At 45.7% G+C, this 288,358-nt stretch overlaps 3 protein-coding genes and 1 long non-coding RNA gene across 4 annotated transcripts; 3 read left to right on the top strand and 1 right to left on the bottom strand.

Annotated features, from left to right (window-relative positions):
* Window positions 1–34,535: 34,535 nt before the first annotated feature.
* UPK3A (uroplakin 3A) lies at window positions 34,536–49,785 on the top strand. Its single transcript, XM_040415635.1, has 6 exons — window positions 34,536–34,672; window positions 44,487–44,627; window positions 45,284–45,500; window positions 45,762–45,841; window positions 46,813–46,945; window positions 48,981–49,785. Exons 1-6 carry the CDS (start codon window positions 34,615–34,617, stop codon window positions 49,087–49,089), a joined length of 738 nt encoding a protein of 245 aa, XP_040271569.1. The 5' UTR covers window positions 34,536–34,614; the 3' UTR covers window positions 49,090–49,785.
* Window positions 49,786–69,622: 19,837 nt separating this feature from the next.
* Window positions 69,623–81,172, top strand: LOC121006343. Its single transcript, XR_005780204.1, has 3 exons — window positions 69,623–69,758; window positions 78,388–78,389; window positions 81,162–81,172. It is a non-coding gene; the product is annotated as an uncharacterized LOC121006343 (long non-coding RNA).
* Window positions 70,723–242,633, bottom strand: SMC1B (structural maintenance of chromosomes 1B). The gene is made up of 25 exons (XM_040439136.1): window positions 242,525–242,633; window positions 231,235–231,423; window positions 221,756–221,868; window positions 220,173–220,376; window positions 212,802–213,040; window positions 201,893–202,151; window positions 199,627–199,767; window positions 199,455–199,541; window positions 150,068–150,271; window positions 143,821–144,006; window positions 143,564–143,743; window positions 136,653–136,799; window positions 136,434–136,571; window positions 134,854–134,970; window positions 125,713–125,819; window positions 112,942–113,083; window positions 112,020–112,165; window positions 111,738–111,891; window positions 103,520–103,618; window positions 99,433–99,589; window positions 97,844–97,998; window positions 96,636–96,787; window positions 95,867–95,936; window positions 95,104–95,214; window positions 70,723–71,018 (listed from the first exon to the last, which is right to left on the bottom strand). The coding sequence occupies exons 1-25, from the start codon at window positions 242,631–242,633 to the stop codon at window positions 70,932–70,934; spliced, it is 3,693 nt and encodes a 1,230-aa protein (XP_040295070.1). The 3' UTR covers window positions 70,723–70,931.
* A 181-nt stretch (window positions 242,634–242,814) lies between these two features.
* RIBC2 (RIB43A domain with coiled-coils 2) lies at window positions 242,815–274,336 on the top strand. Its single transcript, XM_040415634.1, has 7 exons — window positions 242,815–242,946; window positions 256,714–256,795; window positions 257,555–257,899; window positions 259,541–259,659; window positions 266,166–266,393; window positions 266,473–266,639; window positions 274,013–274,336. Exons 1-7 carry the CDS (start codon window positions 242,830–242,832, stop codon window positions 274,092–274,094), a joined length of 1,140 nt encoding a protein of 379 aa, XP_040271568.1. The 5' UTR covers window positions 242,815–242,829; the 3' UTR covers window positions 274,095–274,336.
* Window positions 274,337–288,358: the final 14,022 nt, after the last annotated feature.

The raw sequence follows: 288,358 nt of genomic DNA, 5'->3' as shown, positions 1-288,358 counted from the left end.
AGTGAAGAGTTCACACTTCCCACCATACAGATGGCGTGTTGAGCCCAGCCACGGAGTTCGTCTGGGTCAATAGGGGTGCCCTCCGCTCTGGCTGTCTCCGCCAAATCAAAGATTTTGGTCAAGGGACCTAAGCTATCTAAGAACTTATCCTGGCAGGCGCGGAGCGCTGAATCCAGGCCCCTGCGGGGATTAAAGCCAGTCTTGGCTAAAAATTGGACCATCTTGGGGTCCACATACCTTGTTCGGAATTAGAGGGCGCGGGCACTCCGCCCTCAACTTGTTCCGTGTCTCTTTTGAGAGGGGTTTCCAAACTCTGTCCTCCAAATACCGAGCCACATGTGGAGCGGGTAACCATTCCGCTTACCTCGGGTGATGTAAACTGTCGGGGTCAAATAAGGGGTCGCCCAAACGGTCCGTTAGGGAGGTAGGACCCGGAACATTGGCCTCAGGGGCCGCACTAGCTGAAGGGCGTGACAGAGGGACCTCAGACTCAAAATCATCCTCCACTAAGACCCCTTCAATGTCGACATCAGAGGCACTCTGGCCATCACTCAAAGCCTCCTCCTCGGACTCTATCTCTGAGTCAGAACTAGCAACGGGCTGAGCCCGAGCGGATTTCCAGGGGCTCATTTTTTCCGCCTGGCGTGGGCAGGCTCTTTTGCGTGTACCAAGCACGCTATCCTTTGATAGAACTAAACTATCAGTTCTCATATTTCTGGAGGCATCAGTGACAGGGGGTGGAATAGGGGCAGGGGTCTGAGCCCTCAGAGCTTGGGAAATAGACTGGGAGATTATGGAGGACATGGAACCCATAGCATTAGCAATGGCATTAGATATGGACTGCTGTAAGGCAGCCGTTTGGACTCAGCAGGTGAGGTGGTAGCAATGGCCCCCGCTGGGGTAGGGGTAGTCATAAGAGCAGAGGGAACCTGCAAGGCAGAAGGCCCAGAAGGGGAGACCTCCACAGGGAGAGACATGGTGTAAGTAGTAGGAGTTAGTCACTCCAAGGAGAGCAGACACCACTAGCCTGAAACACTGGCGAACGATTTTCATGCAAGGAACAACAAGATGGAGCCGAATGGATAACCCCTCCCCCAGCGCTCGCGGGAATATGAAGAAAAAACGCCCCCCTCCGGCTTATAAAGCGCCCTCGGCGCCGTATGATGGAAAAGCAAGATGGCGCCCGAGAATCCCGGTCTCGGGTGCAATAAAAGCGCGAGAAGCGGCCGAAATCTCGCGAATCGCGAGATTACGGGCGGAGGAGCGCAAGTAAGCCGAGCTGGGAGAGGAAGCCCAAAATGGTGCAGGATGCCCCGAGGTAAGCTAAGGAGGGAGAAACAAAACCGGACGCAAGGAAAAAACTTGCCCAGGGCGGGTGGGGGATAGGACGGCAATGAACAGCAGTATTAACCCCCCAGGATGAATAAAAAGGGAGCAAGGGAAAAAGGAAAAAAATATATATATATATATAAATATAATATACAATACAATTTACCACACGAATAAATAAACACAAAAACCCAAGAATAATAAAATCATAGAAAAAACAGTAAAACAAGGGTTATAAAACGATAGGCTTAGGAAGCCATAAACGTTATACTTATCTGCTATGGACAGCAGCAAAGAAAGAGGAAGAGTTCAGGTGGAAGGGCCTATTTATGGACTGGACTGTGGGAGGGGTTACCCCTTTGGGGGGTGGTCTGTAAGTTTTCTTGTGGATTTTTCTTTGCTGCTGTGGATTTCAGTAAAGAAGGAGTAATGCAATATGAGCCTCCGTGTCTTGATATAAATTAGAATTATCAGAAAAACTCTTGAGAACTGAGTGCCCCAAGACTCTGCACATCACTTGACCCTTGGGTAACGTATATTTTTTTTTTATATAGTGTTGATATAAATTAATTGGCTTGATATAAATTAATGGCTTATTGCGGACGGATAGTGTTAGTATTACATCAGTATCAACGGCATTCAGTGAAAATGCATATCACTAAATACAAGATCTGATATTGATAACAAGAGAGCTTCTCTGTTGGGAATCTTTATATTTCCTAGTTTGATATCAAGCCAATAATTTATAAGTTTTGTTGTGATACTACCCATATCTGAGATTGGTCATCATTTTGGGCAGAGCAAGGGCTTGTATCTGTCATTTTCTTGATTGAGTTTTTGCGCATAATCCATTGATTTTATATCTCTCACAATTTTAAAGCCATATTGCATATAATTCTTGTGTTGGTTGAATAGTGTTTTGTTGGCACCATATAGTGGCGAATTCTGGGTACTGCATATCATTGTATATTTTTGAAATTTACGTTGATTAACTTTTGATTGTATTGTAAACTATTGTATAATAAACCATTTATATTTTTGCATAGACGCTTGTACCCTGTTTTACTGATTGCACAAAATAATCAGGTTCTCAATTGAACTCTTTTTGAGATGTTTATGTCCATCTCGCGGGTCAATATAATTTGCATAATTTTTCTTTTGATCCGTTATTTTTTTTTAAATTTATATATAAAGCATTTGCTTTATATACCCGACAACCTAGGTTTTTTAGCATTTATATATTTAAAAAACTTTTAGGGATTTGTTTTGCTTTCTTTTGCTACCTGCTGTTAGTTTTGTATCTTTGCTAATTTTATCTCTTTTTGCAGATTTTATTAAGCCCTTTGTAATCTTCAAATGCTACAGCTGACCCCTTTTTAAATGCCCTCTTTTTGTCTTCTATTGCTCTTTTTACAGTAGCTGTAAGCCATGGGGGGTTTAATTTTAGCCGTTTATACTTGTTACCTAAAGGGATACATTTCTTAGTGCAATTACTCAATGTGGATTTGAAGCTCTCCCATTTATCCTCATTATTATTATATGACAGTAGCTGCTCCCCAGGGACGTGCACAGACATTTTGAAGGGCAGGGGCTTAAAAAAAAAAAAAAAGGCCACTTGACAAAAATCGAAAAAGTGTTTGTACCACAAAGCTTAGTTGCTTTCTAAAAGTCTTTCCTTGTTCTCCATAAATGTATAGATACAGTAATAATGCATATTCCTTTATTTTTTGTCAATTCTTTTTATTATTTTTTTTGTATATGCAAAAAGAAAAAGGTACATACAGATATGAAATCACAATGTGCAGTCCAATACAATTGAGGCGACTCAGAGTATGCAAATATCACGGTCCAAGCAAAGTAACAATATTATCAGGATCTGCTGATCTAACTTATCACGCCAAGAGAATCTTGTGTCCCAAATCTTGGCCAGGTTCTCTGGGTGTCGGATAACCGACACCAAGGTCCACCGAACTGCTCGTCGGGGTTGGTGCCATACTGGAGAGAGCACAGTATGGGTAATGGTCTGTAATTTAGTTCTATGTGTTTTAGCACTTTATATGCGATTCATATATGGAATGATCTGCTGTTGCCCACTGTGTTTTCCGTCCATGTTGAGTTCGCCTTTTCCCTGTACTACTTATTTTTCAATTTATTTTATGTATTGTTCTTGGTAAATAAAGGATTTATTTATGTGAGTGGTCTGGTACTTATTTATTTATTTTTTTTGTGTAAGGTGTGTCAGATAACAAACTGATGACCATTAATAGTGGTCATAAGACTTCCGGTTCCGGCGCCGCCATGTGAGGACGCAGCGCTCAGAGCTCCTGCATACCGCCGAACAGCATTGTCATTTTGGAGCGCAGGGAACTGCTTTTCAGCCCTAAAGGACGTCCGACTGACACCACTTACCTGCATCTAGGAGCCGATGGAAAGATATCTCCTCCGGAGCGGGCAGAAGATCACAGGTGCGCAGCTAGCAGCCTCACAGAGCGCGGCAAAAATGGCGGACACTCAGCCACTAGTATTCAGGGAGGAGGGCTCTCAGAGTACCCAGGGAGAGGGGTCCCCTTTAGGTGGCACGGCCACAATAGATTATAAACAACTAGCCATTGAAGTGGCAATGCGTATAATGCCGGACATCCAGAAAACACTGGAAACGACAATACTGGCCTCTTTTAACTCCCTGAGGGAAGAGGTAAATCAGACCAACATACAAGTTGGGGCCCTGGAGAAAGAGCTGCGATCCTTGCAGCAGCAAGCGGGGGACACTGAGTCTATTTTGAAATCCCAGCAGCACGACTTGGAATACCTGCGGTTTAAGGTGGATGACCTGGAAAACAGGTCACGCCGCAACAACCTGAGGGTGGTTGGGCTGCCTGAGTCCATTAAACAACTGGACCTTTTAGATATATGTGAGAAAGAACTGCCAGAGGCCCTGGGCCTAAAGTTTTTCTGTCGAGTAGAGAGGGCCCACAGGATTGGTCCGGAAAGAGGCGCCACTAGGGACTCTAATTCGGAGTCTCCCCGCAGTGGAGATGGGAGACCTCGCCAAGTTATTTTTAAACTGTTGGATTTCAATGATAAGGTGGCTTTACTCCGCAGTTTTCGTAGAAGGCGACACCAGATAACCATAAGGGGCCACAAAATTTTATTGTTTGAGGACTTCTCGGCTGAGGTGGCGAAGAAACGCAAGGCCTTTAGCCCGGTCTGCACTGCACTCTACCAAAGGGACATCAGATTTCAGCTTCTTTTCCCGGCGGTTCTAAAGATTCACAGAGCACAAGGAGGGACTATCACTTTTAGATCTCCCACTGAGGCAGAGGAGGCCTTGGATGAGATTATTGATTCAGAGCAGCATGATATACCACTCTCTCCCCAACGGTCTACCTTGAAGGACTCATTGGTTCCAGCTGTGCGACGAGGGAATGACCGTTCGCGCAATGGCCAGGAAAGGCCCTCCAGAAGAGGACGTTGACATTCCTCAATTCTAAATGTGGTTGAAACTCAACCCTTAGGGGTAGAATCTTGTTAATGCTGCTAAGCTGTTCCAGATTAAGAATGTTTTATTATTCTGCTTTATGCTCCATACTAGGGCCGTTATTGTTCAGTTGTACAGATTGCAATTGTTTAGGCTAGGTATGTGAGAGTTCTGCCATGGTGGAAAAAAGGAAAGTCTATAACTAGATTTAGTGACGGCTGACACCATCTAGCCGTACCCGGTCCAGTGGACTGGTACCTGCTGCCACACACCTAGGCAGTTCTATTTGGTTGTACTTATATTGATTTTTGCTTGTGTTTTCTGTTCTCTTTCCCTCCCCCCCTTTTTCCTTCCCTCCTCCCTTCTTCCTTGGCTTTCTCTGTCTGGGGATCCGTACATACCGGAACTGAAATGAAAATTATCTCCTGGAATGTCAAGGGCTTACGCTCCCCGCAGAAGCGGTCAAAGATTTTACGTCACCTAAAGCGTCTTCAACCTGATGTAGTTCTTCTGCAAGAGACGCATCTGGAGGATAAAGATTTCTTCCGTATGAAAAAATTTTGGGTGGGTTCTGTGGTTGGATCCTCAGCCAGGGAGCGCAAAGCTGGAGTACTCACTTTAGTACATAGAAATTTCTCAGGGAAAATACTTTCAGAGTCTCATGACAGTGAGGGCAGATGGCATAGGTTAGTGGTAGAGATAGGAGGGATTTCTTATAGCATTCATAATGTGTATGCCCCAAATGAAAATAATGCTCCCTTTTACGCTCTTCTGGAGAACAGACTGCATATGGATGGAACTCACAACAGAATTGTGGGTGGTGATTTTAACTCAGTCGCTTCTGTTCTGGAAGACCGGAAGAGAGAGGAGGGGATGGTCAGATCACAAAGACTCTCTGATAAGGTTATACCTCCCTTTCTAACTTCTACAGGTTTATATGATACCTGGCGCTCTCTACATCCTGACGACAGGGAGTATATGCATTTTTCACACGCACATAATGTATGGTCTCGTATTGACTATCTTTTCCTTCCCCTGCATATGTCATCTAGGGTGGTTTCCGCTGAAATTCATGACTTACTTATTTCTGACCACTCACCTGTCTCCATTTCCTTGCAGGATACCTACCCTAGAGGAACTGATTTTATATGGCGCTTTCCTTCCTTTCTTGCCAAGGATGACAATTTCAAAGATACACTACAAGGTTGGTGGTGGGAGTTTCAGGGTGACAATCCCCGAGATGCATCAGATGTTTCGACCCATTGGGAGACTGCAAAAGCGGTTCTGAGGGGTCGAATTCTCGGTTATGTTAGTAATTTACGCAAGGTGGTCGCTAAACAATATCAGGAGGCTAGTTCGGCCCTTAGACAGGCATACACTCAATTTCTCCGGGTGGCTACCACTCAGCATAAGGAGGCCTGGATTGCAGCTAGAAATACCTTTGAAGTTTGGGTAGATAAACGGGAGGCAATGTATAGGTCAGAATTCCAGACGGATCTGTTCAGATTTGGGAATAAGTCAGGCAAAATGTTGGCCAACTTAGCACGGGGCAGGAGGGCTCCTACAGTCATCACAGCCCTGAAAGGGGAGGGGGGAGTGGTCCAAACAAATCCTAAATTGATAAATGATTTGCTAGGAAAATATTATGAGCGTCTCTATAGCGACACCCCAGAAGACCCTGAAAAGGGTAGGAGATTTTTGACAAACGTCAAATTACCTTCCCTGACGGAGGAACAGCAGGGATCTATAAATGCGGAAATAACGGCTGAGGAAGTGCTACATATAATACGCTCCCTACATAATGGAAAGGCACCAGGCCCTGACGGATTCTCAGGAGAATTTTACAAAGTGCTACAAGAAAATCTTGCCCCTACACTGACGGAATATTTTAACCATCTTTTACACACAGGTAGTTTCCCTGCCCATGTTAATGTTGCCCACATTAAATTGATACTTAAACCAAATAAGGACCCACAAGATCCAGGTTCGTACCGCCCGATCTCGCTCATCAATCAGGATCTCAAGATATTGACTAAAATACTGGCTGACAGACTGAGCCTATTAATGCCTACTCTGATAGGGCCCTCCCAGGTGGGTTTCATTAAAGGGAGGTCGGGGGTAGCAAATATTAGGAAGGTGTTGGCAACCTTGGATTGGGTCCGGCGCCGCCCTCAGCCAGCCGGAACCCCTATTTTGTTGGCGTTAGATGCGGAAAAAGCTTTTGACTCACTGCGTTGGGACTGGCTGGGGGCGGTACTTGATAAATTCAAGATTTTGGGGGACATCCGTACCTTTTTGAAGGGTCTCTATTCCAGCACAGCGGCGCGCATACATACGGGAGGTTTCCTGTCTCGGGTGTTCCCCCTCCAGAGAGGGACTAGACAGGGTTGTCCGCTTTCCCCCCTCCTCTTTGACCTAGCCTTCGAGCCCTTAGCTAGATTTTTAGAGGATTCTGACTTATATACGGGTATTACCATAGGCAAGAAAGAGGTCAAACTAACTTTATATGCGGATGATCTTTTGATTTTCATGGACACTCCACAGCGACACTTAGGCCCCCTAATGGAGTTTTTGAGTTTTTTTGGGTCCTTCTCAGGATATAAAATAAATTCGTCTAAAAGTGAGATTCTAGAGCTTCACGCCACTAACCCACCGCAGTTTTGGCAGGATATAGGTCTCTCTTTATCTGCTGTTAAGAAATATGTCACGTACCTAGGGGTTAAAATTGGTAAGCTTCCGGGGTCATTGTACTCACTAAACTATCCTCCCCTCATAGCGAAAATAATATCTGAACTACAGAAATGGCATTCACTTCCCTTATCTCTGCTAGGAAGGTGCCAGCTCATTAAGATGATGAGTTTTTCTAAGTTACTCTACCCCCTTCAAACGCTTCCGATTCTACTGAAACATACAGATGTCACTGCTCTAAACAAGGCTTTTACCACTTTTTTGTGGTCAGGTAGACGCCCTCGTATCTCTCTTTCGAAGCTTATGTTATGGAAGCCTGAAGGAGGAGTGAAATTCCCGAATGTACGGGGTTACAATCTGGCATGTCTTATGCGTCATGTTTCGGATTGGGTGCATGATACTGATCTTTTCTCTAATAGGGAAATAGAACAGAACTTGGTAGCTCCATGGAACCTGGTAGCGTGCCTCCACTCTAATTTGGCCGCATTACCCGGGGAAATTAAATCCTCGCTTTTATTGAGAGATACCATAGCAACCTGGAAGGCGGTTAGGAAAACAGTAAATCTGCCTCATGCAATCTCTAAATGGATGCCGCTATGGGGTCATCCAGAATTTCCGTCAGGAACTAGTCTGAGACCTTCTGAGTTGTGGATATCTAGGGGTTTGACTAGGGCGGAACATCTGATGCATCAAGGGGAGAAACGTTGGCTAACTCCAAAAGAACTGAAGGAAAAATATGCCTTACCGGATTCCCATTTCTTGCAAATAATGCAGATTGTGGGTTTCTGCTCACATAGATTGCGTGATCTATCGAGGGAGGTGACCAAAAACTCCTTTGATGAGATCCTTAGTTTCTCTCCCCAAACAGTTTCCCTCTCTAGGTTGTATAGAGCCTTTTCAGGAAATTTCACGAAAGCCAAGGTTTCCACTCTTTTTAAGAAGTGGGAGCACATCACTATGGATGATGAGATTGGGGTAAAGATCCTGGAAGGTTGGAGTAAGGTATGTCAGTGCGTGATTGGTGAGATTTGGCGTGAAACGTTTTTTAGAATGATGCATCGGGCAATCTATGGATTTAACTTTCCAGCCTCTCCCCAGTTTCCAGACCGTATCACACATTGTCCTAATTGTAAATTGGCTGCTACGGATTTCTGGCATGGCATCTGGACATGTCCTGAGGTAGTCAAATTTTGGGTCGCTGTGATTGAGTATATCAAGACTAACTGGTTGGTGGAATTACCTATGGAACCCCAGACCTTGGTTTTCCATTATATCCGTTTGGAGAACCCAACTAAGATACCGATTTTATTACACTCGGTTTTGTTAGTAGCTAAAAGGGTCTTACTCCAGAGATGGCTCACAGATGCCATGCCGGACATTCCTGCTGTGATTTCTGAATTGAAAGTACTTTTAGGATATGAAAGGATTGAAGCATCTAGGCACAAAGAAAGTTCAGCTTCCAAATTCTTTAATAAGTGGCGCACTTTTGTTATGACACACTTTAATATGGTAGAAATTAGAGAATTGGTTAAACCCTTTCAGTACACTTCATGGTACCTTAAAGCATCTTTAAGTAATACTCTGGGACCCCTGGCAGTATAGTCCTGCCTCCCTTCCCCCCTATACCTCTCTCCCTTACCCCTCTTCCCTTTCTTTTCTTTATTATTTCTGTCTCCTACTACTTTTGAATTAAAATAAAAAATGCAGTCAGATTCATGTATATTAAACTCATGTTCCTAAAGTTACTGTATGTGACTCCCTGACTTCCTTTAGAAGCCAGGGGGAGAAAGCGTGTTTAATGTCTGTTATACGGGTTCATGACCCTTGCCTTGTATTCTGTGAATCTGCTCCAAATAAACAGAATTAAAAAAAAAAAAAATAGTGGTCATAAGAAGTCCCAATGGTAAAAGCCACCTCATAGATAGTCTTCTTGCACTGAGTTCCCTCAGCGCACCGGTGTTCTTGTAAGATCTGCTGCCCATACAGATGACGTGCTCTCGTCAATTCCAGTCTGTCCGTCACACCTGTAATGGAGGTGTGTCTCCATGCTAGCTTACTCATCCGCTGTGAGGAGAGGGTTTGGCAGTGGGTGTGGTCACAGACAAGTTGGCACATTTTCACATGCAGTGAGCGGCTGGCACACGCAGGTGCCGGATTCAAATGGTCTCAAAACGTGCTTCAGCCACAGACATCGCTCAGGTGTATGAGCAGCTGTATGTAAGCCACAGACATAGCTTAGGTGTATGCGCAGCTATATAGGAAAGACTGTATGGGGCTACAAAGGGGATCGCATACAACTGTATTGTCAGGGATTGCACTGCCTGTATGGGACTAAAGGGGATGCGCAGGGCCAGCTCATGATAACGGGGATAGCACTGGCTGTTAAAATGGGCTGCCCCTGCACGTCCCCTTCAGCCCCATACAGCCAGTGCTATCTCCGTTATGATGAGATGCCTGCATGGTTAAAACCAGGTACCAAACAACAAGATACAACACATTACCCAGATGTTGAAAGTTTTACACCTGAGAGCACGGTAGAGATCCTTCAAGCAACAAATGAATTACAGAAGAGGTCGTACAGCAGGAGAATTATAGGTAAGCAATTAGAAAAAGGCACGTGAGAAAATAAAAGAACATGCAGAGTCAGAGCATGGTGTGATGGAACACATACAAAAAGAGTGCTTTACAATCAGCTTTTGACGTATCTGATGCTTTAGGCAAGGCAAAAAGGGAGAGAGAGAAGCAACAAAACAGAGAACTCTTGACCCGATTAATTGATATAACCCTATATCTTGCACGGCAGGGGAAGGCTTTTAGGGGTGATGACGAGTCTGACACAAGTAGAAACCAGGGCAACTTCCTTGAACTTGTAAAAATGTTTAGCCAGTACGATAGCGTACTTAAGCTCCATTTGGAAAATTTAAAATGCCAGAAAATAGGTAAAAATAGGTGTCAGGTTTCACTCCTCTCAAATAGGACACAAAATGATCTTATCAAAGCACTGGCCACATTCACAAAACGAGAGATTAGGAAAGAAATCGAGGAGGCCACTATATATTCAGTTCTTATAGATGAAACTACTGACGTATCTCACTGTGAGCAGGTGTCTATTGTGGTGCGTTATGTGTACCAAATGGAAATCAAAGAGCGCTTCCTCCAGGTCTGTAATGTGGCAAAAACTACAGGTGAGGAGATGGAGAAAACTGTTCTTGACTTGCTAAAGAACAACAATCTACAGATAGAAAACATGCGTGGTCAAGGCTATGACGGTGCTGCCAATATGAGTGGTCAATACAAAGGTCTGCAGTCTAGAATATTGCAACACAACAACAAGGCTCTATATGTTCACTGCCAAGCCCACTTCCTAAATTTGGTCCTAGTTGAAGCTGCCAAATCAAGCATCCACTTCATTACCTTTTTCAACCTGGTACAGAAGCTTTATGTGTTTCTCACCAGCTCTACAAAACGGCACACTGCATTTGTGAAATGTCAAGAAGCCTTGCACCCTGGAGAGCGTGTAATTCAACTGCAAAAGCTCTCAGACACGCGTTGGGCATGTAGAGAAAAAGCCCTAAAGGCCCTCCTTAAAGTTATAAGTTCAGTGGTCAAAGTCCTGACTGATATTACACAGCAGGAGCCTCCTGATACTGCTGCTGGAGATGCCAGAATGTACCTTAAAGCCATAGACTTTGAGTTTTTGCTTTGCCTTGAAATAGCCAGTCCAGTCTTTGAAGTCACTGCACTTGCCTCTGATGCTCTACAGAATTCTGATATAGATCTGTCCACACAGCATATGCTGTTGTCAATGGAGTCAAGGACACCTTGTCCAACCTCAGGACAGAACAGCAGTTTGGAAAATTGTTTAAGAGTGCCTGTGAAAAGGCAGAAGCCGCTGGGATCAGTATTCCCATTGCCCCCCCAGGACAGCAAAGACAGAGGAGGGTGCCTGCAAAATATTCCCATAGTACCCACACAGCCATAGAGAGCCACTCCTTCCAGTCCCTAGAAGACTACTATAGAGTGAAGGTATACTATACATTCATTGATGTTCTTTCTCAGGAGCTAGAGAGAAGATTTAGGGGAGATGGCGAGACACAGTCTAATAAAATACTAAGTGCACTTCACAGTTTGACAAAGCCCAACAAATGGATAGGCAAAGGGATAATAGGGCCTGACTCTCTTGAGGCCATTCACACACTATGTGAATTCTATGGAGGTGAAGAGCAAAAGTTAAAAACAGAGCTCAGGGTCTTTTATGCCTCTTTCCAGGACACATCCACTGTGAAGGATATCTTAAAAACTCTTAGAGACAACAATGGTCAGGATATCTTTCCAACTCTAGTGAAAATGATAACAACCTATGCAACAATTCCTGTGTCAACAGCAACAGTGGAGAGGTCCTTCTCCAAGCTCAAGCTGGTAAAAGATACACTGAGAAACCTTTGTTCAGAGGAGAGGCTTTCTGACCTCCTACTCCTGGCTATTGAGAAAGACATTCCCTTAAACCACAGTGAAGTTGTCAACATATACAGGGATATGGCCCCCCGAAGGTTGCTGCTGTAAGGGAGAAATTACTAGAGAATGCAAGTGATGGTGAGTAGGAAATGGGATATGGGTCTACACAGGGGAATCGGGGATAGCATACTGGTGTATTGTTGGGGATATGGGTCTACACAGGGGAATCGGGGATAGCATACTGGTGTATTGTTGGGGATATGGGTCTACACAGGGGAATCGGGGATAGCATACTGGTGTATTGTTGGGGAATGGGGATATGGGTCTACACAGGGGATCGCATACAGGTGTATTGTCGGGGATATGTGGCTACACAGGCAATCACACTGGCTGTATGGGGTTGAAGGGGACGCGCAGTGGCAGCTTATGATAATGGGGATAGCACTGGCTTCCAAAATGAGCTGCCCCTGCAAGCCCCCTTAAGCCCCATACAGCCAGTGCGATCCCCGACAATACAGTTGTATGCGATCCCCTTTGTAGCCCCATACAGTCTTTCCTATATAGCTGCGCATACACCTAAGCTATGTCTGTGGCTTACATACAGCTGCTCATACACCTGAGCGATGTCTGTGGCCGAAGCGCTTTTTGAGACCGTTTGAATCTGGCGCCTGCGTGTGCCAGCCGCTCACTGCATGTGAAAACGTGCCAACTTGTCTGTGACCACACCCACTGCCAAACCCTCTCCTCACAGCGGATGAGTAAGCTAGCATGGAGACACACCTCCATTACAGGTGTGACGGACAGACTGGAATTGACGAGAGCACGTCATCTGTATGGGCAGCAGATCTTACAAGAACTACAGCACTGCCGGCTACAGACAACTCCCCCTGACGTCACTGGCCTGTCCCCGCATTCCCAGCCTTACAAAGCGCGCGCTCACACAAGGGGTGAGCCACGCTACAGCCAGCTGTACCAGTCAGCAGTTTTATCGGTATCCTGTCCCTCCAGTCAAGTCCCTCCCACAAATTTTTAGTTTATTATGATATCATTAAAAGTTTTACACCCTGGTATTTCTCAAATAGCCCCGCTAGGAAATCCTTTTTTTTTTATATTCACAATAAATATTTTTAACATTAGTCCTGAAATATTGTTGTTTAAACACAGAAATCTTTTATATATGTACTATATGTTCTTTTTCGTTTGTTTTAACCAGCCATCTGGCCACTCTTGTCGTTGTTGGCGTCCATAAGTTAAACTTTTCTAAGCAAATTAACCTATGTATGCAATGAACTATATATGCATAAATAAATATATAAAATAAGCACAGAGCTCACACGTCCTCCAACATGCTCTGCTCCCATGTATATTCCTTTCAATACAAGTTTGGAACTAACAAAATTTCCTATGAAAAAAAAAAAAAAAAAAAAAAAAATAAATTGTGGTATTGTTCAAGAAAACACTTCTCATTCGCACACACACAACTGTTTCCTACTCACCATCACTTGCATTCTCTGGTCATTTCCCCTGTAAAGCAGCAACCGTCGGAGAACCATGTCCCTGTGATCTGATTCATTGAGCAGTGAGCTTTGTTGCAATACGTGTGAGCTCTGAGCGCCTCAACATGATATGCTCCAATATATATTCCTTGAAATCAAACTTTGGAACTGTCAAAATATTAAACTTTCCTGTGGAAAAACTGACAATAAAAAAGAATTAGTTGTATTGTTCAAGAAAACACTTCTCATTCGCACACACACAACTGTTTCCTACTCACCATCGCTTGCATTCTCTGGTCATTTCTCCCTTACAGCAGCAACCTTCGGGGGGCCATATCCCTGTATATGTTGACAACTTCACTGTGGTTTATGGGAATGTCTTTCTCAATAGCCAGGAGTAGGAGGTCAGAAAGCCTCTCCTCTGAACAAAGGTTTCTCAGTGTATCTTTTACCAGCTTGAGCTTGGAGAAGGACCTCTCCACTGTTGCTGTTGACACAGGAATTGTTGCATAGGTTGTTATCATTTTCACCAGTGTTGGAAAGATATCCTGACCATTGTTGTCTCTAAGAGTTTTTAAGATATCCTTCACAGTGGATGTGTCCTGGAAAGAGGCATAAAAGACCCTGAGCTCTGTTTTTAACTTTTGCTCTTTACCTCCATAGAATTCACATAGTGTGTGAATGGCCTCAAGAGAGTCAGGCCCTATTATCCCTTTGCCTATCCATTTGTTGGGCTTAGTCAAACTGTGAAGTGCACTTAATATTTTATTAGACTGTGTCTCGCCATCTCCCCTAAATCTTCTCTCTAGCTCCTGAGAAAGAACATCAATGAATGTATAGTATACCTTCACTCTATAGTAGTCTTCTAGGGACTGGAAGGAGTGGCTCTCTATGGCTGTGTGGGTACTATGGGAATATTTTGCAGGCACCCTCCTCTGTCTTTGCTGTCCTGGGGGGGCAATGGGAATACTGATCCCAGCGGCTTCTGCCTTTTCACAGGCACTCTTAAACAATTTTCCAAACTGCTGTTCTGTCCTGAGGTTGGACAAGGTGTCCTTGACTCCATTGACAACAGCATATGCTGTGGACAGATCTATATCAGAATTCTGTAGAGCATCAGAGGCAAGTGCAGTGACTTCAAAGACTGGACTGGCTATTTCAAGGCAAAGCAAAAACTCAAAGTCTATGGCTTTAAGGTACATTCTGGCATCTCCAGCAGCAGTATCAGGAGGCTCCTGCTGTGTAATATCAGTCAGGACTTTGACCACAGAACTTATAACTTTAAGGAGGGCCTTTAGGGCTTTTTCTCTACATGCCCAACGCGTGTCTGAGAGCTTTTGTAGTTGAAATACACGCTCTCCAGGGTGCAAGGCTTCTTGACATTTCACAAATGCAGTGTGCCGTTTTGTAGAGCTGGTGAGAAACACATAAAGCTTCTGTACCAGGTTGAAAAAGGTAATGAAGTGGATGCTTGATTTGGCAGCTTCAACTAGGACCAAATTTAGGCAGTGGGCTTGGCAGTGAACATATAGAGCCTTGTTGTTGTGTTGCAATATTCTAGACTGCAGACCTTTGTATTGACCACTCATATTGGCAGCACCGTCATAGCCTTGACCACGCATGTTTTCTATCTGTAGATTGTTGTTCTTTAGCAAGTCAAGAACAGTTTTCTCCATCTCCTCACCTGTAGTTTTTGCCACATTACAGACCTGGAGGAAGCGCTCTTTGATTTCCATTTGGTACACATAACGCACCACAATAGACACCTGCTCACAGTGAGATACGTCAGTAGTTTCATCTATAAGAACTGAATATATAGTGGCCTCCTCTATTTCTTTCCTAATCTCTCGTTTTGTGAATGTGGCCAGTGCTTTGATAAGATCATTTTGTGTCCTATTTGAGAGGAGTGAAACCTGACACCTATTTTTACCTATTTTCTGGCATTTTAAATTTTCCAAATGGAGCTTAAGTACGCTATCGTACTGGCTAAACATTTTTACAAGTTCAAGGAAGTTGCCCTGGTTTCTACTTGTGTCAGACTCGTCATCACCCCTAAAAGCCTTCCCCTGCCGTGCAAGATATAGGGTTATATCAATTAATCGGGTCAAGAGTTCTCTGTTTTGTTGCTTCTCTCTCTTTGCCTTGCCTAAAGCATCAGATACGTCAAAAGCTGATTGTAAAGCACTCTTTTTGTATGTGTTCCATCGCACCATGCTTGTTAAGTGGGCCTCTGACTCTGCATGTTCTTTTATTTTCTCACGTGCCTTTTTCCAATTGCTTACCCCAGCCACTCTCCATGAACTCTTGCTATACTTCTGCTCATTTAGAAAAAGCCGACAGCTGAAGCAGTACATACTGTCTTTGTTAAGTGAATACTCTAACCACAGGTTATTTTCATACCACACTTTCTGAAATGACCTTCCTTCATCATTTTTGGGAAATCTGAGTACAGGTTGACATGGTCCTCTACCAACACACATTTTTACATAACTGGCATTACATGTCAGATGAAAATCTTGATTATGGGCTAGATCGGTTGGATATTTTAAGGATGAAATTTTTGACAAGGCATCTTCTACACTACTCACATCTTCCTCTGCTACATCCTCTTCCATTAATTCATCTGGCCCACCATTAGCCACTGTTTGCCCTATTGTAGCCTTTTCAACACTAACATCGACTTCATTATCATCTTTGTCAGGTGTAGCCTCCAAAGACCTCTCCTGTAATTCATTTGTAGCTTGAAGGATCTCTAACGTGCTCTCTGTTGGGACACTCTCAACATCTTGTAGATGTGTTGTATCTTGTGGTTTGGTACCTGGTTTTTTAAACCATGCATTCAATGATCTACTAATATGGGCTGCTTTCTGGCGTTCTCTCTCCTTCATTTTCCGTATTCTCTCTGTTTTCGGCATTGTGCTGCAGGCATGATTAAAATTAATGGTTGTATCACAACCTACCTGAGAACCTTCTGCATTACACAGTCACAAACATATTTCAGATGAAAACTTACAATTCCTTGGCTGGGCTGTTGGGGAGATCTCAGGCGGTCGGCAGACACTTTTCCGGCGGGGTGACGTGCTCAATGGACTGGAGAAGCAAGCTGATGTGTTTTGTCCTAATAAGAGAGAGATTTCATAATGATCATTTGCAGGAGGGGCAGAGGGATAGCAGAGCAGGGAGAGACTGGTGCTGCTTCTAAAGGGATCAGACCATGATGGAGCAGGCATGAAGCCCAGGAGCCCACCCTAATCCGCCCACCTCACCCCCGTAGTAAAAATTCACATTATATTATTGGACAATAAAAACAATACCCCTTTGTAATGCCCCCAGTTGAGCTAATGTCCTTATAGTGCCCCCATAATGTACCAGTATAAAATACCCCTATACGGCAATCCCAGTAAATGCCCCACAGTGCTCCTCTTCCCCCTTCCTCCTAGTGCCCCCATAATGTACCGGTATAAAAATGCCCCTACATAGTGCCCCAGAAGATGCCCTCAATGTCCCCTATAAGTTTCAAACTAGGGGTAGACCGATTATCGGCCGATATTCCTGATTTTGTAAAGTATGGGTATCGGCATATAAACTGCCGATACCACCGATATTGCGTCCACCACACCCGCGCACCTGTCCGAAATGTCAGAGTCACCGCTGTGCCTTTGCGCTGCCAGTGCCAAGTATTGCGGGAGTACAGTAGAGAGGGTATGTGTGTGGGCCTGCCTGAAACACCCCTAAACGGGACTACGTACATAGGCTACGCTGTTACTGCTCCGGCTGGTGGAGGGAAAGTGCGTCATAAACTCATATTCCACAAGTGCACATCCTATTGTATAATCATACATATACAGCTGTGCCATCTGCCATGTACCTACCTACTACATCAGACATACACACATTAATATGTAATTTAAATGTGTGTATGATGTAGTTGTGTTGTAGTATGAGGGTATATAACACACTATATATGTATAAGAGTAAGTATGAGCCCCTTAGCGGTATAATGCAAGTAATGTGTATTGGTATATAAACTAGATTTGTGTTGAAATTTTTTTTTTAAATAAATTAAAATGCACAGAATATCGGCAGAAAAGAACAGCCTGAAAGTTCACAGAATATCGGTATCGGCAATAAAAAAAATCAATAGCGGTCGATCCCTATTGCAAACATCAAATACACATTCTTAGTGCCCCCGGTAGATGACCCCCATTACTGCTCTCCCCCTTTCCCATAGTACCAAGCAATGCAAGCATAGCGTGTCCCAGTATAAAATGCCATTGTACAGAACCCCCCATATAACATATACCCCTATTTTGTGGCCTCAGTAGATGCCCCTATATAGTGCCCACTGGCCACTGCCCACCAATAATGTGCCACTGTACCAGCAAGAAGTGGCCCCACAGACTGCAGGGGTGATTCATGGGCCTGGGACCTGGGTTTGCACTGCAGGCAGCCTGGCAGCACATATCATACCCCCCCCCCCCCCCCGGTACATTTTTCCCGCCACTACCAGCCTCCATGACAGTGGCAGGCAGCACAAGTAGCCAAAAAGCAGGGGTGCTGGCCTGCTGGGCCATAAAGGCATGATTGTAAACTGAAGCATGGGTGTGCTGGGCAGTGGGTGGGTTTTGCAGGCAGGTAGAGCATCTCCTCTCCTATACACCCTCCCCCCTCCCTGTTTTTTCCCGCCAGCTGCCACTAATGGCCTACCTCCATGACAGTGAGTGTGGCAGGCTCAGTCAGCAGGCCAGGCAGCAGCACAGTAGCCAGAGCACAGAGCGGGGGGCGATCACAGACAGACACATCACACTCACACACTCACACAGACAGTGACTCAGACCGACAGACAAGACAAACACAAGACAACAACCCAGTCACTCAGCACAAGCAAGCACACACAGGAGGAATTAAACTGAGTGAGCAGGGCAGGGCCGCAGGGCAGTGGTATGTCATCAATCATTTTCTTTTTCTTCACTCACCCACACTTGAATCCGGATTCCTGACGGGAGGGGCGGGCGGTGAGGCTCTGAGGCGGCTTGTCAGCAGGGGCAGGACGGGCGGGAGCACACACAGCCAGGCAGCTCTTCTTCTCTGCTCAGAAGACTGCCTGTGCGCGCCGCCCGTACCACGTGACTTGCCGGCGGGTCTGGTCTTGATAATTAACAAAGATTAATGCGCAGCGCACGTGACAGTGAGTGCCAGCATCTGCGCATTATGAAAAAAAAAAAAAGTTCCAATAAAATAAAATTTCTGTAAGAGCGGAGGGCATTTAAGGGGCCGGTGATGAAAAGGGCAGGGGCTCAAGCCCCCTTTCATCCCTATGTGTGCACGTCCCTGCTGCTCCCAGTATATGCCCTGAAATTCTGCCCTCAACCCAGGGAAATTAGCCTTTTTGAAATTCAGTGTCAGACGACAGAGTTTGCTTTTTATAGTTTAGGGGGAATATATTTATATTGTGGTCACTATTACCTAGTGTTTCTCGAACAGTAACATTACCAACAAGCTCTGCATCATTCGAAATTACCAGATCCAACAGAGCATCGTCCCTAGTGGGAGCGTCTACAAACTGACCAATAAAGTGATCCTGCAGCAAGTTGAGGAATTTTCTCCCCTTTGCGGTTGAGGCAGGACCATGACCACAATCAATGTCTGGGAAGTTAAAATCTCCCATTATGACCACTGTACCAGCTTGTGCAGCCCGCTCTATTTGGTTATACAGTTGCGTTTCTATATCCTCTGTGATGTTAGGGGGTCTATAGATTACACCAAGTATTATTTTTTTAGTGTTTATATCCCTTTGAACTTCCACCCATAAGGTTTCCACATCCTCACCATCCTCACGCACAATTGCCTCTTTCACACTTGTCTTTAGATCACTCCTCACATACAGGCACACACCACCTCCTTTTCTATTGACCTGGTCATTCCTAGATAGTGTAAAACCCTCAATATTTATATATATATATATATATATTTATATATATATATATATATATATATACAGTACAGACCAAAAGTTTGGACACACCTTCTCATTCAAAGAGTTTTCTTTATTTTCATGACTATGAAGGCATCAAAACTATGAATTAACACATGTGGAATTATATACATAACAAACAAGTGTGAAACAACTGAAAATATGTCATATTCTAGGTTCTTCAAAGTAGCCACCTTTTGCTTTGATTACTGCTTTGCACACTCTTGGCATTCTCTTGATGAGCTTCAAGAGGTAGTCCCCTGAAATGGTCTTCCAACAGTCTTGAAGGAGTTCCCAGAGATGCTTAGCACTTGTTGGCCCTTTTGCCTTCACTCTGCGGTCCAGCTCACCCCAAACCATCTCGATTGGGTTCAGGTCCGGTGACTGTGGAGGCCAGGTCATCTGGCGCAGCACCCCATCACTCTCCTTCATGGTCAAATAGCCCTTACTTTCAAAGTTTTCCCAATTTTTCGGCTGACTGACTGACCTTCATTTCTTAAAGTAATGATGGCCACTGGTTTTTCTTTACTTAGTTGCATTTTTCTTGCCATAATACAAATTCTAACAGTCTATTCAGTAGGACTATCAGCTGTGTATCCACCTGACTTCTCCTCAACGCCACTGATGGTCCCAACCCCATTTATAAGGCAAGAAATCCCACTTATTAAACCTGACAGGGCACACCTGTGAAGTGAAAACCATTTCAGGGGACTACCTCTTGAAGCTCATCAAGAGAATGCCAAGAGTGTGCAAAGCATTAATCAAAGCAAAAGGTGGCTACTTTGAAGAACCTAGAATATGACATATTTTCAGTTGTTTCACACTTGTTTGTTATGTATATAATTCCACATGTGTTAATTCATAGTTTTGATGCCTTCAGTGTAAATCTACAATTTTCATAGTCATGAAAATAAAGAAAACTCTTTGAATGAGAAGGTGTGTCCAAACTTTTGGTCTGTACTGTATATTCCAACCATGTCTCAGCCACACCAACTACATCTATGTGTTCTTCTAGTACCATAGCCTCCAGCTCCTCCATTTTGCTAGCTAGACTTCTGGCATTTGTGAAAATACATTTTAAATTACTATTACCTGTAAAGTGATTATCCAGGATTTTTTGGTTACCTTGGTTAATTTTTGTATGTAACAAGTTCTTGTTACCAGCAGTTCTATTTTTCATAAATGTATAGTTATGCCTAGTCTTCTCCCTATTTTCCTCGCTAACCCCAGCCCCCACTAAATCCCCACTGTAAATATTGGCAGTATTATAGCAGATGCAGCCTTGTACATATGAAGCAGTATTATAGTAGTTATATTCTTGTACATATGGGCAGAATTGTAGTAGTTATATTGTTATACCTAGGAGCAGTATTATAGTAGTTGTATTCTTCTACATAGGGGGAAGTATTGTTGTAGTTAGTCTTATAGACAGGAGGCAGTATTATAGTAGTTAAATTCTTGTACATAGAGGCAGTATTATAGTAGTTATATTCTTGTACATAGGAGGCAGTATTATAGTAGTTATACTCCTGTACATTGGGGGGTATTATAGTAGTTATATTCTTGTACATAGGGGCAGCATTATAGTAGTTTATTTCTTGTACATAGGGGGAAGTATTATAATAGCTTACTATGACTAAGGGTGTGTTTTCACCCGAAACATGTCAGATGGTGCATTATTTGTGTACTATGTGATGTCATACCTGGATTTTACAAGTATGCTACAATAAAGAATCCTAAGTATACTCCGATTGGACCACCTAGCACATGGGGTGGATTTAAGTCATACTAATTTGCAGATGGTAGACTCATTTAAGTTTTTGGGTATAGAAGTGTCTTGGTGAATCTAGATATAAATAGATATAAAATCATGTCTGTGTCTACTGCAGTTTTCTGTGCTTCTTTGGAGCCCTTAATATTCTCCTTGATATCAGCCAGTAGACCCTTCAAATCATTAATCTCTTTCTGGGTCACTACTTTGACTCCTCTGACACCTTCTCCAGTTGCTCTGTAAGGACAGCTAGTCACTTCTCTAGCGTATCTAGGGACTGTGTGGAGAGAGAGAAAGCATTCTCATGTTTGCTGCTGTACTGATATGCCAGGCCCAGCTGGTAGTGAGTCTCTGCCAGCAGTCGGTCATGCTCTTCTACATGCTCCTTCTGGATGGTCAGGCATGCCAGGTAATCTTCCACTGCCTGGGTATAGTTCTCGGACACTATGCTGACTTCTCCCCACTTAATCAGGTTCACGTTGTATGTCACAACACCTTCATTAACCTTGCACCCGAAATCACTAACCATAGAACACTGTGGAGACTGCTTATCCACACCTGGTACATGTGGTACACCCTTTAGCACGGCTACACTTTCCTGCTCATTTCCCACAGTGTGTTCCCTTAGCTGTGTGCTCTCAACATCAAGCAGCATTTCTAACTCACATACATCTTTACCAGCAGGGGGAGCTTCTTCCCCGATCACAGCCTGCAAAGGAAAGGGGGTGTCATTGTAACGGTCAGAGGAGGGAGAGACCGCAAAGCAGGATTCAAGTACAGTACAGCGGACAAGGAGACTGAAGCAAAAACCGCCTTTATTAAAGAACCAGATGTAACTGCCGGAAAATCGGATTAACAGTATAAACAGGTTTACACAGATTACATGAACACGAGTTAGAATAAATGTGTTCCACAGTATACACATCAGAGTCCAGGCTACACTCAGCTAATATATTCCTATCTAGCCCTGCTACCCAGGGGACGCTTCTACAGCACACTAAGTCCCTGACTCTATAACCTATCACAGATAAGCACCGGTGCCACTCACAGTTCTGCAGATTCTCCTTGATCCCATAAGATGCAGTCTGGCTCCAGGTCCGGTCGCTTGCTTGTCTGTATTTCTCTCTCTGGTTACAGCAGATGCAGATCTTCTTCAGCTCTGGCAGGAAGGATCCGGCTTTTACTGGTCTCTGACACATGGTCCCACTTCACTGTAACACACTGTGCAGTCTCTTTCTCTGGGTCACAACTGCAGCACTTCAGTTCAGAGTCTATGTTGGCCTGTCTCCAGCATAGCCAGCTTCTTAGGACTCCATCAGTCAGGCTCCATGTCCTCCTAACATGGCAGCCATCCTCTCACAGCTGTCAGGGCACTCCCACCTCTAGCCAGGACTCCAACCCCGGGAACTTCTGGCTCCTCCTACCTCTTGTGTAGCTCAAAAAAAGTTCAGCTTCCTCTTTCTCAGAGCAACAGTGGCCTTATAGTGGTTGAAATAAGTTATTACAGTCTATATAGCACCATATTGTAAATCTCTGTGCAAAGAACAGTTATTCTAGGGGCTGACCCTTACATGCCCCCCCACTTTAAAGGTGGCTGTCCTCGGCCTCTCTATATAGTCCATAGAAAACAAAGGGGTTAATGGAACATTTAAACGGCAGTACAACATTGTCCACCATACCTACAGGCAGACCAAATGAACTCATCAGCAGCGTACCTGTTTGGTGGAACCCCTGCAGTAGACCTACTGGATCTCCGGAGGTCTTGACTATCTGCTAGGACCTGACTTTCTCCACTGGTAGCTGTTAACCTGGGTTCTTCCTGGACAGCAGGAGATCTGGATGTGGTCGCGGTTTCTTCGGACCGGCATGGCCATGGCATATTCCTATGTAGAGTCCGTGAGGCAAACTCCTCCTTTTCAACCTGCACTTTGTAAGCCGGACCATCGGGATACACTCCCTTGCTCACTTTGTATGGCCGTACCTCCCAACACTCGCTCAACTCGCCTCTAGGACGTTATCTCGCGGAGTTACCACAGGTTGGTGTGCTGGGACTCTCTTCCGAGTCCCACAAAATCAGATCCGCCGTTGAAATGCTATCTGAGTAGGTTTGTGTGGAGTGGCTTGCTCCCAATAATCCAGCGGTTCTGGGTGTCCAGGCGGCTCACTCCAACACTCTCTGGCCAGGGGCGTACATAGAAATCATGGGGCCCCATAGCAAAACTCAGAATTGGGCCCCCCCCCCCCCCAATAAAAAGTTTAATTATTAAAGCTGATTATTGAAGGTGCGGGGTACATTAGTAGCGAAATAAAAGGTTAGGCTGTGTTCACATCACGTTTTTGCCATCCGTTTTTACTTATATGTTGGGGGGGGGGGGGGGGGGATAAAAAAGTGCTGCACCCTATGCTTTTCTATCCTGCAGAGTCCAATAGAAAAACCGTATAGGTTAACATATACATTTTTCTTTCAAACTCTATGATGAAGGATGCCACTGTATGTATACATGAAACGGATGGAAAAAACGGGACATGAACTCGTCCTTACCCTTTAAGTTTTATTTATTTTATGATAGGTGTAAATCAGAGGAGAGCCTATAGGGTTAATTACTGCAGCAGAACTGTCCGCAAGCAAAATCCATTTTCCTTTACCGAAGTGGAGCTGAATTTTCTTGAACCATATTGCAACTGTCCACATTGGTCAATGTGACCCCTGGGACAGATCTTCTGCAGGTCCACAGCATTAGATATCTGTCTCACAGCTCAACTTTTCCCTTTGTTATTAACAGGGAGCAGAGCTGAGCAATTTTAGTCATGTCCCATCCTTCACTCAGAGGTAGTCTATCTGGAGCATCCAGCACATGCCACAGGTCCCATATGAAAGAATACATATGCACTACAGTGAGCAGTGCTGTGGCTCCTGTCTGACCCTAACAGCTCTAAGTACAGTCACACTGCTGCAGCAAACAGCCTGTCTTCCTGTCAGCTCCTCTCACCTCAGCTCTATCATGCAGAGCGCTTCTGCTTCCTTCTGCCCTCTCACACAGCCTAGGAATAGTGAAGGCAGTGCTGGGGGTTAACAAGCAAAGAGAAGGGCAGGAAGACCCAGAGGAGGGTCAGCATGTGGGACATCACTGCTGATAAAAGTAAATGCAGGGCTGGTACTTTACCACGCTGCTAGCTGTGGGAGCAAACTTCCACCAAAGACGGTGACCTCACAGAGAGGCGGGCACATCGGGCACTGAGCTGCTACCTGATTGGAGGAAGCGGCTGCTCACTCTCCCTCCTTCCCTCCTTCCAGCCTGCTGTTGTCAGCGCAGCACTAGCGCTGTGCATAATGCCAAATGAAAATGTAAATATGTAATGGCACTGGGGCGTTTGGGGTGGTAATGGGCCCCTCATTGACACTGGGCTCAGGGCTGCCGACCCAAACGCCCCATTGCCGGTATTTATCTCTCTACTGTTAACTAATGCAGCGTGTATTCAGGTCGGGAAGGGGGCGGAGCCATGCAGCCTGGCTGGGCCCCCTAACCTCACGGGCCCCATAGCCAGTGCGTGGTCTGCCTATATTGACGGTACGCCACTGTCTCTGGCGAAATGTCCTATATTTCCACACCGCCAACACTGTTGACCCTTTGACGGCCCCCTCTCTGCCTGCGTGCGGGAGGTGCCCCTAGAACTTGGTGGGGAGGCAACTTAAGGTGAGGACGTTCTGGTGTAGGAGCCTGCAGGGTCGCCGGATAGGCTTGTTGTTGGACCGGACAGGCCGCCTCAGGGAGATAGCACGACTCTATCCGTTTTTCCAGGTGCGTCAAGTTTTCGTGCATAGCACTCAGAGCACTCTGTAAGTCTTGTACCACTCTGACTAGGACCTCTTCGCTCTTTGTAACACGAGGGGTGTGACGGTCTGGGTCCGTATCACTCCGGACGCATAACTTTCCTCTTTACTCCGCGCCACAGCCTCTGCCAATATTTGTCGGAAGGTTAGGGCAGGGTCCACCCTGACTCGTTCCCACAGGGCCTGTCTCAGGGGAGTGCTGTAGAGTCCCAGAATGAATTGTTCCCGCAGTATACGGTCTACGGGCCCCAGGCCGGTTACTCCGTCTGCCTCTTTTTTCTATATCTCGGCCAATATTCCCTGTAACGCCATTGCATATTGTGAGACCCCTTCCTCTTCTTGCTGAATCCGGTAAAAGAACGTTGCCCGGAGGTGCCCCGCACTAGTCGTCTCACCGTATATTTCTTCTAGAAATTGCACAATCTCTTCCAACGTTCTACGGGTGGCTTCTGGTTGTAGGAAAACAGTCTTCCGGGCCTCACCCTCTAAGGCGGCCAACGCGATTTCCACCTGGAGTTCTGGGCCGACATTGTAAATCCTAGCAGCGCTCTATAACCTTATCACCCAGTCCGACAGTGACATATTCTGGCCATCAAATTTGGGTAGCAAGTTAAACAACGTGCCCATAGGGAGGGCCCTTGCAGGGGTTCCACCATTGCCTGAGGTGCTCACATTAGCATTATGCACATTGCCTTCAGCCGCCTCCATCTCTGTGACTGTACCCTGCTCGCAGCGCCACTTGTAGTGGTCAGAGGAGGGAGAGACCGCAAAGCAGGATTCAAGTACAGTACAGCGGACAAGGAGACTGAAGCAAAAACCGGCTTTGTTAAAGAACCAGATGTAACTGCCGGAAAATTGGATTAACAGTATAAACAGGTTTACACAGATTACATGAACACGAGTTAGAATAAATGCGTTCCACAGTATACACATCAGAGTCCAGGCTACACTCAGCTAGTATACTCCTATCTAGCCCTGCTACCCAGGGAACGCTTCTGCAGCGCACTGACTAAGTCCCTGACTCTATAACCTATCACAGATAAGCACCGGTGCCACTCACAGTTCTGCAGATTCTCCTTGATCCCATAAGATGCAGTCTGGCTCCAGGTCCGGTCGCTTGCTTGTCTGTATTTCTCTCTCTGGTTACAGCAGATGCAGATCTTCTTCAGCTCTGGCAGGAAGGATCCGGCTTGTACTGGTCTCTGACACACGGTCCCACTCCTCTGTAACACACTGTGCAGTCTATTTCTCTGGATCACAGCAGCAGCACTTCAGTTCAGATTCTATCTTGGCATGTCTCCAGCACAGCCAGCTTCTTAGGACTCCATCAGTCAGGCTCCATGTCCCATCACTAGCCTTTACTTGGCTCCTAACATGGCAGCCATCCTCTCACAGCTGTCAGGGCACTCCCACCTCTAGCCAGGACTCCAACCCCGGGAACTTCTGGCTCCTCCTACCTCTTGTGTATCTCAGAAAAAGTTCAGCTTCCTCTTTCTCAGAGCCACAGTGCCCTCTAGTGGCTGAAATAAGTCATTACAGTCTATATAGCACCATATTGTAGATCTCTTTGCAAAGAACAGTTATTCTAGTGGCTGACCCTTACATCATTGTTATCATCACCATACAGTACAGACCAAAAGTTTGGACACGCCTTCTCATTCAAAGAGTTTTCTTTATTTTCATGACTATGAAAATTGTAGATTCACACTGAAGGCATCAAAACTATGAATTAACACATGTGGAATTATATACATAACAAACAAGTGTGAAACAACTGAAAATATGTCATATTCTAGTTTCTTCAAAGTAGCCACCTTTTGCTTTGATTAGTGCTTTGCACACTCTTGGCATTCTCTTGATGAGCTTCAAGAGGTAGTCCCCTGAAATGGTTTTCACTTCACAGGTGTGCCCTGTCAGGTTTAATAAGTGGGATTTCTTGCCTTATAAATGGGCCCCTTTAGAACCCCCACTTTCCCATAGTGCCCCCAAATAATGCCCCTATAGTGCCACCAGATGCCCCATAGTGCCGTTCTCCCCTATAGTACCCCCATAATGTGTCAATTAAAAAAAAAACCCTTTAGAGCCCCCAGATGCCCCCATAGTGCTCCTCTCCCCCATGGTGCCCCCCATAATGTGCCAGTAAGAAATGCCCCCAGAGTGCCACCCCCCATAAAAATGGGGCTGTAAAAATTGTCAGATGCCCCTATAAGTGCCAGCTCCCCCCCTCCAAAAAACAAAACAAAAAAAAGAAAACACATACTTACCTCCATCAGCAGCAATGTGAAGCAGGCCTCTTCCAGCCTGTGTCCCTGCTGTGTGCTGCCCGGCTCAGGCGGCGCGATGGTAATGACGTCATCGCGCCTCCTGAGTCGGCCTCTGATAGGCTGACGGCCTAGTGCCTGCGGCCTATCAGAAGAACAGGGAAGGGAGACGCCTCTCCCTCCCCTGCCCTGCTGCAGCACAGCCATCTGTATCGCTGTCCTGAGGACGGCGATACAGATGAATATGGAGATGAGTGCTTCCACAATGGAAGCGCTCATCTCCTACTGCCCCGCCCCTCCCCCCCCCCCCCCCCGCTGCCGCAATTACATCCAGGGCCGCGCCGCCTGTGGTGATCGGCGGTGCGGCCCTGAGGGATAAAAAAAAAAATATTGGCTGGTTGTTCTAGGGGGGGTCCGGACCCGCTGGACCCCCCCTGTAGGTGTGCCACTGATCAGAAGAACAGGGAAGGGAGACGCCTCTCCCTCCTCTGCCCTGCTGCAGCACAGCCATCTGTATCGCTGTCCTGAGGACGGCGATACAGATGAATATGGAGATGAGCGCTTCCACAATGGAAGCGCTCCTCTCCTACTGCCCCCCCACCGCTGCTGCAATTACATCCAGGGCCGCGCCTGAGGGCTAAAAAAAAAAATATTGGCTGGTTGTCCTAGGGGGGGTCCAGACCCGCTGGACCCCCCCTGTAGGTTCACCACTGTCTGTGGGGTGCACTGCAGTCAGCATGGCTCCAGAAACCTGTGACACCCTACCAGGACCTTATTGGTTCACTCCAAGTTCATCTAGCTGCTGTTCGTGCTGCGCATAGGAGTTACACTCTGGATATTAGCTGGTGGTCAAAATAATGTGACTTGACTGTGTACATTTTGACAACTGCAGATTGTCTTGGCAGAATTGGTGGTGTACAAAGGTATGCACAGAGTTTTCAGTGACGTTTCAATGGGTCACATTCTTGGAATATTTGAAGGAACCTGCTTTACTGCATTCATTGAATAGAAACAATTGTACAAATGTTATAACTTACGAGATGGAATTTGATAAACAAACCCTGGTATCATGGTATTTTCTTAACCCACTTGGGGTCATGTAACACTGAAGTCATATTAAAGAGAACACCTGAATTTCTGGAGACCCATACATTCAAACCCATTGTTTTGCCCAAGATATGCAGCGCCAGAACTGTCCTGCGTATGCTTGTCCCTCTATGATTCTACTGGTCATCCAGTTGGGTCAGAGTTTTCTTAAATGTGACCAAAAGGTGCATCTATTGGTTCAGAGCCCAGTCAGGGCTCTGGGTATATGTGTCAATCATGCCCAGTAGGGACTGTGTATATGTGTCAATCATGTTAAACAAATGGAACTCTTTTGACACTACACTTATCAGTAGTGAAATGTCCAGTACTATGTGACCCTTTAATGAAATGTCCAGTGTTTTGTGACCCAGTAGTTCAGCGCTTAGATCGTGATGTCCCATGGTGTAATGTCCAGTAATTTCCACGGCATCAAAACACTGATGAACAAGTGAACCACTTAGCGTCCCTTCCTTCTTAACTCTGTATTTGCTTTCAGAAATTTTATTGAGTTTTATCAAACAGACAAAATTAAAGCTCAAACAATAGCAGCACCCCAAGTATAAAGGTGGCCATATGCATTTGTCTAAAGCAAATTTTTAAAAAGGGATGATGATTCGTTAAACTAAAACAAATGTTTGTCTGTTTGGCCGGCAAATAAAACATCTTTCATTCAATGAAAGAACGTTCATGAACAAAAGATCTTTGGCCATGTCACTAAGTGAATGTTCAACCAATGTTTGTTTGTTCAAATGGTGTTCAACTATCAACCAACTTCTATCTAATGTGTATGGCCACCTTAATTAGACAATCTCGTTATCTCATAAAGGTATCAGGTACGTATCTAAATGTATTGATAGAATAGGTAGTACAAACTAGAATCAATAATAATAATGTAAGAAAGTAAAAGACATAGAGAAAATGAAAAGAAAGCAGTAGAGGTAAAAAGGAGGCAGGACAGGGGGGAGGTAGATGTGCTACTGCCTTATTTAGTTAACCCAGCGAAAGTTGACAACACGGATGACCATAGGATATCCATGGGCGCCAATGGGATCTTGAAAAACTTTGGCTGTGTATCAGAGAGGATAGTGATCTAATTGAGTAAGCAGTTCTGAGAATGGAATAGATGGTTTCTTCTAGGCATGATGAATTGTTTCTTTGGCTGTTGGAAAATTAAAAGTGAGCAGATTGTATTAAGTTCAAGGAATGTTAGAGGATTTATGATGCAGCAAGGCTTTATTGGTAGTGGTATTGAATATGGTACAGGCCCGGCTATATATGCAGGACAAAAAGAGTAAACCACGTGGACAGGTCCACCACACATGTAACATGTCACTGTTAGAGACAGATTCCCTAAAACAGTTGGCTGGATAGTTAGGAACAATATGTGCTATACACCATGTACCAGTGTCTGAGAAGGAGGATTCCATTGTATTGGTATTCATGGAACAAGAGGAGATTATGTTCCATGCATCATCCATTGTTGCCTGCATTCTGATCGGGTGAGGATTGAACAAGAGAGATGAAGACTTCAGAGTGTGGAAAACGTTCAACAGATGAATTCAAAAGATGTAAAGAGGTATTTATTTTAAGTATATATTGAAAAAGTTATGATGGCAATGGAGTATTTATCTACAGTATTAGCATCACGAAGGAGAGAAGGCCCGAAGAGGAGAAAAGTTGGTGAGTCTTCTCATGGCCATGATAAGGTGGAATAATTGTCCAGGCCCGGAGGGAAGGAGAGACTGGAGAGGAAAATGGAAAGAAATTAGTTTACCAGATAATTTGATTGCATGACATACTTGGTGGGCTCAGGAGTGGTGGTCAAAATGCTGGAGGTAGCCAGAGAATGGAAGTAGATAGAGAAGGGGATATGTTGGGAGTTTCTAGGTAAACCCAGAGTGGTATGTCAGTTGTAAAATGTAATACAGTGAGTTGCACTATAGTGGCAGCCTAGTAATAACATAAAAGATTCATAACTCTTCCATCTGGCCTGTGAGCTGTCCAGGTGCAATGTGGAAATCAAGGCCAACTTTTTTTTCCAGATAAAAGATATAAGGCGTTTCTGTAGGAAGTGTAGAAAACATGAGAAAGAAAGCATTTTCTAACAACAAAATTCAAAATGTAGAAAAACTGGATGTTAACAATAACTGGAGAAAGAGACCATCATTTCTGGTCTAACCACATTCCTTTAGTCCACCTGAAACTAGCAAAGAACAGCGGTGTGGTTCTCTTCTGAGATAAAGGATCTCATTGAATCAAAACAATTCACTTTACATTTCACCCACAACCCAGGCTCTAAAAGAAGTTGAAGACAGGAATAAGAAAACTTTGGGGAAGATCAACCCCCATACATCAGGAAACTGGTGTAAGGCCCCCTTCACAGACCCAACTGATATATGTATGCTGCATATCAATGGACAGATCCAGTGTCTATACACTGATAGCGCCGGACAGCATACAGCGTTTTTCTGTCTGGCGCTATTTGACATCCGGAGTCATCAGTGATTCGTTGGATGAATATGAACAATCTCATAGAAAACTATGGTATCAGTTCTAGCTTTATCATAAAATAAAAGAGAAAACACACGGCCGGCACTGTCCCTAAACACACTAGTGATCGGTGCCACAATGATATGGCGGTGCTCAATGCAGCAGTATTAATCCATCATAAGTCCAGAACAAAAGAGATCCAAAGCATGGCACTCACCCAAAAAAATCTTCCTTTATTTATTCCAGCGTGACATACAGCAAGGATGGGAGGGTAATGCTGGAAGCGCCTGTGACGTGAAATGGCCGTAGGCCGACTGTTCTCCTGCATTACTCTCCCATGATCCGTCCACGCAAGATTAAATAAAGGGAGATTTTTATGGTGAGTGAGGTGGATCACCGCAGATATGTGAAGCTGGCCTAAAAAGTTCTCAAAACGGGGGTTTGTGACTTTTTTAAACACCATTTCAGCAAAAATGTTTGTGTAAATGGAGTTTTCAGTCCACTTTCTGATCAAGGTGTGGGTGGTGGGGCATGGTGTGGGCAAAAGATTTAGCATCATTTACATCAGTTCTCTGGTGTGAAATAATAACTGATCTCTACACCAGCTACAAGCTAGAGCAGATTTCATCCTAGGCCCAGGGACTGCCAGAGGATGCACTTCATTTATGATGGGGCGTGTGCCTCAGCATAAATCAAGCACATCCTCCGGTGGTGCATTGGATATCAAGACCAGCATACAAAACGTGGGTGTTGAGAAATCTCCACTGATTTAAGGCCAGTTTCACATCTGCGGTAGAGGCTCCGACAGGTTGTTCCATTAGGGAATAGCCTGCCGGAGTTCTCCGGATCCGGCATTGCCGGATACTGCCGCCTGTCTGCCGGACCCCATTGATTATAATACAGTCCGGCAGAGATTCGGTTGCTACCCAGCAAATATGTAGTGAATCGGTTGCACGCTGCAGTTTTGTCTGGCCAATTCCCAGCATTCTCTGCTGGAACTGGCGGCCGGATCACCTTGCCGCACATGTGAAACTAGCCTAAGTAATTCGAAGCAAAATATAAAAACTGTCAGTGCATTGCATGTTTACTACATATGATTAAGGCCTCATGCACACGACCGTTGTTCTGGTCCTCATCCGAGCCGCAGTTTTTGCGGCTCGTGTGCGGACCCATTCACTTCAATGGGGCTGCAAAAGATGCGGACAGCACTCCGTGTGCTGTCCGCATCCGTTGCTCCGTTACGTAGCCCTGCCCAAAAAATATAACATGTCCTATTCTTGTCCGTTTTGCAGACAAGGATAGGCATTTCTACAATGGACCGCCTGTTCCGTTCCGCAAATTGCGGAAGTCACATGGGCGTCTTTCGTGTTTTGCAGATGCGCAATTTGCGGACCGTGTGCATGAGGCCTAAAGATGCTATCCAGGAAAAGATATTGATGACCTCGCGACTCCCGAGACCCCCGCTGATCAGCTGTTAGAAGAGATGGGGCGCTCCGTGAGTCATCCTAGTCGCAGCTCAACCCTATTGAGGTGAATAGGGTGGTATTTGTGCTGCACTAAGGTAATGCTGGCCCCCGCCTAAGTTTGTTGTTTTTGTTGCTCTGCCTTCTGTCAATCTGGATCCGCCTACGACATGGGGCCACTTTAAGTTCCCAGTCCGCCCCTGCTCCTTGATGGCATATGTGTGCACCATATGTTACTCTTTTGGGTTCCACATGTAGAATATAGACCAGGGTAGAATACCTATGTACGTGCAGCAATTCTGGTTTCAGATTTGCGGGAAAACCGTGACAAAAGCTGTGCATAAAAACGTGCAGCAGGGTGCATCTGGAGCACTATTACTGCTGTATGTAAATAGGATGCACTCCTGTGCATGACAGTACAGCGCGGCGCTCAACATTCAAGCTATACATTTCTATGGGGTTGAATGCCATTGTTTGTGCCATGGGAATGCAATATTGCAACTAGGAATCCAACGCTGAGATTTCATATCCTACTGAAACACAATTTTCATTTCAGTTTAAGAGATTTTGATACTTTTTAACCCCCAAACAGAAAGCTCATCCTCTAAATTACATTTCAAATTGGTGTAAAATTGGGCAGTTGAACTGTACACCCGTGATGATGTGAGCACAGTACAATAGACCCATGGTCAGATAAGGACTCACGGCATCTTAAATTACCGGCCGTGTGCACTCCGTTTTGCAGATGCGAACCCATTGACTTGAAGGGGTCCGTGATCCGCAAGTCATGACCAAAGACAGAACATGTTCTAAATTTTCGCTGTGCAGAGGCACAGTTCTTCCGTGGGCTTCCGATCCATGCCTCAGCACTGCAAAAGATAGGAAAAGTCCTATCTGTGGTCGTATTTTGCGGATTGTGGACCCATTCAAGTCAATGGCTGGTGCCGTATATTGCGGACCGGCCGCTTACAGTACGCAGTATGGCCACTGAGCCATTATGCTCGTGTGCAAAACGCGGATCTGCAAAAAATACGGATGACATCCGTGTTGCATCCATTTTTTTTGAGGATCCGTTGCCTATCATTATCTGCAAAAGGGACAAGAATAGGCAATTTTTTTTTTCTCTGGGCTATGGAACAGTCATTTTTGCAGACCCATTGAAATGAATAGGTCCGTATCCGATCCACAAAAAATGCGGATCGGATGCGGACCAAAAATATGGTCGTGTGAATGCACCCTTAGGCTTATTTCACATGAGCGATACGGAATGAGTCAGGGTCTGTTCAGAGAAAACTGATGGTTTTGAACACAAGTTCAATCGGTTTTGTCTGTGATTGTGTTCAGTGTCTTCAGTTTTTTCCGCACTAATGCAATCAGTTTTTGATTCATTTTTCAAGCGCATGAAAAAAACTGAAGAATTAGGCACCATGAACATGACTGTGTCCGTTTTACAGTCCGCAAAGCACAGATCCGCAAAATATGGATGTAGTCCATGTGCCGTCCGTTTTTTTTTTTTTGTGGACCCATTGACTTTAATGGGTCTGTGGTGCAAACACACTATCTTTTTGTGGAACGTATATATATGAATGCAGAAAGAACATAGATGATTTGTGTGCTTTCTGCATCCGTATGTCTGCTCAGCAAAAGGATAGAACATGTCCTATACTTGTGGACCACGGACCCACTGAAGCTAATGGGTCCGTAAAAAATGGATGCAATACGGACGGTATCTGTATTTTGCGGATCCGAAATTTGTGGACTGCTAAATGCATACCAAGAGGCACGGGGCACACATCTCCTTCTAGCAACCATCACTCTAAAACACATTGCATCCGGATGCCTTCCGTTTTTCACACAAATCCCATTCACTTCTATGGGGTCAGGGCTGCGTGAAAAAGGCGCAATATAGAACATGTTGTGATTCTTCCTGAAAGCAGAGATGATCAGTAATAAACAATGCTCATCATGTGCAAATACACATTGAAATGAATGGGTCAGGATTCAGTCTGGATGCTGTCCGCTCACAACACGCATCGCATCCGGGCAGAAAACTCGCTCATGTGAAAGAGGTCTCGCTATGACATTATCTCTGGATACCTAGACCTTGTTGTGTCACACCTACATCCCGCAGAGAAAACCAGTGTTTTTAAGTGAGCTGTGACTGGCTGGAGAGGTTGGGAGGAGTCGGCAGCAGTGGGTAGGTCAGTAGACACCTGTAGGTCATTTCTCAAGCTGTGGAGATAGGGCTTTAGTTGTTGTGCTGGATACAGGATCTCTGCGACTTCAGAACTATGGGAGCCTGGATGTGCTTGCTTGTCCTTGCGGTTGCCCTATTGCAGAATGATTTGGGTAAGTGACTTGTGTGCATCTCTTTGGTACCCTCATCTTCTCCCCTGCTTAGACTGTAATATATATGAGTTTGTCATTTGACACAGCACAGCACAAAGTGAGAGCAGACTGCACTAAACAATTAGGCTAGGACTCAAAGGTGACAGTAGGATTATCACAACCTGTTTCCCTACTAGGCAAAAAGTGACAATTGCACGTCTTCCATCCATGCCGGGACTCCTGCGATTGCCGTGCAACATTTGCCTCATTAAACAAACATTATTGCATTTTGTTGTGCAGTCGTAGCCTTTAATGACCAATTCAGCTCTGCTACATCTGAACATGCACAGATTTTTCAATTGTAATAACCTGAGTTCATAGTATGGACAGATGGTCAACCATTTGAGAATGCTATTAGACTGAGTTTCCACTAAATAAAATTATTTTGGTTTTTGAAGCCAGAAATGGAATTAAGTAGAGGAGAACATTTAGTGGGTCATTTACAATGAGTGTAATTTTTGAAATCCCTTTTTCCTTAACCTACACTGGAATAAATTGAGCCAAATTAAACAAATGATGCACCTTGTTTGATAAACTTGGCATAACACTTTTGTATGGAGCGATTACTCCCCTTTTTTTATTTTATTTATTGTGGCTTTAAAAAGTCTCAGTTGATAAATCGGAAACAGAACTAACAACATCCACTTTTCGAAACTGGAGTTAGTGGTGTAAAAATCCAAAATGATACAATTTTTTGGCGCAAATAAGCTTAAAAGTTGCAAAGCTCTACAATATTTTGTGACTTTTTTGAAGCCAGAATTCTGGAGTGCAGGACTTGATGTGTCCCCCCCTCCCTCCAGCTTTTTTCCGTTATATGTGCCCTCCATTTATGATCCATTCAAAAAACCTTAACATGGAGCCCCAACTGCGGTTAGTGGCCGCAGGCAGCATTCATAATTTACCTGGCAATTAGCGGTACATCATGAGCTCTACATATGGGCGCTAACAGTAAGGGTTAATCATAAGTCCTGCCTTTTCCTGATAAAACTTTGTGCGGTGATTGATCACCATTTTCTGCTTGCAGGATCTCTGCTTGCTGTCAGTGAGTGAAAACATTAGGTTTCAATTTAGAGGTTGAAAACTTGTCCTGTTCATATGCAGTTGACACAAGTACAGCATTGGTAAAAAGAGAGGGCGCTGACACACTGTAACGAGCTCTGCATCTGGGATATTTGGACATGATCTAGTAGGAAAAACATAGGCAACATCATAGAAGGCCACAACAGCTGTATGGGCGTTGGAAGACAGGTAGACAATACTGTAGGACTTGCATCTGGGTCTATGAATCCACATCGAGAAAACACAGATACCTGGGCGTAGAGTTGCACGTCCGAAAGACGAATAGTATCCTGGGGCCAGCGCTTTCCAATGCAGGTTGAACTTTACTACGGATATCAGTAATCGCAATAAACGTTCATATAACGTGTTTGAGGGACCAGCACCTTCAGTTTATACAGGTTCTCCAGGACCGTAACCGATATCAAGTAAACACAAACCTCCGGATAGAAATAGTAAGATGTCTTATTCAATATGACAGAAATGCATTAAACAAGCAAACAATAAAAAATAGCAGAAAATGGACCCCCCCCCCCCTCCAAAGAGAGGACAAAAAAGGGGAGCCGCAGAGTCAGCGGGCCACACCAGCAGCAGCAAAAAACAAAAGAAAGAAATAACAGAGCATACGCCTACCGCTACAAGCACATTAAGTATCTCAAGGTAAAAAAAAACTTGGAATATAAACGCTGGATAAGCAGGAGCAAAGCCTAAACAGAAAATTTGCTGTAATACCGTGTGTGGCACGTCGACCCTGCAGCCTCCTCCACCCTCCAGTACAACAAAAAGATGGCTGATTTCTTCCAAAAACAGCCCCACACCTGTCCACAGGTTGTGAGTGGTATTACAGCTCAGCCCCATTCACTTTAATGGTGGTGCTGTTTTTGGTAAAAAACTGTCGTCTTTTTGTAGTCCTAGAGAACCCCTTTGAGGAGAGCAGCAGTAAACATGATTTACCAGTTTATGTATATACACACATTCCCCCAATTTAACTGTCCCTTAACCTTAAATGGGTTGTCATGTCCTCTCTGTTGTGCGCGTGACACTTTGCCGCTCATGCTGGTTGCCAGTGGTAACGTGTTGTGTGCATGTGTTTAGCCTTTATTGCTGTTTTCATTCCCTCCTGGTGTGCACAGGGTTAAGTTGTGTGCTTGGTGGAGCTGGGTGTGGTCGGGTGTGGTCGTGTGTGTGTGTGTGTGTGTGTGTGTGTGTATATGTATATGTGTATATATATATATATATATATATATATATATATATATATATATATATATATATATATATATAAAATATACTGTATATATACTCGCCTAAAGAATTATTAGGAACACCATACTAATACGGTGTTGGACCCCCTTTTGCCTTCAGAACTGCCTTAATTCTACGTGGCATTGATTCAACAAGGTGCTGATAGCATTCTTTAGAAATGTTGGCCCATATTGATAGGATAGCATCTTGCAGTTGATGGAGATTTGAGGGATGCACATGCAGCGCACGAAGCTTCCGTTCCACCACATCCCAAAGATGCTCTATTGGGTTGAGATCTGGTGACTGTGGGGGCCATTTTAGTACAGTGAACTCATTGTCATGTTCAAGAAACCAATTTGAAATGATTCGAGCTTTGTGACATGGTGCATTATCCTGCTGGAAGTAGCCATCAGAGGATGGGTACATGGTGGTCATGAAGGGATGGACATGGTCAGAAACAATGCTCAGGTAGCCCGTGGCATTTAAACGATGCCCAATTGGCACTAAGGGGCCTAAATTGTGCCCAGAAAACATCCCCCACACCATTACACCACCACCACCAGCCTGCACAGTGGTAACAAGGCATGATGGATACATGTTCTCATTCTGTTTACGCCAAATTTGGACTCTACCATTTGAATGTCTCAACAGAAATCGAGACTCATCAGACAAGGCAATATTTTTCCAGTCTTCAACAGTCCAATTTTGGTGAGCTTGTGCAAATTGTAGCCTCTTTTTCCTATTTGTAATGGAGATGAGTGGTACCCGGTGGGGTCTTCTGCTGTTGTAGCCCATCCGCCTCAAGGTTGTGCGTGTTGTGGCTTCACAAATGCTTTGCTGCATACCTCGGTTGTAACGAGTGGTTATTTCAGTCAACGTTGCTCTTCTATCAGCTTGAATCAGTCGGCCCATTCTCCTCTGACCTCTAGCGTCCACAAGGCATTTTCGCCCACAGGACTGCCGCATACTGGATGTTTTTCCCTTTTCACACCATTCTTTGTAAACCCTAGAAATGGTTGTACGTGAAAATCCCAGTAACTGAGCAGATTGTGAAATACTCAGACCGGCCCGTCTGGCACCAACAACCATGCCACGCTCAAAATTGCTTAAATCACCTTTCTTTCCCATTCTGACATTCAGTTTGGAGTTCAGGAGCTTGTCTTGACCAGGACCACATCCCTAAATGCATTGAAGCAACTGCCATGTGATTGGTTGACTAGATAATTGCATTAAAGAGAAATAGAACAGGTGTTCCTAATAATTCTTTAGGTGAGTGTAAAGTAAAATATAATATATATATATATATATATATATATATATATATATATATTATTATATTTTACACTCACCTCAAGAATTATTAGGAACACCTGTTCTATTTCTCATTAATGCAATTATCTAGTCAACCAATCACATGGCAGTTGCTTCAATGCATTTAGGGGTCTGGTCAAGACAATCTCCTGAATGTCAGAATGGGAAAGAAAGGTGATTTTAAGCAATTTTGAGCGTGGCATGGTTGTTGGTGCCAGACGGGCCGGTCTGAGTATTTCACAATCTGCTCAGTTACTGGGATTTTCACGCACAACCATTTCTAGGGTTTACAAAGAATGGTGTGAAAAGGGAAAAACATCCAGTATGCGGCAGTCCTGTGGGCGAAAATGCCTTGTGGATGCTAGAGGTCAGAGGAGAATGGGCCGACTGATTCAAGCTGATAGAAGAGCAACGTTGACTGAAATAACCACTCGTTACAACCGAGGTATGCAGCAAAGCATTTGTGAAGCCACAACACGCACAACCTTGAGGCGGATGGGCTACAACAGCAGAAGACCCCACCGGGTACCACTTATCTCCACTACAAATAGGAAAAAGAGGCTACAATTTGCACGAGCTCACCAAAATTGGACTGTTGAAGACTGGAAAAATGTTGCCTGGTCTGATGAGTCTCGATTTCTGTTGAGACATTCAAATGGTAGAGTCCGAATTTGGCGTAAACAGAATGAGAACATGTATCCATCCTCTGATGGCTACTTCCAGCAGGATAATGCACCATGTCGCAAAGCTCGAATCATTTCAAATTGGTTTCTTGAACATGACAATGAGTTCACTGTACTAAAATGGCCCCCACAGTCACCAGATCTCAACCCAATAGAGCATCTTTGGGATGTGGTGGAACGGGAGCTTCGTGCCCTGGATGTGCATCCCTCAAATCTCCATCAACTGCAAGATGCTATCCTATCAATATGGGCCAACATTTCTAAAGAATGCTATCAGTACCTTGTTGAATCAATGCCACGTAGAATTAAGGCAGTTCTGAAGGCAAAAGGGGGTCCAACACCGTATTAGTATGGTGCTCCTAATAATTCTTTAGGTGAGTGTGTGTGTGTATATATATGTGTGTGTGTGTGTGTGTATGTGTATGTATATATATATATATATATATATATCTCTTACTCCTATCTCTGTTAGCTGAGAGCCATCCCAGTTGCCATCGATGTCTCCTGCAATGTCATTCCCTTTGTCTCTTTGCCTATGCCTTTCCTTACTTGTTGGCTGTGAGTTTGGTGTGTTATTTTCAAGGTGACATTTGTATGTCATTTGGTGTTCCATGTCTGGTTGGTGTGGTGTTTGTGATCAGCATGATTTTGAGATTTCCCCTGTTTGTCTGTTGTGTCCTCTGGAAGGGGGTCTCATGGTTCCTCGGAGGGGTAACCAAAAGTCAAGTCTATGAGCTGTTGCTGGAGTGCTGGTTCCTGTGTGTCAGTATGTACTGCATCCGTTTAGTGTTTGGATTGCAGCGAGTTTGTATGGGTTCCAGTTTCTCGGTGTGTTCTTCTTAGGTGCCTTCCAGTAGCTGCGGCATGTAAGTCACCAAGTATTCCGTTGTTCTTGGTTCAGTGGTTTCTTGCCACTGGATACTTACCTTCTGTTCCACTTTGCTTCCTCTCCTTGCTGTTAGGCCTGCAGAGACTCCTGCTCTTCCGTGTCTTAGAAGAGCAGGCTGTCTCTCACCCTGACCTTACTCATAGAGGGATCGCTAGGGTCAGTAGGGCCCAGGTTCCGGAGAATGAGCCCCCCACCCTACCATTGAGGCCGGCTCATACAGTTAGGAGGTCAGGGATAGGATGAGGGATGTGCTAGGAGGTGTCCCATTCTCTTATCCATGGTTTCTGGCCTGGTGGCATCCTATTTATCCCAGGCATTGTACGGTGGGGGGTTTCCCCCACTCCCCACCGTGACAGGTTGTGTCACTTCAGCAAATCACATTTATTATGTAGAGAAAGTTAATACAAGGGACTTACTAATGTATTGTGATTGTCCATTATGCTTATTTTGCTGGTTAGCAATTTTTGCCATCACATTATACACTGCTCGTTTCCATGGTTACAACCACCCTGCAACCCATCAGCGGTGGTCGTGCACCAGCCTATGTGAGGCCGCGGTCCCGGTCACCATGGAAACAAGCAGTGTATATTGTGATGAAAAATGAATCCAGCCAGCAAAGGAGACAATATGGACAATCACAATACATTAGTAAGTGCCTTGCGTTAACTTTCTCTACATGATAAATTCCACTTGCTTAAGTGACACAACCCCTTTAAAGGGACAGCACATCTAACCCATTCACACACAATCTCCTAGAGGTAATACCCTAGAGTTCTTAGGGTATCTGCACATGTGGCGGAATATGTGTGGATGTCATTGTATTAGCCCCTTATTGTCCAGTATATCAATGAAAAAAACGGTCTGTACAATGTGAAATCTGCAACGTACACAGACTTTTTCACTAGGCCCTGGAAAAAGGGTCTGCCGGGCTGCTTTGTCCTCCTTAAAGGGAAACTTCTAGGAAACACTCTTATAGGCTACATGCACACGAACATTAGGGCTCCGTGCCCGTGCTGCGGACCGCAAATTGCCGCGGGGCAGCCGCATGTGGATCAAATCACTTGAATGGGCTCCGCGATCCGCAACTGACAGACCGCACCGCAAAAAAGTAGTGCATGCGCTACTTTTTTGCTGTGCGGAGGCATGGCCAGAAACTACTCCGTAGTGCTTCCGTGGGGTTCCGATCCGTGCCTCGTTCCGCATCTCTGTGATTGCGGACCCATTCAAGTGAATGGCTCCGTGATGCGGATTGCACACAGCCAGTGCCCATGTATTGCGGACCTGCTGTATGCGGGCCGCAATAAGGCCACGGGGCCGGGGGCACACGGTCATGTGCATGTAGCCTTACAAGGATGTATACCGGCACAAATGGGGTTGTTGCCTAGTAAACAGACTTCTGTTTTTTTGCCTTGTGTTAGTTAGGCCTTATGCACATGGCCGTTGTTTGGGTCCGCATCCAAGTTTTTTTTGGCTCGGATGCGGACCCATTCACTTCAATGGGGCCGCAAAAGATGCTGACAGCACTCCATGTGCTGTCTGCATCCGTTGCACCTTTCCGTGGCCCCGCAAAAAAAAATATAGCATGTCCTATTCTTGTCCGTTTAGCGGACATGTCTACAATGGGCCTTCCGTTCCGCAAATTGTACACGGACGGCTTCCGTTTTTTGCGGATCCGCGGTTTGCGGACCGCAAAAGATGGCACGATCGTGTGCATGTAGCCTTAGGAAAGTCCAGAAGTCAGGTTGCTGCATTCATATTTTTTTTTTAAAGGCTCTAAGGCCTCTTTCACACTGGCGTTGCGGGAGCGTTACAGGAACACCCACGATTTTTTCCGCGCAAGTGCAAAAGATTGTAATGCGTTTTGCACTCGCGTGAGAAAAGTCGTGCATGTTTGGTACCCGAACTTCTTCACAGAAGTTCGGGCTTGGGATCGGTGTTCTGTAGATTGTATTATTTTCGCTTATAACATGGTTATAAGGGAAAATAATAGCATTCTGAATACAGAATGCATAGTAAAATAGCGCTGGAGGGGTTAAAAATAAAATAAAAATTTAACTCACCTTAGTCCACTTGATCGCGAAGCCCGGCTTCTTGTCTGTCTCCTTTGTTGAACAGGACCTGTGGTGAGCATTAATTACAGGAAAAGGACCTGTGATGATGTCACTCCGGTCATCACATGATCCATCACCATGGTAAAAGATCATGTGATGACCGGAGTGATGTCATCACAGGTCCTGTTCCTGTAATTAATGCTCACCACAGGTCCTGTTCAACAAAAGAGACAGACGAGAAGCCGGGCTTCGCGATCAAGTGGATTAAGGTGAGTTACATTTTTTTTATTAACCCCTCCAGCGCTATTTTACTATGCATTCTGTATTCAGAATGCTATTATTTTCCCTTATAACCATGTTATAAGGGAAAATAATAATGATCGGGTCCCCATCCCGATCGTCTCCTAGCAACCGTGCGTGAAAATCGCACGGCATCCGCACTTGCTTGCGGATGCTTGCGATTTTTACGCAACCCCATTCACTTCTATGGGGCCTGCGTTGCGTGAAAAATGCACGGGCACCTTCCGTGGGGCAGGCGCATGGGAATCGCAGACCCATTCACTTGAATGGGTCCGCGATCCCTCCGTTCCGCAAAAAGATAGAGCATGTTCTATCTTTTTGCGGTGCGGAGGCACGGAACGGAACCCCAGAAAGCACTCCGTAGTGCTTCCGTTCTGCATCTCCGGATTTGTGGACTCGTTGAAATGAATGGGTCCGCCTCCGTGATGTGGAATGACAACAGAATGGAGCCCGTGTAATGCAGTCCGCAATACGGGAACGGGACACCAACGGTCGTGTGAACGAGCCCTTAGAGGAGTTCTCCAGTAATTAAGAAAATAAGATTATTGAAACTACTTAAATATTACTTTATTATAAACATATTCCCAAATGCCTTTCATTAGTTATAATGACTCATTTTGTCTAGGGAGCAATCATCAGGGGAAATAAAATCGCCGCCATCCTATTAGTACACACAACCTGTCCTAATCACACAGCAGGACAAGTTACTTCAGGACACTGAGCTAAAGAGCTGCTTTATCTTCCCCTCTGCTCTGCTTGTCAGGGATTATGATCCTGAATACAGCTGATAAGATATTCAGCTGAATCTCTGTAGGATTGGTGTTCATGAGGAGACATGAAGTACAGAGAGGAGGTGGGGGTGTAGTAATGAGTAGCAGCACTTGTGTGCAGTCTCCATTACCACAGCCGCACATTACATAATTTTTGATGAGCAGAGAAGAGGATGAGGTAGGTATTTAGCTCAATGTTGTGAATTAACTTGTCCTGCTGTGTGATTAGGAGAGGTTTTGTGTGTACTAATAGGAAAGGGGCCATTTTATTTCTCCTAATGATTGCTCCCTAGACAAAACAGGCCATTCTAACTAATGGAAGGTATTTGGTAATAGAGATGGCCAGTTCGCAGTGTTCGCCAGCGAACAAATGCGATCTGCCTTCTTGACTGACAAGTCCGGCGAGGCATTAGGTAAGTCCTTGCCTGTGCGCGAGCCGGTCTGAAATGAAATGCGGTCTCCGGGAGCAGGCAGTTCCGAGAACGGCCCCCGGAGGCTGTTCTCGGAACTGCCTGCTCCCGGAGACCGCATTTCATTTCGGACCGTCTCGCGCACAGGCAAGGACTTACCTGTGCCTCGCCGGACTTGTCAGTCAAGATGGCAGATCGCATGTGTTCGCTGACGAACACTGCGAACTGGCCATCACTGTTTGGAAATATGTTTATAATAAAGTAATATGGAAGTATTTTTGTTCCCAGAGAACCCCTTTAAAGTGCATATAATGTGTGTGTATATATAGCCATAGCAGTGTTTAAATATTCCCTGGCATTTCATTACACTTATAAAAAAGAAAAAATGCCATTAGGATAATGTCTAGGTCAAATCAGGGGGGTCTGGAGCAATTGCTAGTAAAGGAAGGCCAGTGTATGTCTGCTTAACTCCACCTTTCCTTTTCTCTTCGAACACACATGAATGGAAAAATATTTATGTGATAAATCTGTAAAAGGCATGTTTAGTGGACTAACCTCTGCTTGTGAGCTGGCAGACTATAACAGCTGGACATGTTCCCCTACAGAGAACAAAGTGTTAATTTACTCTTCATCCCTTATATTTTCATCTGCAGTCGGCTATAGGGTAGGGCCTTGTGAGGGGGCAAAGCATAATGTGCCTGGTCTCATATAGTGGAAGAAGAAGTGAGTTTGTGAGAGAGAGGAGGGTTTCTGCCACAGCAGGGTGCCTTACATCATGCAGGGAAGTTGGACAAATGACTGATCTTCTAGAACAGGGATCAGCAACCTTCGGCACTCCGGTTGCTTTGAAACTACAACTCCCAGCATGTAAACATGCTCGGCTGCTCTTCTAACTCCCATATAAGTTAATGAAGCATTCTGGGAGTAGTAGTTTCTGAACAGCTGGAGGTTGCCGATCCCTGTTCTAGGAAAACATAATTCTTAAAAGGTTGATTACAATATGAGAGAAATATATCACTGACTGCAACTAATTTGACCATTTTATCTTTTTATTGACCAGCACGTGCCGTGGTACCTTTATTGTGCAGTTCATCTGTTTGCCAAATCAATCCAACCTTGAATACCATCACTTTAGAGAAACCCTTCTGCTTCTTTACACCGCTTTCGCCAGCCAGGGTTGCCTTATTCGTAGTGAAAACCTGTAAGTCTGTTAACTGATTGCTTCATATTGGTCTGTGTACGTACCAAATGTCTGTATCCTGGGAGCCAATGACACAACATCTACTGATAAAGTTAAAAAGCTGTAATAAGTATTAACGTCCCTGATTTAAAGAACGGTTGCTATGATACTTCCGTCTATGGATACTATAATGCTGTCTCCTACAGTATTTAAAAGAATATAACTACAATAATACTGCTCCTATGTACAAGAATATAACTACTGTGATACTGGCTCCTACGTAGAAGAATAGAACTACTATAATACGGTCTCCTATGTATAAGAATATAATTACAATAATACTGCCCCTATGTACAAGAATATGACTAATATAATACGGACTCCTACAGTATGCACAAGAATATAAGTACTTTAATTCTGACTCCTATCGGCAAGAATATAACTACTATAACACTGCCCCTATGTACAAGAATAACACTGCTATACTACCCCCTGTGTACAAGGAAATGATTACTATTATACTGCCTTCTATGTACAAGAATATAACGCCAATAATATTTCCCCCTTTATAGAATAGAACTACTTTGCCTACTATAATAGCACCCTCTATGGACAAGACTTTATTGTAACATGGCCCCTGTATGAACAACATTATGAATATCTTGTCTTTCTTTAAGCTTCTGCAGACTGGAATATTGCACTGACAAATTACTACAGAAACACGAGTGGTGGAAGTACAGCACCATATGTAGCAGACAAATTTGCCAACCCCAGCTGTCCTCCAAACCTCTCAATTGCTGATGTCAGCACGTATGTCTATCGTGTGGGAACGAATGACAGCTGTTTGAGTACTACAATCTGCAACGGACCTCTCGCCAGCAACACGGCTTACAGGTATTCACCCAATAATTTATGTAAAACTGGGCCATCCTTTGCAGTACTATACACAACCGATATACAAGAGTGACTCTGTTTCAGGGATAAGTGTCGTAGGGGAGGGTAGAATTGTGCCTTGGCCAAGAAATTTGTATAGAAGACTACAAAAGCGCACTGAATCTTAACTCCAGGAGATGGAAAACTTGGCTATGAATCTGGCCTATTATGTGAGCTAATCTGATGATGATTTGAACTAATGTGTTTTTTTTTTTTTTTTAGTTTTAAGTATGTATTTTTTAATTCAATTGATAAATACTTGGATGAGTCAGAATGGTCCGCTCCAATCACTACTAAGCAAGGTAAGGATCAATATGTTATAATGGCTGTACGCATGTCTTTATGACCAGTGTGCCCTCCACTGATCACTGGTAAGGTGTTGTGCCTTTTAGGCTATGGCTACACGACTATGTGTCGTACGCCAAAAAGGGTACTTCTACATTGATACATGTTATGTCGCACAACATATTTTGTAGTGATGGTCAATGGGGTCGCACTGCAACGCAACAGTTGCACAAAAAACGGATGGATTGCAGCTGTCATGTCTTAGTGCGACATCATTATTATAAAAAATAAAATAAAAATGCAGTTCCCCTGCAGTGCCGTCGCAGGACATATCAGTGGGATGTACCTGTATGTGCAACACATGGGCATGCTGGGACCTCCAGAAAGGGAGACTGTCTTTGTATTGGCTCTCCACAATTTAAAAAAAAGATGAGGATCCTGAGCAGAGGACCCCGCTCTACTAATCAATAATTAATAAATGGGCTTTCTAAGGCCTATTGCACACGACCGTATGGCTTTTTCAGTGTTTTGCGGTCCGTTTTTCACGGATCCGTTGTTCCGTTTTTCCGTATGGCATATACAGTATACAGTAATTACATAGATAAAATTGGGCTGGGCATAACATTTTCAATAGATGGTTCAGCAAGAAACGGAAGACATACGGATGCATTTCCGTATGTGTTCCGTTTTTTTGCGGACCCATTGACTTGAATGGAGCCACGGAATGTGATTTGCGGGCAATATTAGGACATGTTCTATGTTAGAACGGAAATACGGAAACGGAATGCATACGGAGTACATTCCGTTTTTTTTTTTTTTTTTTTTGCGGAACCATTGAAATGAATCCGTATACGGAACGCAAAAAAACGGCCAGTAAACGGAGAAAAAAAAACTGTCGTGTGCAATAGGCCTAAACCAGACAAACCCTTCTAATCTCAATTTTGTGTGTAATCTCGTTCTTTAAAAAGTTTCTACATTCTTGTGGCAGGTAAATCTCCAGCAAACATAGACACCTGGCCTGGTAGAAGAAGTGGTGGGATGATTGTCCTCACCTCCATTCTCAGCGTGTTGACTTTCTTGGTCTTGGCAGGTCTAGTAGCTGCAGTGATTACAAATATTATGTGAGTACATTGCTTCTCAAGATCTGGGTATATATGTGTTTATGTTGAAACTTGCATGTCTTCCAAGTGGTCAGTGTTCACAAAGGAGAGCCCCAAGTATAAACGGATTCAGTTTTTTGTTTCTGCAGTAGTCTTTCAACTATCCCCTGAGGGGTCTGGCAGCAGCTTATTCTTCTCCCCAGGGAAATGAATATGTATGCCCAGCAGAGCGTGCATGTAGTATGGCGATGCTTATTAGGTGAACCTTTAGACAATTAGGGCTGATTCACATAACTGTGTGCAGTCTGTGTTTCGGCCACATCTCTCTGACCCGAACTGACTACATCATAGTGTTTTATAAAACACTATGATGCAGTCAATTCAGGTCGGTCTGAAAAGTGCCGCCGATACATGGACCATGTTTCCCAAGCTGGTAGTTTGAATCAGCCCTTAGTTTCAGTCTAATGGCCTAGTACCTAATCAAGCCTACTTATTGGCATCTGCATACCAAACATATCAACATAAGGGCTCATGCACGTGGCCGTTGCCCGGCAGTGAACATATTGCGTCCTGCAATATGCGGGCACCGACCGTGTGCACCCCGCATCACCAATGCAGACCCATTCACTTGAAAATAAATATATATATTATTATTATTAATAATAATAATAATATGATGTGCGGACGGATCACGAACCCATTCAAGTTCAGAATCTGCACGGATGTTGCCCGTGCATTGGGGACCACAAATTGTGGTCCCCAATGCACAGAATGGCCTACCAACGGCTGTGTGCATGAGCCCTAAGGCTTTTACTTTTTGCCTGGATCTCTGTAGCAGAACAGTAATAATTCTGCCTATATTTCTACATTACATCTGAAAGGGATTCTGTCACCAGGTTTCACCCCCTCCAGATAACCATATTTTTATGTTCAGGGAGCTTTCACGATTGCTAATGTGGTCTTATAAATGTAATCTGAAGGCTCATTTTGCTCAAAAATCGCTATTACTGACCTGTCAATCAACAGAATAAGGTGCCCAAGGGGATGTAAATGGACCGAAGCTGCTGCCCGCACCCGCCGCCGTTCGTGCCCAGCTCCGCCTTTCCCGACCTCAGCGCCGCCTCATAATCCTGTGTGACGCCTTCGGCTCTCCCTCCCTCCCCCCTCCTTCTGCTCTAACATCTCGCGCGTGCGCACAGGGCTCTGCCTGATGCGCCCGTGCAGACTTCTCCGTACGGCTTCATCGAGCGAAGTGCGCATGCGCCGGCACTTCGCTCAACCTCTCGATGACCTGCACACTGGCAGAGCCCTGTGCGCACGCGAGAGATGTTAGAGCAGAAGGAGGGGGGAGGGAGGGAGAGCCGGAGGCGTCACACAGGATTATGAGGCGGCGCTGAGGTCGGGAAAGGCGGAGCTGGGCACGAACGGCGGCGGGTGCGGGCGGCAGCTTGGATCCATTTACATCCCCTTGGGCATCTTATTCTGTTGATTGACAGGTCAGTAATAGCGATTTTTGAGCAAAATGAGCCTTCAGATTACATTTATAAGACCACATTAGCAATCGTGAAAGCTCCCTGAACATAACTATATTTTTATCTGGAGGGGGTGAAACCTGGTGACAGAATCCCTTTAAGGTCATTTAAGAGAGGTATGATCTTGAATTCTGTTTAGTTGGTTTTTCATTTACTTCTACAAAAATCTTATTAATAGGGTTAAAGCAGCCTCCTCTTTGTCCTTCTCCACCCTCATTCACAAGAAGAAGGTTGAAGTATACTGACTGGTAGCTAGGGACATATTGAAAAACCTCATATAAAAAACAATATTTGTTAAAGGGGTTTTCCAGGACTCTTCTTTTGATCACCTATCCTCAGAATAGGTCATCAATATCCAATCCCTGATAACCCCTTGAAGGAAAACAGCTCCAGTATCAATCCTGTTGTACTTTTGCCCATCTCGGCCTGCATTATTAATCAGATTTTTCTATTAAAATGGAAGATGATCTCTTATATACAATGTTTTAACTTATTCAACAAATATTTCTTCCTTTTCCAATCAGGACACCAATGAAACAACTAGAACCTACAAGACATGAAAGTCGGTCTACTCATAATGTGGCCCAGAAGCCTGAAGTGGGAGAGTCGAGCGTCGGTGTCTCAGAACACTAGATTACTCATCCGGAAGCCTGAAGGAGCTCCAAAGAATTTCGGTTGACAATCCCTTTGAGGCTTTTGTACAAGTCAAATGATGATTGAATCATGTTAGAAAGATGATTTCTAGGGTCCATAATACCTATTATGATGTGGTTCTCATAATGGTTGACTGATAAATTAAAGGGGTTATACAAGATTATAAAAACATGGCTGCTTTCTTCCAGAAACAGCACCACCCCTGTCCATGGGTTGTGTCCAGTATTGCAACTCAAAGTGAGTAGCGATGATGCAATGAACAGTGGACAGGTGTGGTGCTGTTTCTGGAAATAGCCAAATTTTTCTAGTTTTAATTGACCCCTTTTACATTTTTTTTCAAACGGAAGTCTCACTACATAAAGTGCCTGGCTAATGATGTTTTCTGCATGTGTAGCCCACCTCCCCTTTTACCAGTGTGTAACATGGCAGCCACTTTGCCACACAATGATGCCTCCCACCCCTTAGGATCCAATTTTTTCAATTTCATACTAATATCTATTTTGTATTGTATCAATTCAGGTACTAATGATAAAAATCACTTCGTAGAGTTTATATTTGATATCTTGTGTACAGATGAATTCTACCAAGGGAGCCGCTCCTTCTCCTTTCTTTTCTTGTACTTGATTACTGCCAAAGTGTTAAAAGATCAAAGTGCAAACATCGAAAAGTTGCAAGTGTTAGAAGGACTATGCTGTTTTTAAGCAAATTTTGAATCGTTTAGTTATGTTTTTGGATTTTCTAAATAATTTTTTTTTGTTTTGTGTAAGTGACCAGTCTCACAGATGAATATAACATGTCATCCATGGTAGCATGTGTCTGTAGATTCATTTCATATAGTTTGGAGGTGCTGGTCTAACCTGGTCTCTTGCACTGTACATCTGGAGTAGTGGCTGCCTCAAATTGGGCTGTGGACCACTACCAATCTGTCAAAGGCTGTTATTACATCTCTCAACAGTGAAATTTCAACACTGAGAAGGAAAAGTTGTGGAATTATGGAAGTCACAGAATCGATGGACAAAATAATGAAAAAAATAATCAAAACTTCTTGATTTATTCAGTATAGATTATAAGCACCACAAACAAACACACACTTACATACCTTGGCATGCTATCAATGAGGTTATTATTGGTTGTCTGAGGAACGTTTTGCTATACTGAATGTACTTGGGCACACAAATCATCAAGATCCACTGCTGGCTGCTCCCTTTGCAATTGCTAACCAATGATGTCCCAGATGTACTCGATGGGAGGAAAGTCTGGAGACGCTACAGTCCATGGTAGTACGTTTAGACCACACAGGATTCTAACAGTATCGTGAGCAACATGCAACCTGGCGTTGCATATTGGCATGGCCTCTGGAACACTGCAGAAACAGCCATGCCACTCATTCTGCAGCCAAATCAATGTACTGCCCAAGTGTTAGTGTGCCTGAATTGAAAACTAGAAGGGTCCGACTACTTATTATGCCACCACACACCATAATCCCAGCAGTAAGACGGGTTTGACGTTTCCTTGTGAAGGCCTCTTAATGCATTGCCATCGTGGTCTGCAGACCAATCTCCAGCTATTAGTGCATCCAAGACAAAAGCAGGTATGACACCAATGGAAAAAACTGTAGCTGGACATCTGGCTTGTAGCCCATTATCATGCAAATGTCTTCTGATGGTTTGTGCAGATGCTGTTTGCCACCCTGGGCTTGGAATGTGATGTCTGCTCACTCTGCACCATTCTTCTAATCGGATGATCTGTACGTGCAGAGGTTCGCCTCTGTGCATCTCTTGCTGTCATTTAAGTTCATTGCTGTTTTCCCAACCAATGGGACATGCAACGTTGAACAATGCAGACATCTCAGCCTAGGTGCATAGCTATCTGCCAGAATGATAAACCAAAGTCTCTCGGTCCAAGGGTTCTGTCTCTTAGTTTGGAACAAATAGCGATAACTGGCATGTGGACAAACAGGAGGCATTGCACAATCATAAAACACAACTTGATCCAATTTGTGCTGTTTCATGTGGCTAAAAAAACGTTGCTTTAAATCTGGATTTTATGCCCCTTCCACGTGCCACAGATTGGAGCTAGCTTGAAAATTTGATCATTTGTAGATCTAAGCAACACCAGCTACTTCCTTGATTTGCAAACTTTACATGTTGTCCTTCTTGGTGTTGCAATTTCATTGTTGAGCAGTGTAAACTATAGTCTAGCTGGGTCCAACATTGCCCTGAATTTTATGGGCCTAAGCCCAGGGAAGTTTAGGGCCTCCTGCACACGACCGTATGGTTTGTCGGTCCGTTTTAAACTGATCCGTTTTTTTGTTTCAGTAGTGTTTCCTTTCTGCCTTCCATTTGTAATCCGTTTTTTGCGGATCGGAAACGGAAGCATACAATAATGTTTAAACAGTAAGTACATAGAAATTTGGGCTGGGCATAAAATTTTCAATAGATGGTTCAGCAAAAACGGATACGGAAGACATCATAATGCATTCCGTATGCATTCAGTTTTTTTTAGCAGAACCATTGACTTGAATAGTACCACGGAACGTGATTTGCGGGCAATAATAGGACATGTTCTATCTTTAAACGGAAGGCATGCAGAGTACCTTCTGTATTTTTAGCGGATGCATTGAAATGAATGGTTCCGTATATGGAACGCAAAAGGAAAAAAAAGTTTGTGTGCGGGAGGCCTTATAGTGTAGGTTCCCATCTAAAGAGACCACTATGTAATTGGTAGATAGGCCTACACAATTTTGACAAAAAATGTGCTCAAAGAGCTTTTATAGCTTGCAATTAGAGATGAGGGAATTTCATATTTTGAAATTCGTTCTCGCTTCGTTTGGTGGTGAAAGCAGAATTGAGTTATGGATTCGGTTACCACGGACCATAACGCAATTCAATGATGGAATGCCTTTAGAGGCATTCCGTCATATTAGAAGTCTATGGGCTGCAAAACGGATCCGTCCCGTTTCCGTTATGCAGACGAGGACTCCCCTGCATAACTGAAACGGGACGGATCCGTTATGCAAGCCATAGACTTCTATTATGATGGAATGAATAACGGCATGCCTCTAAAGGCATTCTGTCATTGAACTGCGTTATGGTCCGTGGTAACGGAATCCATAACGCAATTCTGCTTTTACCACCAAACGAAGCGTGAACGAATTTCATAACATGAAACTTGCTCATCTCTACTTACAATTGTCATTTAAACCTGGAATAAAATTGGTAACTAAAACATGTCAGGGGAGGAGTTTGGTCCTCTATAAGAAACAATTCACCAATTTTGGCAGTTCCTAGACTACTAAGCCTAAGGTACTGGAAACTACCCCTTCCTCAAATATGTTGCAGAGATTAATCATCTTTACTTCATGGAGGTGCTTGTAGCCCAAGTTCCAGATAAATCTGAAGGTCCCTTTACACGGACCGATGAGCTTTTGTATAAACGCCTGTTCCCGTTAACCTGCCTGTGTAAAAGGTACTGGTACTCACCCCATGAACAAGCAAATTCTCGTTCATCTGGTGATCGTTCCTGCGCAGCAGATTGTGATTTTCGAAGGGGTCAAGCAATCACTGTATCGCTCCTACCGACCCATACAGTGTTCTGTTTTTTTTCTCCAAAGCATCTAAAATAATGAAAAATATCCTACTATACTGTGTATACAGCTGATATGCAGATCTAATGGTCTCCATTATTACAGACTACAAACAAACCTGTGTAGTCTGATCCTGCAGTCACATTACTTCACTCCAAGTGTCTCTTCTTCTATTGTCTGTGTGTTAATAAGCTTAGGAAGTGGCCTAACGTGACTATTTATCTTCTGATACATCAGTGCAACATGGCAGAAGATGGTAAGGCCTCTTTCAGACGAGCGTGTACAGTGCACCGTGAGGGAGCGTGATTTCCCGTTATGGACACTGCTCGTTTCACAGGATCGCATGGTATTATAATGGCTTATCTCTGTAGGACCATACTGCTACATGTCGGGGGATAATAATTCAATTAAGAATTATTAATTATGGTCATAAAAATAATTAACCATAAAAAAAATTAAATGTATAAAATTTGTCAAATTCTTAAAATCATGACCTTGTGAATTGTAGACGACCTAATTGATACCATTCACATCTGAGTCCAACTATTTCCTCAGATAAATAAGTTCTTTTGACGTGAGATGACGTTAATGATAAACATGTAGTTCTGCATTATACAATAATACACAGGTTTATTGGTTACAAGATTATAAACATATATAAGTAAATAAACACAATGATACATGCAAATGAATATATATAGCGTTAATATAAAGCATTACAAGCTTAACAATACATGTGAGTGGAAATAACTTGTCACATTATAACCAAGCTATTATTAGGTTAGGATATCAAAATATGAACATAAGTTATATACATCACTTCTGTTCAGAGAAAACCTCATGATTTCAGGATGGGCATGTCTAATCCTAGACATCATTATAGAATGCTAAATACATTCTGCCCCCCTCTAACCAACTACACATCACATGGCTTCAAGATGGGCACTTCCATCCAAGGATATAACTTAGAAGAGATAACTGTATCCTTCCACCACATCCTGGACTATTTTCACGTATATGGCTTTGGTAAGACTATTAAGACAAATAACAGGGATCTAGGATCTTTGCTAGACCATATCTTAAATGGGAAGGACTTGAAACAAGTCTTTCCTGTGGGAATCCATCACTTAGTTTGGCGAAGAATATTCTATCAATATATATATAAGCAATTATTTAATGCTTTGCTAGATTATGAGTCTTGATTCTTCTGCAGGTAGAATGAAGCCTCACAATATCCTAAGACTACATCTCAATATGGAGATGATCAATTAATTAATTAATTTTCCAATCTACATGGTATAAGTCTTAATAAAATGAAATATTATTTTCTGTGTCTCTTACCAAGTCCTAGTAGGAATCTCACTTCTGCTCCTAGGAAAGCTGGGTGGTCCATCATAGCGCATCTCACCATGGCTTTCATCTTGATAGACCCCTCTAGAGAGCTCAACTTCTCTTCTCCTTTCTCCTCCCTCTGTGTATGGTTTATGATCACAAACTTATCAGTTAGACACACCTTCCTAGTTTGGAACTTTCCAATCATTGTCGGATGGGCGTGACTATTGATAAAAAATGTGACATCATAACCTTACCCAGAATGCACTTTTGCTACTGTTGTAATGTCACCTACTCATACCTAGGTGGCACGGCTGTGTAATCTATTTGCATCATAGTATAAAGCGTAAACTTATGTAAGTCTGAATAAAACGTATTATATACATTTGACCTTAGAAGCTTTAATTCAAAGCTATAGGGATTAATTCTGACACTTGTAGCAATTAGAGACAGACGTCTAGGCGTCTCTCTGAATGTTTCTCACACTGTTGATTTATGGATCATGATGATATGAATGGCCTTGTTTTCTCACGGAGATATCCGTACCTCCTGTCATACCAAAGATGTGATTAATTGTTACAAAACACACATCTTTACAGACACTCTTTTAGAGACGAATATTCTCCTAATGAGAAATATATATAATATACTGGATACATGTGGTCTTCGTAACATATAACAATATAATATAAACAAATATATATGTCCTACTGATTGTCTTATGCTAAGGACTAACTAAGGCTCATTAAATGAATACATACATATTATATATTTAGCTTCATTAATAAATACCAAATTGTATAGGTAATTATCACCAGCTGCATAGAGCTTATCTTTATCTCCCGTCATAAATTTATAAGGAGAGGCCTCTTCTCAGACTGGTACATTAATGAGAAGAATAACACTAAAGAGTAGAAACCTTTTTACACAGAAACCTTTGTGCGACCTTACTTTGGCCTACTCAAGACATACAAAATTGTAAATATAGTCGAGCATGGCTCTTAAAGTGTAATGACCGGCGTCACGCACAGGGAGGGAAAAGGGAAAGCCCTGCCCAAGGGAGAGGGAAAGGTGGTGACCCCTGACTCACCTTGCGGCTGGCACCTGACTGCCCTGACATCCCTAGACGGGTTCCTCACCCGTGCGGCGATCACGTGCCTAAACCCTGGCTTTCCCTAGAATGAGCCCTAGATAGTGAACGGGCCGGTGGGATCGCTAGTCCGCACGGCTGACACTAAGAGGGAAACACCAGGGAGAGGACAGACAATACAGACAAACACATACACCCAGGTGGGCGACCACAGCAGACCACAAAGGTCCAACAGGGATCCGGAGGGTAACGTTCTGGACCAACAACCAGAGAACGCAGCAACACAGCTCCAGAGGGTCAGTATAGAAGTCCAGGCAGGAAGCTCTATATCTGGCAACCAGAGAAGTGTGAGAGGGGAATATAAGGAGGTTGGGAGTGCTGGACAAGGAACAGCTGAGGAGAAGGAGCTACAGATCCCTGAGTGAGCCAAAAAGCGTTGCAAAGCAAACCCAGAAAGCTACCATAAGGAAACAGCCCTATCTTACATAGAGCGCGCAGCCAACAGCTGTGACTTCCTGACCCCGGGTATAACGGAGTCAGGCGTGGGTCTTGACACCCTCGTGACATAAAGGCAATGAACATGCATCTTGACTAGAATAATTGGATATCAATGCATATACCTATGAAAAGGCACAACATACAGAATTATACTGACAGCATTATGTCAGTATAAGGGCTCTTGCACACGAACGTATTGTTTTCCGTGTCCACTCTTTTTTCTGCTGCCCATTTGCAGAACCATTCACTTCAATGGGGGCTGCAAAAAAAGGGAAATGACAGTGTGTACTGTATTCCGTTTCTGTATGTCCGCATGGCCATTAAAAAATAAAAATAGAACATACCCTGTTATTGTCCACATTACGGACAAGGATAGGCCTGTTCTATTAGGTGATAGCTGTTCCATTCCGCAAAATACAGAATGCAGACGGGCGGTATCCGTGTTTTGCGAAACAGCAATTTGTGGACCGCAAAACATCCAACGGTCGTGTGCATGAGTTCTTATTCAGTAGTAGTCAGGTCATACAGAGGCACACAACATTATAAGTCAATATAATACCATGTTATCCTGTGAAACGAGCAGTGTCCATAACAGGAAATCACGCTCCCACACAGAATGTGTTTTCCGCACTGTACATGTTCTTCTGAAAAAGGCCTAACAGTGGGATCTGAGCTTGGACCAGCTTATTTCCGAGTGGGGTGTGCATTTAAAGGGTTTCAATAGATATTGAGTTCCGCTTTGAATGTTTTAATGTTATTGATAATGACAAGCAACAGTGAAAAGGTATGATGCATTTTCCATTATTCCATAAGAATATGGATCATCCTGCCACCATGTAACAGATGGCCCGCACATAGTGGCCAACATTAGGCTGGTAACTTCTAAGGTCAAATCGGGCTTTGGATACATATTACAAAAATAAAGGAATGCGGTTAGAATAGATTTTTTGTTTTGTTCTTGTTTCTTCGCTTTTGTACGTGACAATGTATCGGTTTCTGTATCAGGTGTCAGCAGACGGGTGAACAGAGCAAGACTTCTAGACTACTCTAAGGACAGGCTCGGAGAACTTGTTTATGGTGTAAATAAGAGGATCCAAGGTGAACCACAGGCCCATTCATGTGAATGGAGGCATGCAGTGGCGACTCTAGGATCAATATATAGGGGGGGGGGGGGGGGGGGGCACAGAAGATACACAGTCACTATCTATTGTCATGAAAGGAGACTGCATATGTACTAACAAAATTGCAACAGAGCAGTCTAGGATAGGAAAGTGAGATTTGTTGTGGGTGCTATATTGAGGGTAAAACAGCTTTCCCAGATAGATAGTGTCAAAATATCTGTACACTAAGGCCTAGTTTACACGAACGTGTGTGATTGGTGGCCGTATTGCGGGCCGCCATACACGGCCACAGTTCCGTGTGCATTCCGCATCACGGATGCGGACCCATTTACTTCAATGGGTCTGCAAATCCGGAATTGCGGAACGGCCGCACAGAACGGGACCCCTCGGAAGAACTACGGAGTGCAAAAAGATAGAACAGGTCCTATCTTTTTGCGGAACGGACGGATCGCGGATTTGTGTGAACTCGGCCTAAAGCGACCCTATAAACAAGGGGGAGGGGGGGCTCCTTAACCACTTCACATCCGGGCCATTTTATCCCCTTCCTGACCAGGCCTAATTTTGTAAATCTGACATATGTCACTTTATGTCGTAATAACTTTGGAATGCTTTTACTTGTCCAAGCCATTCTGAGATTGTTTTCTAGACACATTGTACTTCATGACAGTGTTAAATTTGAGTCAATATATTTTACCTTTATTTATAAAAAAAAATCAAAAGTTAACGAAAATTTGAAAACATTCACTGTTTTCTAAATTTGAATCTCTCTGCTTTTAAGACAGATAGTGATGCCTTATAAACTATTCATTAATTAACATTCCCCATAAGTCTACTTCATGTGGGCATCATTTTGGTAAGGTAATTTTATTTTTTTAGGATGTTAAAAGGTGTAGAATTTTTGAAGCAATTTTTTTAATTTTTAAGAAAATTTCCAAAGTCAACTTTTTGGGGCTTACATAGTGGAAATGATTCCATTGTAGAAACTACACCCCTCTACTTACTCTAAACTGATTTTACGAACTTTGTTAACCCTTTAGGTGTTCCACAAGAATTAAAGGAAAATGGAGATGAAATTTCAAAATTTAACTTTTTTGACAGATTTTCCATTTTAATGCATTTTTTTCTTTAACACATCAAGGGTTAACAGCCAAACAAAACTTAATATTTATTACCCTGATTCTGCGGTTCAGGCCGCATGCAAACGGCCGTACTGTTCGTTGAGGACCGCAATTGCGGTCCCCAATGCACGGGCAACATCTGTGCAGCGGGTCGGACCCATTCAACTTGAATGGGTCCGTGGTCTGTCCGCACCGCAAAAAAATATGACATGTCATATTTATTTGTGGTGTGGAACAACGGAAAGAAACACCACGGAAGCACTCCTTAGTGCTTCCGGTGTTCCGTGACTCCGTTCCACATCTCCGGAATTGCGGACCCATTCAAGTGAATGGGTCCGCATCCGTGATGCACACGGCCGGAGGCCGTGGATTGCCAACCCGCCGTTTGTGGGCAGCAATATGGCCACGCCCGCCCAACGGCCATGTGCATGAGGCCTTACAGAAACACCCCACATGTGGTCGTGAACTGATGTACGGGCACATGGCAGGGCGCAGAAGAAAAGGAGCACCATATGGTTTTTGGAAGGCAGATTTTGCTGAACTGGTTTTTAGATGCCATGTCCCATTTGAAGCCCCCATGATGCACCCTTACAGTAAAAACTCCCAAAAAGTCACCCCTTTTTGGAAACTAGGGGATAAGGTGCCAGTTTTATTGGTACTATTTTGGGGTACATGTGATTTTGAATTGCAGTATATTATGTTTTTTGTGAGGCAAAGTAACCAAAAAATGGCTGTTATGGCACGGTTTTTATTTTTTACAACATTCATTTGACAGGGTAGATGATCATGTGCTATTTTTATAGAGCAGGTTGTTAAGGACGCAATGATATCAAATATGTCTACTTTCTTTCTTTGTTTCAGTTTTACATAATAAGGCATTTTTGAAAAGCAAATATGTTTTGGTGTCTCCATTTTCTGAACGCCATATTTTTTTTGCCAATCGTCTTGTGCAGGGCCTCGTTTTTTGCAGGAAGAGTTGACGTTTTTATTGGTACCATTTTTGGGTACATATGTTTTTTGATCATTTATTATTCCACTTTATGGGGCAAGGTGACCAAAAAATTGGTTGTTTTAGCACAGTTTTATACATTTATAGTCAACGGGCAGACGGGAGGTGGTCACTGCACTTTCACACAATTTAATTTCATATAATAGAAAATGGTGTAACTAGCAAATTTCTAAATCTCATCATTTAAAAAAAATTATGACATCTACCTGAAAAAAGCTATAAAGTCATGGCCACTAAGGGTCCCACAGTCTACTGCCCCTTGTCAGGCAAGATCCATCCCTGGTAACAGACACTGAGAAGGCGACTGAGAGGAAGTGGGGGCATGTCAGAGCTAGCTGAGATACTGAGTCTGATAAAACAACTGCCTCTACACTGCTTTTAAAGATTATAGGATTGCCCTGCATGTTTGTAAGTCTGATCTCTCCCTCTTAAGCTTTCTGAGATGCTGAAGGATTCAACAAAAGGGAGACACCCACTGCTTGCGATAGAAATGCATTTAGGGAATAATATGGCTGAAAGAGACTTATGGGAAACCCAAAAAAACACCAGTTCCTTCAAAGTTATGATTGTACAAAGAAGCAACGCCATTATGCAGACTTTTTTTTTTTTTTTTAGAAAACTGAAGTACGCTTTAACCTGCATGGGTCAAAGCTAGATGGAGACAAAAAAAAGGGTGGCGCGTTTTGCTATTTCCATAACTTGCATAGATTTGGAGAGATCAATAAACACATGGGTTTCTCTACATTGGGTGCAATGCGTGATGCGAACGCATTGCGCCCGCACGAAATCTGGATCCATTCATTTAAAGGGGTCTGTGTACCTGAGCGGTGGTTTTCACGCATCACTTTTGCATTGCGTGAAAATCACAGCATGTTCTATATTTTGCGATTTTTTCACTCAGCCCCATAGAAGTGAATGGGGCTGAGTGAAAATCGCATCACATCCGAGAGTGCGGATGCAATGCGATTTTCACGGATGGTTGCTAAGAGATGTCGTTTGTAAACATTCAGTTTTTTATCACGCACGTGCAAAATGCAGTAAATCGCATTGCACCCCCGCGATAAAAACTGAACGTGATCGCAAACAAAACTGAATGGCTTTGTTTGCGAAATCGCGCAGTTTTCACTGAACGCATCCAGGCACACTTGTCTGCAAGGGGCCTAGCTCTCCATCTGGATGTGGCAACCAGGCTGACTGGTGGAATTGGAGTCAGAGGACCTATTTTCCCAATAGATGGGGGTTCTAGAGGTGGTACACTCACTAAATATAGTTTAAGGGGAACTTGGATATAGAACATAAAAAGTAGAGCAGATTAATATATTGTTTTGTGGGAAAATATTCAATATAACTTGTATTGTATACATAAATTCTTGCTTATTCTGGGCTTTGGAGTCAAGGAGGTGGTCCTATCAGTGACTGACAGAATGATGTGCTTAATTCATTGGGGGAACAGGGCTAGGTGAGTAGTACCTTTTTATTTTATTAAAATTACAGGGGCTTCACTATTGTGCGAGGATACAAACAGGCATTCTACTGTGTGGGAACAGTAGGGTAGCATTTTCCTGTTTGGGGGCACTAAGGCAGCATTTTAAGGTGAAGGTGGCAATAAGGGAGCGTTCTACTGTGTATCAGCATTAAGGGTGCATAACTACTGTAATGGAGCACTAAGGGAGCATTCTGTTGTGAAGGGGGAACTAAGGGCAAATAACTACTTTTTGGTGGCACTTACAGGGCATTCTTACAGTGAAGGGCGCTAAGAGGGCATATATACTGTGTGTGGGGGGTGTAAAAAGGAGTAGGTAAGATAGGGCATGTATAGATAGTCATTGGGTGAAGTTAAAAGCATGGATTAGTGTGAAAATAATCTGCTGTGGCATTGATATGATCCCTCCTTGTGCATTTAATTTAAGTTAGGAGGTATGCACATGGGATGTCACATCATGGGCAGTGCAGGAGACAGACTTGTAAGAAAGGTAAACATGCCTATAGGGTATATTGTAGCCTGTTCTACTATGAATTAAGCCAGTAAAGGAGGCAACATGGACAATCACAATACATTAGTAAGTGCCTTGTATTAACATTGTCTACATTATGTAGTAATAGAGTAATGAGCGAGCACTCATACACTTGGCAACCAAATTGACATGTGCAGAAAATATTTATTATATCCCCATAAAATACAAGTAATAAAATTTATAAGAACAATGTAGCAATAATATAAAACATTACAATCACATATATTGTGGTAGATATGATCAACACTATATTCATATGACTCAATAGTGTCGATAAATTCAATAATATATATCACACCAAGAAACTTCAAGTATATGCTGTTATTTGGGAAAGAGGGGGTATTATCTTCTAGCGCTCTATCCCAATTTGGGAAACTGAATGTCACTGAAAATGTTGTAGGTGTATTCACTGGGAGCGCAATATGTTCATAAAGTGTCCACAGGAATCCTGATAATGTGAAAAGTCTCTTATAGCATATCCTTTTAAGCTCGATATGAGCTTTGGATTGGAGAAAACTTTAAATCGATGTTTGGCTTACCGTCTAGCGTCTGCTGTCTCCCTATTGCTTCAATGGAGCTTTAAATATTTGCCGGCTTATTCAGTCGCTCCATACAGCAAGCTGGTTTAAATTTCGCAGGAGTTCCAAAGATCGCAGGAGTTGCCACTCTGTTCCGCAATTTCCTTTGGTGCAGCTTTCGACGATAAGAATAGTTAATCCTTTACTGTAGAGATTTTCTTCTGTATGGCCATACAATATTATCGGAGGCTTTTCAATGCAGGTACATCACTTGTTTCACCATACGCGTTACGGGTAGATTCACTCTCCCTTCCTCAGTGGTCCACTGAGGAAGGGAGAGTGAATCTACCCGTAACGCGTATGGTGAAACAAGTGATGTACCTGCATTGAAAAGCCTCCGATAATATTGTATGGCCATACAGAAGAAAATCTCTACAGTAAAGGATTAACTATTCTTATCGTCGAAAGCTGCACCAAAGGAAATTGCGGAACAGAGTGGCAACTCCTGCGATCTTTGGAACTCCTGCGAAATTTAAACCAGCTTGCTGTATGGAGCGACTGAATAAGCCGGCAAATATTTAAAGCTCCATTGAAGCAATAGGGAGACAGCAGACGCTAGACGGTAAGCCAAACATCGATTTAAAGTTTTCTCCAATCCAAAGCTCATATCGAGCTTAAAAGGATATGCTATAAGAGACTTTTCACATTATCAGGATTCCTGTGGACACTTTATGAACATATTGCGCTCCCAGTGAATACACCTACAACATTTTCAGTGACATTCAGTTTCCCAAATTGGGATAGAGCGCTAGAAGATAATACCCCCTCTTTCCCAAATAACAGCATATACTTGAAGTTTCTTGGTGTGATATATATTATTGAATTTATCGACACTATTGAGTCATATGAATATAGTGTTGATCATATCTACCACAATATATGTGATTGTAATGTTGTATATTATTGCTACATTGTTCTTATAAATTTTATTACTTGTATTTTATGGGGATATAATAAATATTTTCTGCACATGTCAATTTGGTTGCCAAGTGTATGAGTGCTCGCTCATTACTCTATTACTACATTTGCCTTTAAGAGAGGGTGGGGTGATTCCCTCTATATGAGCTTGCAGCACCATACCTTAACTACTTGCTAGTAAGCCACCACAACCTACCACTATTGTCTACATTATGTATGACATTTGCTGCCTTTTGGTCCAGTCTAAGCGCTGCACAAGTCTTCCATGCAGCAAAGAGTGGGGGCTCGGCTCGCACATGAGAGCCGCGCTCCTACTCTAACCACCTGGACCGGCAGGAGCACCCATCCCGGCTGTTTAACCCCTCACATGCCTCTGGTAATGGCGCCCACCGCATGTAAGTGGTTACAGAGGGAGCAGACTCCCTGTCTCCCATTGGCACCCTGCAAATGTGCAGATGTGTGTTTTTTCAGGCCGGGACCTAGTATAAGCCCTAAGCCTGCCTCAAGTGTATAAGCCCTAAGCTGCGCCTCTCAGTATAGGACTGACATTAAAACACAATGCACTTTAGGAATAGTATATTGAATTTTAGAAGTGATCAAAAGATTGCCTGTTATAGATCCCTTATGGGACTATTAAATGGTAAAAAAAAAATTGCAAAAATAAAATCTCCCCCCCCCGTTTGGTATTGCTACGTCTGTAACGACTCGCACTAAGCAAATATCATGTAAATTATCCCGTATGGTGAAAAAAGCCATAATTGCTGCTTTTTGCTTAGTCACCACAAAAAAGAATCGTACTAAAAAGTTATCAAAAAGTGTTATGTATCCCATAATGATTCCATTGAAAACTGCAAGTGTTTTTATTGCTCAAAAGTAGTAAAACTTAAAAAAAACTATATATATATATATATATTTGGTATCACTATAATCATACTGACCCAGAGAATAAAGTTATTGTGTTATTTATGCCAAAAAATGAATGCTGCAAAATACAAGTAGCGAAACCTTATAAAATAGTAAAATTTGCATTCACCATATGTCTACTTCATGTTGATATCACAATGCTTGTCATTTAATCTTTTTTAGGAAGTTAGATGGCTTAGGATTTTAAATGCAAATTTTAATATTTTCAAGAAAATTTCCAAAACCATATTTTTTAATGACCAATTCAGTTCTGAAGCGAATTTGAGGGGCTTACATAAAAGAAACCACCCTTATATGATCCCAGTTTAGAAACTACACCCCTCAAATTATTTAAAACTGAATATTTTTATTTTTTTAATAAATGTTATTAACCCTGTGTTCCACAGCAATTAAAGCAAACTGGAGGTGAAATAAAAAAAATTCATTATTTGTGCATATTTTCCATTTTAATCCATATTCCCTGTAAAACAGCAAGCGTTAACACCAAAACAAACCTCCATGTTTATTATCCTGATACTGCAGTTTACAGAAACACCTCATATGTGGCCGTAAACTGCTATATGGGCACACCACAGCGCTCAGAAGGGAAGGAGGGCCATATGGCTTTTGATGGAATGACTTTTGGTTCCATGTCACATTTGAAAAGACCCTGAGGTACCCAGACAGTGGAAAAGTGACTTTTTGGAAACTATACCCCCACCTGCACAGGAGTTTCATGGTATTTAGAAACACTTGGCTGTGAAAATGAAAACAATTAATTTTTACTAATAAAATGTTGTTTTAGACCCCAAATTTTTTTTCCACATGGGGTCACAGGAGAAAAATCACCCCACAATTTGTTACCCATTTTCTACTAAATACAGCAACTCAATACATGGTCACAAGCTGCTGTATGGGCACACCACAGGGAGTGTGGTGTGCCCATGCAGCAGCCATATGGAGAAGCCATGTGGTGTGCTCCATAAGCCATATGGAGGAGCATTATATGGCTTATGGAGGGTAGTCTTCACTGGAATGGTTCTCGGGGGCCATGTCACATCTGCAGAGGCCCTGATGTATATATATGCATATGGATGATTTAAAAGGGTTTTCCAAGATTTTACTACTGATGATTAGTAACCAATCAGCTGTTTGAGAAGGCACTGGTGCTTGCCGCAGCCTTCTCTTAGCTTTCCCTAGGCCAGTGACGACACGTTCATCTGTCACATGGCCTAGGTGCAGCTCAGCCCCATAGAAGTGAATAGGGCTGAGCTGCGATACCAAGCACAGCCGCTATACAATGTATGGCACTGTGCTTGGTAAGCATGGAGAAAGCCGCAGCGCTCACAGGAGTGCCAGTGCCTTCTCAAACAGCTAAGGATACGTCATCAGTATAAAAACCTCGGAAAACCCTTTTAATGAATGCGGATGAATTATGTATACGTAATGTGTGTATGATGTATATGTAATGGGTATTTACAGATAACGTAAAGTGTGTGGTTGAATTATGTATATGTAATGTGTGTAGATGGTGTATATCTAATACGCGTGTATCAATGAATAAGTAATGTGTGTGGATGGATGATGTATATGGGTGGATGTTCTTCTATTCAGTGAGTTATTAATAATTCCAGAGACAACACCAGAAGCACTTGTTTTTACATCTTTTATTAGCAATAAGCAGAGGATATAATGGCTTGTGTTCTATGATACTAAATGTTGAGAATTGTGGTTCTTATTTCAGGTTCATAAGGCGATGTGACCATCCATAGAAAACAATCATCGTTCTAATGTCCTAAGAGAAGAACTGGAACCCAATGATCCAGAAGAAGATGATGAAAAACCCCAGAGAGTTTCAGAGATCTGAGGAGGTCTCATGCATAACGGAAACCGGATGGATCCGTTATGCTGGCCATAGACTTCCATTATGACGGAAAGTATAACGGAATGCCTCTAAAGGCATTCCGTTATGGAATTGCATTATGGTCCGTGGTAACGGAATCTATAGCGCAATTCAGCACATACCTGACCTGAACTTACAAAATTGAAGTTCGATCATCACTATTTACAATCTACAGAAAGGAATTCCCTCTATGAAAGTGCCTGAATCTAGAGAGTGGACTCCTGCCCATTAAAAAGTCTTCAGCTGTCAAATTAGGTGACGCAGAAAAAGAGGTAATTGTCCTGCTGCAAAATCAGATACCTTATTGATGGTATTGCATGGTGGATAAATATCTACCTGTATTTCTCAGCATTGAGGACAACCATTAATCCTTACCAAATCCCCAACTCCACTTGCTGAAACTTGCAAGGAACCTCCACCATGCTTCACTGTTGCCTGCAGACACTCTATAATGTACAGCTCTCCAGCCAACAAACTGCCTTTTTCATTGATCAACCTCCCAGCCGACTTCCTTTAAAAACTGTGTGCACGTGTACGTAGAAAACTGATGCTGTTTTGAAGCCCAAGGGTGGTCACACAAAATATAGATTTGATTTAGATTTCACGTTTGTTCATTGATAAAAATAAACTATTGTGGATATGTTCACGTAGACTCTTTTTGGGGAGGACTTTGGTGCGGATTCCGCACAAAAAAAACCGAACCAGAATTACATGCAGATCTTCCCCAGTGCATTCAGTGGGCAATCTGCATGTGAATTCACACTGTATTTTTTTTTCACGAGCGGTTTTAGAAACTGCATCGCAGGAAACGTCTATTTTTGATGGGGAATCCACATCAAGAATTCCCATTGGCAATGGGCATTTAAAAAGACAAAACAAAACAAAAAAGCTTCCAAAAAACTTGCAGAATCCGGAAGGGGATTCCACATCAGTCTTTTTGTCAGCCTACAAAGAACTCTACTTTTGAGAGCATTCTTACTTGCAGCCCTTTTCCCCCTCATCTGCCTAAAACTTTTGCACTGTACTGTATATGTATGTATGATGTAAATGCAATATGTGCATGGATGATATATATTTTTATGTGTATGGAGGATGTATATTCATGCTTATGTATGTGTTTGATATGGTATGTTTATAATGAATTTTATGTGGATGGACGATGTACATGTGTTTGGATGATATTCACTGCTAGTAGTGCTTGACCAATGATCTCACAGCCAGATTTGGTGCACCCTTTATCTTGGGTTTTGCATCAGGGTATATGTTGAGGCAGGGTCACATTAATACTGGGTGGCATCTCCCTTGCTGTGATACAGGCTGCCACTCTGGAATGGTAACGGTCATACAGATGCTGGATATCCTCCTGTGGTGTGTCATTTTAAGCTATTTCAGCATGGACCCACAGGTCAACCAAGGTGGTTGTTGGCTGCTGGGCATGGGTGATCAGTCTTCCCATCCAGTCCCGGACATTATTGATGAGGGAAAGACCTGGAGATTGAGCTGGCAAGGGGAGCTGCTGGATACACTGAAGACCACATCGTGTAGCACATACAGTGCTTGGTTGTCCGTTATCTCATTGGAACACTGCGTCTCCTGAGTCAAAAGAGGCAGTAGGCAAAAAAAAAATCCTCATAAGGAATAGGGGAAAACACAATCATCACATCTATTCCTGAAGGGGATATTGTAGTTTGTATGTGTTGGTTGGAGGAAAACAATTAATGGTGTCATTGAGACAATTGTAGTCTATATAGAAAAGAGGTAGTAGGACTAGTTCCACAATGTCCTGGGCACACTGAAGGCTGGTTAATGTTCCCTCCACGCATATGGAATGGCCAAGATAGCTAATGGAGCCCCACACATGGCACCTGGTGTTGGTCCTATGTGTCTCTCTGCCCTATGCATGATGGCAGTAAGCACTCTCCAGCCCTCCTGCAAACTCTGATCAGACTGTGTGGGGGCATATAAGGGGCAGTGCTCTGTATGAGGCACTTAAAAGGGCCTCATACAGTATGGGAGTGTCACCTTATTCCAGGGCACTTTAGGGGAGATCACTGTGTGTGGGGGGAACGTATAGGAATTTTCTACTGTGAGTGGGCAGTTAGGGGACATTCTGTTGTATGTGGAGCAGTTAAGGGCAACATACTGCATGAGGGGCAGTAAGGGGGCACTATACAGTGTCAGGGACACTTAAGAGTGCATCACTACTGTCCAAGGGGCACTAAGGGGACATTCTTACAGTGTGGGCACACTAAGGGGGTGTTCTTACTATGTGTGGGGAACTATAACTGTGTAGGGGTATATACGGATTAGCATGGATGGGTTAGAGGTGTGGCTTTAGTGTAAAAAAATAATAATTCTAAGTGTGCCGCTCATAATATCCCTTTTTAAAATCTGGGAGGTATTTGGGGGGGATTAGCCCCACTGTATGGAGTTATTCTAGATAGGAAAAACGTAACAGCACCAAATCAGTCCATGAGTTGTGTCTGGTATTGAAGTGAATGTTGCTGACATTCAATACCACTCATACCCTTTGAGCAAAGAAGGATCGTTTTAATCCTGGAAAACCCCTTAGCACCCAGGCTCCATCTCTATGGACAAAAATATCACCTATAGATGTTGGATGAGGTTACTGTGGAAGTTACACTGTGGCCTAGTCATCACAGTGGAGGGCAGGGAACTGCCAGGAATTTTGACAGCATTTTACAGTCGTGACTGGTCCCAGAAATTACATCATATATCTTTATAGGTGGTTGAAGATCCATCGTATGTGACAGAACTCCAAAACCACTGCTTCCCTGCTCTCAGTCATACAGTAAAGCAATACATTATGTCTACCAGCAGCTGCATCACTGTAATATGAATTCATGCAGCTCTTAATGTAGTAGGCCTCACGCTCCCTCTAGTGGCAGCTGGAGGTAGACAATATTTCTCGTGCATGGCATTGGGGGACACAGCACCATGGGTATATGCCCAGCTGCCACTTGGAGGCTCACACTAGAAACAAAAAAAGTGTTGGCTCCACCCAGACGGGCTATACCCCTCTGCCAGAGCTGAGAGAGATCAGTCTTGTTCTAGTGTCCGTAGGAGGCAGACATGACCTGCTATCTTTTTTCGCAGGTCATCCTGCTAATTTTTTATAAAATTTTTTCTTTTTCTCTGCAGGTTTCCGCCTGCTGCAGGGGTGGCTCCATCGTGTTCCACTTTAGTTGCCCCCCTGCGGGCGCGTACTCCGTTACCTGGCAGCCACCCAGTCCCCAGTTAAACCTGCTTCCACAGTGGAATTCCGGTAGTCCCACGGTCCCCGTGTTGAGTCCGCCGAAGGGGTGGTGACTGCTGCGCCTGAAGACTTCGGAAGGTGAGTATGGATCCAATCCGTTGCGGGGGCCCTGTGGTTCCCCTTCCCCCCCTCCTCCTCTCTCTCTCCGGATTGGCCCCGCAGGGCGTGGTACGCGGATCTGGTGTTTCTGCTCGCCGACGTCCCGTGGCGACTTCCTCCGCGCCACAATCTCCTTTCCCAGGGCCCTCTGTTCCACCCGAATTTACCTCAGCTTCGTTTGACAGCGTGGCTGTTGAGACCGCGGTCCTGAAGTCCCGTGGTCTCTCGGACTCGGTCATCCAGACGATGCTTTACGCTCGCAATCCCTAGTCGGCCCGCATTTACTATCGGACCTGGAGAGCTTATTTTGCCTGGTGCGAATCTGGTCGTTTTCGCCCTCTCTGTTTCTCTGTCCCTAACATTCTGGCTTTCCTTCAGGCCGGATTTCATAAGGGTCTTCGCCTGGCTTCTCTCAGGGGGCAGACTTCGGTCCTCTTCCAGCGTCCTGTGGCCTCGCGGGCTCAGGTTAGGACTTTTCTCCAGGATGTTGCTCGCCGAGCCCCTCCCTTTCGCTTTCCGGTGGAGCCGTGGGACCTGAATCTCGTCCTGGACGCCCTTCAGTCATCGCCCCTTGAGCCCTTGGCAGAGATCTCCCTGTCGTTTGTCTCGTTTAAGGTGGCCTTCCTCGTGGCTGTCACCTCCATCCGCCGGCTTTCTTGCCATTCACCTTTCCTGGTGTTTCATCAGGACAAGGTGGTATTGCGTCCTGTTCCCTCCTTTCTCCCGAAGGTGGTTTCCTCGTTTCATATTAATGAGGAGATTGTCCTTCCTTCCTTCTGCCCCAATCCTTCTCACTCTCTGGAGAAATCCCTCCATTGCCTGGATGTGGTTCGGGCTCTTCGCCTGTATCTTCGCCTCTCGGAACCCTTCCGTCATTCGGACTCTCTTTTTGTGGTCCCGGCGGGCCCTCATAAAGGTTTGCCTGCCTCCAAGGCCACCATTTCTCGCTGGGTTCGGTCGGCCGTCAAGGAGGCCTATGTCGCGAAGGGGCGGGCTCCCCCTTCCAGATTGACCGCACATTCGACTAGGGCGGTTGGGGCTTCTTGGGCGGTGCGTCATCAGGCATCAGTTTCCCAGGTCTGCCGGGCCGCCACCTGGGCGTCGGTTCACACTTTTTCTAAGTTGTACCATATTCATTCCTTGGCTTCTGCTGATGCCAGTCTGGGAAGCAAGGTTCTGCAAGCAGCTGTGCTTTAGATTGGTGGCATGGCGCTTTTTTCTTCCCTCCCTCGGGAACTGCTTTGGGACGTCCCATGGTGCTGTGTCCCCCAATGCCATGCACGAGAAAATTGGATTTTTTGTACTCACCGTAAAACCTTTTCTCGTAGTAGGCATTGGGGGACACAGATCCCCCCTTCTTGAGTTTCTTCTTCTTTAAAGTACCGGCTTTTGCCTAGTTTGGTTGTCGGGTTTCCCCAGTTGAAGACTTCTTGGCTTTCAGTTTTTGGTTCAGGTGTGGCGTTCCTACTGCTTTTGTACCGACTGATCTCTCTCGGCTCTGGCAGAGGGGTATAGCCCATCTGGGTGGAGCCAACACTTTTTTTGTTTCTAGTGTCAGCCTCGTAGTGGCAGCTGGGCATATACCCATGGTGCTGTGTCCCCCAATGCCTGCTACGAGAAAAGGATTTTACGGTGAGTACAAAAAATCCAATTTTTTCATTTAATAAAAGGGTTGTCCAGGATTTTACAATGCCTGATCAGGGTGTCTGACACCCCACACTACTGTCAATCAGTTGTTTCAGTGTAGCTCTGGCGATTGTGTAGGGACGGAGCTGGTTATCACAGTGCTGCTCTTATTCACATGGCAAATAATGGTGTTTTCTCTGAATGAAAATTGATGACCTATCCTCACAATAGGTCATCAATACCTGAAAGCTGAAGATCTGACTTCCAGCACCACAGCTGATCAGCTGTTTGAAGGAGGCACAGCACTTCAACATCATCTTCTCTGTGCTTGGTATTGCAGCTTAGTCCCAATTACTAGAATGGGAATGAGCTGCACAATGGGCATGTGACCAATGAATGTGATGTCACACAATGTTCGCTTGAGTGCCGCAGCCCCTATAAACAGCTAATCGGCGGAGGTGCCAGATCCCCACTGCTCAGACATTTAAGTCCCTGAAAACCCCTTTAATAATAAGAAAATGATAACTGAAAAATCTTGTCTGCTCACAGATTTCATTTTGTTTAAGAGAAATACATATATCAACATAACCATAAAAATAAGAAAACCAAGTTAATAACTATAACTAAAACAGAATGTAACAGTGGAATATCACAAATTCCTGTAATATCTCCTCAGCTACAGTGAATATCAGGAAACTATAAACTGAATAGACTGGTGACAGCTACAACCCAGGAGCATCAGATCATATCATTTCTTGTTGGAATCCTCCTCCTCCTCATCATCTTCATATGCAGTAAGGTCTAGAGTCAGCACTTGGCTGGATAATTCTTCTTCCTGGTAAGAATAAGAAAATAATCAACACTTAATTCAAATAAAATAAAAAAATAACAGTAAAACTCCATTTACACCATGCCCATTGCACTATTCACTGACATGCTTATAGATTTTAGTTGGCAAAGGGTTGTTCCTTTGGCATTTGTTTTATACTCTGCTGCAGAACTTCAATTTGAAGAGTAAAGGGAAGCTTCCTGCGGTGTGTACTATGATGTTCTGCAGCCTCCGAGGAGTATATCATGATGTTCTCCAGCAATCAAGGAGTATATCATGATGTTCTCCAGCAATCAAGGAGTATATCATGATGTTCTCCAGCATCCAAGGAGTATTTAATGATGTTCTCCAGCAATCAAGGAGTATATCATGATGTTCTCCAGCAATCAAGGAGTATATCATGATGTTCTCCAGCAATCAAGGAGTATATCATGATGTTCTCCAGCAATCAAGGAGTATATCATGATGTTCTCCAGCATCTAAGTTGTGTACTTTGATGTTCTGCAGCATCCAAGGCGTGTACTATGATGTTCTGCAGCATCCAAGGCGTGTACTATGATGTTCTGCAGCATCCAAGGAGTATATCATGATGTTCTCTAGCAATCAAGGAGTATATCATGATGTTCTCCAGCAATCAAGGAGTATATCATGATGTTCTCCAGCAATCAAGGAGTATATCATGATGTTCTCCAGCATCCAAGGAGTATTTAATGATGTTCTCCAGCAATCAAGGAGTATATCATGATGTTCTCCAGCAATCAAGGAGTATATCATGATGTTCTCCAGCAATCAAGAAGTATATCATGATGTTCTCCAGCAATCAAGGAGTATATCATGGTGTTCTCCAGCAATCAAGGAGTATATCATGATGTTCTCCAGCACACAAGGCGTGTATCGTGATGTTCTGCAGCATCCAAGTAGTATGCTAAAATGTTCATCATTTGAGGTAGTTCGCATTATGAAATTCTGAATTACTGATGAATCTCTTTAAAAAAAAAAAAATAATATGTGGAGTACTTGTAAGTCAAGTGGTGGGCACAGAAGAAGAAGCATCCAACATATTAGATCCATGACAGACTGCTTCTGAGGGTGTGATAAGCAACACCTATATAACGCTGCTCGTTTCTGTAGAATCATCAGATTCTGTCACCGGAAAGTGATCTTTATATAACACTAGCAGAAGGACCCGACTTTGCACGTATATTTCATTTAATGTTTGTGTGCGTCATTAAAAGATATCGACCGTATACCCCATAACGTGACCTTTACTGCACCTCGCCCCCTTAATAGTGACCTCCACAGCACCCCACAGTGCCCTAACTCTTTAAAATGGGACCTCCACAGTAGCCCACCCCCTTAACTTTGACATTCACAGCAGCCTGCCCCTTTAACAGTGAGTTCCACAGCATCCCAACCCCTTGACCGTGACCTTCACAGGAGCCTGCCCCCTTAACAGTGACCTCCATAGGGGACAATCCCCTTAACTATGACCTCCACCATTCCCTGTCCCCTTAACAGAGACCTCCACAGCGCCTGCCCCTTTAACAGTGACTGCTACAGTACCCCGCTCCCTTAACAGTGACCTCACAGTACCCTGCTGCCTTAAGAGTGACCTCACAGTACTCCGCTCCCTTAACAGTGACCTCACAGTACCCTGCTGCCTTAAGAGTGACCTCACAGTACTCCGCTCCCTTAACAGTGACCTCACAGTACCCTGCTGCCTTAAGAGTGACCTCACAGTACTCCGCTCCCTTAACAGTGACCTCACAGTAACCTGCTGCCAGTAGGAAGGGCACAAAATGGAAAAAGTGTTGGCCTCTCTTGCCAATTGGGGTTTTACAGAGTTTCTCCCCTAGTGTGTGGACTCTTCCTCATTGGCTATACCATCTGGGTTCCCTTTGCAGTTAACCCACTCCTCTTTGGAATCTTTATCTGGTCCTTGAGCCATACACTCTTTTTCTTTTGGGTTCTTCTGTGAGCTTTCTCTCCAGCTCCTGTTAGGTTGGAGGCCTATTTGGTCTCTTCTATTCGAGAGGTGCCTGAGGCGGCAGCCCTTCCAGCTATCGTTAATCCAGAACTCTCGGTCTCAATCAGCTTTATTCGACAGGTGTGGTTCTCCTTCCCTCTTTCCAAGTGCTGTCCAGGCCTACTATCGTTCCCTGTATCAGGATAGCCTTCTGATATATCTGTTATAGCTCAGTAAAGCAGGGCTCATCCTTGTCTTCCTCTTGTTTATAGGATACCCCCTTTGGCATCCTTAGATGCATCCAGATTGCTGGGTTCTGCAGAACCCAGAAATCAGGATACATCTAAGGAAGCCAAGGGGGCATCCTATAAAAAAAAGAGTAAGACAAGGATGAGCCCTATTTCTTTGTTCCCTCCCCTCATGCTTTTGGATGTCCCACAATCTTCTATGTTCCCCAATGAGATGAATAAGAAAATAGGAATTTTTGTACTCACATATAAAAATGAGAATTTTGTGGACACACCTGTAAAATCTCTTTCTCGCTTAGTTCATTGGGGGACACAGGACCGTGGTTATAGCTGCTGCTGCTACTAGGAGGCGACACTAGGCTAAAAAGTTTTAGCTCCTCCTGCTGGCTATACCACCTCCAGCCTGGACAGAGCATATCAGTTTGTGCACAAGCAGTATGAAATAGAAAACAGAAATGAAAAACAGAACAATAACCAGTGGGTCCGAACCCAGAGCTAAGGACCCCACTACTCAATCAACCGCTGTCATGTGCGGCAAAATTAGAGAAGAAACAATGTGTGGGAGCTGTGTCCCCCAATGAACTCAGCGAGAAAGAGATTTTACAGATGAGTCCACAAAAATCACATTTTCTCGCTCGTATCATTGGGGGACACAGGACCGTGGGACGTTCCAAAGCAGTCCACGGGGACGGAAGAAACCACACGCCCATGGAAGTCACATTCGCGGGAGCCTAAGACACCGCAGCTCGCAAGACCTTCCGACCCAGAGCAGCGTCCGCCATGTGTAGGATGCCATTGTGGTGCATGGTCCGCTGCCAACATCCTCCATTGTATGCATTTTTGCTGGGGATTGCCGTTGGCAACGGATCACATGCGGAGTAATTGCTTCCCCGGTTATAAACACGCCACAGTGTTTGGTTTTTAATTTCTTCCATTTAGGCCACTTTATTTTAGTTAACTAAGAGCGAGACCCAAATCCAGACCTGTTTGCAAGAAGGAGAGGATTGTGGGAAGGGAAAAACGGAGCGGAGGGAAGCGACAGTTCGCACAGAAGCGAAGGATAGATTTTTAAGTCCTATAATAAATTTTGGATGACGCTGGCTTCCTGGCCTTAACCACCTCAGCTCCCCTAGCTTAAACACCCTTAATGACCAGACCACTTTTTACAATTCTGCACTACACTACTTTCACGGTTTATTGCTCGGTCACACAACTTACCACCCAAATGAATTTTACCTCCTTTTCTTCTCACTAATAGAGCTTTCATTTGGTGGTATTTCATTGCTGCTGACATTTTTCACTTTCAGTTGTAAAATTTTTCGAATAAAACTACATTTCTATATAAATTTTTCTCTAAATTTATTGTTCTACATTTCTTTGATAAAAAAAAAATGCAATAAGTGTATATTTGTTGGTTTGCGCAAAAGTTATAGCGTTTACAAACTATGGTACAAAAATGTGAATTTCCGCATTTTGAAGCAGCTCTGACTTTCTAAACACCTGTCATGTTTCCTGAGGTTCTACAATGCCCAGACAGTAAAAACACCCCACAAATGACCCCATTTCGGAAAGTAGACACCCTAAGGTATTCGCTGATGGGCATAGTGAGTTCATAAAAGTTTTTATTTTTTGTCACAAGTTAGCGGAAAATTATAAATTTTATTTTTTCTAACAAAGTCTCATATTCAACTAACTTGTGACAAAAAATTAAAACTTCCATGAACTCAGTATGCCCATCACGAAATACCTTGGGGTGTCTTCTTTCCAAAATGGGGTCACTTGTGGGGTATTTATACTGCCCTTGCATTTTAGGGGACCTAAAGCGTGAGAAGAAGTCTGGAATCCAAATGCCTAAAAAATGCCCTGTGAAATCCTAAAGGTGCTCTTTAGAATTTGGGCACCTTTGGGCACTTAGGCTGCAAAAAAGTGTCACACATGTGGTATCGCCGTACTCAGAAGAAGTAGGGCAATGTGTTTTGGGGTGTATTTTTACATATACCCATGCTGGGTGAGAGAAATATCTCTCTAAAAGTCAACTTTTCCCATTTTTTTATACAGTTGTCATTTTAGAGAGATATTTCTCTCACCCAGCATGGGTATATGTAAAAAGACACCTCAAAACACATTGCCCAACTTCTCCTGAGTACGGCGATACCACGTGTGACACTTTTTTGCAGCCTTGGTGCGCAAAGGGGCCCAAATTCTAAAGAGCACCTTTAGGATTTCACAGGGCATTTTTTACGCATTTGGATTCCAAATTACTTCTCACGCTTTAGGTCCCCTAAAATGCCAGGGCAGTATAAATACCCCACAAGTGACCCCATTTTGGAAAGAAGACACCCCAAGGTATTCCGTGAGGGGCATGGCGAGTTCAAAGAAGTTTTTTAGCGGAAATGGATTTTTTGGGGTTTTTCTCATAAAGTCTCCCTTTCCGCTAACTTGTGACAAAAAGTTCAATCTTTCATGGACTCAATATGCCCCTCACGAAATACCTTGGGGTGTCTACTTTCCGAAATGGGGTCATTTGTGGGGTGTGTTTACTGTTCTGGCATTTTAGGGGCCCTAAAGCGTGAGAAGAAGTCTGTAATATAAATGTCTAAAAATTTTTACGCATTTGGATTTCGTGAGGGGTATGGTGAGTTCATGTGAGATTTTATTTTTTTGTCACAAGTTATTGGAATATGAGACTTTGTAAGAAAAAACAAAAAACAAAAAAAAAAAAAAAAAAATCTATTTCCGCTAACTTGTGACAAAAAATAAATAAATCTTCTATGAACTCGCCATGCCCCTCAAAAGTGATCTTTTTATAGCGCCGCAGCGATTTTACTGTGTTTTTGCAGTGATCAGAAAAAAAAAATTGCTGTCACTGCGGTGGGGCGGACTGAACTCAAGTGTGCGCACAATATCAGGCCTGATCGGGCGAACACTGCGTTTTTTGTAGAGCCTATAGAACATGTCCTATTCTTGTCCACAATTGCGGACAAGAAAAGGCATTTTCTATATAGGTCTGGCAATGTGCGGATCCGCAAAATGCGGAAAGCACATTGCCGTTGTCCGTGTTTTGCGGATCCGTGGATCCACAAAACACATACGGACGTCTGAATTGAGCCTTACAGGGGGGTGATCAATGACAGGGGGGTGATCAGGGAGTCTATATGGGGTGATCACCCCCCCTGTAAGGCTCCATTCAGACATCCATATGTGTTTTGCGGATCCGCAAAACACATACGGACGTCTGAATGGAGCCTTACAGGGGGGTGATCAATGACAGGTGGGTGATCAGGGAGTCTATATGGGGTGATCACCCCCCTGTAAGGCTCCATTCAGACATCCGTATGTCTGCCTGTGTCCTCTGGTGGTCGATCCAAGCAAAAGGGACCACCAGAGGACCAGGTAGCAGGTATATTAGACGCTGTTATCAAAACAGCGTCTAATATACCTTTTTGGGGTTAAAAAAATTGCATCTACAGCCTGCCAGCGAATGATCGCTGCTGGCAGGCTGTAGATGTACTCGTTTACCTCCGGTTCCTGTGAACGCGCGCGTTCACAGGAAATCTCGCCTTTCGCCAGAGGACGCGCCGGCGCTTCCAGGAGGAATAACAGGGCCGCCGCCAGGACGCAATCCTGCGTACGGCGGTCCTGAGCTGGTTAATCATGGTGCGGATGACTTCGTCGGAGAACCCTCGCCGCTTCAGAATGGTGGTCTCAATAGCCACGCCGTCAAACGTAGTGATTTTAAATGTTGGTGGAAGACGAGTCCCTGAGAGAGAAGGTCGTCCCGAGCGGAAGAGGCCACAGAGTGTCTCCTAGAAGAAGGACAGATTGGTGTACCAGTAGCGACGCGGCCAATCCGGAGAGAAAGGAATCATCTGGATGCCCTCCCCTCTTGATTCTGCGAAGGACCCAGGGTAGGAGAGGAAGAGGAGGGAAGACAGGAGAGAGAAACTGTCCCATGGGGCCACCAGTGCGTCCAATACGCATTCCCGGGGTTTCTTGTCTGAGAGATGAAGGCGGGAAGCTTGTGGTTGAGTTTGGATGCCATCAAATCCACCTCCGGAAGGCCCCAACAGAAACAGATGGACCCCTCGCCCGGGTCCATGGTTTCCCGACTGAGGAAGTCCGCCATCCAATTCTCCACTCCTAGAATGTAGACTGGTACATGTTCCTCCACCCACTGTAGAATCTTCGTCACTTCATCTCTTATTATAGAAACGTCCCCTTGTACTATTGCAAGAGAAGAGGTCAGCTCTGCGACCGAAATGCTAGTGGCATTCACCACTCCCAAAATATCCTGCAATTTATTATTAATGCTCTCAAAGCCTTCACTGTGGGAGGAACTGGTCTTTAGTATACCCTGCTCCGACCGGTCCGTATTATCTGTACCTGTCTCAGCCTGAGGCGCCAATCTCTGTACTCCCACTCTAGTTTTGGGTGGAGGGGACTTCAAAAATTTGTCAAATGGAGCCTGCGGGCTTGATCCACCTTTTGGGGAGGTCAGACCACCTGATTTACGATATTTTGGCGGCATTTTATATATACGTCAATATATTGCAACTACGTAAAAAATTCCAACACAGCTTTGTCTCATTTGAAGAAATAGCGGACACCCCCCATCAATGATTCACAGAACTCAATAGAGAAAGGGGAGGGGTAATAGTGGATATACAGAACGAGCAAAAAGCAAAAAAGGCGCTGAGACAGTGTATATAACCTTCAAAAGCCCCAGATACAACTCGGACTGCCTGGTTACTCCCCCCAGGAAGCAAGATAGAATATATTGACCAGGAATTATGTAACGACCATATAGATAAAAATATACATACAAGAAAATTCTGAAAAATAGCTAAATATAAATCAAGAAGTATATAGACAAAGGACGAGCTAAACTAGGGGGAACGGCGTACAGATATTCTGCTGACCCCCTCCCACCGGTATATCAGCTGGAGGGCACCTTATAGAAATGCAAGTTCCTTTTAGCTCTAAGATCAAGATCTAGTTCATCTAGTCCAGAAAGCATCAACCCAAAGTAACTATAGGACCAAAAAAGCTTGCTTCAAAAAAAGAATAACTTATAGGTCTTATCAGAGTGAAATAATATAGTATATGAGTCCTCTGTAGAAAATCCAGTAGATACCTCCTCAGACCACACGAACCTGCCCAGCCGTCAAAGACCCCAAAAGGGCCTGGTCCCCCCTTTAGGAGACAATCCCTAGAGAAATAACAGGTCTTACAGCCATAATCCTCTTCAGCACCTGATATTTAACCAGGAGGCCATCCAGCATGGTATCTCTGCATATACAACTATCGATACCAATAATGCCGCTGGTTGCAACAGGTGATTGCCCGTGATCTCCAACCCTCACACGCACGCCAAAGAGTGCATCCAAGGACCTCACTCCACAGAACATCAAGATCCAGCCTCCACTCACGGATCCACCGACGGCCACGGGCAGGCACCGCCACTCACCAGCATCAACCGCCGGATCCAGAGATGAACAAGCGCAGCACCCACCGCGGGGTCAGCACACGGCATCCACGGCAGAGTCAGGACAGAGCGAGGCACACAGCCTCCACTGCAAAGTCAGCAGGACCAAGACGGGACCAAGAGGGGACAGAGCACCGCAGCACTCGCACTTCAACTCCAGAGAGGGCTCGTCAGCATTCCGACGCCCACCCAAGGTAAAAGAATGTACCTCAGCCGTTCCACACCAAACACCGCCGGGGCTCTCACTTTGCAGGTGAGCAGGTAAGCCAGGAGTGTGGGTTCCAGAACGTTGTAGTCAGGGGACGCCAGATTCCAGCTTCAGAGTCGGCGGCTGCTCCCGGCGCAGCACAGATACAGCTGCCGGCAAGTTCACCACCAGGGCTCAGCGTACTAGATCCAAACGGGAGGCATGGAGGGAAGGGAGGGGCTGTAGCGAAGGGAGAAGCGCGGCATGCACCCCTACGTCATGCCGCTTAACCGCTATATTACTTGATATTACATTTATATTGCTTGATATTAAATTTATATACTGTTGTGCACTGTCCCAGATGTCCTAAGACATATCCTACACAACCAACCCCCAACACTCTGTGTCAATACACACCTTAGTATTTCTCTGTGCCAACCATCCCCACCACTCTGTGGCAATACACACCGTAATGTTGCAAGGTTGTATTCATTTAAAATGTTTACACAATACAAATTTTCAAAAATGTTGTACAATATGCTGTAAAAATGTCAAAATTATCAATTTATCCGTATATCTATCTATCTATCCCAATCTAACGTTTCAATAGATAAATATTTTATCTATCTATCTACCTATCAATCTATCTAACAATTTATCCATTTAGCTATCTATCTTTCTATCTATTTCTAACCATCTAGCTACTATAACAGGGCTATCTATCAAACATCTATTTATCTTTCTATCTATCTAACTGGCTGTCTTTCTATCTAACTGGCTGTCATTCTATCTTTCTTTCTATCTATTATCTATCCATCTTTCTATCTATTATCTGTCTTTCTATCTATTTTATCTATTTATCTAGCTTCTAATATCTATCTAACGTCCAATCTTTCTATCTATTTTCCTATCAATCTATCCGTTTATCTAACAATGTATCCATTTATCTATCTGTCTTTCTATCTATTTCTAACCATCTAGCTATCAAAATGATCAATTTATCCGTATATCTATCTACCCCAATCTAACGTTTCAATAGATAAATATTTTATCTATCTACCTATCAATCTATCTAACAATTTATCCATTTAGCTATCTATCTTTCTATCTATTTCTAACTATCTAGCTACTATAACAGGGCTATCTATCAAACATCTATTTATCTTTCTATCTATCTAACTGGCTGTCTTTCTATCTTTCTTTATATTTATTATCTATCTTTCTATCCATTTATCTAACAATTTATCCATTTATCTATCTTTCTATCAATCTTTCTATCTAACAATTTATCCATTTTTTTGTCTAGCTACCACATATCTATTTATCTAATTATCTACCAATCTATTTTATCTATCTATTTATATAGCTTCAAATATCTATCTAACGTCCAATCTTTCTATTTTCCTATCAATCTATCCATTTATCTAACAATTTATCCATTTATCTGTCTGTCTTTCTATCTTTCTATAAATTTTTCTATCTATCCAGCTATCTAACAATTTATCCATTTATCTATCTATGATCAATTTATCCGTATATCAGACAAACCCCACCACTCTGTCAATACACACAGCAATGTTGCAAAGTTGTATTCATTTGAAATGTTTACACAATTCAAAGTGTTGTACAATATGCTGTAAAAATGTCAAAATGATCAATTTATCCGTATATCTATCTATCTTTCTATCCTTCTATCAATCTATCTATTTATCTTTCTATCAAACATCTATTTATCTTTCTATCTAACCGTCTATCTTTCCACTATCTTTCTATCTATCACATATCTATTTATCTAACAATTTATCTATTAACAATCTATCTAAATATCTGCCAATTTATTTATCTAGCTTCTAATATCTATCTAACAGCCTATCTTTCTATCTATCTTTCTATCAATCTATCTATATATCGACCTATCTATTTAGCTGTCTTTCTATCTATCTTTCTATTGTCTATCTTTCCATTATCTTTCTATCACATATCTATTTATCTATCTATCAATTTATCTATCCATTTATCTTTATATCTATCTATCTTGCTATTAAGCTGTCTATATATCTACCTATCTTTCCACTTTCTATCTACCCAGCTATCTAACAATTTAGCTATCTATCTTTAAACTATCTATTTATCTAGTATCTATCAGGTTTATTTGAAGTACACAGTTTTCCCGAAGCTATTAAATCCCAGCAAGTTATTAAAAGCCTATGAAGCCATTAATAAAAGTGTATGAATCGCACGAATCTCTTAGAATCTTTAAAAGATCTGGCGATCATTTTGTACAAACACCTTTCTTATTCCAAAATTTTGCACTGCTCTGAATAAGGTTCAACGACTCCATAAGAACCGATAGTGGCTGACTATACATTGTGGACGAAGAGATTCGTGCGATTCATACGCTTTTATTAATGGCTTCATAGGCTTTTAATAACTTGCTGGGATTTAATAGCTTGGGGGAAAACTGTGTACTTCAAATTTAGAAAGATAGATAGAAAGATAGGCTGTTAGATAGATATTAGAAGCTAGATAAATAAATTGGCAGATATTTAGATAGATTGTTGATAGATAAATTGTTAGATAAATAGATATGTGATAGATAGAAAGATAGTGGAAAGATAGACAGAAAGAAAGATAAATAGATGTTTGATAGATAGCCGTGTTATAGATAGATCGCTAGATAGAAAGATATGTAGTTAGAAAGATATTAGAAGCTTGATAAATAGATATGCGTATACATGGATAAATAGATAAACTTAGATAGATATTAGAAGCTTTATAAATAGATATACGTACAGTACAGACCAAAAGTTTGGACACACCTTCTCATTCAAAGAGTTTTCTTTATTTTCATGACTATGAAGGCATCAAAACTATGAATTAACACATGTGGAATTATATACATAACAAACAAGTGTGAAACAACTGAAAATATGTCATATTCTAGGTTCTTCAAAGTAGCCACCTTTTGCTTTGATTACTGCTTTGCACACTCTTGATGAGCTTCAAGAGGTAGTCCCCTGAAATGGTCTTCCAACAGTCTTGAAGGAGTTCCCAGAGATGCTTAGCACTTGTTGGCCCTTTTGCCTTCACTCTGCGGTCCAGCTCACCCCAAACCATCTCGATTGGGTTCAGGTCCGGTGACTGTGGAGGCCAGGTCATCTGGCGCAGCACCCCATCACTCTCCTTCATGGTCAAATAGCCCTTACTTTCAAAGTTTTCCCAATTTTTCGGCTGACTGACTGACCTTCATTTCTTAAAGTAATGATGGCCACTCGTTTTTCTTTACTTAGCTGCTTTTTTCTTGCCATAATACAAATTCTAACAGTCTATTCAGTAGGACTATCAGTTGTGTATCCACCTGACTTCTCCTCAACGCAACTGATGGTCCCAACCCCATTTATAAGTCAAGAAATCCCACTTATTAAACCTGACAGGGCACACCTGTGAAGTGAAAACTATTTCAGGGGACTACCTCTTGAAGCTCATCAAGAGAATGCCAAGAGTGTGTAAAGCAGTAATCAAAGCAAAATGTGGCTACTTTGAAGAACCTAGAATATGACATATTTTCAGTTGTTTCACACTTGTTTGTTATGTATATAATTCCACATGTGTTAATTCATAGTTTTGATGCCTTCAGTGTGAATCTACAATTTTCATAGTCATGAAAATAAAGAAAATTCTTTGAATGAGAAGGTGTGTCCAAACTTTTGGTCTGTACTGTATACATAGATATATGCATAGATAGATAGATAGATAAATTGATAGCTGTTGGAAGCTAGATAAATAGTTAGTATAGATAGATAGGTTGTTGATTGATAAATTGATAGATAGATAAATAGATATGTTATAGATAGAAAGATAATGGAAAGATAGATAATAGATAGAAAGACAGATAGATAGATAGGTCGATATATAGATAGATTGATAGAAAGATAGGCTGTTAGATAGATATTAGAAGCTAGATAAATAAATTGGCAGATATTTAGATAGATTGTTGATAGATAAATTGTTAGATAAATAGATATGTGATAGATAGAAAGATAGACGGTTAGATAGAAAGATAAATAGATGTTTGATAGAAAGATAAATAGATTGATAGAAGGATAGAAAGATAGATAGATATATGGATAAATTTATCATTTTGACATTTTTACAGCATATTGTACAACACTTTGAAATTTTGAATTGTGTAAACATTTCAAATGAATACAACTTTGCAACATTGCTGTGTGTATTGACAGAGTGGTGGGGTTTGTCTGATATACGGATAAATTGATCATAGATAGATAAATGGATAAATTGTTAGATAGCTGGATAGATAGAAAAATTGATAGAAAGATAGATAGAAAGATAGAAAGACAGATAAATGGATAGATTGATAGGAAAATAGATAGAAAGATTGGACGTTAGATAGATATTAGAAGCTAGATAAATAGATAGATAAAATAGATTGGTAGATAATTAAAAAAATAGATATGTGGTAGCTAGACAAAAAAATTGATAAATTGTTAGATAGATGGTTAGATAGAAAGATTGATAGAAAGATAGATAAATGGATAAATTGTTAGATAAATGGATAAAAAGATAGATAATAGATAGAAAGAAAGATAGAAGGACAGCCAGTTAGATAGATAGAAAGATAAATAGATGTTTGATAGATAGCCCTGTTATAGTAGCTAGATAGTTAGAAATAGTTAGAAAGATAGATAGCTAAATGGATAAATTGTTAGATAGATTGATAGGTAGATAGATAAAATATTTATCTATTGAAACGTTAGATTGGGGTAGATAGATATACGGATAAATTGATCATTTTGATAGCTAGATGGTTAGAAATAGCTAGAAAGACAGATAGATAAATGGATACATTGTTAGATAAACGGATAGATTGATAGGAAAATAGATAGAAAGATTGGACGTTAGATAGATATTAGAAGCTAGATAAATAGATAGATAAAATAGATAGAAATACAGATAATAGATAGAAAGATGGATAGATAATAGATAGAAAGAAAGAAAGATAGAAAGACAGCCAGTTAGATAGATAGAAAGATAAATAGATGTTTGATAGATAGCCCTGTTATAGTAGCTAGATGGTTAGAAATAGATAGAAAGATAGATAACTAAATGGATAAATTGTTAGGTAGATAGATAGATAAAATATTTATCTATTGAAACGTTAGATTGGGATAGATAGATAGATATACGGATAAATTGATAATTTTGACATTTTTACAGCATATTGTACAACATTTTTGAAAATTTGTATTGTGTAAACATTTTAAATGAATACAACTTTGCAACATTGCGGTGTGTATTGCCACAGAGTGGTGGGGATGGTTGGCACAGAGAAATACTAAGGTGTGTATTGACACAGAGTGTTGGGGGTTGGTTGTGTAGGATATGTCTTAGGACATCTGGGACAGTGCACAACAGTATATACATTTAATATCAAGCAATAGAAATGTAATATCAAGCAATATAACATTTTAATATCAAGCACTATAAATTTAATATCAAGCAAGATACATTTTTATATCAAGCACTATAAATATAGCTAGCTGGAAAGATAGACTATAGATAAGTAGATAGAAAGATAGATAGATAGATAGATAATTGATAGATAGAAAACAGGTAGATGGATAGATAGACTATAGATTGGTAGATAGAAAGATAGATAATTGATAGATAGATAGAAGGATAGATAGAATTTAGATAGATGGGGTATATGGATGTATAGATACATAGATAGATAACAGATAGCTGGATAGATAGATAGTTGGATAGATAAATGGATAGATAACAGATAGCTGGATAGATAGATAGTAGGGGTGCACCGAAATGAAAATTCTGGTCCGAAACCGAAACCGAAAATTCAGGATGCCCTTGACCGAAACTGCCTTTTTGCCCAAATACTTTTAAAATACTTATTTTTTAAATGATTTTATTAATAATTCTTTTTCATGAATTTAATAAATCATATTATATATGGAGAGGGGGATCTGCGGGTGGCTCTGTTATGGAGAGGGGGATCTGTGGGTGGCTCTGTTATGGAGAGGGGGATCTGTGGGTGGCGCTGTTATGGAGAGGGGGATCTGTGGGTGGCGCTGTTATGGAGAGGGGGATCTGTGGGTGGCTCTGTTATGGAGAGGTGGATCTGTGGGTGGCGCTGTTATGGAGAGGTGGATCTGTGGGTGGCGCTGTTATGGAGAGGGGGATCTGTGGGTGGCTCTGTTATGGAGAGGGGGATCTGTGGGTGGCGCTGTTATGGAGAGGGGGATCTGTGGGTGGCGCTGTTATGGAGAGGGGGATCTGTGGGTGGCGCTGTTATGGAGAGGGGGATCTGTGGGTGGCTCTGTTATGGAGAGGGGGATCTGTGGGTGGCTCTGTTATGGAGAGGGGGATCTGTGGGTGGCGCTGTTATGGAGAGGGGGATCTGTGGGTGGCGCTGTTATGGACAGGGGGATCTGTGGGTGGCGCTGTTATGGAGGGGGGGATATGTGCACTGTTATGGGCATAACAGTGCACAGATCCCCCCTCCCCATAGCAGTGCCATAGACCGATCCCCCTACCCATAACAGCCCCGGCCCTGCTGCTCACAGCAGACTAATCACTCACTGCATCTTTATTTTACAGAACAGAACAGAGTCCAATTCCACTCGTGATAAATCACCCCCCCCCCCCCAATTTATGAACATGTTTAAGTTTTGATGCCAAGTCACATCAGGTTGTGTACTCCAGTCGCAACCGGAGCAGCATTCACCATTCTACTGTGTTAAGTTAGATCTTATTCTGCTATCACATCTAAAGCTCACCATCTGCGGGCGGGCGGTTTACTTAAGGTCACTGCATCTTTATTTTACCTTACAATTGTGACGCTCCAGTAACAACTCTGCAGGCAGAGCGGAGGGCGGCGTAACGTCACTTACTCACGTGACGCACCTGCTCCGCCCACTTTATGAATGAAGGAGGCGGAGCAGGTGCGTCACGTGAGTAAGTGACGTTACGCCGCCCTCCGCTCTGCCTGCAGAGTTGTTACTGGAGCGTCACGATTGTAAGGTAAAATAAAGATGCAGTGATCTTAAGTAAACCGCCCGCCCGCAGATGGTGAGCTACTTGGTGGGTGACAAATCCCACACCCCATATTTTCGGCCGATATGTAACAATATCGGCCGAAATGGATTAGGTACATTTTCGGCCGATATTTTCGGCTGCCGGAATTTCGGTGCACCCCTAATAGATAGATAGATAGATAGATAACAGATAGATGGAAAGATAGACTATAGATAGGTAGATAGAAAGATAATTGATAGGTAGAAGGATAGATAAAGGAGATTTTTTGTGAAACTCACCTGTGGACACAGACCATGGGTATAGCTTAGAGGTATTAGTAGGAGGGACACTATGCAAATATAAAAGAGCTCCTCCCCCTCGGGCCATACCCCCAGGCTCCACCAGGAGGAAACAGGCGTTGCAAAAGCAGTAGGAGAAGGAGACAAGAAAAAATAATGGAAGCCATCATACCAAGCCCGTGAGGTCCAACCACAACAGAACTGAACTGAAAACCCCTCCTGTAACAGGCAGAATGGGTGGGAGCTGTGTCCCCCCAATGGAAAAGACGAGAAAAAGATTTTACAGGTGAGTTTCACAAAAAATCTCCTTTTCTCGTACTTTTTTCCATTGGGGGACACAGACCATGGGACGTCCTAAAGCAGTCCATGGGGTGGGAAAAAATATCAGCACCGCGAGGAGGAATGTCAAACTGTCAAACAGGAACCACAACCTGTAAAACCCTGCGGCCAAAGACAGCATCAGCCGAAAACCGCGAAGGCAACTGATAAAACCCCGTAAAGGTATGTAAGGACGACCCGGTGGCCGCCTTACACAGCTGAGACGCAGAGGCACGATTGCGCCTTGCCCAGGAAGCTCCCACCGCTCTAGTGGTGTGAGCGGTAATTCGAGCCGGGGGAACATTACCACGAGTGCGATAAGCCGCGGAGATAGCCTAGCGGATCCATCGCGCCACAGTGACCTTGGAGGCCGCCAGACCCTTACGAGGTCCCTCGGCAAGATCCTCGTTAAGGTGGAAGGGAGAGACTACCTTGGGCAAAAAGGAGGGAACCGGACGGAGCACCACCTTATCCTGGTGAAAAACCAGAAAAGGCTCCTGGCAGGAAAGTGCGGCCAGCTCCGACACCCGCCAGATGTAAGTTATGGCCACAAGGAAGACCACTTTCCAAGAGAGAAAAGTCAGGGAGACCTCTCTCAGAGGCCGAAGGGGGCCGTCTGCAGAACGCGCAGGACCAAATTGAGATCCCAAGGAGACAAAAAAGGGAACATACGGAGAACCGAATGTGCCACCCCCTGAAGAAAGTCCTCACAGGACCCATAAGAGCAAGGGACTTCTGAAAAAAGACGGCCAGAGCCGAAACCTGACATTTCAGGAAGCTCAAAGACAGTCCCATCTCAAGCCCGGACTGAAGAAACGACAGCACCATAGGGATGGAAAAACGAAGGGGAGGGAACCCCGAGTTCATACAAAAAGTCAGGAAGGCCTTCCAGGTACGATAGTAAATCCGGGAGGAAGCCGGCTTCCTTGCCCTGATTATGGTTCTAGTCACTGAATCCGAGAACCCTTTCTTCAGGATGGCGGTTCAACAGCTACACCGATAAACGAAGCGACCGTATATTCCGATGGAAGAGCGGGAACTGAGACAATAGATCTTCTCTGTCGTGAAGAGGCCATGTGGCGTCCGCCAGCATCCGAGTCACGTTCGAGAACTATGCGCGGCGAGGCCAATCTGGGACGATGAGAACGGTTGGAATCCCTTCTGCCGCGATCTTGAGTATAACCTTCGGTAGCAGAGGAAGCGGAGGGAAGACATAAAGGAGGCTGAAGTCCTGCCACGGAGACACCAGCGCGTTCACCCCGTACACCTTCGGATCTCGGGCGCGAGTCAGGAACACCGGGAGCTTGCTGTTGAGCCTGGACGCCATCCAGTCCACGTCCTGACGGCCCCATCTGTGGCAGACGTCTTAGAAGACATCCAGAGGTAGAGACCACTCGCCTGGATCCACCTTGTTGCGGCTTAGAAAGTCCGCTGTCCAGTTGTCTATTCCTGGAATGTATACCGCCGACAATATCGGAACGTGCGACTCTGCCCACAGCAGAATTCTCGCCACCTCCTGCATCACCATCCGGCTGCGGCTCCCGCCTTGATTGTTGATGTAAGCCACAGCCGTGGCATTGTCCGACTGAATCCTCACCGGGCGTCCCGCACAGGTTTGACTAGAAACCTGTGCCCTGTTCCTCTGGGGAAACTGGGGTAATAACCCCCCGGTCCAGAAGGGAATAAACTGCCATCAAGAGGTCCCCTTCATGCGGAGGACTGCTTAGGAGCAGTAGGGCGGGCAGACTGGGCCCTCTAGCGCCAGGAAGGCTGGGGTTTGAAGGAGGGCCTTTTGCGGGCGTCCTGAGACCCCCAGCGGAGGAAGCAGGCGACGTCCTACCAGACGAGAAGCGGCGAAAGGACTGGTACCGGGAGCCGGATGACCTGGTCCGAAAAGTGCGCTTGGACCTTGGTTGGGGAAGATGAGTGCACTTGCCCCAGGTGGCGGCAGAGATTAACTCGTCCAGCTGAGTCCCAAAAGGTCTGGATCCCCCAAAGGGGAGATTAGCGAGGGAACGTTTGGAGGAGGCGTTGGCGCCCCACACCTTTAACCAGACCTCTCTGCGCTGAATGACCGAGATGACTAACATGCGGGCAAGGAGGGAAGCAATGTCCCTAGAAGCTTCGCAAAGGAGCTTATAAGCCTGAGACATCTGGAGAACCAAATCCAGTGTGTCAGTAGACGCATCTTGTTCCGCCAGTTCTTGATGGTGGCGCTGTAACCACACCGAGAGGGCTCTGGTCACCCCTGCTGAGGCTAAGGCAGGTCGCAGGGATGCGCCTGCCAGTGAAAAAATGGACTTGGAAAGAGAGTCTATGCGCCTGTCTACAGCGTCCTGCAAAGAGGAGCCGTCTAAGACAGGGAGGGCCGTATTCTTGGCTAGTCTGGCCACCGGGGGATCCACCTTAGGGGGAGAAGACACCTCTCCTCGCCGTCAGCAGGGAAAGGACAAAGTGTATCCATGCGCTTGGTGGCCGAGAACCCTTATTAGGACGGCCCCAGGCCCTGGATATGACCGCGGAAAATCCCTCATGGACCGGAAACGCGGTAGCCTCCGGCTTCTTGGACGGAAAAAGGGGGGAACTCCCGACTAGTGGAAGGAGAAGAATCCCCTTGGAGATTAAAGGTGTCTCGGACAGTCGCCACTAAGTCAGCCACCATGGTGGAGAGCTTAGGCGAGGGGTCCCGCTCCATGACCTCGTCCGAGCCGGACAATTCCCCTTCAGACTTGGGCGAGGGGGGCGGAGTCATCCGAGGAGGGATGCTGCCGCTCACGCTGCCTCTTAGTAGTCAGGCGACCTCTGTGGAAACCACTGAGAGGAGATGGAGTGGTTGGCGCCACAGGATTTGAAACTGACATATGTTCCAAAAAGGACATGGCTCGTCCGAGCCGGACAATTCGCCTTCAGACTTGCGCTCCCTAGGGGGGGAGAGACATCCGAACGTTGCTTCTAGGCGAGGGGGGGAGACGGAGTCATCCGAGGAGGGATGCTGCCGCTCACGCTGCCTCTTAGTAGTCAGGCGTCCTCTGTGGGAACCACTGAGAGGAGATGGAGTGGCTGGCTCCACAGGATTAAAGGACATGGCTGCCTTGGCGACTAAGGCCAAATCAGCGGCCGCGCTGGACATGGCAGATGCCCAAGCGAGAGAAGGAGGAGAAGGATGATCCTGTTCATGGGGCAGGGCAGGAGGCACAAAAACCAAAGACAGAAAGCGGCAGAAGACACCTCATACAGGACCCCACTGGGATCTGAGAAGAGGTCTTGGCCGTTTGAGAGGAGGATTTGCAGATTTAAGGGGGGGGGAAGGGGGCCCCGGCTTAGGCATGATGGCCATCACAACCAGATGTAGCAAGCAGAAACGAGCTAACAGGTCCTACCATTCAGGCAATAGCACCGACATCCACCGTAGGGCAGAGAGCAGCTCAGAAGCTTCTCAGGAAGCAGGAGAAAAAACGCCAGAGCAAAGCGCGAGGCTCCGCCCCCCGGACAGGTCAAAGAGGCGCGAAAAAAGAGCGCGCACGCTCCTTATGAAAAAATGGCGTCCGGCGCCGGCGTGGGTAAATAAAGGTTAGTAATAAAGAATACTCAAGGTCAGGAGGTCTATAGTCGTGGCCCAGTGTATTATGACTCAGAGGTGTCTATAAATATAATTATTGCGCTGAGTGTACCTATATTATAGTTATTTTAAAACATAACTTTTATTTTGTCGATATTTAGAATATAAAGACACTTATATTGAAACAATGCTTGTGTTGCACTGCTTTCTTAGAGGAGTGTCAGGCGTGACAAGGAGATTCCGATTTTTTCAGGCAGCGGTTTTTGGACCGTGGTCGCTTTTAAACAAATATTTAGGTGGGTTGCTCTGCCTGAGTTCTATCCCTACATATACTAGTCGTGATGAGTGGGGAGAACCCTATCTGGCTGTATTCCGGGCACCCGCCCTTATAAGGGCGACCCACAACCGCTGGAACCTCGGATCTATCGCTGTTTCACCCTGACAACTAGATTCCCTCTAAACTGTCCGACGCGTTTCACCACTGGGAGCAGTGGTTCTTCAGGGACAAGAAGACAACAGCGCCGGGGCGCCTAGTGCAGGTGTCTTCGGCACAGATGACAGCAGTGCCGGCGGCCCTTAGAATAAACGGAGGGCCCGCCGCTGGTTTGGAGCTGCCGAGGGAAAGACTCCGCCCCTAAAGAGGGCCGGAGCTACAGGTACCGACGATAGCAGTGTCGGCGGCCCTTTAGAATAAACGGAGGGCCCTCGCTGGTCGGGAGCTGACAGGTACCGACGATGGTAACAGAAAGAGGGGTCCCAGAAGGAGAAAGGGCCTTCTCTAATTCTGGTATAGTGCCTCCAAATGCCCTGACAGAGAACACATCCATCTCCCCGCACTCAGTCAGCCCATCCATTCCCTCATCAGAAAGTTGATTAGCCAGCCGCCACCAAATCCCATAGGGAGGGAGAGGAGGGGGGGCATAGGGAGAGGAGGGGGGGCATGGGGAGGGAGGGGGGAAGGTAAGAGGGGAAGCCATACTTATCTGCTCCTGCAGTCTTCTCCCTCTATTCTGTACCAGCAGGGCTCACCTCTTCAGACATCTGACTCACCGGAGTACAGTGCTCTGGATGGAGGGCAGCAGCAGGTGACCCAGGAGCTGGTGGGATGCTGGAGCTAACAGGTCGAGCCCGGATCCACTTGTCTTCTTTGGGGGAAAATGGAGGCAGCCAGGCAGCGTCAAAAAGACGGCGGCGGGCACTCCACGGGGGACCAGGAAGGCGCTATGCCGACCTGCGTTCCCATCTAGAAGAAAATAACAAAAAGGAGACAAATCAAAAAGTGTCAACCTCCTTCACCAGACACTAAGCAAAGACTGGTTTCCTCCTGGTGGAGCCTGGGGGTATAGCCCGAGGGGGAGGAGCTCTTTATATTTGCATAGTGTCCCTCCTACTAATACCTCTAAGCTATACCCATGGTCTGTGTGTCCCAATGGAAAAAAGTACGAGAAAGATAAATTGATAGATAGACTTTAGATAGATGGGGTATATGGCTGTATAGATACATAGATAGATAAATGGAAATATAGATAGATAACAGATAGATGGAAAGATAGACTATAGATAGGTAGATAAATTGATAGATACATTTTAGATAGATGGGGTATATGGTTGTTTAGCTACATAGATAGATAACAGATAGATGGATAGATATATGTATAGACTTTATATTAGGACATGTCTGTAGATAGACAGGATAGATAGATAATTGATACATAGATATGTAGATAGAAATATAGCTAGATAAATAGATAGATAAATTGATAGAATTTAGATAGATGGGGTATATGGATGTATAGAAACATAGATAGATAGATAGATAGATAGATAACAGATAGATGGAAAGATAGACTATAGATAGGTAGATAGAAAGATAGATAGATAATTGATAGATAGAAGGATAGATAGGAAGATAAATTGATAGATAGAATTTAGATAGATGGGGTATATGGCTGTATAGATAGATAGCTAGATAGATAGATGGAAAGATATACTATAGATAAGTAGATAGATAGAAAACAGATAGATGGATAGATAGACTATAGATAGGTAGATAGAAAGATAGATAGATAATAGATAGATAGAATTTAGATAGATGGGGTATATGGATGTATAGATACATAGATAGATAACAGATAGCTGGATAGATAGATAGTTGGATAGATAAAAGGATAGATAACAGATAGATGGATAGATAGATAGACAGTTGTCTGGATAAAATGGATTGCTAGATAGATAACAGATAGATAGATAGACTATAGATAGGTAGATAGAAAGATAATTGATAAATAGATAGAAGGATGTATGATGAACTAACCCGTTTGTTTACAAATATCAGGTTTATCGAGGGTTAGATGTGAAAATCTGTAGTAAGCTGTCAAGAAGCTCTCAAACCTCAACATCCTGCTTACAGTAGGATTTGGTCTTCATTTGTAAACTGCCGGGCATTAGCAATAATCTGAGAAGGATGTCTGTGAGGCTAATATCAAGCACTATACATTTAATATCAAACACTATAAATTTAATATCAAGCAATATAAAAGGGGCGGGGGTATCTGTATAAAAGGGGGCGTGGTACCTGTCACTTTGCAGTTTGACGAAACATATACCCTCTTACTACTCTCGATCTCAAGTGCCCACGTGTCGGAAATGTGGGCCCACCAAACCTCCTGAAAAAGGAGGAGACGACCCCCCACCTGAGAGGGCGGGGGCTCCCCTTCATTTAGAAGACTGTCTGTTGGCAGAGGGGCAGGAGGGTTGTGCTCGCGGGTGCCAGGCTGGTTGGGGCCTAAAGGATGGGTTTTTTCTTCTGCTCTTATGTGGAGGCCCAGGGAGGTGCCCCTGCTGCCGGGCCTGTGCCAGTGAAGCGGCGAAATTAGTGGAACCGGGAGTTTGAGGGTTTAGAGTGAAACGGGCGCTTGGACTTGCTTTGTGGGAGGTGAGTACTTTTCCAGCCCGTGGCCTAAGGGAGCGTTTCGACAAAGAGTCTGCCTCCCATACTTTAAGCCAAACTTCGCGACCATGAGAGAGGATGAGCAAGCAACAAGAGCGTCCGCGTCCAAAGAGGCCTCAGAAAGGTACTTCCCAGCCTGAGAGATTTGCAGGGCCAATGACTGGAGATCCGCCGCGATATCCCGATGCAGGCGAAGGGCCCATTCGGAGACAGCCTTAGCCATCCAAGCGGAGACAAAAAAGGGACGAAGTGCGGAGCCACCCTAAGCGAAAGCGGACTTAGAAAATGACTCCAGGCGGCGATCCACCGGGTCCTGAAGGGACGCATCATCGGCCACACGGATGCTTGGCGAGACGCGAGACAGGAGGGTCCACCTTTGGACAGGAGGACCATTTTGCTATCAAGTCCCCCGAAAAGGGATATAGCAGATCAAGGCGCTTGGACGAAATAAAGCAAAGATCTGGATGGTCCCATGCCTTGGCAATGACGACCGAAAAACCGTCATGTAAGGGGAAGGCCTTAGAGGCTTGTCTGGAGCGGAGAAAAGACACTCCCTGGCGGCTAGATGAGGGGGAGTCGTCCTGAACCTGGAAGGTGTCGCGGACAGCTGCAACCAGGCTGTCCACCGTGGAAGCAATCTTAGAAGATGGTTCCGGATCCAGATCCGAATCGAGTACCTCCCCTTCGGACAGTGCCTCACCTGGGAGAGAGGATACGTCCACCAAGCCGTCAGAAGAGGAACAATGTCCTGCTCTGGCCCGCTTGTGTGAAGGTCTGCCCCTGGGTTGTGTGCCTGAGGAAGGAGAGGGTTGCGCGGGTGAAGACTTGTCAATCAATCGACCCTTGAGGGAGAGGGTAGATTGGGAAATTTTCACTAAGTCCTCCACCGCCCTGGCCAGGGCGCAGGCCCAATCCGGTTCCACACGGTCAGGGGGGCAATGCGGCAGGAGGGATAGGACTGGTCTGGGCGCATGGCATGCGGTACACAAAGAGTCCAGCTGGCCGCGGGGGAACTTGAGTTCGCATTTTGCACATGCGTAGTGGGTAGGGGCTGATGGCGGGCGAGGGTCGCTCGTGGGTTCGGACATGGCCAACTGAGTGGAGACTAAGAGCTGGTCTCAGGGCTGGAGGGATAATAGAGACTGTCCTAACAGAGACTGAAGAGGCAGGTGAAACCAGGTCCTGATGTCCCCCAGTGGAAGCGTCCTGCTGGAAGTGAGAGAAGGAGAGCAAGAGCCAGCGCGGGAAGAGGTTGAAGCTCCGCCCCCCAGGAGCATTCGGCAGGAAGGAGAGCCCCGCCACTTAAGTGCGGGGGGAGGGCCTGGATAACAGCGGCCTAGTAAGCCCTCAAAGCCGGGACCTAAATTAGTGACCGCGGCCGTTCAGGAGCTGGAAGCGGACCAGAAGAAGCGCGAGCCGGCCGCAAGAGAGACCACACGCCGGAATCCCCAAGAGCTCAACGGCATTCGGTTATCAAGAGGGCTGCAAAACGGGGGTTAGGCCGAGATAGAGCCAGGGCCTAGATTTGAGAGGAGTCCAGCCGAAATGGCGCTTCCGGGCGTGCCGGCCAGAAGGGGTGGCAGGAGAGGCTAAGGGTTCCTCCTAAGGATCCCTGGACCAGGGACCGAGCTATAGGCCTGGGGAAGGGAAGAGGAGGAGCAGGAAACCCAGGGGAGGGGGAAAGGGGTAGGGGGCAATGGAATACTCACCCATTCCCGACTACTCACCCCATCTTCTTCCTCTTCTGTTCACACTCCCTCGGTGGACCCGTGGGGTCACCTCCTCAGCCGCTGGCACCGAAGTAGCAGGAGGCCGGAGTAGAGGGACCCCTGGCTGGCGGGAAGCAGGGGAGCTGGGCTGTCCTGGTAATCTTTGTCTTCTTGGGGGAGCTGGGCAGGGAGGGAAACCGACCCGGGTCATGCCTCGGGGAACAGGGAGGATAGGCGACCGTGTCAGTCAGTGAGCAAATTCTTACTATTTGTCTGGTTTGGTTTCTCTCACATACTGAAATAAGGACTATTTTTACCTGTGTGCACACTCCAATTAATGCGTCTGCCTTGGAATAAAACTCCTCTTTTAGAGAAATTACCACCATCTGAAACTGCTCTCTGGACTGCTCTCTGATGTAGCTGGTAACCTGGAAACAAATACTGCAGCATCACTAGTGTTCCATTCACACTGAACAATTTCATACAGTTAAAGAAAATGCATACAAGTGCATACCAGTCCAATGGAGGCCAAAAGGACACTCTTTTTGGCCTCCACTGGGTAACCAGAGGTTTATGGATATGTCTGGCAGAATCATCAGGAAACCTCCCAATGTACATGTCAAGCGTACTACAAACCAAGGTAAATTCGACCTAATTAGAAAAAAAGTGAATTGAAATGACGTACATTATACATTGTCTGTGAGGTGCATAGTTCTTGTTTTACTATTTTCTGGAAACTACACATATTTTGACATAGTTTTACTAGACTCTTCAGTGATAAATCCGCTTAGTTAACTGAGATATCCAGTTCCTTAAAATTGATGGCATATCCTCAATATTAGATTTGTGGGGGCACCCCTGCCAATCAGCTCATTATACACTGCATACAATACATGGCAATGCAATGTCACAATATTTCTAATGGGAAAACTGCCAAACTCCCTGACAGCAAAATAGATGAGAGCACTTGTTGGGTCAAACATAAAGTGCCCAGTTTATGTCAAGCTTTACTGATGTCTGCAGGTTCTAAATATCAGAATAATCATTCAGATTGGATTTCATTAATATATGGTTACTTACTTTGCCAATGTTAGTGTTGTCCAAAGCTGCATCGACTTCATCTAAAATGAAGAATGGTGCAGGACGAAAGCTGAATGCAGAGAGGAGAATATCAGGGCTTGTTGTTACACACCTAAACCACACACAGCATTCTGGCAGTTTCTGATTTCCGATTTTTTTTTTTTAACCAAACTCAGAAACATTTTTTTAGCTCAATATTCTTCATAACAATCAGCTCTTAGTTTTTCCCACACAGCGCTCCAAATCCTCTCAGTGAAAAAAATGTAAAACATAACATGACCACTAGAGGAAGCGTTCAACATACTGTGTTACTATTTGTTTTGTATCAAAGTGTAACGTCTGTAACACAGTAAACTCTTAATAGAGAACCTTTCATGCGATTTTATTAAGGGAGATATATACCTGTAACTTGATGCTGCCACCCTGCTTGATTTCGGATTTCTCTCACTCAGTATGTTAATACTGAGCATCAGAACAGGGAGGAGGAGATGCCAGGGTTTCTCAATGGGCATCTCCTTCTCCCTGGAGGAGTTTTTTTTTCTCCTTGGCTGTGACGCTCTGCAGTGCAATTGGACAGCAATTGCAATTCTCACCTCTTCTAATGATCAAGAAAGAACAGTTCCTTCTCGATAACTGCCTGCTGAGTTGGTGCATGTAAATGCACCATAAGACTGTGATACTTGTTCCGTCTTCACAGTCACTGTCTATTCTTTTGGAGCTGTGAGCATTAGATTACTTTTTTATAAAAGGTTCGTCTGTTTAGTCTTACCTGTGAATAGCAAATACTAAAGCAAGTGCAGCCACGGATTTCTCTCCTCCAGACAAGTTGTCCATTGGCATAAAGCGCTTTCCTGGTGCAACACAATTATAACCAATCCCATCAAGGTAAGGTTCTTCTGGATTTTCAGGACTAAGAAAGGCCTAAGAAAAAGAAGATCAAGAATATTACCACCAACTTAGTCTAATATGGTAAAAACTATAGTGTAAGGGAATATCGGTTCTGCTGTATATACATGACAACGCAATGAAAACAGAATTATGGAGATGTTCAGCAACTAACCTGTTAGAAGTTCTTCACCATAAACATTTATAGCCAACAGAATATGTCATACTGTACATCTAACGACCGAGAAAGAGTCTACTGCAATATTAACCAGATATTCTTAAAACAAATTTAGGTGGAGCAACCCTAGTCCAACCCTAATCCTAGTGATAGTGGAGTTATGGTATTAATCTAACAATTAAAAAGACGTTCTGCTTTCTGGAGCACAGTGACCACTTCAGAAAGCTGATCAGCGGAGAAGCCAGGAGTCAGACCACCGATACAGCATAGAGATGGGTCATGAACTTTAAAGAACACATAACTCCTTTAACACGGGTTCACATGTATAGGTGCTCTGATACTAACCACATATTACACATATTGGCAGAGTTGGTTATGGTTGGATTACAGCTCAGAGTCATCTAAGATGTATACAGTAAAGTAAATGTAAGTAATTTACCCCCATAAATGACCTGTATACTGAGATTATTATATTAGGGAATGTTATTATGGGAGATTCCCCAACATATTGTTATTATACTTATTGCTTCTTTGGTGGCTTGCATTTACTGTTTGCAGTATACTGGCAACCCCAAAGAGATTGTTATAATATGTTCATAGGCATTATGATAGCCCCTTTCAGCTGCCAATCCAATGCAGGGTGCAGTATATGGCACCTGTATTCTGCTGACCATATCTGCATTTAAATTCCCAGTGGCATCACTAGCTACTGGCAGATTACAGACTGCAGTTTACAGTAGTATTCTGCAAAAGATGCCCAGGGGCTGCCATAGTCGCAGTCAACCGAAGGATTTTCATGGAATTTTAATTCTTCAAGCAGTAGATTTAGATCCACAACTTTAGCAATTATTTCTTACATTCTGTTCATATTCACATTAAGATAACGGAATGCAGGAACTTGAAATCGGGCAAACCTGAGCGCTGGTATTTCTGCAGAGCTTCTTGTAGATCTCATCGATAGCTACAGAAACATGCTCAAAACACTGGCTAAAAAGCTCATATCTCCTGTGTTTCACCTGCTCAAATTCTTTCCTACACAGACTTGCTTTCCTTCTGCTGGCCTCAAAAGCTATGGGAAAAATAAATAGACTGACTGTAAAACGACAAAAGTGGAAGTGTTTGACTGCTACATTGCGACAAAGGTTCATTGTACCGATTAACATTTCACAGCTACATCCCTGGACATTTTACAGGTCTCCATTTAACCCTTCCCAGAGCTTTAACCCACGTGATCACAGCTGGCACCTCATGGTGAATGGCAGCCCAGGTCCTGCTGAAATTGCCAGGATTAGAAAAACCTCTGTTGAATGCCACATCAAAAGTGATGGCAGCATGTGGGTGGTCAAACACAAAGATGTGGCTCCCTTGTCATCTCGGCACCAATGGGTTCCCATGACAGTTGGAAGTGTAGCAAAGACTTTGACGTCAGCCGTGGTTGAATGCCTAGAGACACGGCCTAATAGATAGCCTCTCATTATTGCCTACTGTCAGGCAATAATGCTTTGGTATACAGAGTATCAGTCCCACCCACGACACTCACTAGTGTAAAACCAGCGGAGTAGCTTCAGTGAAGAGCGGTACAGAGAGGTTCAGGAAGTCATTCGTACTGGTTACTATTGCGTTATATAACAAGCGGGTACAGTGAGAGACAGACAGATATCAGGATTGATCAGGTAACGGGTCTGTCCTTCATTATAGGCATCTAGAAACAGAAATAGCTATGAAAGGGTCTAATTGTATCGCAAAGTCAATAGTATTGCTGTACTGTAACTGCATTGTACTGACTTGTAGTGTTTTTGTACTGTAGTGTATTATCTAGTACTGTATTGTATCACACGGACTATGTATGACGAGCCACAATTTTAAGTTTATCTTCTCTTATATAAGCCGGACTAAAAAATGTTATCTCATGAATGTTGTATAAAAAAAAGTTACAATTACGTGGGCAGAACGGAGGCTCAATAGTCTGAATCATGTGTTTGTGTGGGTTTCCTCTGGTACTCTCATTTCCTCCCATAAATATAAAGATTTAGAAACTTAGACTGTGAGCTCCACTGGGGAGAGTGATGTTATTGTCTGGGATATATTGGTGCTATATAAGCAATTAAAATAAAATAATACAAAAAAAGTGGGAAAATTTACATTTTTCGATTACCACCCATAAAAATGTAATAAAAATTAATCAATACGTTAAGGATACTAGATTTGGAAAATACAACCCCATAATAAACAAGTCCCCATACGGCAATGACAACAGAAACATTTTAAAGTTATGGCCTAAAATAGACCAGTCCAGAAGGGGTTAAAGAGGGAGTCAAGTCAAGCAATCTTCAGATCATTCTCCCATATAAGCCGTGTAAATGAAATAAGCATACAAAGAGGATAACACTAAACTGTGCTCTATGCAACATTCATGGAGCACTCCGCTTCTTCTGCTGTACTGACTACTACCCTTCATAGGGTTATCTAAGTATTGCCTTATTACAATCTCTCTGACGTTTACCATTCGCGGTTTCTTGAAACTTGTCACTGACATTCTGAAGTCTTTCTAAAGCCTTTAAATTTGGAGCAGCAGTTTTCAGAAGGCTATTCTCATGGCTGATACATTCTTGACGCAGTCTCATCAATTCAGCAGAGATTTCATTTTCTGTCACAAGGTTCTGTAACATCAATATTCGAAAGATAATAAATATACACAATATAGTATTTTTCATTAACAGACAAAAATCACATGCTTGTATCACATGCTTAACCCCTTAACGCAGGCATGCCCAACCTGCGGCCCTCCAGCTGTTGCAAAACTACAACTCCCAGCATGCCCGGACAACCTACAGCTATCAGCCTACAGATGGGCATGATGGGAGTTTTACAACAGCTGGAGGGCCGCAATGTAGCCCTCAGATATAAGCAATGGTTATCCACGAACACTTTAGTTTTCATCTAAACCAGTCCAACATTCTCTGCAGATTTACTTAATATATCTTTATAGGCCTAAGAGTGTCATTTTTAAATGATAAAATAATGACTGCTTGCAGCCACCACTAGGGGGTGTTTAGGAGCTTACTGTATACTGTCTTATTATTGAGTACTGTGTATAAAGAGTATGCAGTAAATCCTGAGTTGCCTCCAGTGGTGGCTGTGGGAAGCCAGAATTTTTATTATTTAGGCTACATTCACACAGTGAAAAGCAGGCTATGGGGCTATTCACATGCTCGGCCAGTGAATAGCAGCCGTAAAAAAATATAAATGTTTCTCGGCCAGACGGATCCCATTGAAATCAATGGGCCCATTTTTAACAGCATATAGACAGAAGTGCACTCATCTAATGGCTATTAAAAATGACGACAAGGGTCTTTCAGGAGGGAAATTATTATTATTTTTTTAAATGCTCACCTCATCCGCTTAAACATGCACGAACACTCACTCCTCAAACCCTTGTTATTCACTGATGCAGCAGGACCTGCGCTCCCAGTGTCCTGACGACACGAGTGCATTATATATGAGGGCACAACTAAGCAATTATATATATATATATATATATATATATATATACACTGCTCAAAAAAATTAAGGGAACACTTAAACAACACAATGTAACTCCAAGTCAATCACACTTCTGTGAAATCAAATTGTCCACTTAGGAAGCAACACTGAGTGACAATCAATCTCACATGCTGTTGTGCAAATGGGATAGACAACAGGTGGAAATTATAGGCAATTAGCAAGACACCCCCAATAAAGGAGTGGTTCTGCAGGTGGTGATCACAGACCACTTCTCAGTTCCTATGCTTCCTGGCTGATGTTTTGGTCACTTTTGAATGCTGGTGGTGCTTTCACTCTAGTGGTAGCATGAGATGGAGTCTACAACCCACACAAGTGGCTCAGGTAATGCAGCTTATCCAGGATGGCACATCAATACGAGCTGTGGCAAGAAGGTTTGCTGTGTCTGTCAGCGTAGTGTCCAGAGCATGGAGGCGCTACCAGGAGACAGGCCAGTACATCAGGAGACGTGGAGGAAGCTGTAGGAGGGCAACAACCCAGCAGCAGGACCGCTACCTCCGCCTTTGTGCAAGGAGGAACAGGAGGAGCACTGCCAGAGCCCTGCAAAATGACCTCCAGCAGGCCACAAATGTGCATGTGTCTGCTCAAACGGTCAGAAACAGACTCCATGAGGGTGATATGAGGGCCCGACGTCCACAGGTGGGGGTTGTGCTTACAGCCCAACACCGTGCAGGACATTTGGCATTTGCCAGAGAACACCAAGATTGGCAAATTCGCCACTGGCGCCCTGTGCTCTTCACAGATGAAAGCAGGTTCACACTGAGCACATGTGACAGACGTGACAGAGTCTGGAGACGCCGTGGAGAACGTTCTGCTAGCTTCAACATCCTCCGGCATGACTGGTTTGGCATTGGGTCAGTAATGGTGTGGGGTGGCATTTCTTTGGAGGGCTGCACAGCCCTCCATGTGCTCGCCAGTGGTAGCCTGACTGCCATTAGGTACCGAGATGAGATCCTCAGACCCCTTGTGAGACCATATGGTGGTGCGGTTGGCCCTGGGTTCCTCCTAATGCAAGACAATGCTAGACCTCATGTGGCTGGAGTGTGTCAGCAGTTCCTGCAAGACGAAGGCATTAATGCTATGGATTGGCCCGCCCGTTCCCCAGACCTGAATCCAATTGAGCACATCTGGGACATCATGTCTCGCTCTATCCACCAACGTCACGTTGCACCACAGACTGTCCAGGAGTTGGCAGATGCTTTAGTCAAGGTCTGGTAGGAGATCCCTCAGGAGACCGTCCGCCACCTCATCAGGAGCATGCACAGGCGTTGTAGGGAGGTCATACAGGCACGTGGAGGCCACACACACTACTGAGCCTCATTTTGACTTGTTTTAAGGACATTACATCAAAGTTGGATCAACCTGTAGTGTGTTTTTCCACTTTAATTTTGAGTGTGACTCCAAATCCAGACCTCCATGGGTTGAAAAATTTGATTTCCATTTTTTTATTTTTGTGTGATTTTGTTGTCAGCACATTCAACTATGTAAAGAACAAAGTATTTCAGAAGAATATTTAATTAACTCAGATCTAGGATGTGTTATTTTTGTGTTCCCTTTATTTTTTTGAGCAGTGTATATATATATACTATTATAATTACAGGGGGAACAAAGGGTGCATTATTTACACTGGGGCACTATGGGGGTGGGCCTAATACATAATACAGGTAATACACGATACTGCAGGGGTTTGGGTTTTAACTTAAAACCCCAGTGAAAATCATCCACTTTTAATGGCCATCTTTCATGGACGTTAAAAATGGATGCAAGACGGCTGTTAAAAATGGACAGACGGACAGACAAACAAATGTTGAAAAATAGCCATGAAAAACTGACAGTGTGTCCATTTTTAATGGCCATGTGAATGTAGCCTTAAAAGCGTTGTCTAAGATTTTGATGGACTATCTTGAGGATAGGTAATCAATATCTGATCAGTGGGGCTGCCTATCACCGGTTTGTAGAGGTTGTGGCACTAAGGTGAGCACTGCAGCCTCTTCACAGCTTACCAAGCATTGGTATTGCAGCTCAGGCCAATTCACGTGAATGGGACTGAGCTGTGCCTAGCCCATGTAACAAATGAATGTGACATCACTGTCCTAAGAAAAGGCCACAGCATTCACCAGAGCACCTCCACCTTTTCAAAGAGCTGATTGGTAGGGGTGCCCAGGATTCAGACCCCCACTGATGAAATATTGATGACGTATTCTGAGGATGGGCCATAAATATCAAAATTAAATAACTTATTAACTATTCTTAGGATATGAGAAAGCCAGGGTCTGACTACCAGCACTCCTGCCGATTAGCTGTTTTGGTGCCGGAACCAACACCAGAACGACACAGCTCCGTACACTGTGTACTGGCTGTACCTGGTTACCACTGCATTGTTCCCATTCGGAGCAGCACTGCAGTAACCAGTCACAGCCACTACAATGTATGGACCGGTGTATTTTCAGTACTATAGCTAGAAAAACAGCTGGTTGACAGGAGTGTCGGGAGCTGGACACCCAAACATCTGATATTGAAGACTTATCTTAAGACTAGGTCACTGATATGTTACTCCTGGAAAACCCATTTAAGAGGTCACTAACTTTTCATAAAAGACCTGCTCCAGAACAAGGCAGTTAAGTGGATGCATATCATGCGCTCTCTCCTCGCTGCATGAGATGGGCTCCATAGAAGTCTATAGGCCCGTCTCGATTCTGTCCTCAACAGCGAGGAAAGTGAGGGTGATAAGCATGCACTTCTTTCCACTCGTTTTAGGGATCTATAGTATATCAAAACATTTTTGGAAAGTCAGTGCTCCCTTAACTCTAGAACAATGTGGTGTGAAATAACAGATTTCCCACAGTACAAAGTTAATACATAGCCACAGGATAGGGAATAAGTATCTGATCTTTGGGGGATGGACCACTGGGACCTCTATTAATCACAAGAAGGAGGGTTCTGTGTGCCCGCACTGCTGCTCCACACACCTTCTATGGGACTGCTAGAGATAACCGATTACACCATTTGTCACCTACAAATGCATATACCTTTAAATCTTCTGAAAGATCACTATAGTTAATGCGAATATTCCATTCTCTTTCATAGATATCTGCAGTGGCTGGAGTGCTTTCACTCTCTGTGTCCAACTGAAAAACACCAATATGTCCACATTTTTGCTTATTAAATACAGAGGTAAAATGACACATAATACTTTAACTGTTAAGAAGGTAACACAAGGTATCAGTTTTTATGAGATGATCTGTTTTTGGAGCCTAAGACTGGCCAAGCACATGAGAACACTGGTTCGGGGCAATAGCAATCTTCCTTGACACCCTTGTACACATGCAAACTTGGCTAAGCATGCATGTGTCCTCAACATGGAGAGTGGAATAAGCTCCTGCTAGATTCCTCTTGTGGCAGCTTATCCCCCTGAAAACAAAAGGATTTGGAATGCTGAATTCCAACAGCCTGATCCTTATTCCCCCCCAACACCTAAAACAGAGGGAGAACACCCAATTAGATGTTCAGCTAGTTCCACTGAAATCACTGGATTCAGCCAATAGGCATCTAATGATTCAGGGGTGTGGAAATCGTATCGCCCGACGCCCGGGACATGCAGTTCCGGGCGCCGGGCAGGTAGTTTGTTTAGTAGCTAAGCCCTGCTGAGGGCAAGTAGCAGGGTTGAGATGGCTTTGTTTACCGGAGCAGTGGACGCAGTGAATCGGTGACGAGCTGGGTGTGGAGAGGTTTTCCCATTGTAGAAACATTCCCAGCACCCGTCCTCTGACAGGGAGCTGCCGTCCGCGCAATTAACCCCTCAGGTGTCGCGGATGGCAGCGCCCTGTCAGAGGTGCGTCTCCATCACATGGGAACACCTCAGGTTTAGAATATAGCATCGGATCTGAGTTTTCTCCAATCCGATGGTATATTTTAACTTCAAGCGACCTCCTCACCATGGGAACGCCTCTGTGTTAGAATATACCATCGGATCTGAGCTTTCGTAAAAACTCAGATCTGAAAAAGCTAATAGTATTATTTTCCGTTATAACCATGTTATAACGGTGTGGTGACAGCGTGGGAAGAAGAAATGACAGAGCTGGAGGGGTGGAGCAATGAAAGGTTCTGTCACGTCTCCGGCTCGGGGGAGGAGCAGTGACAGAGCCGTTACAGAGCCAGGGGCATTGACAGAACTCTCAACTCTGCCAGCATCCCTCAGAGGCCCCCCTTTTTGCAGGTGTTGTCAAACTGGGAAGGTGAGGGGGGTCCTTTCCATGCCACATCAGCAGTTATTTTACCTAAACCACCTAGAGGTACGGGTAGTAATGTGCTAAGAGCAAGAGTGTGCACTAAATTAACTAATTGCTGCGACCACATTAAGGCCTCGTTCACAACAGGCAGTGCGTTCCGGCCTGATTCTGTCCAGAATGCACTGCACCGCATTGCGGCCGGCTAACTATATTGTGGGGCAGGAGGGGGCGTAGTGGTCTGTTGAAGTGATTGGCACCATAACCATGCCCAACGGCTGCAAAGGATCGCAAGGCTGAAACGCAAGCCAACCACCTCCCTGCATAAGGAAGCGTGGCGGTGCATTGAAATATGGTTTTGATTTAAAACTATTTTTTGTATCAGGACAAGTAGATTGTCATGAGGGACAAGTAGATCGAGCCCTCACTTTAGTCCTTCGACAAGTAGTTCTTTATTTTATTTCCACACTCCTGTAAAGTGTGTGGTTAGCTTTAGTAATGATTGTATTAAAGGGAACCTGTCACCTGGATTTTGTGTTTAGAGCTGAGGACATGGGTTGCTATATGGCCGCTAGCACATCCACAATACCCAGTCCCCATAGCTCTGTGTGCTTTTATTGTGTAAAAAAGGAGATTTTTTGTGAAACTCACCTGTTCTTCTCACTCGTCTTTTCCATTGGGGGACACAGACCATGGGTATAGCCTAGGTCATTACTAGGAGGAGACACTATGCAAATAAAAAAGAAAGCTCCTCCTCCCCGGGCTATACCCCCAGGCTCCACCGGGAGGACCCCAGTGCGTGCAAAAGCAGTAGAAGAAGGAGACCAAAGCAATAGAGACCAGAACAAAGGAATACCGCCATTGGACCGAAAACCTTCAGGTCCCGAAGAACAAAACCAACCCTTCCTAACAAGAGGCAAGAATGGAAGGGAGCTGTGTCCCCCAATGGAAAAGACGAGAAAAAGATTTTACAGGTGAGTCTCACAAAAAATCTCCTTTTCTCGTACATTCCATTGGGGGACACAGACCATGGGACGTCCCAGAGCAGTCCATGGGGTGGGAAAAACCAGCACCAGGGGAAAACGCCCAGCGGTCAAACAGGAACCACCGCCTGCAATACCTTGCGCCCAAGGACAGCATCAGCCAATGCCAAAGAGTTCAATTGGTAAAACTTTGTAAAGGTATGCAAGGAGGAACAGGTGGCCGCCTTACAAAGTTGAGATGCCGAGGCGCGATTACGCCTAGCCCAGGAGGCCCCCAGCAGCATCCACGATAGGCCGTGGCAATAGACGACCGAATCCACCGGGCTACCGAGACCTTGGAAGCCGCCAGACCTTTACGAGGCCCTTCAGGAATCCTGAAAAGGGAATCCGTACGGCGGAAAGAGGCAGTAACCGACAGGTACACTCGCAGAGCACGGACAACGTCCAGGGAATGGAGAGCGCGCTCCTTGCGGTTTGCCGGGGATGGACAAAAAGAGGGCAGGACTATATCCTCATTAAGGTGGAAGGCGGAGACCACCTTGGGCAAAAATGAAGGGACCGGGCGTAGCACCACCTTATCCTGGTGGAAGACCAAAAGGGGCTCCCTAAAGGAAAGCGCGGCCAGCTCCGATACCCTCCTGATCGAGGTGATCGCCACCAAAAAGACCACCTTCCAGGTGAGAAGATTCAAAGAAACCTCCCTCAGAGGCTCAAAGGGAGCCGCCTGGAAAGAAGACAGAACCAAATTTAGGTCCCAGGGGGGCAGGGGAGGAACATACGGAGGGACCGAATGCGCCACCCCTTGAAGGAAGGTCTTCACTGGACCGAGCAGAGCCAGGGATCGCTGAAAGAAAATGTGGCCTTGATCATGGTCTTACAGAGTCCGAGAAGCCCCTCTTCTTCAGGATGGCGGTCTTCAACAGCCACGCCGTTAAACGAAGTGACCGTAAATTCTGGTGGAAGAGCGGTCCTTGAGACAGTAGGTCCTCCCTGAGAGGAAGAGGCCACGGAACGTCTGCCAGCATCTGAGTGACGTCCGAGAACCAGGCGCGGCGAGGCCAAATTGGGGGCGATGAGAATGGTTGGAATCCCTTCCGATGTGATTTTGCGAAGGACCTTCGGTAGTAGAGGCAGAGGTGGAAAGACATAAAGGAGGGGAAAGCCTCGCCACGGAGACACCAGCGCGTCCACCCCGTATGCCTCTGGGTCCCGAGCACGGGTCTGAAACGTGGGAACCTTGTTGTTGAGCCTGGTCGCCATCAGGTCGACGTCCGGGTGGCCCCACCGTCGACAGATGTCCTCGAAAACTTCTGGATTTAAGGACCACTCTCCTGGATCCACCGTGTTGCGGCTGAGAAAGTCCGCCGCCTTCCAATTGTCGATCCCTGGGATGTACACTGCCGACAGTACTGGAACATGAGTCTCCGCCCACTGGAGGATCCTTTCCGCCTCCTGCATCACCGTCCGGCTGCGGGTCCCACCCTGGTGGTTGACGTAAGCCACGGCTGTGGCATTGTCCAACTGGACCCATACCGGGTGACCTGCCAGGAGAGGAGTCCAATGAGAAAGGGAGAGGAAAATTGCTCTGAGCTCCAGCACGTTGATCGGAAGGCGGGCCGCCGACCAAACCCCCTGCACCGTCCGGGCCTGGAGAACACCACCCCAACCCAGGAGGCTGGCGTCGGTGGTGACGACTGTCCAGGAGATCGGAAGAAAGGACCTCCCTGAAATCAGGTTTTGGGGAGACAGCCACCACTGGAGTTCCACCCGAACCCGAGGAGGCAGACAGACTCGAGAGTCCAGACCGCGCGACGTCCTGTCCCAAAAGGACAGAATCGCCCGCTGTAGAGGCCGAGTGTGAAACTGGGCAAAGGGGACGGCCTCGAAGAAGGCCATCATCAGCCCCAGAACCCTCATGCACTCCCGGATGGAGAGTCGTCGGGAGCGCAGTAGGAGAGATACCGACTCATGAATTCGAGAGGACTTGGAACCCGGAAGGAATTTCCGAGCTGCCGTGGTGTCCAGAACCATTCCTAGGAAGGTCACCCTCTGTGAGGGGTGAAGAGATGACTTCTGGGCATTGATCAGCCAGCCGAACTGCTCCAGAGTCTGAACAGTGATCCGGACGTTCTCCCTGGCCTGGGGAAGGGAGAAAGCCTTTATCAGTATGTTGTCCAGGTATGGCAACAGAGATATGCCCCTGGAACCGAGGAGCGCCAAGATCTTTGTGAATACCCGAGGGGCCGTAGCCAGCCTAAAGGGCAGGGCGACAAACTGGTAATGCTGCCCGCCGACAGCGAAGCGCAGAAACCTGTGGTGAGATTCTGCTATAGGGACATGCAAATAGGCGTCTTGTATGTCCACCGACGCGAGGAATTACCCTGGAAGAAGAGAAGCAATAACGGATCGGAGGGATTCCACCCGGAACCTCCGGAACCGCAGAGACCTGTTTAACAGCTTCAGGTCTAGAACAGGATGCACCGATCCCTCCTTCTTTGGCACCACGAATAGGTTGGAGTAGAAACCTGCGCCTTGCTCCTCCAAGGGGACTGGAACAATCACTCCCCTGTCCAAAAGCGAAGAGACCGCCTACAAAAGAGCCGAGGCACGGACCGGATCCCCCGGAACCCGAGAAGAGAAGAAACGCTCCGGAGGCCTGGAAGCAAATTCTATTTTGTAACCAGATGTTACAATTTCCAGGGCCCAGGCGTCCTGGATATGAGCTCTCCAAACCTGTTGAAAGGAGAGCAATCGGCCCCCCACCGTAAGAGGTGGGGGCGCCCCTTCAGGCGGAGGACTGCTTGGGAGCCGCAGGGCGGGCAGATTGTGGCCGTGGGCGCCAGGAAGGCTGGGGCTTAAAGGCAAGCTTCTTACGGGAGTCCTGAGAGCCACCCGGGAAGGGGGCCGCCGCAGAACTGGAGGAGGAGAAGCGACGAAAGGACTGGTTCCTAGAACCGGAGGACCGACCTCCAAAGGTGCGCTTGGATCTAGATTGGGGCAGGTTGGTACTCTTGCCCCCGTCGCGTCCGAGATAATCTCGTCCAGCTTAGCACTGAAAAGCCTGGAACCCGAAAAGGGGAGGTTAGTGAGGGAACGCTTAGAGGAAGCGTCAGCGTCCCAAACCTTCAACCAGACTTCTCTGCGCTGTGTGACCGAAAGGGCCGAAATCCGCGCAAAGAGAATGCTAACATCAAAGGAAGCTTCGCAGAGAAACTTCGTCGCCTGAGACATCTGGAGGACAAAGTTTAAAGTGTCCGCAGAGGCATCCTGCTCCGCTAGGTCCTGATGGTGGCGCTGCAACCATACGGAAAGCACTCTGGATACCCAGGCCGAGGCGAAAGCGGGCCGCAGGCCAGTGCCTGCCAGAGTGAAGATGGCTTTGGACAGAGAATCCAAACGCCTGTCAACTGCATCCCGTAGAGACGAACTGTCCAAGACAGGAATGGCCGTATTCTTAGCCAATCTGGCCACCGGCGGGTCGACCTTAGGAGGAGAAGACCACTGTTGCACATTTTCTGCAGGAAAAGGATAAAGAGTATCCATACGTTTCGTGGCAGAAAACCGGTGATTAGGGCGGTCCCAGGCCTTAGAGAGGACCTTGTCGAACTCGCCATGTATGGGGAATACAACCGTTTGAGGTTTCCTAGAGTGGAAAAGAGGGAATTCCTGGCTACCAGTGGAAGGAGATTCCCCCTGGAATCCTTGAAAGTATCCCGGACCGCCGCCACCAAGTCTGCCACCATAGTGGACAGTTTGGGCGAGGGCTCCAGCTCTGTGTCCTCGTCAGAACTGGACCTTTCCCCTTCCGATCTATGGTCCCTGCGAGGAGGGGAAGTGTCTGAACGGGCCTCTAGGCGAGGAGGGGAAGCAGAATCATCCGAGGAAGGATGCTGCTGTGTACGCTGCCTCTAAGTGGCCGAGCGTCCTCTGTGGGAACCACTGGGAAGCGGATTGGTGTTAGCCGCAGGATCCGTGGAAGCCATGCGTTCCATGAAGGCCATGGCGGCCCGAGAGACTTGGGCTAAGTCAGTGGCCGCACTAGAAATGGCAGAGGCCCAAGCGGGTTCCGACGGGGTGGAGGGAGGACTGGGCTGAGTGAGAGGGGGGAGAGGATGATCCTGTCCAGAGGCAAGGCAAGAGTCACAGGATCCCGTGACCGAAAGTGGCAAGCCGCAAACCTTACATAGCCCCAGAGGGGCCGACTTGGATTTCTGGGAGGCCCCAGGTTTCGGCATGATGGCGGCAATCCCTGCAAAGGAAGGGGTCAGGGTCTCCTACTGTTCCTGCAGCACGCAAGACAATAACTATCCTACCGCGATAGAGTAGCCGCGTATGGAGAGCGCTGAGCCGGTAGTGCGGAGCAGAAGAATAGGGCACCGCCCACAAATCGCGTCAGGAAGCGCGAAACCCCCGCGCGTGCGGGAAATATGAAAAATAACGCGGCCGCCGGAAGGGTAGGAGGGCCCGCCCCCTAGACACCGCTGAGGGAGAGCCGAGGAAGTTGCCGCTTCTGATAGCGATGCCCCAAACAGGGATCCTTCCCCCGTTCAAACCACCCGCCAAGCGGCCCTAAGTGTCACACCGGGAGACAGGGGGAGGCAGTGTACTTATCTGCGTCCTGCAGTCTTCGCCCTCAGATCCACACCAGCGGAGGTCACCTCTCAGTCAGCTGGCACAAAGAGTGGCAGTGATCTGGAGGAGGGCAGGAAGGTGACTCCGAATCCGGTAGGCCGCCGGAGCTGCAGGTCGAGCTCGGTTGCACTTAACTTCTGGGGGAGGGTGGGAGGCAGCCGGGGACGTCAGTTCGACCCCGGCGCTTGCTCCACCGAGAGACCAGGGAAGCAGAATTGTGACGCTGTGTCCCTGCTGAAAAAAATAAACGGGAGTAGAGTCGATAATGTCACCTCCTTATGCGACACTAAGCAAGACTGGGGTCCTCCCGGTGGAGCATGGGGGTATAGCCCAGGGAGGAGGAGCTTTCTTTTTTTATTTGCATAGTGTCTCCTCCTAGTAATGACCTAGGCTATACCCATGGTCTGTGTCCCCCAATGGAATGTACGAGAAACACTGATTTAAAACATATGCAAATTAACCTGAGATGAGTCCTATCCCAGACTCATCTTACGTACAGGACACATCTCAGGTTAATTTGAATATGTATCAAATCGTTTTGTTTTTTTTACACAATAAAAGCACACAGAGCTATGGGGACTGGGTATTGCGGATGTGCTAGCGGTCCTCAGCTCTATACACAAAATTCCGGTGACAGGTTCCCTTCAAGGAACAGTTTTATCAATTTCATTATATAACGTTTTTTTTTTTTCATTTACCAGCTATCTAGACGAACAGGAGAAAACTGATATCAAAGGAGTATTCAAGTACTTACTGTTTTGGGTACTGGTGCTGGAAGCTATACAATGGACAGAGCCAGAAGCAGAAGCTTCTGTTCACTGTTGTGGCCACACTGGGGTACTGTAGGTCACTTCGCATTCAAGCGAATGGGAGCTGATCTGCAACATGCGGGTGGCAGAAACTACATAGTGGACGGGCCTTCCTTCCAGTGTATAGTTTCTGGCACTGGCCAAAATCAGCTGATCAGTGGGGTTGCAGGGTGTCGGACCCCCTCCAATTTGACGTTTCCCAGGATAAAGTCATCAAAACCGGTGGGTTCTGCCCACAATAGGCTAAGTTGTATGGTGGCCTAAAAGCAGACTCAGTGAACAGAGAGCCCATCATGTCTCCGGGAAACCTGCTTTAATCATGTTGTGGTAATTCTTGACTACAATGATCAATGGGTTAATCTGCCAGGAGCAGAGGTTCCTCCGTTCCTGGCCATTAAAGCAGCGGCTGGGCTGTCATCACACAGCCAAGCATTTGCTTTAAGGCAGCACAGCGCACCCGAGCATCACTTATTCTTCAACGCCATAAAAAGGAGTATGGATGATGATTAGAAAAAGCTCCACACTATGGTAGTCACTGGATGCATAAGGAATAGACAGGAGAAATGTCCACTTTCAGATTTAATAGCTGCACTTTACCTCAAGTTCCATTATATCATCCAGGGAGCCGACAAGAAGATGAATCTGCAAATCCTGCACCTTGCAATCCAGAAGTAAATTGTGTCGTTCTAATTTTTTCTGTTCTATTCTACTTTCAACTATCATTGCTTCCTTCTGTTTCTTGCCCACTTCCCTGCAGGATACATACACAGATACAGCATTGAAATAAAGTGTTATGCAGAGGTCTCCAAGATTAAAGTCAAACAGGAGCCATGTTCAGCCGAGCCCCTTCGGTTCTGGAAAACAGTGGGGATTCATTACCTGTTAACACTCAGGAGCTTCTTTCGTACTTCTTCAACATATTTCTGAGCATCCCCCACTTGTGACTTTTTTAGTGTCAGCTGATTTTTGAGCTGCTGTTGCTCAGATAAAGCTTCATCCACTACCACTCGAATTCTTTGTTCCTCCTAAATGAGACGTGGAAATCCATTACAGAAAGAAAATGTGGCATGTTTCAGTCTAATTGTATCATCACAAGACATGCTGCTATAGGATGTAACATGTGGGTTATCTTCCAGTATGGAAGTGGACATAATCATTATTTGAGGGAAATTCAAAGCGTGTGCTCTACTTCATTAACAAGTGGGTGCTAGCTGCAGTTCTGAAAGATACCCCAAGCTAAAACCCAAAGGACCACAACACAGCGCACATCATATTTTTGACATCCACAAATGCCTAAATTCACTCACTAGCCTGCCAGTGGAGGGTGCTGGTTACTACAGCACTGCTCCCATTGCAGTGAATGGGAGCAGCATGCATTGACCAGCTCCATATGCTATACAGTTCCTGCTCTGGAGCTACTTGGGAATGGTGAAGGGTGGCGATGCGGGATTAGGGCACTGATCTATAATATATTAAAAGTGGATCCTGAGTATAGCCCATCAATTATGAAATCCTGGAATATCCCTTCAATGCTTTATGAAAAGCACATCACTTAATAAACCCTTCGTATTATTTCTGTTAAGCAGCCGTTTCAGCAGTCTGTGGACAGAGGATTCTCTCAAATGGTCTTTTTGTATTGCCCAGCTGCTGTGAAGGAAACTAGAATTCATATTTCCATTCCATGTTTTAGTGCTGTGGACTCAATTTCCAGTTCAGGGATAGTAAATCAGCTAAAGCTAATATTAAACTAATGCAACCAACATGAATCTTAACTGTAATGCCACACAGAAACGTATTGTACCTTTTTCAGTTTTCTTATTTCCTCTTCTTCTTTATGCAAAGTCTCCTTTAACTTTGTCATCTTTTCTGTTACTTTCTTCACTTGCCCCCGGCTGTATTCCAGTTGAATTTCTAATCGTGTTTTTTGATTATCAAACTCCAACCTATAAAGTGGGAACAAGGAGATTTTTTGTGAAACTCACCTGTAAAATCTTTTTCTCGTCTTTTCCATTGGGGGACACAGACCATGGGTATAGCCTAGGTCATTACTAGGAGGAGACACTATGCAAATAAAAAAAGAAAGCTCCTCTTCCCTGGGCTATACCCCCATGTTCCACCGGGAGGACCCCAGTGCGTGCAAAGGCAGTAGGAGAAGGAGACCAAAGCCATAGAGACCAGAACAACGGAATACCGCCATCGAACCGAAAACCTTCAGGACCCGAAGAACTAAACCAACCCTTCCTACAACAGGTAAGAATGGGAGGGAGCTGTGTCCCCCAATGGAAAAGACGAGAAAAAGATTTTACAGGTGAGTTTCACAAAAAATCTCCTTTTCTCGCACATTCCATTGGGGGACACAGACCATGGGACGTCCTAGAGCAGTCCATGGGGTGGGAAAAACCAGCACCTCCAGGAGAAAACGCCCAGTGGACAAACAGGAACCACCGCCTGCAATACCTTGCGCCCAAGGACAGCATCAGCCGATGCCAAAGAGTGCAACTGGTAAAACTTTGTAAAGGTATGCAAGGAAGACCAGATGGCTGCCTTACAAAGTTGAGATGCCGAGGCGCGATTACGCCTAGCCCAGGAGGCCCTCGTGGAGAGCGCGGTAACCCCAGCTGGGGGAACCCTGCCACGGGCACGATAAGCCGTGGCAATAGCCGACCGAATCCATCGGGCTACCGAGACCTTGGAAGCCGCAAGACGAGGCCCTTCCGGAATCACGAAAAAGGAATCCGTACGGCGGAAAGAGGCAGTAACCGACAGGTACACGCGCAGAGCCCGGACAACGTCCAGGGAATGGAGAGCGCGCTCCTTGCGGTTCGCCGGAGATGGACAAAAAGAGGGCAGGACTATATCTTCATTAAGGTGGAAGGCGGAGACCACCTTGGGCAAAAATGAAGGGACCGGACGCAGCACCGCCTTATCCTGATGGAAGACCAAAAAGGGCTCCCTACAGGAAAGCGCGGCCAGCTCCGATACCCTCCTGATCGAGGTGATCGCCACCAAAAAGACCACCTTCCAGGTGAGAAAATTCTAAGAAACCTCCCTCAAAGGTTCAAAGGGAGCCGCCTGGAGGGAAGACAGAACCAAGTTCAAGTCCGAGGGGGGCAGGGGAGGAACATACGGAGGGACCGAATGCGCCACCCCTTGTAGGAAGGTCCTCACTGGACCGAGCAGAGCCAGGGATCGCTGAAAGAAAATGGCCAGAGCAGTGACCTGACCCTTCAGAGAGCTCAACGACATCCCCATCTCAAGACCCGACTGGAGAAAGTGCAGTACGCAGCCCTGCAGGGTGAGCAAATGTGAGGTCACAGGGGTAGTTAACAAACCGAGGGTTGCTCTTGGTACTCACAGTTTTTATATACCCTGGGCAGGCGTACAGCAGTGATGAAGAAGCTGGCACATGGATCCTCTGGGGCACTCTCTGGGTATAGGGACCAGGCCAGATGGTAGGTGAGGTGCCCTGGGTGTTGTAGGTTTAGTGTGCCTGTGGCAAGATCCCTTTAAGTTTGTGACGCCAGTGCCGGTAACGGTGGCACACCGATTTCTTGTAGTAATAATTGAGGAACACAAGTTGCAGTGAACCAAAACTTCCTTTTACTGAACAGTTCAACTATTTACAGTCTTTAGTCAGTTTCACGTGTAAAAGGTTGTGACAGGCAGGCTTTATATAACACGGCAGGCAATGTTCTTGCAAGATACTCAGAGGGTTAAACACTTACAGATCAGGCTGCACTTTCTCAGAATCCTGTCTGACTTTCTCCAAGGCCCGTATGCCCTATTGCTGGCTTTATCCTTGGGTAGGGAAAACTTCCTCTGGTATATGTCTCCTTGCTGTAAATATATCCTTCTGCCCTTTAGCTCTCTCTGTTTGGCTGGAATCAACTTGGCTCTGCACTGTACTTTTATAGGAACTTAGTTTCTCAGGAGGCAGACTCTTCTCCTGGTGCAGGAAAAGAATCCCAGCAGTCGTGTCTTGATGCAAATAAGGTATTGTTTTATTCCATAAACGGAAATAGTCCTATAACCAGGACGCGTTTCGGCGATGTGCCTTCATCAACAGGTATATCCAAAAATGATCTAAACAAGCTATATATACTAAAGGTACCACCCACAGGGGCAGGAGGTCCATCCCATAAGGGGAGTGGCCACAAAAGGATATAATTGACATAAATGTAATACAATATAATATAATGGTGAACAAACAAAAGACACTTGGATAGATATTCTAGCTTACATATTGTTGACAATTTTCTTGTGCATTATTCAGATAGTTGACGTCTGAAAGATAAACGATAAATGAATTATAAGTTATAAAAACGCAACGGAATTTTATAGATGCATAACCTCATATTCCCTATTAAGGCCTCTAGGGTGCAATGTATCCAGCGTGTGGATCCAAAAAGCTTCCCTCCGTAGCAGAATTTTCTTGATGTCGCCCCCCCTCCGTGGTCTAATCACCTGTTCCAGAACCTGAAATTTCAGCTGGGCTATGGAGTGTCTACATTTTTAAAAGTGGCTTGGTATGGGTAATAACAGATTTTTGGTTCTAATAGTCGATTTATGTTTATTAATTCTGTCCCTCACTGCCTGCATTGTCTCTCCAATGTATAGCAGACCACAAGGGCATTTAATAAGATAGATGACATTTGAAGACTCACATGTAAAGAAACCCTTTACTTCAAATGGACGTCCAGTATGTGGATGGTAAAATATAGGGCCCTTTATGATATGTGAACATTGGAGACAATGCAGGCAGGGGAACGTACCTTTACGTGGTGTCGATAGTACACTTTGACGCAACCGGCATTTGGTGCCCCCTATGTCTGCTTTAACTAACATGTCCCTATAACTAGGGTTCTTTCTGTTGCAGATTAGGGGTGGACTTTTAAATTCCAAAACCTCAGGATAGGCCTTACCCAACAAATGCCAGTGTTTCCTGACAATGTTGTCAATCTGTATATTGAATGGATGGAATTTATGTATGAATGCTATCCTAGCATCGTCCGTTTTATTGGAGTTCACTCTCACAATCGATTGGTCAGCACCACTATCAGATAATATATTTAAAGGATATCCTCGTTCTTTAAATCTAGTAGTCATTTCCCCCAGCCTCTGATTCTGTATAAATGGATCTGAAACAATCCGTTTCACCCGCTGATATTGAGATTTGGGTATTGATCTCTAAAGACGGGGGGTGTGCACTTGTATAATGTAGGATGCTATTTCTGTCTGTCTCTTTCCTGTAAAGGTCAGTGGATAATTGACCATCCTGATTTTTTATGACCAATGTATCCAAAAAGCTAACCTTGTCTCTATCACATGACATAGTAAACCGCAGACCCTCACATGCCATGTTCAGATCATCAATGAACACCAACAGGGTCTCACGCGGCCCCGCCCATATGCAAAAAATATCATCGATAAACCTTTTCCAAATTAAGATGTTTCCACTATATAACTCATTAGTATAGACATATGCTTCTTCAAATGCAGCCATGAATATATTTGCATAGGGGGGGGCCACGTTCGACCCCATCGCGGTCCCACGCTTCTGAAGATAATAATTATCCCCAAATAGAGAATAATTCTCCATTAGAACAATCTCCAACAGATGTAACAAGAAGTCACGTGTAGATGGTGTATATTCACTGGTTTCCAGGATCTTAGAGACTGCCTGAATCCCCTCCCTGTGGCCAATCGACGTGTAAAGACTAACAACGTCTATGGTCACAAGGAGGCTATCCTCAGGAACATGACCCAAATCATAAATCATTCTCAAAAAATGAGGTGTATCTAATAAAAAGGACTTTGTATTCTTGACAAGTGGCGTCAGGGCTTTTTCTAAGACCATAGCCAATGGGCTAAAAATAGAGTCAACTGAGGACACAATTGGGCGTCCAGGGGGGTCTATAAGGGTCTTATGCACCTTTGGCAAGATATATAACACCGGGGTGATTGGAGATTGTTTAATCAGGAATCTACTCATATCTGGATCAATAATCCCAGCTGTTTCAAAACGCTTGACCAAAGTGATGATTTTCTCTTTAATTCTCCAAACCAGATCTCTATCAAGCAATTGGTATGTTTGAAAGTCAGACAGCTGTCTCATGACCTCATTTATGTATTTCTCCCTACCCATCACCACAATTGAACCCCCCTTATCAGCAGGTTTTATCATTAGAGTATTGTCCTCCATAAGGTGAGTAGATTCCTGATTAAACAATCTCCAATCACCCCGGTGTTAAATATCTTGCCAGGTGCATAAGACCCTTATAGACCCTCCGGGATGCCCAATTGTGTCCTCAGTTGATTCTATTTTTAGCCCATTGGCTATGGTCTTAGAAAAAGCCCTGATGCCACTTGTCAAGAATACAAAGTTTATTTTTTTAGATACACCTCATTTTTTGAGAATGATTTATGATTTGGGTCATGTTCCTGAGGATAGCCTCCTTGTGGCCATAGACGTTGTTAGTCTTTACACGTCGATTGGCCACAGGGAGGGGATTCAGGCGGTCTCTAAAATCTTGGAAATTAGTGAATATTCACCACCACACGTGACTTTCTTGTACATCTGTTGGAGATTGTTCTAATGGAGAATTATTTTCTATTTGGGGATAATTATTATCTTCAGAAGCGTGGGACCGCGATGGGGTCGAACATGGCCCTGCCCTATGCAAATATATTCATGGCTGCATTTGAAGAAGCATATGTCTATACTAATGAGTTATATAGTGGAAACATCTTAATTTGTAAAAGGTTTATCGATGATATTTTTTGCATATGGGCGGGGCCGCGTGTGACCCTGTTGGCATTCATTGATGATCTGAACATGGCATGTGAGGGTCTGCGGTTTACTATGTCATGTGATAGAGACAAGGTTAGCTTTTTGGATACATTGGTCATAAAAAATCAGGAGGGTCAATTATACACTGACCTTTACAGGAAGGAGACAGACAGAAATAGCATCCTACATTATAGAAGTGCACACCCTCGTCTTTAAAGAGATCAATACCCAAATCTCAATATCAGCGGGTGAAACGGATTGTTTCAGATCCATTTATACAGAATCAGAGGCTGGGGGAAATGACTACTAGATTTTAAGAACGAGGATATCCTTTAAATATATTATCTGATAGTGGTGCTGACCAATCGATTGTGAGAGTGAACTCCAATAAAACGGACGATGCTAGGATAGCATTCATACATAAATTCCATCCATTCAATATACAGATTGACAACATTGTCAGGAAACACTGGCATTTGTTGGGTAAGGCCTATCCTGAGGTTTTGGAATTTAAAAGTCCACCCCTAATCTGCAACAGAAAGAACCCTAGTTATAGGGACATGTTAGTTAAAGCAGACATAGGGGGCACCAAATGCCGGTTGCGTCAAAGTGTACTATCGACACCACGTAAAGGTACGTTCCCCTGCCTGCATTGTCTCCAATGTTCACATATCATAAAGGGCCCTATATTTTACCATCCACATACTGGACGTCCATTTGAAGTAAAGGGTTTCTTTACATGTGAGTCTTCAAATGTCATCTATCTTATTAAATGCCCTTGTGGTCTGCTATACATTGGAGAGACAATGCAGGCAGTGAGGGACAGAATTAATAAACATAAATCGACTATTAGAACCAAAAATCTGTTATTACCCATACCAAGCCACTTTTAAAAATGTAGACACTCCATAGCCCAGCTGAAATTTCAGGTTCTGGAACAGGTGATTAGACCACGGAGGGGGGGCGACATCAAGAAAATTCTGCTACGGAGGGAAGCTTTTTGGATCCACACGCTGGATACATTGCACCCTAGAGGCCTTAATAGGGAATATGAGGTTATGCATCTATAAAATTCTGTTGCGTTTTTATAACTTATAATTCATTTATCGTTTATCTTTCAGACGTCAACTATCTGAATAATGCACAAGAAAATTGTCAACAATATGTAAGCTAGAATATCTATCCAAGTGTCTTTTGTTTGTTCACCATTATATTATATTGTATTACATTAATGTCAATTATATCCTTTTGTGGCCACTCCCCTTATGGGATGGACCTCCTGCCCCTGTGGGTGGTACCTTTAGTATATATAGCTTGTTTAGATCATTTTTGGATATACCTGTTGATGAAGGCACATCGCCGAAACGCGTCCTGGTTATAGGACTATTTCCGTTTATGGAATAAAACAATACCTTATTTGCATCAAGACACGACTGCTGGGATTCTTTTCCTGTACCATTGCTGTGGAGTGGCCTCTTCTCCCGGGCAGCGTGCACCTGAGCGAGTGCTGGTTTTTCCACATTCATTACTCTTCTCCTGGTGCAACTTCTGAGCTTCTTTTGCTCAGGAACCTCAGGCAGGCTAGACTGTACTAACTAACCTCCTGGAATATACTGCCCTCCCCCTTTCCTGTCTGGGCCTAACTATATATACTAGGGCAGGGATGGCCAACCTGAGGCTCTCCAGATGTTGCAAAACTACAACTCCCAGTATTCCCAGACCGCCTACAGCAGGGCATGATGGGAATTGTAGTTTTACAACAGCTGGAGAGCCACAGGTTGGCCAGCCCTGTACTAGGGGGTGCCCTAGCTCCCTCTACAGCTTGGTAGGAGAAACTACACCCCTAACAGGCCTGGTACACAGGAATAAACATGGCATTACAATGCAATACAAAACACCATTCTCCCACAGAAGGTGGGAGCAACATAACCCTTAGTAGTGCCCACCTTTACGTAGTGGGACACTACAAAAGGAGAGGACCACCGGAACCGAGAAACGAATGGGAAAAACGCCCAGTTTCTCACAAAAGACAAGAAAGGCCTTCCAGGTACGATAGTATATACGGGATAAAACTGGGTTTCTGGCCTTGATCATGGTCTTCACCACAGAGTCCGAGAAGCCCCTCTTCTTCAGGATGGCGGTCTCAACAGCCGCGCCGTCAAACGCAGCGACCGTAAATTCTGGTGGAAGAGCGGTCCTTGAGACAGTAGATCCTCCCTGAGAGGAAGAGGCCACGGCACGTCTGCCAGCATCCGAGTGACGTCCGAGAACCAGGCGCGGTGCGGCCAATCGGGGGCGATGAGAATGGTCGGAATCCCTTCCAACGTGATCTTGCGAAGGACCTTCGGTAGCAGAGGCGGAAAGACATAAAGGAGAGGGAAGCCTCGCCACGGAGACACCAGCGCGTCCACTCCGTATGCCTTCGGGTCGCGAGCACGGGCCAGAAACATGGGAACCTTGTTGTTGAGCCTGGACGCCATCAGGTCGACACCCGGGCGCCCCCACCTGCGACAGATGTCCTTGAAAAACTTCCGGATTTAAGGACCACTCTCCTGGATCCACCGTGTTGTGGCTGAGAAGGTCCGCCTTCCAATTGTCGATCCCCGGGATGTACACTGCCGACAGTACTGGAACATGGGTCTCCGCCCACTGGAGGATCCTCTCCGCCTCCTGCATCACCGTCCGGCTGCGGGTCCCGCCCTGGTGGTTGACGTAAGCCACAGCGGTGGCATTGTCCGATTGGACCCATACCGGGAGACCTGCCAGGAGATGAGTCCAGTGAGAAAGGGAGAGGAAAATTGCTCTGAGATCCAGCACGTTGATCGGAAGGCGGGCCTCCTCCGCCGACCAAAGCCCCTGCACCGTCCGGGTCTGTAGAACACCACCCCAACCTAGGAGGCTGGCGTCGGTGGCGACGACTGTCCAGGAGATCGGAAGAAAGGACCTCCCTGTGATCAAGTTTTGGGGGGACAGCCACCACAAGAGGTCCGCCCGAACCCGAGGAGGCAGACGGACTCGAGATGCCAGACCGCGCGACGTCCTGTCCCAAAAGGACAGAATCACCCGCTGTAGAGGCCGAGTGTGAAACTGGGCAAAGGGGACGGCCTCGAAGGAGGCCACCATCAGCCCCAGAACTAGGGGTGCACCGAAATGAGAATTCTGGTCCGAAACCGAAAATTCAGGATGCCCTTGACCGAAAACCGAAACCGCCTTTTTGCCCAAATACTTTTAAAATACTTTTTTTTAAATGATTTTATTAATAATTCTTTTTCATGAATGAAATTCATCTGTGGGTGGCGCTGTTATGGAGAGGGGGATCTGTGGGTGGCGCTGTTATGGAGAGGGGGATCTGTGGGTGGCGCTGTTATGGAGAGGGGGATCTGTGGGTGGCGCTGTTATGGAGAGGGGGATCTGTGGGTGGCGCTGTTATGGAGAGGGGGATCTGTGGGTGGTGCTGTTATGGAGAGGGGGATCTGTGGGTGGCGCTGTTATGGAGAGGGGGATCTGTGGGTGGCGCTGTTATGGAGAGAGGATCTGTGGGTGGCGCTGTTATGGAGAGGGGGATCTGTGGGTGGCACTGTTATGGAGAGGGGGATCTGTGGGTGGCGCTGTTATGGAGAGGGGGATCTGTGGGTGGCGCTGTTATGGAGAGGGGGATCTGTGCACTGTTATGGAAAGGGGATATGTGCACTGTTATGGGCATAACAGTGCACAGATCCCTTTCCCCATAACAGTGCACAGATCCCTTTCCCCATAACAGTGCACAGATCCCCCCTCCCCATAGCAGTGCCATAGACCGATCCCCCTACCCATAACAGCCCCGGCCCTGCTGCTCACAGCATCACTCACTGCATCTTTATTTTACCTTACAATCGTGACGCTCCAGTAACAACTCTGCAGGCAGAGCGGAGGGCGGCGTAACGTCATTTACTCACGTGACGCACCTGCTCCGCCCACTTTATGAATGAAGGTGGCGGAGCAGGCGCGTCACGTGAGTAAGTGATGTTACGCCGGCCTCCGCTCTGCCTGCAGAGTTGTTAGTTACTGGAGCCTCACGATTGTAAGGTAAAATAAAGATGCAGTGACAAAGTAAACCGCCCGCCCGCAGATGGTAGGTGACAAATCCCACACCCCATATTTTCGGCCGATATGTAACAATATCGGCCGAAGTGGATTAGGTGCATTTTCGGCCGATATTTTCGGCTGCCGGAATTTCGGTGCACCCCCACCCAGAACCCTCATGCACTCCCGGATGGAGAGTCGTCGGGAGCGCAGTAGGAGAGATACAGATTCCTGAATTCGAGAGGACTTGGAACTCGGAAGGAATACCCGAGCTGCCGTGGTGTCCAGAACCATCCCTAGGAAGGTCAACTTCTGTGAGGGGAGAAGAGATGACTTCTGGGCATTGATCAGCCAGCCGAACTGCTCCAGAGTCTGAACCGTGATCCGGACGCTGTCCCTGGCCTGGGGAAGGGAGGAAGCATTTATCAGCATGTCGTCCAGATATGGCAACAGAGATATGCCCCTGGTACGGAGAAGCGCCAAGAGCGGCGCCAAGATCTTCGTAAATACCCGAGGGGCCGTAGCCAGTCCAAAGGGCAGGGCGACAAACTGGTAATGCTGCCCGCCGACAGCGAAGCGCAGAAACCTGTGGTAAGATTCTGCTATAGGGACATGCAAATAGGCGTCTTGTATGTCTACCGACGCGAGGTATTCTCCTGGAAGAAGAGAAGCAATAACGGATCGGAGGGACACTATCCGGAACCTCTGGACCCGCAGAGACCTGTTAAACAGCTTCAGATCTAGAACAGGACGCACCGATCCCTCCTTCTTTGGCACCACGAACAGGTTGGAATAGAAACCTGCGCCCTGCTCCTCCAAGGGGACTGGAACAATCACTCCCCTGTCCAAAAGGGAAGAGACCGCCTGCAAAAGAGCCGAGGCCCGGACCGGATCCCCCGGAAGCCGAGAAGAGAAGAAACGCTCCGGAGGCCTGGAAGCGAATTCTATTTTGTAACCAGATGTTACAATTTCCAGGGCCCAGGCATCCTGGATATGATCTCTCCAGACCTGTTGAAAGGAGAGCAATCGGCCCCCCACCGTAAGAGGTGGGGGCGCCCCTTCAGGCGGAAGACTGCTTGGGAGCAGCAGGGTGGGCTGATTGTGGCCGCGGGCGCCAGGAAGGCTGGGGTTTAAAGGCAGGTTTCTTACGGGAGTCTTGAGAGCCACCCTGGAAGGAAGCCGCCGCAGATCTGGAAGAGGAGAAGCGACGAAAGGACTGGTTCCTAGAACCGGAGGACCGACCTCCAAAGGTGCGCTTGGATCTAGATTGGGGCAGGTTGGTACTCTTGCCCCCCGTCACGTCCGAGATGATCTCGTCCAGCTTAGCACCAAAAAGCCTGGAACCCAAAAAGGGGAGGTTAGTGAGGGAACGCTTAGAGGAAGCTTCAGCGTCCCAAACCTTCAACTAGACTTCTCTACGCTGTGTGACCGAAAGGGCCAAGATACGCACAAAAAGAATGCTAACATCAAAGGAAGCTTCGCAGAGAAACTTCGTCGCCTGAGACATCTGAGGCAAAAGCGGGCCGCAGGCCAGTGCCTGCCAGAGTGAAGATGGCTTTTGACAGAATCCAAACGCCTGTCAACTGCATCCCGTAGGGACGAACCGTCCAAGACAGGAATGGCCGTATTCTTAGCCAATCTGGCCACCGGCGGGTCAACCTTAGGAGGAGAAGACCACTGCTGCACATTTTCTGCAGGAAAAGGATAAAAAGTATCCATACGTTTCGTGGCAGAAAACCGGTGATTCGGGCGGTCCCAGGCCTTAGAGAGGACCTTGTCGAACTCGCCATGTATGGGGAATACAACCGTTTGAGGTTTCCTCGAGTAGAAAAGAGGGAATTCCTGGCTACCAGCGGAAGGAGATTCCCCCTGGATATCAAACTTATCCCGGACCGCTGCCACCAAGTCTGCCACCATAGTAGACAGTTTGGGCGAGGGCTCCAGCTCTGTGTCCTCGTCAGAACTGGATCTTTCCCCTTCCGATCTATGTTCCCTGCGAGGAGGGGAAGTGTCTGAACGGGCCTCTAGGCGAGGAGGGGAAGCAGAATCATCCGAGGAAGGATGCTGCTGTGTACGCTGCCTCTTAGTAGTTGAGCGTCCTCTGTGGGAACCACTGGGAAGCGGTATGGTGTTAGCCGCAGGATTCGTAGACGCCATGCGCTCCATGAAAGCCATGGTGGCCCGAGAGACTTGGGCTAAGTCAGCGGCCGCCCTAGAAATGGCAGAGGCCCAGGCGGGTTCCGCGGGCTCCGACAGGGCGGAGGGAGGACTGGGCTGAGTGAAAGGGGGAGGAGGGACGAGAGGATGATCCTGTCCAGAGGCAAAGCAAGAGTCACAGGATCCAGAGACCGAAAGTGGTAAGCAGCAAACCTTCCATAGCCCCAGAGGGGCCGACTTGGATTTTTGTGAGGCCCCAGGTTTTGGCATGATGGCGGTAATCCAGCAATGGAAGGGGCCAGGGTCTCCTACCGTTCCTGCAGCACGCAACCGGGAAGAGTGGAGCCGGAGCAGCCGAGAGCGCTGAGCCGGAAGTAGCAGAAAACAGAGCGCCGCCCACAAATCGCGCCAGGAGGCGCAGGAAATATGAAAATAACAAGACGCGGCTGCCGGAAGGGTAGGAGAGACCGCCCCCTAGACACCGCCGAGGGAAGCCGGGAAGTAGCCGCTCATGTAGCGATGCCCCAGACATGTATCCTTTCCCCCCTCAAACCCCCCCACCAAGCGGTCCTAGCGTCACACCGGGAGACAGGGGAGGCAGTGTACTTATCTGCGTCCTGTAGTCTTCGCCCCTCAAATCCACACCAGCGGAGGTCACCTCTCAGTCAGCTGGCACAAGGAGTGGCAGTGATCTGGAGGAGGGCAGGAAGGTGACCCCGAATCTGGTAGGCCGCCGGAGCTGCAAATCGAGCCCTGTTCCACATAACTTCTGGGGGAAAGTGGGAGGTAGCCGGGGATGTCAATTCGACCCCGGCGCTTGCTCCACCAAGAGACCAGGGAAGCAGAATTGCGACCCTGCGTCCACAGCAAAAAAATAAACGGGAGTAGAAAGAATGTCATCCTCCTTATCCGACACTAAGCAAGAACTGGGGTTTTCCCGGTGGAACATGGAGGTATAGCCCAGGGAGGAGGAGCTTTCTTTTTTTATTTGCATAGTGTTTCCTCCTAGTAATGACCTAGGCTATACCCATGGTCTGTGTCCCCCAATGGAATGTGCGAGAAAGAAAATTTACAAAAATGCTCTGCATTTCGTTAAAATGCACAGATTACTTTTTCTTTTTTACTCGTAGATAATTGGCCAGTCCTCTGAAATAAGCAGGTTCAGCAGGCGTTCATCTAATTTGTATGGGCCATTACCCTAGATCAGGGATGGCCAACCTGCGGCCCTCCAGTTGTTGTAAAACTAAAATTCCCACAATGCCCTGCTGTAGGCTGATAGCTGTAGGGAGTCTGGGCATGCTGGGAGTTGTAGTTTTGCAACAGCTGGAGAGCCGCAGGTTGGCCATCCCTGCCCTAGATAGTACTTTGTACATCAGTGGTCAACAACCTCTGGTACTTGAGCTGTGGTGAAACTATAACTCCCAGCATGCTGCATTCACTTCTGGCAAAGGTCTCTGAACAGTCAAGCTAGTGTGCACGCTGGGAGTCATAGTTTCACACCAGCTGGGGTGCCAAAACATTGGTGATCCCTGCTGTACAATAATACAATTTCAGCTAAAATACCTCTTCTTATCAGTTTCTTGGTGTTGCTTCAAATATTCCTCCTCATAATCCCGAATGTTAAGCACACCAATCTCTTCACAGAAATTTCTGAATACTTCATCCTCCACCTTAACAAAAATAAATAAAACATTTGGCATATGAATCTACAGCATACATGTCGATCATTAAATTACTACTTTTTTGCATAAAATATTGCTGTAATATATCAGAAAGTATCATTAAATGCATAATAAGTACTACATGTAAATTTGGTGGAAGTACTTGGGTGCTCAAAGTCTTTGGTCCAAAGTGTTCCCTCCGATGTTCCCCCTTCACAGAGCTAGTCTTCTCCTGCCTTTCTGCAGGTCCTCTGAGTCATTTTAAGGTTTTAACTGCAACTTCTTGATGGATCATCAGCAACCCATACTGCAATACTTAAAATCCACAACAACCTCTCCTTTCCTTTTAGGTCATTCAGTTGTCATTGTGTCAAAGTACTCTTTCAGCTACAATCCTTTCCCTCTCTCACCCATTTAGATTTTTTTAGTACAGGTTATTAACACTGGATTATGAAATATTAACTTCTGGGAGTATTAAAGTGGTCGGTTTTCTGAGCTAATAAAAATATACAGTGCCTATACAGTCAGGTCCATAAATATTGGGACATCGACACAATTCTAACATTTTTGGCTCTATACACCATTAGGCTTGGCCAAAACAACTGTTTGGAACATTCTTAAAAAGAAGGAACGCACCGGTGAGCTCAGCAACACCAAAAACCTGGAAGACAATGGAAAACAACTGTGGTGAATGACCGAAGAATTCTTTCCCTGGTGAAGAAAACACCCTTCACAACAGTTGGCCAGATCGAAGAACACTCTCCAGGGGGTAGGTGTATTTGTGTCAAAGTCAACAATCAAGAGAAGACTTCAACAGAGTGAATAGAGAGGGTTCACCACAAGATGTAAACTATTGGTGAGCCTCAAAAACAGGAAGGCCAAATTAGAGTTTGCCAAACGACATCTAAAAAAGCCTTCACAGTTCTGGAACAACATCCTATGGACAGATGAGACCAAGATCAACTTGTACCAGAGTGATGGGAAGAGAAGAGTATGGAGAAGGAAAGGAACTGTTTATGATCCTAAGCATACCACCTCATCAGTGAAGCATGGTGGTGGTAGTGTCATGGCGTGGGCATGTATGGCTGCCAATGGAACTGGTTCTCTTGTATTTATTGATGATGTGACTGCTGATAAAAGCAGCAGGATGAATTCTGAAGTGCTTCGGGCAATATTATCTGCTCATATTCAGCCAAATGCTTCAGAACTCATTGGACGGCGCTTCGCAGTTTTTAAGGGAAAGAAGTGGAATGTTATGCAATGGCCAAGTCAATCACCTGACCTGAATCCGATTGAGCATGCAATTCACTTGCTGAAGACAAAACAGAAGGGAAAATGCCCCAAGAACAAGCAGGAACTGAAGACAGTTGCAGTAGAGGCCTAGCAGAGCATCACCAGGGATGAAACCCAGTGTCTGGTGATGTCTATGCGTTCCAGACTTCAGGCTGTAATTGACTGCAATGGATTTGCAACTAAGTATTAAAAAGTGAAAGTTTGAGTTATGATTATTATTATGTCCCATTACTTTTGGTCCCTTAACAAGTGGGAGGCACAGAAGCAAACTGTTGTAATTCCTACACCGTTCACCTGATTTGGATGTAAATACCCTCAAATTAAAGCTGACAGTCTCTAGTTAAAGCACATCTTCTTTGTTTCATTTCAAATCCATTGTAGTGCTGTATAGAGCCAAAAATTTTAGAATTGTGTCGATGTCCCAATATTTATGGACCCGACTGTACACTGCGTGCAGAATTATTAGGCAAATTAGTATTTTGACCACATCATCCTCTTTATGCATGTTGTCTTACTCCAAGCTGTATAGGCTCGAAAGCCTACTACCAATTAAGCATATTAGGTGATGTGCATCTCTGTAATGAGAAGGGGTGTGGTCTAATGACATCAACACCCTATATTAGGTGTGCATAATTATTAGGCAACTTCCTTTCCTTTGGCAAAATGGGTCAAAAGAAGGACTTGACAGGCTCAGAAAAGTCAAAAATAGTGAGATATCTTGCAGAGGGATGCAGCACTCTTAAAATTGCAAAGCTTTTGAAGCGTGATCATCGAACAATCAAGCGTTTCATTCAAAATAGTCAACAGGGTCGCAAGAAGCGTGTGGAAAAACCAAGGCGCAAAATAACTGCCCATGAACTGAGAAAAGTCAAGCGTGCAGCTGCCAAGATGCCACTTGCCACCAGTTTGGCCATATTTCAGAGCTGCAACATCACTGGAGTGCCCAAAAGCACAAGGTGTGCAATACTCAGAGACATGGCCAAGGTAAGAAAGGCTGAAAGACGACCACCACTGAACAAGACACACAAGCTGAAACGTCAAGACAGGGCCAAGAAATATCTCAAGACTGATTTTTCTAAGGTTTTATGGACTGATGAAATGAGAGTGAGTCTTGATGGGCCAGATGGATGGGCCCGTGGCTGGATTGGTAAAGGGCAGAGAGCTCCAGTCCGACTCAGACGCCAGCAAGGTGGAGGTGGAGTACTGGTTTGGGCTGGTATCATCAAAGATGAGCTTGTGGGGCCTTTTCGGGTTGAGGATGGAGTCAAGCTCAACTCCCAGTCCTACTGCCAGTTTCTGGAAGACACCTTCTTCAAGCAGTGGTACAGGAAGAAGTCTGCATCCTTCAAGAAAAACATGATTTTCATGCAGGACAATGCTCCATCACACGCGTCCAAGTACTCCACAGCGTGGCTGGCAAGAAAGGGTATAAAAGAAGAAAATCTAATGACATGGCCTCCTTGTTCACCTGATCTGAACCCCATTGAGAACCTGTGGTCCATCATCAAAAGTGAGATTTACAAGGAGGGAAAACAGTACACCTCTCTGAACGGTGTCTGGGAGGCTGTGGTTGCTGCTGCATGCAATGTTGATGGTGAACAGATCAAAACACTGACAGAATCCATGGATGGCAGGCTTTTGAGTGTCCTTGCAAAGAAAGGTGGCTATATTGGTCACTGATTTGTTTTTGTTTTGTTTTTGAATGTCAGAAATGTATATTTGTGAATGTTGAGATGTTATATTGGTTTCACTGGTAAAAATAAATAATTGAAATGGGTATATATTTGTTTTTTGTTAAGTTACCTAATAATTATGCACAGTAATAGTCACCTGCACACACAGATATCCCCCTAAAATAGCTAAAACTAAAAACAAACTAAAAACTACTTCCAAAAATATTCAGCTTTGATATTAATGAGTTTTTTGGGTTCATTGAGAACATGGTTGTTGTTCAATAATAAAATTAATCCTCAAAAATACAACTTGCCTAATAATTCTGCACTCCCTGTATGTGTCTGAATGCTCACCAGGTAATGCCATGCTAGCTCAGATGCAATCATAGGTAATACAATGGGTGAAAGAGTGTTAACAGGCATGTGATCTGTGAGGTCCCGCACATCAAGATTATCTTGTGTGACGTCCTGTACATTGAACATGTGGTTAATACCAGGAGCATGGTTATGTGACTGCTTGTGAGACTGGCTAACATGGGCATCTCAGCTACAAGCAATAGTGATTAATCCTCCTACATGTAGGTCACTTGCACGCAATTTGTAAAGACGGGAAAAATAAATTTTTGTACTTACCGTAAAATATTTTTCTCGTTGGATGCATTGGGGGACGCAGCACTATGGGTATATGCCCAGCTGCCACTAGGAGGCTGACACTAGAAAGGAAAAGTGTTGTCTCCACCCAGATGGGCTATACCCTCTGCACACTAAACTAACCAGTTGGTCCAAAAGCAGTAGGAGCATAAAAAAAACTGACGAACTGTGAAGCCATGTCCTAAACCAGAAAGAGGACCATTATCAAAGGGTCCCGGGAAACCCGGAAAACTTGAACGAAGAAAAAAACAACAAGGGTGGGATCTGTGTCCCCCAATACATCCAACGAGAAAAAGATTTTACGGTAAGTATAAAAATCTATTTTTCTCGTGAATGGCATTGGGAGACACAGCACCATGGGACGTCCCAAAGCAGTACCCGAGGGTGGGAAGAAACAGCCATGTGAAGAACCGAGCGCACAGCTGCTTGCAGAACCTTGCGACCCAAACTGGCAACAGCAGAGGCCAAGGAATGGATATGGTAAAACCTTGAGAAGGTGTGAACTGAGGCCCAGGTGGCTGTCTTGCAGACCTGGAAAGCAGAGCCTATATGCCGGACAGCCCATGATGCCCCAACCGCGCTAGTGGAGTGAGCGGTCAAAAGGAAGGGGGGCTCACCACCCTTTTGCCACATAGGCTTCCTTGACAGTTGACCCAATCCAATGGGAGATGGTAGCTTTGGAGGCTTGTAAACCCTTACATGAGCCCTCAGGGACGACAAAGAGAGTCAGATCGACGGAAGGACTCCATTAACTGGAGATACAGTCGGAGCGCCCGAACCACATCCAGAAGGTGGAGAGACCGATGAGAGGGTTTGGGACAGAATGAGGGCAGGACAATCTCCGTATTAATGTGGAAGGAAGAAACCACCTTGGGAAGAAAGGAGGGAACTGGGTGCCGGACAACCTTGTCCTGGTGAAAAACCAAAAAGGGGGACCGACAAGAGAGCGCCGCCAGCTTGGAAACTCTGCGAATGGAAGTAATTGCGACTAAAAACGCAACTTTAAAAGAGACATAAGAAAAGGAGACCTCCTTCGAGGGCTCGAAGGTAGAGGACTGAAGGGCATCTAGGACCAAGTTCAAATCCCAGGGTTCGATCGGAGAACGGAAGGGGGGGACGTGATGAGCCACCCCCTGAAGGAAAGTCTAAGGGTCCATTCACACATCCGCAATTCCATTCCGCATTTTGCGGAACGGAATTGCGGACCGATACATTTCTATGGAGCTGCACGACGTGCAGCCCCGATCGGAATTGCGGACCCGCACTTCCGGGTCTGCAATTCCGATCCTAAAAAAAATAGAACATGTCCTATTCTTGTCCGCAATAGCGGACAAGAATAGGCATTTTCTCTTAGTGCCGGCAATGTGCGGTCCGCAAAATGCGGAACGCACATTGCCACTGTCCGTGTTTTGCGGATCCGTGGATCCGCAAAACACACACGGATGTGTGAATGGACCCTTAACCTGGGAATGAGAAGCCAAGGACCTTTGGAAAAGGACAGACAAGGCCGAGACCTGACCTTTGAGGGAGGCCAGGTGGAGACCCTTCTCAAGGCCGGCCTGAAGAAAGGCAAGAATACTAGGGATGGAAAAAAGGAGAGGGTGAACCTCGCCAGATTCACACCAAGCAAAATAAGCCTTCCAGGTACGATGGCAAATCCTGGCCGACTGGGGTTTACGTGCATGAAGCATAGTCTGGATGACTGACTCAGAGAGACTGCAGAACCTCAGGACCGCAGTCTCAACAGCCACGCCGTTAAATGAAGCCGAGGTAAACTCAAGTGCAATAGTGGACCTTGGGAAAGGAGGTCGGGACACAGAGGTATCCGCCACGGGGATTCAGCGAGCAGGAAGACGAGGTCTGCGTACGACGCCCTGCGGGACCAGTCTGGAGCTACCAACATCGCCGGAACCCGATTCATTTTGAGGCGTTTGAGTACCAGAGGAAAAAGCGGAAGGGGAGTGAAGAGATATAGTAGACTGAATTGGGACCACGGGAGCAGCAAGGCGTCTACCGCAAGAGCCTGAGGATACCGAGACCTGGCGATGTAAAGCGGAAGCGACGGGAGGTGAAGAGATCCACGTCTTAGATTCCCCAACACTGACAGAGCTGTTGAAACACCCTTTGGATGGAGAGACCACTCGCCCGGGTCGAGACGCTGGCGACTGAGGAAGTCGGCGGCCAAATTATCGACTCCGGGGATGTAGACAGCTGAGAAAGTGGGAACGCGTCCCACTGCCCAGCGCAGGATGCGAGAGGCTTCCTTCAGGACTGCCGCGCTTCTGGTGCCCCCCCTGGTAGTTTAAATAAGCCACCGCAGTGGAGTTGTCCGTCTGAATCCAGACAGGATGACCGCGGAGGAGGTGAGTCCAACAGGACAGGGCTAGGTAAATGGCCCTGAGCTCCAGAATATTGATCTGTAGGGAGCTCTCCCGTATCGACCACTGACCCTGGGCAGTGAGAGACCCGAAGACTGCCCCCCAACCTGCCAGGCTGGCATCTGTGGAGATCACCTGCCAACAGAGGGGGAAGGGAGGATCTGCTGAGAGAGATGGTTAGCGAGTTCAGCCACCAGCGCAAATCCCGGTGGACCTGAGGGGACAGGCGGATCGGGCGATCGAGGCCTGACAGAGACTTGTTCCACTGGGCAAGAATTAAGAGCTAATGGGACAGGGTGTGGAATTGGGCGTAAGGAATTCCTCAAAAGTGGCAAATATCCAGCCTAAGGCGAGCCACCTCTGACTGGAGAGCCACTACCTTGTCCTCAGGAAGGAACACTCGGCCAAGGCGAGTGTCGAGGACCATGTCTAGGAATTCCATCCTCTGGCTGGGAACAAGGGAGGACTTGGAGTGGTTCACCACGGACAGGGTGATGTGGAGGCTGGGCAGGTTGTCCTCCCGGGATGGGGCCTTCATTAGAAGATCGTCCAGGTAGGTTATTACGGCAACTCCCCTGGCACGGAGAAGTGCTACAAGGGGAGCCAATACCTTGGTAAAGACCGTCGGGGCAGACGCCAGGCTGAAGAGCAACGTCACAAATTGAAAATGCTGAGAACCTACCTTGAAGTGAAGGTACCCCTGAAGTGACAGACCTATTGGGACATGCAGATAAGCATCTCGGATGTCGATGGACGACAGAAACTCGCCCACCTCGAGGGAAGCAATCACCAACCTGAGGGACTCCATGCAAAAGTGGCGGACACAGACAAAATAATTGAGCGCCTTCAGATCCAAAATGAGGCAAAGAGAACCGTCCTTCTTGGGAATGGTGAAGAGGTTCGAGTAAAACCCCTGAAAACTTTCCGAGGTCTGGTGCGTGAAGTGAATATATGGCCTGAAAAAATCAGCTGCCTGGGTGGGGGAACTGGGCGGCAGCGACTGGAAGAACCGACATGTGGGAAGGGCAGAGCATTCTATCTTGTATCCAGAGGAAAATACCTCCAGAACCCAGGCGTCGTCTACGCTCGCGCTCCATTGCTCCTGAAAGGGGAGCAACCGACCCCCCACTCGAGGGGGCAACTCGAGAGGGGGAAACCCGTCATGCAGATAACTGCTTTGCAGACTGGGGTTTGGAAGGCATAGGGCGGGAGTGCCAGGAGGGCTTGGCCTTAAAGGAAGGACAAACCGTCTTTTTGTCCTGACGGAAAGAGGAATCCCGAAAGGAGCGAAAGCACTGAGATCGTGATGCAGACATAGGACGGCGACGGCGGGGACAGTTCTAGGGCAGGAGGGAACTTTTCCCACCCATAGCCTCAGAAATAAGCTCCTCCAAACGTTTCCCGAAAAGCCTACCACCCAGGAAAGGGAGAGATATGAGCGTCTTTTTGGAGGCGGCATCCGCTGCCGAGGCACGAAACCTAACAGTGCGGCGGATGGCCACAGAGTTGGCAGCCGCCCTGCTAGAGCGGCGTGCCGATTCCAGGGAAGCATCACAAAGATACAAGGATGCCTGGAGAAGATGAGAAGCAAGGAGATGGAGCTCCCCCTGAGTAGAATCCGGGAGTAAGGACCGAACAAGCTGTTTGGCCCATACCACACAGGCCTTAGCCACCCATGACACAGCAAAGGTGGGACGGATAAAGGAACCCGCTGTGACGAATGCAGATTTGGACAATGAGTCTATCTTCTTGTCCAAAGGATTAGACAAGGAGGCCGCGTCGGCCAAAAGAAGGATGGTGGTCTTAGCAAGTCGGGTCACTTGTGGATCTACCTGAGGAGGGACAGACCACATAGTAATGTACTCCTCGAAAAAGGGAAAGAGGACGTCCGAACTCTTGACGGGCTGAAGGATGCGGCCTAGGCGAAGAAAAAGCTGGGGCCTTGATTAATGGAGCGGAGCGCTGTCGACGGGACGGAACTGCGGGAGACCGAGGGCCCTCCGGAAGGAAAAAACAGATGAGGAGGGCTCCTGGGGAGAAGCGACGCTCAAGGAGGGAAAAAGCGGGGCAAACAGAGCACAAGAGGCCGGAGGACAGGGAAGATGCGGCCCAGTCCCAGGTAGAAGCCGGGGACTAAAGTAGAAGAGGGCCAGGGAAATGGAGCACCAGGGGCCCGAGAGGCATAGGTGGCCAGGGATGAGAGGCTAATCATGAGGGGGGAACAAGGCCCCCCCCCCCCTCCAGTGTGGAGAGTTGACTCCCCCCCCCCAGGAGAAACATGGGGGGAAAGGGGACAGGGGAACCTACAGGACAGGCCCCCTGAATAAGTGACTCCCACCCCCAGACCAAAAGAAGGGGAACTAACCCTAAACCCCATGGGACAGGGACGCAGGGGAGAATACTCACCGCCCGGCATCTTCAGGAGCTGCAGGGTCACCCCTTCGGCAAATTCGCACAGATGTGGGATTGCAAGCATGCCACTCCGGATGCAGTAATGGGGGACTGGGTGACCGGCGAGGTACTCAGAGTACGCGCCTGGAGGGGGTGCAACTAAAGTGGATATCCACGATGGAGCCCCATCCAGCAGCAGGCTTGAGACCTGCAGAAGAGAAGAAAAAAGAATAAAATATAATAAAAAGAAAAAACAAAAAACAGCAAGATCTGCAAAAAAAAAAACAGAGCAGGTCATGTCTGCCTCCTACGGACACTAGACTAAAACTAGTTAGTTAAGTGACTGTGCAGAGGGTATAGCCCATCTGGGTGGAGCCAACACTTTCCTTTTCTAGTGTCAGCTGGGCATATACCCATGGTGCTGTGTCCCCCAATGCCATTCACGAGAAAACTGAATTACAATATGACCATGTATTCTGTACTTTTACTCCTGCAATACTGGAAAAATACCTGTCAGCAGACAATATGAAGCCAATCTTGTCTAGATTGTATGCATTCCTCATACTACTTCTTCAATAGTACTTGCTTTCTCCTATTTCAAAAAGCTTCTAAATGATCTAATCTAGTAGATATAACAATGCAAAAACATTTGTTAACCTTATTCAATTGTTCTTGACGTTCTTCGATTTCCATTCTTCTCCTTTCAAGTTCCTCGTTTAACATTGTCATCTGAGAAGCGATGTTTGAGTACTCACTTTCTAGCCTAGATTTTTCCTGGATAAGAAAAAGAAAAGTAATTTCTTAGAAGAAATAAAACATTCTGGAGAATCTTGTGATAAATCATAAACTAAAAAATGCACAAATGCGGTATGTGTACATAAGACCATGAACAATAATTCACGCTATATCGGCTCTGCATGGTTGGTTGGAAAAACATTCCTCCTCTTCTACTGGAAGTGACAATAAATGTGTATAACAAAACTAATTATGTCCACCCTTGCAGCCATTTTTTTATTTGTATCAGAGCATCTAAAATAAAAAATTTATCAACTTACTTTATGTTTCGTTTTTACAGCTTCTCTGCAGACCTGCGTCTTCATGGCAACAGTCCCTTACTTTGTGCTAACATACATTTGCTAAGTGAGTCAGAAGTGCTCAGATAGATGGGAGTGTGACTACCGCATCCGACTACAAAGGGTTTCTTTGTCGTCTGTTACCATGGAAACACAGTCTGCTTAGGGCCTGTAGAAACAAAATAGCAAGAAATTTTAAATCAAAACCTACTGCAAAGAAGCTTCATTTTCTGTGCATTAAATACAATTTTTTTTTCGCAAAGGTGGATACAGCTCCATGGTGATACAGAATCACCTATGGTTTTGCTGCAAAATTGCAGTATTATCATGGCTTGCAGTCAGCTTCTCTGTGACAAAGTATTTGCAAGTGAACCTGATCCCGCCTCGATGTTCAGGAGGACTGTCATGATATATTTTGTGATATACAGCAGACCTGTCACTATCTCAAGTTGCCCTATCTGGAGATGACAGGTTCTCTTTTAAAAGGGCTGTCCAGGAAAATGGCTCTACATTTGTCCATGAACAGCGCCAGTCATGTCATGGGCTATCTGGCTTTTCAGCCCTCGTTCGCTATAATACAATGCACTGCCCATAGACAAGTGTAGAACTGTTTCTGGGGGGTAAAAAATCTGATCCTTATTTTAATCCTGGAAACCACATTGAGGGTTCTTTCACACTAGCATTTTTGTTTTCCGGTATTGAGTTCCGTCACAGGAGCTCAATACCGGAAGAAAAACTGATCAGTTTTATCCTAATGCATTCTGAATGGAGAGCAATCAATTCAGGATGCATCAGTTCACCCCTTTTTACGTTTTTGGACGGAGAAAATACTGCAGCATGCTGCAGTTTTCTCTCCGGCCAAAAATACTGATCACTTGCCGGATCCAGCATTAATTTACATTGAAGTGTATTAGTGCCGGCATTAAGTGTTCAGTTTTTCCGGAGAGACGGATCCGGTATTTCAATGCATTTGTCAGACGGATCCGCATCCGGATCCGTCGAACAAATGCCATCAGTTTGCGTCCGTATTGCCGGATCCGGCAGGCAGTTCCGGCGACGAAACTGCCTGACGGAATCCTCTGCTGGAAGTGTGAAAGTACCCTTAGTTCCCTTTATTTAGGCATCATTGTTACAGACAACTAAAATAATGTAGTGTTTTATTACTGCGAAGCAGTTGCCGAGATGTTTCTTTTTAATGACTTCTAACTCGCTCTGGGAATATTTGAGACGGGTCTGTGTTCCCTGTATCTGTGCATTAAGTTGTTTTAAATCGCTCTCCTTCCTCCTTATCTTCATTAGTTCCTAAATTAAAAGAAAAAAATAGCATCAAAAGCAATAAACATAGCAACAATAAGAATAAGAACAATAACGGAGTTCACTTACCTTCAGTTCACTCATCAGAGAATCTTTCTTTTCCTTTAATTCATTTATCTCTTTCTCATCCCAGCGTTTAGCTTTAAATCGTAAATCACATGAACCTCCAGATATCACACCAGATTTCATGAATAAAGTTCCATCTAGGGAAACCGTCTGCAAGATAAACCACCATTTAAAGGGCTTAGGCTACTTTCACACTAGCGTTTCGGGGCTCCGCTTGTGAGTTCCGTTTGAAGGCTCCCACAAGCGGCCCCGAACGGATCCGTACTGCCCCAATGGCACCGTTTGGCCTCCGTTCCGCTCAGCAGGCGGACACCCGAACGCAGCTTGCAGCCTTTTCATGTCCGCCTGGCCGTGCGGAGCCAAACGGATCCGTCCAGACTTACAATGCAAGTCAATAGGGACGGATCCGTTTGACGTTGACACAATATGGTGCAATTTCAAACGGATCTGTCCCCCATTGACTTTCAATGTAAAGTCAGGAGTCCCTATGGTCACAATACTTGGAATCCGCACTGGCCACCAATGAATATAGAGGGAGGGGGAGGCCGCACTGGTCATATTTAATACTGGGGAGGGAGGGGGGGCCGCACTGGCCACCAATAAGTTAAATACAGGAGGGGGGGGGGGGTCTGCCCCCTGGCAGCATCTGCCAGGCAGCAGGGGGCAGTCATGTACACAGTTCTCAGTATATTCTAACTTGAAGTGTCCCCATCACAATGGGAACGCTTCTGTGTTTAGAATATACTGTCGGATCTGAGTTTTCCGAAGTGAAAAATCAGATCTGAAATAAACAGTTATGCAGACGGATCCGTTCTGAACGGATGCAAGCGTTTGCATTATAGGAGCGGATCCGTCTGTGCAGACACCAGACGGATCCGCTCCTAAGGCAAGTGTGAAAGTAGCCTTATACTGCACGTTTCAACATTAAATTAACAATCTGGGGGACATTTATTAAGACCAACGATTGATGTGCTGGTCTTAACCCCTGTGCCCTACCACCAGCGATGTTTGACATGCTTTAATCTACGCCAGCTCCCTTGCTGGAGTAGATTAAGATCAGGTTCCACGCCAAAAACTGAGGAAAACGATGAATGAGACGGGCGTTCCGGCCCGCCCTCTTCCCCGTCCCCTTTTTTCGCCATTCAGGGAAAAGTTGCAGATTTAGATGTAAAACACCTTTGTGACAAAATATGTGAAATAGATAAGCCTAAAAGTGGCATAAAAAAAAGATAACAAATTACCCCCTTTATATCTATGAAATACATCATACAGTTCGGTCACAGTATTTTATTTGCAAAGCTTTTATGTGTGGTCACAGTATTTTATTTGCAAAGCTTTTATGTGTTTCATTGCCCCTTGTCTTGATTCAATCTGGGTGCAAGAGGTTTGGATGGGGTTACTTTTGGTATTTTTTTAGTATTTTTCTTTGATGTGGAAATAAAAGCAAAAAAATTCTAGTGGGAGAACCCCACTTATTAATACAACTGGGGTCCCATGACCCATGTTTGGCATAAGTGGTGTACATCTAATGTATTGAAAGATATATAAGAATTTGTTGGGCGGATTGGATAAAAAACGAGATTTTTGTGAACTCACCTGTAAAATCTCTTTCTCGATTAGTTCATTGGGGGACACAGGACCGTGGGTATAGCTTCTGCTGCCACTAGGAGGCGACACTAGGCTAAAAAGTGTTAGCTCCTCCTCGCCGGCTATACCCCCTCCAGCCATGAGAGAGCATAACAGTTTGTGCCCAAGCAGTAGGAGTAGGAGAAAAAAAAAACATACATAAAAGCAACCAGAACACAAGTAATGCCGGAAGGGCCGAACCAAACTGAGGACTTCACTGGCAAACAAACCGCCAGCACCTGCGGCCATAATGGAAAACAATGGGTGGGAGCTGTGTCCCCCCAATGAACTAAGCGAGAAAGAGATTTTACAGGTGAGTTCACAAAAATCTAGTTTTCTCGCTCATATCATTGGGGACACAGGACCGTGGGACGTTCCAAAGCAGTCAATGGGGCGGGAAGAACACCCCCCCATGGAAACTGCCTCGCGGAAGCTCAAGACACCGCTGCCTGCAAGACCTGTAATAAATCCTGGACGACACCGTTTTTCTGGCTTTAATCATAGTGCAGATGATCCTGTCCCGAGAAACCTCGTTGCTTCAGAATGGCGGTTTCAACAGACATGCCGTCAAACGTAGCGACTCTAAATGCTGGTGGAAGACAGGACCCTGAAAGCAGTGGCGTACCAAGGGGGGGGCGGGGGGGGGCGGCCCGCCCCGGGTGCCACTCACAAGGGGGGTGCCAGCCGCGACTGAGGATAAAAAAAAAAAAAAAAAAAAAAATGTGGCGAGTGGGCCGGCCCAGGCGTGGCGCTGTGATAGGGGCAGGGCTCCAGATGGTCTCTCCCTCCCCCTGTGCTGCTGCCGCCGCGGCCAATAAGAAGAGGGACAGGGCCGGGGGAGGGGCTGTGGCCACTGCGCCACCAATGAAGATAACTGAGCTGTTAATACAAATACAGGAGGCGGGTGCTGGAATCACATAGCCTGCACCCGACCTCTATGACAGGGAGCTGCGATCAGCTGCAGTTAACCGCTCAGGTGCCGCTCCCTGTCATAGAGGTCGGGTGCAGGCTATGTGATTCCAGCACCCGCCTCCTGTATTTGTATTAACAGCTCAGTTATCTTCAGAGTGCCCCCCCCCAGTATAATAAACATTGAGTGCGCCCCCCCCCCCCCCCCCAGTATAATAAACATTGATTGCGGCGCCCCCCCCCCCCCAGTATAATAAACATTGAGTGCGGCGCCCCCCCCCCCCAGTATAATAAACATTGAGTGCGCCCCCCCCCCCAGTATAATAAACATTGGTGGGCAGTGGCAATGAGGGTTAAAAAATAAAAAATTAACTCACCTCCTCCAATTGATCGCGTAGCTGCTGCCGGTCTCCTTGTAATTTCTTCAGGACCTGTGGTGACGTCACTGAGCTCCAGCCTCTATCACATGGTCCATTACCATGGTGATGGATCATGTGATGAGCTCAGTGACATCACCACAGGTCCTGCGTCCTGAAGAAAGTACATGAGACCGGCTGCTACGTGATCAATTGGAGGTGGTGAGTTAATTTTTATTTATTTTTTTAACCCTCATTGGCACTGCCCACCAATGTTTATTATGTTGGGGGGGGAGGCGCACTATGCCACCAATGTTTATTATACTGGGGTGTTGGGGGGGGGGGCACTGCACCACCAATGTTTATATGTTTATTATGCTAGGGAGGGGGGGCGCACTGCCCACCAATGTTTATTATGTTGGGGGGGCACACTGCGCCACCAATGTTTATTATGTTGGGGGGGGGCACACTGCGCCACCAATGTTTATTATGTTGGGGGGGCACACTGCGCCACCAATGTTTATTATACTGGGGTGTTGGGGGGGGGGGGGGCGCACTGCACCACCAATGTTTATATGTTTATTATGCTAGGGAGGGGGGGCGCACTGCCCACCAATGTTTATTATGTTGGGGGGGCACACTGCGCCACCAATGTTTATTATACTAGGGTGTTGGGGGGGCGCACTGCACCACCAATGTTTATATGTTTATTATACTAGGGAGGGGGGGCGCACTGCGTCACCAATGTTTATTATACTGGGGTTTAAGGGGGTGCAGGTTTTTATTTTATTAAGGAAGGGTTAAGGGGTCTATTAAGGGGTGGTTAATGGGTTTTATTAAGGGGGGTTAATGGGTTTATTTCGTTAAGGGTGTGTGCAGAGGTTTATTTTATTAAGGGGTTTTATTTTTAAAATTATTATTGTTGAAAACATTGAAAAAAGTTTGTGCATGTTTTCTTAACTTTCTTGGTGGGGGGGGGGGGGGGGGGGGGGGGGGGGGGGGATGGGGGGGGGGGTGCCAAACAAAGGGTTCGCCCCGGGTGCCAAATGCTCTAGGTACGCCCCTGCCTGAAAGAGAAGATCGGGCCTGAGCGGGAGGAGCCACAGTGTGTCTCCTAGGAGACGAACGATGTCTGAGTACCACGCACGACGAAGCCAATCCGGAGCTATGAGGATCGTTTGGATGCCCTCAATCTTGATTCTGTGTAAGACTCAGGGCGGGAGAGGGAGAGGCGGAAACAGGTACACCAGGGAGAACCCGTCCCATAGTGCCACCAGCGTTTCTACTGCGCGTGCCCTGGGATCTCTTGTTCGAAAGAAGAAGGCGGGGAGCTTGTGGTTGATTCTGGATGCCATCAGGTCCACCTCTGGTTGGCCCCACCGGAGACAGATCACTTGGAACACCTCCGGGTGCAGAGACCACTCCTCCGGGTCCACCGTCGTTCGACTGAGGAAATCCGCCGTCCAATTCTCCACTCCCGGAATGTAGACCGCCGAAAGAGCTGGCACATGAGTCTTTGCCCACCGCAGGATCTTGGCTGACTCAGCCATCACTACTTGACTGCGGGTTCCTCCATGATGATTGATATAAGCCACAGCCGTGGCGTTGTCTGACTGTACCCGGATCGGCCGGCCCTTCAGGAGAGGGGCCCAATGTAAAAGGGACAGATGAATGGCCCGGAGTTCCAGTATGTTGATGGGCAGTTTGGACTCCGACTGAGACCATACACCTTGGACTGTCCGGGGCGGAAGTCTCCGCCCCAACCTTGCAGACTGGCATCGGTGGTGATGACCGTCCATGAGATCAGGAGAAAATATTTCCCCGACTCCAAGGTTGGGGTCGAAGGCCACAACCTGAGTGCCGAACGCACCCCTGGGGGTAGGACGATGTGGCGGTCCAGGGAATCCGGTCACTTGTCCGACGACAACAAGATTGTCCGCTGAAGTGACCATTGCACCCAATACCTTCATGCTAAACCGAATTGAAGGGTACCTGCGCCGGAGGAGAAGGCAGATTGACCGATGAAGGGCCAGCCGCTTGTCCAGAGGGAGGATCACCAACGCCGCGGCCGTATCGAGGATCATGCCTAGAAAGGTAATCCATCTGGTAGGACGCAGAGAAGATTTTTGGAAGTTCACCAACCACCCAAACCGCGCCAGGGTATCCTGAGTGATACGCAAGCTGTCCTAGCTCTGACCGAAGGTCGCCGCTTTGACCAGAATGTCGTCCAGATAAGGAATCAGGGTAATGCCCCTGGTACGAAGAAGTGCCAGGAGAGTAGTGAGTACTTTTGTAAAGACTCGCGGAGCCGTCGCCAGGCCAAAGGGAAGGGCTACGAACTGGTAGTGATGGGGCCTCACTGCAAGGCGGAGGAAGCACTGATGTGCCGAGGAATATAGGGACGTGCAAGTACGCGTCCCGAATATCTATAGAAGAGAGAAATTTGCCTCGGTCCAGTGAAGCAATGATGGAGCGAAGGGATTCCATTCTGAAGTGTTGAACCGGTTCAGAACCGGGCGAACTTACCCGTCTTTCTTGCGGACGACAAAAAGGTTTAAATAAAACCCAGAAAAAATTGCTCCGTCCGAGGAAATTACCCCCCGTACGAGGAGGGATTGAATTGCCTGGAAAAAGGTGACAGCCCGACCTGGATCCCTGGGTGGTTGAGAGGGAAAGAAACGTTGCGGAGGAAGGGACGCAAACTCGATCTTGTAACCCAAGGTTACGATATCGAGTGCCCACACTTCGGAGATGTGGGCCCGGCACACTTCCTGAAAAAGGAGTAAGCGACCCCCCCACCCGACACCACTAGTACGCGTCCCGAATATCTATAGAAGAGAGAAATTTGCCTCGGTCCAGTGAAGCAATGATGGAGCGAAGGGATTCTATTCTGAAGTGTTGAACCCAGTTGAACCGGTTCAGAACCGGGCGAACTTACCCGTCTTTCTTGCGGACTACAAAAAGGTTTAAATAAAACCCAGAAAAAATTGCTCCGTCCGAGGAAATTACCCCCCCGTACGAGGAGGGATTGAATTGCCTGGAAAAAGGTGACAGCCCAACCTGGATCCCTGGGTGGTTGAGAGGGAAAGAAACGTTGCGGAGGAAGGGACGCAAACTCGATCTTGTAACCCAAGGTTACGATATCGAGTGCCCACACTTCGGAGATGTGGGCCCGGCACACTTCCTGAAAAAGGAGTAAGCGACCCCCCCACCCGAGAGGGTGGGGGCGCATCTTCATGTGGAGGACTGCTTGCCGGACGAGGGACAGGCAGGCTGTGTCCACGGGCGCCAGGCTGGTTGAGGCCTGAAGAATGGCTTCTTCCACTGGTCCTGAGTGGACCAGGTAACCCTTTGGCTGGCGGGAAGCAGGGGAGCTGGGCTGCCCTGGTCCACTTTTGCTTCTTGGGGGAGGTCCAGCGGTGAGGGAATCCGACACCGATCTAGCTCCCGGGGTAGACAGAGGGGTTTAGGCGCCTCTGTTTCCCCTACCTAAAAAGGGAAAAAGATAAAACAAAAAAGAAAAAATAACAAAAGGAAGCTGCCCTGCAAGCAGGGAGGTCTGCCTCCTACGACACTAAGCTAAAAACTGATATGCTCTCTCCTGGCTGGAGGGGGTATAGCCGGCAGAGGAGGAGCTAACACTTTTTAGCCTAGTAGTGTCGCCTCCCAGTGGCAGCAGCAGCTATGCCCACGGTCCTGTGTCCCCCAATGATACGAGCGAGAAAACAGCAATTCCTCCATTGGTTTTTTGGGGTTTCACTTTTATGTTGTTCAGTGTACAATATATATTGCACTTTGACTGTGCTCTATTAGTCAGTATACAGCTATACCAAATTCCATATCTATTTTGTTTTGCTATTTTTGCACAATAAAAACAGGGAAAATCATTTATTTTTGTGTTGCCATACTGTAAGTGCCGTAATTCTCCATTGGTGACAAAGCTGAATGAGGGTTGAGGGATTTTTGCATTTACATGAAAAACAGACACCTCAGTGAGGTATAAAGCATACGCTGAAAGCTTACTTTAAGTCTTAGGGATCCATCGAATGCAATGTGTTTTGCCTCCTTTACTGTCTCACACACCAAGCCATTGCCACACACAAACTGAATGACTTTTTTTAGTGAAGCACTGGAACACTGCACCACATCGATCATCATTTTTGCACCTTTTATTTCTCGTAGTTTTTCATTGATCGGCTTTATCTGTAAATAGAGACAGAACCTCTGCTGGAACACTGCTGTAATCCTATTAATGGTGTTTTATGCATAGGAACACTTACTTCCAGGTAGTCCAAGGAAAGGAAGGTCTCTGGCTCTGCCCTTTCCTCCTTAAGAAACCGGATGCAGTCCCTCGCCACCTTCTCACCAGACACGACAATGGCATTCATATATTTGCCAAACACTTTGGTAACAGCCAGTTGATATTTTTTATGGATTGGATGACAAAGCTCGAACAATCTGCCATACTAAAAATATGGAAAGTTGCAATTTATGTTTTTGCAAAATAAAAGGATAGTTCAGTATAGAACTTCTAGCTAAACATGCTGTAAAAATGCTATAGACATCAAACAAAATCAACAAAGGTGAGAAGAAAAGAAGGTCATTAATGTATTAATGTGTCTACACTGAACTGTCATAACGTTAATATTTTGCAGCTCGCCAACTTGTGCTGCCAAACAGCATTAACGAATCAGAGCACAGGGACTCAGAAGGTGTCCTGTTGTATCTATCACCAAGACATTAGCAGCAGATTCTTTAAAGTGGTTGTGCACCTTTGGGGGCAGTTGGAAATCCTCCCTCTTGGGCAGACCTTGGAAATGGAAGCGTTTTGACACCGCTGCAGCCAATTGCTGCTCCCCTTGAGTCACGCAAGGTGACTGTTGGAACAGCATCAAAATCAAAGTTTGACAACCTAGGAGCACGAGGGACAGGGCCGTCTTTAACAAGGGGCAAAAGGGGCAGCTGCACCGGGCCCAGTTGCTCCTGGGGGGCCCAAGGCAGCTGCCTCTTGAGCCCTGCTAGCCACTGCCCCGGGTGTCAGGCTGTCAGCTACACAGGGGGTGCTGTCATGCCATGCCTGTCGGCACTCCAGGCAGCTTACTGTGAAGAGCTGTGATTCTATAGGACCTTAGATGACATCATCACCATGTGATCAGTAACCTAGCAATATTACTGGTCACATGGCTATGAGGTCATCAAGGTCCTACCAGGAGTGTTGCAGGAGAAGTTTGCCTTAACTGTGGAGCTTTTTTTGTGAAGATTACATCAGAAAAAGGTGACAGGGGCTGTTATGCTAATATACTGTAAACTACTGTATGTGGGGTGCTGTATACTGTGGGGGCCTGTATACTGTGGGGGGGGCTGTAGAGTGTGGGTGCTGTATATTGTGGAGTGCTATACTGCTGTACTGTATAGTGTGGGGGGTTGTATACTGTAGGTGCTGTATATTGTGGAGTTCTATACTGCTGTACTGTATAGTGTGGGGGGCTGTATACTGTAGGTGCTGTATATTGTGGAGTGCTATACTGCTGTACTGTATAGTGTAGGGGGCTGTATACTGTGGGTGCTGTATATTGTGGAGTGCTTTACTGCTGTACTGTATACTGTGGGTGCTGTATATTGTGGAGTGCTATACTGCTGTACTGTATAGTGTGGGGGGCTGTATACTGTGGGTGCTGTATATTGTGGAGTGCTATACTGCTGTACTGTATACTGTGGGGGGCTGTATATTGTGGAGTGCTATACTGCTGTACTGTATAGTGTGGGGGGCTGTATAGTGTGGGGTGCTGTATCGTGTATAGTTTGGGGTGCTATACTGCTCTACTGTATACTGTGAGGTGTTGTATACTGTGGGGTGCTGTATACTGTGGGCTGCTATACTGCTCTACTATATACTGTTGGGTACTGTATAGTGTGGGGTGCTATACTGCATACTGTGTGGTGCTGTATACTATAGGGTGCTATACTGCATACTGTGGGTTGCTGTATACTATAGGGTGCTATACTGCATACTGTGGGGTGCTGGGGTGCACTATAACACTAGGGTGAGCCGAGCCCTGGTCTCCTTCCTGCAGAGCAGTGCCCACTTCCAGCCTGAGCCCAGCTGCCCAGAGCACTGATCCTGAGCCGCTGGAGTCTTCAGAACTGGAAGTATTTACAGTCATTCACTGTACTCTACCAGATGTGTGGATTTTTTGTGTGTGTGTTGTGGTGGAGGGCGTGATTGCCTGCTAAGGTGTGGGAAGGAGGGATCCAGGGGGCCCAAGTAAATTTTTGCCCAGGGTCCAATCATGTGCACAAACCCTTTAAGTTGCAAGGTGGTGCCTCAACGGATCTGACTTGTTTTTAAAGCTCTTCCTAAGAATGCTTGATCAGATTAAAATCTGGAGTATTTATGTTCCTAAAACCATTCCTGAACAATTTTTGAGGCAACTGCCACTATACTACTTGACATGTACGGGAGCACTTGATAGGCAACAATGTTTACGTGTCAAAGTAACATTGGTTTGCATTCTTCACATAGTCCTTCACATATCCTGGTGCCATCTCTTCCCTAGGTAAGCGATGCACACCTACCTGGTTGTCCACATGATGTACAATAAAACACTATTGAGCTGACAAGGTCACCCTCCACTGCTCCCCAGTCCAGCTATGATGCACACATGCCCATTGTAGGCACTTTTGGTGGTAGACAGGGGTCGAAAGAAGTAATCTGACAGGTCTGCGCCTACACAGCTCCACATGCAGCCAGTTGTGATGCACAGTGTGTTATGACACCTTTCTATCATAGCAAGCAGTACCATTTTCAGCAAATTGTGCTATAGTTGTCCCACAGTTACATTCCCATGTACATTAATGAGCTTTGGGGGCTTGCGACCCTGTTGTCAGTTCATCGGCGGCCCTTCCTTGGACCCCTTTTGTTAAGTTGGTGTCAAGCCATCACAATTTGTCCCGGCTCATATTCTTATGCTTTCCCATTTTTTCTGCGTTCAGCACATCAACTTTAAAAACTGACTGATCACTTCCTGCTTAATACATAACACCATTTAATAGGAGACAATGCCAAGATAATCAGTTTTATTCACTTCATCTGTCAGTGGTCTTAATATTAGGGCTTAATAAATTAAAAAGTTCTTTAACCCTTTCTGAACCTCCAACATACATGTACGGCAGAAGACGTCTGCTCGCAAGTGCAGCAGGTGCCATAGCCGCCGTTTTACACAGCAGAGTCCTGGGGAAGGAGCCCAGTACTAGTAATAGGCCTAACCATGTACATGGTATTCCAATGCAGGCCTGTAGGTGGCAGAACTGAACTGGAATATACTGAATTCAGTATTCTATAATGCACAGATATGCATGACAAAATACAAGATGCAATCCAATGATTGTGTGTTCTAGTCATGTAAAAAAATGTAATAAAAAAAAAATATATATATAACAAAAATATTTAAAGATTCAAATTCCCCCTCTTTCCCTAGAACAAACAAATTAATACATAAGCAATTAAAAACTAAGGATATGCCACCAATGTCAGATAGATGCAGGTCCCGCCTCTGAGACTTGAAACTATCTCTAGAACAGGGCCCCCAATGCGAATGAGGGCGCAACATGCAAGTGTGGGCACCCTCCAGTCACTTTTATGGGAGTGCCGAACTCCCATAAACGTAAATAGAGAGTTGGCAGGGCTTGCGCTCTTCATTTACTTGTATTGGAGTTCTGGAAATAGCTGAGCGTGTATGCTCAGCTGTTTTTGGAAGTCCCACAGAAGTAAATGAAACGTACACAGCGCATACAGTTTTGGGGGCCCCCCTTCTAGAGATAGGTGCAGGTCCCAGAGGTGGGACTCTCACCTTTCTGACATTGGTGACATATCCTAGTGATATGCCACCAATATGTGAGATGGGCCAACACCTTTAACTAAATGAGGGCAAAACACAAAATGAGACAATCACATGAATAAACTATTGAGAAGTCAAAAAACACAGACACATCATTTGGGTATTTAGGACAGGCTATCAATGTGTGAGCCCCAAGGTGGCCAAGTTGCTTTCTGGAACACTGCAACTTCGTCACCGTTCTACTCAGTACCACCTGAATGAGGCTGAGTTCAATATGATCAGCAGTACCATGTACAGTCGTGGCCAAAAGTTTTGAGAATGACACAAATATTAGTTTTCACAAAGTTTGCTGCTAAACTGCTTTTAGATCTTTGTTTCAGTTGTTTCTGTGATGTAGTGAAATATAATTACACGCACTTCATAAGTTTCAAAGGCTTTTATCGACAATTACATGACATTTGGCAAATGGCAAAGAGTCAGTATTTGCAGTGTTGGCCCTTTTTTTTCAGGACCTCTGCAATTCGACTGGGCATGCTCTCAATCAACTTCTGGGCCAATTCCTGACTGATAGCAACCCATTCTTTCATAATCACTTCTTGCAGTTTGTCAGAATTAGTGGGTTTTTGTTTGTCCACCCGCCTCTTGAGGATTGACCACAAGTTCTCAATGGGATTAAGATCTGGGAAGTTTCCAGGCCATGGACCCAAAATGTCAACGTTTTGGTCCCCGAGCCACTTAGTTATCACTTTTGCCTTATGGCACGGTGCTCCATCGTGCTGAAAAATGCATTGTTCTTCACCAAACTGTTGTTGGATTGTTGGAAGAAGTTGCTGTTGGAGGGTGTTTTGGTACCATTCTTTATTCATGGCTGTGTTTTTGGGCAAAATTGTGAGTGAGCCCACTCCCTTGGATGAGAAGCAACCCCACACATGAATGGTCTCAGGGTGCTTTACTGTTAGCATGACACAGGACTGATGGTAGCGCTCACCTTTTCTTCTCCGGACAAGCCTTTCTCCAGATGCCCAAAATAATCGGAAAGAGGCTTCATCAGAGAATATGACTTTGCCCCAGTCCTCAGCAGTCTATTCACCATACTTTCTGCAGAAGATCAATCTGATGTTTTTTTTGGAGAGAAGTGGCTTCTTTGCTGCCCTTCTTGACACTAGGCCATCTTCCAAAAGTCTTCGCCTCACTGTGCGTGCAGATGCGATCACACCTGCCTGCTGCCATTCCTGAGCAAGCTCTGCACTGGTGGCACTCCGATCCCGCAGCTGAATCCTCTTTAGGAGACGATCCTGGCCCTTGCTGGACTTTCTTGGACGCCCTGAAGCCTTCTTAACAAGAATTGAACCTCTCTCCTTGAAGTTCTTGATGATCCTATAAATTGTTGATTGAGGTGCAATCTTAGTAGCCACAATATCCTTGCCTGTGAAGCCATTTTTATGCAACGCAATGATGGCTGCACGGGTTTCTTTGCAGGTCACCATGGTTAACAATGGAAGAACAATGATTTCAAGCATCACCCTCCTTTTAACAAGTCAAGTCTGCCATTTTAACCCAATCAGCCTGACATAATGATCTCCAGCCTTGTGCTCGTCAACATTCTCACCTGAGTTAACAAGACGATTACTGAAATGATCTCAGCAGGTCCTTTAATGACAGCAATGAAATGCAGTGGAAAGTTTTTTTTGGGATTAAGTAAATTTTCATGGCAAAGAAGGACTATGCAATTCATCTGATCACTCTTCATAACATTCTGGAGTATATGCAAATTGCTATTATAAAAACTTAAGCAGCAACTTTTCCAATATTTATGTAATTCTCAAAACTTTTGGCCACGACTGTACACATGTACAAAAAAAAACACGGTGCCTGTTAATCAAGGAGTTCCAAAAAGTTTGACCACCACTAATCACACACTGATGTAAATTTCTGAAAAAACAAACAAAAAAAAAAACTTTAGCTGGTTCACTGCACAACATTTTGCACTGATAAACAGGATCATTTGGTGTTTTTGTAACTTGTGAACGGTAGACATAGATCATATTATCAATCATACAGATGCAGCCGAGGTAAACTTCACAGCGCGTTAAGAATGGCTAGAAAAAGATAACTAACTTTTTAATGGCTTTTGTCACGAGATAACCAAGATAACACTGTGCCATGTGTTATCAGAGTCAATTTTAGCTCAGCCTCATCTGTAGCTACGATTAGTCTTAAAGAGACAGTACAGGATTATGGAAACACTGTTTTACACCTGTCCACATTTTGTGAGTGGTATTGCAACTCAACCTTAGGGCTCATGCACATGACCGTGTTTTTTGCCCTCATCTGATCAGCATTTTTTGCGGGTCGGACCTATTCACTTCAATAGGGCCGCAAAAGATGCGAACAGCACACCATGTTCTGTCTGTATCCATATGTCCATTCTAAGGCACCCACAAAAAAATAGAACATGTCCTGTTCTTGTCTGTATATTGGGAAAAATATGACAATTCTACAGAGGGGCCTACGTTCCGTTCCGCAAAATGCAGAACGTATCTGTGTATAGCCGTGTGCATGAGCCCTTATTCAGTTCAATGAGACACAACCCCTGGTCGAGTGTGGCACTGTTATTGGAACAATACAGCCATGTTTTTAAATTCTTGGATGGCCTTTTAATGTATAATTTATAGCCCTCTGCATTTACCACAGAATCAGGGTACATTCTTTTCAGGCTCTCTAGGATTTCTGCTTTCCTCTTCTGACGACTTCCTTCATGGTAATCAATTCGGGCGTTCTGGAGTTCGCTAACGGTACTGTTGAGTTGCTCGTTGACCTCAGACATTCTTTGCTTTCCTGATTCAATTTCATAAACAAGTTGCTCCTCAGTGCTCCTGTGTTCTTCCAGAGCCTTGCTGTAAAACAAGTTCCATTCATCTTAGTACCAGGATCAATAACAAAAGCTTCCCAGGAACAATACCAGCAAGAAAAGCATCTCCAAGCAAACAATCAAAAAAGAAAATTGAAGAGGTTGTCCCACCAGTAAACACATTTATTGTATAAATAAACTATAATAAAATGTAAAAAATAATCCAGAGAAGAGTCTTGACATTTTACATAGTATGGTGCCACCTCGTGTATAGCAATGTGCAAGTCCACCTAATGAGCTGAGCGATGGTGAGTTTAGATTTCGAACATCAAACTGTTTTCCCTTAGGCTTTCACACTGGCATTTTGGTTTCTGTTTGTGAGGTCTGTTCAGGGCTCTCACAAGCGGTCCAAAATGGATCAGTTTTGCCCTTAATGCATTCTGAATGGATAAGGATCCGCTCAGAATGCATCAGTTTGGCTCAGTTTGGCTCCATTCCGCCTCCATTCTGCTTTGGAGGCGGACACCAAAATGCTGCTTGCAGCGTTTTGGTGTCCGTCTGACGAAACTGAGCCAAACGGATCCGTCCTGGCACACAATGTAAGTCAATGTAACAATATTAGAAACAGGCTTCGTTCCACTGTAGAACAAAAAAGAATGGCGCACCATAGGGTAATAAACGTTTGAAATAAATAAAAATAGGTATCTCCACAATGGAGGCTCACCTGGTAGAGTTGTGCTAGTTTAGGCACAACTCTAATGTAGACATGTATCGAGTTGACATGAATCCCTCACAACGGATGGTGTGCAGCCCGGGATGGATGCTTCTGTTCAGGGATGCCTGGAATCCCGCAGAAAGCCAGTAGTTCAAATAAAAGAAAAGGTATCCCACGGCGCAAAAACCACCCAGTCGTTGGAGTAATGATGGTTCTTGTTTATTTGGGCAAGCGGTACAACACGTTTCGGGGTTTAACCCCTTCTTCAGGTACAATTGCAAGTCAATGCAAGTCAATTGTACCTGAAGAAGGGGTTAAACCCCGAAACGCGTTGTACCGCTTGCCCAAATAAACAAGAACCATCATTACTCCAACTACTGGGTGTTTTTTGCGCCGTGGGATACCTTTTCTTTTATTTGAATGTAACAATATGGCACAATAGAAAACGGATCCGTCCCCCATTACTTTCAATGGTGTTCAAGACGTTTTGGCTATGTTAAAGATAATACAAACGGATCCGTTCTGAACGGATGCATGCGGTTGTATTATCTGAACGGATGCGTTTGTGCAGATCCATGACGGATACGCACCAAACACGAGTGTGAAAGTAGCCTTATTCCTAACAGCAGCACAACAATGGGGTAATTCTACCCCTGTGAAGTGGTAGGACAAATGAAACTTTTAATGAGTAGCTAATTAAACAATTTAAAGAGGTTTTCCATGAGTGAGTGTAAAAGAGGGCTCTTAACCACTACAGGACCGCCGTACGCAGGATTGCGTCGGCCCTGTTATTCTGGGTGGATGCACCGGCACGTCCTCTCGCGAGACGCAAGATTTCCTGTGAACGCGTGCACTCAGGCGCGCGCGTTCACAGGAACCGGAGGTAAACTAGCTGATCTACAGCCTGCCAGCGGCGATCGTTCGCTGGCAGGCTGTAGATGCGATTTTTTTTTAACCCCTAAAAGGTATATTAGACGCTGCTTTGATAACAGCGTCTAATATACCTGCTACCTGGTCCTCTGGTGGTCCCTTTTGCTTGGATCAACCACCAGAGGACACAGGCAGCTCTGTAATAAGTAGCACCAAACACCCCTACACTACACCCCCCCCCCCTTATTAACCCCTGATCACCCCATATTAGACTCCCTGATCACCCCCCTGTCATTGATCACCCCCCTGTAAGGCTCCATTCAGACGTCCATACGTGTTTTGCGGATCCGATCCATGGATCCGTGGATCCGCAAAACACATACGGACCTCTGAATGGATCCTTACAGGGGGGTGATCAATGACATATAGCCCATATAGACTCCCTGATCACCCCCATGTCATTGATCACCCCCCTGTAAGGCTGGCTCCATTCAGAGGTCCGTATGTGTTTTGCGGATCCACGGATCGGATCCGCAAAACACATACGGACGTCTGAATGGAGCCTTACAGGGGGGTGATCAATGACAGGGGGGTGATCACCCCATATAGACTCCCTGATCACCCCCCTGTCATTGATCACCCCCCTGTAGGGCTCCATTCAGAGGTCCGTATGTGTTTTGCTGATCCACGGATCGGATCCGCAAAACACATACGGACGTCTGAATGGAGCCTTACAGGGGAGAGATCAATGACAGGGGGGTGATCACCCCATATAGACTCCCTGATCACCCCCCTGTCATTGATCACCCCCCTGTAAGGCTCCATTCAGACGTCCGTATGTGTTTTGCGGATCCGATCCGTGGATCCGCAAAACACATACGGACCTCTGAATGGAGCCTTACAGGGGGGTGATCACCCCATTTAGACTCCCTGATCACCCCCCTGTCATTGATCACCCCCCTGTAAGGCTCCATTCAGACATTTTTTTGGTACAAGTTAGCAGAAATTGATATTTTTTTATTTTTTTTGTTTTTTCTTACAAAGTCTCATATTCCACTAACTTGTGACAAAAAATTTAATCTCACATGAACTCACCATACCCCTCACGGAATCCAAATGCGTAAAAATTTTTAGACAAAAGGGCCCAAATTCCAATGAGTACTTTTAGGATTTTACAGGGCATTTTTTACACATTTGGATTCCAGACTTCTTCTCACGCATTAGGGCCCCTAAAATGCCAGGGCAGTATAACTACCCCACAAGTGACCCCATTTTGGAAAGAAGACACCCCAAGGTATTTCGTGATGGGCATAGTGAGTTCATGGAAGTTTTTATTTTTTGTCACAAGTTAGTGGAATATGAGACTTTGTAAGGAAAAAAAAAATCATCATTTTCCGCTAACTTGTGACAAAAAATAAAAAGTTCTATGAACTCGCCATGCCCCTCACGGACTACCTTGGGGTGTCTTCTTTCCAAAATGGGGTCACATGTGGGGTATTTATACTGCCCTGGCATTTTAGGGGACCTAAAGCGTGAGAAGTCTGGAATCCAAATGCCCTCCTAAAAGATACTCAGTGGAATTTGGGCAACTTTGCGCACCTAGGCTGCAAAAAAGTGTCACACATGCGGTATCGCTGTACTCAGGAGAAGTTGGGCAATGTGTTTTGGGGTGTCTTTTTACATATACCCATGCTGGGTGAGAGAAATATCTCTCTATAATGACAACTTTGTATAAAAAAAATGGGAAAAGTTGACATTTAGAGAGATATTTCTCTCACCCAGCATGGGTATATGTAAAAAGACACCCCAAAACACATTGCCCTACTTCTCCTGAGTACGGCGATACCACATGTGTGACACTTCTTTGCAGCCTAGGTGGGCAAAGGGGCCCAAATTCCAATGAGTACTTTTAGGATTTTACAGGGCATTTTTTACACATTTGGATTCCAGACTTCTTCTCACGCATTAGGGCCCCTAAAATGCCAGGGCAGTATAACTACCCCACAAGTGACGCCATTTTGGAAAGAAGACAACCCAAGGTATTTCGTGATGGGCATAGTGAGTTCATGGAAGTTTTTATTTTTTGTCACAAGTTAGTGGAATATGAGACTTTGTAAGGAAAAAAAAAAAATCATCATTTTCCGCTAACTTGTGACAAAAAATAAAAAGTTCTATGAACTCACTATGCCCATCAGTGAATACCTTAGGGTGTCTACTTTCCGAAATGGGGTCATTTGTGGGGTGTTTGTACTGTCTGGCCATTGTAGAACCTCAGGAAACATGACAGGTGCTCAGAAAGTCAGAGTTGCTTCAAAATGCAGAAATTCACATTTTTGTACCATAGTTTGTAAACGCTATAACTTTTACCCAAGCCATTTTTTTTTACCCATTTTTTTTTTATCAAATACATGTAGAACAATAAAATTTAGAGAGAAATTTAGATAGAAATGTAGTTTTTTTTGAAAAATTTTACAACTGAAAGTGAAAAATGACCATTTTTTGCAACAATTTCGTTAAATTTCGATTAATAACAAAAAAAGTTAAAATGTCAGCAGCAATGAAATACCACCAAATGAAAGCTCTATTAGTGAGAAGAAAAGGAGGTAAAATTCATTTGGGTGGTAAGTTGTATGACCGAGCAATAAACCGTGAAAGTAGTGTAGTGCAGAATTGTAAAAAGTGGTCTGGTCATTAAGGGTGTTTAAGCTAGGGGGGCTGAGGTGGTTAAAGAGGTTTTCCGGAAGTTTTATACTGATGGCCTATGCTCCCAGCACCCAGGAACCCTACCAATCATCTGAGAAGACATCAGCGCTTGCAGTAGCACCGTGGCCTTCTCTCAGCTTTCCCTAGGCCTAGACCAGGCATCCACAAACTGCGGCCCTCCAGCTGTTGTAAAACTACAACTCCCACAATGCCCTGCTGTAGGCTGATACCTGTAGGCTGTTCGGGCATTCTGGGAGTTGTAATTTTGCAACAGCTGGAGGGCCGCAGTTTGAGGATGCCTGGCCTAGACGAAGCTCAACCCCATTGAAGTGAATGGGCTGAGCTGCAATACCAAGCACAGCAACTATACAATGTACAGTGCTGTGCTTTGTTTACAGAGAGAAGGCCGTGACGATTCTGCAAGCGCCGATGCCTTCTCAAACAGCTGACCGGCGGGGTCCCGCTTGCCAGACCCCACCGATCACATATTGATTACCGATCCAGATGATAGAAAACATAGAAACATAGAATGTGTCGGCAGATAAGAACCATTTGGCCCATCTAGTCTGCCCAATATATTGAATACTATGAATAGCCCTTGGCCCTATCTCAGTATAAAACTCCCAGAAAATCTCTTTAAGAACTGCGCCTACATTATTAAAAAAAATTGCTAACTCCCCAACTACAGTGTGTATTTATAAAAAAAAAGTATTAAAAAGTAATAGAGAGGGAAACTTGTGCTGCTGTTTGGACTAGGGATCGACCGATATTGATTTTTTAGGGCCGATATCGATAATTTGTGAACTTTCAGGCCGATAGCCGATAATTTATACCGATATTCTAGGTTTTTTTTATTTTTGAGAAAAAAAAAAATTTTCCTACACAAATCTGCTGAAAATTCATGTTTATTGTTAACGTGTATTTTTTATTTTTTTTGTAAATCTTTTTAATTTATACTTAATATATTATTTTTTTTGTTGTTGTTTTTTTTTTACTAACTTTTAGCCCCCTTAGGGACTAGAACCCTTGTCCTATTCACCCTGATAGAGCTCTATCAGGGTGAATAGGATCTCACACTGTCCCTGCTGCTCTGTGCACACAGCAGCATGGAGCTGAACATGGCAGCCAGGGCTTCAGTAGCGTCCTGGCTGCCATGGTAACCGATCGGAGCCCCAGGATTACACAGCTGGGGCTCCGATCAGAGGAGCAGGGGAGAGGGGATCCTGTGGCAACTGCCACCAATGATTAATACTGGGTGGGGGGGCGCACTGCGCCACCAATGTTTTTACTATTGGGATTGGGGTGGGGGCGCACTGCGCCACCAATGATTAATACTGGGGGGCTTGGGGGGGGGGCTCACTGCGCCACCAATGTTTTTACTATTGGGATGGGGGTGGGGGGCGCACTGCGCCACCAATGATTAATACTGGGGGGCTTGGGGGGGGGGGGGGCGCACTGCACCACCAATGAAGATAAGTCTTTCATTAATTCATATACAGGAGACGGGAGCTGGCTGCAGAATCACATAGCCGGCTCCCGACCTCTATGAGCGGTACCACAGATCGCAGCTACTTGTCATAGAGGTCGGGAGCCGGCTATGTGATTCTGCAGCCAGCTCCCGCCTCCTGTATATGAATTAATGAAAGACTTATCTTCATTGGTGGAGCGGTGGCCACAGCCCCTCCCCTCCTCTTATCTTCATAATCCTTTCCCTGCTGAGAAAAATAGGATTTTTGTACTTACTGTAAAATCCCTTTCTCATTCAATTCATTGGGGGACACAGTACCATGGGTATAAGCCCAGCTACCACTAGGAGGCGATACTAGATAAGAAAAAGGTTGGCTGCACCCAGGTGGACTATATCCTCTCCACAGACACTAGGCTAATCAGTTTGTACCAATAGCAGTAGGAGAGAGAAACAAAAGCAAAGAACCAACATGTCATGGAACGGGGAAGGAAGAAGAACAGCAGCCGGGTGACAGAAAGAGAAATGAAAACAAAGGGTGGGATCTGTGTCCCCCAATGAATTGAACGAGAAAGGGATTTTACAGTAAGTACAAAAATCTAATTTTCTCGTTAATGTCATTGGGGGACACAGTACCATGGGACGTCCCAAAGCAGTCCCCGAGGGTGGGAAGGAAATCTAATGCAAAAAGTTGGGCGCACAGGCGCAGGAGAACCATGTGACCCAACAAGACCAGGAGAGGCCATAGCATGAAATTGTAGATAAAAATTATAAGAAACCGCCAGGATCCCAAGGACAATTGCCTGGGAAAAAAGGTCATATGCAAGAAAGGAACAAGGGGAAGCACCCAGCTCCATCAAGGTGGGAAAATTAAGAAACTAGAGAATAAGGAGCAGGGCTAGATGTCCTGCGCAAGAACCAAGAGTTGAACAAGTGCGCACTAGAGAGCCCGAGAAAGGATCTGGAAGAACCAGGGCTACCCCTGAAGAAACAGAAGAGCAGCAGCACCGGAAGGCGTCTGTTGGTAATGACCTAGCGCTCTGCATATAGTAGGATGCTCCAGGAGGACAGACCCAACAAGAAAAAATTTGAATATGAGGGAACCTGGCAGGAGAGAAAATGCCTGTGAAAAGGACAGGAGCAGTCCTGAACCAAGGAAAATATATCCTGGAGACAAGCTAAAGGAAGACCCTGTGGACCACCCCTCGGCAAAAATAAGGCGATCCCATAAGGCCTGGAAGCAAAGGAACCCGCCCAGTAAGAGGACCCGGCAAGGAAAAAACTCTAAATTGTCTCAGACCAAAAACATGGCCTGTCCATGGCAAACACCATGTGAAGGCCAGGGTAGAGAGGAAACAAGGAAGCACTGGAGGCTGAACGAATGAGAGAAAGAATAGCAAGGACTCACCATGGGAAGGGAGAAAGCCTCCTTCCACTGTAAGGCAGGAGGGAAAAGAGAAACACCCTATGAGAAGTGGAAACCCCATTCTCCCAGAGAAAGCAGCCAATCCCTATGAGAGAAGGGGGTCCTAAGTAATGGCCAGAAGAACGGAACGTAAAGACATGCTTCCCATACAAAGGAGGCGAGAATCGAGCCTCAGAAAAACTGGAACAAAATATCACTGTGAAATGTAAGACCAGAGATATCCCTGGCCACATGAAGTCTCGGGAAAAAAGGAACCAGTCGCAGGCCCTGGTAATAACAGTGGGGACATGCACGTCTGAAAGATATTGGAGTAGAAGAGAGAGGACTCTAAACAGCCTAAGGAAGAACAGTTTTCAAATTGAGGGAAAGCTCCATCCCAGAAGTATATAAATTGCAAACCGGAGCAACAAACTTCCAGGTACCAGGACCTGAACCTGGGGACGGGAAGAGAGGTCAGAATCTCAAGAGGGAAACAAGCCTGTGGGGACCCAGGAGGGAAAACAACCACACCGGGCCCAAAGAAGAGGCTGTCATACAGAGCATGTGCGGTCAGAGATGCCATGGGTAGCTTCCTCAGAGGGAACCGGCCAGCTAGATGGTCTAAGAGTCATTGGGGCAGGGACTCCAAGCCGGATTACTCAGTCAGAGGCTCATTTAGGGTCCACAGAACTGGACCACATGAGGACAATAATAGCCAGATTATCAAAGGAAAAATGAAACATCAGCCATGGTTAACTAACCATCCCAAGTCTAGTGATCAGCATACTGTATAACAGTGCCCCGGAAGGGGCAAGACAAGCACCCTGGATTTTGTAAAAGAATCGACAGACATACATATGTCAGAAAAGGATGCAGAATTTACCAGGGGAAGCCGGGATCGACTACACTGACATGTAGAAACCAGCAGAGCACAATGAAATCTCCAAGGACGGGGGAAGAAACTGACAGGTGCAGACATGTCATGTAGAACAACTAATCAGAGAACGGAAGGGAGTACCAAGAACACCTGGACCGGACCATGTCCGATACCAGAGTGAGCAGCGGAAAATTCCACCCACCAAGTAGGTGTGTGGCGCTCACTAGTCCTGTCACAGCCATATCAGAGAGGACGTCCAGGAATGACCCGAAAACTGCAGCAGCGGCTGGTTCTCACAATGCTTTGTATCCCTGCAGGATAGAACATTCAGTGGTGATCCAAGTACACTGCTAGGACTGGGCCATGTAACTCTGTGAAAACAAAAAAGAGAGGCAGTAACAACGCGAGTACTCCATCCATGAAATGGGGTAACGCGGCTGTGCAGAATACAGTAGTACATTATAGGGTTGACAAAGAACAAACCTAGCATGATAGCCAACAACCTGCCCATGGTGGAGGGAGTGTGGTTGTCTGGTGCATACCAGGACTGAGAAGTCTTGTTAAATTGTGTGTCAAGCAATAAAGTAAAAATCATGCCTAGTACGGGGGCAATGAGAAGACTTGGTGCACTCAGAGGGCCTGGTTCAGGAGGTACTGCACCGCGTGTCAGATCTGAACAGGCCAGCCATATACTGGATCTAAGAATCAGGGCTTTGGAGTCGGAGTCGGGGGAAATTTTGGGTACCTGGAGTCGGAGTCGGCAAACAATGCACCGACTCCGACTCCTACTCCTACTAAATTTAGATTGGAATAAAAAAAAAACACGCAAGTTTAAATGTCCCAATTCACAAAAAGTTATAATTAATGACTTCTCTACTGTAAGAATAAAGACCAATGCATGCAGTGCCTCACGTAACCGCAAAACGAACACGTTAAGTGACCGTGAAGAAGCATGCTTTTCATGTGCTTCACTATGTGTCACGCAACGCACAATTAGGAGCTGCAATACTTATACTTTCCATAGTGTTGTGTTCTGCTGTTACAGGGAACGCAGCGTCCATGTGTAACCTAGCCTCTCACTGATAAGGGATTAAATAAATATGTTTTTTGCAGGACTAGAGAGTGAGACACTTGTATAAGTGAAGGGAATGGAGGGCCAATAGTTCAAGACTGAAGCTGTAAACCATTGGAAAAACTGCTGTCATTTAGCTAAGGCTATAAAAACTTGTAAACTCCGATTGTTAGCTTAAACTTTAAACATGACTATGGGATTCTCCTAGGAAAATCATGTTTTAGAATAAATGCCCCTTCCTGGATCCTCCCACTGCCCTATCTTCAGCAGCAGATAAGCACACAAAGGAGAAAGCAGCTTCCCAGCCAGTAGTCCTGTGGTAGGTTGCGTTTCTTTCCCTCAAGGAATGTATAAAATACATTCGCATATTAATACAGAGGAGTCGGAGTCGGGGAGTCGGAAGTACATAAAACTGAGGAGTCGGAACATTTATCTACCGACTCCACAGCCCTGCTAAGAATTGCAACTCTACTCCGCCCAAGAAGGGGGGAACATATGGTTACCAGGTACATACTACAACCAGGATGGTTTGTCGGATACAACGCCTTGAAATAGTACAAGTACACCGCCGAGGACGACGGTAATAGGTGCCAGATGCATACTAGAACCAGAAAAGAGTGATGAATACAGAGTCTTGGGATGGTACCATCACTCCGCATGAAGAGGGGCCACATGAATGCCTAGCACACATTAGAGCCAGGAAAGGGCAATGCAGGAGCAGTATGGGCCATAGATTGTACCAATAGGGCACAGCACTGAGTAATCTGGCTGCATGGTGCACAGTATAATGAGAGTGGAGACATGGCTACAGCATCTGGAAATGGTATAGGTACTCCGCTTGATAAAGGAGTAGTATGACTGCGTGATGCACACTAGAACCAGACAGGTGTAATGGCTACAGCATTTGTAGATGGTGCAGGTACTCTGCCTAATCAAGGAGTAATATGGCTGTATAGTGACGACTAAAACCAGACAGGTGTAATGGCTACAGCATCTGGAGATGGTACAGGTACTCCACCTAAGAAAGGAGCAATGTGGTTGCATGGTGCACGCTAGAACCAGATAAGTGCCATGACATCTAAAGATGGCATCTGTACTTGGCCTGATAAGGGAGAAGTACGGCTGAATGGTGCACACTAGAACCAGACAGACAATGGCTACAGCCTCTGGAGATGGTACAGGTACTCCACCCAATAGTGGAGTAATATGGTACATGGGGTGCATTAGAACAAGACAGGTGAAATAGCTATAGCAACTGAAGATGGTACAGGTACTCCGCTTAATAAGTGAGTAATATGGTTGCGTGGTGCACACTAGCACCAGGATGGCGTATTGGCTACAGCGTCTGGAGAAGTAATACGGTGGCCTGGAACACTCTCCAACTAGGAGGGTGTGTTGAAAATTGCCCCTGGTAATAGTGAAATTACTCCAGCTGAAAAGGAGATACATTGGAACCAGGAAAGTCTGCCGGATACAGCATTTGGCAGTGGTACAAGTACCACCCTGTGAAGGGAAAGGCGTACAAACCTGGGACACCATAAAGGTGTGCCGGCGTGCTAAACACGGTGGCGGGTAAAGTACCACCTACTGGAGAGGCGGCAAGCTGACTTACCTGTGTGAATAATTACCTGTGCAACCAGGGGAGTGCCATTTGAAAATCCACTAAAGGGGATACCAACCCTGGAGAGGAGAGGTTCCTCAGTGGACATTTGTCATTGACCACCCACAGAGAGATTCTGTATGGTGGAAGATTGCCTGATGCCCTGTTCTGAGTCAGAATCCTTGCAGAGGAGTCCCCCGATTAGGCAGGAGAAACATGAGGCGTTTCCCTCAGTGCTAGTCCCATCCTGGGAGGAAACCAGGATACAGGGGGTGAGCGGGACCTATGAGGGGGGACCCAAGGCCGCTATTGGACTCCGCCCCCTGATATGGACCGAGGCAGGAAGCAAAGGACTCCCAGGGAGGCCGATGCTGCCGCATGAGGGCAGGGATTTCTGTCCTGGAAGTGACCCGAGGACACAGAGGGGCAGGACCTAGTTGAGACAATCCAAGGTCAATTACTGGATCTGGTGTCTGAGCGTGAGCGTACCCCGCAGCCGAAGAGTCCCTGGGGGAGCAGAGGCGGCCGCAATTGGGCAGGCAAGTGGTACAATAACTCCACCATGGATTAGGAGGGTAGGGCGAGAATACCTATGTCCTGGGACAGGGAAGGGGCTCATTTAGGAGGGACCTACGCAGAAAGGGGGGGCAGGGAGCCCTGGAGACCAGGCACTGCGCACAAACAGGGTCAGGCTGACAGCATGGCGACTTTCTACAGCAACAGGCGCATGAAAAGTACGTGGCGACCCTAAAGGTGGGCTGGGAATGGGATACTTCTCAGCATTGCCAGCCTGGAAGCCTGAAAAAAAAAAAAAGAAAAACAGTCAACCGGAGGCTGTCATACCAGACCCCAGGTGCTATGTCCCCAAAGAGGTGCTGCAGCAGCCGCAGAAGAGCGTGAGCGTACCCTGCAGGAAGACTTAAGTGAAAACCCCGCCCACGGGACTAAAGCCTGCGCTTGAATGAGAGAGAGGGGGGGGGGGGGGGGGGGAGATCCCTCCTAAAAGCCGAGAGGAGCGGGGAGGAGCCAGGAAAAAAGCCCAGGAAGCCACGAGGGGGCTGGAGAGGACGCGGCCTAGTTGAGGTAAAAGCCGGGACCTCGATTAATGACGCGGCTGTAAAAAGTGCGCCGTCAGCGGGACGGAACCGCGGGAAGCCGGGGGCCCTCTGAAAAGAAAAAAACAGGCGTGGGGGGCTCCTGAGGAGGAGCGACGCTCAGTGAGGGGAAAAATGGGGCAAAAGGTGCACCTTGGACCCGAGGACAGGCCAGAGAAGATGCGGCCTAGTCCCGGCAGAAGCCGGGGGCTAAAGTAGAAGGGAAGGCCGGGGACGGGCATGGGTGGCCAGAAGGAGAAGGGTACTGAAAGGAGGGAAAAAAGAAGGGCCCTCTGACAAGTGTGGAGAAATTTATCCTCCCCCCCTGGAAAAACCAGGGGGGGGGGGGGGGGTTACCTTACCAGGCCCCCCGAATAAAGTGAAACCCACCCTCTGGCCAAAGGAGGGGAACTAACCCAAGACCCCATGGGACAGGGACGCAGGGGGTAATACTTATCGTCCGGCATCTTAAGGTGCCACAGGGTCACCCCTTCGGCAAACTCGCACTTACGTGGGATTGCCGGCATGTCACTGCGGATGCAGTAATGGGGGACTGTGTGACCGGCGAGGTACTCAAAAACAGCAGGTCATGTCTGCCTCCTATGGACACTAGACTAAAACTGATAAGCCTAGTGTCTGTGGAGAGGGTATAGCCCACCTGGGCGGAGCCAACCTTTTTCTTATCTAGTGTCGCCTCCTAGTGGTAGTTGGGCATATACAAATGGCACTGTGTCCCCCAATGACATTAACAAGAAATCCTCTATCCAATTGTCCACTCCTAAAATGTGGACTGCCATCAGTGTCAGGATGTGTTCCTCTACCCAATCTTGGCTACTAGGGTTGCATTGGGTATGAAAATATCTATGCTTATTTGATACTTTGATACCTGGTTCAATACCAGGATTACCCATATTTCAATACTAAGCTGTACTATTGTGCAGTTTTTCATCAGTTTCTGTCAGAGAACATGGCATGAGCACAGTGCGGTGCATACCATGTTCTCATCAGCGGCCACACAGTGGAGAAGGAAGGAGGGCGTACCTGTCTTCCTACAGTGATGCGGCCAGCCACTGCCACCAAGAAAAATGTGGAGTGGGCTGAGGAGGGAGTGAGTGTGAGGACAGTTGCCACGCATGAGCGGGGAGTTCCGCCTGCTTCTGAATCTGCTGATGTGCACCATGCCTTTTGTTTCCACTCTGTGTGTCTTTTGTTCCCTTCCCTTAACCCATTCAGGACTGGGCCATTTTCAGGTTTTTTTTTTTTACTCCCAGCCTTCCCAGAGCCATACATTTTTTTATTTTTCCATTCAAATAGTCATATGAGGGCTTGTTTGTTGTGGGAAAAGTACTTTCTAATGGCACCATTTACTGTTGCATATGATGTAGTGGGAATCTGGAAAAAAAAATTCAAGTGGGGTGGAATTATAAACACAATTCCGCCAGTTTTATGGGTATAGTTTTTACAGCATTTTCTATGCGGTAAAACTGACTTGCTACTTTCATTCTCTGGGTCAGTACGATTACAGTGATAAGGAGATTTTTTTGTGAAACTCACCTGTAAAATCTTTTTCTCGTCTTTTCCATTGGGGGACACAGACCATGGGTATAGCTTAGGCCATTACTAGGAGGAGACACTATGCAAATAATAAAAAACAGCTCCTCCTCCACTGGCTATACCCCCATGCTCCAACAGGAGGACCTGAGTGCGTGCAAAAGCAGTAGGAGAAGGAGATCAGAAACCAAATATTAACAAAGAAAAGCAGAACCAAGGAACAAAGCCATCAGGCCGTTAACCATAAGGTCCCAATAGAATAGAACCAACCCCTCCTGCAACAGACAAGAATGGGTGGGAGCTGTGTCCCCCAATGGAAAAGACGAGAAAAAGATTTTACAGGTGAGTTTCACAAAAAATCTCCTTTTCTCGCCCATTCCATTGGGGGACACAGACCATGGGACGTCCTAGAGCAGTCCATGGGGTGGGAAGACCAGCACCTCCAGAGGGAAAACGTCCAACGGTTAAACAGGAACCACAGCCTGCGATACCTTGCGCCCGAGGGCAGCATCAGCCGACGCCAAAGAGTGCAGCTGGTAGAACTTTGTAAAGGTATGTAAGGACGACCAGGTGGCTGCCTTACAAAGCTGTGATGTAGAGGCTTGATTGCGCCCAGGAGGCCCCTGCTGGGGAAACCCTACCCCGGGACCGCTAGGCCATGGCAATAGTCGACCGAATCCACGAGCCACAGTGACCTTGGAGGCCGCCAGACCCTTACGAGGCCCCTCGGGAACCACAAAAAGGGAGTCCGAGCGGCGAAATGGGGCAGTAACCGACAGGTACACCCGTAAAGCACGGACAACATCCAGAGAATGGAGAGCGCGCTCCTTGGAGTTCGCCGGAGCGGGGCAAAAGGAAGGCAGGACTATGTCCTCATTAAGATGGAAGGCGGAAACCACCTTGGGCAAAAAGGAAGGGACAGGGCGCAGTACCACCTTGTCCTTGTGGAAGACCAAAAAGGTCTCTTTAGAGGAAAGGGCGGCCAGCTCCGATACCCTCCTGATAGAGGTGATGGCCACCAAAAAGACCACCTTCCAGGTGAGAAAGCTCAGGGAAATATTCCTCAGAGGCTCAAAAGGAGCCGCCTGGAGAGAAGACAGAACCAGGTTCAGATCCCAAAGGGGCAGAGGAGGGACATACGGAGGGACCAAATGCGCCACCCCCTGCAGGAAGGTCCTCACCGGACCTAGCAGAGCCAGAGAGCGCTGAAAGAAAATGGCCAGAGCGGAGACCTGACCCTTCAGAGAGCTCAGGGACATTCCCATCTCAAGACCTGACTGGAGAAAGGAGAGGACCACCGCAACGGAGAAATGAAGGGGAAAAACGCCTATCTTCTCACAAAAGGCAAGAAAGGCCTTCCAGGTACGATAGTATATCCGGGAGGAAGCTGGTTTCCTGGTTTTGATCATGGTCTGTCACGGATGGTGTACAGGAAACAAGATGATACAAATACAAACGATGACTCACTGGATCCACAACTAAGGAACAAAAAGGGAGACCCCTGCAATCGACCTGCCGCTCTCCCTTATTGCTCAGCCTATGCGACCACTCCAAAGGTGAATGGGCGCATATCCACGTACCTCGGCTATCTTAACCTGAAGGCCCTACAATAGTGAGGGGACACGACCACCGGCTCCCTACACAGACACGGAGGGAGTCAGGGTCACCTGGATCCAGACAACAGAAAATCATAAATACTTAAACAGAACTTATCTGCAGACGACTGTGGACTGGGAACTGGTAGGTGGGAGCTGAGGACAGCATGCACACACATTCCAGGAAGTTGTATCAGCCGCACCCTACTACCTTATGGGGAAGAATTTAAAGGGAGGTAATGAGTCTGACTGCATGACAGCTGAGATAGCCTAACGAGGTGAGGAACAGAAACCAAAACAAAGAAACTCAAGGGGGAGGATCTGAACGGCTCCTGTCAGAGCTTCTCAGCTGTCTGGTTGTGACAGTACCCCTCCCTCTAGGAGTGGACTCCGGACACTCAGGGCCCACCTTCTCAGGATGGGACCTATGGAAAGCCCTGATGAGGCGAGAGGCCTTAATGTCCGTCACTGGGAGCCACATCCTCTCCTCAGTACCATAACCCTCCCAATGAACGAGGTACTGGAGGGAACCGCGGACAAGACGAGAATCCACAATCCTAGAGACCTGAAACTCAAGATTTCCATCAACAACAATCGGAGGAGGAGGCAAAGGCGAGGGTACAATAGGTTGAACATAAGGTTTCAATAAGGACTTATGGAAAACATCATGGATCTTCCAAGTCTGAGGAAGATCAAGACGGTAGGCAACAGGATTGATGACAGACAGGATCTTGTAAGGCCCAATAAACCTAGGACCCAACTTCCAGGAGGGAACCTTCAATTTGATATTCTTGGTAGACAGCCACACCAAATCACCAACATTCAGGTCCGGACCAGGCACACGTCTCTTATCCGCCACACGCTTATATCTCTCACTCATGTTCTTTAGATTATCCTGAATCTTTTGCCAAATAGATGACAAAGACGAGGAGAATCTGTCCTCATCAGGCAAACCAGAAGAGCCCTCTCCAGAGAAAGTCCCAAACTGCGGATGAAACCCATATGCACCAAAAAATGGTGACTTATCAGAGGACTCCTGGCAACGGTTATTTAAAGCAAACTCAGCAAGGGACAAAAAAGAACACCAATCCTCCTGATTCTCCGCCACAAAACAGCGCAGATATGTCTCCAGATTCTGATTGACACGCTCTGTCTGGCCATTCGACTGCGGATGGAAAGCAGAAGAGAATGACAAGCGAACCCCCAAGCGAGAACAGAAAGCCTTCCAGAATCTGGAAACAAACTGCGTGCCCCTATCAGAGATTATGTCTGAAGGAATCCCATGCAATTTGACAATGTGGTCAACAAATGCCTGCGCCAGCGTCTTAGCATTGGGCAAACCGGGAAAAGGGATAAAATGCACCATTTTGCTAAAACGGTCCACCACCACCAGAATCACAGACTTCCCCGAGGAACGAGGCAAGTCCGTTATGAAGTCCATGGACAGATGTGTCCAAGGACGGGAAGGAATGGGCAAAGGAAGGAGAGGACCTGATGGCCGTGAGTGAGGGACCTTGGCACGAGCGCAAGTCTCGCAAGCTGCCACAAAACCCTCAACCGACTTACGAAGCGCAGGCCACCAGAATCTCCGAGCAATGAGATCCAGTGTGGCTCTTGTCCCCGGGTGCCCAGCAAGGACCGTATCGTGGTGTTCCTTAAAAATCTTGTGTCTCAAAGCGAGAGGCACAAACAACCTCCCAGGAGGACAAAGATCAGGAGCTTCTGACTGGGCTGCCTGCACCTCTGCCTCCAATTCAGGAAAAAGAGCAGAGACCACCACACCTTCAGCTAAAATGGGACCCGGGTCTTCAAAATTCCCACCTCCCGGGAAACAACGTGACAGGGCATCTGCCTTCACATTCTTAACCCCAGGGCGGAACGTAACAACAAAATTAAACCTTGCAAAGAACAAAGACCATCTGGCCTGTCTCGGGTTCAGACGCTTGGCTGACTCCAAGTAGGCCAGATTTTTATGGTCAGTAAACACGGTAATAGGGTGTCTGGCTCCCTCTAGCCAATGGCGCCATTCCTCAAAAGCCAACTTGATGGCCAACAATTCCCTATCTCCCACATCATAATTTCTCTCTGCGGAGGAGAGCTTCTTTGAGAAAAAGGCACACGGTTGCCATTTGGCAGGAGAGGAACCCTGAGACAAGACCGCACCCACCCCTACCTCAGAAGCATCAACCTCAACTATGAAGGGTAACGAAACATCAGGTTGTACTAGGATGGGAGCGGAAGCAAAACTCTCCTTGATATTAGAAAAGGCCTTACGCGCCTCTACCGACCAGGAAGAAAAATCTACCCCCTTTCTGGTCATATCCGTGAGTGGTTTAACAACAGAGGAATAATTCAAAATAAATTTCCTGTAATAATTAGCAAAGCCCAAAAAACGCATCAGCGCCTTCTGATTCTCAGGAAGCTCCCACTCAAGCACAGCGCGAACCTTCTCGGGGTCCATGCGAAAACCAGAAGCGGAGACAAGAAACCCCAGAAATTGGATCTCTGGAACCGCAAACACACATTTTTCCAGTTTCGCGTATAATTTATTCTCCCGCAGGATGAGTAAGACCTGACATAAGTGTTCCTTATGAGTCTTGAAATCAGGAGAAAAAATCAAAATGTCATCCAAATACACTAATACAAATTTTCCCATTAAATGATAAAAAATGCTGTTGACGAAATGCTGAAAAACGGCTGGGGCATTCATCAAACCAAAAGGCATAACTAAATTCTCAAAATGGCCCTCAGGGGTATTGAAAGCCGTCTTCCATTCGTCTCCTTCTCTGACCCTAACCAGGTTGTATGCCCCTCCTAGGTCTAATTTGGAAAAGACTTTCGCCCCAACAACCTGGTTAAACAAATCCGGGATTAGAGGAAGCGGATACGGATCACGAATAGTGATACTGTTCAGCTCCCTGAAATCCAGACAAGGTCTTAAAGAACCATCTTTTTTCTTAACAAAGAAAAAACCAGCGGCAACAGGTGACTTTGAGGGTCGTATGTGTCCTTTTCTCAGACTCTCAGAGATATAAGCACGCATCGCGACCCTCTCAGGTTGGGAAAGATTGTATAAACGAGATTTAGGCAGCTTGGCACCTGGGATGAGATCAATAGGGCAATCATACTCCCTGTGCGGAGGTAAACCCTGAACTCCACTCTCAGAGAAAACATCCAAAAATTCAGAGAGGAAAGGTGGTACAGTTTTAGTAGAAACCTCAGAAACAGATGTTATGAGGCAATTCTCTCTGCAAAAGTTACTCCAACCATTTATTTGCCTCGCTTGCCAATCAATGGTGGGGTTATGTTTAGTGAGCCAGGGTAGCCCCAACACTAGAGGAGTAGGCAAACCGCTAAGGACGAAACATGACACATCCTCAACATGAGCATCATTCACAATTAAACGGATATTGTGAACTATGCCCTTTAATGATTTCTGAGAAAGTGGAGCTGAATCAATAGAAAAAACAGGAATATCTTTTCCCAAAGTGCATACCTGGAAACCATAAGTTATTGCAAATTGGTTATCAATGAGGTTGACAGCTGCTCCACTATCCACAAAAATCTCACAAAAAATGCTCTTGCTCTCTAGCGCCACCCTAGCAGGCAGGACAAAACGGGAACTACAAGCAAAAGAAAAATCTTCAATTTCCGCCTCAACCCTGCCAATAGTAACAGACGGAATATTCTTAAAAGACTTCTTCCTTTTTGTCTCTTTATTACTCCCAGAAAACTGCCTGAATCTCCTAGAGGGACAAACATTTGCCAGATGATTTATACCTCCACAACAAAAGCAAACCCTCCCCTGCGGGCTGAATCTTCTATTGTCAGAGGCAATCAACCCCAGCTGCATGGGCTCCTGCTCAGAAGGGGCTGACAGCGACTGAGACCCCTGTGCACAGAATGACACCGCTGCACTGTCCCGGGACTGAGCATGACAAGAAGGAGAGATCTCTCCTCTTTCTCTAAGACGCCTGTCAATACGAACAGCCTGAGACATAGCAGAATTCAAGGAGGTAGGTCTTTCATGAAAGGCAAATGCATCTCTCAATCCCTCAGAAAGACCATAGCAAAATTGACTTCGGAGTGCAGCATCATTCCAACCCGTATCTGCTGCCCATCTCCGAAATTCTGAGCAGTATATCTCTGCGGATTGTTTACCCTGGCATAACAGACGTAGTCTAGACTCAGCCAGAGCAATACGATCCGGATCATCATATATCTGACCCAGAGCTAAAAAGAATTCATCCACTGAACGGAGGGGCCGTGCCCCCTCCGGCAGCGAAAAGGCCCAGGACTGAGCGTTACCCCTGAGCAGCGATATAATGATGCCCACCCTTCGTTCTTCATCACCGGAAGAATGGGGAAGAAGGCGAAAATGGAGTTTGCAAGCCTCTCTAAAACGTACAAAATTCTCACTACCCCCGGAAAATGTATCCGGGAGCGAAATCTTAGGCTCAGCACAAACTCCATGAACGCAAGCTGAACCGGTCACTTGAAACTGAGAAAAAGTCTTACGGAGATCAGCTACCTCCAAAGAAAGACCCTGAAAGCGTTCAGCCAAAAGTGTAACCGGATCCATGCTTGAGACGGTTTTTGGCGGCTGATAATGTCACGGATGGTGTACAGTAAACAAGATGATACAAATACAAACGATGACTCACTGGATCCACAACTAAGGAACAAAAAGGGAGACCCCTGCAATCGACCTGCCGCTCTCCCTTATTGCTCAGCCTATGCGACCACTCCAAAGGTGAATGGGCGCATATCCACGTACCTCGGCTATCTTAACCTGAAGGCCCTACAATAGTGAGGGGACACGACCACCGGCTCCCTACACAGACACAGAGGGAGTCAGGGTCACCTGGATCCAGACAACAGAAAATCATAAATACTTAAACAGAACTTATCTGCAGACGACTGTGGACTGGGAACTGGTAGGTGGGAGCTGGGAGCTGAGGACAGCATGCACACACATTCCAGGAAGTTGTATCAGCCGCACCCTACTACCTTATGGGGAAGAATTTAAAGGGAGGTAATGAGTCTGACTGCATGACAGCTGAGATAGCCTAACGAGGTGAGGAACAGAAACCAAAACAAAGAAACTCAAGGGGGAGGATCTGAACGGCTCCTGTCAGAGCTTCTCAGCTGTCTGGTTGTGACATAGTCTTCACGACAGAGTCCGAGAAGGAAGCCCCTATTCTTCAAGATGGAGGTCTCAACAGCCACGCCGTTAAACAAAGTGGGTGTAAATTCTGGTGGAAGAGAGGTCCTTGAGACAGCAGGTCCTCCCTGAGAGGAAGAGGCCACGGAACGTCCGCCAGCATCCGAGTGACCTCCGAGAACCAGGCCAATCGGGAGCGATGAGGATGGTCGGGATTCCTCCTGCCGCGACCCTGCGAAGAACCTTTGGGAGTAGAGGCAGTGGTGGGAAGACATAGAGGAGTGCGAAGTCTTGCCACGGAGACACCAGAGCGTCCACCCCGTACGCCTCCGGATCCCGAGCTCGGGCCAGGAACGTGGGAACCTTGTTGTTGAGCCTGGACGCCATCAAGTCCACATCCGGGCGGCCCCAACAGCGACAGACGTCCACAAATACGTCCGGATGCAGAGACCACTCTCCCGGATCCACCCTGTTGCGGCTGAGAAAGTCCGCCGTCCAGTTTTCGACCCCTGGGATGTACACTGCAAACAATATTGGAACGTGAGCCTCCGCCCACTGGAGGATCCTCTTCACCTCCTGCACCACCGGCCGGCTGCGAGTTTCGCCCTGATGATTGATGTAGGCCACGGCTGTGGCATTGTCCGACTGGATCCTTACCGGGAGACCCGTTAGGAGGGGGGTCCAATGAGACAGAGAGAGGAAAATTACTCTGAGCTCCAATATGTTGATTGGAAGGCGGGCTTCCACTTCTGACCACACCCCCTGAACCGTCCGAGCCAGGTGACGCCGCCCCAACCCAGGAGACTGGCATCGGTGGTGACGACTGTCCAGGAGATTGGGAGGAAGGATTTCCCCGAAGTAAGATTCTGAGGGGATAGCCACCATGGGAGGTCCATGCGAACCCGAGGAGGAAGGCGGATCCGAGAGTCCAGACCCCTCGATGTTCTGTCCCAGAAAGACAGGATAGCCTGCTGCAGAGGCCGAGTGTAAAACTGGGCAAAGGGGACTGCCTTGAAGGAGGCCACCATAAACCCCAGAACCTGCATGCACTCCCGGATGGAGAGACACGGGGAATGCAGAAGGCGAGACACCGACTCCCGTATCCGTGAGAACTTGCAATCCGGGAGGAATACCCGGGCTACAGTAGTGTCCATAATCATCCCCAGGAAGGTCACCCTCTGGGAAGGTTGGAGAGCGGACTTCGAGAAGTTGATCAGCCAGCCGAACTGTTGCAGAGTCTGAACAGTGATCATGACGCTGTCTTCGGCCTGGGGACGAGAGGGCGCTTTTATCAGAATGACGTCCAGGTAGGGCAGCAGAGATATGCCCCATGAACGGAGAAGCGCCAATGGCGAAGCGCAGAAACCTGTGGTGAGATTCTGCGATAGGGACATGCAGATAGGTGTCCCGGATGTCCATCGACGCGAGGAACTCCCCTGGAAGAAGAGAAGCAATAACGGAGCGGAGGGATTCTATCCGGAACTTCCACACTGATCCCTCCTTCTTTGGCACTACAAAGAGATTTGAGTAGAAACCTGCCCCCTGTTCCTCTAGAGGAACTGGAACAACTACTCCCCTGACCCGAAGGGAAGAAACTGCTTGTAAAAGGTCAGAGGCTCGGGCCGGATCCCCCGGAACACGAGAAGGAAAGAAACGTTCCGGAGGTCTGGAAACGAATTCTATCTTGTAACCGGAAGTTACAATTTCCAGGGCCCAGGCATCTTGAACGTGAGCACGCCAGACATGCTGAAAGGAGAGCAGACGGCCCCCCGCCGCAAGCGGTGGGGGCGCCACTTCAGGCGGAGGACTGCTTTGGAACCGCGGGGCGGGCAGAACTCCCCTGGAACTGTGCCCGCGGGCGCCAGGAAGGTTGAGGCTTAAAGGAAGGCTTCTTGCGGGAGTCCTGAGAGCTGCCGGAGGAGGGGGCTGTCGCAGACCTGGAGGAAGAGAAGCGCCGAAAGGACTGGTTTCTAGAGCCAGAGGGGCGAGCTCTGAAGGCGCGCTTGGATCTAGATTGGGGCAGGTGTGTACTCTTGCCCCCCGTAGTGTCAGAGATAATCTCATCCAGCTTAGCACCAAAGAGCCTGGAGCCCGCAAAGGGGAGGTTAGTGAGGGAGCGCTTGGAGGAAGCGTCGGCGTCCCAGACCTTAAACCAGACCTCCCTACGCTGCGTGACCGAGAGGGCCGAAATCCGCGCAAAGAGAGTGCTGACGTCCAATGAGGCCTCACAGAGGAATGTTGTCACCTGGGACATCTGGAGGATGAAGTTTAGGGTGTCCGCAGAGGCATCCTGCTCCACGAGGTCCTGATGATGGCGCTGCAACCACACCGAAAGCGCCCTGGCTACCCAGGCCGAGGCGAACGCGGGCAGCCAGAGAGAATATGGCTTTGGAAAGAGAGTCCAAACGCCTGTCAACGGAGTCCTGTAGGGAGGACCCGTCCAGGACTGGTATTGCCGTATTCTTCGCCAATCTGGCCACCGGCGGGTCGACCTTAGGAGGAGAAGACCATTGCTGCACGTTATCTGCCAGGAAAGGATAAAGAGTATCCATACTCCTTGTAGCAGAAAAACGGTGATTAGGGCGTTCCCAAGCCTTAGAAAGGACCTTGGCGAACTCGCCATGAATGGGGAATGTGACTGCCTCCGGTTTTCTGGAGTGGAAGAGGGGGAATTCCTGGCTACTAGTAGAAGGAGGTTCCCCCTGGATGTCAAAGGTGTCACGTACCACCGTGACCAAGGCTGCCACCATGGTGGAGAGCTTAGGTGAGGGTTCCGGCTCCGTGTCCTCGTCCGAGCCATCCGAGGAGGGATGCTGCTGCGTACGCTGCCTCTTAACGGTCGAGCGTCCTCTGTGGGGGGCACCGGGAGGTGGAGCGGTGCTAACCACAGGCACTACAGGCAGAGGATCAGTGGCCGCCATGCGTTCCATAAAGGCCATGGCCGCGCGCGAGACTTGGACCAAGTCCGCGGCCGCTCTAGCAATGGCAGAGGCCCAGGAGGGCTCCGAAGGGGCGGAAGAGGGACTGGGCTGGTTTGGTGGAGGGGGAGGAGGAGGTGGATGATCCTGTCCCGAGGCAAGGCAAGAGTCACAGGAGCCTGTAACCGATAGTGGCAAGCAGCAGACCTTACAGGATCCCAGTTGGACCTGAGGTGTCGCTTTAGATTTTTGGGGGGCCCCAGTTCTTGGCATGATGGCGGCAATCCCGGAGTCAGGGTCTCCTACAGCTTTGCGGAACACTATCTGTCCTACCGTGACCTGTGAGGAGCTGGAGTAGCAGTCAAGCGTGGAGAGGCGCTGAGGCAAAGCGGAAGCGCTGGAGCTGACGCGATAGGCTCCGCCCCCCAGTCACGTCACCGATCGCGCGAAAAAAATCGCAGACCCCGGCTCCGAAAATGGCGCCCACTGCCAGAATGCAGGGGACAAAAAGGGATCCCTCTCAACCAGCCTGCCCTCCCAGATCCACAGGTAAGCCCTAAAGAACCGTGTCACAGTGTGAGCACGGGGGGAGGGGGAGCTTGCAGGAGAGCCGGTGTACTTATCTGAGTCCTGCAGTCTTCACCCTCTGTACCGGACCAGCAGGGGGTCACCTCTTCAGTCATCTGGCACAAGGAGTGGCAGTGCACTGGATAGAGGGCAGGACTAGGTGACCCCGGATCTGGTAGGCCACCGGAGCTGCAGGTCGAGCCCGGTTCCACTTATCTTCTAGGGGGAAAGGGAGGTAGCCGGGGACGGCCATTCGACCCCGGGGCTCGCTCCACTGAGAGACCAGGGACGCACCATGCGACCCTGCGTCCTCTGATTAGAAAAAAACAAACAGGAGAAGAAAGAACTACAGGGACAACCCTGCAGGAGTGTCACCTCCTTATCCGACACTAAGTTAAAACTGAGGTCCTCCTGTTGGAGCATAGGGGTATAGCCAGTGGAGGAGGAGCTGTTTTTTTATTATTTGCATAGTGTCTCCTCCTAGTAATGGCCTAAGCTATACCCATGCTCTGTGTCCCCCAATGGAATGGGCGAGAAAACATGTTATGGTCGATCTCATATATTAACCCAAGATGTCTGCTGTTTAAAAAGGGAGGCACTAGGTGGCTATGTCGCTCACTGCACTCAAGAGCGGAGACCATACTTAAAGGGGTTCTGCAGTTCTTTTAAACTGATGATCTATCCTCTGGATAGATCATCAGCATCTGATTGGCGGGGTTCCGACACCCGGGACCCCCGCCGATCATCTGTTTGAGAAGGCAGCGGCGCTCCAGGAGCGCCACGGCCCTCTCTCGGTTTCCCTCAGGCCCACTGTGACGAGAACCTTTTTGAAAACATGAGGGGATGTAGCCAGGGTCAAAGGGAATAGCAACAAATTGGTGGGAAAGATACAATATAAACTAAAAAGGGAAATTGTCACCATTAGTTAACACATGCTGTAGAAATTCCCTCTAATCACTTGTCACATGTACATGTAGTAAGAGATGCACAGTAAAATTCCTTTATATAAATTCAGTCCACTGTAATGCATAGTAGAGTGCAAGTGCAAAGCCATTCAAATGTTCATTTCAACTAAGACCAAAGATTAGTAACCATAAATGGAAATTAGATCAGATGGATTTACTTGGAGGTACACACAAGTAGTATGTGTTTTGGGGCCCATAGTAGCATATCCCAGTATGAAGAGAACCTTGTTCTGGAAAAAGCACTTAGGAGTAGGATGAATTGTTATGTGGAGGTAGGCATCCTTGATTTCTACCAATGAAAGAAATTGCCCTGTCCATGGAGACAATGAGTGAACATAGAGAGTCCATCCTGAAATGTCTAACTTGGACAACCAATTAGGTCCAGGATCAATGGTACAGAGAAGTCCTTCTTAGTAACCACAAACAGACAGAAGCACTGGCAATATTTATTAGGAGGGAGTACATTTGGACTGCTGGGTCACTCCGCCTGCTGGTGCAGCGCTGTGGCGTTGGTGGTCGCCACGTGTTGCTGCACCAAATTAGAGTAGGTACCCATTCTTAGGCTACATTCACACAACAGTGAAAAACGGGCATGTGCCAGACATTTTTTTAATAGCCGTCACACGTCTGTTTTAAGAACAATGGAAGTCTATGAGGTTATTTACATGGCAGGTTTTTGTTTTTTACTGATGGCCAATGAATAACAGATGTAAAACAATACATGTTCTATTTTGTCAGTTTTTGCTGACCGACAGGCCCATACAATTCAGGCCCATACATCCGTTTCTCAGAAATACATCAGTGAAAAAAAGTCTGTTAAAAATTGACTAGTATGCCATTTTTGACTGACACGTGAATGTAGCATTAGAGGAACCTTTATGTGGTGAGTGGGCTTATGCATTTTGATGAAAATTGAATTACGTTGAGAAGTGGTGTTAATTGCGCTGAGAAGCAATGATAGATCAATGCATAGCATGTAGATGTGCAATCCATTTTTCTATTTTTGTTGGAAAACTAGATTTTTGTACTCACCGTAAAATCAGTTTCTCTTCCGTTCGTTGGGGGGGGACAGGCTTGACCGTAGGAATAGCTGTTGCCGCTAGGAGGCGGACACTAAACACAAAGGTGTGAGCTCTACCCCTTCAGCTACAGTGATGGCCAGTTCGCAGTGTTCGCCAGCGAACACATGCAAGCTGCCATCTTAACTCACAAGTCCAGCGATGCACAGTTAAGTCCTTACCTGTGCCTGTGGCGGGAGCTGGTCTGAAACAAATGCGGTCACCGGGAGCAGGCAGTTCCAGGAACAGCCCGATGAAGGCTCCCGGCGGCTGTTCTCGGAACTGCCGGCTCCCGGCGACCGCATTTGTTTCAGACCGGACTTACCTGTGCATCGCCAGACTTGTGAGTTAAGATGGCAGCCCGCATGTGTTCGCGGGCGAACACGGCGAACTGGCCATCACTGTTGAGCTATACCCTTTGTTGTGGAAATTTTATTATTCTGACATTTTATCTTAGGATGTGTGTGTGTTTTTATAGATTGTCATCTGTCTCCCTGTGTTGGATTTAGCCAAAGAACGCTCTAGCAGAGGGTACTTGGGTTGAATTGGGACCAGTGGTAAAACCGTCAGTATGAAAACCTTCTCATGGGCTTGGAGACGTGTTCTCAGTGTGTAGGGGGGCGTTTGCCAGTTTGTGAGCACTAAGTGCAATGCACTGGGCTTCATCCCTTCAAATGTCTATACACATTAGAGAAGTGAAGTCTGCATAACGAGAGATACATATTATACCTCTGCTGCGGCTTCGCTATCCCTTTCTGGATACATATCTGCTTTTAAGACACGCATATCTGCCTTGTCGGTATACTAGTACCATATACTGACAATAGCCGTAGCAATAGAGTTGTTGCGATACCAATTTTTTGATTCGGTTTCGACACCATGAAAAAGTATTGCGATACTCGATACCATTCGATACCACGCGAAAAAAAATAAACCAAAAAAGCCACGTGCATTCCGCATTTTAAAAAATGGCGAATCGCGTCGTTTTTATGAATTTTTTTCTGTTCCGGCGTTCACCGCAAAAGATTTTTTTTATATATTTTAATAGTTTGGACTTTTCTGACGTGGCGATATGTAATATGTTTATTATTTATACATTTTATATGTGAAATTGGGAAACAGGGGTGATTCATACTTAATATTTTGGTGTTTTGTTTTTTTTCCTTTACACTTTTTATTTAATAACTATTTCCCCCCTTAGGGGCCAGAACCTAGGATCTTTCGTCCCTTGTCCTATTCACCCTGATAGAGCTCTATCAGGGTGAATAGGACTTCACACTGTCCCTGCTGCCCTGTGCTCTGTGCACACAGCATCAGGGATGTTACCATGGCAGCCAGGGCTTCAGTAGCGTCCTGGCTGTCATGGTAACCGATCGGAGCCCCAGGCTTACACAGCTGGGGCTCCGATCAAAAGCTGCCACTGCACCACCAATGAGGGGGAGGGGAGAGGACTCTGTGGCCACTGCCACCAATGATTTTAATACTGGGGGGTTGAGAGGGGCCAGCGCACTGTGCCACCAATGATTTTAATGGGATGGGGGATTGAGGGGGGGTCACACTGCACCACCAATGATAATTACCCCTTAATACAGGAGGCGGGTACTGGCAGATCAGCGGCAGTTAACCCCTCAGGTGCCGCACCTGAGGGGTTAACTGCCGCTGATCGCAGCTCCCTGTCAGAGGCAGGGTGCCGGCAATGCGATTCTGCTGCCGGCACCCGCCTCCTGTATTATGTGTTAAAGACGTGGGTCCAGACTTTCAGTATTAGGCTACACAGAGTGGCGCCCAGCGATGTCCCAGCACTCACCATTATTCCTGGGCGCCGCTCCGTTCGCCTGTTGTGCCCCATTACTGGCTCCTCTCCTGCTCCATATCATGCTAATTATTATCGGAGCGATGGGGAGGAGACATCAGCTTCACTAGTGGGCGTTCCTTCTCCCTGGCTGTAGCTCTGTCCAATCGCAGCGCAGGAAGAAGGAACGCCCACTAGTGAAGCTGATGTCTCCTCCCCATCCCTCCGATAGTAATCAGCATGTGGAGCAGGAGAGGAGACAGTAATGGGGCACAGCAGGCGAACGGAGCAGTGCCCAGGAATAATGGTGAGTGCTGGGACATCGCTGGGCGCCGCTCTGTGTAGGAAAAGTCGTGTATCATTGGTGGCGCAGTGCGCCCGCCCCTCCTCCACCCCTCTCTTCTCATTGGTGGCAGCACAGGGGGGAGGGAGGACTGCTTCCTTCTCCCCGTGCTGCTGAGGGAACATGAGCGCGCTGAGAGCAGTGCGCTGACTGCGCTCATGTTCAGAGATACTAGACTGCGCAGCAGCGCAGCCCAGTATAGAAAAAATGGAAATCCCGGTATCGTATCGATACCGGGACAAAAGTATCGATTGGGTATCGAAATTTCGATACCCGCAACAACCCTACGTAGCAATGTGTCACATATAGTCTCAAACCTATAAGAACCAGTAGAATGATCTTCACTAGATACTGGTCGCTTTGAGCAGTATTAAATGGGATCCATGCTGACAGTGGTGGGGGATGGGCGGTCACCTGGCTGATCAGACAATGGACATGACTCATCCTTCCTTATACAGGGATGGGGTGTGTGCATTGCACTGTCCAGCCACGTTGATGCCCTTCCCTGTCCTTTGACAAGTCTCACTTCCTGTATGTCATCACTTCCTGCATCCTTATTATGGGCCAGGCCCCTTTTACACCTTTTGTGAGTAAATAAAAGAAACAGACTGGGCAGGGGGAAGGAGGAGTTGCTCAGAAGAATTCAAGATGGTAACACCTGTGTCTGACTCTGACTGCGGTTGAGGGAATAGGGATTTACCTTTCCTTACACAAAGTTTGATGCGAGCGGATTACAACTATTAATATTTCTACAACAGTTTGGCGAGCACAGGTAGGGAGATAATTTTTCCCCCCGTTATCAGCAGAACTTAAAGGAGACACAGCTTAATTTTCAAAAAGCAAAAAAGGCCGGCATAAGGTAATATCCTTTTCCTTACTCTCATTTTTGAGAAAGTTTTGCTCTTTGTGAACTGAAATCTGTGTACTCCAATCTGCTGATATCAGAAAAAAATCTACTTAAAGAACCTTTTGGTGTATGTGGTTGTTATCTGCTGCGTCAAGGGGTGTAAGGATAAGGTAAGCGCTTTTCCGTTGTGTTGATTGTACGGAGGTTGTATGATGAGATAGTGTGCTGAGCAGTACAGGGTATAATTTGGATTTTCTATTGCTGGATTTTGTAGACACTATTTTGATTTCCTTTGTGAAAGCCATTTTATTTTCCTTTGTGTGTGTCAAGCCATGTGCTTTTGTCGGCCATATTTAATTTACGTTGTGTGGTGTGAAGAACATGTGCTTTGGCAGACATCTTGGTGAGTTGGTGCTGCAGGTTTTAACAAGGAATTTATTTAGTTTTGGTGACTATGGAAAGCGATTTTTAGAGAAGTTGCAAAATTGAAGGACACGGCGACCATTCTTCAAGCTATGCAGGGATTTACTGATCCATGGCTGCAGGCTCAGAATTGTGTAGCAAACCTGATCGGTACCAAAAAATGGCGCAAAAGGAAAGGCAAGTATGCTCTGATTTTTGCTGCTGGGTGGATAGCGGATAAATATCAGGAGTCTTGTAGGCTGAAGCTGAGTTTGGAAGGAGAAGTGGAAGATTTAAAAGTGGAAATTGTTAAATTGAGAACTCTTGTCCAGCAGGCAGCTGAAGCTAGCCCTGAGTATGAATGTACTGTGAGGTGTAATACTGAGCTGCGCAAGGAAAATGAATGTTTATCTGAAAGCCTGACGCATGCACAGGATGCTGTAAGGGAATTGTCTGCTCTCTGCAGGAAGACAGAGGATGAGCATTCTCGGTGCTTAGTGCAGCCAGAGTTATTGAAACAACCATTAGAGAGTAATGTGTCTAGGGTTAGAGGCAATGTATGGGCTGTAAGTATGGAGAAGTCTGAGGACTGTGGGTCACATAGTGGATCCGACTCAGGGATGGAGATGGACAATTTGTCTGACCCTGGAGTTGGAAATGTTAACACAATGTCAGAAGATTCCTCAGATGAGTCTGTGGTAAGTGGACTTAATACAGATAGTAGTGTGGGATCTAGTCATGCTAGGATGGTTAATGTTGTGCGCCAAGTCAAATCACCATGTGCCCAGACAAGGTATTGTGCAGGGAGGCAACCTACTTGTTGTTTTGCATGCAGGGAACATTGTACGATATTGTGACGTTGCTAAGGGCAACAGACACAGGTATGTTAAGTACCCCAGAACCACACCTAGAAGTAAAGTGGTTTATTCAGCAAGGTGGGGTAATGGTCCCAGACATGGTTCTTTGCAAAGGCAGAGAGCCCAGGGACAGCCAAGGTCATTGATCAATGAAGCAGATTTTAAATCACAATATGAACGGTTAAAATGTGAAAATTTGAAATGAAGGTCTTTAGCTAAGACCTAATTTAAATAGATTTTTTCCCTCCCCTAGAGAAAAAAACGGTTTTGGGACCTTGTAATGTTAAATCCTGCTTCTCTTGTAAAATGAATCTGAAGCTGGTTTGGGGCAGGGCAAATTAACATTTCAATGACTGGGTTGGTAGAAATTCTCCTGTACGGTTTCAGGTGAACCCTCCAAGACATTGATTTGTTAATTCAGTCTATACAGTTGTATGTGTTCCAAAGGGATTTTGTTTTTGTATTTGAGTCTCAGTTTTTAAGTTAACATTTACTTTTTACTGAATCTCAATGTATATAGCAAGACTTTCTGTAACTGAAGTTTTCTATGTTGTTTTTTTCTCTACTTTTTACAGGTCTTCTTTTACTAATCTATTTTTATTTTTAGTTTTTTATTGATGTAATCAAGTTTTTTTCAGTTTTTCCTTATTTACCAACCCATTTTTTATTTTAGTCTATTATTAATATTTTCCTTTTTCATATTTTGGCGCTTTTCTTTTTCTTTTTCTCTTTCTCTTCTCTGTAGATTTGGTTAGGAGTACTGGGGGTCTCATGATATTGTGTGTGAACTACTGTCTGAATTCAAGGGTTGCTGCTGAGCGAGAGGTTTTTGATCAGTCACTGCAAAAAGGGCTTTGTGTACTGTTCAGCTTGACTATATAGAATCATATTGGCAAAGGAAAGTGAGTTGATGAGCTTTTTTTAAGAAGACAAGGTGATTTATATCACCCGGGCATACCAATAGCTGTGTGAGTAACCCCTTTCCCCACAGGAGTACTGTGTGTTTGTTTCCTGTGCGCCCCTTTTTCCACTCCAGCTCAATTGGAAGTCCTATCCTGTGGGCAGGTCACTAGTTAGAGCCAAAACCGAGGCTGGTATATCTCATTAGGAGACTCAGAGGGCCGCCGTGTGTCGGCGAGAGCACTTTTCCTCACATTGATTACTCCTTTTCCTGAGGTCTAACTTAGATGAACGGAGTCCGTGTGTCGGTGCCAGAAACCCTAGGGCAACTCAGAGGCGAACAAAGGGGAGTAGCAGCCGTCCAAGCGTGTGTCGCGGAACAGTCCAGGCGTGTGTCGCGGGACACTGGAGGTGGATGCACCTACTTTTAGAAGGCTCGAGCATGGTTTTAGGGAAATTTAGGGAACAGAAGGGTACCACTTCTGACTATAGGACAGCCAAGCAGTACATGAAATCCATCTATGGAGGAGGAGTTGTTAAGCCCCTCAAAGATTGGCACCAAGGGACTGTAGGTTCAGAGTGGACCATCCCCAAAGAAGGGACCTTTGAGGTCTGGATTGGGAAAATGTTTGTCCGTAAATTCCCCACTAAACTCCAAAGCCATGGTTCCCTCCAGAAAGCAGAACTATGGCTGCACGAATCCATCGATCTCCAGCAACAAGGCATTCAAAAGTCCCAGACAGTGCGAACTAACACTGTCATGTACTCCCGTCCCGCTAAGACTGCAGAGTCCAAGAGAAGCGCTTTTCTCTTTCTCTATCTCTCATCCCTCCCTCATCTCTCTATCTAACCTTGAGACGATGCACCCATGTTGAATCCAGCTTCTCTTCGTCCTGGTTTTAAGGACGATGAGAAGGGGGGAAAGTGGTGCCTAAAACAACGATCTTCTACCTTTTTACTAACCATTCTAACCTCTCAAATGTCAATCAATTTCTAACCTAGTAGGGAATTACGTTGAGAACCATCACGACTGCCTTTTCTTTGATGGTACTTGGGTCCGATTTTTGCAAAGAAGAAAAAAAAAAACGGCCGATCCATGGCCTGAATGTTCCGCTGTAACCCTTTATTCCATCAGGTATGCCCCAGGCAGCCCCACGGGTTATCACCCGATGTCCACCACCGGGTTTGGGAGTTTCTCCTGGACCCAGACTCAATAACCAGTGTTCATTCTAGTCAACCAGGTGATTGGGTCGTGCTAAAGAAACGGTAGGCGTTCCTCCTTCTGTAGGTTGCGGAATTGCATTTCCATGGGTACAATACTTACCGTATGCATTAGCCTCTTCCATAGGTGGCGTTATAGCACAGTGTTTCCCATATGCATTACCCCTCTCTAGGTGGAGTAATTGCACTCTCACCGGGTATAGGACTCGCGATATGCATACCCCTTTCCTTGTGTGGCATAATCTCTCTGCCATTGGATTCAGTTCTTGCAGTATGCATCACCTCTTTCCTTAGGCGGGGTGCTTTCACTTCCTCGGGATACAGTTCTTGCCGTATGCGTTTTTCCCCCTTTAGGATGGAATTTTTGCACTACCACTGAGGCAGTGCTCAACGTAGGCATTGTCAAACTTTATTGATGGGGTACTTCCAGTACAGTTGGATACGGTTCTGAAGGTTGCACTACCCTCTTCCTTAAGCGGAATATTGCTCTACCACTGAAGGTTATTTCTTCAGTCACATCGACATCTCCATGCTTACTGTTATTTTACCCTTTCGTTAGTGATCGCGAACGGGTGGATAACTAGGCATCTTGAGATGCTGCACCTCCACTGTGCCAGGGCTCTAGATGCCTTAGCTTCTTTTGGGCCCTGGACTATTCATCTAGTAACTATGGATGCCTACAGTGGATACCGTGGCTATTTCCCCGTTGTGGCCCTTTTTCTTGCCAGTACTGGTTTGGGGCTTGAATATGTCACCCTCTGTCCTCTCAGGGAGTTACCCGGCAACACTTCAGTATCCTAGAGACCCACATCTCATTTAGTCATGGTATTTGTTATCAACAAGGTGAAGGGCGTACGCCATTGCACATAATATCGTGATTCCGCTCCAGCGAGTCGAGGGTCGCACTGACTCTGTATTCTCTAGCTCCACTCCTCCTTTTCTGGGAAAGTGGTTATGCTGACACTCTGTTTTAAGTTTTACAGTGTGTTCTCCTCCGCATGTGCACTCTTTACGCTGATGCTAAGGGTCGTAGCTGTTGCAGTGGGGCATCCCCCCTCAGGTAGGGGTTCTTCCCTGACGCTAGCTTGGCGGTTGCTCCTGTTCGGCGCCCTTGTCTGGTGGGGTGTTTTAGGCTAGCTCTACTTAACTGAGGCAGTAGGGTTCCATGGCTTATACTGCAAGTCCTCAGACCTTCCCCTCAGCATTGACGGGACATGCTGTGACTACAATGACACGATGGGTCTTTACGTTGTCACAACATACTAGGGTTCTTCCTCCACCACTCTTTCGTTTGGTGGCGGATTCCTCTAGCGCCGCATTCGGTGGCCTCTGCCATGTGGCCCCCTCCTCAGCTGAAATATGATGCTAGCAATAGACTTGTGGTTCCCCTTGCATGGGTTCCTTCTTAGGCGGAGGATGGCACCGCCACTGTCATCCTGTGGCTTCTTCTATATAGTGCCAGTCCCAGATGGGAAATGAGCTTTGCCATGACTTTTTCTCTCCTTCCATCTTTTTACTTCTCTGGCTCCGGGTTCACGGCCACCCCGCAAGCCTTGGTGGCTCCTACGTTACTACTTCCCCCTCATCTGCATGGCACGGGGTATTGGTTCCGGTCCCGGCTGGTGCACTGTGACGCCTCCACACCCTCCTTCTACAGGTGAATCTTTCCTATTGATCCTGGGTGTGCTACCTGTATCTACAATTATCTCACTTACGACATGAGTAATGTCTGTCATGTTAGTCCGATGGTGATCATACCTTTTTTTTCTACCCATTCCGTGGGTAGACTACGAGACTCGCCACGCCAGGCGGAGCGGGGGTCCTGTCATGCCTTACCACCGCTGATGGAAGTTTCGTTCCTGGAACGGAACACCTTTTTTATTTCTTCTTCCTCCTCGAGCCGCTTGTTACTTGTCTCTCCCTTCTATCTACCTGACCAGTAGCCATGCGTGGTACTGCTCTGGACTCCCCTTATAATTTTTTTCCTATCTGACCAGTGTTCTCTGGTACGGGTGGGGCGTTGGACGTCGTCATCGCACTCCATCCAGCAGGGGTATTTCTTATCTTGGTCTGGTCTAAATTTTCGTCGAGCGGCGTTGCCACGCTGTCAATATATGGTCACTGGTGGAGCTCCTCACCGTCGGTGGTTCTCGCACCGGCTTTATTCTACCTATCTCACATGTATTGGTTCCTTGGCCTGCAGTGGGGCGTGTGTGATTCAGGCGTTTTTCTCAGTTGGGTTATCAACCAGCTTTTCAGTCTCCCCGCAAGCCTCTTCGGCTCTGGGGGCATCGGTCTGCCAATCGAATGCTTCTGTGGAGAGTCTCTCTTTAGCAGAGGTGTATCCTGTGGCCTGGGATCCCGTGGCCAGAGCTAGGGACAGGTACCTGGTTTCGTCCAAACGACCGATGGGTCGTTTGGTGGCGTTTCAGTGAGGAACATGACCCCTCTCTGCAAATCTTCTTCCCCTCTTTTTATTTCTGGGAAGGTGGCATTCCTGGGGGCAGGCTTTTACACCCAACGAATTTGGGAGTTGGGAGCACCTTTCTTGTACGTACGTTTTTCTTGTCAGATACCCACATAAGGCAGTGCTCCGCCCATTACCTTCTTTTTTTGCTGAAGGTAGTCGCCGCCTTCCACGTCGACAGGACATTGTTTTCCCTTATTTTTCCTTCTCCCTCGCACTCGAGAGAGTGAGCTCTCCATCAGAATGAATTCGAGCTCGGAGGTTTGCTTGTCCAGGACTAGCTTTTTCCGCCGTGCGGATTTTTACCTGGTCATTCCTGGAGGTCCTTGGAAGGGCTCGATGGTCTCCAAGGGGTGTTCCAGGTGGATCCGTTGGCGGCTGCTTAGGCATTCCGCTCCCGGGGCAAGGCACCGCCCAGCGGAGTTCGGGACATCTGACCAGCGGTCAGCTCTTTGTGAGATACATGTTTCACCCTGCATCAGCTTCGCGGTTGTATCAGGCAGCGCCTTGGTCTTCCTGGCGCACGTTCACCAAGTTTTTTTGCCAGGTGCTTCCTAGGCATCGCTAGTGCTGCTTCGGGCCGCCGGGTCTCGCAGGCAGCAGTGCATTAAGCATTCTCGAGAGTGCTATTTTCGTGGGCGTGGATTTTTTTCCCTCCTTGTGGACTGCTTTAGGAAGGTCCTGTGTCCCCCAATGAATACCAGCGAGAAAACTAGATTTTTGTTAAACTCACCTGTAAAATCTCTTTCTCGCGTGGTTCATTGGGGCACACAGCACCCACCCAGTATTTATTATTGTTGATAGTGATGTCTGGTTGCCGGTAGGGTGTTTAGCGTGTTCGCTTCCGCCGGAGTTTGTTGAATTCTCTTTTACTTGGCACGTTTTCTACTGCTCCTTCTGCTTGAGCACAAACTGACATGCTCTCTCCAGGCTGGAGGGGGTATAGTCTATATGGGAGAAGCTAAGTCTTTTTTCAGCCTAGTGTCGCCTCCTAGTGGCAGCAGCAAGCTATACCCATGGTCCTGTGTCCCCCAATGAACTATACGAGAAAGAGATTTTACAGGTGAGTTTCACAAAAATCTTGTTTTATCCATTTCCGGAGGATTTGACTAAGAAATGGTCGTTCTAACCTATAGTGGACCCGCCAGTTTCCCGCTTGGCTAAACATACTACCTTGTCAATGGCGAATGGAGCTTCTTTCTCTGACATCAGGAATAAGAAACTGGAAGCGTTTGCAAAATCTTACTTCGAAGCAGTGGGCATAGCACTGCAGCTGGTGTTTGCTTTTACATGGGTGAGCAAGGCTATGGGGGAGTGGGCAAATAATTTACGTCAGGGTCTCGCCTCGGGGTTCCCTCTGGGGAACTAGCCGATATGGCTCTGCAGCTCTCTCATTCCAGTGCGTATATTTATGAAGCATCTTTGGACACGGCCAGGCTTATGGCTCGCTCATCAGCCCTGTTGGAGGCTATTCGCCGTACCCTATGGCTCTCCTGCTGGACGGCAGATAATGCTTCAAAGCGGACCCTGACGGCCCTCCCCTTTACCGGCAGCACACTTTTTGGTAAGCGCCTGGATGAGATCATTTCGGATGCTACAGGTGGTAAGAGCACTTATTTACCACAGAACAGGGGGCGGTTCAATAAGTCAAGAAAGCAGAAGCCTCTTTTTTGCCCCTTTTGGAGTTGTTTTTCCAGCCCCAAGAGATCGGCCGACAAGTCGGCCACGGATCAGAAGCACAAGCCTTCATTGAAGCCTCGCCCTTCCTGGCCTCCCTGTCAACAGAGCTCTAATTCCTATAACCCCAAGACCTCCGCTGCTTGACGGGTGGCTTCCGGCGCCCTCTGATCGGGTCAGCGGCTGGCTTTATTTGTTTCGGCATGTCTGGCTGGCTCACGTCTCGGTTGCTTGGTTGAGATAGGTCATTGCAGAGAGCTAACAAGCTGGAATTCAAGTCCTCCCTCCATCCCTTTTTTTCGGTTGTCTACGACCTCTCCCTCAGCCGCAAATTCCTTTTTTCATGCGATTCACACACTGCTGCGGCAGGGAGTGATTGCTGCGGTTCCTGACTGTTTTCGAGGGTTTTACTCCAATCTCTTTGTGATTCCCAAAAAAGAGGGGACGGTCCGTCCCGTTCTGGACCTCAAGGCACTCAACTGCTTCCTTCTGATCCGCAGTTTCCGGATGGAGTCACTGAGATTGGACATTGCGTCCATGGAACCGAGGGAGTACCAATCCTCGATAGACATCAAGGACGCTTATATTCATGTGCCCATCTGCGTCAGTCATCAAAGATTTCTCCGGTTCGCAGTGGGTCCGCTTCACTTCCAGTTTGTGGTCCTCCCGTTTGGCCTGGCCATGGCTCCCAGGGTCTTTATGAAGATTCTGGTGGCAGTCATGGCCCTGCTCCATGCCAAGGGGATTGTGGCAATCCCTTACTTAGACGACATCCTGGTAAAGGGTCCGTCATTCCGGGTGACGGAGGAAAGCCTGCACATAGTCCTAGACACCCTGGAACGCTTCGAGCGGATCCTGAACAGGCAGAAGTGCTGCCTTTATCCATCGCAGCGGCTGACCTATCTGGGCATGGTGCTCGACACATTTCAGGCCAAGGTATTCTTGCCTCCGGAGAAGCTATCCACTCTCCGTCTTCAGATTCTCCCCTTGTTGCGGCCCTGTCCTCTTCCCATTCGTCACTGCATGCGGGCTCTGGGTCACATGGTCTCTGCCTTCGAAGCAGTTCCCTATGCTCAGTTCCATACCAGAACTCTTCAGCAGGCCATTCTGTCCAGCTCGGACCGTTCCCCAGCCTCCCTGGATCGGCCCATGCGTTTCTCTGCCCTGATCTGCCAGGCCCTCAAGTGGTGGTTGGTCTATCCAATGCTGATGTCGGGTCGCTCGTTCCTTCCTCTCCGTTGGTCGGTGTTAACAACGAACGCAAGCCTCAGGGGTTAACGGGGGGAGTGTTGGGAAATATCTCCATTCAAGGAGTGTGGTTCACGCGAGGAACGCTCCCTCCCAATCAACGTTCTGGAGTTGAGGGCGATTCGTCTCTCTCTATGGTATTGGACTGACCAGCTCAGGGGACGTCCGGTTCGGGTTCAGTCTGACAACTCCACGGCGGTGGCGTACCTCAATCACCAGGGCGGAGCCCGGGAGCCATGGCGGAGATAGCTCTGATTCTCAGCTGGGCGGAGAACCATGTTCTGGCGCTGTCGGCAGTGCACATCCCCGACGTTGACAATTGGATCGCCAACTTCCTCAGCCGGGAGCGTCTCGATCCCGGAGAATCGGCTCTTCACCCGCAGGTCTTTCGAAACATCTGCAAGCGATGAGGTCGGCCGGACATGGATCTCATGGCCTCCTGCTTCAACAACAAGGTCGAGGACTTCGTCGCGCAGTCCAGGGATCCCATGGTCCTGGTGTGCGACACGCTGGTAATTCCATGGAGTCGGTTCACGTTTCCTTACGTGTTCCCGCCTCTTCCTCTCATTCTGCGTCTCCTCCGGAAGATCAGGTCCGAAGGACTCCCCGTCATTCTCGTGGACCCCGATTGGCCACGCCGAGTGTGGCATGCGTCTCTGATCACCCTTCTCTCCGACGAACCCTGGCGGTTTCCTCTTCGGGAGGACCTCCTGTCGCAGGGACCAATCTTCCACCCAAATTTAGGGTCGCTACATTTAACAGCATGGCTTTTGAAGCCGCCGTATTAAAGGCTCTGGGTTTCTCGAATGCCGTGGTCTAGACCATGATTCGTGCCAGAAAGCCGTCGTCTTCCCGAATCTACCACCGGATCTGGAAGTCCTACTTTAGTTGGTGCGAGCGGCATCAGCTATCTCCTGTTTGGTTCTCTTTTTCACGACTCTTGTCTTTCCTGCAGTCGGGCATAGACTTGGGGCTGGCTCTCAGCTCTCTCAAAGGCCAAGTGTCGTCTCTCTCAATTCTATTTCAGCTGAATTTGTCTTCGCTTTCAGCGATTCTAACTTTTCTGCAGGGGGTGGCGCATGCCGCACCCCCTTTCCGTCCTCCGTTGAATCCTTGGGATCTTAATCTGGTGCTCAAAGCTGTCCAGTCTTCACCGTTTGAGCCTTTGCAGCAGGTGTTACTTCGCTTCCTGTCGTACAAGGTGGCATTTTTGGTGGCAATCACTTCCATCCGTAGGGTGTGGGAACTCACGGCTTTCATGTCCTTCGCCCTGTTCAGTCCTTCCTTCCGAAGGTGGTGTCGGCATTCGATCTAAATTAGATTATTCTTCCTTCATTTTGTCTGGATCCCTCTCATCCTCGGGAGCAGTCACTCCACAGTCTGGATTAGGTACGAGCCATTGGAGTCTATCTGTCCCAGACGTCATCTTTCCAGAGGGGCCGAGACGAGGGCTTGCAGCGTCGAAGGCTTTTACTTCCCGATGGATTCGTCTGGCCCTTGTGGAAGCGTACCGTGTCAGTGAACAGGCCCCACCCGGGTGACTACTCATTCTGCTTGGGCAGTGGGGGCATCTTGGGCGGTGTATCACAGGGCTTCGGCCCTTTAGGTATGCAAGGCGGCTACCTGGTTGTCTTTGCAAAAAGTGGGGGGAGAGTGGAGCCCGGTGTCCAGCCGAAGAGAGAGAGAGAGAAGAGGGAGTCCGGCACTTGTCCAAAGAGGGAGGGAGGCAGAGAGAGGGTTAAACCTACTTACCTAGTCCCGTGTCCTCACCCCATCTTCCTCCTCTTCTCTTCACCCTCCCTAGTGGACCGGCAGGTCAGCTTTTCCAGCAGGTTCACCTCCTCAGCTGCTGGCACCGAAGTGGCAGGAGTCTGGCATGGCGGGAGGGTCTTCTTCTTTGGTGGACCTAGGTGACTCACTCCTTGGCTGGTGGGAAGCAGGGGCCCGAGGCTGCCCTGGTCCACCTTTCTCTTCTGTGGGGAGGTAAGCGGTGGATTTTCTCACCGGTCTTGCTCCCTGGGATAACAGAGAGGTTGGGCAACTCTGTTTCCCAACCTAAAAGGAACAAAAAAATAAAAATAAATTATCAACTAAGAAAGCCGCCCTGCATAAAGCAGGGATGTCTGCCTCCTATGACACTAAGCTAAAAACTGACATGCTCTCTCCAGGCTGGAGGGGGTATAGCCTGCATGGGAGGAGCTAAGTCTTTATTTCAGCCTAGTGTCGCCTCCTAGTGGCAGCAGCAAGCTATACCCACGGTCCTGTGTTCCCCAATAAATACCAGCAAGAAAGGACGTTTAAGCATTTTGGCAAAGCAAAACGTCTATCAGGAAAATTCCACTCCTTGGAGAGAGAGGAATCAAAATCCTGGTGGTTGGGGAAACACTTATGCGAGAGATGGGACCTTCTAAAGGAAAACCCCAAGCTGGCCGATAAAAGTTCGGGGTCCTCAACCTGCAACGTCTCAATAACCGCTGTAATAAGATTGTCCACCATGGAGGACAGTTTGTCTGACTGATCCTCCGCAGAGACAACATGCTCATTTGCCCCCCTATCCTCAAAACATGCCTCTTCTATGGAGGACACGTCTGAGTGAGACTCTCTAGTAGGAGGAGGAGAGGCAGGGGAAACGGGAGACACAGACACCCTTTTGGGGGAGGATGTTCTGGCCCGTTTTGCGGGACGGCCGCGATGGGCATGAGCCCCATGCTCCCCAATATCGGACCTGTCAGAGGACTGCCTTGCCGACAAATGCCCCAGTATTTCCACAATGGCTTTGTTGGTATTAGAGACATCCTGTACCACCCTTGACAGGGAACGCACCCAATCCGGTTCTACCATAGGCTGAGCAGCAGGGACGATTGGGTCCGGGGCCAAGCCACTTGGTGGTGGAGCAGCACACGCAGAGCAGAGGGGATCTGACTGAGCGGATGGAAATTTTACGCTACACAACGCACAAGCAAAGTTGCGCACCAAGGGGACCGCCTGCTTCGGGCCTGGGGTCTGGGCTCAATCATAATGACAACACTGCCGTGACAGTAAGAAGAGCGAGGGGGAGGAATAAACCCTGTAAGAAGAGGAAACAGCGCTTACCCATACCTGTGTCCTTCCACGCAGCATGTCCAGAGGACCCTGTCTGCGTCCCGCCGCCGGTGCATTTCAAATCCGGATGTGGGCGGAGCTAGCACCCAGATTCAGCTCACCTGCCGGTGTTGAAGTGGGGAAAACTCATGCCCGCCCCCAAAATGGCTCCGGCTCCCAGCGCAGGCCCTCCTAGCCTCCGTCACCGCCGAGCCCGTCGGAGCAACATACCGCCGCAGCCCCGGCCGAACCGAGAAGTCGGCTGGGGAATAAGAAACCGCAAGGGGACCATGCGGGCGAAGGCCGCAGACAAGGCGGGCCCTCAATTAGCCGCGGCCCGGCCAGAGCCAACTCGCGGAACAATAAAAGGTCACAGAAAACTGACACCCTGCACCAAGCCCTGCAGCCCCCCTCCCGCTCACCCAAGACCAGAAACCTCCTGGAGGGACCCCCAAAGGTGTTTTCTGCTGAGCAACTGCCCCTCCTCCACAGTCTGCTTGCCTTTTATTTAGTCACAGTAACAATAGAAAGGGGCTGGCCAATCACCTGACCATGTAACAAGGATACAGGAAGTGATGACACAGGAAGATGAGATAGTTCAGGTACATGTCAGAGGACAGGGGAGGGCATCAACGTGGCTGAACAGTGCAATGCACACACCCCATCCCTGTATAAGGAAGGATGAGTCATGTCCATTGTCTGATCAGCCAGGTGGCCGCCCATCCCCTATCATTGTCAGCATGGATCCCATTCAATACTGCTCAAAGTGACCAGTATCTAGTGAAGATCATTCTACGTGGTTAAATCCGACACAGGGAGACAGATGACAATCTATAAAAACACACACACATCATAAGATAAAATGTCTGCATAATAAAATTTGCACAACAACCGCAAACAGAGGGGACTTGCGGTGACGGCCGTGGTGATCTGAACGCTGGCGGGATACAGAGGTTTTTTAGGAACCTCTGGTCCTCCTTTGCTTCTAGAGAATGGGAAAGAGCAGCAGGCTTGGAGGACCCCCTGATCTCCCGTCTCCTGGGTGGGAGTGCAGGCAGCTTTTAGAACTGCCTGAACTCCCGCTAGAAAAAAGAAAAAAGAAAAACCAGCAGACCTGCAACGCAGGGAGGTCTGCCTCCTACAGACACTAAGCTGAAACTGATTTAGCTTAGTCCCTGTAGGAAGGGTATAGCTGAAGCACCTTTGTGCTTAGTGTCCGCCTCCTAGTGGCAACAGCTATACCATGGTCAAGCCTGTGTCCGCCAATGATACAGATGAGAAATTAATGGTATAGTAGTGTTCTTGGTTAGCAGAGACACAAGAGTGGTCGGCCCCCTTCGGGGAGGAAGCTCATGTGGGAAGAGGTCTTCTGGGAAGGTCTAGGCGCTTAGAAGAAGATGAAAGTCTAACTGGGTGCTCCCATTCCTAGAGAGGACATCAAAGTCTGAGTGACGAAGACTTTGAGGACATGTGTATTCCTGCAAAAGGAAAAAAATCTCACAGCTGGTGTAAAGCACAGGGTACTGAATCTCAAAAATCTCCCACATGGTGTTAACCAAACTATCCACTATAGAGATGTTGAGGAAGGGTTGAGACGCATGTATGTGTATATATATATATATATATATATATATATATATACATGCAAACATGTGCATGCATGTATAATATATATGCATGCATTAACAGCCACATTATAGGATGATGTGAGCAGATGTGCCCAGCATCTGCGCACATCTGCCCTTAGTGGTCCCTGTGGGAAATATGTGCCCCCTTATATGTCCCTTTTTATTTATATATATATATATATCTGTGCCCCCTTATATGTCCCTTTTTATATGTGCCCCCTTATATGTGTCCCCCTATAGTATTGCTCATAAAAATGTCACCAAAACCAGAGGTATCAGTGTGAATGTGCCCCAAGCATTCACACTGATGCCATCTGGCTAATTGCATCAGAATGACCGGACAAGAGTCCGGTCATCCTGTATGCTTCAAAGAACTCAGATTCAATAGAATCGGAGTCCTTTGTATTAATTATCTCCAGCGCCGCTGGAGATAATTATGCATAATAGGAAGAGGGGAGAAACCTCCCCTCCTTCTATTATGTGCATTCCGGCAGCGCGAATACTATCGCGCTGTCCGGAATGCGAGGTGTTGCAGGCGGGAGATCAAAGGTTTCTCCTGCCTGTCAGGTGGCGCGGCCCCGACGCACTCAGTCGGGGACGCGCGGGCTGGCGCAGTGACGTCATCTCACTGCGCCGGCCCAGCGCGCACCACAGTGTGGGCGGTGCGGCGGCCCCTGCACTGAAGGAGGAAGAGCCGAGCCGCCCCCACCCTGAAGAAGATCACCCCTAGACGAACGAGCACCCCCTGGACGAGCGCTGAGTATCATTAACCCTTATACCATCAACGATATTTACCCTTACTTTCCCTTTATACCACCAACGATATTAACCCCTACCTACCCTATCCCACCAACGAATCCCTGATTAACCCCTACCTACCCTATCCCACCAACGGATATCCCACCAACGGATCCCCCTGATTAACCCCTACCTACCCTATCCCACCAACGAATATACCTACCCTATAATCCCCCTGATTGACCCCTACCAACCCTATCTCACCAACGAATATACCAACTTTATCCTACCAACGTACCCCTCCATATAACCCTTATCAACCCCTATACCATTAACCCCGATCCCATTGCTATATACCCCTGTCCACTGCTATTGTAGTCATTTCCCTGTAAGGATAGTTTTTAGTCCAAGTTGGGTGGGCTGTTAATGTATGTGTGTGTGTGTGTGTGTGTGTGTATTGTATTAGATAGTTTTTGTGGGTGGAATTTGGGATTGTGTAGTGTAGTTTAGTACTGTATTTTTAGTACTGTATTGATAAGTGCATTGCTTGCGTTGTGCACTGTAGGTGTTAATAAATATTGTGTATTATTTGTATTATACCTACTGTGTAACGTGTGTTTATTAGCGGTAGTTAGCTCAGTTAGGCGCTTGGAGCTAGCTTAGTGATTAGCGTAAGGCAAAGTGTATAGTGTTATTAATACATAACGGTATAAATAGGCGGAGTCATCACTAGACGATTCCTCTTATTTATGAATATTAATTATTAATATTTGCATAAATATTGGTAATTAATAGTCTCCCTTTACAAGAGGACTGCTCCGGTCAAGATCCAAGTCAGACTCCAGCAGCTCACCCCAGACATACAGTCGGGTCCATAAATATTGGGACATCGACGCAATTCTAACATTTTTGGCTCTATACACCACCACAATGGATTTGAAATGAAATGAACAAGATGTGTTTTAACTGCAGACTGTCAGCTTTAATTTGAGGGTATTTACATTCAAATCAGGTGAATGGTGTACGAATTACAACAGTTTGCATGTGTGCCTCCCACTTGTTAAGGAACCAAAAGTAATGGGACAATTGGCTTCTCATCTGTTCCAAGGCCAGGTGTGTGTTATTCCCTCATTATCCCAATTACAATAAGCAGATAAAAGGTCCAGAGTTCATTTCAAGTGTGCTATTTACATTTGGAATCTGTTGCTGTCAACTCTCAAGATGAGATCCGAAGAGCTGTCACTATCAGTGAAACAAGCCATCATTAGGCTGAAAAAACAAAACAAACCCATCAGAGAGATAGCAAAAACATTAGACATGGCCAAAACAACTGTTTGGAACATTCTTAAAAAGAAGGAACGCATCGGTGAGCTCAGCAACACCAAAAGACCCAGAAGACCACGGAAAACAACTGTGGTGGATGACCGAAGAATTCTTTCCCTGGTGAAGAAAACACCCTTCACAACAGTTGGCCAGATCAAGAACACTTTCCAGGAGGTAGGTGTATGTGTGTCAAAGTCAACAATCAAGAGAAGACTTCACCAGAGGTAATACAGAGGGTTCACCACAAGATTGGTCAGCCTCAAAAACAGGAAGGCCAGATTAGAGTTTGCCAAACGACATCTAAAAAAGCCTTCACAGTTCTGGAACAACATCCTATGGACAGATGAGACCAAGATCAACTTGTACCAGAGTGATGGGAAGAGAAGAGTATGGAGAAGGAAAGGAACTGCTCATGATCCTAAGCATACCACCTCATCAGTGAAGCATGGTGGTGGTAGTGTCATGGCGTGGGCATGTATGGCTGCCAATGGAACAGGTTCTCTTGTATTTATTGATGATGTGACTGCTGACAAAAGCAGCAGGATGAATTCAGGTGTTTTGGGCAATATTATCTGCTCATATTCAGCCAAATGCTTCAGAACCACATTGGACGGCGCTTCACAGTGCAGATGGACATAACCCAAAGCATACTGCAAAGAACCAAGAGTTTTTTTAAAGGGAACGATTTTTGGAATGTTATGCATTGGCCAGTCAATCACCTGACCTGAATCCATTTTGAGCCATGCATTTCACATGCTGAAGACAAAACTAAAGGGAAATGCCCCAGGAACAAGCAGTAAGAGGCCTGGCAGAGCATCTGGTGATGTCTATAGCGTCTGGTGATGTCTATACGCCTTCCCAGACATTCAGGCTGTAATTGACTGCAAAAGATTTGCAACCAAGTATTAAAAGATTATAATTGATAATTCTGTCCCATTACTGTTGGTTCCTTAACAAGTAGGAGGCACATATGCAAACTATTGTAATTCCTACACTGTTCACCTGATTTGGATGTAAATACCCTCAAATTAAAGCTGACAGTCTGCAGTTAAAGCACATCTTGTTTGTTTCATTTCAAATCCATTGTGGTGGTGTATAGAGCCAAAAAATTTGGAATTGTGTCGATGTCCCAATATTTATGGACCTAACTGTAAATTCACCTTGCATCAGAATGAGGAGATGCAGAGGAGACCCAGAAGGGGGACCCGGGGCACGAGATTTCTGCCAGTGGGTAAATGTGTAGTGGCTTGGAAAGAGGAAGATCCTCATACAAGGACAGAGGATACTGTGAGGAGGGGGCTTTGTCAATCACACCTAGCATGGACAGGAAAACCTTAGTGAGGTCAGCCACCACCGGAGAGAGGGGGGGGTGGGGGGGCTGAGTGAGAACAGCTAAGGTATAAAAATAAATAAATAAAAGTTTAGTCCAGCAGAGAAAACATTCCTCTTTGTTCCAGAAGTGCAGCAAGTGGGACCCTAGCCAGGAGAAAGGAACAAAATGGTGGCAACCACACTGGATCCAATCAGCAGGAGGATGCCAAAAAAAAAAAAAAGGAAATCCCCCTTAAAAGCTTGAGAAAGAAAAGTGTGGGAAGACTGAAGGCCTATTTGGCTGCAGCCTCAAATTACTCACTTTTTGACAAAACTAATTATGAACCAAAGAGTTATTTCTATGTGGAATGTAATCATCATATATGGGAAGTGATATACAATATTAGAGTGAAAGGAGAGAGTTTAATGTGGAAAGCTGTACAACTGAAAGGAGGCTTTAGAACCCTGCTGGGTGGCCTCTAGCCTGGATACAAGATGAGATCCAGTTGGGCATGGAGACAACACAGATGTTGCAAGTAGGCCTGTAGATCCAGCACACTTATAGGTTGCTGAAGCTGGCATCCCAAGATGGTCCCAAAATGCTTGATTGGTTGATAAACTCTGGTGACCGAGCAGACCAAGGAAGTGTTGCAATCAGGTGGAGACATTCTTGTGAAAGCCTTGCTGTGGGTGTGGGAGAGCATTGGTCCTGCTGAAAAAATGCCAGCTTGGAACCCCTGCCATGAGAGGTAACATGTGGCCGCAGGATGTCTGCACATATCACTGAGCTGTTAGTGTCCCTCATATCACTACTAGTGGTGACTGACTGTTTTATGTGACGGCTCCCAGATCATCACACCAGCAGTTGGTGCAGTGTATCACTACACACCAAAGACAGGATTGAGGTCTCCCATACACAAACCTGAATGTTGTGGGATCCCAAAAATAACCTGGATTCATCACTAAAATGGCACAGTTTAAGTCTGTAGCAGTCCAGGTTTCTTGTTCGCAACACCACTGCAAATAAAGGTGATGGCAGGCTGGCTAGTCAGAGATAGAACACGTAATAGGCACAGCGACACCAAACATGCTTCGACTAAGTGCCTGGAAATGGTCTGAGCAGAGACAAAGGGATGGTAATGAAGGTGCACACAGTGTATGAATGGTGGACAATTGAAACTGTGGCAGCTGCTTGTACTTGTCAGCGGCTCAAGCAATCCTCTTACTGGTGGTCTGTCTGTCTCAATCTGGAGCCTGTTCATCGTTTCTGTGCATGCCTTCAAGTAACCATTGCTCCTAACAACTAGGACAGAATGACCATTTGTTTAAACGACCATCCTACTTCTCTCAGTCCAATGATGTGCCCACCTCTCAAACTCTGTCAACTGGGCAAAATGTCTTTGAGTGCATCATAGAAGCATGTCCTAAGCAGTAAATTGATCTCTAGCCAGAAGTACACTACACAAAGTAGCCTCTAAGAGCCTTTTTATAGAGGGAGAGGGTGCACACGTTTACGTCATCTTGGGAAATGACCTAAGTGTCTATTAGACGACACCTGTAATCATTTACATACCTGCCTGATACATAACTGCATTGCCGCAGTTTTACAGCAATCCAACATTTCTATCTGGGTTGCATTTTTTTGGTCAATGTGTGTAGCTAAAGGCTACTTTCACACTTGCGTTCTGAGCGGATCCGTCTGGTGTCTGCACAGACGGATCCGCTCCTATAATGCAAACAATGGTATCCGTTCAGAACGGATCCGTCTGCATAACTGTTTTTTTCAGATCTGATTTTTAACTTTGTGAAAACTCAGATCCGACAGTATATTCTAACACAGAGGCGGTTCCCATGGTGATGGGGACGCTTCAAGTTAGAATATACTAAAAGAACTGTTGTACATGACTGCCCCCTGCTGCCTGGCAGCACCCGATCTCTTACAGGGGGCTGTGGATCCGCACAATTAACACCCTCAGGTGCCGCACCTGAGGGGTTAATTGTGCGTATCATAGCCCCCTGTAAGAGATCGGGTGCTGCCAGGCAGCTGGGGCCAGACCACCCTCCATCCCCAGTATTATATTCATTGGTGGCCAGTGCGGCCCCCCTCCCCCCTCCCCCGTATTATATTCATTGGTGGCCAGTGCGGACCCCCCTCCCTCCACCAGTATTATTATTCATTGGTCGGCCAGTGTGGCCCCCCTCCCTCCCCAGTATTATATTCATTGGTGGCAAGTGCGGCCCCCCTCCCTCCCCAGTATTATATTCATTGGTGGCCAGTGCGGCCTCCCCTCTCCCCCCCACCTAATTAAAATCACCCTGCCTCCCCATCATTGGTGGCAGCGGAGAGTACCGATCGGAGCCCAAGTTTAATCGCTGGGGCTCCGATCGGTTACCATGGGCAGCCAAGACGCTACCGCACTGGCCACCAATTAAATATAATATTGGGGAGAGAGGGGGGTCTGTCGGATCTGAGTTTCACGATCTAACTCAAATCCGATGGTATATTCTAACATAGAGGTGTTCCCATGGTGATGGGGACGCTTCAAGTTAAAATATACCATCGAATTGGAGAAAACTCCGATCCGATGGTATATTAATAGGGACTCCTGACTTTACATTGAAAGTCAATAGGGGACGGATCCGTTTGCAATTGCACCATATTGTGTCAACGTCAAACGGATCCGTCCCTATTGACTTGCATTGTAAGTCTGGACGGATCCGTTTGGCTCCGCACGGCAGGCGGACACCAAAACCCTGCAAGCTGAGTTCGGCGTGTCGCCTGATGAGCGGAACGGAGGCCAAACGGTGCCAAACTGAGGCATTCTGAGCGGATCCGCATCCACTCAGAATGCATTGGGGCTGTACGGATCCGTTCGGGGCCGCTTGTGAGAGCCTTCAAACGGAACTCACAAGCGGAACCCCGAACGCAAGTGTGAAAGTAGCCTAAGATGGCCAGGAGAGGGGGACCAGTACAACATATGTCCAGAGCTCCAGTTACAGACCCAACTAAAAAAGGAGGTGCCAGAGGAGTCTAACGGGGGTCCCTCAGCTGGAGAGAGAAAAATTAGTAGTCGGACCAAGCAGGGATAAGGAGGCCCCCCTCCTAGGTAACCCCTGTCTATGCTCAAGGGAATAATAAAGAGGTGGGAACCCCAAGAAATCCCTGGATGTCCCTTATAAGCAATAATGGGGTGTGGGGAAGTCAGGAAGTCAAAAATACCTAAGTCCAAAATATTTACACTAGCTTCATTCTCTTCCACTCTCCCATAGTACCATCAGGGTCACCTTTTCTGCAACTGGCACCCAACTGTGGCAGCACGCTGGGCGGGGTGTGGCGGAGACAAATGGCAAGTGACTCTATGGCTGGCAGATAACAAAGGAGCAGGGTTACTATTTGCCCTTCCTGTTGGGGTCGACAGGTAGACTGAATCATCCCTGTTTCCGACCTAAAAGTGTACAAGAGAAAAATAAATAACTAAAATAAAAAAGCAGAAAGCGTTCAGCTTTAGCACTGAGGTCTGTCTCCTTCAGACACTAAACTAAAACTGATTAGCTCACTGTCTGCAGGAGGGAGTATAGCTGTTAGGAGGAGCTAACACTTTTGTGGCTTAGTGCCTGCTTCCTAGTGGTGGCAGCTATACTCCCATGGTCATGTGTCCCCCAATGACAAAAGAGAAAAAAACCTTTTAAGTTGACACACAAAAGAGTTGATTAAAAGATGGTTCACTTTCTAATTTGAACACAGGTACATGGTTCTCATGAATGTTATACATACATGCAAGTGTTAATGTAATCTTCTAATTTTCCTACACGCCTGTAGTATTCTTCTATTTGTTCTTCAACACACTTCTTATTCCCCTGTAAGTAAAATAAGGGAAGTCATTCTTCTGACTATAGCAGAAAATATCAGAACACTGTTCGGACTCATCTATGATGTATTTACCTCTGTTTCTTTTTGTCTTCTCTGATCTATGGTTAGCTTCTCTTGGTTTGCTTTCTGTTCCCATTTCAGTTTTTCTAACTGCTGCTGCAGAACTGCACTTTTCTTCCTTGCAGTGTTCTTCAATACCCGGTACTGTTCTAGCTGTAATGACAAGCATTGTGATTTATGACACTGATCAATGATACTGACCTTAAAGGGGTATTCTGTCTGTGACATTGATGGCATATTGCTCGGACACACCATCTATGTCAGATGGGTGTGAGTCCCACCGCTGGGACCTGCCCTATCTCCAGAATGGACAGCACACCAGCGTTATGCGCAGTGTTCTCCCATTTCCTGATATCGGACTTCCAAAAATAGCTGTGCACTGCTTTCGGAAGTCCCATAGCAGTGAATTGACAGCAAGTGGCACAAGAATGGCCACCTTTCCATTCACCAATATGGGACTTCCATAGCAGTGGAACGAAGGGTGGCTTCCACAAAGGCGGCTGCCCTCCCCTTCACTGCGGGTGCTCCATTCTGGAGATAGGATCAGGTTTCAGAGGTTGGACCACATCTGTCTGACATTTATGGTTGTATCCCAAAAAAATACACCTTTTGGGCTCATGCACACGGCCATTGTGCGGTCGTTCGTGCATTTGGGACTGCAAATTGCGGTGGCCGGGTCGGATGGAGACCCATTCAAACTTGAGTGGGTCCGTGATCTGTTCTCACCTTAAAAAAATAGAACATGCCTCTGTTCCGCACCGCAGCTCCGGATTGCGGACCCATTCAAGTGAATGCGGGGAGCACACGGCCGGTGCCCGCATATTGCGGACCCGCAATTTACGGGCCGCAATATGGCCATGGCAACGACTGTGTGAATGAGGCCTAAACTGAAGATTTACTTTTGGGAAACATCTCTCCAACATATTTGTAAAATATACAGAAGTGAAACCAAAGATCCTAAGGCTACTTTCACACCAGCGTTTTTGCTGGATCCGGCACGGTTCAGCAAAAACGCTTCCATTACTGATAATACAACTACCTTCATCCGTTATGAACGGATCCGGTTGTATTATCTTTAACATTGCCAAGACGGATCCGTCATGAACTCCATTGAAAGTCAATGGGGGACAAATCCGTTTTCTATTGTGTCTAATTGTGTAAGAAAAAACGTATCCGTCCCCACTGACTTGCATTGTGAGTTATGACGTTTTGCTCCACAGCCCATGATGGAAAGAAAACCGCAGCTTGCTGCGGTTTGCTCTCTGGTATGGGAACGCAACTAAACGGAATGGAATGCATTTTGTAGCATTCCGTTCTGTTCAGTTACGTTTTGCCCCCATTTACAATGAGTGGGGACAAAATGGAATTGTTTTTTTCCGATATTGAGACCCTATAACGGATCTCAATACCGGAAAATAGAAACGTTACTGTTAAAGTAGCCTTAGCCTTTTCTGAAATAAGATCAGCACCAGTCAGTCCTGAGCTGAGAAACCTGAGACACATGTGATACTAGGAATGAGTTGATATAAAAGGCTGCAGAGGTTAGGTAATGTATCCCTAGCATCCAGTCCATGGTGTTCCCATCTTATAAACTGATGACACATCGCTAATATATAGCAGCACTTTATGACAGAGGGGTCCCAAAGGTCCACAGCACTTAAAGAGGACCTTTCACCACCCCTGACATGCCTATTTTATTAGCTCCATGCATTCCCAACATACTAACAATTCTAGAGCATCTATTTTTATGTCTCTATGTTGTGCCATTCCTTTATTATTTCTACTATCGGTAGAAGTTATGAATTAATTGCTATTAGCCTTCGGTAAGGGTACAGAGGGGAGGTAACCAGTTTGGGGGGGGGGGGGTGTACCTGCACAGTCTGAAAATGGCAGCGCTCATTGGATAGAGTCAGTCTGTGCAGGTACACCCCCCCAACGTGTTACCTCCCCTCTGTACCCTTACTGAAGGCTAATAGCAATTCATTCATAACTTCTAGTAGAAATAATACAGGAATGGGACAACTTAGAGACATAAGAATAGATGTTCTTATAGGTCATCAGTAACTGATCAGTGGGGTCCGACTCCCGACACCCCCACTGATCAGCTGCTTGAAGAGGCTGCCGTATCTTCGGGGCTTTCCCTAGGTCGTGTTCATCGGTCACGAGGTCTAGGTGCAACTCAGTCCTCTTCCTGAGAAAACCCTTGGAAAAAACCCTTTCATCATGCAAAAAAAGAAAGCTATATTAAGCTGCAAGTGATAGCCACTTCTTTTATTACCTGACTTTGTTCCAACTCAACATCAACCTGTCTGCTCCTATGATCCTCTTCAACCTTACTCTCAAATTCTCTCTGGGCTTCCTGAAGTGCATTGATTTCCATCTCCAGCTCCTCAATCTCCTGGTCCAATTTGTTGCAGCGTTTCTCAATATTCTTCAAAGAAGATTTAGTAGACTCGGATTTCTTTATTTGGTGGGCAGTATTTTCTTTCGCTTTAATGTACTGAGGTCTTAGGTTATTTAATGACATTTCTCGAACTCTTAAAAAATAAAGCAGCGAGTCAAATTAAGAATAAAATTTGGACATTCTAGTAAAAATTTCAAATGTTTGGATTCACATAAAGGTCTATATTGTTGGCACTTTTTGGAACATTTTTAAAGGCACTTTCTAACTTATTTTAAAAGCTCATCTAAACCCCATCCCCGACGATGGAATCCGCGCATTCTGAAACGCGGTGTGACGTCACACAAGATATTCCACGGAGGACACTTGCAGGCTATACTTGAGCATTCTAGCTACTGGCTGGAGCTGAACGTGTACAAGGTAAGCCAAAGAGGAGATACTTACCTGCAGTGACGCTTAGACAAATTTTTACACTAGCGTTTTTGTTTTCCGGTATGGAGTTCTGTCACAGGAGCTCAATACCGGAAAAGAACTGATCAGTTTTATCCTAATGCATTCTGAATGGAGAGCAATCCGGATGCATCAGTTCAGTCCCTCTTACGTTTTTTGGACTGAGAAAATACTGCAGAATGCTGCAGTTTTCTCTCCAGCCAAAAATACTCATCACTTGCCGGAATGCCGGATCCGGCATTAATTTACATTAAAGTGTATTAGTGCTGGCATTAATCTGGCATTAAGTGTTCCGGCAAAACGGATCCGCAGCGCATGCGCAGACCTTTAAAAATGCAAAAAAAATTAATACCGGATCAATTTTTCCGGATTACACCGGAGAGACTGAACCGGTATTGCAATGCATTTGACAGACAGATCCGGATCACAAATGCATCCGTTTGCGTCCGAATTGCCGGATCCGGCAGGCAGTTCCAGCGACGGAACTGCCTGCCGGAATCCTCTGCCGCAAATGTGAAAGTACCCTTAGCAGCTCAGTTCCATCAACCCCTCAAGACATAGAGCAGAGTGGGATGCCGCACAGACTAGATAAATAAAACAAGCGACTACTTGCAGGTACTTTAGAGAAGGGCTGTACTTGTAACAACAACCTATTTTGATGTATAGCATACAAGCGATATAGGAAAGAGCACAACCGTATTGTATCTGGATTTATAAGGGTGCATATTTTCCAGCATCAAGAGGCACTATATTCCAGCGCATACATTTGTAGAATAGGGGTGCTATAGTTTTCTCTTTTAGACGCATGATAGTGGTCTCTAATCGTTATTGGACATAGGCTGGTTGTCTATTTTTTGTATCTTGCTGCAGCAGAAGTAGTGTTAAAGGTGGCAGCGCGTGTGTACCATTTGTTTTAATTATTTTAAAAGCTCGCTAAAGACCTTAAAGGGGTTGTCCTGCTACAAATATTATTGACCTATCTTCAGGATAGGTCATCAATATCTAATTGGCAGGGGTCGAACACATGGCACCCCTGCCAATCAGCTGTTTGAAGAGGAGGCGGCGGCGCTCCATGCGAGTCCCGCTTCCTGGTCATTACACTACACGTCATCTCCTGCTGAGCAGTGTAATTAAAAGTACTAGTTTCAGGGGCGTGGCCTGACTGGCATGTGAGCGGACGCACTGCTCAGAGCTCCCGGTCGACTATCCTGACAACCTCCGTCCACCTGCTGTAATCAGCGATAATCTGTTCCATTTTCAGCGGGGACCGACTCTCCTAAGTCCCAACACCTAACTGTGGCGATATGACGCGCCAGAAAGCCAAAGACAAGGAGGGGGAGTGTGGAGCAGCCACGCCGGTAAATCAAAATGGCGCCGCGCAGGCCGTGGTGAAGATCTCTGAAGTTGCCGCATAGCTAGAAAAGTTTGCCCGCTCATCAGCTAAGGCGGGGAATGCAGCAGAACCGACACTGGTGTCAGACAGCAGCCCTCCAGCAGCTACCATCTCTGCTGCATCCATTTCCTCTCACAAGGCTCCAGATACAGAGTACACTGAGGTCAGTGGGGCACACAGTGTAGGGGCTGGCCCAGGGACTGAGCGTACTATTAAAGACGTCTTTTCAGCTGTTACACAATGCAGCCTGGCTCTTAACACCTTAAATACCCATATGGGGGGCCTCAAGGAGGACGTCCTGCTCATTAGGCAGGACTTGCGCCAAGTGAAAGACCGTCTGGGGGAGGAGACCCGCATTGGTGCTGTTGAAGATCAAATGCCGCCAGTCAAAAGAGACCTACAGCGGGTCATACATAATGTCACACTATTCATCTCTAAATCCAATGATCTAGAAAACCGTCTGCGGCGCAATAATGTTCGCATAGTCGGAGTGCCTGAACGACCGGAAGGTGCAGATGCTGTGACATTTTTTGAGAAATGGATTCGGGATAAGCTTGGAAGTGATAAATTGTCTCCCCTGCTTGCTATTGAGCGGGCACATCGTGTATCGTCTCGTCCACTGCCTCCTGGGGCGCCGTCGAGGCCTATCCTGCTAAAAATTCTACACTATCGAGATAGAGATGCAATTCTCAGGGGCGCAAGAGACTGTGCTGATCTTACTATTAATAGGAGCCGCATTTCCATGTTCCCTGACTTCTCTGCAGAAGTTCAGAAAAAAAGGGCGCGATGTCAAAAAAAGACTCAGGAACTTGGGCCTTTCTTACTCAATGTTCTATCCCGCCAGGCTACGTATAGTTGCACATGACAAGATCAACATGTTCGACTCTCCAGATGAGGCGTGTCAGTGGCTGGATGCTCACGAAAGCAATCTTCGTGGCAACACTTGAAGATCTGTCGTATACTTCTATGATTGTAGATGGACGTTATTTGCAAGAGGGTTCCATATGGGACTCTGTAACGTTTATTTGCTTTGTTTCCCAATGGGACCTTGCTCTGATTCTAGACGGGTATAAGGGTCCGGATAGCTCTTGTCTGACTTCCCGAGTTCCCCATGTTGAGTTCATGGATTGGGGCCTTGGGCAGTCTGACTTTACAGCAGGGTGGTGGAAGCAATGTGTTTATATGGCCGGGGTTTGGGCTATATACAGTCCGGTCCATAAATATTGGGACATCGACACAATTCTAAAATTTTTGGGTCCATACACCACCACAATGGATTTAAAATGAAACAAACAATATGTGCTTTAACTGCAGACTGTCAGCTTTAATTTGAGGGTATTTACATCCAAAAAGGGTGAACGGTGTAGGAATTACAACAGTTTGCATATGTGCCTCCCACTTGTTAAGGAACCAAAAGTAATGGGACAATTGGCTTCTCAGCTGTTCCATGGCCAGGTGTGTGTTATCCCCTCATTATCCCATTTACAATGAGCAGATAAAAGGTCCAGAGTTAATTTTAAGTGTGCTATTTGCATTTGGAATCTGTTGCTGTCAACTCTCAAGATGAGATCCAAAGAGCTGTCACTATCAGTGAAACAAGCCATCATTAGGCTAAAAAAACAAAACAAACCGATCAGAGAGATAGCAAAAAACATTAGGCGTGGCCAAAACAACTGTGTGGAACATTCTTAAAAAGAAGGAACGCATCGGTGAGCTCAGCAACACCAAAGGACCCGGAAGACCACGGAAAATAACTGTGGTGGATGACCGAAGAATTCTTTCCCTGGTGAAGAAAACACCCTTCACAACAGTTGGCCAGATCAAGAACACTCTCCAGGAGGCAGGTGTATGTGTGTCAAAGTTAGCAATCAAGAGAAGACTTAACCAGAGTGAATACAGAGGGTTCACCACAAGATGTAAACCATTGGTGAGCCTCAAAAACAGGAAGGCCAGATTAGAGTTTGCCAATGGCGTGGGCATGTATGGCTGCCAATGGAACTGGTTCTCTTGTATTTATTGATGATGTGACTGCTGACAAAAGCAGCAGGATGAATTATGAAGTGTTTCAGGCAATATCATCTGCTCATATTCAGCCAAATGCTTCAGAACTCATTGGACGGCGCGTCACAGTGCAGATGTACAATGACCAAAGCATACTGCAAAAGCAACCAAAGAGTTTTTTAAAGGAAAGAAGTGGAATGTTATGCAATGGCCAAGTCAATCACCTGACCTGAATCCGATTGAGCATGCATTTACTTGCTGAAGACAAAACTGAAGGGAAAATGCCCAAGAACAAGCAGGAACTCAAGACAGTTGCAGTAGAGGCCTGGCAGAGCATCACCAGGGATGAAACGCAGCGTCTGGTGATGTCTATGCGTTCCAGACTTCAGGCTGTAATTGACTGCAAAGGATATGCAACCAAGTATTAAAAAGTGAAAGTTTGATTTAGGATTATTATTATGTCTTATTACTTTTGGTCCCTTAACAAGTGTGAGGCACATATGCAAACTGTTGTAATTCCTACACCGTTCACCTGACTTGGATGTAAATACCCTCAAATTAAAGCTGACAGTCTGCAGTTAAAGCACATCTTGTTCGTTTCATTTCAATTCCATTGTGGTGGTGTATAGAGCCAAACATGTTAGAATTGTGCCAATGTCCCAATATTTATGGACCTGACTGTAGTTTGGTTTGGACCAATTAGTGACTGTTTATGAAAACTGTTACTGTACTTCCGGTTCAGGATTTTTGATCCCCTGACTCCCTTACTTAGAAGGGAGATGTCTTATTTGTATTCGTTTTTTTGTGTGGGTGGGGGGGAAGGAAGGGATGGGACAGGTTATAAGTTACTCAAGAGACGGCAATATATTTTGTGGTGGATGGATGGTGGCGGGCACTTAGCATATCATTCTGGCTTGTGGATGGGTACTCTTAAGATCCTTGCCTGGAATGTGCGGGGCATGGGCCAAACATCAAAAAGGCATGCGGTTTTCCATGCTCTGCGAACATATCAACCGGCCATTCTGTCTATCCGAGACGCATGTTACGGAAGACAGGACCCATCTGTTGCATAGAGCATGGATGGCGCATGAATTTCACTCTATGTACTCCACTCATGCCCGTGGAGTTAGTGTTCTGGTACATAGGTGTCACGACCATGGTTATGGTCGTGACTCCTGATCCGAATGCTGTTGCCTGCGGTTTGGTTTTGGTCAATCACATGGTGAGGGCGGCTGGATTGTTGCCTCACGTGTGGTTGCCGCTGGCAACGTTTGTGCTTTGCAGCTTGCTGCAAGCTGCATGCGGTTACACCTGGCAACCTGTGCTTGTAGTTGTGCCTTTTTATATGTTTGGTGTGCACGAAGTTTGGATGTGTGCACTGGGATGGTTTCCCTTCACTTGTGGCTGCCCGAGGTAACGTGGTTTATTCTGTACATGTGGTGGCGGTGTCTCGGCCTACTGGCTGACTCCCAGGACACGGTTGCCACGCATGTCGTTGCCTGCGGTAACATGCATAGTGATAAGGGTTTGTTCACTTCCCCTGTATGTGGCTGTTCTCCCTTCCCTGGTGTGAGAAGGGTTAATTCCCTTCTGTGTGTGTGTGTGTGAACACTGGGTGTGTCTGTGTGGGTGTGGCTACATGGGCTATAAAGCCTCAGTTGAGACCTGATGTCTGAGGCCTGTTTGTAAGCTGGAGGCACTCTCCTGGTTCCTTATTCCATCTGCCAGTGAGGGCCACCCTTGTGGTCATAAATTGTGATACACAATGTTATGAAGATGTGTTTGTGTTATGCTTGTTTATTGCAGCGTATGGTTTCCTGGGTTCCTGTGTGGTGTGTGCTCTGTCTCTTGTGTTGTTGTGGACAGCAGCACTTATACTTGGGTTCCAGGCTCTGTGTCTGTGGCAGGTAGGTGTGGTACTAGTTGCACTTACCTGCCATTGCCATATGTCTGTTTCTGTTCCCCTTGCAGCCCGGCCAGTTTAGACTCCTGTTTCTCCGTATCCAGGAGGAACAGGTGGTCTACCCAGCTCCTAGTACAGGAATCGGCAGAGGGTGAGTAGGGGTCCCGAGGTTCCTGAGCATGAGCCCTCCTACCTTCAAGGTCGGCTCATGCAGCTAGGAGTCAGGGTCAGATTAGGGATGCATTAGGAGGTGACCTGCTCCCTAAATCTGTGGTCCTGGCCGAGCAGCCACTAACATCTCCAGGCATAGCACGGCTGAGGGTTTTCCCCATCCTCAGCCGTGACAATAGGTCGCTTCCATTTGAGGTTAGAGAAAAAAGTATAGATGGCAATGGGAGGTTTGTGTGCTTAGACTGCTCTATCTTTCAGTTTAGGCTGCTTTTGGTAGCAGTTTATATTCCCCCGCCATATTCTAGTGAGGTTCTGAAAATAATTTTATTATTTATTGCTAAATTTCCGGGTGTGCCGGTGCTTATGGTGGGGGACTTCAATATGTACATGGATAAGTCTCTGGATAAATTTTCTCCGGGTGCCCCTGTATTGGGTCCCTCACTGTCGGTTCTGGCGGGGCTGCTGTCAGAGATTGATATTTGTGATCTGTGGAGGGCCACGCACCAGGACGATAGGCAATACTCTTGTTATTCTTCCTCTTATAATTCCTTATCTAGAATTGACCTGGTGCTGGACTCTCCTTCCTTGTTAGGCAATGTTGAGGAGGTCTCCTATCTGCCCCGGAGTGTGTCTGATCATTCACCTACATTGAAATTGGGAGATGTGAGGCCTGGTGTTAGACCGGTTTGGAGGCTAAACCCATTTTGGCTTCAGCTGGTTGATACGGGCACTATTATTCCTGATGCACTAAGGGAATTCTTTACTACTAACGAAGGAACATCTTCTATCCAGATTGTATGGGATACGATGAAAGCTTTTATCAGGGGCATATATATTAAAATTATTAGTGCCCATAAAACGAAAAGTCGAACCTTCTCTATTGATCTGGCAAGTAGGGTTATGGATACTGAATCTAAATTTATAGCCGACCCCTCACAGATTAATGAAAACAACTGGAGGGAGGCCCAAAACTTATTTAAGGACCACCTTGTAGAGCAGGCTGAAAATAAACGCCTTTTCATGACCCAGAGGTATTTTATGGAGGGTGAGAGCGCTGCTCACTTATTGGCCACAAAAATTAAAACTCAGTTGGGACCATCCTGCGTTACTTCTATTAGAGATGCCCATGGGAATTTGAGAATGGGAGATGGAGATATACTCAAGGTTCTCTTTGGTCATTTTAGGGAGGTGTATAGATCCAAGCTCCAGGTTGGCTGTGTAGACAGGGAAAATTATTTGGCAGGTATCTGCATGCCCTGTCTATCAGAGGAGCACAGGGAAATGTTGGATGGGGACCTTTAGCTAGAGGAGTTAGAGATGGCGCTTAAGTCCTTTTCTAATGACAGGGCTCCTGCGGGAGATGGCTTGCCGGCTGAATTCTTTATGAAGCATGAAGAACTTCTCCTTCCACGTTTACATATTGTCTTCATGGACTACTATCGGGTGGGCGTTCTGCCTAGTTCGATGAGGGAAGCGATTGTGGTAGTGATTCCTAAACCCGGAAAGGATCCCTCCCAGGTAGACTCTTATTGGCCCATCTCTTTATTGACGACTGATGTGAAGATCTTGGCAAGGGTGCTAGCTAATAGATTGATACGAGTTATCCACACGGTTATTCATGATGACCAATCGGGTTTTATGCCTGGAAGGTCTACGTCCCTCAATCTTAGGCGCTTGTTTTTGAACTTGCAAATGGGTGGAGAGTGTAGTGCTGTGGTCTCACTCGATGCTGCCAAAGCTTTTGACAGTGTCGAGTGGGACTACCTCTGGGCAGTCTTGTCTAGGATTGGTTGTGGACCTGGATTTATTAGATGGGTGGGTCTGCTGTATAACCAACCCAGGGCTAGGATTAGGGTGAATGGTGGGATTTCTCCGGCTATCGCATTGGACAGGGGAACCAGGCAGGGATGCCCACTGTCGCCTCTTCTATTCGCCATAGCAATAGAACCATTGGCCTGCATTCTTCGCAACACGCCAGTATTCAGAGGCATTAGAAGAGGTGCAGTGGAAGAGCGTATATCGCTTCATGCAGATGACATGCTTATATATGTAGGAGATTTAGCGTTGTCTATTGATCCCATTATCTCGCTCATCTCAGAATTTGGCAGACATTCTGGATTGCTTATCAATTGGGATAAGTCTGTCATACTCCCCATGTCCCGGCTGCCGGAGAATTTATGCTTAGCTCATACTAAATTGCAGGTAGTATCCTCCTTTAAATACCTGGGAGTTATGGTGGCTGTTGACCAGAAAAAATACATACCAAACAATATTCTACCCCTGCTTGCCAGATTCAAAGATAAGGCCACATTGTGGCATAAGCTACCACTATCCTTGATTGGCAGGGGACATTTACTTAAAATGATTTGGATGCCCCAGCTTTTGTATTTGCTCCAAAACTCTCCTGTATGGATCCCTATGCATTTTTTCTATAAAATACAAAGTATGTTCCGCTCCTTTCTGTGGAAAAATAAGAGCAGTCGTATTCGATATGAAACACTGCAAAGGGCTAAGGATGCGGGGGACCTGGCTGTACCTAATCCCTTTATGTATTTCCTCTCAGCGTAGTTGCAGCACTTCAAAGGATGGAGCAAGGGGGGCGGTGGAGGAGCAGCAGGGAAATTACTCACCTGGGTAGCAAATGGGTGGTGTCCTTTGGAAGCTTTGGAGGGGGCGGTTTGTCCTGGGTTTAGAGGAACCCCCATCATGGGTCTTATGAGAAAAGTGTGGTCTAAAGTCAAAGACATTCTGGGTGTCTCAGGGTTGTTGGATATCTCTCCCGTCTGGAACAACCCTCAGCTGGGTGAATTATCTCGCCTGAGGGGCTTTGCCCAGTGGAGAAGATGTGGGATTTGGAATATTGGCCAACTATTAGATGGAGGGGTTCTGAAACAATTCCAGCAGTTGAGTGCTGAGTTTGGCCTGCCCTCAATGCATTTTTACAAATACTTACAACTGAGACATGCCATGGAGGTACAATCCAGGCTCTCCCCCGTAAAGTCTGTGTCCAATCAAATGTTAAATGATGTAGTAGCTTCTGGATCTGTCAGGGGAGCTATTTCTATGTACTATAGTGTGCTGCATGGCGAATTTTTAAAAAAATATCCGCTGCAGGTTAAAACTAAATGGGAACAGGATGTGGGAGAGATCTCTGATGACCAATGGGAGGAAACAGTTGCCCTTACACCAGTAATTTCGCTAAGTGAATTGGGTTGTGGAGTTGCTATTGAATTCAGATTTCATTACATGTTCTGTAATGTATGTATCCCTCTCTGTTTATTGGTGTGGGGATTGCTTGATAAATCCACTACCTGTACTTAAAGGGGTTATCCCACTTAGCAGTTTCATACTTACCTGCTGCCACCGCGCGTTCACTTCCTGGATTCTGGCTGGGGGCGGGCTTCATCTTGATTGAAGTCTTCTCCCGGCCGGGCCGCGCGCTGGACTGAACGCGCACGCTGCCGCGCATGCGCAATGTGACTTATTTCTGGCCAGTATAGTACAGAGCCGGCGTGCGCGTTCGCAGCTCTGTACTATTCTGGCCGGGAAGAAGTCACCGTCGCGCATGCGCGGCAGCGTGCGCGTTCAGGACAGCGAGTGGCCCAGCCGGGAGAAAAGAAGAAGTCTTCCGGGCAAGCGCGACCATCGGGATCTTGCGGAAGAGCGGTGGTCGTAACCAGGGGAGACCGAGTCACAACAATAAGGTAAGTGGGGATGAATTTTCTCCTAATCGGTGGGAATTTGTTAATAAAGTATATTTACAAAAATGATCACTGTCAAATCATTAACAGATTTAACAGTGATCGTTATGATGGGATAACCCCTTTAATGTCTTTAAAAGAAAATGTTTATTATTATTGTTTTTCAATAAAAAAAGAAGATGTGCAGTGTAATGAACAGGAAGAGGTGGCAAGGGTGCCAGGTGTTGTAACCCCCAATCAGATATTGATGACCTATCCTAATGATAGGTTATCAATATATATCGCAGGACAACCCCATGAATAATAGTCTACAGTTTTCAAACCAGCACCTGGATCTGAATACTTTTGAAATTGCATGTAATTAAAAATCTATTATAACTACTGAGTTATTTAATGAAATCTATCTGCATAGCGCCACCTGCTGTTTGCTCTTTTTCTAATTTCTTTGTCCTGCCCACTGAGATGGAAGCACATGCGCAGTTCTATCTTTCAGCTGCCACCAGCTGCAACAGAAAGGACATGCCTTTGAGCTGACAGCTTGAAATAAATCTAGCAGAGCAATGAATGTGGAAATCTCTAGACCAATGTGAGGTACAGGGCTGGTTCTAGCTTTGTTAGAAAGGTATTGTCATGTACTATATGATGTCCAATTTTCATTTTATATATTAATCATGGGATAACCCCTTTAAATGTGTTAAAATAATAAAAGATCATACACTCCACAGTTTCTGCTCCAGGCTGTAATAACAGGCTACATTAGTGATGGAACCATATACAGAACATGACCACTGCAGCCAATCACTAGTTTCAGTAGTGGTCATATATGGCTATTCCAGATATTATCTGTTACCCTAACACAAGGTGAACCCTCGGAGCACATACAAACCCGCACCAAGCAGCTAGAATACAGTATATTTGTATCATGATCCTACACTTCTCCACTAACGCTCCACATGAAGGAAATGTGTGGTTCCATCATGGGATGAGAGAGTGAGTAGCCACCCATGAAGTCTGCAAGCCCCATGTGTCTTCCCAAAGTCCCAAACAAAGAAAAAGCTAACAGCTCAGGAGGCCCATGGAGGCAGTTTACTAAAGACATTCATGTACAGAATTGTTCTCTGGCTATAACTATCCATATCAGCAAGGTAACATCTCATATGCACTTACTTTATTTCTTTTTCAGTCTGTTGCAGATCTCTGTTCAACCTTCCCAGATCCTTCTTTGCAGCTTTCAGTTCGGACTCACATTGTGTGAGCTGCTCTTTCTGGCTGTTTGTATCGAGCTGCTTTTCTTCCAAGCTCCTCAATAAAGATTCCAGTTTATTCTCATTGTAGAAAAGCTGAAAAAGCTGGAGCTTTTTTTTACTGTCACGTACTTGCTGCTGTAGTCTCTTGTAGGTATCTGCCTGTAGACAGTCCAAAATACTGTGAAACCGAGTTAAGAACATAGACCACCATATAGACATCTAATATACACTCACCTAAAGAATTATTAGGAACACCATACTAATACGGTGTTGGACCCCCTTTTGCCTTCAGAACTGCCTTAATTCTACGTGGCATTGATTCAACAAGGTGCTGATAGCATTCTTTAGAAATGTTGGCCCATATTGATAGGATAGCATCTTGCAGTTGATGGAGATTTGAGGGATGCCCATCCAGGGCACGAAGCTCCCGTTCCACCACATCCCAAAGATGCTCTATTGGGTTGATATCTGGTGACTGTGGGGGCCATTTTAGTACAGTGAACTCATTGTCATGTTCAAGAAACCAATTTGAAATGATTGAATTATCCTGCTGGAAGTAGCCATCAGAGGATGGATACATGTTCTCATTCTGTTTACGCCAAATTCGGACTCTACCATTTGAATGTCTCAACAGAAATCGAGACTCATCAGACCAGGCAACATTTTTCCAGTCTTCAACAGTCCAATTTTGGTGAGCTCGTGCAAATTGTAGCCTCTTTTTCCTATTTGTAGTGGAGATGAGTGGTACCCGTGGGGTCTTCTGCTGTTGTAGCCCATCCACCTCAAAGTTGTGCGTGTTGTGGCTTCACAAATGCTTTGCTGCATACCTCGGTTGTAACGAGTGGTTATTTCAGTCAACGTTGCTCTTCTATCAGCTTGAATCAGTCGGCCCATTCTCCTCTGACCTCTAGCATCCACAAGGCATTTTTGCCCACAGGACTGCCGCATACTGGATGTTTTTCCCTTTTCACACCATTCTTTGTAAACCCTAGAAATGGTTGTGCGTGAAAATCCCAGTAACTGAGCAGATTGTTAAATACTCAGACCGGCCCGTCTGGCACCAACACCCATGCCACGCTCAAAATTGCTTAAATCACCTTTCTTTCCCATTCTGACATTCAGTTTGTAGTTCAGGAGATTGTCTTGACCAGGACCACACCCCTAAATGCATTGAAGCAACTGCCATGTGATTGGTTGACTAGATAATTGCATTAATGAGAAATAGAACAGGGGTTCCTAATAATTCTTTAGGTGAGTGTATATATATACACACAAACACCTCAACATTGAAATTGCAACACCAAGGACAAGGAAGTAGCAGGTATCACTAAGATCTGCAGGCGATCTGCACCTAGCTCCAATCTTTGGCATGAGGAGGGGCATAAAAGCAGGATTGATGATGTGCCAGTTACTGCCACTTGTCATAAACTGAGAGGGACACAATCCGTGAACTGAGAGAGCTTGGTTTATCACATCAGTGGCTCGCTACATGCCTAGTCCGAGATGTCAGCACTGCTCAACATGGTGTGTGCTGGTTGTTGGGAGAATGACAACGACCTGGAATGACAGCAAGAGGTCCACAGAGGTGAACCACTGCACAGACGTTTAATCTGATTAGAAGAAAGGCGTATAGTAATCCATTCTGTACGGCAAGTGAAACTGGATGTCACATCTCAAACCTAGGGCGGCAAACAGTGTCTACACAAACCATCAAAAGGCATTTGCAGAGCACTGGGCTATGAGCCAGACATCCAGCTAAAGGTATTCAACTGACCTTATGCCTCCGCTGTCAATAGCTATCATGGTGCACAGCAAGATGTCAATGGAAGCTAGAATGCAGGTCTATACTCTTCAGCGATGAGTCCCATCTCAATGATAGCCAAACATTAATTTGATAAGACCACACGGACAATGCCATGAAATGGTCGTCACAAGGGAATATCCCACTGGTCCTACTCCCAGGTTTATGGTGTGGGGTGGCATAATGTACAGTAGCCAGGCTCCTCTAGTCTTCATTTCAGGTACACTAACAGCTTAGCGTTAAATTGATTTGGTCATGGTAAACATTCTACCATGGCCTACAGCGTCTTCAGACTTGTCGCTTATCGAGCACATTGGGGACATCATTGGTTGGCAATTGTAAAGGGAGCTGCCAGCAGCGAATCTTTATGATTTGTGTGCCCAAGTGCATTCAGCATGGCAGAACACTCCTCAGACAATTATTAATAACCTCATTGATAGCATGCCAAAGCATGTGTGTATTTCTGCACGTGGCGCTCATGCTCAATATTGAATAAAATATTGAAAATTTTGTTTCCATTTTTAATTATTTGGATATCATTAACATGTCTATCGATCTTGTCATTTCCATGATTCCACAACTTTTCCTTCTTGGTGTGGCAGCTTCAATGTTCAGGAGTATATATATATATATATATATATATATATATATATACACCGTATATATCTATATCTATCTATCTATCAATCATCCATCCCATATCTATATATAGAGATATATAGTAAAGGCAAAATGGGAGGTAGCACCGATGTAAGTATGAATATATATATATATATAAATATATAAAGGAAAAAGTCTAACGGGAGCACCAGCCAAGGTGTGGGTGCAGAGTCCAGGATGGGGTAACGGCAATCCCCAATAATATACGCAGAGAAAGCAGGACTGCACTCCAAATAGTGATGAAAGCAAAAAAAGTTTTATTCACCCATAATGTGGCAAATCTTGCGACGTTTCAGCTATATATATATATTAGGGATCGACCGATTATCGGTTTTACCGATATTATCGGCCGATATTCAGGATTTTGAAAGTTATCGGTATCGGCATCTGTTTTGCCGATAACAAATCGGGAACAAGGATCGCGCTGCTGTCAGCGCGATCCGTGTTCCCTCACCAGCACAGGGGAGAAGGAAGCAGTGTCTCCCTCCCCCCTGTGCTGCTGCCACCAATGAGAGGAGAAAAGAAGGGAAGGGGCTGTGGTCATTGCGCCACCAATGATGTTGACTGACTCATTTATTCAAATTCAACAGGAGGCGGGAGCTGGCTGCAGAATCACATAGCTGGCTCCCGACCTCTATGACAAGTAGCTGCGATCTGCGCTAGTTAACCCCTCAGGTGCCGCACCTAAGGGGTTAACTGTCGCGGATCGCAGCTACCGCTCACAGAGGTCGGAAGTCGGCTATATGATTCTGCAGCCAGCTCCCACCTCCTGTATATAAATTAATGAGAGAGTTATCTTCATTGGTGGCGCAGTGCGCCCCCCCCCACCCCAACCCCAGTATTAAAAACATTGGTGGCGCAGTCTGCCCCCCCCACCCAATCCCCCAGTATTAATCATTGGTGGCGCAGTGCGCCCCCCCCAGTATTGAAAACATTGGTGGCGCAGTGCGCCCCCCCAAGCCCTCCCAGTATTAATCATTGGTGGCAGTGGCCACAGGGTCCCCTCTCCCCTCCTCATTGGTGGTGCAGTGGCAGCTTCTGATCGGAGCCCCAGCAGTGTAAGCCTGGAGCTCCGATCGGTTATCATGGCAGCCAGGACGCTATTGAAGCCCTGGCTGCCATAGTAAGCTCCATGCTGCTGTTTGCACAAAGCACAGAGCAGCAGCGACAGTGTGAGGTCCTATTCACCCTGATAAAGCTCTATCAGGGTGAATAGGAAAAGAGTTCTAGTCCCTAAGGGGGCTAAAAGTTAGTAAAAAAAATATATATATTAAGTATAAATGAAACAGAAAGATTTACAAAAAAAATACCTACACGTTAACAATAAACATGTTCATTTTCAGCAGATTTGTGTAGGAATTTTTGGGTTTTTTCAAAAATGAAAATGCACAGAATATCGGTATAAATTATCGGCTTAAAAGTTCACAGATTATCGGTATCGGCTCTAGAAAATCTATATCGGTCGATCCCTAATATATACAAAATATATCATGGACATATATCACGGTGGCTCAGTGGTTAGCGCTGGGTTCCTAGGTTTGAATCCGACCAAGGACAGCTTCTGCCTGGAGTTTGTGTGGGTTTCCTCCCACACTCCAAAGACATACTGATAGGGACCTTAGATTGTGAGCCCCATTGGGGACAGCTGGATGCTAATGTCTGTAAAGCGCTGCGGAATGCCAGTGCTATATAAGTGTATAAAATAAATATATATACACAACTCACATCAGCATTGTGTTCTATTCCATTTTTCAGTTATTTTTGACGGGAGAAAAGGTAAAGGTACAAACAGACAAAGGCATGAGAACAAGAGCGCATATTCACTATAATGGGGTCTGTCGGGTTTCTGCCATGAATACCAGTATCCTGCCAGACAATACAGCACTGCATGCAGCAGTATTTTGTCGCCTCAGATGTGAACCTGGCCTTATACCTTCTTATAACAACAACATTCATTCGTTATCTAGCATAAATGATTTCACAGACATACCAAGAATGTGTAATGTCACTTCTTTGTATGTGCTTACCTTTATTATCTATATACTGTGCCTGTGTCTTATAGTACAGGGTGAGGGAGCCCACTGGAGCTAGACCCCCAGAACTTTCTCAAAAAGTGGTTATCCTAAGAATCATTTTACTACCAAAATTTCTGAAATGTTGTTAATAGCCGTTGAAGTGTTGTTAGCATAGCAAATATCAATTTCATCACTTTTTTGCTTCAATGTGTCTTCTTTGGAGATGCTGCTAATCTGTGCTGCTGGGGCAGGTATTAATCTCCTCGTGCAGCTGACATTATCATTCTTTCCTGTTTGCACTACAGAAGAAGTCTTCTCAGTAATGCCTCATTCACACGTCAGTGTTTCATCAGTGATTTCCATCAGTGATTGTGAGCCAAAATCAGAACTGGTGCCTCCACAGACATAAGGTATAAGGGAAAGACCTGCACCTGTTCTGTGCTTAGAGCCGCACCTGGTTTTGGCTCACAATCCCTGATGGAAATCACTGACCGAACACTGACGTGTGAATGAGGCATTACACTGCCATGCGACTGCAGAGGTTCTGGACCTTCCCTAATGAGCACAGCAGAAAGCTACTTCCATTACTCCCTCTGGAGTGAACAGAGGATCACTATGCAGATCCAACTGTCCAGGTGTAGCTCCACCAACTGGTAGTAGACAGAGCTCGTCACTGTAGAAACTAGCTCCCTCCACTACACAATTGATGGTGCGATGAAGTTCCGACTTCGGCTTCTGGCAACTGAGCTATTCAGCTGATCGGCGTGGGCTGTGTTGTTTTGGACTCCCGTCAATCAGCTAGTGATGGTCTATCTTCAGGATAGGTCATGACTGGACAACCCCTTCAACTGATGTGTGCTGATTACTATGGGTATATTCATATGTAGCAGTTGTGCTGCCTTTTTTGCCAGTGCAAACCTGCAGCACAATGCTGTGGTTTTGATGCGACTTTGCAAGAAAATGTTGTATTTTGCAGTATTCAGAGCAATAAATCACTACCTGACCACTACGTCTGAATAACAGTGGGGGACCAAGTTTTGTCAAGGGCCCAGGATCACCTTAACAGTAAAAACAGCTTTACATACTGCGCTATTCTTTTCCTCAAATCTAAAGGAACTGCCGACAGAAGCTCAGAGCCGGGCCTTTATGGCAGAGCGAACAGACTCATTTTGTTAACATTTAACTGATTGTTTCCATGGGGTTACTTGGCTGAATTTTTTTGTCACTAGAGGGTATTTGGCTTAAAGAGGCTCCTGACAAGTCTGTTTTAATAGTTTCATGCATTCCCCATGTAATAACAGTTCTGGAACATCTATTCTTATGTCTCTATGTTGTCCCATTCCTGTATTATTTCTACCAGAAGTTATGAATGAATTGCTATTAGCCTTCAGTAAGGGTACAGAGGGGAGGTAACCAGTTGGGGGGGTGTACCTGCACAGACTCAGTCTATCCAATCAGTGCTGCCATTTTCAGACTGTGCAGGTACACCCCCCAACTTGTTACCTCCCCTCTTTACCCTTACTGAAGGCTAATAACAATTCTAGTAGAAACTTCTAGTAGAAATAATAAAGAATGGCACAACATACAGTCATAAGAATAGATGTTCCAGAACTATTATTACATGGGGAATGCATGAAGCTATTAAAACAGGCATGTCAGGAGCAGTGAAAGGTCCTCTTTAAAAAAAAAGTTCAGAAACTGACCTAGACCACTAGGGGATAATGTGATAGCCCCTCCACTACCTAATAGGGTTGCACTGGGTATCGAATTATTGATAGCCAATCGATAGTTTTGTACCAGTATAGATTTGATACCGGGATTTGCCATTTACCTATACTCTCTCCCTCCCCCTGTGCTGCTGCCTCCAATGAGGAGAGAGAGGGGCGGAGGAGGGGAGGGACTGTGGCCACTACGCCACCAATGAAGATAATTAACATTTAATACAGATACAGGAGGCGGGTGCCGGCGGCAGAATCACATAGCGGGCACCCGGCCTCTATGACAGGGAGCTACGATCAGTGGCAGTTAACCCCCTTAGGTAGCCAGAGGGTCCCCTCCCCTCCTCCTCATTGGTGGTGCAGTGGCAGCTTCTGATCGGAGCCCCAGCAGTGTAGCCTTGGCTGCCATGGTAATCTCCTTGCTGCTGTGTGTACTATGCACAGGGCAGCAGGGAGAGCGTGAGGTACTATTCACCCTAATAGAGCTCTATCAGGGTGAATAGGACAAGGGATGAAAAGATCCCAGGTTCTAGCCCCTAAGGGGGAAATAGTTATTAAATAAAAAGTGTAAAGTAAAAAAAATAAAGAAAAAAAACCCACCAAAATATTAAGTATAAATCACCCCCTTTCCCAATTTTACATATAAAATATATAAACAATAAATAAACATATTGCCACATCCGAAAAGTCCAAACTATTAACATATTTTAAAACTCTCCTACGCGGTGAACGTCGTAACATGAAAAAAAAATAAAAAATGCGCGATTCAACATTTTTCTAGTCACCTTGTCCCCCCAAAAAATAGGATAGGACCGTTTGATTATGGGCCGGACGTTCCATAAAATTATTTTTCGCGTGGTATGGAGTATCGCAAAACTTTTTTATGGTATCGAAATCGAATCAAAATTTTGGTATCGTGACAACCCTACTACCTAAGGCCACCATGAAGTCTTATTTTGGTTAAAATATCTTCTAGTCCCAAAAATATTACATATATTTATATCTTATTGCTAAAACAGTAATCTCGTCTACTTTTTACTAAGGTAGTAAAGTTCTAGCACATGGGCATACCAGCTGTCTAGTCTTAAGAAACCCACCTCTTCCTTTTCTAGCTTGGCCTGCTTTCGCTCCACCGCTGCGTTTTTCTTCTTGTTGTAAATGAACTGCGCGTCTTCTTCAGCCTGTAACATCCGTTTTTTCTTTTGCTCATACAGTTCAGCAAATTCTAAGGAGTTGCTTATTTGTTCAAAAAGATGAGTTCTTTCTTTAGGCTTCTTCATTGCAATAGACTCTACCTCTCCCTGGTATAAATATAAGTTATAAGGGGAAACTAAAGCATTTATATCAAAGCAACTTTGAGATTGTGCTACAGCTTATTACTTGGGCTGCATTCATACTCCATATGTACAAGGATGATCCTGGTGCACACGCTAAATGTATCCTTAAAGAGGTTTTCTAGGATTTTAATATCGATGAACTATCCTCAGGATAGGTCATCAATATCAATTCGGCGGGGGTCCAACACCCGGCACTCCCGTTGATCAGCTGGTTGAAGAGAAGGCCACGCTACGTGCCAGTGCAGCCTTCCCTTCATTGTTTACCTGCTAACCGTCAACATCACACCGGTGAGCAGTGTAATTACAAGAAGCCATCCCATTAACTTGTATGAGACAGCTCGTTCCTATACACTTGAATAGACTGGGCCGACTTCTAGTTACACCTGCTCACCGCTGCGCTGTCCACAGCGAGCAGATAAACAATAAAGAGAAGGCAGTGCTTGTACGGACAGCGGCCTTCTCTTCAAACAGCTGATCGGTGGGGATGCCGGTTGTCGGACCCCCGCCGATCTGATATTGATGACCTATCCTGAGAATAGGTCATCAATATTAAAATCGCAGAAATTGGTTTGGGTTATAGTAGCTCAACCAATCTGGATAGCAATGGTTTGGTGCTCACCCGCCGACTACCTCTTGTCGGATATAATGGAGATTCGAGTGTAAAGAGGAGATTGGGGGCACTCGGCTATCTGGCGCCAAATGGACACAGAGCTTGTTAATTAAAAACAATGGATTTATTCCTCATATATAAAACCCTACACCAGACCGAATGTGTTATTGGATAAATAACATGGTATTACATAAACAGTGCATATACAATAAAAAATTATATAAAATATGAGAATGGAAATGAAACAAAAATGTAATAAAAAAACTAATGGAGTTAGAAGAGTTAAAATGTATTCTTCAAAATAAGGTTGGAAGATGTAGCCAAGATAAGTCACAATTTCACACTATCAGCACTGATCAGACACTGTCATGATGCATGGGTATCCTACTGTAATATCGCTATAGTGAAGTGGCCGCAACATTAGTTATATTTTTACCAGCCCATAGTAATCTGCTACAAAAATCTATCAAACGCACGCAATTCTTAGTGGGCTTGTAAAACTACACCATATAGAAGGCCAAAATTCCGGCAATAATCTTTCTGTTTTGAATTCTCCTCTCACTGGAGATATCATGTAAAAATTGTTTGCACTGTTACATATCTTCCTATGAAAATGCAGGGAACATGGTATAATACTACACGGAAGGCAGAAGCATACATGTATACCCCCAACCGAACGCCAAAAAAGTTGTGCAAAGCATCACTTATGTAAGAAAGCTTATCACATCCTTACCTGAAAGACTAGACAGTTTCTGGCCTTTACAATTATCCCAATTTTTTCTAGCTCCGAAATATACAGTGCACGTCCAACTTGCTTATTATTCAGTCGATAGTCTGAAGAGTTCCCTAGAAACAACCTTACTGTTACTACATGTAAGATACTGATATGGGCTTGTTCATATAACCGTTATGGATTCCATCATTGTTTTCCGTTATAACATGGTTATAACGGAAAATAACGGAATCCATAAGACAGAATCCTTTAAGAGGTATTCCATTTTGATCCTTCATAATACAAGTCTATGGGTACCATAACAGATCCGTCCTAGTTTCCATTATGCAGGAGTCCAGTCCTGCATAACGGAAATTAGGACGGATCCGTTATGCTGCCCATAGACTTCTATTATGACGGAACACAAAACGGAAGCCTTTTAAAGGCATAACGTTTTGCTTTCCGTCATAATAGAAGTCTATGGGAAGCATAACAGATCCGTCTGGTTTCCGTTATGCAGAACGGAGAAAAAAGTCCTGTCGACAGGACTTTGTTTTTCGTCTTGCATAACGGGAACCAGACGGAACCGTTTTGATTCCCATAGACCTCTATTATAACGGATCAAAACAGAATGCTTCTTAAAGGCTTCCGTTTTGACTTCCATCATTCGAAACATACATGGTTATAACAGAAAACAAAAACGGAATCCATAACGGTGATGTGAACCCGCCCTATAACAGTAAGGCTGAGTTCATGTCACCGTTTATTTTTCTGCTCTTCTGATCCGTCAAAACAAGAAAAAACTAATCCTGTATTTCAAGCATGTAGGGCTTTTTTTGTGTGTAAAATAACGAATCTCAGACGGAAATGGCTAAAACAGATGCCAATTGTGCATAACTGATGCTTAAAATACAGGATCCTTTTATTTTCCTGTTCTTCTGACAGATCAAAGGTGATGTGAACCCGGCCTAAGCAGCAACTCTAAGACCTATAAAACATCAGTGATGGATGTGCCAGACTGGAGACGGCATCCAAAGAACATAACGCTATGGAGGCACCATGATTCTTTTATGTATTATTCCCATTTGTCCCAATAAAGTTGAAATTAATCAGTAAGTGTTAAGGATTAAAGCATTTTCCAGGACTTTAAAACTGATGGTAAATTCTTAGACTAGGATAAGTGTGGGTCGGACTCTCAGCACCTCCTCAGTCAGCTGTCTGATGAGCACTGTGTCCCCTTCTTTATTTACCAGGCACAACTATTTAACCCCTTAGTGACCAGCCTGTTTTGGGCCTTACTGAAGAAGCGTTTTTCTTCCTTTTTGCATCGTTGCCTTCCAAGAGCTTTAACTTTTTTATTTTTCCGTCTATATAGCTGTATGAGGGCCTGTTTTTTGCGGGACAAGTTGTAGTTTTTAGCAAAAAGATCAAGGTGTAGGGCGAGCACTCAACACTTGGACCAAACAGATAGCGATTCGATAAAATTTAATTAAATCACAATGGTAAAACACGTGAACATATACCTTGAATCTACAATTAACATATAAAATCTGAATAAAAACTGCAATAAAAAATAACAAGAAAATACTTGGTAGATGACCACAGTTCAGGATAATAATGGTGTCAGTCCCTTATGCAGACAACATAATAATAGCATATATCTGGATTGTGGCACTTCAATGTCCAGAGCACGCTCAGAGATATGTAGTGCTGCGGGTTGTGAACCCCAGTCCAATGTCAATAGTGTCCTGCAGTGGAACAGTTGAACCCTGCAGCTCCTACTCTGGTGAGCAGGCGTATCACAATGCTCTTAGACACAAATGGCAAACAATGTACAATCACCTTGCTCAGTCAAATGACAAACCCGTCTCATAGGATTCACAGATGGAACTCTCCTACCTCCGTTGGTGTGGCTCGTCGATGCCTCTGCAGAGGTGAGCGGGAGGCGAGCGGAAGGTGAGCGGCGTGGGACGCTATCGGCGTCTTGCTTCTGGCTCCTGTGGGTTGCTGATCTCAAATCTCGCGGGATTTCGGACGTAGTCTGTGTCCGGACAGCAGAGAGCGGTAGTTGATCAATTCTCAGCTCTATGTCCTGGATTTCAGATTTCTTCCGTTATGAGCTTCTCTGCATGGCCATGCATAGGGTGCGGAGATATCACTTTCACAGGTGTGCAGCCCAGACGCGTTTCGGGAACTCTTTCCCTTCGTCAGTGGACCACTGACGAAGGGAAAGAGTTCCCGAAACGCGTCTGGACTGCACACCTGTGAAAGTGATATCTCCGCACCCTATGCATGGCCATGCAGAGAAGCTCATAACGGAAGAAATCTGAAATCCAGGACATAGAGCTGAGAATTGATCAACTACCGCTCTCTACTGTCCGGACACAGACTACGTCCGAAATCCCGCGAGATTTGAGATCAGCAACCCACAGGAGCCAGAAGCAAGACGCCGATAGCGTCCCACGCCGCTCACCTTCCGCTCGCCTCCCGCTCACCTCTGCAGAGGCATCGACGAGCCACACCAACGGAGGTAGGAGAGTTCCATCTGTGAATCCTATGAGACGGGTTTGTCATTTGACTGAGCAAGGTGATTGTACATTGTTTGCCATTTGTGTCTAAGAGCATTGTGATACGCCTGCTCACCAGAGTAGGAGCTGCAGGGTTCAACTGTTCCACTGCAGGACATTATTGACATTGGACTGGGGTTCACAACCCGCAGCACTACATATCTCTGAGCGTGCTCTGGACATTGAAGTGCCACAATCCAGATATATGCTATTATTATGTTGTCTGCATAAGGGACTGACACCATTATTATCCTGAACTGTGGTCATCTACCAAGTATTTTCTTGTTATTTTTTATTGCAGTTTTTATTCAGATTTTATATGTTAATTGTAGATTCAAGGTATATGTTCACGTGTTTTACCATTGTGATTTAATTAAATTTTATCGAATCGCTATCTGTTTGGTCCAAGTGTTGAGTGCTCGCCCTACACCTTGATCTTTTTGCTATATACTACTAGAGGAGGGGTGATCCTCTATATTGGGCTAGTAGCACCTTTATCCAGAACCCCGTCTGGAGTGAGCCACCATTCTTGAGTATCCAGTCAAGTTGTAGTTTTTAATGGCACCATTTTGGGGTACACATAACTTTCTGATTAACTTTTATTAACTCTTTCTGGGAGGGAGAAGGAAAAATCAGCAATACTGTCGCTGAGTTTTTACGTTATAAATGCTACAGGATAATTTTTTTGGTATAAAGAACATAATATCTTTATTCTCTGGGTCAGTACGATTACAGCGATACCAAACACATATATATATATTTTTTTTTTACGTTTTACAACTTTTTTGCAATAAAACTTGTTGAGGAAGGGTTGAGACGTATGCATATATATCCATGCATGCCTGCAAACACGTGCGGGCATGTATGGTATATATATGCATACATTAACCACCGCATCATGGGGTGATGTGCGCAGATGTGCCCAGCATCTGCGCACATCTGCCCATGGTGATCCCCAGGGGCTCATGGTGGCCCCTGTGGGAAATATGTGGTCCCTGGAAGCTGTGCCCCCTTATATTAGTATATATATGTGCCCCCTTATATGTGTCCCCTTATAGTTAGTATATATTTCCTGTATGACCGTGTATATATTGGCCCTGTATGGCAAGTGGGGACATATGCATGTCCCCTGTATGTGATGCCCCAGATATATGCGAGGGTGTGTGTATATATAGATATGTGTGTATGTATTTGCACACGTGTCTATGTATATACACTTATGTCAGCATGACAGTATGTATGTGGGCTTATTGCTGCCCATTCATACCCCCGGTTTTGTATGTGTTTATAGATGTGCCCCAAGCATCTGTGGATATATATATGCATATATGCAATTCCAACTGTTATCAACAGAGTTGTTTAGAGAAAAACTTGTGCTGATAGCCTGTAGGAAAACAAACCCTTGCCTTGTTGTATCCTTGTTTGTAACCCTTTCCCTACCCTGATTCAATGCCTGATCCCTGCTACCACTGTCCTGATAACTCATAACCCTGTGTCCCTTGGCCTGCAGGTATTAACCCCTGCAGAGCCACCATTGTGTTTAACTCCTTGTACCCCATAGGGACGGTGATTAGTCAGGCGGGTGGGTTACTGATATTTGTGTGTATGCGAATGTATTATTGTATTATATAGATAGTGTGTGGGGTGGAATTTGGGATTGTGCTGTGTAGAGTAGTTAGGCTTGTATTGTGTTTATTGTAGTACCATTTCTATACTGCGGTGTGTACTTCTGTATGTATATATATTCATATCCATTGATCTATGAATATATATAGATATAGCATATTGTTATACTTGTATAATTGTATTGTGTAATAAATATTCCTTATTGTTCATAATACAGTGTATGGTGTTTTTACTAGTCGCCGCCGTAGTATAGTGATAGTAAGTCGCACGTAGTGTAGTGTATATGCAATCAGAGGTAATCAGTAGTGTTTTATGTTTATTTAGGTATAAATGGGCGGAGTCATCAATAGACAGCCCCTCCCAATTATGAATATTATCGATATTTGCATAAATATTGATGATTAATATTCCCCCTTAACAAAACTCTATTATTTAAAAGGAAAAAAATCTGTTTGCAATGCCCTTCCCAAGACCTATAACTTTATATTTTTATTTCTATGGATGTGTGTGAGGGCTTGATTTTTGCGGGACGACTTGTAGTTTTATTGGTATTATTTTGGAGTAAATTACACATTTTAATCGCTTGTTAATACGTTTTTTTAGTGGCAACTAAGAATAAATTAGCAATTCTGTCATTTATTTTTTATTTTTTTACGGCGTTCACTGTAGGGGATAATTTACATGATATTTATGTAGTCCAGGATGTTACTCATGCCAAACACATGGGGGGATTTTTTTTTGCATTTTTTAAATTTAATAATTGGATTTTGTACTTACCGCAAAATCCCTTTCTTGTTCAATACATTGGGGGACACAGTACCATGGGTATATGCCCAGCTGCCACTATGAGGCTGACACTAGCAAAAGAGAAGTGTTGGCTCCGCCCAGGTGGACTATACCCTCTCCACAGCCACTAGGCTAATCAGTTTGTACCAATAGCAGTAGGAGAGAGAAACAGAAGCAAGGAACCAACAAGTCCTGGACAGGGGAAGAAAAAGAGAACAACAGCCCGGTGACAGAAAGAGAAAGTAAAAACAGAGGGTGGGATCTGTGTCCCCCGATGCATTTCCGAGAAAGGGATTTTACGGTAAGTACAAAAATCCAATTTTCTTGTTAATGGCATTGGGGGACACAGCACCATGGGATGTCCTAAAGCAGTCCCCGAGGGTGGGAAAAAAAACAGCCATGTAAACTGTTGGGTGTACAGGTGCAGGGGAACCATGTGACCCAACAGGACCAGTAGAGGCCATAGCATCAAATGGTGGATAGGAAAACTAAGGAATGGGCCGAGAGGCTCCAGAACCAGGAAGAATCCCAAAGGATAAATAGTGGGAGAATGCAAGAAAAAGCAAAGGGAAACACCCAGCTCGACCCAAGGCTGGGGAAAAAGAAAGATCTGGAGGAGAGAAAGCAAAGCAGAAATCCTGCGCAGAAACAGAGGTGAACAAATGCACACTGGAGAGCCACAGGAAGGAACTGGAAGATCCCCTGCTCCCCACTTATAAAACAGGAGCGCACCACCAACAGAAAGCGACCGTTGGCAGTGACCTAGCCAAACTACATATAGAAATATGCCCTAGGAGAAGGATCTAGAAGAAGACAGATCCAGCAAGAAGATATGATGGTCCCAGGGAGCCAGCGAGGGAACCTGTCAGAGGAGAAAATGCCTGGGAAAGGACAGAAGTCCTGACCCAAGGAAAACAACCTCCTGGAGGGCAAGCAAAAAGAAGGCCCTGAGGAACACCCAGTGGCAAAAGGAAGTCAATATCGTAAGGCCTAGAAACAAAGCAACCCAGCCAGTAAAAGGACCTGGCAAGGAAAACCACTCCGAATGGCCTCAGACCAAGAACATGCCCTGCCGTGGAAAATGCCATGTGAATGCGTAGGAGCAGATGCTAGGGTAGAGAGGAAACAGGGAGGCACAGGTGGCAGAACGCAGAGAGAAGGAATCGCAACAGTCACCATGGGAAGAGAGCAAGCCTCCTTCTACCACGAAACAGGTGAGAGGAGAGAAACACCCAATGAGAAGGAGGGACCCCATCCCACCCAAGAATGCAGCCACCCCCTTGGGGAGAAGGGAGAACTTGGCAATGGCTAGGACAAGGGCACGTAAGGGCATGCTTTCCAGAAAGAAAAGGGTGGGGGGGGGGAGAGAATCAATCCCCAGGAAAACAGGAAATGTAAAATGTAAGGCCAGAGAGAACCCTGACAACATGAAGGCTCAGGAAGCAAGCCCTGGAAATACGAGTGGAGACATACTCGCCTGAGAGATATTGGAGTAGAGAAGAGAAGACGCTGAACAAAGCAAAGGAGGAAGCGTTCCCATACAGAGGCAAAGCACCATCCCCCTAATGGTGAATGTGAAGGTAAATTGCTCTCTAGAGCAGCCAGCTCTCAGGATCTGGGACCTCAAACTGAGGAATAGAAAGTGAGGCTAGAAACCTAAGAAGAAAACAAACCTATAGGGACCCAGGAGAGAAAGGAACCAAACTGGGCCCAAAGAAGCTGCTCCCATATACAGCATGTAGAGATGCCATGGGCAGCTGCTCAAGAGGGAATCAGCCAGTTGGATGTAACCGCGACCATAGGAGCAGGGACCCCAAGCAAGATAACTCCGAAGAAGCCCAAGAGGGGCCCACAGGAGTGGACAACATCCGCAGAATAATAGCTGACTATCAAAGGAAAATGGCTATCAAAGCTAGATGAACCTGCGACAATAGGAGCAGGGACCCCAAGCAAGATAAGTCAGTCTACTTTCACACTGGCATTTTGGCTTTCCGTTTGCGAGATCCGTTCAGGGCTCTCACAAGCGGTCCAAAACAGATCAGTTTGCATTCTAATGCATTCTGAATGGAAAAGGATCCGCTCAGAATGCATCAGTTTGCCTCCGATCAGTCTCCATTCCGCTTTGGAGATGGACACCAAAACGCTGCTTGCAACGTTTTGGTGTCCGTCTGATGAAACTGAACCAAATGGATCCATCCTGGCACACAATGTCAATGTGTGTAAATCAATGGGGGACGGATCCGTTTTCACTGACACAATCTGGCACAATAGAAAACGGAGTTCAAGATGGATCCGTCTTGGCTATGTTAAAGATAATACAAATGGATCCGTTCAGAACGGATGCAGACGGTTGTATTATATGAACGGATCCGTCCATGACAGATCCGCACAAAACACGGTGTGAAAGTAGCCTCAGAAGAAACCTAAGAGGGGCCCACAGGAGTGGACCACATCTGCAGAATAATAGTTGGCTATCAAAGGAAAATGCAAAAGAGCAACTTAGAGGAAAAAAAACACATCAGCCATGGTTAACTAACCATGCTAAATGTAGTGACTGACATACTGTATACACTGCTCCTGAAGGGGCAAGTACAGTACCCTGGCTGTTGTCAGGAATTGCGGAGACCCATATGGCAGAAAAGGATGCCGGATTTTCCAGCGGTAGCCGGGAGAGGCTACACTGACATGTAGAAAACAGCTATTGGCAGAGCACAGCGAAAAACCCCAAGAGGGGGAAGAGAATTGACTGGGGCATACAAGAGGGGCAAGGCCAAGTAAAAGGAGCCAACTACTCCGAAAACAGAAGAGAGTACAGAGGATGCCTGGACATGGAAAAAAACAAAGGACTATGTCCGATACAGGAGCCAGCAGCGAAAAACTTACCCCACCTAGGCAGGTGTATGGTGCTCACCAGTCCTTCCACGGTCATGTCAGAGAGGACGTCTAGCGATGACCCGAGAACTGCAGTAGCAGCTGGTGCTCACATCGTGGCAAATCCCTGTCACATAGAGCATCCAGTCATGATCCAGGTACTTCTCCAAGATTGGAGCCTACACGTCTGTGAAACCAAGCAGAAAGATAGCAACAACGATGCGAATACCCCATCAATAAATGGGGGTAACGCAACCAAGCGGAATACAGCCGTACCTCCTAGGGTTGTCAAAGAACACACCTAGTATAATAGCTGACAACCAGCCCAAGGTGGATGAAATGTGGTTGCCTGGTGCATATCGGGGCCAAGAGGTCTTGTTAGATAATGCATCATGCAACAAAGAAAACCATGCCCAGTATAGGAGCAATGAGAGGGCTTGGTGCATTCAAATAGATGCGACAAGCAGTGCCCTGCACACACCGGAATACACCACTAATGAAGGTGCTAACGAGAGGGCTTGGGGCACCCAGGTAGGTGTGACTGAGACAGTATCCAGCACACCCCCAAATACACCACAAAATGAAGAGGCTAATGAGAGGGCCTGGTTCAGGGATACCGCACAGACATTGCAGCCAGCACTGCCACAGAGAGTTCTCCTAATGTGAAGGAGCAAGGCATAACTGCGGGAGTCTAACGGATACAGTACCCCGCAATTGTGCACTCACAATGCAGGGATGCCCCAAAAGCCGGGACTAAATTAGAAGGAGAGGCCGGGAGAGGAGTGGGTGACCGGAGGAGAAAGGAACCCAGAAGGGGGGAGAAAAAAGCACCCCACGAGGATGGAACAAGAAGTAAAAAAAAAGGGGGGGGGCAGGGCGAGGGGGACAAAAGACCAACCGGAATAATAGGGAATCCCATCCCCTGGCCAGAAAAGGGGGGACCCCATGGGGCAGGGACGCAGGGGAGAATACTTACCCTCCGGCGTCTTCAGGCGCCGCAGGGTCACCCCTTCTGCAAACTCGCACTTATGTAGGATTGCCGGCATGCCACTGCGGATGCAGTAATGGGGGACGGGGTGACAGCCTCCTAGTGGCAGCTGGGCGTATACCCATGGTGCTGTGTCCCCCAATGCCATTAAAAAGAAAAATGTGTTGTTGTTTTTTTACCACTTAATAGTGCCACAAGGTTACTATAACACACAACATTTTGATTGCTTTTAAAATACAATTCACTATTCCTATAGTGCATTGCATTTCAATGTCAGTGCTATCCTTGGGTATATTCACATGCAGAAGATTTGTTAACAGACATTTCTGCAACTGTCTCGCTGATGTAAATGAAGGTTGCAGAAATCCATGTACATCCTACAAAAGCAACCCCATTCAGATGAACTGTCAGTCGCAAATCTCAATTTATAACCTGGAGTACCCCCAGTTAAAATCAGTTATCCCCACTTAACCGTATATAAGTGGAGTGACAGTGTGCATGCTCAACCAGCAGCTCCATTCATTTAAAGGAATGGGGGGCCCCACTAATTTTATAGTCATACCCATTTAATGTTCCCAGGCCTTGTCCACAGAGAAGCTCCAGGGAAATGTTTTACTTCCACAATACATGTATAACCTCCTGTATATATATCTCCTCCATACCTACAATAATCCTAGAGAATGTCTTCTCCTCGCCATTCTCCTCACAATACACCAGGTGCACGCTGGCAGTGGGGGACACCGGTCTCCCCATGTTTGCTCCATGGATGAGCTCTCGGATGCTCTTCACTCTCAAGTTTGCCGTTCGTTCTCCAATTACAAAACTAACCGCATCCATCAGATTTGATTTTCCTTAACAGATGAAATGCAGCTATGTTAATGAGATTAAACTGGCACAGGAGAAGTTTTATCCTTACATGATACTTCTTTAAAGGTACAGAAAGTTCACATTTGGTGGATTTGCTGCGGGTTTTACCTGAAGATTTAAAGAGGGAATATCTGCAGTGAATTATGGTACAAGGCAAGGTGGGTGAGGTTTAAAGGGAATCTGTCACCACAATGGACTATTATCTGCAGTAATACATGAGTCCACAGCACCATTTTTTGATGGTGGCAGATTCCCCTCATCACATACTGCAGACATTCTCTATCTGAAAAAAGAGCATTCAGTGGATATTCCAGCATATTTTCACCACAGATTTCAACATACTGTAGCAGGTATGAGATCTGCAGCACAATCCGCATCAAACACATACAGATACGCAGCCAAAGAATGCTTGCCACATGTGGACTAACTCATCAAATGTCACAATCAGTCATTACTCGGCCATGTTCAGGATTATCCAGGTGACAGAATGCACTGACACTGTGTAATGCAAGAAAGAAAAGTATTTTATACTGTATTCACACGCAGCAGACACGGTCAGCACTGAATGCTATCTGTGCAGATTCATGTGCATGTAAAAGCCGCAGATCAGCCTCACTCAATGACCCCCAGTGCAGATCCGCCGGAACATCTGCCATAAGGATGTGTGAACGCTATCACAAAGCCTTGCATCATTCAGATTAAAGGGCTTTTACTTCTATCAATCAGACTTGGGGGTTAAATTGCAAGAAACTCTGGTGAATGGTATTCAGTCTATGACTGCTGTATTTCAAGAACTAATCACCGCTCCTCTGACGTGAACTCACAGGATCATATGATTTATAATGTTGTGTGTTTCTGCCTGACCGCGGGTCTATTAATCTGCACAGGGCATTATGTGACTACTGTACAGTAGACCCAATCATGATACTGTGAGTTCCCATCAGAGGAGCAATTCGTTGAAATTGGCCAAAGTGGCACACTTAGGCCTCTTTCACACGAGCGTGTCCGGATAAAGTCCGGATGCGTTGCGGCAAACCCGCACGAGTAGGTACCCAATTGCAGTCAGTTTTGACTGCGATTGCGTTCCGTTGTTCAGTTTTTATCTCGCGGGTGCAATGTGTTTTGCACGCGCTTGATAAAAAACTGAATGTGGTACCCAGACCCGAACTTCTTCACAGAAGTTCAGGTTTGGGTTCAAGGTTGTGTAGATCGTATTATTTTCCCTTATAACATGGTTATAAGGGAAAATAACAGCATTCTGAATACAGAATGCATAGTACAATAGGGCTGGAGGGGTTAAAAAAATAAAATAAAATTTAACTCACCTTAATCCACTTGTTCGCGCAGCCGGAATCTCTTTTGTCTTCTTCTTTGAGGAATAGGACCTTTGATGACGTCACTACGCTCATTACATGGTCCGTCACACGATCCATCACCATAGTAAAAGATCGTGTGACGGACCATGTGATGAGCTTAGTGAAGTCATCAAAGGTCCTATTCCTCAAAGAAGAAGACAGAAGAGATGCCGGCTGCGCAAACAAGTGGATTAGGCCTCATGCACACGACCATTGTGTGCATCCGTGTCCATTGTTCCGTTTTCCATGACTTTCAATGGGTCCGTTGAAAACTCGGTTGATGCACCGCTGTTCATCCGCGTCCGTGTTTCCTGTCCGTCCAAAAAATAGGACCTGTCCTATTTTTTAGACGGACAAAGGTTCACGGACCCATTCAAGTCAATAGGTCCGTGAAAAAACACGGATGCACACAAAATTGTCAGCCGCGTCCGTGATCCGTAGGCTACTTTCACACAGACGGATCCGCAGATCCATCTGCATAAAAGCTTTTTCAGATCTGAGTTTTCACTTCGTGAAAACTCAGATCCGACAGTATAGTCTAACACAGAGGCGTTCCCATAGTGATGGGGACGCTTCAAGTTAGAATATACTACGAACTGTGTACATGACTGCCCTCTGCTGCCTGGCAGCACCCGATCTCTTACAGGGGGCTGTGATCCGCACAATTAACCCCTCAGGTGCCGCACCTGAGGGGTTAACTGTGCGTTTCATAGCCCCCTCCCTCCCCTATATTACATTCATTGGTGGCCAGTGCGGCCCCCCTCCCTCCCCTGTATTACATTCATTGGTGGCCAGTGCGGCCCCCCCTCCCCTGTATTACAATCATTGGTGGCCAGTGCGGCCCCCCCTCCTTCCCTCCCCTGTATTACATTCATTGGTTGCCAGTGCGGCCCCCCCTCTCCCATCATTGGTGGCAGCGGAGAGTTCCGATCGGAGTCCCAGTTTAATCGCTGGGACTCCGATCGGTAACCATGGCAACCAGGACGCTACTGCAGTCCTGGCTGCCATGGTTACTTAGCAATTTTAGAAGCATTATACTTACCTGCGCTGTCTGTGACCGGCCGGGCGCTCCTCCTACTGGAAAGTGAAAGGTCTGTGCTATAAGCAATGCGCCGCACAGACCTTTCACTTACCAGTAGGAGGAGCGCCCGGCCGGCAACAGACAGCGAAGGTAAGTACAGGGTGGGCCATTTATATGGATACACCTTAATAAAATGGGAATGGTTGGTGATATTAACTTCCTGTTTGTGGCACATTAGTATATGTGAGGGGGGAAACTTTTCAAGATGGGTGGTGACCATGGCGGCCATTTTGAAGTCGGACATTTTGAATCCAACTTTTGTTTTTTCAATAGGAAGAGGGTCATGTGACACATTCAACTTATTGGGAATTTCACAAAAAAAACAATGGTGTGCTTGGTTTTAACGTAACTTTATTCTTTCATGAGTTATTTACAAGTTTCTGACCACTTATAAAATGTGTTCAATGTGCTTCCCATTGTGTTGGATTGTCAATGCAACCCTCTTCTCCCACTCTTCACACACTGATAGCAACACCGCAGGAGAAATGCTAGCACAGGCTTCCAGTATCCGTAATTTCAGGTGCTGCACATCTCGTATCTTCACAGCATAGACGATTGCCTTCAGATGATACGAGATGTGCAGCACCTGAAACTACGGATACTGGAAGCCTGTGCTAGCATTTTTCCTGCGGTGTTGCTATCAGTGTGTGAAGAGTGGGAGAAAAGGGTTGCATTGACAATCCAACACCATGGGCAGCACATTGAAAACATTTTATAAGTGGTCAGAAACTTGTAAATAACTCATGAAAGAATAAAGTTACGTTAAAGCCAAGCACACCATTGTTTTTCTTGTGAAATTCCCAATAAGTTTGATGTGTCAAATGACCCTCTTCCTATTGAAAAAACAAAAGTTGGATTCAAAATTGCCAACTTCAAAATGGCCGTCATGGTCACCACCCATCTTGAAAAGTTTCCCCCCTCACATATACTAATGTGCCACAAACAGGAAGTTAATATCACCAACCATTCCCATTTTATTAAGGTGTATCCATATAAATGGCCCACCCTGTATAATGCTTCTAAAATTGCTAAGTAACCATGGCAGCCAGGACTGCAGTAGCGTCCTGGTTGCCATGGTTACCGATCGGAGCCCCAGCGATTAAACTGGGACTCCGATCGGAACTCTCCGCTGCCACCAATGATGGGGGGGGGGGAAATTTTAATTAGAGGGGGGGGGAGAGTAGAGGCCGCACTGGCCACCAATGAATGTAATACAGGGGAGGGAGGGGGGCTGCACTGGCCACCAATGAATGTAATACAGGGGAGGGAGGGGGGGCCGCACTGGCCACCAATGAATTTAATACAGGGGAGGGAGGGGGAGCCGCACTGGCCACCAGTGAATGTAATACAGGAGAGGGAGGGGGGTCTGCCCCCTTCTGCCTGGCAGCACCTGATCTCTTACATGGGGCTATGATACGCACAATTAACCCCTCAGGTGCGGCACCTGAGGGGTTAATTGTGCGGATCACAGCCCCCTGTAAGAGATAGGATGCTGCCAGGCAGCAGGGGGCAGTCATGTACACAGTTCTTAGTATATTCTAACTTGAAGCGTCCCCATCACTATGGGAACGCCTCTGTGTTAGAATATACTGTCGGATCTGAGTTTTCACGATATAACTCAAATCCGACGGTAAATTTTAACATAGAGGCGTTCCCATGGTGATGGGGACGCTTCAAGTTAAAATATACCATCGGATTGGAGAAAACTCAGATCCGATGGTATAATAGGGACTTCTGACTTTACATTGAAAGTCAATGGGGGACGGATCCGTTTGCAATTGCACCATATTGTATTGTAAGTCAGGATGGATCCGTTTGGCTCAGCACGGCCAGGCGGACACCAAAACGACTTTTTCCTTCATGTCCGTGGATCCTCCAAAAATCAAGGAAGACCCACGGAAGAAAAAACAGACACGGATCACAGAACTACGGAACCAGTTTTTGCGGACCGCAAAAAAAACGGTCGTGTGCATGAGGCCTTAAGGTGAGTTAAAAAAAATGTAACCCCTCCAGCCCTATTTTACTAAGCATTCTGTATTCAGAATGCTATTATTTTCCCTTATAACCATGTTATAAGGGAAAATAATAAAGATCGGGTCCCCATCCCGATCGTCTCCTAGCAACCGTGCGTGAAAATCGCACCGCATCTGCACTTGCTTGCGGATGCTTGCGATTTTCACGCAGCCCCATTCACTTCTATGGGGCCTGCGTTGCGTGAAAAACACACAATATAGAACATGCTGTGATTTTCACGTAACGCAAAAGTGATGCGTGAAAATCACTGCTCATGTGCACAGCCCCATAGAAATGAATGGTTCCGAATTCAGTGCGGGTGCAATGCGTTCACCTCACGCATTGCACCCGCGCGGAAATCTCGCCCGTGTGAAAGAGGCCTTATGGTTTAGGGGGCATTCACACGACCGCGTTTTGGGTCTGTATGTTGTGGCGAATTATAGGACATGTCCTATCAGGGAAGCCGTTCTGTGTGCTTCAGCATACATGTGAAACTCGAAAAATTTGAATATCGTGCAAAGTTCATTTATTTCAGTAATACAACTTAAAAGGTGAAACTAACATATTAGATAGACTCATTACATGCAAAGTGAGATATTTCAAGCCTTTACTTGTTATAATTTGGATGAATATGGCTTATAGATTATGAAACTCCAAAGTCACAATCTCAGGTCCCCTTTGCTCAGGGGGTATGGATTAATTAGCTGACACTTAAGTGTGACACTTTGAGCCTAGAATATTGAACCTTTTCACTAAATTCTAATTTTAAGCTACATTAATGCAATTCCTTTTAATTTGCATTACTGAAATAAATGAACTGTTGCACAATAGTCAAATTTTTCGAGTTTCACCTGTAAGTGCAGCCGCACTGCAAAAGAAAGGACATTACCATACTTCGCCGCAACATGTGGATCACGCACCCACTGAAGTCAATGGGTCCACACCGTGATGCAGTGTGCACATGGCCAGCATCCGTGTTTTGCGGATCCGCGAATCACAAAACACTTATGGTCCTGTGAATGCACCCATATCCTATAAATATAGCATACATTTCTTAACCCTTATGTACAGTTTTTACTACTGTATATTTGCTGTGGATTTTGTACATAGATGCTGAGAATCTGCCAGAGATTTCATTCCACTGTGGAAATCTGCAGCACAAATTGACATTTAGTGGATTAGAGTCTGAACCGCATGTCAATACAGGCACGGATATTAATGAGGCATCACGCAAAAATCTGTACCTCTTCCATGTTCTGGCACTGGGGCACATTACTGGGCAGAAGGGGGCATTGGGGGACATTACTGGCCGGAAGGGGGGTACTGGAAATTGTGGGGTGGGGGAATTACTATGTCAGGGCGTGTAGGGAAAATTACTATGTGGGGGCAGTGTAGGGAAAATAACTATGTGGGGGCAGTGTGGTGGGAAATTACTATGTTGGGGATGTTGCTATTAGGAAGGCACTGTAGGGGCATTTCTATTACAGGGACATATTAGGGGACATTATTTTTGGGGACACTATACAAACTTTATTGCCTGGAGCACAATCTATGGCTTTATTATTATTACTGGGGGCATTTATAATTGCTGTAGACACTATAGGAACATTTTTTTCTACTGGGCTCACTATTATTTCAGCAGTATAGTACCTGCGGAACTGGGGAGCCCCGGGCACAGTATTGGGAGTGGCAGCAGGATGACATCGTCACCAGGATGAGGAGGTTGATGGAAAAATTTAGAAATCTAACGGAAATACGGACATACGAAAACGGAATGCACATGGAGTAACTTCCCATTGAAATTAATGGTTCCGCGTATGGTCCGGAAAAAAACGGAACGGACACGGAAAGAAAATACGTTTATGTGCATGAGCCTTTAAAAGGAGAAGAGGAAAGAGAAGGCCTGAAGGTGGTCGGAACTATCTCTCATCTCGCCTTAGTAATTGCGAGATGAGACAACCCCTTTTAATGAAGACATTAGAACAGGGATCAGCAACCTCCAGCACTCCAGCTGTTCAAAAACTACAACTCCCAGAGTGCTTCATTCACTTCTATGGGCGTTAGAATAACAGCCGAGCATGTTTGCATGCTGGGAGTTGTAGTTGCACAACAGCTGGAGTGCCGAAAGTTGCTGATTCCTGCATTAGAATGTACAAGCTGTCCCACAAACAAGCCCTCATGTAAATGGGATAATAAAAAAGTGATGGCTCTGGGAAATCAGGGAGTAAAAAAATGGAAAATCACCATCTCCTTAAAGAGGACCTTTCATGGGTTTGTAGTAAGTGAGATAAATATCTGTACCTGCGTGGTACCCCCTGCTGTGCTGCCACCCTGCTTGGTTTTTTAAAATAGCGCTCCTGCGCCCCGTAATGGCCCCCCATGAATTTTGCGCTCAGTATGTTAATACTGAGCTTCGGAGCAATAGGGAGGAGACACAGTCTCCTTCTCCCTGGCTGTAGTGCTGTCCAATCGCAGCGCAGAGCGTCACAGCCAGGAGGCTTCTTTTTTTTCAGCGGGGGAACATTACGGGGCGCAGGAGCGCTATTTTAAAAAAGCAGGCAGGGTGGCAGCACAGCAGGGGGTACAACGCAGGTACAGATATTTATCTCACTTACTACAAACCCATGAAAGGTCCTCTTTAAAGAGTTAATTGAAGTCAATTCATGACCGTGATGCGGAGTGCACACGAACAGTATCCATGTTTTGTGGATCCGCGGTTTGTAGAGCGCAATACACACTCCTGTGAATGCCCCCTTATAGCAAATATTTTAACTCCTGCTCTAGAACAGGCTACCTGCAGATTGCACTGCATTTCATGATGACAGAACGTTATGCTGCCCATACGAACGGCAGAATAAAGTAGAGACAGGTGAGTAGATTTCAGTGGTCTGTCATTTAAAAGTTAAAAGTAAGTGGTTGCCGAGAACCAACATCACAATCATTGAAGACTGGGCCTGGAAAAGAGTCACAGCCACCTGAGAAGAGTCCTGGTTATTCATGAATCCCTGCTCTCCTGCTGATAACTGACAGGCTTCTACCTAGTTCCCTTTCTCTCTAGGAGAGAACTGCCAATCATCAGCAGATGGGTGAGTGAGCAGGAGATTATGAATAACCAGGACTCTTCTCAGGTAGATTTGACTCTTTTTAAGGCCTGGGCTGCAATGATTATGATGCTGGTTCTCAGCAACCACTTACTTTTAGCTCATGAGTGACAAACCGCTAAAATCAGCATTTCTGTCACTATTTTATACTGCCCTGTGAGGTCAGCGAAAGTTGATGACAGGTTCCCTTTAAATCCTAGGACAACCCCTTTAAGATAAGCTCAATTTGTCTGTCCATTAAAAGAGTTTTCTGCTCTCCTCATATTGATCCATTACCAGGATAGGCCATCAACATCACATTGGCAGGGTCCAACTCCCAGTGCCACCGCTGATCAGCTGTTTGGCGGGACTGCAGCGCTCCTGCAATTGTCACTTTCTCTTCACTATTTAGGCCTCGTGCACACCGTGTGGGACATGCCCGTGCTGCAGACCGCAAATTGTGTCCGCAATGTACAGGCACCAACTGTGTGCCCTCGGTCTGCATGGACAGAAAACCCACGGAAGCACTTTGTAGTGCTTCCGATCCATGCCTCCGTTCAGCACCGTATCTCCCAGATTCAAGTGGGCCGCAATACAGGCGCCTAGAGTGGTGTGCTTGAGGCCTTACCGGTTGGCCGTCGGCATTGCAGAAGCGAGTAGTGGAATTACAGCCTCTCTGTCCCCAGCCATTCGAATGGTACAGAGCAATTATAGTTACACTTCAGTGATTGCAGTAATAACAGTTGATAAGATGCAAAATGGCCATTAAAAAAAGGATAGATGGCAAGAAAATGGACTGACAGCGTATCCGTTTTTAGAAACCATTTTGTTGTTTTTTAACCGTGCTGTGAATGTGGCCTTATGATGCTGTCAGTCCCTGCTGCACTCGCATAATGCATGTCAGTACAGTAGACCCGCGGTCAGGCAGGAACCGACAGCATTATGTTGCGAGTTCGGATCAGAGGAGCAGTGGGGGTCATTTATTAGGTTCGTCTGGCGTAAAAATAGTCACAAAGGGCATTTTTTTAAACAATTTTAACATCAGTGCAACAATATTTTGCGCCAAATACAAAAGATGGTCGGAATGGGGGCATTTCGGGCGCGGCCCTGGCAAAATTGCTACTTTTTCGCCAGGCAAAAAAGTAGACCGATTTTTTCAGACAGGGGCACGGACTGCTATATATGCGCCTAAATTATGATGGGACGCACGCTTCATCATAAAATAGCCGTAGACTACAGCAGCGCAGAGCGAACAAATAAGACTGGAGTGAAAATCTGTTTTAGTAAATGTCCCCCAGTGTTCGGTCCAGGAAACGCAGCAGTCACACGGAGCAGTTTCCCAGACCTAGAAAAACGGCCGCTAAAAACAGCTTTTGTTTTTTTTAAATCACACCAGCAGTGCCCTTAGTACACATAATGTCTCCCATAAAATTCCCTAGTGACCCCTGCAATAATAATGTTGCCCATAGTGGCCCCTACATTAATGCCACCCATAGTCACCCCCAGCTGTAATGTTTCGTTTTTGCAAAAAAAAATATTTAAAAAAACCTCATCCACTTGCTCGCACAGAGGCAGTCGTTCCTCTCTTGATTGAAAAGTACCTGCGCTCGGCGTGATGACATCACCGCACACTTCCAGCATGAGCGCAGTGACGTCATCACGCTGAGCACGGGTCAATCAAAAGAGCGAAAGACTCTGTGCCAGCAAATGGATGAAGGTTTTTTTTTTTAACCCCAAAAAGGCCATTTGTTCTAGTGTATCCATTTTTAATGGGAGTTAGACAGTGCACTCCTGCCTAAGCGGCCGTTAAAAACAGTCCCATTGATTTCAATGGGGTCCATCTGGACACGAAGAATATTCACGCTATTCACTGGCCATTTAAAAAAAACAAAAAAAAAAACAGTCATGTGAACAGCCCCATAGACCGCAAAGGTTCTGAAACCGCCGTGTGACAGCCGTTTTTCACTGTCGTGTGCATGTAGCCACACAACCTCGATGAAATCCATTGTAAGATGGCCAGTGAGTCATCCGTGAAGTATCCGTGTTTGGTCCGCGTGTTCCACAGACACTGCACGGCTGAAAATTCTTTTTCAGAGCATCTCCACTAAATGGTCTGTGGAACAACGATGACGTCCGTGTTGGGTCTGCGGTTTTCACGGACCCGTAGACTATAATGGGTGTGATGGATCGGTAAACATGGACAAAATAGAGCACGTATCTGTGCTAAAACACGGATGTGTGAATACACACATTAAAATGAATGGGTACGTGTGTTGTCCGTGATATATGAAGAAGGCTACTTTCACACTTGCGTTGTTGGATTCCGGCAGGCAGTTCCGTCCGGGATCCGGATCCATCTGACAAATGCATTGCACTACAGGATCCGTCTCTCCGGTTGCCATCCGGCAAAACGGATCCGGTATTTATCTTTTTCACATTTTTAAAGGTCTGCGCATGCACAGACCGCAAAACTGGATCCGTTTTTCTGGAACACTTGGGGCCAGATCCGCCATTAATGCCTTTCAATGTAAAATAATGCAGAGTCCTGGAATTTTGGATGGAGAAAATACTGCTGCATGCTGCGGTATTATCTCCGTCCAAAAACCGTATAGTGACTGAACTGAAGACATCCTGAACTGATTGCTCTCCGTTCAGAATGCGTTAGGTATTGAGCCCCTAGGACGGAACTCAATGCCGGAAAAGTAAAACGCTAGTGTGAAAGCACCCTAAGGCTAGTTTCAGACTAGTGGCAGGGGAGTCCGGCATTGACTATAATGGGGGCGGCGTTTCGGAGTCAGACGGACTAAAAGTACTGCATCTCATACTTTTAATCCGGCTGCCTCTCGCAGTGCGCTGGCGTAACTCCACCCCCATTATAGTCAATGAACTAGTGGCAGGACGGATCCGACAGGCGGTTCACCCGCCAGAACAGCCTGCCGCTAATGTGAAAGTACCCTCAGGACATGAACAGGAAGAAACCATCCGTACTATGTTACAAATCCTTGTCCGCAAAAAAAGACAAGAACGTGTTTTATGATTTTTGTGGCCACGGAATGGATATACGGACGTGGACAGAACACGGAGTGTTGTCCACATATTTTGCGGCCCCATTGAAATGAATGGGTCCGCAATCTGAACCGCAAAAAATGTGGATCAGATGAGGACCCAAAATTGGGTTGTGTGAATGGTGGCAATGGCGGGAAGCGGGGCTCCTCCGACCACAGTAGTGATTTATGAGGCAGCGAGTTCCTGTCAGGTCCACCATGGTCTACCACAGACCTGCGGACCGCCATTCATTGCACCCACCACGGGCCGGGTCTCCCAGAACGGGTAAATGAGTTGTGTCTGCTGGGTGGCTTATCTGTAAAGCTGGACAGGACGGGTCCTCCAGAGCGAGAGACGCTCTTTCTAACTGTACTCGGCCCGGGACCCCTTCTGTTAATGCAGGACTAGGACAAGTCACTAGAAAACGGTGGCACTGCTGTGACTGGAATCACAAGTCCAATGTCTGAGGGGGCGCCATTATCAGCCCTGAGGGACGGTGGGAGCCATTTACCTGAACCATTAGGGCCGATTACACAATTGAACTGTTTCAAGGGCCCTATGACTTGCCGCCCCCGCCATGACTTAAAGTCCTCCAGTACGAGGAGATGGAGGAAGCCCATGACGGAGCTCACGCTAACCCGCACAGCGTTCTTATCTAGAAGGTTCCTGCTTCTCCCGCCAAACTCCAGCCCCCCAAAGGCGCATGCGCGAGCGAATCTCCCGAGCTCGCCCGGATGTTCCCGTCTCCTAGCAACCGAGTCCTGGTTGCCTAGGAAATGTGATGCCGCTAAGAACCGAGGAACAAGTGGAGTCGACATGTACAAGCTGGACCTGCCGGTAGATCTGGACGAGGCCGCCGTGCTGCAGAGGAGGAGGAATGCCGAGCAGCAGAGGCTGAGCCGGGTGTTTGACAGCAGAGTCAGGACGATCGGGGTGAGGATGAGGAGGGCACAGACCCCCTTACTTTCTACTTCCTCAGCGCTCTCCACTACCTACATAATATTAGGCATGTTTAACCTTTAAGGCCTCTTTCACAGGAGCGTCGCGGGTGAGGGGCAGATACGTTGCTGGAAACCCGCGCGAATGGGCACGCAATTTCAGTCAGTTTTGTCTGCGATTGCGTTTTTCCGCGCGAGTGCAAAGCGTTTTAATGCGTTTTTCACACACGTGATAAAAAAACTGAATGTGGTACCCAGACCCGAACCCGGATTTCATCACTGAAGTTTGGGTTAGGTGTTCTGTTGATTTTAGGCCCCTTTCACGCGGGTGAGTATTCCGCGCGGGTGCAATGCGTGATGTGAACACATTGCACCCGCACTGAATACCGACCCATTCATTTCTATGGGGCTGTGCACATGAGCGGTGATTTTTACGCATCACTTGTGCGTTGCGTGAAAATCGCAGCATGTTCTATATTGTGCGTTTTTCACGCAACGCAGGCCCCATAGAAGTGAATGGGGTTGTGTGAAAATCGCAAGCATCCGCAAGCAAGTGCAGATGCGGAGCGATTTTCACGCATGGTTGCTAAGGAGACGAGGGATGTATGGTTCTTCTATCTTCATTCAGCAGGACCTGCGCTGACCACATGGTGAGCGCGATGACATCAGCGAAGGTCCTTTTGCAGGTCCTTCAAGAAGAACAAAGAAGAGGATCCCAGCTGTGCGATCAAGTGGATGAGGTGAGTTATGTTTTTATTTTTTTTAACCCTTAACCCCTTAAGGACTCAGCCCTATTTCACCTTAAGGACTTGGCCATTTTTTGCAAATCTGACCAGTGTCACTTTAAGTGCTCATAACTTTAAAACGCTTTGACTTATCCAGGCCATTCTGAGATTGTTTTTTCGTCACATATTGTACTTCATGACACTGCTAAAATTGGGTCAAAAAAGTTAATTTTTTTGCATAAAAAATACAATTTTTACCGGAAATTTTGAAAAATTAGCAAATTTCAAAGTTTCAGTTTCTCTACCTCTGTAATACATAGTAATACCCCCAAAAATTGTGATGACTTTACATTCCCCATATGTCTACTTCATGTTTGTAGCATTTTGGGAATGATATTTTATTTTTTGGGGATGTTACAAGGCTTAGAAGTTTAGAAGCAAATTTTGAAAATTTCAGAAATCTTCAAAATCCCACTTTTTATGGACCAGTTCAGGTTTGAAGTCATATTGTGAGGCTTAGATAATAGAAACCTCCCAAAAATGACCCCATTCTAGAAACTACACCCCTCAAGGCATTCAAAACTGTTTTTTCAAACTTTATTAACCCTTTAGGTCTTCCACAAGAGTTAATGGCAGATGGAGAAACAATTTTGAAATTTCTATTTTTTGGAAAAGTTTCCAATATAATCAATTTTTTCCAGGAGTAAAACAAGGGTTAACTGCCAAACAAAACTCAAAATGGGTTGCCCCGATTCTGTAGTTTGCAGAAACACCCCATATGTGGTCGTAAACTACTGTTTGGCCGAACGGGAGCACATAGAAGGAGGGGAACACCATATGGGTTTTGGAAGGCAGATTTTGCAGGACTGGTTTTGTTTATACCATGTCCCATTTGAAGCCCCCTGTTGCACCCCTAGAATAGAAATTTCAAAAAAGTGACTCCATCTAAGAAAGTACACCCCTCAAGGTATTCAAAACTGGGTTTACAAACTTTGTTAACCCTTTAGGTGTTCCACAAGAGTTGATGGCAGATGGAGAAACAATTTTGAAATTTCTATTTTTTGGAAAATTTTCCAATATAATAAATTTTTTCCAGGAGTAAAACAAGGGTTAACTGCCAAGCAAAACTCAAAATGGGTTGCCCCGATTCTGTAGTTTGCAGAAACACCCCATATGTGGTCGTAAACTACTGTTTGGCCGAACGGGAGCACATAGAAGGAGGGGAACACCATATGGGTTTTGGAAGGCAGATTTTGCAGGACTGGTTTTGTTTATACTATGTACCCTTTCAAGCCCCCTGTTGCATCCCTAGAATAGAAATTTCAAAAAAGTGACTCCATCTAAGAAAGTACACCCCTCAAGGTATTCAAAACTGGGTTTACAAACTTTGTTAACCCTTTAGGTGTTCCACAAGAGTTGATGGCAGATGGAGAAACAATTTTTGAAATTTCTATTTTTTGGAAAATTTTCCAATATAATAAATTTTTTCCAGGAGTAAAACAAGGGTTAACTGCCAAACAAAACTCAAAATGGGTTGCCCCGATTCTATAGTTTGCAGAAACACCCCATATGTGGTCGTAAACTACTGTTTGGCCGAACGGGAGCACATAGAAGGAGGGGAACACCATATGGGTTTTGGAAGGCAGATTTTGCAGGACTGGTTTTGTTTATACCATGTCCCATTTGAAGCCCCCTGTTGCACCCCTAGAATAGAAATTTCAAAAAAGTGACTCCATCTAAGAAAGTACACCCCTCAAGGTATTCAAAACTGGGTTTACAAACTTTGTTAACCCTTTAGGTGTTCCACAAGAGTTGATGGCAGATGGAGAAACAATTTTGAAATTTCTATTTTTTGGAAAATTTTCCAATATAATCAATTTTTTCCAGGAGTAAAACAAGGGTTAACTGCCAAACAAAACTCAAAATGGGTTGCCCCGATTCTGTAGTTTGCAGAAACACCCCATATGTGGTCGTAAACTACTGTTTGGCCAAACGGCAGGACATAGAAGAAGGGGAACGTCATATGGTTTTTGGAAGGCAGATTTTGCTGGACTGGTTTATTTACACTATGTACCCTTTCAAGCCCCCTGCTGCACCCCTAGAGTAGAAACTCCACAAAAGTGACCCCATCTAGGAAACTACGGGATAAGGTGGTTGTTGTTTTGGGACTATTTTAGGGGTAAATATGATTTTTGGTTGCTCTATATTACTCTTTTTTGAGGCAATGTAACAAAAAAAAAATTCTAAAATTGTTTCTACATTCGCTATTTAGTTTTGTGGAACACCTAAAGGGTTAACATAGTTTGTAAAGTAACTTTTGAATACCTTGAGGGGTGTAGTTTCTTAGATGGGGTCACTTTTTTGGAGTTTCTAGTCTAGGCTACATCAGGGGGGGGCTTCTAATGGGACATGGTGTCAAAAAAAAAACTGTCCATCAAAATCTGCCTTCCAGAAACCATATGGAGTTCCCTTCGTTCTATGCCCTGCCATGCGGCTATATAGCCATTTACGACCACATATGGGGTGTTTCTGCAAACTACAGAATCAGGGCCATAAATATTGAGTTTTGTTTGGCTGTTAACCCTTGCTTTGTTACCGGCAAAAAGGATTCAAATGGAAATTTTGCCCAAAAATTGGTGTTTTGGCACCGTTTTTATTTTATATTTTTAACACCGTTCATCCGAGGCGTTTGGGCAAAAGTTATTTTTATAGCGACGACTTTTACGCACGCGACGATGCCCAATATGTATGGTTCTCAGACTTTGGAGACACTAAGCAGGCATCCTAAAAACTGCGGCCCTCCAGATGTTGTAAAACTACAATTCCCACCATGCCCTGCTGATTGCTGTAGGTTGTCTGGGCATGCTGGGAGTTATAGTTTTACAACATCTGGGGGGCCGCAGTTTGAGGATGCCTGCACTAAAACTAATATTTTTTGGGGGAAAAAAAAATGTTTCCGTGTCTCCAAAGTCTGAGAGCCATAGTTTTTTATGTTCTCTAGTGGACTGTTGGGGATTATAAAAATTTAGTACTCCATGGAAGTGTGATACTCCCTGAAGCAATCGATAACGCAGAGGCCCGGATGATCGGGGCAAGTGTCACATTGAGTGGTGGTGTCCTTCCGTATCCCCCTCTTGTGACACACTCTGCATCTTTTTTGGGTTCGTCCCTTCTTTCCAGTATGGGGGACCACACCTGGCAAGTGTTGGCCAGGGACGATCCGGGCGCCTCCAGTTCCCGAGGTACTCCGGCCTGCTCTTTCCCGGTCCGAAAAGATCAGGTCCTTGAGGACTGCCTCATAGAATTGGAGGAATGTCCCTGTGCTGCCAGCGCTTCGGGATAGTACAAAAGAGTTGTACATGGCAACCTGCACCAAGTAGACCGCAACTTTTTTGTACCATGCCCGGGTTTTGCGCATGGCATTATATGGCGTGAGGACTTGATCAGAGAGATCAACTCCTCCCATATACCGATTGTAGTCGACGATACAATCGGGCTTGAGGACCGTTGCCGCGGTACCTCGCACAGGGACTGGGGTGGTGCTGTTACCGTGGATTGTGGACAGCATAAGGACATCCCTCTTGTCCTTATACCTGACCAGCAACAGGTTTCCACTGGCAAGGGCACGGGTCTCACCCCTGGGGATAGGTACCTGGAGGGGGTGGGCAGGGAGGCCGCGTTGATTTTTCCACACGGTCCCACAAGCGAACGTGGATCTGGCGGCAAGGGACCTGAACAAGGGAATGCTGGTATAAAAGTTGTCCACGTACAAGTGGTAACCCTTATCAAGCAGTGGGTACATAAGGTCCCACACGAGTTTCCCGCTAACACCCAGAGTGGGGGGACATTCTGGGGGTTAAATACGGGAATCTCGCCCCTCGTACACACGAAATTTGTAAGTGTACCCTGAGGTACTCTCACAAATTTTGTATAGCTTCACGCCATACCTCGCCCGCTTTGTGGGAATGTATTGGCGGAAACTGAGTCTCCCCTTGAACGCAACGAGAGACTCATCAACCGCGACCTCCCTTCCAGGTACGTAGGCCTGCTGAAATGTGGCCCCAAAGTGATCGATGACCGGCCGTATCTTATACAGCCGGTCATAGGCAGGATCACCTCGGGGGGGGACATGCTGCATTATCGGAATAATGCAGACATTTCCGGATGGCCTCAAACCGGGGACGTGTCATGACCATACTGTACAGTGGGGTCTGGTATAGGACGTCCCCACTCCAGTACAGCCTGACACTGGGTTTTTGAACTAGACCCATATGCAGCACGAGGCCCCAAAATGTCCTCATCTCGGCTGCACTGACCGGCGTCCAGCCACCGGGTCTAGCCAAAAATGAGCCCGGGTTTTGAGCGACGAACTGTTGGGCGTACAGATTCGTCTGCTCCACCATCAGATTCACCAGTGGGTTACTGAAAAAAAAACTAATAAAGTCAATTTCAGTAAACCCCACTGTGGGAATCTGGATTCCAGGATTGCCAGCAAAATCCGGAATCTCGGGCTCAAAGTCCACTGGGGGACACCAGCTAAGTTCATCGGCAGGGGGCTCCGGTGGGCTTATTTGGTGGGCCGGGAAACCAGTACGAACCCCAGGGCGGCTCGTACTAGGGTGGGCCACAGGATCCCTAGCATGTGGGGCCCCTGGCTCCGCCTGGCGGCGTCTCTGCCGCCTTGGGGGCTCATCGTCATCAGATGATGATGAGGAGGATGCGGATGATAAAAGGAATGTGGGGTCATCCTCATCCTCACTGGGGCTCTCGGAGTCGGAGGCAATCTGGGCATATGCCTCCTCGGCGAGAACATCCGGAAGGCCATGGGTGTGTGTGTGCGTGTGTATGTGCGTGTGTGTAAACCTTTATTGTATGTGCGTGTGTGTGGGGGCACGGGTGTTCACGTACTAAAAAGTCCAGGCAAAAAAATGGGCAAGTGGTAGAAAAAAAAAAAAAAGTTCAAACTTGCTGATCAGCGGTACAACGCTGATCAGTGGTGGGGCGGTGGGGCGGTGCGCTAACAGTGGCCGGACGCTAAGAGTGCCGGACAGTCAGCACACGGAAAAAAAAAAGGTGGTGGTAAGGAGGGTGGTGGTGGGGGAACTGGTGGACGGGGGGGGGGGGGCTGGTGGTGGAAGGGGGGCTGGTGGTGGGGGGAAAGTGACAGGGGGGGTCTGGGGTCTGAAAGATGTACCAAAGAAAGTTTAGAATAAAAGTTTTTTTTTTCTAACTTTTCCCTTCTTTCCCTGCCTAACGGTGCCTCTCCCTCACTGACCCTAACCTACCTGGGTGGCGATGGGTGCAGGAGGGTGATGGATGGCGATTAGGGGGGACTCAGGAGCTGGTGCTGGACGATGCTGCCGGGTGCTCGTGCAGAACAGGAAGAGGAGGGGAGAGAGGAGCGCAGGAAGTTTGAATCTCGCGCCTCTCTCCCCTGCACCAATCAGCACCCTGGACAGCGGCATTCAGCACCAGAGCCAGCGCCGCCTCTCCAAATCCTCGGACTGCGATAGGTGGTGTATAATTACGCCACCGATCGCAGTCTTTTTCCGGTTCATCGGGTCACCGGAGACCCGAATGTACCGGAAACGCAGAAAACCGCAGGTCTGAATTGACCCCCCCCTGCATTGTTACAGGATGCCGGCTGAATGATTTCAGCCAGCATCCCGTTCCGATTAACCCCCGCGGCGCCGGAATCGCGATTTAAAGCCATGACGTACCGGTACGTCATGGGTCCTTAAGGACTCGGGAAACATGCCGTACCAGTACGTCATGCGTCCTTAAGGGGTTAATGGACATTTTACTTAGCATTCGGTATTAACCGCTTTACGTCCGCCCATAGGATATAAACGTCCTATGGGTGGATCTCTATTTCTGACAGCACGTTTTAGAACGTCCTTTCAGAAATAGCAGCTGCACGCTAATCGTGCAGCTGCTGATCGGGTTGCCCGCTGTCAGTGACAGCAGGGCAACCCTAAGACAAGGCAGGGACAGTTCCCAGGTGTCCCTGCCTTCCGGATCGCTGCAGACACATCGTTCACCGAGCGCTGTGTCTGCAGAGAAGGAAGCGCTATGCGCTTCCTGTTTCGGCCCGGCGGTCATGTGACCGCCGGGACCGGAGAGTGCAGGGGCTGTGTGAGGTCTCTCAGAGACCTCGATCAGCCCTGCTCTGAGGCTGTACAGCGCTGGATTGCTGCTGTACAGCCTCTCTAGGGGTGTATTTGTCCTGTAACTGGGGCTACTATGTCAGCCCCAGTTACAGGAGAAATCAACAGTGAAAATAAAAAGTGAAGTAAATGTCCCCCAGAGGTCTTGTATGACCTTATGGGGGACGAAAAGTGTAAAATAAAAAAAATAAAAGGTTGAAAATAAAAAAATAAAATAAAGTTTCACATGTAAAAAAAAAAAAGTCCCCAAGTAAGGAATGAAAAAAAAAAGTTAAAAATAGAAAAAATAAAAAAAAGTATACATATTAGGTAGTGCCGCGTCCGTAAAAACCAGCTCTATAAAAATATCACATGACCTAACCCCTCGGGTGAACACCGTAAAAAAAAAAAAAAAACTGTGTCAAAACAAGCAATTTTTGTCACCTTGCATCACAAAAGGTGCAATACCAAGTGATCAAAAACGCGTATGTCCCACAAAATAGTACCAATAAAACCGTCACCTCATCCCGCAAAAAATGAGCCCCTACATAAGAAAATCTCTCAAAAAATAAAAAAACTATAGCTCTCAGAACATGGACACATTAAAACATAATTTTTTTGTTTCAAAAATGCTATTATTGTGTAAAACTTTAATAAATGAGAAAAAGTATACATATTAGGTATCGCCACGTCCGTAACAATCTGCTCTATAAAAATGTCACTTGACTGAACCCCTCAGGTGAACGCTGTAAAAATAAATAAATAGAAACTGTGCTAAAACAACCAATTTTTTGGTCACCTTGCCCCATAAAGTGTTATAATGAATGATCAAAAAATCATATGTACCCAAAAATAGTACTAATAAAACTGGCACCTTATCCCCTAGTTTCCAAAATGGGGTCACTTCTTGGGAGTTTCTACTGTAAGGGTGCATCAGGGGGCTTCAAATGGGATATGGCATCTAAAAACCATGTGGAGTTCCTTTTCTTCTGCGCCCTGCCGTGTGCCCATACAGCAGTTTACAACCACATGTGGGGTGTTTCTGTAAACCGCAGAATCTGGGTAATAAATATTGAGTTTTGTTTGGCTGTTAACCATCGATGTGTTAAAGAAAAAAATTGATTAAAATGGAAAATCTGCCAAAAAAGTGAAATTTAAAAATTTGATCTCCATTTTCCTTTAATTCTTGTGGAACGCCTAAAGGGTTAACAAAGTTTGTAAAATCGGTTTTGAATACCTTGAGGGGTGTAGTTTCTACAATGGGGTCATTTATGGGGGTATCCACTATGTAGGCCCCACAAAGTGATTTCAGACCTGAACTGGTCCTTAAAAAGTGGGTTTTGGCAATTTTCTTAAAAATTTGAAGAATTGCTTCTAAACTTCTAAGCCTTCTAACGTCCTAAAAAAATAAAATGACATTTCCAAAATGATGCCAACATAAAGTAGACATATGGGGAATGTTAAATAATAAATATTTTATGAGATATCACTTTGTTTTAAAAGCAGAGAAATTGAAATTTAGAAAATTGCGAATTTTTCAAATTTTTGGGTAAATTTGGGATTTTTTCATAAATAAAGGTGAAATATTTTGACTCAAATTTATGACTATCATGAAGTACAATGTGTCACGAGAAAACAATCTCTGAATGACTTGGATAAGTAAAGGCGTTCCAAAGTTATTACCACATAAAGTGAGATATGTCAGTTTTTGCAAATTTGGCCTGGTCAGGAAGGGGGCAAATGGCCCAGATGGCAGGTGGTTAAAGAATGCTGTTATTTTCTATTATAACCATGTTTAAACGCAGAATATAGAACATGCTGCGATTTTCACGCAACGCACAAGTGATGCGTGAAAAAAAATCGCTCGGGTACACAGAACATGAAATGAATGGGTCAGGATTCAGTGCGGGTGTTATGAGTTCACGTCACGCATTGCACCCGCCCGGAAAACTCGGCCGTGTGAAAGGGGCCTTAGGGTACTGGGAAAGCTGGGTGACATCACCTCTGGAGGCTGTAATGGAGACCATAGTAGTGTAAGACTGACACCAGATATTACTAAGGCCCCATGCACATGACCTTTCCATGCACTGGAGACCACAATTTGCGGTCCCCAATGCATGTACACCATCTGTGCGGCTGCTGCTGCTGCGACGGATCTAGACCCATTCAACTTGAATGGGTCCGTGATCAGTCACCACCGCAAAAAAAAAATAGAACAAGTTCTATTTTTTGCAGTGCAGCAGCACGGAAAGTAACCCTTCCGTGGGAGTCCATTCCTCGGTTCATGAGGGCTCATGCACACGACCATAGATTTGGTCTGCATCCGATCCAAATATTTTACGGGTCAGATGCGGACCCACTCATTTCAATGAGGCTGCAAAAGATGCAGACACCACTCCTCGTACTGTCTGCATCCATATGTGCGTTCTGAGGCACCTGCAAAAATATAGAACATATCCCATAGGAGAATTCTATAGAAGGCAGTATGTTCCATTCTGTTCCAGCACAATACGGAAGACACACGGCCGGTATCCACGTTTTGCAGACCGCAAAAACGGCTACAGGAATGTGCAAAAGCCCTTAGGCTGTGTAATGTCCATTGCGCATATACACCAGCATTCCCACAGACTTCAGTAGTCTGTCCCAGTATAATAATGCTTTTTACAATGGGAGTCAATGGTGACATCACTAGTGTATAGACTGTATAGACATACATTAAAAGGTGTTTTCTGGGCTATTGATTACCTGTCATCAGCATAAGTTATCCATGTCAGATCGGGGGGGTCCGACACCAGGCACCCCCCCCCAATGATCAGTGTTAACCCAGCCGGTCACTACTTCCCCTCCATTCAAAGCAGCATTGAACAGTGGTGCAGTGGGGTGTCTGATCCCCAAAAATCTGAAAATGATCACCTATACTTAGGGCAAGTTACCTATATCAGATCGATGGGGGTCCAGCACCCGGCACCCCACTAATCATCTGTTCTCAGCTCTCATTCACGTGAATTGGAGATGAGCTGCAGTAACCCGGCAGGCCAATGCACTTTGAACGGGTCTGTGCTTCTGTTTCCATCCAGCGGCAGAAGCTGCAGGAAACAGCTAAATGGTGGGGTTTTGGACCCCCACCGATCTTAAGGCTAGGTCATCAATATTCAGAGCCAAGAAAATCTGGCAGCACACATCAAGCATCCATGCGCCTGTTTTCAGAGCCAATTAATGTCTATGGGGCTTAAATTATTGGCATTACTGGATATTAATGGGGGACATTATTATTTCTACTATGAAATTATATATACTGGGGGCACTATGAGAAGATATATAAAAGGGGCACTATGGGGTCATTATATATACTGGGTGCACTATGAGAAGATATATACAAGGGGCACTATGGCATCATTATATATACAAGGGGCACTATGGGGTCATTATATATACTGGGTGCACTATGAGAAGATATATACAAGGGGCACTATGAGGTCATTATATATACAAGGGGCACTATGGCGTCATTATATATACTGGGGGCACTATGAGAAGATATATACAAGGGGCACTATGGAGCCATTATATATACTGGGGGCACTATGAGAAGATATATACAAGGGGCACTATGGAGCCATTATATATACTGGGGGCACTATGAGAAGATATATACAAGGGGCACTATGGCGTCATTATATATACTGGGTGCACTATGAGAAGATATATACAAGGGGCACTATGGGGTCATTATATATACTGGGGCACTGAGAAGATATATACAAGGGGCACTATGGAGCCATTATATATACTGGGGGCACTATGAGAGGATATATACAAGGAACACTATGGGGCCATTATATATACTGCGTGCACTATGAGAGGATATATACAAGGAACACTATGGGGCCATTATATATACTGGGTGCACTATGAGAGGATATATACAAGGAACACTATGGGGCCATTATATATACTGCGTGCACTATGAGAGGATATATACAAGGAACACTATGGGGCCATTATATATACTGGGTGCACTATGAGAGGATATATACAAGGAACACTATGGGGTCATTATATATACTGGGTGCACTATGAGAAGATATATACAAGGGGCACTATGGCATCATTATATATACAAGGGGCACTATGGGGTCATTATATATACTGGGTGCACTATGAGAAGATATATACAAGGGGCACTATAAGGGTCATTATATATACTGGGGGCACTCTGAGAAGATATATACAAGGGGCACTATGGCATCATTATATATACTGGGGGTACTATGAGAAGATATATACAAGGGGCACTATGGGGTCATTATATATACTGGGTGCACTATGAGAAGATATATACAAGGGGCACTATGGGGTCATTATATATACTGGGGGCACTATGAGAAGATATATACAAGGGGCACTATGGGGTCATTATATATACTGGGGGCACTATGAGAGGATATATACAAGGAACACTATGGGGCCATTATATATACTGCGTGCACTATGAGAGGATATATACAAGGAACACTATGGGGCCATTATATATACTGGGTGCACTATGAGAGGATATATACAAGGAACACTATGGGGCCATTATATATACTGCGTGCACTATGAGAGGATATATACAAGGAACACTATGGGGCCATTATATATACTGGGTGCACTATGAGAGGATATATACAAGGAACACTATGGGGTCATTATATATACTGGGTGCACTATGAGAAGATATATACAAGGAGCACTTTGGCATCATTATATATACAAGGGGCACTATGGGGTCATTATATATACTGGGTGCACTATGAGAAGATATATACAAGGGGCACTATAAGGGTCATTATATATACTGGGGGCACTCTGAGAAGATATATACAAGGGGCACTATGGCATCATTATATATACTGGGGGTACTATGAGAAGATATATACAAGGGGCACTATGGGGTCATTATATATACTGGGTGCACTATGAGAAGATATATACAAGGGGCACTATGGGGTCATTATATATACTGGGGGCACTATGAGAAGATATATACAAGGGGCACTATGGGGTCATTATATATACTGGGGGCACTATGAGAAGATATATACAAGGGGCACTATGGCGTCATTATATATACTGGGGGCACTATGAGAAGATATATACAAGGGGCACTATGGGGTCATTATATATACTGGGTGCACTATGAGAAGATATATACAAGGAACACTATGGAGCCATTATATATACTGGGGGCACTCTGAGAAGATATATACAAGGGGCACTATGGAGCCATTATATATACTGGGGGCACTATGAGAAGATATATACAAGGGGCACTATGGCGTCATTATATATACTGGGTGCACTCTGAGAAGATATATACAAGGGGCACTATGGAGCCATTATATATACCAGGGGCACTATGAGAAGATACATACAAGGGGCAATATATGGCCCATATATATATTGGGGGCATTTGAGAACATTATATACAAGGGGCACTATGGAGCCAAGATATATAGAAGGGGCACTATGGGACTATTATATTGGGGGCACTATGAGAAGATATATACAAGGAGCACTATGAGGGCTATTATAGCTACTGTTTTGTATGGGCTATTATAAATACTGGGGGCACTACAGAGGGGAATTATTTATAAGGTGACCCACAAAAAAATTGCCCGTCTCCCAGGGGCCTAGCTAAAGGCTCCTGGGCCCTGGTGCAAAAGTTCAGCTTGGGCCCCTCTTCCCTCAGTGCTTTGTGGCAAGGGGCAGGAAACACATAGGCTTCGTGCTGCCCGAGGCAAAAATTGTAACTGCAACCACACCACTCATGCCAAATTCTTGACTTATCCCCTTCCCTCCAGCCAGAGGTATAACTTGACCAGCATGCACTTTCTATACCGGTGTCTTCTTATGTGGCACAAGGGTCTTTGGGCCCCCTCAGGCTCCTGGGCCCGGTAGCATCTGCTACCTCTGCACCCCCTATAGCTACTCCCCTGCCGCCTTCAATATCTCCAAATCAAACTGCTTAAGGCTGCATTCACATGTCCGTGGTGTGTTGCGGCACCCCCCCAAAAAATGCATATTCTTGTCCGCAAGCTGCGGACAAGAATAGGACATGCTCTATCTTTTTGCGGAGCTGCGGACCCAAAGATCGGGGCCGCGCACCGCAAATGCGGATGCGGACAGCACACTGTGTGCTGTCCGCATCCATTCCGTCCCCATAGAGAATGAATGGGTCCGCACCCGTTCCGCAAAATAGCGGAACGGATGCGGACCCATTTTGCGGACGTGTGAATGGAGCCTAATAGTTACTCTGTCTCTGTTGTCTATGGGAATCAATCAGAGCTCAGCTTTCATTTCCTATAAATGAAAGCTGAACTCTGATTGGTTGCTATGGACATCTAAGACAGATGTACTATTAGGCATTTTATTTGGAGATATTGGAGGCGGCCTCATTTTTTGTGAAGCCAATGAAATTCATCCGCTTGTAATGGCTGTTAAAAACTGATGCAAAATGGATAGACGGACAGAAAATGGATGAGCGCACTGATGCAAAATGGCCATGAAAAACCGAAAGTGTATCAATTTTTAATGGCCATTCTTTTTCACTGTTGTGTGAGTGTAGTCTGAGTGATCTGTACAACCCAAATCCATAATACGGTCATATACAGAAGCAGGTGGGGAACCACAGGTTGTACACTACTACTGTAGATTATACTACCCATGTGCAGCTTTGCTTTATCATAAACACTAGAGGGCGCTAGAGAGCCATCTAATACTTGTATAGAGGCTGAAGTCACACGTATCACATGTCACAGTTTGGGATCCATAGTGCTGTGCGTCCTGGCAGCCGTTGCAGAATGTCTGACATGAAGTATTCTCATATTCCTTGTGTTATTTTCCTAGATGGATAAAGAGGCTTTGGATGTTCAAGTACATGACAAAAAAATCCAAAAAGAGATTGAAAATAAACGTCAAGAAGCCTTCGGTACGTGACAAACTTATGTGACCTTCTCCGATTAGCTTTCTCCACGATTAGACCCGCTAGTTCTGCATTAAAAATTATTATCGCTATTACCACTGACAATGAAATGACCCAGAAATGAATGAAAGGTTGTCACTTGGAACATTGCATCTGAAAGCTGCAGCCTTCAGATGTTCCATAAATGCGAATGAGCTTTGTAAAAAAAAATGTTGCGTTTGAAAATTAAATTTTTTAGGTTATCCAGTGTTTTATTTTTAAAAAGAGTCTTTTGAAAGGACTAAAAATGGTCTGCCTTTTTCCAGAAACCGCACCACTCAGGTCCGTGTCTGGTATTGCAGCTCAGCCCCATTCACTTGAATACTCTCCAAACATTGCTGAGGACTACAGACCCCATTAGCAGCAAGGATTGGAAGGATCTTGAAGGGTTAGATAGAGAGTGATATATCATTCTAGGGATCGGTGGGGGTCTCAGCACTCAGAGGACCCCCACCGAAAAGGAACCTAAAGGCTAAGGGGAAAACAGCCATAAGGATAGGATGTAAAAAGTATGGGGGAGGGACAGCAAGGGCGCATCCATCTTTTTCCCTGGATAACAAGGTGCAATGGTATGATCCAGCATCTTCAGCTCTACCTATGCCACTTTGTGACCCCGTGGCAAGTGATGAAACAGGATAAGAGGAGAATGTTTGCAGGGCACTCATGTGGAGAAATAACAGTAGTTTTGTATTTTCAGTGGACATGTCTTTTCCCTGTCATTTCCAGATACTCAAATGGTGCAAAACGACAAAGTCCTCTGCTTATTGGACCAGCGAGAAAAGGACGACATCAGAAACCTAAACCAAGCCATCAATGAGTTCCAACTTCAGTTTCAGAAGAAAGAGGACCGTCGAGAGTTTGATCTGTACGATCCACTGGCCTTAAAGAAAGACCTCCCACCCCGTCTGTCCGATGATGACCCTCGCTGCAGTGTCTCTGGGGTCCAGCAGCTGATGGGAGAGGACTTAACAGAAAGGAACCGAAAAAGGGAACAGCAAGAGCAGCTAAGAGAATGGTCCCTACAGCAGCAACAGGAATGGGCCAGAGCCTTAGAGGACAAGAAGTTTTCAGGTGAATAGATTCTTAAAGGGGTTGTTTACCCTGTTGGGTCGGAAAGACCCCACCACCAGCGTGGCTGGTCCTACAAATGGAATTATACTTACTAGATGCCCTCCGCTGGCTTCCAGCTCCTTCACTCCCCCAGGGCTGTGGTCATTGGCTGCAGTGGTCACGTGACCCCGTCAAACCGGTTGTTGATTCGAGAAGACCTGAGAGCTGCAACTGTCTGGGGGAAACCAAAGAGCCAGAACGAAGCATTGGGGATCAAGTAAGCATGATGGCAGGTCAAGCCACGATGGGGGAAGGGTCAGTTTTGGGAACAACGTTTTTGTTTTTTTATTTTCCATTGACATAGGTGTATGGGAGCTTGACTTGTTATTTTTGATGGCAACATTTAATTAGTAAAATTATTTGTGGGGTGAAATTAGGAAATAAAATTCTATTCTTCCATTGTTTTTTGGATTACATTTTTATCGCATATGTTATGCGATAAATATGACACATTAATATTATTCTGAGGGTCAGTCAGATTGCGGGGAGAGTAAACGTATGTTTTTGTCTTACGGTAATATTACAGACACTTTCGGAGGTGGCAGTACCAGTTATGTTGGATTTTTATTTCCGTGTTTTTTTTTTAACAGGACAAATGGGAAAAGCGGGGAGTTCTCTGAATGTAATTATTTAAAATGTAAATTTTTTTAATAAACTTTTTATGAACCATTTTAACGTTTTTTTTTTTTTATTGATTGCTTGTAGTATTTACAGATTTTTACTTAGTAGGAGCAGTAAGTAGTAGACCCTCGGAAGCCATGACAGCCACTCTGTGATTATGATGGGCTCATTGGGGAACACAGCAAGTCCCCTCCCTCTGTCTATCCACTGAAAAGTTGTAGCATCTAAGGGGTTAAATGGCTGTCATGAGCAATTTCAGCCACTGTACTGTGTAACATAGCTGTCACTCTCCGTGTATGGGGCAGCTCCTGAGCCCGCTCAGTACATACCCTCAAAACCAGTGATATACTTGTCCATCACTGGTCATTATAGGCTATGAATACTTTTTTATGATTGCATTTTACTCATTTTGGGCTAAAAAAAAAAAATTCATTGGTCTTTATTAAACATTTTCAGCAGTTTTTGTCATAAATGCGGGTAACACCAGTCTATTTGCAGACTGTCCCACCTGGGTTCCCTCAGCTGACGGCTCATGTAAAGCCATATCTCTATTGACTTCATAAACACTCATTGAAGCCGTATTCTGATCAGTTTGATATGAGTTTAGCTGTAATGAGTGTTTATGGGGTCAGGAAATCAGAGATAAGGCTTCAGTGAGCCTCAGGTGCTGGAACTCAAGAGGGACAGTCTGCAAATAGACAGATTTTTAACCAAAAAGTATCACAAAAAGAGGTGAAAGATTTTATTAGAGACCAATTAAAAAATTATTGTTAGCCCAAAATGCCCCAAAGGTGCCCATTTTTTCAAATATCCCGTTAGGGAATTCAAAATGAATAGAGGGTAAACTCAGGACTGTCCCGTTAGCTACAAAGGGTATCCATCTCTCCAGAGAACCCAGCATGGCCATCTATGCCACAGACAGCCCATTGAGTTCAATAGCAGCTGTGTAATATTTCATTTCTTCTTGCATATCTGTTACAGAAAGTCTCTATGACAAAATGAGAATCGAACTTGACAGGCAGGCGATGGAACTACAAAAAATGGAAGTACAAGCGAGACGAGAGATCTGCATTTTCACCAAAGAATTTAACAAAGCTCAGGTAAGACACTGCTGGCACTGTGGGGAATGCGGCTTACTCTATGGCCCAGATTTACAAAAAATCTGTCTAAAAAGGAGTGCCACTGTGTGATTTCTATACTTTTTTCCAACATGCTCAACAAGAGGATGGGGCTTGGCGCAAAAGGGGATGGAGCTTCATGGAAAGGGGTGGGGCCTAAGATGTTGCATTTTGCGCCAAATCTGCACCACATTTGTGGCTTAAAAAGCAATAGTTGGCACAGAGTCAGAGAAAAGGGTCTCTCCCTGCACCACATTTACCATCCAGCCTGAGCCCCTGTGATACATCTGGTGCAGGTCTAGACAGCCTGGCTAAGCTTATATCATTTTTACGATTAGTAAATATGGGCCTGTGTGTTCTGTTGCTTCCAGGTGGGCATTGGGGGAATTGTGGCTGACACAGGGTACACTATGACTGGCACTGGGGTAGTAGTTGCTAATTATGGGTCCACTGTCATGGACGATACTGTTGGTTGTACTGGGCACACTGCAGCTAACTCTCAATGTACTGTGGTTGGCATTTGGGAGACCGGGACTAGTGCAATGATACAGAGGCCGACATAGTCACTGTGACACTGCCTATTGGTTGGCACTGAGGGCATTGTTATTAATTACTGGTGTGCTGTCAAGGGGGCACTGCAGGTGCTACCCCAGTGTACTGTGGGGGGCATTAGGAACTGTTGGGTTACACTGGAGGACTGACACAGGGTGCATTAGAACTGGAATTGGTGGCACTGACGCTAATTATTGGTTCATTGTCATGGGGGGCACTGTTAGGCTCCATTCACACGTCCGTATAATGGGTCCGCATCCGTTCCGCAAATTGCGGAACAGGTGCAGACCCATTCATTCTCTATGGGGACGGAATGGATGCGGAGAGCACACTATGTGCTGTCCGCATCCGCATTTCCGGAGCGCACCCCCGATCTTCCGGTCTGCAGCTCCGGAAAAAAATAGAACATGTCCTATTCTTGTCCGCAATTGCGGACAAGAATAGGCAGTTCTATGGGGGTGCCGGCCGGGTGTATTGCGGATCTGCAATTTGCACTACGGACGTCTGAATGGACCCTAAGATGCATTGGGCACACTGCAGCTAATTTTTTGTGTACTGTGGCTGGCACAGGGGTACTGTGGTTAATGCTTATGGAACGAAGGCTGACACGGGGGCACTGTGTCTGTCATTGTTATAGGGACACTTTGGTTGGCACTGGGTGTACGCTTTGGCCTATTAAAAGGTGTGTTGCCCAGTGATATTTTAATTTGAAAGGGGTTTTTCCAAGTGTTTAATACTGTATGTGATCGGTGAGGTCCGACTCGGGCACTCCCTCCAATCAGCAGTTTGAAGAGGCCACGGCTCTCCAATGGATAGCGGCTTTGCTTGGTATTGCAGTTCAGTCCCATGCTCTTGATTGGGACTGAACTGCGTCTAGGCCATATGATTGATGGACGTGACATGACTTGCCTAGGAAGAGGCCGACGCGCTCACTGTCCCTTCAAAGCTGATCGGAGTGGGTGCCAGGAGTTGGACCCCCACTGATCTGATACTGATAACCTACCCTGAACATAGGTCATCCGTTTTAAATACTCGGAAACCCCCTTTAAGCATTTCCTCTTGGGTGCACATTGTGTAAATGGTTCCCATCATACAAAGCGGCCTGCGGGGCACCATAATCAGGCTCTTTGTCAGTCTCCAGCTCATCATAAACCCTAACTGTTTCAGCATGTTCATTACTGGTCTGGAGAGCTGCAATTAAAAATCCTACTTAGCTTTTCCATGGAAACATTCCTAGTTAATTGTCGGCTATTCATCCTAATGATCCTGAAATCTCCACTTGCGGCAGCTCCAGAGGATTTACTTCCTTGTTTTAACCGAATCAAGAAGTCAACTTCTTATAGACACAAATGAATCATGTGATGACTTTGAAGTCGGCATTGACAGAGGAATAGTCGTCTCTAAGTTACTCCAGGCTCCATTTATTTCTCCAGGGTAACCTCAGAGTAATCAGGGTTGTCTAAAGGAGAACTGCACTTGGGTGGGAGTTTCTGCAATATCAGCGTATGTATTAAAAATAATAATAATAATAATAAATATATATATATATATATATATATATATGAAGCGTACTACTATTTTATTTTTATGCAGTGGGACAACTCTTGATTTTAAGAAATAAATATCTTTGTCTTAAAAATAAAAAAAATATAATTTTCCAAGTACTGTTGATTCAAGGGTCACTGAGTTTTCAGGAAACTTTTAATATGACATAGAAACGAACAATAGTTTTCATTAGTGGGGTGGAGGTCTGAGTACTGAGACCCCCACTAATGCCTAGAACGAGGACAAAGAAACATTCACATAGCACTCTCTCTCTTCTTGCTGCAGGAGATGTGGTACCATCTCGATTCTGTCTCCTATAGCAAATGCTTGTCTCTCCTCCTTCTAGAGATCGTGGTTGGCTCAGCACTCAGACCCCCACTGATCAAAACCTTTCTATCACACCATTTTCTGTATAAAGGCTTTTGTAGTTACAGACTACAATCACTGGGTAGTCTGGTTCTAGACCTCTTCACCTGCCGCCTGCCTTTTGTTAACAGAAATTTGATTAAATACAGTTTGTGTATGCAGCATTTATGCAGACTTATGTTATACGTGCAGAGTCAAGTCGCATTATAATGACCACCAGCTAATATCCATAGTGACCGCCATGTGCAGCACGGACAGCAGCTAGACGGGCTGGGAGTGACTCAATAAGGTCCTGGTAGGTGGTCACAGGTACCTGGAGCCATGCTGACTGCAGTGCACCCCACAGATGCTGAAGGGTGTGTAAGGGGGAACCATAGAGTGAACATGATGATCGAGGTGGTCCCACAGATGCTCAATTGGGTTTAAGTTTAGGGAATTTAGGGGGCAGGGTAATACTTGGAAGTCTTAGTCAAGCTCTTCCAACCATTGTTGGACATTTCTAGCCATGTGCTATGTTCCATTGTCTTGCTGGAAGGTCCCATCTTCCCCAGGGAAGACAATCAGAATGTATGGGTGTACGTGATCTGCAAGGATGGATTTATACCCAGATTGGTTATGAGTGCCTTCCACATAGATGAGTGGGCCACCCTCACACACCTTCATAGCCAATATGCACCTCTCACATGGTTCTCTGTACTTTCCATGTTGGTAATTCACAATTGTGCCATTTGTCCAGCACATGGACAGTTCACAATCTGCAATACTGCCACCCTTGACCCCAAAGCCAATAATCATCCCATTTTGCAACTCTGATAAATCGCCCTTTTTACCCCTGACAGCAATTGGGGATATTTGTGCGGTCAGCCTATCACACACCTTATATACCCATCAAGCCAGCTTTAAGTTCTACTACATGCTGCCGACGTCAAAAGTAGGAAGTGGTCATAATAAAGGGACTCGACTGTGTATAACATATGCATACAGCAGAATAGGGTCCAGAAGTACATGGACGGGGACACAATTTTCAGAATGTGGCCTCTGTACACCACCACAGTGGACTGAAACATAACCAATATGTTGAGGTGTAGACTTTCATCTTTAATTCAAGAAATCCAGCAAAAATATGATATCAGCCACTTTGGAATTGCAGGCATTTTTTACATATTCCCACCATTTTCACAGGTTCAAAAGTAGTTTTGAACAATTAAAGGATTGGTCACTTTAAAATCATTTTCTCAAATGTTCTGTAAAAGGCACTGACTAATATATTATTATGAGATCAGCCTTGATGTCCTTTGTAAAGCCCTGCCTTATTTAGTACAGACCTTTCCGCTCTCTGTGGACAGATTAAAACCAAGATGTACTTGGACCAGAAAGATGGCAAGAGAACAGTATGGAGAAGGAAGGTAAAGGTTTGTGATCCGAAGTATATCACATCTTCTGGCAAACTAGGCGTAGGCAGTGTTATGGCTTGGACATGTATGACTGCCAATGGAACTGGTCAGGTTCGGTCCAGTGCTGCAAAACGTATAGTACTAATGGATAATGATTCAAAACATTATGAAAATGCAACCCAAGAGCTTCTTATGGAAAGTAATGGAATATTCTTGAGTAGCTGAGTCAGTCACCTGAACTTAAAGGAACACTATACCTAGAAATGCCCACACTGTCAGTCTGCAAAATGTTCTGCAGGATCTTGATACAAATAATCTTGCAGAAATCCTGCAGGAAAGACAATAGGGTTAATCCCCTGCCGATCTGCTCCATCTTCGGCTGAAGACTGATTGCGGGAGACGAAGCTTCAAGGGGTATTCCCATCTGGACCCTTATGGCATATCCACAGAATATGCCTTAAATGTCCGAAAGATCCAGGTCCAACCTCTGGTACTCGATTCTGTCTTGAGAACAGAGTCTCATCTCACACCGTCGTCAATGAAGAGGTGGCCACACATGCCCAGGCCTCTCTATTCTGTTTTGTAGGAGTTCCAAAAAATACCCAGAACGCCCATAGAAGTGAATGAAAGCATGTGCTCCTCTCCATTCTTAGCTTGAGACAGGGCCCTAATTTTAAGAAAGAAGTTGGTTCCAGAAGTGAGACTGGCTCCTACAGAACATTTATGGATCTGCCATAAATGTCCAGATGGGAATATCCCTTTAACAATCTGTTTGATCTACCGAAGATGAAACACAGCAAGGAGGTTCAGCTTCAGCCGCTCTTAAACCTTGTCACAAGACTGTGAAGAGGAGGGTGGCATGGCCGATCTCCTGGGATTTCTTTATATACTTCTAAGTTTTGAGAAAAAATAGCAAAACTGGAAAGGAAAGAGATGAAGGGAGGAAGTGCCATTTTCCTTTTTTAGTGTTTCGTTAATGTGATCGAATATGCTTTTCACAAGCTGTAGATAAAACTGAAGGCAGAAAGACCACCAAAACAAACACCAACCAAAGGCATATACAGTAAGAGGGGAAACTTGGTATTTGCTGTCCACGCTTCAGGCAGTCATTAACTGCACCAGATATACATCTAAGTAGTAAAAAATAATCCATATTATTGTAACTACGGTATGTTAATTTGTCCATTTGCTTTTGACCCTGTGAGAATGGAGGGACAATATAAATTGGCTGATTCCTGAACAATTAAAGGGAATCTGTTTTATGGTGTCCTAACTAAGGACAACATAATCTGGTGATAGGTCCTCTTACTAAAACACTGGGGAACTTTCTGTAATTGAGCCCAATCTTTAGCTAAAATCTTGTACTGAACAGCTCCAGTGCATATACCTATGAGTCCTGATATTCATGAGCTCCTGGATGTCCCCGCCCACCTGCAGTAAGAAAAAACTGTCAATCAGCAGCAGGGGGCGGGGTGAGCCAGGAGCTCATAAATATCAGGACTCATTGCTCATGTGCTAGAGCTGTCCTGTGCTCTGTGAGGGAGCGTGATTTCCTCTTATGGACACTGCTCATTTCTGAGGACCGCACAGCATTATAATGATGATTTATAATGCTGTGTGTCTCTGCATGACCTTGTTTCTACAGAATTTTACTGACAGCATTATGCCAGTACAATTCAGTAGATACAGGTCATGTAGAGACACGCATCATTATAAATCATTATAATGCTATGCGCTCCTGCGAAACAAGCAGTGTCCATAACGGGAAATCTCACTCACACACGGAGTGTGACTTCCGCACAGGACACGCTCATCTTAAAGAGCCCTTAGGATTTGGCAGTATGGGTCCATTCACACGTCTGCAAAATGGGTCCGCATCCGTTCCGCAATTTTGCGGAACAGGTGCGGACCCATTCATTTTCAATGGGGCTGGAATGTGCTGTCCGCATATGCGGATCCGCACCTCCGTTCTGCAAAAAAATAGATGTCCTATTTTTGTCCGCAATTGCTGTTGTCACTATGGCATCACAAGTAGGCAGAGATGTCATGTGACTGCTCCCCTGGAGACACTTTGCTGTGATGCATGCTGGGATTTTTACTTTCACTTTGCAGCTGCTCCGCCCACACTGCCTGTCATCAACGGGAGCATGCTATGCCGAATGCAGTAGAAAAATGATATATATACAGTATATCTGTCATGATACAAATTCCTCTTGGCTTTAGTTATTGTCTGGGGCACTTTATTGTTTTTATACTTATGGTGGCCAACCCCTTTAATTTTCCAAAGGAGCTCTTAAATATGAAAGGAATGTGATTGGTTGCTATGGACAACTAAGCCAGTTGTCCTTCACACCAATTTTGATAAATCTCCTCTTCTAATCACATCTTTCATTGTGGTTGTGTCCGAAGGCAAATTGATGAAAATTCTGCACCCAACTGTATACCAATGCATATACAAATACAGCTATATCATATTGAGGGCATATATAGCAATGATCATGTGTACAATATTATACGTATGCAATATTATGAGATATTCAATATCACAACATATACATACAGAACGTTTTACAACACATACAGTATTATAATACATACAATACTATTAATGGAATCACTTTATATGAATAGGCTTCAGAGTGCTTAGAAAGAAAAAAGCTAGAAAAACAACATCAAGAAGAAGACAATTTTGTAGAGGTCACCAACAATTCTGAAGGAGACCTCCTGTCGGAAAACCCTGCTCAAGCGACCAGCTCCTTTGGCCCTCACCGTGTGGTTCCTGATCGCTGGAAGGGAATGACCCCAGAGCAGATGAAGGAAGTTTTTGATGTCCAGCAGCACCAGATCCAGGAGAAGATGGTATGTTGGTGTGCTTGGGTAGCCCGGGGTCACTCAGGAGATCTGAGCTTTATATCCCAATAATCCATTTCTGCCACAGAGACTAAAGGAGGAAGAAAGACAGAGACAAGCAGAATGGGATAGGAAGAGAGTGCAAGAGGCCCGGGCTATGGTTCTTCTGGAACGGCAACAAAAACGCCAAGAACGGGAGCTACGCAAGGCACAGGATCACATCAACCTGCAGCTCGCACAGGCACATGAAGCCCAGTGAGTAGCATTGAACTACATTAAAGGGATTATGCCATGATTAATGTAAGAAATAAAAATAATACATGACAATACCTTTCTAATAAAGGTAGAACCAGCCCTGTACCTCAGATGGATCCAGAGATCTCCAATTGTTCTACTAGATTACCTTCAGTCTGACAGCTCGGGGGGGAGGGGGGGGGGACCTTTCTGCTGCCGTTCTCTCCCTGTAACTGCCACAGCTTCTAACAGAACATATGGCTGGTGGCGGTTGAAAATTTAAACTGAGCACATCTGACCAGCTCAGTGAGACTGACAAAAAAATGACAAGAACAAACAGCAGGTGGTGCTATACAGATACATTTTATTGAATAGCTTACTGGCTATACTACATTTTTAATTACATGCAATTAGAAAAGTATTTACATCGAGATGCTGGTTTAAAAATGTAGAATATGTTTTGTGACACAATACCTTTAAAGGACTTGTCCAAAATTGTAAAAAGCATTTGGCTTTTCTACCAGAAATAGCACCACTTTTGTCCATGGATTGTGTCTGGTATTGCAGGCCAGACATTGCCCATAGAGAGACATAGCATAGATGCTTTTTTGACAACCCCTTTAAATTAGAAGTGGTAGAAGGTCAAAATAAGCCTGGTCTTATGGTCAGGAGTAGGCTCCAGTGTGAAACTCCTACATGGCTGTTCCGGCAGACAAGCGGAGAATTGGCCAGACACAAACCGCAGCATGCAGCAGCGGTTTGTGTCCGGCTGGTTCTCCGCTTGTCTGTCGGAATTCGTATGGATCTCCACTGGACCCAGTACGTAATGGAGCCAGCGGACATTCCGTCTGCATCGGGCAGTGTCAGATCTGGTGAATTCTGGCAGGCTTTGCGTCCAATTGTGTATTGATCCTATGCCTTTCAAATAAAACAGGAAGCAATTTTGCAAAGTCTTACACATCTATAGTTTTTGTATTCAGCTCTTATTCAACCTTTATGTCTATATGGTTACAGAGTACAAATAGCCTTGTCAAACTTCAAGAAGGCTATTAAAGGGGTTTTCTGGGGCTTACATATTGATGACCTATTCTCAGGGTAGGTTATCAATAACAGATCTGTGGGGGTCTGACACCTGCTACCCCTACTGATTAGCTCAATCAGGCGCTGGGTAAACTATACAGTGGATCGAGATGGAAGCAGAAGGCTCTGTCTAATGCGTAGTGGCTGTATTGGGGTATTGCAGCTCTGAGTGAGTATGCTGGTGCCTGGAACAGTGGACAGAGCCTTCTGTTTCTGACAAAGTCCACTATATAACTTCCGGTGCCAGTAGCTGCCCGAGACAGCTGATTCATGATGGCATCGGGTGTTGGACCGCCACTGTTCTGATCTTGATGACCTCTCCTGAGGATAGGTCATCAATATCTAAAGGGCCCTTTACACGGGCCAATAATCCGCCAGTTAATTGCTAACGAACATTCAGGAATGTTCGTTAGCAATTATCTAGCGGTGTAAAGGTGCCGCCGATTACCCGATGATGAGTGAAACACTCTTTCAATGGGTAAGGCTACTTTCACACTAGCGTTTCTATTTTCCGGTATTGAGATCCGTCGTAGGGTCTTAATACCGGAAAAAAAACGCTTCAGTTTTGTTCCCATTTATTGTCAATAGGGACAAAACGTAACTGAACAGAACGGAATGCTCCAAAATGCGTTCTGTTCTCATACCGGAGAAGAAAACCGAGGCATGCTGCGGTTTACTTTTCGTCCTGGGATGCGGAGCAAGATGGATTCGTCATGACCTACAATGCAAGTCAACTCTGACACTATCTGACACAATAGAAAATGGATCCGTCCCCCATTGACTTTCAGTGGAGTTCATGACGGATCTGTCTTGGCTATGTTAAAGGGGTTGTCCGGGTTCAGAGCTGAACCCGGACATACCCTTATTTTCACCCAGACAGCCCCCCGAGGCTAGCATCGGAGCATCTCATGCTCCGATGCGCTCCCTTGCCCTGTGCTAAATCGCGCAGGGCACAGGCTTTTTTGTTTACAATAACACACTGCCGGGCGGTAACTTCCGCCCGGCAGTGTGTTCGGTGACGTCACCGGCTCTGAGGCGCGGGCTTTAGCTCTGCCCTAGCCGTTTTACTGGCTAGGGCAGAGCTAAATCCCGCCCATCAGTGACGGTGACGTCACCGGGGTTCCTGTCAGCCCCATGGAGAGCCCCGGTACGTCACCGGAACTCCTAAAAATGCCTTTGCCCTGTGGAATTTAGCACAGGGCAAAGGAGAGCATCGGAGCATGAACTGCTCCGATGCTCATGTCAGGGGGGCTGTCGGGGTAAAAATGGAGGGATGTCCGGGTTCAGCTCTGAACCCGGACAACCCCTTTAATGATAATACAACCGGATCCGTTCTGAACGGATGCAGATGCCGGATCCAGCAGAAACGCTAGTGTGAAAGTAGCCTAATTGGATCATTTGTGCGGGTATCTAAACCATCATTTGCCGGCAGCAGACCATGCTGTGTAAAAAGCCTCTGATGCCGGCAACGAGTCTGTATGGTGATGAGCGATGGCATTAGTGATCGCTCCTCCCCATACTTTGGAGGAGATCTCTGCATGTAACAGCAGTGGTCTCCTCCACTGACGAGCCAGCGATTTTTGGGAAAGAATGCTTGCTTCCCGACAACCGCCTGCAAAATTGGCCAGTGTAAAGGAGCCTTAAAGGGAACCTGTCACCGGGATTTTGGGTATAGAGCTGAGGACATGGGTTGCTGGATGGCTGCTAGCACATCCGCAATACCCAGTCCCCATAGCTCTGTGTGCTTTTATTGTGTATAAAAACCGATTTGATACATATGCAAATTACCCTGAGATGAGTCAGAGCTTGAAAATATGACTCTTCTCTGGTCACACAAGTAAGATATGACTCTTTTATGCTAATTTGCATATGTATCAAATTGGTTTTTTTTCCACAATAAAAGCACACAGAGCTATGGGGACTGGGTATTGCGGATGTGCTAGCGGCCATCCAGCAACCCATGTCCTCAGCTCTATACCCAAAATCCCGGTGACAGGTTCCCTTTAAGCCCTAGAACTAGGGGACTGATGCTACGGAGTATGACTACAGGGTCACATTACACAAGGTTGATTTTTTAGTTTGTAACCATGGAGGTTGACAGGTCTCCATAGGAGCTGTGTACACAAAACGGGGAAATGAATGAATGTAGATCCTCTACATTGAATGGGATGCACTAGAAAAGCTTTTTAGATTCACCCTTTCCTCTGTGTACGGAGAATATTGGATCCTGTCTTTCTGGCCTCCACCTTGTACACAAAGGGCCAGATTTATCATTAGCTCAGGTCAGAATAATGGAGTGAAAAAGTCCCAAAAAAAGTCCCAAACGCTAAAACTGCGCACAAATTTGCGACTTTTTTCTGCTCTGCACTATGCTCGCCAGTTTTCTGAAAGTGGGCGTGTTTTCTTATGTAAATGAATCTCTAGTCAGATTTACTATTGGGACTATTTAAAAAGTCGCAAAAAAGTCGCAATTTCACTGCAGTGAGGACCATGCTTATCTTATGAGACTTTTTAATAGAACATGCGACTTTTTAATAAAAACGTGCGACTTTTTCGTAAAGATGTGCGACTTTTGTAAAGCTGCTTACTGACGGATGAACTGCTACCGTCAAACCACATTTATTACAGTCTTAAAGGGCCGATCATAAATCTGACTTGGCTAAAACTGACTTTAGCCATATGTGAAAGTGGAGTGAGCTGTCAGAGTCATGATAAATCTGGCCCAAAATGTCTAGTAAAAATATATTCTAGTAAGATGTACACTGCCTCCAGACATCTAAATGTGCAGCTTTATAACTCCTAATAACATACACCCCCAAGTGCTACGGATGGATGTTATCCTGCTGGAGGCTTGTAGCTGGATGATCTTCTAGAACTTCTCATGAACCTTGACTCTTTCTTACACGTGCAGCAGAGTTTATCCAAGCCTGCCTCATCCTCAGTTATAGGTATGAGGACTTCATCATAATATACATCTCTGATATAAGAAATGCAAATTCTCCCGCCCTGCGCCCTACACTCATGGGCCTTGTGGCTGTTTCTTTTGCGAAACGTCCTAGCTCTGATCCATGTAACTCCTTAGATGCCATGGTCAGTTGCAAACATATTATTTATCATCAGATTTATCATTACACTTACATCTTACTCCACTTTTACATATGTCCAAAGTCACTTTTGGCTAAGGGTACTTTCACACTAGCGTTTTTCTTTTCCGGTGTTCTGTTAGAAAACCTTACCTCGTCAGATTCCCTTACCCCACATGACTTCCGGGGGTGTGCGACTCTGCGTAAGCGTATTACCATGGCACGGCGCCTCCGCTCAAGCGCAGTACCAGGGCATGGGTAAGGTAAAATTACTGTGAGTGCTGACGCATGGACGTGCGCACGGACACACCGCGCATGCGCCAAACCCTCACTACACAGCGCGCTTAGGAGATTTTACAATCCGTGCGTGTGCAGTGTGAGGGTAAGGAGATTTAACAGGACAAAAGACCGTCAGATCTCCTTACCCCTGAGAGTGCACACGCGGTTGGGCGCACGCGCGGTGTCTGTGCGCGCGTCCATCAGTCAATGGTCACTATAATTTTGCCTTACCCATGCCCTGGTACTGCACTTGCGTGGGGGCACCATGCCGTGGTACTGCGCTTGCACGGAGTCGCACACCCCCAGCACATCTCCGGAAGTAAGGTTTTCTGACAGAACACCGGCATAGAGTTCTGTCCTAGGGGCTGAATACCGGAAAAGAACTGATCAGTTTTATCCCCATGCATTCTCAATGGAGAGTAATCCGTTCAGGATGTCATCAGGATGTCTTCAGTTCAGTCTTTTTGACTGCTCAGGACGGAGATAATACCGCTGCGTGCTGCGGTTTTATCTCCGGCCAAAAAAACTACACTTGCCTGAATGCCGGCATTTTTTTCCATAGGAATGTATTAGTGCCAATATTATTCAAAATACCGGAATGCTGGATCCGTCCTTGTGCAGACCGAAAAAAAATGTGAAAAAAATAAATGCCGGATCTGTTTTTCTGGATGACACTGGAAAGACAGATCCGGCATTTCAATGCATTTGTAAGACGGATCAGGATCCTGATCCGTCTTACAAATGCCATCAGTTGGGATACGTTTTGCCGCATCCGGCAGGCAGTTCCAGCGACGGAACTGCTTGCCGGATCACCTTGCCGCAAGTGTGAAAGTACCCTTAGTCAGATTTATTAATGGTCCTTTTAATAAGGCTACTTTCACACTTGCGTTCAGAGCGGGTCCGTCTGATGTCTGCTCAGACAGATCCGCTCCTATAATGCAGACGTTTGGATCCGTTCAGAACGGATCCGTCTGCATTATAGTGAAAAAAAAATTCTAAGTGTGAAAGTAGTTCAGACGGATCCGTCCAGACTTTACATTGAAAGTCAATGGGGGACGGATCCGTTTGAAAATTGAGCCATACTGTGTCAACTTCAAACGGATCCGTCCCCATTGACTTACATTGTAAGTCTGGACGGATCCGTTTGCCTCCGCACGGCCAGGCGGACACCCGAACGCTGCAAGCAGCGTTCAGGTGTCCGCTCACTGAGCGGAGCGGAGGCTGAACGCTGCCAGACTGATGCATTCTGAGCGGATCCGCATCCACTCAGAATGCATTAGGGCTGGACGGATGCGTTCGGGGCCGCTTGTGAGAGCCTTCAAACGGAGCTCACAAGCGGAGCCCCGAACGCTAGTGTGAAAGTATACTGTAATAAATGTGGTTTGACGGTAGCAGTTTATCCTTCAGTAAGCGGCTTTACAAAAGTCGGACGTCTTTACGAAAAAGTTGCTTGTTCTATTAAAAAGTCGCATAAGAAAAGAATGGTCCTCACTGGTGAAATTGCGCAATTTTTTGCAACTTTTTTAAATTGTTGCCATTGTAAATCTGTCTATAGATTCATTTACATAAGAAAACACGCCCACTTTCAGAAAAAGGGTAAGCATAGCGCAGAGCCAATAAAAGTTGCAAATGTTTGCGCAGTTTTAGCGATTGCGCAAAAATTTGCAACTTTTTCACTCCTTTATTTTGACTTGAGCGAATGATAAATCTGGCCCATAGTATCTAAGTGGTTAGATATCTTTTTAGTATGGGCACTACAATGCAGTGAGCTTGGGTTAGACGACCTACAGTCAGTCCGGGAAATGTGGCCTTCACAAAGACTACGTTTCTCGGACATGCGCTCAATGGTGTGATGGCCCACCCTGTCCTCTGCATGAATAGAAGTTACACAGGCAGGGAGAGGCCCTGAGATCTCCACATTACAGTGGGAGAGGGGGGTATTGTCCATAATGTAATTATTTTCAGATTTAAGCTAACCTGGCAATTATCAAACACTGCACCACAGGTTCCAGTGATCTGCTGTTCTAGCCAAGGTAGCCGCACATTTACTTTCAGGGACACTACTGGGGAAATGTAGTATTACATGGTGGCTATGGTCAACTGATACATGAATGGGTTGTGTATGGCAACCAATCAGATTCCACCTTTCATTTTCCAAAGGAGCTCTGAAAAACAAAAGGTGGAATCTGATTGGTTGCTATGGGCAGCTAAGGGTACTTTCACACTTGCGGCAGAGGGATCCGGCAAAATGGATCAGGCAAAACGTATGCCAACTGATGGCATTAGTAAGACTGATCAGGATCCTGATCAGTCTTAAAAATGCCTGATCAGTCGAAAAAATGCATTGAAATGCCGGATCCGTCTTTCCGGTGTCATCCGGCAAAAACGGATCCGGCCTTTATTTTTTTCAGCTTTTTTTCAGTCTGCGCATGCGCAGACCGGAAGGACGGTTTCGGCACTAATACATTCCTATGGGAAAAAATGCCGGATCCGGCATTCAGGCAAGTCTTCAGTTTTTTTCGCCAGAGATAAAACCGTAGCATGCTGCGGTTTTCTCTTTTGCCTGATCAGTCAAAACGACTGAACTGAAGACATCCTGATGCAAACTGAACGGATTACTCTCCATTCAGAATGCATGGGGACATACCTGATCAGTTCTTTTCCAGTATAGAGCCCCTGTGACGGAACTCTATGCCGGAAAAGAAAAACGTTAGTGTGTGAAAGTATCAGCCAGTTCTACTTTACACCAGTTTTGATAAATCTCCCCCAGAGTGTTTCTTCACTCTGGCTACTACAGAGGGGTACTAGCAGAGAAACTACCCCCCATGATATGTCTGAAAGTTTTATTGGTGACATGGCCACTGATGCAGCACTCATAAACCCATGCCCACCATTGTAAATCCCTTTATTAGAACGCGGTCACTTATAAAACTCATCTCTTTCATTTTTCAGGAAGAACTACCTTGAGCAAGAAGTATTTGAGAATACTCCTACAGATGAGTATTTTGACCAATTCAACACAACCAGCCGATGACCAAGGATACGTAGAGGACCTCTGTTATAATGATATTGCAGCTTCCATAGGAGGGGCTTTTAGGAAACCCTGTCCTAGATGAGGGACCATGCAAATCTCCGGCAATCACGTGTTTTCCACATCTTTCTGTTATAAATGTAAACCAACTGCTGAGAATGTATCCACCATGTGTCTGCCACATTGTTCCACTTCTGGGATGGGGTGTGAAGTTCTCTGAAGTTGAAAGCTGACATTTACTTCATTCTTCAAGTTTCTTTTGTGTTGTATTGAATGTCATTAATAAAAAATACTATTCAGACATAGACGCTCACTTTCTAGTTTTTTTTTTCTTAAAGGGCATCTGTCCGCAGATTTGTATCTATGAAGCTGGTTAGCCTGTTACATGTGCACTTGGCCGCTGAAGGCATCTGTGTTGGTCCCATGGTCATATGTGCCCGCATTGCTGAGAATAATGAGGTTTTAATATATGCAAAAGAGCCTCTAGGAGCAACGGGGGCGTTGCCATTACACCTAGAGGCTCTGCTCTCTCTGCACTTTGGTTGAAAGGGCCAGGTAGTGTAAAAGTGAGAACACCTCGCCCTGTCAATCAAAGTGCAGAGAGCGCAGCAGTTGCAGAGAGCAGAGCCTGTAGGTGTAAAAGTTAATACAAGGCACTTACTAATGTATTGTGATTGTCCATATTGCTTCCTTTGCTGGCTGGATTCATTTTTCCATCCCATTATACACTGCTTGTTTCTATGGTTACGGCCACCCTGCAATTCATCAGCGGTGACCTTGCTTGCACAATATGGGAAAAAGTGCTGGCCTGTCTGGTGGCCGGGATCTTGGGAGCACACATAGGCTGGTGCTTTTTTCTATAGTGTGCAAGCACGGTCACCACTGATGGATTGTAAGGTGGTCGTAACCATGGAAACAAGCAGTGTATAATGTGATGGAAAAATGAATTTGATTCGGCCATTTTACAAAAAAAAAATTATTTGTGACTAATTACTTTGATTGCGCCACTCCCAGTCATTGTACCCCTCAGATGCTGCGTTCATACAGGATCACGGCATCTGATATAAATAACAGTGTGTAAAATTTAAAAAAATCATACTTACCTGATCCATTTGCTCGCAATGGGAAGGCTGCACCATCTTGCTTAAAGATCTATCGCTAAATCTTGCACGGCCCGTGATGACATCATACGTGACAAGCACAGGATTTTGTGCGAGATCTTCAAGCAAGATGGCAGCCACCGGCCCATCGCGAGCAAATGGATCAGGTAAGTATGATTTTTTTTTTTTTTTTTTACTCTGTCAGGTTAAATCGATTTGCTACCACGAAGCACAAGGAAGTTTGGCTTCACAGCGAATCGAATATATCCTTACTTTGATTCACTCAAACACTAGTTAGGATAAGTTTATATCTCAGCTCAACCTTTTCAAGTGCCAAGCGAGGCTGCATCCTTAAGGCTGGGTTCACACTTGAGCGTTTTACAGCGCGTTCAAACGCGCTGTAAAACGCTCAACACATGAAAACCAATGCTTCCCTATGGCCCTGGTTCTCACTTGAGCGTTTTACAGCGCTGAAAAACGCGCTGTAAAACGCCCTACGCTCAAACAAGTACTTGAGCTTCTTTGGGGCGTTTTGACGCGCGTTTGTGGCCATAGGACATTGCAGTCAATCACACAAACGCGCGTCAAACGCGCGTTTACTATTGCAAAAAACGCGCATAAAAAACGCACGTCAAAAACGCGCGTTAAACGCGCATATCAAAGACGCTCAGGTCTGAACCCAGCCTAAAGGTTGTAAACACCTTTAGGGGCAATTTTTTTAAAATAATTATTGCAATGATCAAAATTAGGGTTATTCACTTTAGAAAAAAGACGACTGAGGGGAGATCTAATTACTATGTATAAATATATCAGGGGGCAGTACAGAGATCTATCCCATCATCTATTTATCCCCAGGACTGTGACTGTGACGAGGGGACATCCTCTGCGTCTGGAGGAAAGAAGGTTTGTACACAAACATAGAAGAGGATTCTTTACGGTAAGAGCAGTGAGACTATGGAACTCTCTGGCTGAGGAGGTGGTGATGGTGAGTACAATAAAGGAATTCAAGAGGGGCCCGGATGTATTTCTGGAGCGTAATAATATTACAGGCTATAGCTACTAGAGAGGGGTCGTTGATCCAGGGAGTTATTCTGATTGCCTGATTGGAGTCGGGAAGGAATTTTTTATTCCCCTAAAGTCGGTGAAAATTGGCTTCTACCTCACAGTTTTTTTTTGCCTTCCTCTGGATCAACTTGCAGGATAACAGGCCGAACTGGATGGACAAATGTCTTTTTTTGGCCCTATGTACTATGTTACTATGTTAATGAACTCGCTAAAAAATCTATTTGCAATTGGTCTTGCAGCAGCTTTTGAGATATAGGAGTTAAAAGGGTTGTCTCAGTTCAGGAAATGGCATTTATTATGTAGACAAAGTTAATACAAGACACCTTCTAATGTATTGTGATTGTCCATATTGCCTATGACCACCCTGCAATCCAGCAGCTATAGGAATAGGCCTCTCTGGTGGCCAGGAACGCGGAAGTGTACATAGACTGGAGCCTTTTCCTATAGCGTGCAAGCATGACCACTGCTGCTGGATTGCAGGGTGGTCGTAACCATGGAAACGAGCAGTGTATAATGTGATGGAAAAATGAATCACGCCAGCAACTGAAGCAACATGGACAATCACAATACATTAGTAAGGGCTCTTTCACACCTGCGTTATTGTCTTCCGGCATAGAGTTCCGTCGTCGGGACTCTATGCCGGAAGAATACTGATCAGGATTATCCTAATGCATTCTGAATGGAGAGTAATCCGTTCAGAATGCATCAGGATGTCTTCAGTTCCGGTACGGAACGTTTTTTGGCCGGAGAAAATACCGCAGCATGCTGCGCTTTTTGCTCCGGCCAAAAATCCTGAAGACTTGCCGCAAGGCCGGATCCGGAATTAATGCCCATTGAAAGGCATTGATCCGGATCCGGCCTTAAGCTAAACGTCGTTTCGGCGCATTGCCGGAGCCGACATTTAGCTTTTTCAGAGTGGTTACCATGGCTGCCGGGACGCTAAAGTCCTGACAGCCATGGTAAGTGGAGCGGGGAGCGGGGGAGCGGTATACTTACCGTCCGTGCGGCTCCCCGGGCGCTCCAGAGTGACGTCAGGGCGCCCCATGCGCATGGATGACGTGATCCATGTGATCACGTGATCCATGCGCTTGGGGCGCTCTGACGTCACTCTGGAGCGCCCGGGGAGCCGCACGGACTGTAAGTATACCGCTCCCCCGCTCCCCGCTCCTACTATGGCAACCAGGACTTTAATAGCGTCCTGGGTGCCATAGTAACACTGAAAGCATTTGGAAGACGGTTCCGTCTTCAAATGCTTTCAGTACACTTGCGTTGTTACGGATCCGGCAGGCACCTCCGGCAACGGAAGTGCATGCCGGATCCCAACAACGCAAGTGTGAAAGAGGCCTTAGTGCCCTGTATTAACTTTCTCTACATGATAAATGTAATTGGCTGAAGTGAGACGTCCCCTTTAAAACGAAGTATAAAAATCTCAAATATAATCCGTCTTTAGTAGGGGCTGTAAAATAAACCCTTTTATGTCACCCCACCTCAAACTGTTCCCCCCTGTGAAGCTCCATGAGATGGAGACAGCAGATGTCCTTACAGCGTGGTTGTTTTTGTGTCTTCAGATGGCGATTTCTCATCAAGATCCCACTGACTTCTTGTAAGTCTTCTCCCAGTACCTGGCCAGCTATCAACGGGGTCTCATCAGAGTGAGGTCACATGACAAGGAGAGCTTTGATCCTTTGTAAGACATTACATGCTGAAGGGGATTACAAACATATTTTGTCTGATTGAACCGAGGCCACTCAGCTTGTCAGTAAATATCTTTATCCTGTTAAGACAAAAACAGGTTTCCTTTAACTCTTTACCAGGATGAATTAAGGAAGCACTCTGGGTGTAAGGGCTCATGCACACGAGCGTGTTTTGTTTCCGTGTCCGTTCCGGGTTTTTTTTTGCGGCCCGCATGCGGAACCATTCACTTCAATGGATCCGCAAAAAAACAGAAGTTACTCTGTGTGCATTCCGTATGTCCGTATTTCCGTTCCGCAAAATACGGAATGCACACGGATATCATCCGTATTTTTTGTGGATCCGTATTTTGCGGACCGCAAAATACATATGGTCGTGTCCATGAGACCTAAAACTGATACAGTGTGTCAACTAGCCCAGGGCCTGAGATGGCGGAGCATGAGACAGGGATTCTCTCTTTGGTGATTTTTTAATCAGTGTGTCATGCACCTCCCACTCAGCGTCTGCACTGGACATAACATATTGTATCACTTTTCCATGGAGTGTTCAATTAAAGAGGTTTCCAGAGTCTTGCATACTGATGTCCTATTCTCAAGATATACAGTACAATAGAAGCTCCAAAGGTATATGGGCTTCACCAATATTCCAATATCAATCGGCAAAAAGAGGCCCCCTGAGGGGGGAATATCATTAGTTAAAATATAACACAGTGGGGGTGGCGTCTGTACAAGCGACGCAGAACTGTGCCCTATATGACCCTAAGTAAGGGGAAAGGGGCTAGTTTCATTCTGCCTATCGCACCCGCCCCGATAGGGGCGACCCCGTCCGGATACCTGTCCCTAACCAGGACCTGATCCCTAGTGCTAAAAAATAATAGTAAGTAATGCAGAATAGCCATCAGGGAACACCCTATTGTGACTTCACTGTCATTGAAAGTAGCACATTCACTTCCTAAGGGAAAAAGAAATCAGCAGAAGCCAGAGCATCTGAAATCATCAAAAATACAAGATTTATTTAGAATCTTGCATGGTTGCTTTGTTGCAAAAACAGCGCCGCACTTGTCCACAGGTTGCATCTGGTATTACAGCTCGTTTCCATTAAAGTGAATTGGGCCTAGCTGCAGTACCATATACAACCTGGGGACTGGTGTGGCAGTGATTTGGGTTAAAGCAATCACTATGTTTCTTTAATCCTCTTCAATCTGCTAAATTATATTCAGTAGAAAAGGTAGGAGATGAAAAGAAGTAACACATGACTATACTGTAGTATGGAGGCACATTACACTGGAGCTGTGCACTCAATGGCCCTGATTTATCATACCTTCACTCCAGAATTCTGGAGTAAAAAAGTCGCAAAATAGGGCTTTTTGCAACTTTTTTGCACTCGTTTGTGCAAAATTTGCGACTTTTTACATTTTTACACCGCTCACTCCAGTTTTGTAATATGGGTGGAAAAGTGGGTGTGGTTAACTATGTTAATGAGTTTCACTCCAGATTTATCATCGCGACTTTTTTTAAAAGTCGCAAAATAGTTGCAATCTCACTTCAGTAGAAGGGTGGAGTAGAAAAACAAGAAGATTTTCTAGAATGAAGTGTTAGGTTTAGGCCTCATGCACACGAACATATTTTCTTCCCGTGTCCATTCCGGTTTTTTTTGCGGATCGTATACGGAACTTTTCGTTTCAATGGGTCCGCAAAAAAAACTGAAGTTACTCCGTGTGCATTCCGTTTCCGTATGTCCGGATTTCCTTTACGCAAAAAAATAGAACATGTCCTATTATTGTCCGCAAGGATAGTACTGTTCTATTAGGGGCCAGCTGTTCCATTCCGCAAAATACGGAATGCACACAGACGTCATCCGTATTTTTTGCGGACCGCAAAATACATACGGTCGTGTGCATGAGGCCTTAAAGACAAGCCAAATTTATCAAATAATCAAGCAAAACTGACTTCTAATATTCTCCTCATGATACATTCCCAATGTGTTGAAAGATTTAATTATACAGACACACAGGTCAGCATTGGAGGTGTATATATAAGATGGGATGCCATTTCTCATCATACAGAAACACATAGGTATGCATTGAAGCTGTATACACAAAACGGTAGGGGATTTTAACAAGATTATGTGCAAAGTTGCTTAAAGAGGTTAGGTCATCAGTATCTGATCGGTGGGGGTCCGACACCTGGGATCCCCGCCAATCAGCTGTTTGAGGAGGACTGAGTGACGGCACATTCATTGGTCACATAGCCTATGAGCAGCTCAGCCCCATTCAAGTGAATGAGGCTGAGCGCAATACCAAGCACAACCGCTATACTATGTATAGTACACAGCCTTCTCAAAACAGCTGATCGCCAGGGGTCCTCTGTAGCTGGCCAGCTAGGACCTGTCCTAGGTTGCTAGTATAGCTCATATGTGTATACAGCTAGACCTGCCAATAGCCTTAATACAGTTCCGATATTCATGTGTTAAAGACAAAAGCAGAGTTATTTACTGTGACATCATGTTTGGATGTCATATAACTGTTATATTTTGTGTTCACAGAAGCAGAAAAAGATAATATGCCTTTAAGATTCATTTTGTAATGTAAGGTAAGCTCAGTGACACAGCAGAAACAACAGAAAGCATAGTGTTAATCTGTTGTTGCTGGGCAGAAGTCTAGACCAATCACAGCCAGTTTCTCACACAGCAAGAGTTTTCACCAATCACAGCCAGCCTCACACACAGCCTGTCTGGGAATTCCCCTGGCAGGAGCTGCTAGAATCATTATTCACCAGAGACAGGAGCTGAAGAGACATTCACTCCACTGAGAGCTGTGTTTTTATGGAAGAAGTGAGGTTAAAATAGGTATTTAGAACAGTTATATAATGTTCATATTGTTAGTATTGTGATTAGAACTGTATACTGAACCAGTTATATATGTGTTTACTTACATTTCCATCAAATTCAATTGCAACCATACAATTGCAAATACAAATTGCAAATACAAATTGCAAGCTACAAATTGCAAGCATTCAGATTCCATATTGCAATCCAAATTGCATACAACCATACCAGATCATACTCAACCAATCTGCAAATAGTCTGCTAACTGCATACTGCAAGTGAACTATTCGTTAGACCTCAGATATACCTCTCAGAAAGATCATAAAGTGCTTAAATAACTTAAAGGGAGAGTACAGATACTGAAGAGAGAAATATATCCACCATTTTATGTTGAATGACAAGATTGAACAGTTGAACCGCCATCTTATGCATACTGCCATTTTGTGATACTTTATTAAACACGTGTTTTGTACATGGACTATCTGCTGCGGAGGTGGCGGTGTTATATATGAAGAAAAGTTGAAGTTAATAAAGAAGTTATTTGAAGCATTTGGTGTGCTCTTTAAACCTACTGTTTCCATAGAACGGTGCTAGAGGAATTACAGAGTAATAGACAGTCTGGTTAGACTAAAAGTCAGTCATATCAAAATTCTTCTAATGCCACAGCGCAAAAGGCACTTTATAGTGCTGCGCCTGCTATATCCTCCACCCCACCCCTGCCAATCAGATACTGATGACCTATCTTATAGATAGGTCATCAGTAAAAAAAAAAATAATCTCGGAAAACTCTTTTAATTTGTTTTATTTTAGATGCATTGGGGCCATAGAAAATTTATTGAAAAGCTTTATCTAAACAGTGGCTGCCAGTTCACAGCAGAAATAGTTTAACATCTGGTTTTTACAATGTGATGGAAGGCTGCTGCACTACGTCCCATGTGAATAAACATAGATTGTCTCATCTAATGTCTACATGCACTAGACTGCCTACATGTTAACTGCACTGACATCTGAGATTAATTTACATATGGTCCATAATAAAACTTGCAACTCTCAAAATACCTAAATAACTACATCAGGGGAAAAAGTTACACTATTCCAGGAAATCACAACATAAAATCCTAGAACTAAAGCATCTAAACCTATAAATTTCTCTATCAGAAAATTGGCTGTTCACATTTTTTTCCCCAAATTTTTTTTATCCCTGATTTTTACTACTATAAATGGAGATGTCATAACTGGGCCTTGACGTCAATATGGTTTTAGCCCAGGAAAGTGTTCTCATTCTTGGCAAAGTGTAAAGTGCTTTCTGAATGTCACCAGACGTAGATGACTAGCCCGATACTCCTAATGGCTCATCCCTCAATCTGCTTTACAGTGTGCAGCAACCGTGCAGATGAAAAGAAGCAGAAGCTTAGGATCAGGGATTACAGATGGGGAAGTCAACAGAAAGCAGCCCCATAGGCACTTACTGGTAATTATATAGGGTGACCCAGTTTTCTTTGGCCCTGAAGTGGAACTTGACTTGAAGAGAATATATATCACCTTATTATTTTTTATCACATTACATAGATTCACATGCATTTCCTTTACGTGATAAAATTCTGAAAAAAGTCAGAAAATAACCTATTGACTTCTATGGGGGAGTGTAGTGAGCATGCTCTGCCAGAGGGAGGACGGAGTTTAGCTGTGTTCATTGCCTATTGTCAAACTGGTCCTGTACTAGCTGCCTCCAGCTTTATAATACAAGTGCTACGTTTTAAAGTAATCCTGCCCTCTAATGATAATGAGATGACTGCAGACTCTGCCCTACAGTCAGTGTTTTAGCTGAATTAGGCCTCATGCACACGACCGTGCCATTTTTTGCGGTCCGCAAATTGCGGATCCACAAAAAACGGATGCCGCTCGTGTGCCTTCCGCAATTTGCGGAACGGAACATGAGGCCCATTATAGAAATACCTATTATTGTCCGCAAAATGAACAAGAATAGGATATGACTCATAATTTTTGCGCGGCCACGGAACGGAGCAACGGATGCGGACAGCACACAGAGTGCTGTCCGCATTTTTTGCGGACCCATTGAAATGAATGGTTCCATATATGGACCGTATACGGAATCAAAATACGGCCCATATACGGAGCGCAAAAAACGTTTGTGTGCATGAGCCCTTAAATGCATAAAATTCTCCTCTGGTAGCTGCGTATCTCCTGCTGGAACAAAGGATTGAGCATGTCGAATTCCAATATGACCAATCCTTATTTCTCCCAACATGTGATATTAAAGAGGTTATCTAACACTAAACTTTTTTAACAGACCTCTTTAGAGTGACTGAACCCACAAGTGGGGTTCATACTTACTTGGTCTCCACTGCTGGATTGTGGCTGTATCGCTCCACGGCCGCCTCTGCAGGTCCCAGGTCTCTGGTAATCAACATCCTGTTGACAGGTGTTACGTCACCGCTGCAGCCAATCACTGGCCACAGCGATGACCTGTCATGCGGTACCTCACTGGGTGACATGCCATACGGGTGATATGTCACCCCTGTAGCTGCAGTAGTCACGTGATGCCTGTCAACAGAATGTTTATTCCCAAAAACCTGGGACCTGCAGAGGCGGCCGTGGAGCAATGCAGCTGGAATCCAGTGGCGGGGACCAGGTAAGTATGAACCCCACCACAGCTTCAGCCACTCTGAAGGGGTTTGTTAAAAAAGTTTAGTGTTGGATAGCCCCTTTAACCACCTCAGCTCCCCTAGCTTAAACCCCCTTAATGACCAGACCACTTTTTACAATTCTGCACTACACTACTTTCATGGTTTATTGCTCGGTCATACAACTTACCACCCAAATTAATTTTACCTCCTTTTCTTCTCACTAATAGAGCTTTCATTTGGTGGTATTTCATTGCTGCTGACAGTTTAACTTTTTTTGTTATTAATCGAAATTGACCTAATTTTTTGCAAAAAAATGAAATTTTTCACTTTTTTTAAAAAAAAACTACATTTCTATATAAATTTTTCTCAAAATTTATTGTTCTACATGTCTTTGATAAAAAAAAAATGCAATAAGTGTATATTTATTGGTTTGGGTAAAAGTTATAGCGTTTACAAACTATGGTACAAAAATGTGAATTTCCGCATTTTGAAGCAGCTCTGACTTTCTGAGCACCTGTCATGTTTCCTGAGGTTCTACAATGCCCAGACAGTAAAAACACCCCACAAATGACCCCATTTCGCAAAGTAGACACCCTAAGGTATTCGATGATGGGCATAGTGAGTTCATAGAAGTTTTTATTTTTTGTTCCTAGTTAGCGGAAAATGATGATTTTTTTATTTTATTTTTTCTTACAAAGTCTCATATTCCAGTAACTTGTGACAAAAAAAAAAAAATTCCATGAACTCACTATGCTCATCACGAAATAACTTGGGGTGTCTTGTTTCCAAAATGGGGTCACTTGTGGGGTATTTATACTGCCCTGGCATTTTAAGGGACCTAAAGCGTGAGAAGAAGTCTGGAATCCAAATGCCTAAAAAATGCCCTGTGAAATCCTAAAGGTGCTTTTTAGAATTTGGGCCCCTTTGGGCACCTAGGCTGCAAAAAAGTGTCACACATGTGGTATCGCCGTACTCAGAAGAAGTAGGGCAATGTGTTTTGGGGTGTATTTTTACATATCCCCCTGCTGGGTGAGAGAAATATCTCTCTAAAAGTCAACTTTTCCCATTTTTTTATACAAAGTTGTCATTTTAGAGAGATATTTCTCTCACCCAGCATGGGTATATGTAAAAAAACAAAACAAAACACATTGCCCAACTTCTCCTGAGTACGGCGATACCACATGTGTGACACTTTTTTGCAGCCTAGGTGCGCAAAGGGGCCCAAATTCTAAAGAGCACCTTTAGGATTTCACAGGGCATTTTTTACGCATTTGGATTCCAAATTACTTCTCACGCTTTAGGTCCCCTAAAATACCATGGCAGTATAAATACCCCACAAGTGACCCCATTTTGGAAAGAAGACACCCCAAGGTATTCCGTGAGGGGCATGGCGAGTTCCTCGAATTTTTATTTTTTTGGCAAAAGTTAGCGGAAAATGATGATTTTTTTTTTTTTATTACAAAGTCTCATATTCCACTAACTTGTGACAAAAAATAAAATTTTACATGAACTCGCCATACCCCTCACGGAATACCTTGGGGTGTCTTCTTTCCAAAATGGGGTCACTTGTGGGGTATTTATACTGCCTTGGCATTTTAGGGGCCCTAAAGCGTGAGAAGAAGTCTGGAATATAAATGTCTAAAAAAATTTACGCATTTGGATTCCGTGAGGGGTATGGTGAGTTCATGTGAGATTTTATTTTTTGTCACAAGTTAGTGGAATATGAGACTTTGTAAGAAAAAACAAAAAAACAATAAAATAAAAAAATAAATTTCCGCTAACTTGTGACAAAAAAAAAAATATCTTCTAGTCTTCTAGGAACTCGCCATGCCCCTCAAAAGTGATCTTTTTATAGCACCGCAGCGATTTTGCGGTCTTTTTGCAGTGATCAGAAAAAAATAATTTCTGTCACTGCGGTGGGGCGGACTGAACGCAAGTGTGCGCACAAGATCAGGCCTGATCGGGCGAACACTGCGTTTTTTGTAGAGCCTATAGAACATGTCCTATTCTTGTCCACAATTGCGGACAAGAAAAGGCATTTTCTATATAGTTCTGGCAATGTGCGGATCCGCAAAATGCGGAAAGCACATTGCCGGTGTCCATGTTTTGCGGATCCGCGGTGTCCGTGTTTTGCGGATCCATGAATCCGCGGATCCGCAAAACACATACGGACGTCTGAATGGAGCCTTACAGGGGGGTGATCAATGACCGGGGGGTGATCAGGGAGTCTATATGGGGTGATCACCCCCCTGTCATTGATCACCCCCCTGTAAGGCTCCATTCAGACGTCCGTATGTGTTTTGCGGATCCGCGGATCCACAAAACACATACGGACGTCTGAATGGAGCCTTACAGGGGGGTGATCAATGACAGGGGGGTGATCAGAGAGTCTAATATGGGGTGATCAGGGGTTAATAAGGGGTTAATAAGTGACAGGGGGGGTGTAGCGTAGTGGTGTTTGGTGCTACTTTACAGAGCTGCCTGTGTCCTCTGGTGGTCGATCCAAGCAAAAGGGACCACCAGAGGATCAGGTAGCAGGTATATTAGACGCTTTTAACAAAACAGCGTCTAATATACCTTTCAGGGGTTAATAAAATCGGATCTACAGCCTGCCAGCGAATGATCGCCGCTGGCAGGCTGTAGATGAGCTTGTTTACCTGCAGTTCCTGTGAACGCGCGCTCCTGTGTGCGCGCGTTCACAGGAAATCTCGCGTCTCGCGAGATGACGCGCTGGCGCGTCGAAGAGGAATGAATCGACCGCCTCCGGAACGCAATCCTACGTTAGGCGGTCCGGAGGCGGTTAAAGGGTACCTGTCTTTAACTTTATGCTGCTCTCACTGAGAGCACCATAAAGTAGTGACAGATGAGCTAATTTCAGAGGTGTGTTATTCATAAGTGAAAAATAAGTGGTTGCCGAGAACCAGCATCATGTGGAAAAGAGTCACATAGTTATTCATGAATGCCTGCTCCCCCTGCCCACCTGATGAAGATTGACAGTCTTCTCCATATTTTACTTCCTAGGAGAGTAATGCCAGTCATCAGTAGTCAGGCGGCAGAGCAGGAGCTCATGAATAACGGAGACTCTTCTCAGGCAGCCATGACTCTTTTCCATGCCCGGGCTGTGATGATTATGATGCTGGTGCCCTCAGTGAGGTCAACATAAAAATTATGACAGGTTTCCTTTAAGTGCTAAGGCCCCTTTACATGAGTTGACTGCACAAGTGATTATCAGGAACAAACCCTTTGTTCCTTATATTTGCGTGCTTGTCAGTTGAGTTAAAAGCTGCATCCTCAGAATGTGGACCAGCGATTGTTATAGTGATCACTTGTCTCCATACAAATTACCGTATTTTTCGCTTTAAAAGGCACACCTGATGATAAGACGCACCTAGGTTTTGGAGGAGGAAAATAATAAAAAATATATTTTTCATCAGACCTCAGATCAGACCCCCATATCAGACCTCAGATCGGACCCTCATATCAGAAGTCAAATCAGACCCCTATATCAGATCCTCAGATCAGGCCCCCATATCAGACCTCAGATCAGACCCCATACCAAACCTTAAGCCAGACCACCCATATCAGATCCTCAGATCAGGACCCCATATTAGACTTGAGATCAGACCCCCATATCAGATCCTCAGATCAGACTGCCCTATCAAATCCTCAGATCAGACCCCCATATCAGACCTTTAAATCAAACCCCCATATCAGATCTTCAGATCAGACCTCCATATTAGACCTCAGATCAGACCTAAAACTAGACCCTAATATCAGATCCTCAGATCAGGCCCCCATATCAAACCTCAGATCAGGCCCCCATATCAGATCCTCCGATTATACCCCATCAGATCTCAGATAAGATCCCCATATCAGACCTTAGATCAGACCCCCATATCAGACCCCCATATCAGACATGAGATCAGACCCTCGCATCAGACTCCCTTTCAAACTTCAGATCAGATCCCCATCACACCTACATGTCAGACCCCCATCACATCTGCATGTCAGGCCCCCATTAGACCTCAGATCAGACCCTCATCAGAACTAAAATTAATTAAAGGGGTTGTTCTACTAAAGAAAATAGCAATTGTTATGTAGAAGAAATTAATACAAGGCACTTAGTAATGTATTGTGATTGTCCATATTGCCTCCTTTGCTGGCTTGAATCATTTTTCCATCACATTATACACTGCTCGTTTCCATGTTTACGACCTCCCTGCAATTCATCAGCGGTGGCCGTGATTGCACACTATAGGGAAAAGCACTAGACTAGGCATGCTCCCATGGTACAGGCCACCAGAGAGGCCGCCACTTTTTCCTGTATTGTCCAAGCATGGCCACTGCTGATGGATTGCAGGGTGGTCATAACCATGGAAACGAGCAGTGTATAATGTGATGGAAAAATGAATCAAGCCAGCAAAGGAGGAAATATGGACAATCACAATACATTACTAAGTACCTTGTATTTACTTCCTCTACATAATAAATGCTATTTGCTGAACTGAGACAATCCCTTTAATTCATTTACCTCTCCTGCCGGTACTCTGCAGGTCCTGTGGTCTCTCATGCAGTCATGCTTCTTGGTCTTCTCTGGGCATGCGCTGCACTGTGCACTGACTGCGTACAGCATCAGGTCATAGTACTGTACGCAGTCAGGACAGTGAAGCGCAAGCCTGGAGAAGACCAGGGAGAAGTGAGTACAGCCCGTGCAGCGCATCACTCACTTCTCCCCGCGCCCCCTCCATACTAGTGAGCACTTCCATAATGGAATCACTCTTTAGTATTCACTTTAGAAAATGTACTGCCATTTTCTCCCACTTTTAGGAGAAAAAAAAGTGTGTCTTAAAAAAGTGAAAAATACGGTAATTGTTTTTGGGCTGCAGAACAAAGTTTACACAGTTTACACAGATTAATCTGCTGCCGAGAAACAAAG

Source organism: Bufo bufo, chromosome 1 (assembly GCF_905171765.1).
Source record: "Bufo bufo chromosome 1, aBufBuf1.1, whole genome shotgun sequence".
In the NCBI taxonomy this organism is placed as follows: domain Eukaryota; kingdom Metazoa; phylum Chordata; class Amphibia; order Anura; family Bufonidae; genus Bufo; species Bufo bufo.
This window is presented reverse-complemented; position numbering and strand designations above follow the sequence as displayed.

What these genes read in the sequence shown, in the direction of transcription:
- UPK3A (XM_040415635.1), top strand. Translation starts at nt 34,615, where the DNA reads ATGGGAGCCTGGATGTGCTTGCTTGTCCTTGCGGTTGCCCTATTGCAG. An exon ending in CTTATTCGTAGTGAAAACCT is followed by an intron (nt 44,628 to 45,283) that starts GTAAGTCTGTTA and finishes TCTTTCTTTAAG; the next exon opens with CTTCTGCAGACTGGAATATT. An exon ending in TCCAATCACTACTAAGCAAG is followed by an intron (nt 45,842 to 46,812) that starts GTAAGGATCAAT and finishes TTCTTGTGGCAG; the next exon opens with GTAAATCTCCAGCAAACATA.
- SMC1B (XM_040439136.1), bottom strand. Translation starts at nt 242,633, where the DNA reads ATGGGCTTCCTCCATCTCCTCGTACTGGAGGACTTTAAGTCATGGCGG. An exon ending in CAGACTGAAAAAGAAATAAA is followed by an intron (nt 202,152 to 212,801) that starts GTAAGTGCATAT and finishes TTATTTTTTAAG; the next exon opens with AGTTCGAGAAATGTCATTAA. An exon ending in CTCTGATGAGTGAACTGAAG is followed by an intron (nt 136,572 to 136,652) that starts GTAAGTGAACTC and finishes CTTTTAATTTAG; the next exon opens with GAACTAATGAAGATAAGGAG.
- RIBC2 (XM_040415634.1), top strand. Translation starts at nt 242,830, where the DNA reads ATGTACAAGCTGGACCTGCCGGTAGATCTGGACGAGGCCGCCGTGCTG. An exon ending in AAGAATTTAACAAAGCTCAG is followed by an intron (nt 259,660 to 266,165) that starts GTAAGACACTGC and finishes TTATATGAATAG; the next exon opens with GCTTCAGAGTGCTTAGAAAG. An exon ending in ACCAGATCCAGGAGAAGATG is followed by an intron (nt 266,394 to 266,472) that starts GTATGTTGGTGT and finishes TTTCTGCCACAG; the next exon opens with AGACTAAAGGAGGAAGAAAG.